General features: G+C 40.7%; 6 protein-coding genes, 1 long non-coding RNA gene and 1 pseudogene across 8 annotated transcripts; 3 read left to right on the top strand and 5 right to left on the bottom strand.

The window, feature by feature from the left end:
- Positions 1 to 19,745: 19,745 nt before the first annotated feature.
- LOC117580923 (ADP-ribosylation factor-like protein 3) lies at positions 19,746 to 20,732 on the bottom strand. Its single transcript, XM_034267687.1, has 2 exons — positions 20,013 to 20,732; positions 19,746 to 19,946 (listed from the first exon to the last, which is right to left on the bottom strand). The coding sequence occupies exons 1-2, from the start codon at positions 20,652 to 20,654 to the stop codon at positions 19,746 to 19,748; spliced, it is 843 nt and encodes a 280-aa protein (XP_034123578.1). The 5' UTR covers positions 20,655 to 20,732.
- Positions 20,733 to 24,581: 3,849 nt separating this feature from the next.
- On the top strand, positions 24,582 to 26,286 carry LOC117581365. Its single transcript, XM_034268498.1, has 3 exons — positions 24,582 to 24,932; positions 25,042 to 25,293; positions 25,733 to 26,286. The coding sequence occupies exons 1-3, from the start codon at positions 24,852 to 24,854 to the stop codon at positions 25,829 to 25,831; spliced, it is 432 nt and encodes a 143-aa protein (XP_034124389.1). The 5' UTR covers positions 24,582 to 24,851; the 3' UTR covers positions 25,832 to 26,286.
- Positions 26,287 to 26,613: 327 nt separating this feature from the next.
- Positions 26,614 to 78,111, top strand: LOC117580922. Its single transcript, XM_034267685.1, has 5 exons — positions 26,614 to 26,974; positions 69,555 to 69,800; positions 75,263 to 76,045; positions 76,299 to 76,371; positions 78,033 to 78,111. Exons 1-5 carry the CDS (start codon positions 26,614 to 26,616, stop codon positions 78,109 to 78,111), a joined length of 1,542 nt encoding a protein of 513 aa, XP_034123576.1.
- A 14,367-nt stretch (positions 78,112 to 92,478) lies between these two features.
- Positions 92,479 to 94,970, bottom strand: LOC117580921 (annotated as a pseudogene).
- Positions 94,971 to 106,508: 11,538 nt separating this feature from the next.
- LOC117581486 lies at positions 106,509 to 118,593 on the bottom strand. The gene is made up of 3 exons (XR_004573659.1): positions 118,529 to 118,593; positions 106,887 to 107,022; positions 106,509 to 106,810 (listed from the first exon to the last, which is right to left on the bottom strand). It is a non-coding gene; the product is annotated as an uncharacterized LOC117581486 (long non-coding RNA).
- Positions 117,317 to 229,003, top strand: LOC117581484 (teneurin-a). 2 transcript variants are annotated; one of them, XM_034268726.1, is made up of 16 exons: positions 117,317 to 117,971; positions 165,618 to 165,932; positions 168,690 to 168,796; positions 180,121 to 181,389; positions 181,846 to 182,040; positions 183,880 to 184,089; positions 185,342 to 185,527; positions 188,370 to 188,516; positions 188,579 to 188,786; positions 191,185 to 191,211; positions 205,831 to 205,950; positions 211,661 to 211,828; positions 211,900 to 212,092; positions 212,435 to 213,819; positions 216,501 to 217,033; positions 223,674 to 229,003. In XM_034268726.1, exons 1-16 carry the CDS (start codon positions 117,826 to 117,828, stop codon positions 227,561 to 227,563), a joined length of 9,099 nt encoding a protein of 3,032 aa, XP_034124617.1. In that variant the 5' UTR covers positions 117,317 to 117,825; the 3' UTR covers positions 227,564 to 229,003. The 2 variants fall into 2 exon arrangements, with proteins under 2 accessions (XP_034124617.1, XP_034124618.1); XM_034268727.1 differs by lacking the exon at positions 191,185 to 191,211.
- Positions 120,619 to 121,850, bottom strand: LOC117581485. Its single transcript, XM_034268728.1, has one exon. It carries the CDS (start codon positions 121,662 to 121,664, stop codon positions 121,050 to 121,052), a length of 615 nt encoding a protein of 204 aa, XP_034124619.1. The 5' UTR covers positions 121,665 to 121,850; the 3' UTR covers positions 120,619 to 121,049.
- A 50,800-nt stretch (positions 229,004 to 279,803) lies between the features above and the next one.
- LOC117580826 (casein kinase I) lies at positions 279,804 to 280,959 on the bottom strand. Its single transcript, XM_034267547.1, has one exon. The coding sequence runs from the start codon at positions 280,885 to 280,887 to the stop codon at positions 279,856 to 279,858; it is 1,032 nt and encodes a 343-aa protein (XP_034123438.1). The 5' UTR covers positions 280,888 to 280,959; the 3' UTR covers positions 279,804 to 279,855.
- Positions 280,960 to 288,358: the final 7,399 nt, after the last annotated feature.

The following is a 288,358-nucleotide window of genomic DNA, read 5'->3' as shown; positions in this document are numbered from 1 at the left end:
AAGCTGATGAGTACTGAAGCCTGAAACTATTGGCAGTATTTTATGGAAGACTTTAAAAATTTCAAAAAGATCTGCAATAGAAAAAAGCCCCGAAAAAAAAATGTAAAGCCTTCAGTCTAGAAAAAAATCATTAAGCAATTTGAATGCCCCAAATCTTTCAGAAAAAGTAAATTTGGTTCCTTGAGGAAAAATAGGGTGATTTTGTCGAGTAGTTTTATTGAAGTTCGATATCGAATGGTGGAATGCCTTTGTGCAGCACAAACACTGGCATAGAACTTCACATGCATATGTACATACATATGTATGTAGACTCTACATTGCACTATGGTCTCAATGACCATTTTTCTAGGCCAAAAGCTAATTTTTAAAAGTTAAAACCAAGACGTGGTTTTTGGCGCTCTGTATTATAAAAAAAGTGACCATCAAAGTTGCGTACCAAAATTTTCAAAGATGGTGCCACCTTCGCAAAATCAGCTTTGAAACCCAGCGCTCATTATTGCGCACCATATGCAGTGAAAAAGTACAAATTTTATTGCTGTTTTAAATGTCTCATAAATTGAAAAATTAACTGATCCAATTTTTTGGATGCATTTTATTCAGTAGGGTTTCTACTACGTGTTTTGTAATGTGAACGGTATCTAGTAGTTGGCGATGTCTTCGTAATTGTATGTCAAAGTGAGGCCTTCAATATGCATCAGTTCGTAGTGAAAACTAATTTTTGACAAGGGTTTTTAATAGAGTGCCACCTAGTCCCACCTTGAAACCTATTGTGTGTCGTACATGATTGTTAAAATGTATGTAGTCAGAAATTCCACATTTGACCACAACTCTTACAATTTGCATTTATAGATCATAACCTCAAATGAGAAATTTCAATCTTTTTTTGCCGTTTGGAACACAATGAAGAAGAAAATTGTGAAGTAGGGTGCCATTTTGCATTGCATTTAAGCCACAGTATTAGTCACTAGCTACTTTGGAGGGCTAGAGTTTGATATCCAGTGTAATATTGTTTTATAATGAAAACTCCTATGGAGAATGCTTTGTGGGACAAAAAATTGAATTATCTTTGATTTAAGCTGTTTTAATTCGTGCTTTGACTTTTTTTTATAGAATCTTGCTTCTAACATTTTGAGAAAAAAAATTAAAAACCGATTTTTCCTTCAAAAAAGACGGTTCCACGCCCATTTTCTCAAAAAACATCCCCCTTGCTATACTTAACTAATATCAAAAGACTAAATATCTTATTTCGTTCGTGAATTATTAATTTAGGACAACGCAAGTGGTCATTGGGACCATGGTGCAATCGTGAAACTTATTTTAAAAATCATTTGATTAAACAGGTTACTTTGCCTATTATATAATAAGGCTTAACTCACACTGTTACAAGTGCATTTCAACATATCGCTTCGCCCCCGCAAAGGGCGAAAATATGCTGAATTCACAATTTTAAAGAAAAGAGAAAACTAAAGGCGCCATTCCGTAGAAAATCACCATATCTATCAGATCGTGAAATTTTACATCATTATTATAGTCAAAATGAAGAAATTTATTTATAAAATTTGAAAACAACCACTAAGGTACAGATACATATACTGTCTGAGTACCGGATATAAAAGTTGTGACGCGTAAGAAGCGTCTCATACGTTCCCATGTACTATGTGTATGTATCTACATGTAAATTAGCTGAAGAGAGAATTACTTAAAGCTTAATGGAGCTACACTCAATCAATGTTCATTGACTCGGAGTAAAGTCATCACGACATGATAGCGAGGCAACCCTTGAATGCCATCAGCAGTGTGTGGCACCTTATAAATCGATATAAGTGTCTGTTGCACTCAGACAGCAGAAGGCGATGTGCTGCAGAAGCGGAAATAATGACAGAGTCTGAGCCGCACGGAGGACAAACTTCGATCATTCCAAACGCAGGCAACGTTGCATACCTCGGCAACGTGGTGGAGGAGACAGGGGTGGAGGACAGGTCCACGAGAAGGGTCACACAGAGGTGCACAGTGCGCCCAAATGGAGAAGAAATATTTCAGACCGAGGCCAGACCCTGTACCAGACAAGGACTGACGGTCCTCAAAGGAAAAAAAAAGTGAGAGCTCAAGTGCTGCAGTGGCAAGTTGGTCCTTGGCGTGTCCTTGCTTCTTTCCACAACTAAGAATAGATAGCCAGACAGAGACGGAAATACACATTGTGCCAAGGAAAATGGGAGAAATTGAGAAAAAACGAGAAGGGACGTGTGAGGCGCTTCTTACGCTTTACAACTTTTATACCAGGCACTCAGGACTACATCTGCACCTTAGCGGTGTTTTGTCAAATTTGACATTTTTTCTTTATCTGTCATCTACATCTACAACACTTCTCACACCAACCCGCTCCTTTAGCTCGACGCCCTTCCCTAGACCCACATACTGCAGACTCGCGGCAGAGGCAGAGGCAGCGACCGCACACAAAAAACAAACAAATATAAGCTGCGGGACGGGTGGGTTAAAACTCGGTAGAGGCAGAAGCAGAGGGAGGGCAGAGGCAGGGATCGAGTGAAGCAGAAGCAGAGTGTGAATAAGAGAATGCGAAAAGAACAACAAAAGCTGCGGGACAGGGTGGGTTTAGCCACTGCAAATTAATTTCTTCATTCTGGCTATAATAATGATCCGATCGGATCCCAATTTGGTGATCTGATAGATATGGTCATTCCCTACGGAATTTATTTCCCTTTTAGTTTTCTTTTATCTTCGAAACTGAAGATTTGGGAGGTTTTCGCCCCTTTGCGGGGGCGTGGCTCATTTTTTAAATACACTGGTTTCAGTGTGAGCATAAAGCAGTCTGGATGCAAAATTTGCCTGCTCTAGCTCTTATAGTCTCTGAGAACTAGCCGACAAACACGACGGACAGACGGACGGACGGACAGACAGACATGGCTCTATCGACTCGTCTATTGATGCTCAAGAATATATATACTTTATGGTGTCGGATACGTTTCCTTCTCTGCGTTACATATGTACATCCACTTTTTCTACACAAATACAATATACTCTATTTACTCTTTGAGTACCGGGTATAAAGAGCGAAAAGGTGGAAGAAAGAACGCTTCACAACATTAAGACCCGGTACTAAGTCAGGATATACATATGTGCATTTTATGTAACCTTATCAGCTACCTAGCTATTCAGCTTGATCCCATAGCAACGCAAAGAAACACTTTTCTTTTGACAACTCTTCGAATTCCATACTAAAGATTTTCATAGCGTCTTAGCTCATCAGTAAAGTATTTCCCACTTTTCCCTTGGGTTGTCAATCTCAAATTTCAATCCAAATATTGATGACTCTATAACGTAGTTATGACCGCCTATATGGCGCGAAAAGTGGCAAGTTGGAAAGACCCAAGGCTACATTAAGACCAGTGATGACTCAATGGGCTTATTGACAGTCGGCCGGAATTCGGCATTTATGGTCGCAGATGTTTGGCTGGCTCTAAACTGATGTCGGATGAACAGCGGATGGAGGCATGCGACAATAACACACACACTTATTAATTAAAATCATCGTTAGTGCCATCGTTAGCATCGTTAGTACACGTAAAAAGGGCCTTTATATGCCAACATAAGCCCAATTAACCCCTAACCCTAACCCCTGACCTGCCCCACATTTCTACATCGTCCTTCATACTTTCATTGCTACTCATTTACTTGCAAAGATAAACTACAGCAACATTTAGCGCACACATCCAAACCCTTTGTAGACCTTTAAGACTGCCCATGGTCTTGGCACCATAAAAATTGGCTTAGTCGGCGTGTTGGCTATTCCCTACGAAACTGCGTGCTTGGTTTCTCGTATTTCATAAATTGTGAATGTGACAGACTTTCGCCCTTTTTGGCGGGCGAAATTTTGAAATATACTTGTAACAGTGTGATAGTAGAGCAGTTTGGATATTACATATTATAATATACATAGGGTTGCGTTTATTTGTATCGGCTAAAATATGTCGGAATCAAAGGCCTCAAGGTCTAAAAATGTTTCTTTTGGCGTACAACAATAATACATAAAGTGTTATACTATGGCATCTATACCATATATCGCTCTGATCGGATTGATTTGTTTGATTGATATTGTTTAAAATTTAGAATATTAAAATAAAGTCCTGCTCCTAGCATTTCAGCTCGATTGGCTAATATTTAATATTTTATATTAAATAGAGGCATTTTATTATTTATTGGATACTGACTAGAATTTTCTCATTTTAATTAAAGTCTTGCATAAGTTTAATAGCATGTTCGGATGTATCATTATATCCTTTTTTTTTCAAATAGTCTCTTTGTCATCATCATCATCATCGTCAACAAAAGGTGCCAAGAGTGGCGCCATCCTTTCTCATTTCTGTATTAAATTAACTTTAATATAAAACAATGCAAGTGCGATATTTTCATCAGATAAATACCACAAATTGCTGCAAGTCTCTTTCAGAACAGAGTTTGGAAATATCGGATCAACTTCTTTATAATTGCACGTGTCGCATATAATTTAAAAAATCAGATATGGAGATTCAACAAAGATTTTTCTTCTCGTTTCATCAATTTAAACTCCTCCCGAAGAATACATATTTTTAAGAAATAAATCGCCGTATACATTTCGCGTATATGGTGCAGATATCCAGGGAGTCAGAAACGATGACCTTTCGGAACCGATGCCAAAAAAGTTAGGCTTAATTCTAACAGTTAAATGATAATACGTCAGGACTAATAAGCTCATAATGCTTTGTAAATTTTGTTGGCAGAAATTTATTATTGCATTTATTTTGTCATTTAAATGCGTGTCAACGTACTTATTACACAGTTGGACAGTTGTCCTGAATTTGATGCTGGTGTGTCAAAACAGGCTGATTAGATTAGAGCAGTTATTCCCCATTCCGTCAACATGTTAAATGTTGCGTTTGAAGTTTCTTTTCCAGTAGAAGCCCTTTATATTGGGACTCCCAACAGTTGCTCGTCTTCCATACGTGAAATGATTGGCAATCGTTCCCTTTTTCCGTAACCGGTCAGTTCAGGAATCATTTCGCCATTACAATAAACCACTGCTGACATCTGAGAATAAATGTGACTTACTTTTAAAATATTTCGTAAACAAATAAGTTAAAGTTACTGTTGTAACAAATTTCAGATTCATCACTCTCATACTATACCAGATATAAGTGTTCACGTAATGCCGGACATATGAATGTCAATACATACATATGTATGTACATACTAGAATACGTAAATGACAAAGTATTTATACAGCCTCAGCGCTATCGAAGATAAATTTCTTTATTGATTTAAATTTGTATCGGCAAAAATGTGTCGGAATCAAAGGCCTCAAGGTCTAAAAATGTTCTTTTTGGCGTACAACAATAATACATAAAGTGTTATATATGCATCTATACCATATATCGCTCTGATCGGATTAACTTTTGTTTAAGATTTAGAAAATATTAAAATAAAATCCTGCTCCTAACATTTCAGCTCGATTGGTCAATATTTTATATTATATAAAGGCATCCTGGACTCTGCAGTGTGTGGTTTTAGGGAAGGGGGCGAGCTAACGGAGCGTGTTGGCGTGTTGTAGATGTAGATGACAGATGAAGAAAATATGTAAAATTTGACAAAAAACCGCTAAGGTACAGATGTAGTACTGAGTGCCGGGTATAAAAGTTGTGACGCGTAAGAAGCGTCTCACACGTCCCATTTCGTTAAGTTTAGATTGGGCATCAAAAAATGTAGAGCTTTCCTTAATGAAAATGAAAATGTCAATGTATTTGTGCATTTTCGTGTTGTTGCCACATTACCAGCAAGATTTTTCCATTTCGCATGGGCGCCCTAAAAGTATTGCCACAATAGTTAGGAAGAAAATGACAGTACCGTAATTGGCCAAAATCTTTATTGATTTCTTACTCCTGTTGGGCTACACTTTGATGAAGGCTCTATCCGGTTCCGAAGAAAAATAAGAAAATCTTAAAAAATCCGCAGTATGTGGAACAGCACATATGTATGTTTGGCCATTTTCATTCAGTCTAGATTTTAGATGGGCTACCGGAATACCACAACCCCATGGAGGTTGAATAATTTGAGCAGCCATGTTCCTGGGGCGCTATTTCTCCCTCAACTGTCAATGATTAGTTGACTGCGGAAGTGGCTTTACTCCACAGATGATTAAAAAATGCTGGTCTCTTCTATAGTACGGAAGTATGGCTTACTTCCTGCAACCTAAAAATAGCTGACAAAAATTGAAGAGCGCCAGGACCATACAATTGACCTTGGATATATGTAGGTACATATGAATGAATGTATGCATATACGAGCTTCCTTATAGTCAGGACAATGGTTGCGCGAATCAGGAGGCTGACCAATGTTCGAACGTATGGTGACAACAAAATTAAAGAGAGTACTGGGGCCATGAAACAAGGAGTTGTAGGTAGGGGAGGAAATCGGATCCGTCCACACCGGTGCCAGCACTTACACGGACTTGTGACAAAACACACACACACTGTTGCAGGGGAACGTTGGGGTCTGTGATCGTGGGTCACGTCGAGCTACAAAATGAGTACGAGAAGAGGAAAAAGGAAGGTTTGTGTTGAAAATGCCACGGACATTTACACAGGCAGTCGGGCATGGCCGGCAAGGCATTGCGTACTCGTATACTCAGACTCGATACTATTTTCACTGTCCAAGCATTTATATATAGTTCATTATTAGAAAAATATACAAACATAAAATTAAAAAACATAATAAAGTTCAGACATATATTTATTGGGAGTTATTTATTAGCTAACTCTTTTTATATATGTATGTATATTTCAAATGTTTTAAGTTAAACCTATGGTAATGGTTATAAATGTAATAACCTGTATTAAAATATGTTTAAAGACAGAAATTAGCATTAAGTATAAGCACACATTTTTTTTGTGTATGTACTCATGTGCGCTTCTAATTTTTCGTGCCCAATCAGGCGTGATTTTTCCCATGATGAGTATCTGAGATTCGTTGGAGCATCGGTTTTTCTACGCTGTTTTCCCGGTTACCGCTCCACTCCTGCCACGTACTACTCTTCTCTGTATATGTGGTAGCAATGAAACGGGAAAAATGTTGCTCATTTTTTTCCGACAATTTTTACTGCCTCTCCTCTGCATCATTGTTGATTTTTGGCCCAGTGCACTATGGGGAATTTGATCACATTTTGTGGTATTAATTAATAACTTCCAAACGAAGCAATATTTTTATACCCGGTACTCGAAGAGTAAATAGGGTATATTGTATTTGTGCGAATAACGGTTGTATGTAACGCACAGAAGGACGCGTTTCCGACCACATAAAGTATTTATATTCTTGATCAGCATCAATAGCCAAGTCGATAGAGCCATGCCTGTCTGTGCGTCTGTCCGTCCGTCTTGTTGGCCGCCTAGTACTCGGAGACTATAAGAGCTGGAGCCACCAAATTTTGCATCCAGACTTCTGTATGCTCACACTGTTACAAGTGTATTTCAAAAATGGGCCCTTCCGCCCCCGCAAAAGGCCGAAAACCTCTTAAATCTACAATTTTGAAGATAAAAGAATATTCCGTAGGGAATAACCATATCTATCATATCACCAAATGTGGATCCGATTGATAAAGCCAGAATGAAGAAATTTATTTGCAGTGGCTTTTTTTCACATTCTCTTATTCACACTCTGCTTTGCGCAGACACGTTTCTGGCTCTGCCGCGTCTCTGCCTTGACTCGGCAGTGTGTGGCTCTAGGGGAGGGTGGCGAGCTAAAGGAGCGTGTTAGCGTGAGTAGTGTTGTTGATGTAGATGACAGATGAAGAAAAAATGTAAAATTTGACAAAACACCGCTAAGGTGCAGATGTAGTACTGAGTGCCGGGTATAAAAGTTGTGACGAGTAAGAAGCGTCTCACACGTCCGTATCATTTGATATGAGTTTATAATAGTGAGGTTTGTTGTAAAAATGGGCGTGGCACCGCCTTTTCTTTAGTGTAAAATCGAATTTTTATTTTATTTTTAAATTGAATTAAACAAAAAATAATGGCAGTACTTATGTAAGGCAATGGCCATATTATATTAAAAAACTGTTGCTTGGATGTTTTAAAATGGAGAAGTAGAAGATAATCGGATTTTTACATTGACTTTCTTGTATACTGCAAGCAGCTTCTTTTCTTTAAGTTGTTGAATGTTGGTCACAAATGCAATAGCAGTGCAGAGATACTGCAAATGTCTCAACGTCATTATAATTGTACGGTTGAACACGAATTTAGCAAATCCGCACAGTTTTTTTTCGATTTGTTTCAAGTTTTTCGTGAAATTGTTCACTTTAATCGACAATCTGTTAAAAAAAAGTTCTTCAAAGGGTCTACAAATAACCCTTATCGTACTTAAAACAAGTGACAGGTATAACCGGTTAAATGCAATGTAAATTGGCATAATCTTTTGCAATTTTCTTCTTCACTGAGTTTAACATTGCAACAACTCCGAAATTGCAAACCTTGGGTTGTATTACGAAAACTTAAATATCTGCGAAGACGCAGAAAAGCGCAAGAAAAAATGACATACATTTGATAATAATTGAATACTCTACAATATCCATTGAAAGTAATGCCTCCGGCGGCTACCAGACACTTTGTAAGCCTCTTCAAATAAAAATTTTCGTCACAAATATAGAATTGTTAAAAAACAATTTCTTAAACATATTATGAGGTCAATGTTTTCATTTCAAACTCACAAATACATTTTAAATATTTTTTTAAATTGAGTTTTGGCCAGATAATATGGTCAAATGCCCCATAGTTCATTCGCTGCTCCTTTGGCTGCCACCGTCACTGCTGCTACTACTGAATGCTGTGGTCAGCATTTCTGCCCCACCTGCTGTTGCCACATCCTCAATCGCACACTCCTTCCTGGGCAAAAATATGGAAACATTTGGCACTAATTGCATGTGCTCGGCGGCGGCGGCAACTGCAGAGCTTTTGCCACCGTCAGAGCCTCGTTTGGAGGAGCGACAGTTATGACAGGCAGCGATGCTGCCTGCAGTTTCACACAGCACAAAAGAAATAGCGCAAAAATCGCTGTAACAAAGGGCAGGGGACATTCGCATACATGCATATTCATACTTGGATTCCGTTAAGGGGACAATATGAGGACATCATAAACGTTCACAAGAAGAGCAGAGGAGCGGCTGGTGCCAGAAAGGGTAGTACCACTACACCTCCTGTTGTGCCTCCTGTTGCTGTCGCGTCCGCTCCGGCCACTCTTTTCTAATAGTTGTTACACATACGCATAAAGGGCAACGACGTGCAAAGGAAAAACGACCATTGAGTGAGGCCGTCGCAGAAAGGACATCGTTGTCAAGGGAATGACAAAGGAAACAATTCGTGGTGGCCTATGCACGCGCATGAGCCTGCCCCTGCCTATAGGTCTGCCCCTGGGATGATTCTCTTTTTAATAAAATCTCACACACCCACACGCAAGCCCGCATATACATAATCCATTGAACCCTATGATTTCTGCGAAGATTGGTGAATCCCAAATGAAATCTTGAGCCGTGTTCAGAAAAATAGAAGAATTTTATAGGGGAGCTGACAATCGAATTCTTTCTGCACCATGATGGAATGGATCCACTGGTCCCGATGGAGACATTGATAGTTTAGCATAACATTTTTTCAAATAAGGAATAATAAGGAAGAATGAACACAATATGAACAAGCAAAGCTTTTGGAAATGATTTTCAATCTGGCTATAATTATGATCTGAAACGATCTTAATTCGGAGATTTGAAATAAATGGCTATAATTTGAATAATTTTAAACTGCAACCAGATGAGTATTTTACTATGGCTAGCTATCTTTAGTTATATCTGGCTATAATTATGATCTGAAACGATCTTAATTCGGAGATCTGAAATAAATGGCTATAATTTGGATAATTTAAAACTGCAACCAGATGAGTATTTTACTATGGTTAGCTATCTTTAGTTCCATGAAGCCTATATGGAAAAATTTGTAAAAAAGGATACGCCCAAAATTACAAAGAGGGAATTCTTGCAAACCGGTACAGCTTGTGGTGGTCCATAAGGCTTCTAGAAATCCTAAAGACTAAATGGGACAGAGATAAATTTTCCTTGTACATTTTACCTTAAATATTTTAACTTGTTTGCTTTAGTTAATTTGTATAATTACACCACAGCAGAAACTTATTTTATTTACAAATAGTAGTAACGTTGATCATTGATATACAATTGACTTTTTCTGTTTACGTCGACCATATGCCAAGTTATAGGTCTTCAAACTTGGGTGATAAGAGTGTCCGAAAAATAAATGTGCCACTGTATGTCTGTGGCTGTTGGCGGGCCTGCGCCTACATACAGCCTATGGGTTGCACAAGACTCCGTTGCGTAGATCCCTCTAGAAAAGTCATAAAAGCAAAGCACACAAGCGAAAAGATGCTGGCTGACTGTCTCGTTCCGCCCGATTCCTACTGGATACTGGTGGCTTGCTGCTTGTCCAGCGATTCGGTCTGGCTAGGCTTGGAATCGTCCTGAATCTGAGTTTGGTTTTTGGAGTCTCGTTTGTTTGGCTGCATCATTTGACTCTGACAACAACTCTGAAGTCAACGCTATTGCTTTATGTCAGTTCCACACAGCCTTTGTGCTTGCCCCAACACCAGGCAACCCTTGCTTTGCTTTGTGTGCGAGCTTGGTATGGGTCTGTTTTATTGCGCCATAAACACGCACTAAGCACACAGGCATACCCAGACAGACATACATACAGACACACATATAAACAATGTTCATATGTACATATGTCCATACACAGATACAGCATTAGCAGTCCACCCCCAAACATTGACCATAACTTTTTGGAAACAGTTTTGGATACATACATACATATGTATGTGAAGAAAAGTAAAAATTTTGATTTTTCTCCACAAACAAAGTGATGCTGTTAAGGGGGAGTCTTTTTGTGGTGGGTGTGCTCGTACCTCACCATATACCAACGTACACCCACAAGGGTCAATCTATAAAGAGCTATTCTTCAAATATGAGAGCTCCCCAATTGCATATCTGTACCTCTTGAGGGAAACAAGATCCAAATTGTCAAAAAACATGGCAAAAAACAAATTCATTTATGTTTCTATCTTTCTGCAAAACAATCATTTAGAATTACACCTTTCGGATGATGTACTGTATATATACAACTTTCGAAAGAGTTATTCAAGTAAATACTTTTACAAAAAGAAAATCTTTTAAGGCGACAATGTTCATGAATTAACGCAAAATACAAAAGTTCATCAATTGACGCAAAATACAAATTTAGAAAAAACGAGGAACGTGGTGAGTCGCTGCGGGTGGAAGGGGGCCTGGTTCATGGTGTTATTACATTACACTTCTCCCAAAAATTGGGTAACTCTAGCTCTCATAGCCTCTGAGAACTAGGCGTCAAACAAGACGAACCGACAGACAAACAGAGAGACAGGCAGACGGACGGACAGGCATGGCTACATTTACTCGGATATACTTAGATGTCGATCAAGAAGACATGTACATATGTACATACATATGTATGTATTTATGTATGTACTTTCTAGGGTCAGAAATGGAAACCCATTTGTGCGTTACGCACATCGCTTCGACCACACATCTAATATACCCCGTGAACCCTTCAAGTACCGTGTATAAAAATTACTGTACATACATATGTACATACATATTAACATCACGAGAAAACTGCGCAATCGTTTGTGTCTGGGTCTATACGTATGTATATATGTATGTATTACGTATTTAAATTTTTACCTACATACTATGTATGTATGTACATATTAGATTGAGCATTATGGTGAAGAATTCTTTATAATTGCATACATATAGTGGCTCCCACCTTAAATGGACCAAAACCTTTTTTAAACTTCAAAGTCGTATAACTTCAGAACTGTCTAACTCACCACTGAAATTAAATGTAATGATAGATAATCACTTAATCTTCAACAAACCAACTTAATTTGTAAACAATTTTTTAAAACACTTTTCACAATTAAAACCAAAGTAATTTCTTCTCTCCGCTTATTTGAACCAAATTCACCAATTCATATTTTTTTTTGTTTCCAGATTACTTTTCTCCTAAAAACTCATATGTTTTAAGTTCCTCCTAAAATGATCAGTAATTTTGGAATCGATTTGACCAATTTTACTGTGACTTATAGCGTAATTGTTCCCCCCCCCCCCCCGACATTTTTAGGAACATTTTCATGTTTTTTAATGTTCTGGTCCAACATTAGCCAACAATTCTTTTTGTTGAAGATTAAGTGATTATCTATCGGTATACATTTCCTTTTCAGTGGTGAGAAGTTTAGAAGTTATACTACTTTGAAGTTTGAAAAAGCTTTCGGTTCATTTAAGGTGGGAGGCTCTGTATGTTTTTTTTGTTGGCTTCATCGATAAAACATTTTCTGGTGTAGTGAATGAGTCCAGAATTGAACACACTAAGTTGAGCAACACCAAGATGTTGCATAAACGACCAAAAATCTGTTCTATGCCGTGGTGTGATGTTACAGCCCGCAGACAGAGGGGCTTAATTCTCTCTTCGCCCATGCTATGTCTGCGCCTGCAGGTTCAACTCACGAGCCTCAGCCCCGATGAGCAGTATGCATTTTCTGCTTACTAAATGAATGGGAGTTCAATGAATTTTTGCACATTGAAAACATTTTCAAATTTTGAGTGCTCATGCATATCTTCTAATGTTACATTGAAAATAAAATACTTCAAAGCACTGTGAAACTCACTATCAGATGTGTATATTCCATTTATCCAAAGCTTTTCGAATTTTGCTACTTTTTATCGGCTGAGTCCCCACAGTACCGCGCGAAAGACTTCACCGCTGGCCGAGGTATTGTTGAAGAAGGAGGAGTCGAGGAGTCACATCATGAAATACGCCAAATTCAGGGCGCAAACTAGTTACATATTTGTGTACATATGTATGTACATATTTATGTATACATATGTATGTATCTGATTTAGGCACTCATGAAGGCGAGGCAACACGCGAGTGTCACTCTGAGTTTGAGCGAAGTGGAGCTCTTCCGGCCTGGAAACTATGGCTCCATTTATAGCTTATTCGTCATGCTCCGATTGTCTGCTGGCCATCTATCAGCATGTAAAATGTTTGTACATATAACAATAATGTATTCAGTAAACGAACTGTTTAGGGAAGACTGAAAGAGAGGATGCTGTTAAAAACTCAGAATCCACAAAGAGAGCAATCTCTTATCTTAAATATAACAGAAAGCAAATCGAGTTTTTCATAATCGTGTGTAAAGTGTACTTGTACTCGTATGTACATATATCAAACAGGACACACTCTGGTTCCTCCCCTTCAGCCCGTCATCAGCCGAGACCTAAACCTCGGCACGTATAAGAGTGGAACGCCATAAACCAGCGCAATCAAATGCATTCTCTCTGTGAATTCGCTCTCTATAGCGTTTACTTCCTGTCATATCTCAATTTTGTAGTTTGCGCATCCGTTTTTGCTTTAGCCAATTTTAGTTGTATGGTTCAAAAATGAGGAACAGAGAAATGAGGAATGAGAAATGAGGAACTCCGTCTAATAATATTCAAGTCTGATCCTTATTCAGGGATTTGATGGGTATAGCCATTCTCTACGGAACAGAAACCTGGATGTTTAACTTGGTTGCTCTAGATCTTATGGTCTCTGAGTACAAGGCGCTCATCAAGACGGACAAAGGAACGGACAGACAGACACAGCCATATCGACTCGGCTATTGATGCTGATCAAGAATTTATATACTTTATAGGGTCGGAAACGTTTCCTTCTGTTCGTTACATACATATGTACATCCACTTTCCCACAAATTAAATATACCTTACTCTTCCTTCAAGAACCGGACATACAAATTATTGAAAAAATAATTACAATTATTTTGTAATCAAAAAACGTAATAAAACGAGAAGGAAAGTGTGAGACGCTTCTTTCGCCTCACAACTTTTATACCCTGCACTCAGTACTACATCTACACCTTAGCGGTGTTTTGTCAAATTTTAAATTTTTTCTTCATCTGTCATCTACATCTACAATGACCGTCATTCCCTACGGAATGGCGTTTTTATATTTATTTCTTTTATCCTAAAAATTGTATATTTGGGAGGTTTTCGCCCCTTTGCGGGGGCAGAAGGGGCGTGGCTCATTTTTGAAATACACTTGTAACAGTGTGAGCATACAGAAGTCTGGATGCACAATTTGGGGGCTCTAGCTTTAATGGTCTTAAGACGGACGGACGGACGGACGGACAGACGGGCGGACAGACAGACATGGCTCAATCGACTCGGCTATTAATGCTGATAAAGAATATATATACTTTATGGGGTCGGAAACGTTTCCTTCTGTGTGTTACATACTTTGTGCACAAATACAATATACCCTATTTACTCTTCGAGTACCGGGTATAAAAAGTTGTATTTTATATATATCTATACTGAAAGGAATAGCTAATAAACCTTATATTTATATTAAATAGCTGTCTGCGGAGAGAGAGAGCTATAATAAGTACATGGTTCGCATTTGTTGGCTGATTTTCACTTAAACTTCAAATATAACGAGGAGGGACGCGTGAGACGCTTCTTACGCTTCACAATTTATATACTTATATTAAATAGCTGTTTGCAGAGAGAGCTTTGAGCTTTTTTTAATAGCTTTTAAGTCAACTGAATAAAATATATGGAATAATTAGTACATGGTTCTCATTTGTTGACTGTTTTTCACTTAAACGAGGAGGGACGCGTGAGAGGTTCTTCCCGTTCACAACTTATATACCCGATACTCAGTACGACATCTGTACCTTAGAGGTTTTTTCAAGTTTCAAGCGACGACTGATGCCGGACTAGAATACTGGTAATATTTGTATTGAGGTTGCCGGGGACATGGCACGACACTTCCTTTCTAACTCGACACAAGACACGAACAGGATCACACAAGGACGCACAGTGAATTCGAGTAGAAATTTGTATTCAACATAGATTCCGAAATTAAATTTTAAACCACAGACAGATTTCAGACGTGGATTCAATTACAAAACACATTTGGACTGTGGCTGTGGAGTTTCAGCGGGTTCGGGTAGGGAATTGGTCATTGTCTTGATCCGCGGACATGCATATGCATATAACATACATATGTCAATTTAAGATTTCCCTTACATACTCACATACAAATGTATGTCTTGGCGTGTGTGTTATGACATTTGCTTACGAAATGAACAAGCACTTAACAACGAGTACTAATTTTAATTAGCATCACAAACACGCCCAATTGTGCGTCTCCTCACACCTCTTGTGTTTGTGTGTAGGTGGTTTCGGTATGTGTTCAATATACGTAATTGCTTTGTATGCATTGTAATCATTAACCACTAATAAGATTCGAACAAGAAACTTTTTTCTACCTTGAAACTTGGAAACGCTGCAGAGTTATATAGGACCCACCCCCCTTTTCCAGCACACTCCTTGCATTTGCTGCTCCTGGGTCCCGTAGCCGCTGACTCACAAGTTAATTTTGTAGTTGCGAGTGGTGATATGGTAATGGTAGTGGTGGCAACTGTGCTGGTGCTGAGGCACCGTTGTGTGGCGTGGGTCAACTTCTGGATAGAGTATTAAGAGATAAGTCGAGGGAAGAAATGAGTGCCAGTGGAGCGCACAGGTGACTTTTTGATGCGATTAAAAATCAAAAAACAGAGAATTGATTTCAATTCGAATTATTATTTCTTATGAAACATCTACATATCTGCATGCCCATGTACATACATACATACATATGTAAATACATACATTTATAGATATAGATTGAATGAAATACAATCGTCGTCAATAGTCCTTGACGGACTATTCCTATGTTACATCCCTTCATGTTCTCGCTCTCCTTTGGTCAATCTTAACAGAGATTACAGGATTTGCGCTGACTTCTCTATCTCTTTTTCGAGTTCTCCTCGTTAAGTCGAATCGAAATGAAAATGGAAATTGACAACTTGGTAACTGAAGAGGCATCTCTCCTGGGAACTATGACCGACCAACTAAAAAGAAGGAGTGCATTCATATGTGAAATGGAAAAAATGTATAATCCAAGTAAGATAATGTTACGGGACAGATACGGAGAGTGCGAACTTCGAGTGTGCGGTGAAGACCTCAGGAAAAAATGATGGCGAGTCGAAATGGATGACGGATGCGCTTGCAGGACAACAAGTCATCGGTCCCCGGGTCCTCTGGACTTTGGTTCACATTTCGCTCATAGATTGTGTTCTTCGTCCTCCATCCCCCACGATGGCGGTGGTGCGTAGGCGGCTATTGTTGTAGCGATTTTTGAAAAAGTCTGAAAATTCAATAAATATTTATGAGTTAATAATACCAAAGGCACACATACACAGCTGGCATGGTCGCTTGGTGAAATTCATAACGGATAGGATACAGGGGAACCACTCTTTGTCGCGCTGCCACCACAAACAAAGTGCGAACCAAGTGGGGAACGACCGGGTTCGGCATGACGGTTAAGTGGCTTTCCCGAGCTCTCCCATAATGTACATTGCAGTTAGTAAATGGGCATAATTCATAGATATCTGTTTTTATTTGGAATAAGCTGAAACAGTAATCGAAGGAATAGGTGCCTTTCAGATTATTGAAACTCTGCAAATTTAAAATATTGGGTAACTGCTATTGGTGTAGTCCGTAACCAATGTGGAGGCTACGGATATCCACGAAATTGTGATCGAGTGATGTGCATTATTTTTGGATTGATCGACAACATGATTACAACATGATCCACAAACTGAGCGCTTTACAATATTTGACTATTCTCACTCGATCTAAACACAAGATTTGATTAGAGTACCGGCACAGAAATTAAAAACACAGTCTAAAAGAGAAGGGACGTGTGAGACGCTTCTTACGCGTCACAACTTTTATACCCGATACTCAGTACTACATCTGTACCTTAGCGGTTAATTGTAAAATTTAGAATTTGTTCTTCATCTGTCATCTACGTCTACAACACTTCTCACACCAACACGCCCTTTAGCTCGCCGCTCTTCCCTAGACCCACACACTGCAGACTCGCGGCAGAGGCAGCGCCCGCACACAAAACAAAAACAAATATAAGCTGTCATTTTTATCCCCGGTACTCGAAAAGTAAATAGGATATATTGTATTTGTGGGGAATAACGGATGTTTGTAACGCACAGAAGGAAAAGTTTCCGACCCCATAAAGTATATATATTTCCGATCAGCATTAATAGCCGAATCGATTGAGTCATGTCTGTCTGTCCGTCCGTCTTTCCGTCCTTATGAGCGCCTTGTACTTGACCATAAGAGATAGGGCAACCAAGTTTTGCATCCAGACTTCTGTATGCTCCCACTAAAACCAGTGTATTTCAAAAATGAGCCCCTCTCCCTTCCGCCCTCACAAAGGGCCCACAGCCACAATTTTGAAGATAACTATATCTATCAGACCACACCAATTGGGATCCGATTGGATCATTATTATGGCCACAATGAAGAAATTAATTTGCAGTCGCTAAACCCATCCCGTCCATCAGCTTTTGTTTTGTTTTACATTCTCACATTCACACTCTTCTTCTGCAGTGTGCGGCTCTTGGGGAGGGGGACGAGCGAAAATAGCGTGTTGGCTTGAGAAGTTATGTAGATGTAAATGTAGATGACAGGTGTAGAACAAATTTAAAATGTCAAATGTAAAATTCGAAAGAAAAAACCAATATGGTACAGGTACACTGACTGAGTACCGGGTATAAAAGTTGTGACGCGTAACACGCCTTTGATTGCCTTTGATTGCTTGTGTTTTGCATTACCCTTGGTAATGCCACCAATCGATGTTGAAAATATAAATCTCTTGTCATCGTCATCGTTATCGATGCTTTTGGCGATTGGTTTTGGTTTGATTCTGGTGTCGGTGCATCGTTTGTCAACATGTCACAAGCGTAGGCTGGTGTATTTGATCTGAATTATTAACTTGCTTTCAAATAAGTTGCTTTTTGGCCAGGAGGTTCTAATTGGCATTTTATGCCGGACGGCCGGACTCATTGGTGTGGGATATGGCATGGTAATGGGATTGGTAGAGGATGTGAGGTAAGCTTTATGTGATTGAGGTCCATGTGCAGGTCCATGGTTAGCAGTTGAACAGGTGTGAAATCGTTGAAGAATTCCCACGAATACTTTTAATCCGTTTTCAGATTTTTTTGGTTTTCTCTCTGTCTCTGTGTGACAAGACTGTGCCTGGGTCAGTTTGCGACTCCGTCCATATTTTGTGTGGCTGAGCTTCGAAAATGCCCATGGATACCTACTTCGTCCCAGTCATCATTAAGCTGCAGTCCTTTGTCCATGATCCAGCAGCTCTGAAAACTGGTCCGTGCTCATGCCATTTTTTCAGCAAATTTTTTTCGCAACCAACGCCCTTGCCTGCAGCATACCCATGGATATAATGAACGGATCGGGTTAGCAACTCGTAAAAAAGTCTTTAAAGTGCCGTTTAAATCGCTTTATTTTCCGCCTTAGCACAACCACGGTGGATGCCACTGTTGACATTGTTGACAGACATGTGACAGCGACTGATGGCGGCGGATGACCGGGCGACTCGTACAACCTGATTACTTAATAACTCTCCACGTACAACTGATTAGGAATAGTGCAAACTGAGTGACCGCGCCAAAGGGGTTGGCATTGGTGTTGGTGCATTTGTAAATATGCCTCTCGTCCGTTAACGTTTCTCTGTTTCTATAGCCGCCTTCCTGCCGTTCCTGTTCCTGTTGTTCTACTTTTCATTGCAGAATATCCCCTTTTTCCCTTCCCGTGTTTGTGTGTGATTGAAAACAACGCGAAAAAGCGATGATTGACGTTTCTTTAACACTCTTCGCTACAAGACTCAGCGACATATGTTTGTCAGGGAGTCGGGAGCACATTCTCGAGCTTCTCCAGTCAACGACGACGTCGACCAAGACAAGCCACAACCAATCCGCCATGAGCAGGTGTGGGTAAATGTCTGTCGGTGTAGTAGTAATTGTATGACTATTCCCGCTTCTGCCGATGTGGATGTGTATTATTTTCTATATGGGATGCCTTTTCTTGTGATTTTGGTTATTGATGTTCGGCAATACATCAAATTGTGACGGAGCCAGACCATGACCAGAGAAGATCTGGATCTGACTGCCACAGGCTTTGCATAGTAGTCTCCTCTGCTATGATCTGCTCTGCAGTCACATCGATGCTGTGCATGATAAATTAGCAAATGTTATTTAAAATTATTCGAACAAGTTTACGTCTTCTGTTTGACTCTACTATCCCTTAAATTTCCGAAAAATTCCAAACTGTTGGCAGTTTTGTATCTTTTGGTTCATTTGTGTGCAGTCAAGTTCCAGTTGTGAAAATAAGTTTGACAATTATCGCATCAAGCATTTGGAAAGAGTTAATTCGGCACTTTTTTGTCATAGCCGTAGCATGGCCGTTGAACTTTACTTATTTTCTTAAACTATTACAGCTTTACATAAATCTGAACCATAAAATGCTGCTAAAACCTTAACATGAAATGTCGGTAACAAAATGCTTTTGGCACGTGGGAGAAAGCTAAGACGCTGCTTGCTCTGGATTTGGTGATGCCTCTTGTCGCGAGCGAACTAAGAAAATTGTCGTTGGCGCCGTACTTGGACGCGCCGTTTGCTGATTAACCCCATCGACTGTTGGCCAGAGCTGCGGATTTCAAGTTTACACATATATTCATATGTAAATACTTGCAGAAAGAGATGTACTTGAAAATCAATTTCTGGGGATTGCCTACCTTTCTGTGAGGACGACGGAAACGGCCGCGATGCACTTGCGCTATCTTGCTACTGGAGATGAATGACTTTTTGCGTCGGTGCCATACCTGTCGGATGTAAAAACAAGCTCAGGTGAGGAAGGAAAAGTGTGTACTTTTGAAGTTGAATATAACCTGCATGTTAACGTCGTATCGCACGCGCTTCTCGAGCATGGTACGCCGTTTCACTAGCTGACGGCACAGCCAAACAATGCCGTACTCCAGATTCGTGGCGTCGTCCATGTGGCAGATGTGCAGGGGGCAGCCGCAGGAGCGTGCCAACTGGTCCAATCCAAATGTATGCTCTACGTCGTATAATTGCACTCCATCGCGGTGTCGTTTTGCCACCAGCAGCACAGGCTTCCCGTCCAGAGGTGTGCCCTGGAGGCACATGCGCAACAGTGCAAACGTGTCCTCCAGCTCCTCCATTTCCGAATGGAGATCGAAACAGTAGATCAGTGCATGACTGGCCGCGTAGTAGTGCTTCCAAAGGCGCTGCATTTCCACATTGCCACCAACCTCCGTAAGCTGCAACTCTACAGCGATTTCTTCGCACTGCACAGCCGCCGAATCCATGCGGAAGCATCGCACTCCATTGGTTGGATCCTGATCATCGCAGTCACGCTCTTGTCCACTCATCCGGTGGCCTAGCTCCGTCTTGCCACTGCCAGCGGGACCCAAAAGCAGCACCTGGAACTCTTCAGTTATCGGCAAGGTCCTTAAACAGCAGCAGAAAGAGTAGGAATAGCGGGGCAGCTTGGCGTATAGCACACCCATCTAGGACATGGTCATCTCGACCTCCAACTCTGATTTGTATGTCTGTTTTTAATGTTTCAAACAAAATTTTACCTCGATTTCGCCTTGATTACTGCGGATTTATGTTTATTTACATGTGTCTGATTTAAAACTACAGTTGATTGTGTCACGCAGTCGCCACGGGCAACGTAGTCAAATGCAGTGTTTTGGTCAACGCTCTACTGCTCTTTGCCATGGAGACGTCATCGACCAGGGATGGGATGAAAACGTATGTGACTCCCAGACAAGCGGGGTATGCCCTTTAAGTGAAGTGATTTGGCGACTGATCAAATGGTATTGCTTCTGCGTATTTGTTAACTGGAATTACTGGTATCCGCCGTGGTACGTACAATCTTACTGCCGAGAATAACCAAAAATGTCAGGTGGCGCAACATATCGAAAAGAGAGCTTTCGAAGCTTTCTCATCTCTATAAACTGGTTGACGCCAGATGGCGTTCATTATTCGTATCATGTCCTGTCCGAATCCTTAAATAGTGGTGTATTGCATAACCCAACTTCTATGTCTTTTCGATACTTTTGGGAATTTAGTGAATCGTCGTTTTTGCGATTGTGTGTGAAGGCGCATGCGAAACGGAACATTTCAATGTATTGGTATTGGTACGAATCACTGTAATACGCGGGCACGTGACCGGCAGCGCCGCGTCAGAGCCTTGTCCTATGCAAAATAGATAGGGCCGTGCTGAGCCCTGCTTTATTGTAATAAAAAACACATTTTAATTCTCCATGAGGTTTTCACCATTTTAATTAACTGACTGCACCTGCATCCCAAATGCTAGAACACATCTCGCAATTTGCAGCTCCGCGCACACACATAATGCATATTTGATGGGGCACTGACGTGATGTGTTACTCTTGTGCTCTGCTGGCGATAGGGACCAAATCTCTTGATACATTTGCGCTAATCGTTCTAATCGCACAGGTCTAAGCCCTGAATGGAACCAGTTTGTGTCTTCATAACTTTAATAGCCGAACTTAAAACTCGTAAATTTTCGTGAAAATCATTCCTTACACATGCCTTACTTTTCAGTGAAATTCGTCACTTGATCTCGATGAAACGTCATCACTTACGTTGATGATTGGGCAAACAAAGCGACAGACACATAGATATGGCTATATCGACCCCGCTATTGATACTGAATAATAATATATAACATACCTTTGTTTCATTATTTACTTTACAAACATCCTTTCGCATATGGCTGCATGTGGATGCGTTTAAAATCAGTTTTTTCCAAAGCTAAACTCATATATAGTTAGGTTACAGTGGCAACTACTACAAACGTACTAGCTCCAACTTCTTTCATCGTCTATTCACATTCAGATGTAAAAGAAGTGACACGCGGTAATCGTTTTTCTTCTTATCCTACGAGTAGATTCGCTCCACTGAATGGTTTGTATGGAATTGTTACCGCGTCTGCCTTGGACCCTGCGTAGCTTCATTAGATTATTCGTGCGCAGCAGCATCATTTCGTTTGCTTCCGGTTGTTTTTCTTTATCCTCTGTTCCCAGCTTCGTATCCGTATCCGCCAACGTCAACGCTGCCGCTACTGTCACCGTCTTCACTGCACCTGCGAGCATGCCACATGAAGACGTCCTTTCCTTTTACATCTTCAGTTCAATGTGGAAAAGTTTAGCGAGCTTAGCGGCCGGCACGCCAGCTTGCCAAGGATTTCATTTCCGGAATGTTGCGGAATGTTGCGTTAGGTAACGGAGATTGCATTGCTAATGATGTAATTGTGTTTGGCGGAAATAAAAGCGGTTTTGTGTGATGATTTCTTAGTCTGGCCCAAAGCTAGCAAAGCTATAATATCCCACACAGAATCCATTCCGTTTTCTTCCATTTACAATCACAACTCTTTTCTCCCATATACATTTGTATATACATATACACATATGAAGTTTCCAGGGGGGCTGATCTCTTTATCTGTATGTATCAGAGATTCTCGAGTGGCGTCAGATGCTGGTATTGCTCTTCGAGCAACCTGCTTTAATGAGCTGCGTATAATTGTTAAATTGGATAAGAAATAGTGTCACGGATGTTGACACACTTTACATAGTGTATACCGATTGCTGGAGGTAGCAACGATGTCTAAAAGCAATTTGTCCGAATCGCAACAACGTTCTGAACCTACAGGCGTTCTTGGTTGATAGAAATTGTTTTACACATAGTCCTGATAACTCTCGAACTTCTCACAACAAAATTTATTTTTCTCCAAGTCGAACAAAAATTTGAAATTTCGAAAGAAACATGAGGTAAGCTTTATGAAATATTTTCTACTTTTCGACATCAAAATATTGTTGCAATTACAAGTCTTTATCCATTAACCCCACAAACAACAGTCTGAGCAAGATAATTCTGCTGGAATGTGAGAGCAGGTGAGTGAGTGCCTTGTGATGTGACAACACAGTGGCGGTCTTTGCTAACGTTATCCCATGTCCCAATGTGCAACAGGACCAATGTTCGATGCATCGAGGGAGTGCAAAACTATCTCGTTAATGCACCTCTGCACTTGCGTCCTGAATTCCGTGACGGCGCGCCTGTATGCCACTACCATACCGTTAGGTTCGGTTTTACCGACAGCGAACAGTGGCCCCATGCGCGCACCGTCTGCCCCAATGTGACATGTAAGTGCTTTGCGGAGGTGCAGTGTATGGCCTACATGTCTAACTCTTCAAAAAAAACCAAAGCAGCGGAGACAGAGAATTTCCGTCAGGCCCATCTGCACCGCCAGTCCCGCGGACGAGGGGGAAACCAAGAAGATGAGTCGGCAACCAGCTTTGATATGAGAAAGTCCTCTCAGTGTCCTATCCTTGCGGAGGCGCCTGTGGCCAGCGGCCGAACGGAAGGGAAATGTGTCGAGATGGTGTCTATTCAGATAAGATACCAATCCCTCAGCCAACAGGTAACTACCAACTCCGAAAAATATGAATTTAATTGTATTTCAAATGCTGCTTTTTCTTGCGCATTGAAGACTACGTGCCATAAGGTAAAATTACGGTAAAATTACTAGACACATTGAGGAGCCGACCACAGTCTACTTTGCTCAACACGATTTGCCACCGGCCATCGCACGGCGCTTTAACTTCTCCAGACAGGGTCAGTCCCAAAATGTGGAGGACGAAACGATGCTCTCACTCCACGATAACTCTATGCCGCCGGTATTGAGCACGCGTGTTGGTAAGCAGGTCATGTCCAGCGAGTATCCAGATGGGCAAGGGTCTTGTCAAAATTGCGATCGCAGCTAACGCCGCCGACCATTTAAAAGACGAAACGGCGTCTTCGTTCAGTGGCGCCTGGTGTTCCACCCGCCAATCGGGAGCTGCCATTCTGCATGAGCAGACAACCATGAGCCATCACATGCCAATGCTTCCGGCTACTTGGTCAAGGTACACGAAGAGTGGCTCAGTAATAGATTGGCTGACCAGAAACTGAAAAGAAAACCGCATGGACAAGCTCCTAGAAGCAACTTTTTGTTTGATGAAGAAACAATGACATCGTTTGCTAATATTATTCATACCTCGGGAAGCTCGCAAGAGACTATCCCGAGTTCAAACTTTCAAAGCGCCCACCGAAGAAGCCGATCTCAAAGCCCAGTAAGCAGACGCGATGAGTTTCAAGAGAACCCCAGTTCCCCGATATCGGAGCATTGTCAGAATATAAACGATACTTCTGCTCATGAGTTCAGTGACAGCCCACGCACAGGAGAGGTTTTTTCTTCTTCGAGATCCACAAATGGCAACGCCCGTCCGTCCGCCTCGTCTCGAGGTGAAGCTGGGTCGACCAGAAGAAGAGATTTACAGCAGCCGACTAAAAGCTATGAATCGGTTAACACATTCCCTAGTACAGGTCATGGACATTATCATCATCAGAATTAATCAATTCCTTTACAAAACATATGCGATGAGTCCTGTTCTAATTTCACCTCTTCCGGCGGTGAACATTCAAGTACGCAGAGACAATCCAAGGCTGCAGCAGCTCAGAGGCAATCACTACCATCACAAAACATAAGCGATGAATCAGAACCGACAATTCAGAGTGCCGGTCATGGAACTGCATCCACCCAAAGGCGATTCTTGACATATCAAAATATTGACTATGAATCGGATCCGACATTCCAGAGTACCGGTCGCGGAACGACGATCAATAAAAGTCAATATATGCCTTTACAAAACATAACCGATGAATCGGAACCGACATTCGAAAGTACCGGTCGTGGAACTTCATATACTCAAAGACAATCCATACCTGCATTTACTCAGAGTCCAAGGACAGATTATCAGACAAAATCTGTCATAAAACGTGCCCTACATTCGAGGCCAGGATGGTTGCACTACTCAAAGGCACTTCTCCATGCCTTCCCAAAATATAAGCAATGACCCGGCACCGTCATTCCAGGATAAAAGTCATGGAACCGCATACAGTCAATCCATGCCTTCTCAAAATATAAACGATAAATCAAAACCGACATATAACAGTACCGGTCGTGGAACCGTATACAGTCAGAAACATTCTATGGCATCTCAAAACTTAAAGGATAAATCGGAACCACCATTCGAAAGTACCGGTAGTGGAACTGCATACAAACTAAGGCAATCCATGCCCTCTCAAAATATAAATGATAAATCTAATCTCACATTTGAGAGTACCGGACGTGGAACTTCATATAGTCAGAGACAATCCATACCTAATCAAAGTCCATCGATGCCATCAAACAATAAATGCCATGAATCATTCCCTACTTTCGAGAGTTGTGGCCATGATGCTGGCACTTCTCAAAGGCACTACTCCATGCCTTCTCAAAGTATAACCGATGACCCGGCACTGTCATTCCAGGAAAAAAGTCATGGAACCGCATACAGTTAACGGCAATCCATGCTTTCTCAATATATAAATGATGAATCTGAACGGACATTCGAGAGTACTGGTCGTGAAACTGCATACATTCAAAGGCATGCTTTCTCAAAACATAAACCATGAAGTGCAACCGAAATTCAAAAGTTCCCCTGGTGAAACTGCATACAATCAAAGGCAAAACATACCTTCTCAAAATATAAACGATGAATCGGAACCGACATTTGAGAGTACCGGTCGTGGAACTGTAAACATTCAAAGACAACCATGCCTTTTTAAAATATAAACCATGAATCTGAACCGACATTCGAGAGTACCGGTCGTGGAACTTCAAACTATCAGGGTCAATCCTTGAATATTGAAAGGGCCAAAAATGTAGCTTTAGACAATCAGAGGCAATCTTTGCTTAGAAGTACCGTACCAACCCTGGAACCGAACTTACATACACTCAAGGACAACCCATGGACGCTTTTGAAGATGTTTCAAGAATGCGAGATAAACCCATTCCTAACAACTCTGTTGCGAATATAGTTATTTCTGTCAGTGACTCTGACACAAGGACACAAGGACGCCATGCTTCAATGAAAGAACCAGAAGCCTTTCAGAACAGGAGACTCAAATTAAAAGAGAAAATAGAAGACGAACGGATGCCATAATATGATGAAGTGGGAGGCGTCATAAGAAGAAGGACCTCCCGACGGTATACATGTGACGAATGCCTAGCAGAGGAGATCATGCCCTCGCTTTCTGAAGCTTTTCTCCATGCCATCACGTAAAACCGGTGATGAGTCCGTAACATCCCTCAATTATGAGACTATGCCATTATTCGGTAAAGTGCCGAGTTCTTCGAGAAGGCTGACTACTGTGCCAAAAGAGAGTATATTGCGCGGCGTGATGGTTGAGTCCTATAGACAGTTGCTGGAAAATGAAAGTTACATGGAAACAGGGAAAACTGGCAACGACCATCAGTCCGCATACCCTACTGGGCATCGTGGGCCTGAAACAAATATCGAGATTGCGACTATGCCCTCTTTCGCCAAGAGGAGTAGGAGAGGACCGCACCGAGTCATGCCATGTGAACGTGAGGAGAATATGAGTATTACCTCACACGGTGTGCCTGCAACCGCGCCAATGTCCGAATGTACGGCCTTGATAAGAAAGTGCATGAAAAACTTGCTCAGTCAGACGGCCCCATCGAGTACACGCGAGTCCATTAAACAGGGAAACGGTCGCTATAGCCGCTGCCAGAGACGTGATCCCCGCGATTTTCAGAAGTCGGTCCATCGTCAGTCCAGCGGAGACGGGCCTACTGAGAAACTCGGCAGACCGGTGGCACAGCCACAAAGGAAAGTGTCTTATCCCACTAAAATGTCGGTTAATATAATAACACTAGCTCATGCCACCGATGCTGATGGAGAGCAGTCTCGGGGTCACCCCTGGACTGTCAACTACACGTTAGCTGGAATTTTGTATACCCGGTACACGAAGAGTAAATATGGTATATTGTATTTGTGGAAAGTGGATGTACATATGTATGTAACGCACAGAAAGAAATATTTCCAACCCCATAAAATATATATATTCTTGATCAGCTTTAATACCCGAGTGTATGAAAGCCCTTTGTAAGCCCTAACAATGAAAGAAGTAGGTCGAGAACTTGTACTGAGAAAATATATTTGTCGAAAAAGGTTCTTCGATGCTTTATCATCTTACCTACAACTTTTTTTAATGGCAAAGTTACATTTTGAAACAAACTTGATTCAGTGTGATAGCACATGAGTCTTCCCACAAAATTTCTAAAAAAAAATTGATGCTATACAAGAATATACATGTATACTTTATAGGATCGGAAGCGTTTCTTTACATTTATTTCATTTATTTGTTTCAGTTACATTTATCGACCACAAAAACATTATACCCTATTTACTCTTAGCGTACGGTATAAAAATCATGAATGCATTGAAAATGTTTGAAAGAGGGAAATTGATGTGCAGGTCTTTTAAATCCGTGTGGAACCACTAAAGAAACAGAGATCACAAAGATCGCAAATAATCTAATTTAATTGATTCAAAAATCGAGTTCATTTCTGCGCGCATACGCTAAATACGGCGAGTTAAAAGGGTTAAAAACAAAACGAAAAATTTCGTCCGCACACAACATTTAACATCAACAACCGAACACTCCCGAACGGTACCCGACTGGACCTCCCCATATAGTTACTTCATGAGCTCACCATTCAATGAGATACTTGGTACGAGAGAGCGTCAACTCACTGTTCGCGCTCCTTCCTTATTGCTTCTCTCCTCTTCATCAAATTGAGTATTAGAGAGGGAAGGGGAAAAATTGTCCTGGCTTTTTTGCACTCACAAACACACAGATATGAACGAACGAAAAAAAAACATATTTCTAGCCGCCGTCGCTTGATGAGGAACAAGTTTTTGTAATTTATCAAATTTTTCTGATTTGAATTCAAGCCAGCAGTCCATCTTCTTCATCTCCCTCCCTTTTTAATGACAATTAGTCAAATGCAAAGGAATCGAACATTTAGATTTATAGATTTCAAAGCGCATGGAGAATGTACACAAAATGTGAAATCACCCTTCACTGATTTAGTCGGCTTGCACGGAATTCCAGAGACGTATAGTCAAAGTACTCTACACAATAAATGTGCATGGGTTTTGCAAGCAGGAGAGCGAGTCATAAGCCACCAACACTAAGATTCCAATTGTCTCTCCTATTCACTCATACAAAGTAAAAAGAACAACAGAGCTCAGTCTCGAGTTGTTTCGCCGTTAATTTGCTCTCTCGCTCTAACAGCTTCAACGCTGTCACAAGAAACGCAAAGAGAACCAACAAGAAAAAAAGACCAACATGAAAAAATTTTGGTTTTGGCATAATTAGACTTTATTTGAACACTCTTAACAATTTCCACATTTTTCTAAGCATTTTCCGATCGAGATCTCGTGACAGAAAACTTTTCCGGGGCAATTTCTTTAATTTGAATTCAAGCCAGCACTCCAGCAGCCCATCTTCCTTATCTCCCCCCCTTTTTACTGACAATTAGGTAAATGCAAAGGGAGAGACCATTTTAGATTTATACATTTCAAAGCGCATGGAGAATGTACCAAAAATGTGAAATCACAATACACTGAATTGGTCGGCTTGCACGGAATTCCAGATACGTATAGTCAAAGTACTCGACACAATAAATGTGCATGGGTTTTGCAAGCAGGAGAGCGAGTCATAAGCCACCAACACTAAGATTCCAATTGTCTTTCCTATTCACTCATACAAAGCAAAAAGAACAACAGAGCTCAGTCTCGAGTTGTTTCGCCGTTACTTTGCTCTCTCGCTCTCTCAAGAAAACCAGAGAGAACCATAAAGAAAAATAAAATGAAACCACAAGAAAAAAAAACGGAGCAAATTGATAGTTTATTTAAAATAAATCATAAATTTAACTCCCTTTATATTTTCCAATCGATTTTCCGATTACTTTGACTTGAATTCATGCCAGCACGCCAGGAGCTCAGCATTTTCTTATTCTTTCTCCTTTTCACTTTCTCATTAGCTAAATGTAAAGAGAGCGAACATTCGAGATCTCATTCCAAAAACGTACATAGATTCACCCTACACTGATCTGGTCGGCTAGTACCAACGCCCAGAGAGCAGTAGGCCCAAGTGCACGTCCCAATATATGTGCATTGGATTTGTGAGTAGGGGAGCGCGGCGTAAGCCACCAACACCTACGCAGTTTACGTCTTTTGCAGCTTCCTCAACCCTATTTCATTACTTAAAAATCTGCCAGCGCGTTCGGTCCGGTACGGTTTTGGTCCGCGAAAAATCGGGTAAAATCGGGAAAATACAGGAGAATTCGGGAAACTAAACGTGAAAAAGTGTCGTGCAGCTGTGGAGTAATGTGCAGTGTACAACAACAAGTGTGTGTTAGTGAAGTGTAGTAAAATGGTTGAGCATTAAATGGCAAAAATGCGATATGAATTACGGAGGAGCACAACGAGCCTAGAAGCAGATCGTCGGCGGAAATATGCGGCAACATGTGAAAGTGAAGTGTGTGTTAGTGAAGTGAAACGTGGTGCAATAGTTGAACATTTAATGGGCAAAAAAATGCGAGATCAATTGCGAAATATACGACAATATGTGAAAGTGAAGTGCAGTTAAATATGGTGAATGGAGTATATAATTGGCAAAAAATGCGAGATCAATTGCGGAGGAGCACAAAGAGGCTAAAAGCAGATCGGCGTTAAAAATATGCGGCAATATGTGAAAGGGAAGTGCTGAAAATGTATTATTTTTCTTCCATATGTATGTACATATGTACATAGAGCAAAAAAGTTATAAATTTGCACCAAGGGCTTGCAATGTGTGTGTGTGTGTGAAAATGTGCCAGAAAAGGCGCGAAGTTGTCCCCTCACTTTGCAATGTCCCCTCACCGTGCAATCATATAAAAGCGCAAGAAAAAAGAAGAGGGGAAAAAAGCAAAGAGCGAGTGTCAGCGCTCTCATTTCAAGTGTCTCCTAATAGGGTGAGCCAACCCAATTCGTGCAAGTCTGACTCTCTCTCGTTGAATGTGTGCGTACGAACTTCCGTCCCAATGGGTCACCCTAAACTGATGTACCCAAAATCCATGCTCTTATTAGGATCTCTTTCTCGATCCCGTTACATTTATTTCGTTTCGTTCGTTTCGTCGTATCGTCGCGCGGGTTACGTATGCATGTGTGTGAAGAGGACAATAAGTGGTTCACGAAACATGCGAAAAGAAGAAGCGCAATGAGGAAAAGAAGAATGTAAAAGGCAAGTGAAAATTGATGTTTATACTTTTTTTTCGCAAATGCTCGTATATTTTTCTCAGTGACGATCATTTTTTGTCCCTTAGTTAGTATGTTTTTGTTTATTACCGTACCCTATGGCTTTAAACTTTCGAAATTAACTAAAAACAATTCTCCTTACACTTGCACCTCTCGATAAGTGAGTGCGCGCACTCAGCAGCGCACTAAATCACGAGGGTTTTTTGATTAAATTGGCTTTCATCCTCCCAATCCCCGGCTCTCTTTGCATAATTTTTATACCCGGTACTCGAAGAGTAAATAGGGTATATTGTATTTGTGCACAAAGTATGTAACGCACAGAAGGAAACGTTTCCGACCCCATAAAGTATATATATTCTTGATCAGCATAAATAGCCGAGTCGATTAAGCCATGGCTGTTTGTCTGTCCGTCCGTCCGTCTTTTTGAACGCCTTGATCTCAGAGACCATAAAGGCTAGAACCACTGCATCCAGACTTCTCACACTGTTACAAGTGGATTTAAAAAATAATCCCCGCCCCCTTCCGCCACCGCAAATCTCCAAAGCTACAATTTTGAAGATAAAAGAAGACTAAACTAATTTCGTAGGGAATGACCATATCTATCAGATCACCCAATTGGAATCCAATTGGATCATTATTATGGCCACAATGAAGAAATTTATTTGCAGTGGCTAAACCCACCCCGCCCCGCAGCTTATATATGTTTTTTTCACATTCTCTCAGCCACACTCTGCTTCTGCTGTGTGCGGCCACTGACTCTCGCCTTCCTCTGCCTCTGCCTCTGCCGGGACTCTGCAGTGTGTGGCTCTTGGAAAGGGGGGCGAGCTAAAGGAGCGTGTTGGCGTGAGAAGTGTTGTAGTAGATGACAGATGAAGAAAAAATGTAAAATTTGGCAAAACACCGCTAAGGTTCAGATGAGTGCCGGGTAAAAAAGTTGTCGCTTCTCGTTTATTTTGACTTCTGTGCTCTTTCTATTCAAGAATTGATAATGCTGTAATAATAATAATAATAATAACAATGATAATGATTTAAGGGTCAAAAGTTCTCAAGTGTATGTATGTAAATATATATGTACATTTTATGTACATACACAAATATGTAAATTAATTAAATTGGTAACACACGAAAAGAAAGTTGAGCAAATATGGCTCGAACTTTTGCTCTTTTTTCTCTAGTCCCAATTAAATTTGCTAAATGAGTCTGCCAATTCTCACCATTTTTAATGCGGTGAATGATTTACCGATACAAAAAAACTATTTTTATATATTTACATTCATACATATAGTATTTACATATGTATGTACATAAAAAAAGATGAAAACCAATCGACCTCTATAATTCAGCCTCTAAAGTATTTTCAATTACATTGAATAGCCTCATCGACCATTCGTCACCCCAGTCCCTCCACTAGATACAGGCTGAAATCAAAGTTCTCGTTCCGTAATAGGGGCCTTTTCTGTCGTGGCTGCGGAATAGAACATTGCCACCTCCAACATCATCGTCGTCCTTTGTAACGGCATCTCGGCCCGCCGAAAGTTCTCATGTCACTTACTCAGCAGCCCCAACCAGTCATAAACCCGTCCTTACATCGCCATCGTTGCGTTCAACCGCCTCGCTTTCCTTTGGTTCAGTCCTGATTAAGGCGGCTCAGGTGAATGATATAAACTTAATTGCGGAAATTGGGTAAATAAAGAGGGGAAAAACTTTGACAGGTGTGCGGGTTAAACAAATTGCTGTGCGCCCCAGAGCGAGCGTGAGTTCGCTGCCGTTCATTGACTTGACTTTTCTGTTCCCATTGAACTATGGTCTGAAAATAAGATTAACATGAGCTTTACGACTAAATCTGTGGATAGCGTTTTGGTATGCTTAGGCGAAAGTTTTTCGCAAACGTCCTGACCCTCGAGGAGCCCCATTCTCGGCTTAGAACCTTTGAACCCCTCTTGTGCCGTTATAATGAAATTTTATTTAATTTCATTGAAGTTTCCCCAGCAAATTCTTTTACTTTACTTCTTCCTTCACCTTGGCCCCATGTTCTTGGTGTGTACGATTCTATTCAAAGGACATCCCTCGACCGGCCTCTCACCTAAAACTCTAAAGCAAAGGACAATTTGCCATTGCCCTAACCTCAAGTCCGCCTTCAAGAACCCGCCTAGGATCACCTTATACGATATATGTAAATATTTAATGTAAGTAATAACTTCCTTCCGCCATAACATGTGTACATAGTATACATACGTGAATACACATAGCTATTCATATGCAGAATGACGACGAGTGAAAATTGTAACTGTGTGACTGCAAATTTACATAGGACCGTGAGAATATTGCTCTTAGGAGTGAGAAAGTTACGGAACTTACATATGTATGTGCTGATTTCGCCGGAAGATATAGCGTAGAAAAATTCTTGATTCAATGCGATGATGGGATGCTTATGTTGCATCTTGATACAAGAAAAGAAGAAGCAAATTTTGGATTTATGACTGTTTATCGCGACGTGTTTGCAACGCAGGCGGAAACGGGAATTTTCTTTGGTTACAATCTGAAACTATTGAATATAAATAACATTCGTCGAAAATCTACTTATAGTTTCGTTTCCTAGCTTGAATCCAGGAACATTTTTGAAAAATCGTCCCCACAATTGGAGAAAATCTGCTGTATCCACAATTATGAAGATAAAAGCAAACTAAACCATTTGGTAGGTAATGACTATATCTATCAGATCACCGAATATCAGATTGGATAATTATTATAGCCAGAATGACGATATTCATTTCTAGTGGCTAAACCCACCCCGTAGTTTTTTATTTTATTTTTATTATTTATTTATTTATTTTACACAACACATGTGTTCATAATTACATTTTTAATATATATTTTAAGTACATATTAAGGAATCAAAACAAACGTAAAGGTTGTCATGAAATACGGCTGAGTATTACGGCTGTACAAACATACATAAATACATATACAAATCGAGAGAGCGGGAAGAATAGGGAAAGAAATACTAAGTTTGAGAGAAAGATAAATACAAATAAATAGAACGAGGGTAGCGCTATGCAAATGCCTAGAACAACGCACTTTCTGTTTCATCCTGGCATCCTTCTGTTACACCACAAATCTCTAAAACACTAACACAACCATGTTAAAAGTAATTTTGTATTTTTGCATACAATTACAATTAGTGGTAGTTTCAAGCGCTTTGCCACTACTCGACAAAATCTTACTTTTTTCCTCAATTTGCGCAAAAGTGGATGTATGTAACGCACAGTTCCTAGCTTGAATCCAGGAACATTTTGAAAAAACGGTCCCCACAATGGGCGAAAATCTGCTGTATCCACAATTATGAAGATAAAACAAAACTAAACCATTTGGTAGGTAATGACGATATCTATCAGAGCACCGAAGATCAGATTGGATAATTATTATAGCCAGAATAACGATATTAATTTCCAGTGACTAAACCCACCCCGTTGTTTTTTTTTTAACATTAACAAACATTAGTTTGTGGCTCTAGGGGGAAGGGGCGAGCTAACAGAACGTGTTGGCGTGAGAAATCAAACACAAAACAAATGATGAAAGTCTGCTGTATCCACAATTTTGAAGATAAGAAAAAAGTAACGAGTAAGAATGTGTGAGACGCTTCTTACGCGTCACAGCTTTTATACCCGGTCTTAGTACGTATATCTGTACCTTATTGTAATTTTTAAGAAGATTAAGAATAAATATACTTTGTGTGGTGGGAAACGATTCCTTCTATACCCTGTTTACTCTTTGAGTACCGGGTATAAAAGAAAAGGAGAAAAACTGAAATTCTATGACTGTTCCACGTGTGCTTTCTATGTGTATGTTTTTTTCAAACCAAACTCTTGAAAAATTTGATTTACGCTCAAGTAAACCGAAAAAGTGTAAAAAGATTTCACCATGAGTTGGCGTTGGGAATTGTACAATTGTACGTATACTGTACATACTCCATTGCGTCACTTGTAAGGCTTACATTTTTGTGTGTATGAGCGTGCGCTGCATTTTCAAATGCATGCACACGAGAATATAGATACATATGTACGTACATACATACATATTACGGCTTTCAATTATGTGTATTTACAAGTGTGTACATCTATCAATTTTCTAGTTCTAGGTATGTACACGTAAGTAGGACTACCAAACCTGAAGAAATTTTCATTTAAAACGAGGAGGAACGTTATGGGACGCGCTGGAACGCGTCACAACCTTTATACTCGGTACTCAATCAGTAACATATATACTGATAATACAGATACATACATGTATGTACGTATGTACATATGTAACCTTTAGAGTTTTTCAAATATTAAATATTACATTTTTTCTAAATCTGTCATCTGTCGTGTCAATCTCAAGCACTTCTCACACCAAAACACCCTTTTGGCGTGTTCTTAAAAGACGCCCCATTCATGCACCTGAACATAAAAAAAGAGCATTATTTAGTTCAACAGTTCAACATTTTCAATAAAATATTTTTTTTTAAATATTCCCCCAACTTAAACTGAAGTACCATGTCAATGCGGGACTCATTGTCGTGCGACCATCCAATTTCGCTGTAGCGATTAAATAACAAAAAATAAAAATAAAAAGAGGACACACTTTTCGACATTTCCTGAGTTTTTAAAGTGAAAATTTCGTAACCAAATATTTAGGCGGTCATCAAGACGGACGGCCAGACGGACGGACGAACGGACAGAGAGAAGAGAATCTCTGAGCGAGCCAAGGGATATGGGTGGAAGTATGTTAAGGATATCTTATCTGGGGCATACGCGTTTTCGTGGGCATGTGCTTTCGTCTGGCACAATTATGTGAGTTTTTGTACATGCATACATATGTATGTACATAAAATACATGTGTTCATAATTACATTTTTAATATATATTTTAAGTACATATAAGGGAATCAAAACAAACGTAAAGGTTGTCATGAAATACGGCTGAGTATTACGGCTGTACAAACATACATAAATACATATACAGAACGAGAGAGCGGGAAGGATTCGGAAAGAAATACACAGTGTGAGAGAAAGATAAATACAAATAAATAGAACGAGGGTAGCGCTATGCAAATGCCTAGAACAACGCACTTTCTGTTTCATCCTGGCATCCTTCTGTTACACCATAAATCTCTAAAACACTAACACAACCATGTTCAAAGTAATTTTGTATTTTTGCATACAATTACAATTAGTGGTAGTTTCAAGCGCTTTGCCACTACTCGACAAAATCTTACTTTTTTACTCAATTTGCACAAAAGTGGATGTATGTAACACATACGTTACGCAAACGGAAACGTTTCGACCCCATAAAGAATATATATTCTTGATCAGAATCAATACCCGAGTCGATTGAGCCATGTCTGTCTGTCCGTCTGTCCGTCTTGTTTGTCGGCTTGTTCTCAGAGACTATAAGAGCTAGAGCCACCAAATTTTGCATCCAGACTGATATATGCTCACACTGAAACCAGTGTATTTAAAAAATTAGCATTCTAAATTAGAAATCCTAAATCTACAATTTTGAAGATCAAAGAAAACTAACATTCCGTAGGGAATGGCCATATCTATCAGATCACCAAATTGGGATCCGATTGGATCATTTTTATAGCCAGAATGAAGAAATTAATTTGCAGTGGCTAAACCCACCCTGTCCCGCAGCTTTTGTTGTTCTTTTCACATTCTCTCATTCACACTCTGCTTCTGCTTCACTCGGCCTCTGCCTCTGCCGCCCCTCTGCCTCTGCCGACTTTTAACCTAGCCTGTCCCGCTGCTTAAATATGTTTTTATATTTTATATAGTTTTATTTTATATTTATATTTTATTCTTGATCAGCATCAATAGCAGAGTCAATATAGACATGTCTGTCTGTCCGTCTGTCTTGTTGAGCGCCTGGTTCTCAGAGACTTTAAAACCTAGAGCCAAAACCTGTATGCTCACACTGTTACAATTGGATTTCAAAATTTCGCCCCGCCACCAGAATGAAGAAATTACTTTGCAATGGCGAAGCCCATAACGTCCATCAGCTTTCTTAATTTTTTGCACATTCTCTCATCCCACACTCTGCTTCGTGCTGTGTGTGGCTCAAGTGGAGGGTGGCGAGCCAAAGGAGCGTGTTGGCGTGAGAAGTGTTGTAGATGTAGATGACAGATGCAGAAAAAATTAAAAATTTTAAAGAAAAACGCTAAGGTACAGGTGTGGTACTGAGTACCGGGTATAAAAGTTGTGAAGCGTAAGAAGCGTCTCACACGTCCTTTCTCGTTTATTCTACCTCACCGAGCTCCAAGCTCCCTATTGTTAGCCATTTGTCGTTCTTTGTTTGAAGCAAACTTTGTCAGTGATTGCGGCTCCTTTTTCAGCTCCTTTAGCGGAGCTCTCCATCTCCTCCAGTATATCCTCCAATCCGGTATATCCCCATAAAACCCGTTTGTTATCACATTATTATAGCTGTGGAAAATTGTCATTAGCCTAAAAAAGTTTGAAATGAGAATACGACTGGAAGTAAGTACCTATCAATATTTTGGGATGTCCCTCCTCTCCTTCCATACGAATCCATCGAAAGTCAGCTGTTTTCTGCTTTAAAATAAACACCAAATTATTCAGAATAAACAGTTCATGAACTACACAAAGCGAGTAAAAGATTGGTTTCGGATATTGAGAGATAGAGAGAGAGAGATAGAGAAAGTGAGAGAGCTCTGAATTTCGTTGAGCAACAGACGTCTGGGGTCCCTACCTTCTAGTCTACAAAAAGCCGGCTAAGAATATAAGACTGATACTGAGGAGGAATCAACTAATTGATATTGCGCGCCAATTTTTTTTGCTGAAACCGCCACCCTCCTCTAACTCAGCATCCTCCCATGTGGACATGCGCAGGGATCTGACTCAAAAGCCGAATCGGGTAAACGCAGAAAAGACCGAGCCACAGCCGAGTTGGGCCTCGTGCGTCTGGTTGGGGCTCGTGTGCCTATGTGTGTTTCCGTGTGTGTGTGTGTGTGTATGTGTGTGTGTGTGTGTGTGTGTGTGTGTGTGTGTGTGTGTGTGTGTGTGTGTGTGTGTGTGTGTGTGCGCGAGTGTTCGTCTTGAATTTTCCAAACCAAACATCAGCGACTGCAGTCCGTGTCGGTCTCTGCATCGCCTCGCAACGTTTACGTGCGCCAGTTTTTAAGAAGTAACTCAGCAGTGCGTATCTCTTCCTCTTCTTGACCCAATGAAGACCCGCGTCGTGTGATTTCGCCAATAAAATACGATACGGTTCGTTACAATTCGCGTGAGGAGTGCAGATACTGACGCTTTGGTTTTTTTTTAATATTTTTGTTTCCTGTTTTTAAATAAAATCAGCAAATACGCAGCAGCAAATCTATTAAATCAACGCTTGTCCCTGTGCTGCGTCTGCACCTTGTGTTTGTACGAGTGTTAATGTGTGTGTGACGGTTGCTGTCGTCAATTCGGAATGGCAAACAAATTAAATTACCATGACCGGGAAATAATACGCTTTAGAGGCCCCTGAAAAGCTCCATGAGCAAACACAAAAAAAATCCAAACTCAAACCGAAAGCCGACCAAAGCCGTTCAAGGAAGAAGAGGTGTGTGTATAAATATTTGTGATATAAAATTCCTTCGTAAATTTCTTCCATTTCAAGCAAGCTGATACCGTGAATTGGCTTGATGTTGTCACAACTCTCCACGTTATTCAGGGCTACATTTATGTCTCGATTACATACAAAAGATCATAATCGAATGTCGGTAGGGGGGTGGGGAATGATTTGTATACCCGGTACTCGAAGAGTCAACAGGGTATAAAGTATTTTTGGTCGGAGCAATGTGCGTAACGCACAGAAGGAAGCACACTGCTGTGATATCACAGTACTACAAGTGTATTTTAAAATATCGCCCTGCCCCCTTCCGACAGCAAAAAAGGGCGATGTTGATGGTTGATGTGGGAGTTTCTTAGAGAATGGCCATATCTATCAGATCCCTGAACTAAAATCAGACTGGGTCATTATTATAGCCAGAATGATTACCCCCCATCCCTTGAAACAGATTTGTTTACTTTTGCCCGTTCTCCCTCTTGCTCGCACACTCTGCCTCGTGCAGAAGCCAACCTGTACTCTCTAACTCTCTCTCTCTTTCTCTTTCTCTCTCTCTCTCTCTCTCTCTCTCTCTCTCTTTCTCTTTCTCTCTCTTCCCGGTCCAGTGTCGGTTCTTGGCGGAGCGAGCGAGATAGAAGAGACCTGAAACAGCTTATCAGAACAGGTTGTTAATATGTAGAAAGTGAACTACAGGTGTTTGAATTATATTGTAGAAATGTTTATTTTTGGTAATAACATATATTGTGTATAGGCGAATAATACAGTTTCGCTGCTTTGTACTTTTAGCCATGACATCTTTGATTACATTTGTCCAGTCCAGCATAATGTTAATCAAGGATATTGTATTCGTCATGTTACAGTAAATAGATTATGATATAATAAGACACTTATCCAGGCGCTCATCAAGACGGGTTGGTTCCCTGTGGAGAAAATAGTTCGATTTTGTCAAGCAGTGCCACGGTCCTGAGGAGGGGTGGGCTCGGGGCGCTCCTTTGATAACTTAATTTGATTTTAATTAACTCATTTTCAGCACTGACTTCTTTTTAATTAGTTGGGGTCCCAATGCTCCCCAACTCTGTATATTTCTTCATCTGTATCTATATCTACCTCTACCTATCTTCCACCTTGTGTCAATTGCTCCGCTAATTTAATTGAATTCTGGGTTACATTTGAGGATTATCTGCCTGCGATTTGTCTAGGAGCTGTGTCCGCCAGCTAGAGCTCCTGTTGGCGACTCTCAGACACATTTGTTAGGTACGCTGCGTTAAATTTACGTAAATACATGTGCCATCGGCTCGCTGGCTGCTAAGGAATACAACTAATAAATCCACACTCACACATGTAAGGAACATGGATAAAAGCTCACAGATCCATAAATACAAATGTATGTACACACATCTGTACATACGTGTTTTTCCGGCTTAATACCTTTCCGAACTGAAAGCGAATGAAAATTCAGGTAAAGGTACGATGTACCCACAGCCAACCGTACAAACACAGGAACAAGTTTTACGAAAGAGCGACCAACCTCATTTCTCCGCATCCTCCACACTATCATCTGTGTGTGCATGTGTGTCGGAATGACTACATGTGAGTGTTGCAGCTGAGCACGCACCGCTGCACTATGGTCCCAATGACCACTTTTCTTGGCCAAAAGCTAATTTTTAAAAGTTTAAACCAAGACGTGGTTTTTGGTGCTCTGTATAAGAAAAAGAGATGGGGTTCGCAAAATCAGCTGTGAAACCCAGCGGTCATTACTTAAAAGCAGGTGCAGTGAAAAATGGCAATTTTATTGCTGTTTTAAATATCTCATAAATTGAAAAATACGATTAACTGATCCAGTTTTTTTGATGCATTTTATTCAGTAGGGTTTTTACTCCGTGTTTTGTAATGTGAACTGTATCTAGTAGTTGGCGATGTCTTCGTAATTATATGTCGAAGTGAGGCCTTCAATATGTATCAGTTCGTAGTGAAAACTAATTTTTGTAAAAGTTGTTTAATAGAATGCCACCTAGTCCCACCTTGAAACGTATTGTGTGTCGCAAAGCAATACATGATTGTTAAAATGTATATAGTCAGAAATGCCACATTTGACCACAACTCTTAAAATTTACATTTGTAGATCATAACCTCAAATGAGAAATTTCAATGTTTTTTTTTTGCCGTTTGGAACACAATGAAGAAGAAAATTGTGAAGTAGGGTGCCTTTTTGCATTGCATTTAAGCCACAGTATTAGTCACTAGCTACTTTGGAGGGCTAGAGTTTGATGTCCAGTGTAATATTGTTTTATAATGAAAACTTCTATGGAGAATGCTTTATGGGACAACAAATTAAATTATCTTTGATTTTTAAGCTGTTTTAATTCGTGCTTCGACTTTTTTTATAGAATCTTGCACTGCTAAACATATTCCCATCCTTATTTTGCTTTTAACATTTTGAGAAAAAACAAATAAAAACTAATTTTTCCTTTAAAAAAGGTGGTGCCACGCCCATTTTCTCAAAAAACATGCCCCCTTGCTATTCTTAACTAATATCAAAACACTAAATTAAAATATCTTATTTCGTTCGCGAGTTATTAATTTAGGACAACAAAAGTGGTAATTCGGACCATAGTGTGCTGTACGTTACGTTCGTGACGGCCATACACAGACAGTTATCAGAGTAACAAGAAGCAGTTAGAAGGGGCGAGATATTCCGATAACATTTTCCCAACAAAAAAAGGGGGAACGAATTTCCGAACATTTTCTTTGTCATGTGCTGGCGTGTGCGGCAGGTTGGTGCGGCAGGTTGGGAGGCAGGTGACCACTAAATTGAAGACTCACCAAACGGCAGCCCTGGCTGCCTGGCAAAAATGTTTCCCCAACCATCCCCAAAGACTTATTGGCTAAAAGTCAAGCAAAACTGTACAGAACTGATCGAACTGACAGTAAGAGTATGCGAAAGTTTGCATGATTAATCATATACTATTTAAGTAAGAGCATTTAAACAAAAAGGGCTGAGATCAGGGCTCGGCACGGCTCTATCTATTGTGCATAGGACAAGGCTCTGCCGCGGCGCTACTGGCCACGTTCAGAGACCGTCATCACGTTTTCGATGTGTGATTTTCTGTCTTCCAAAAGCATGCAAGGTTAGGTATGTTGTCCTTCGGAGAAACCCCGAACGGCCGGTAAGCTCGTATGTATGGATGTTTGTATGTTCATATATAAATATTTCTGCATATTTATTTTTATTTACGATAATGGTTTATAAATGTACATTAATACATACATTTGAAATGACATTTATACATACATATGTAAATAGACTTTTTTTGTTGGCATTTTTTCCCTATCGCTTTACCTCTCTTGTTTATCTGGGTCTTGCTTTACACAAGATTTTCCACTTCTTATTTTTATACCCGGTACTCGAAGAGTAAATACGGTATATTGTATTTGTGGGGAATAGCGGTTGTATGTAACGCACAGAAGGAAGCGTTTCCGATCCGATAAAGTATATATATTCTTGATCAGCATCAATAGACGAGTCGATAGAGCCATGTCTGTCTGTCCGTCTTGTTTGTCGGCTAGTTCTCAGAGAATATAAGAGCTAGAGCCACCAAATTTTGCATCCAGACTGCTATATGCTCACACTGAAACCAGTGTATTTAAAAAATGAGCTCCGCCCCCGCAAAAGGGCGAAAACCTCCCAAATCTACAATTTTGAAGATAAAAGAAAACGGCATTCCGTAGGAAATGGCCATATCTATCAGATCACCAAATTGGGATCCGATTGGATCATTATTATAGCCACAATGGGGAAATTAATTTCCAGTGGCTAAACCCACCCTATCCCGCAGCTTTTGTTGTTCTTTTTTCATTATCTCATTCACACTTTGCTTCTGTTTCACTCGGCCCCTGCCTCTGCCCTCCCCCTGCCGATGCCTCTTCCGACTATTAACCCACCCCGTTCCGCAGCTTTTATTTGTTTTTTTTTTTTTTTGTGCGGACGGTGCCTCTGCCTCTGCCTCGAGTCTGCAGTGTGTGGGTCTAGGGAAGGGCGGCAAGCTAACGGAGCGTGTTTTTGTGAGAAGTGTTGTAGATACAGATGCGGATGAAGAAAAAATTTAAAATTTGACAAACCACCGCTAAGGTGCAGATGTAGTACTGAGTGCCGGGTATAAAAGTTGTGACGCGTAAAAAGCGTCTCACACGTCTCTTCTCGTTGTTAGTGTAGATTTTCTTTGTTTGTACGTCATTCTTCTTATTTCCATGGTACCCTTCATCTGACTTTTGGTCTGCTTTTGCTGCTTTTGTTTTTGACTCTCCTCTCTCTCCCTCTCTGACTCCTCATTATTCCTTTCGCTTCTGTATTCTTTTTTTTTGTTTCGCCTACGTTTTGTGCAGAAGTTGTTTTCTGTTCGTTCCGCTGCTGTCCGCTGCACTATGGTCCCAATAACCACTTTTCGTGTCCTTAATTAATAACTCGATTATTAATTGATTATTAATTAAGGTTTTTGATATTAGTTAAGAATAGCAAGGCACCGCTTTTTTTTAAGGAAAAATCGGTTTTTTTTTCTCAAAACGTTAGAAGCAAAAAAAAAGGATGGGAATATGTTAAGCAGTGCCAGATTATATAAAAAAAATCATAGCGCGAATTAAAACAGCTTTAAAATACAATATAATCGAATTTTTTGTCCCACAAAGCATTCTCCATAGGCGTTTTCATTATAAAACAATATTACACTGGATATTAAACTCTAGCCCTCCAAAATAGTTAGTGACTAATACTGTGGCTTAAATGCAATGCAATATGGCACCCTACTTCACAATTTTCTTCTACATTGTGTTCCAAACGGCAAAAAAACATTGACATATCTCATTTGAGGTTATGATCTATAAATGCAAATTGTAAGAGTTGTGGTCAAATGTGGCATTTCTGACTATATACATTTTAACAATCATGTATTGCACTACGACACACAATAGGTTTCAAGGTGGGACTAGGTGGCACTCTATTAAAAAAACATTTTTCAAAAATTTGCCATCTATGCAAATTTCTGGTACGCAACTTTGATGGTCACTCTTTTTTTAATACGGAGCGCCAAAAAACACTTCTTGGTTTTAATTTTTAAAAATTACCTTTTGGCCAAGAAAAGTGGTCATTGGGACCATAGTGCGCTGTTCTGAGTTCTAGTTTGCTAGACAATTACACCAATACACACACATATATAAACATACATAAATACACACAAATACACAAACACAGATGTATTGGCATTGGAGGAAGGCATTCGGTACTGTTTTAAATTAATGATATTCGTTTGGTTAAGAATTATTGTACAATGCACTATATGGAAAAGCCATTAACGGATTTAAAAAAAATGGAAAAGTAGCAGATAATCGGATACTTACATTGACTTCCTGGTATACTGCAATCAGCTTCTTTTCTTTGAGTCGTAGAAATGTTGAACGCAATAGACGCACGTCAGTGCAGATACGCTGCAAATGTCTCAACTTTATTATACCCGGTAATCGAAGAGTAAATAGGTATTGTATTTGTGCACAAAAGTGGATGTAAGGAAACGTTTCCGACCACAAAAAAAAAATATTTTTTATCAGCATCAAAAGCTGAGTCGAAATATGTAGCCATGTCTGTCTGTGCCTCCGTCCCGTCTTGATGAGCGCCTGGATATCAGAGACTATAAACACTATGAGACCACTCAATTTTGCAGTCAGATGGCTGGGATATCAAACTGTTACAAGTGTATTTCAAAGTTTCGCCGCGCCCCCTTCCGCCCAGCAAAGGGCTAAAATCTGCTCCATCCACAATTTTGAAAATGATAGAAAAGTAAAAATGCCATTCCGTAGGGAAACACCATATCTTTCACATTACCGAATTCGCATCAGGTTGGATATCTATTTTGGCCAGAATGAAGAAATTAATTTTCAGTGGCTAAGCCCACCCCGTCGCAGAGCTTTGTTTTTTTATTTTTTGCACTTTCTTGTATCCTTACATAAACCCAAAACCCCACCCACCTTCAATAACCATACACCAATTCCACTAATCCACCAACTACTCACCAAAGTCGGTACAGTTGTGCTGGATTTTACACGGTCATAGACAAGGTACCAGCAGTTCCCCACGCAAACAGGGACGTCAACCACCAGCGGAAAAAGCCATAGTCTACTTATTTGGATACATATTTTAGTGGATTAATTAAATAGTGGTGATTGGCCATAGATAAGCGAATCAAGAAGATTAGTGAAGGTGAGCCCCTATAGCGGCTTAGGCCCCTGCAGCCGAAGGCAGCGCTGCTATGCAGCTCTTGAGTCGCTTTAGTCCTTTGTATGCATATACGGAAACAATTAAGAAGACTATGTATTCATTATTGTCCCTACTCAATATGAAACTAAGTAACATTGCACGAAAGACAGCAAAAAAGAGGGCTGTCGCAGGTATGTACATAAATACTCATAAGATTGAAATTGTAGCCGTTTTTTGGGCAGATAACTTTTCTGTCTCCTCCTAGGGTGAAGAGTGGCAAATTTAGAGAGCACTGGAATATATAAGTATGGTTGGAGGAAAAAACTGCCTCCCGAATGATATTAACAAGGAAGACGCTGAAGAAGGAAAAACATTAGGCAGGCAGAGGAAAGAACAAGATAGATTGGGAGAACATTCTCCACATGGGGATATGCTCAAATTGATATAGGATATGGCCACCCATTGTCCAAATTTCCCTTGTCCCTCTCGACAGCTTTCTCCCCTTTGTCGCTGGTCAGGAAATGTCTTGTGCACAGATTTATTATGAAATTAAATAAATTAAATAAATAAATAAATTAAATAAATAAATTAAAACACCAACACTTGTCCATATACAAATGTATGTATGTTCACGCATCCATTGCACTATGGGGCATTTGACCACTTTTTGTGGCATTAATTAATAACTTCCAAACGAAACAATATTTTTTGATTTGGTTTCCTGGTAGAGTCTATAACAGTGAAAGGAAGGTTTTTTTGAAAAACTGGGCCTGCCACCGCCTTTTCTTCAGGGTAAAATCGAACTTTTATTTTATTTTTAAATTGAATCAAACAAAAAATGATGGGAATACGTAAAGCATTGCCATATTTAACTTAAAAAGTTGTGCCCGGATTTTTAAAAATGGAAAAGTAGAAGATAGTAAGCAGCTTCTTTTCTTTGAGTTGTTGAATGTGGGACATAATAGCACTGCACGGTAGTGAAGAGATACTGGAAATGTCTCAACGTTATTATAATTGTACAATTGAGCACGAATTTAGCCAATTTGCACAGTTTTTTCGATTTGTTTCAAGTTTTACGTGCAAATTTTCAATCTAATCAACAAACTGTAAAAAAAGTTCTTCAAAGGGTCTACAAATAACCCTTATCGTTCTCAAGTCTAGTGACAGGTATTAACACTTAAATTCAATGCAAATCGGCATCTTCTTCTGCAATTTTCTTCTTCACTCAGTCACTAACCAAATAGTATAGTTTACTCAGTTTAACATTGCTAACACATCCGAAAATCTAAAGTTTAGGTTATGCTACGAAGATTCAAATATCTGCGAAGACGCAGAAAAGCGCAAGAAAAAATAATATAAATTGGATTAAGAACTGAATACTTCCGGCGGGAACCGAACACAGTCTATTCAAAGACAAATTTTCGTCACAAATATGGACTTGTTAAGAAACTAGCCATTAAACATATTATAAGGTAAATGTTGTAATTTAAAACTCACAAACATATTTTTAATACCTGGCTGAATCGAGAATATTGTAAAAAATTAACTTAAATTGGTCAATTTATCAATTTTTGCACTTTAAACTTCATGAACAAAATCAGTTTTCCGATAACTTTCTATCGTTCGTGGCAAACAGCTGGCTTTAACAGCTGTTATCTGAACAGGGGTGCGCACTGTTAATTTGTTGGGTACGTAACATTACGGACTGATGTTACTCCTATGTATATCTTTTAAAAAAATATTACTCTTTTACTTTTGACAAATGAGTTTCGGCCAGGAAAAGTGGTCAAATGCCCCATAGTGCATTGAGCTCACGACCAAAGTGACTAACTGGTCGGATGATGTCTGCTTGGGCGTTGGGACGTGGGAGAACGCCTGAAATACTTATTAAAGTGTATAGATGCATAGATACATATGTATGTATGTACATGCATCCATTGAGCTCACGACCAACGGGACTAACTGGTCGGATGATGTCTGCTTGGGCGTTGGGACGTGGGAGAACGCCTGAAATGCTTATAAAAGTGCATAGAAAATGGTAAAGGATAAGATAAGTGGAACATTATCACCCTAATTAAGCATCGGACCGCTTAATGAGAACTAAACGAACGTATGAGACGCTTCGTACGCGTCACCACTGTTATACCTGGTACACAGTCAGAACATATGTACCTTAGTGTTTTTTTCTCTCAAATTTTACATTTTACGTTTTTTCTACATATGTCATCTACACTCTACATCTACTTCTCACAGCATCACTTAGCATTTTATTAGCATCTGGGGCTTTGTCACATAAATGTAACAGATATTGTCGGCGTCTATGTATGTACATACATACATACATATGTACAAGTACACATGCAACAAATATACGCCGAACGTTTCATTCTCATTTAACAAATTTGTATGGCCACCGCACACTATCCTATATCTATTTTTCGCACTTTAACAAGACTTTTTATTTGAGGGTAGAGGTTTGCTTTTGAGTCAAAATTCAACAGCACAGTAATTGCTTAGGATTCGTAAACTTAATTAAGTCCTGTTTGGATTTCCTCGTCCTGTGCGGGCGGATGGGTGGTAGGCAATGCAGTGTCGGTGGGAGTCGAGTTGTTTGCTTGGTTCATTCCGTGTGGGTAGGGGTGGACTAGATTAGCAATCGATATCGACCTGTCAGCCGCTGCCAAATCCATTCCTGACTGACTATCAGTGCGTTTCGATCAGGTCGTCGACGAACCACAGGACCACAAGCAGGACCATGGAGAGGACTAGAGCGAGAGCTGGAGTTGGGCAAGGGCCTATTTATGTACTGCAGCCACAACAAAAAACTGCCAAAATAAATAAATTAAATTCTGCAAAAATGTTGCAGGTTGTTACTCGTGCGATGTTTTTGTTGCTGAAAAATCGCATGTAGCATACGAAATGAAAAAACGTAACTTACCAAAGTTGATTTCTGTTTCGGCACGTGTTCCTGCAGCCCAGGCTGCTTTTTACAGGAACTTCAAATGGCAACGAGGTCAAAAATGATGAAGTGGCAATGGTTGTGTGATATGGTTGCTATTTAAAGACTCATTACAAATATGGTTTTAATAATATGTGCAAGGTGCGCAATAGTCTATAAAATCTTAACGTGGGCAGTATTTTTTTAAATTATATAACGAATGGGGTCCATAAATAAATGTTTAAAATTGTAAAGTGCTCTGCTAAATTATTGTGAAAGTAAAATATGAAAGTGTCTGATATTAAACAAACGATAAGTGTACTTCACTTCATTATTTGCTGTGTGAGTTGACCTATGCTGGAAGGTATTTAAGTCCACGGTGTGTTTGTTTTTACTATTGTTCTAAAAGGTTTTTTTTCGGGAAGCATCTGTGTGTTTATAGAGAATGATCCTGCCATTCCAAAACGACTTTTCAGAAAATGCGAATAATTTTTTTCCACCAGTAATTAAGTAAATTTATCATTCACCTGGGGGACTTGCGGCATTCTGTGAAAATTCCCATTGCCATTCCACAACAGCTATCACTCCACCAGTCCTTTGAGTGCTGCAGAGCAATGTATGTATCTAAGTTCAGGATCGTAAAATGTATTGCGTATGCGCCTCCGTGTTCAATTTAATGCTTTCAAATGTTAAATGCGCAAAATTTCGCTGCACGTGACTGTCACTGTGACTGCTACTCGGCTGCTGCTTAAACTTTGACTTTAACTGCTACTGACAGCCGTTCTCCCTCTACTGCCCTGTTTCTGTCTGTTGGTCATTGCCTTTAAATCTAGTGGCACCGACTGGGGAGTGAGCCGTCAGAGCCTGTTCTGGCTGTGACGGCAAACAAAAGCTTTAATATTTATGGCCCTCGCAGTTATCGCCCCAGTTCTCTATCTCAAGGCTTCTCTTCCAAATATTTGTACGTCTAGTTTCCCTTTTGCCCCTCCACAGTCTTCTTTGGGCAGGTTCCACTTAAGTGCCCAAAATCGCGAATAGCAATGTCATCGTCGCCCTTATGTGGGCCATGACCATGTACTAGTCTCGTCGAGAGAAGACGAGAGAAAATATGGTAAGAAAGGAGTTTATTGGTTTATTGGTGGGTGGGTGTGGTGCAATAGGCGTGGATGTAAGGCCGTAGCTAGTCAAATATTGTGAGAGCTAGGGAGAGAATTCTGGACCAAAGCTATCGCTTGGCACCGGAGATCAAGCCCCTCCAATCTCTTGCTGATCTAAAATTTGTGTGGAAACCATCTAAATTATTCCCATCTCCCGAATGTATACGGTTACACTACTAATTGATGGGAGGGGATAATGGTCGGTAAATAAGCCAACAGAATTAATGTCTTAAGATTTAAGATTTAAAGAAAAAACTACCACATCAAAAAAGCTGTAATAATGCCAACGAGCGATTTCTCGCATTTTCGCTCGCACTTGTTATGAGAGATGGGACGAGAACAGAGATAAAGAAAGGACCTGCGACGATTCGTTCTGGTTGTAGCTGACGTGGAGCTCAGTTGAGTATGTTCATAAGTACCTATGCTAGTACAAGAATATGTGCTATTGACTTTCACTTTTGATCGCTGCTTCTTAAGTTGGGCGTTTGAGGTGCAACAACACGTGCTACAATGCGACGAACCTTGCGTATTCGCAATATTTATATTAGACTCTCTTATTGCCATCAGCTCCTCCAGGACACGTTTGTAGGAATGTATTTTTGTATTCATTCGTTTATTCCTTCTATTCTATTTTCTTGGGAGTGGGAGTGGGCGCCCAACGCGCGCGGTACTGCCGCAAAGCCTCGCACGCTCGAAGGCTCCTACTCCGTCTCCTGCTTACGCCTCCTCTCCAACACTCTCAGAGTTCGCATAACGCTAGAGGCGAAGTCTGTTGCCGCTTCCCATGCCCTTGGCGCGGACAGCATGATCGGCACCAAGGTCTCGGTAGAGATTCTGGCGCCTACTACTGCCTCCAGGCGGAGACGCTCGTGGTCAAACCTGTGGCATTCGAAGAGGACGTGCTGTGCTGTGAAGGCCATTCACTGGCCTTCCTCTGCACGTACTCCAAGTGCTTCTTGAAGGAGAGGCGAGTGTCGATGAGCACCCCGAGATACTTGATTGCCCTCTGCGAGCGTATCGTGGTGCCACCGACCTGCACACTTGCTGTTTGTACAGGTTTCCGGCCCGATATGAGAACCTCCGCAGTCTTCTGCGCTGCCAGGTCCAATCCGGCGACCGTAAGCCACGACTCCACGGCTCGGACGGCCGCGTTGGTGAGCTCCTCCACTGCGGCGAGGTGCTTGGCCACCACCACTATGGCGACGTCATCCGCAAACCCCACCACGCTGGTGTTGGCTGGCATCGGTAGTCTCAGGACTCCGTCGTACATGGCGTTCCAGAGCAGGGGTCCCAAAACGGAGACCTGAGGGACTCCGGCTGAGACTTTGTATTCCCTGGAACCCAGACTGGTCTCGTACGACAGCACCCTGTCGCTGAAGTAGCTACGTGCTATCTTCTGCAGGTATCCTGGGATTTTTAAACGCTGTAGGGCCTCTAGCGTGCGGCTCCAAACGGCCGAGTTGAAGGCATTCCTTATGTCGAGTGTCATCACGAGACAGTAGGATTTCGACCCTCCTCTCCATCTGGAACCAGCGCAGGCTTCCTCTGCCGTTTTTACCACCTTGGAGATGGCGTCCAGCGTCGACGTCCCCTTCCTGAACCCGTATTGCTCCGGGGAGAGGCTGCTTCGATGGCTGCACTCAGCCTCGAGGCGATCACATTCTCGAAAACCTTCCCTATCGTGTCCAGGAGGCAGATGGGCCTGTAGGAGGACGACTCGCCCGGCGGCTTTCCCGGCTTGGACAGCAAAAGGAGCCGTTGCCTCTTCCACTTGTAGGAATGTGTGTGTGTGTGTATGTGTGTGTTTGTGTGAGCCAAACGGCTTCAGTTATGGATAAGAAATGCTGCGGTGCTACCAGCCCTTAACTCAATTGTACAACATCAAAAAATATAGAAATATGGCAAGGCAGCAAGTATATAAAAAAGGATAATAAGCAGGGTCCCCCAAGAAATCTATAACGGAGACAGCCGCAGCAGAGCACGCCCAACCACACTCACATGGAACATAATTTTGGAGTGGCTGCATAACATCGATGTAGAAGAACATGTTTGTGGCTCTGTAGCGACATGTCGGTATCTCCACATACCATCACACACGCACTCGTTCAAATTTAAACGATTGTATGGGTGCACATTCGTACTCGTGCCACACTGTGCCCCCCTACGCATCCATAAATTTCCGTATGGCGAACGACTCATGCAATATGTAAGATAACTTCGATGAAAAGGCGATAAAAGACACCAAAGCCTCTTACGCTCCCACTTTGGGTCGGTCTCTGTCTCCGGCTTTAGTATCGATGATATTCAAAATATATACAGTAAATGCTCTGTATATGCCCCCATCTGTCTACATCCTGAAATGACGAAGATTTCACGAAGATAAGTGCTGAACGCATAATACGCCAAAAGACATAGTTTGTAGTTTTGTTTTGTATATTGGCATGATGAGAGTAAAAAGAGGAGTATAAAGAAGGAGATGAAGTGAGCCCAGAACACGGAGAGATGGAGTGTACGGAAAATAGCTTTTTTGACTGACTGAACGACAAAGGAAGTCGGTTATATATTTTAAGTTCACGCAGACGGAGAAAAATGCCGGCATTGATTGAAGCAGTAATAATTTGTATCTGCATATTTTCTACATATCTACATATTAAAGTCAAAGGAAACGACGTTTTATCTTAAATAACACTACTCTACTTGTTTTTGCCGCTTCAATCCAGAACAACCTTTTAAGAAGGATATGGGGCTTAAAAAAAGTTTAATAAAAATAGTTTTTTCTATGGCAGAACTATTTTTTAAAATTTTTTTATCTTACATATTGCATGATATTTTTTTGAACTTTTTTTATAGAGGAAGTGCTTCTTTTTTACACAACTCAAGTATCTTACATCTGGTTCTAATAAACTTAGTCATTCTTTACAGCATCTATAAAGTGTACCCAAACACTTTATGGTTTATGGTTTAATCAAATGTATCAAATAGTCTTGAATTGATAGGATAATAGATAAATTATTTAAAAAAGCGGTCTATATCGACTGATATTTAATCCTCCCAAGAAATTAATCGTGCATACATACATATGGATGCAGATATGTATATTTGTACATATGTATACATTTATGGGTTTATATGACATAGATGTGTACCTCCTCTTTTCTTTTAATGGTTTGAAAATTGGATGCTAATGGATATTCCCGATTAACTTTAACGAGGTTGATCTAATATACGCATTGTTTACTTATGTACCTACTTACTTAAACTAATTTTTAGCGGACTTTCATTCTTCACGAATTTTGTCTTTTCCGAGTCTGTTCGTGGATTTGTTCTGTTCCATAATTTATTTCCATTTTTGTTGAATCCATTAAAGATCTTTGCTTTGGAGCCCTTTATGATCTCAGTCGAGTTCATAGCTCTTTCTTAAAATTTCTTAAAATTTGCATTTTTTTTTAGGTGAAACCCTTCCATCTTACTACAGCAACAACCGCAGATATGCTACCATAGAGCAGGTCGCACTCAGGACGTGGTGAGTGAAATGCAATTTCCATGCAATGCATTGCAATGTTGATTGACCAATTTTAGCTCAGCTGACTCTCCATTGATTTTGATGAGCAATACCTTAACCGAAGCTTAATTAACGCACCTGTACACAAAAAAACAAAAGCATTGGAAATAATTTTTTTTGTTCTTTTCCTAAGTATTTAAAATCAATTTTTCGGTAAAAATACGGCACAAAAATCATAATTTTTGCATTTCAAATCTAAATATTTCCTTGACTGTAAGCTAGAGCCACAAAGTGTTTGAGTACAGGTTATATATGCAAATATCAGTTTTAAAGAATGACAAAGTTCTTTACACGCAAATGTAAGATTCTTAAGTTATGTGAAAAAGCGCTACCCCTAAAACAAAGCGTTTACAAAAATTCGCAATATTAAATATTAAAAAAAAAATCTGTCAGAAAAACAAAAAAATTATCTTTAAATTATTTCTAAGCCCCATATCTTTCAGAAAAAGTTAGTTTGGTTTGAAGCGGAAAAATCGTGTCGGTTAGCGTTATATACTAGAATGGTCGAATGGTTTTGAAAAAGCAATATACGATGATCCTAAAAATTAAATATTGATGCTATTTCAGATTTCGCAATCTCAACAGCGTCTATCGGCGTTATTTCGGGATTTTCTTATTGTTTTGCTTCAATTATTTTTAGGCCTGCCACATTTATTTGCGTCCTCTATCCGTTTCTTCATCTGTATTTCCGCTCTCCGAGTCTATGTCCGTATCTTCGGATGAACATATGTATATACAACATACGTATTTGTGTTAACTAGAATGCAATCGCACATATTATGCCATCGCCTCCGGCTATATAATAGCCGGGTCCATATCCGTCTGTCTGTCTGTCCGTCTTGTTTGAGGCCGTGTCCTCAGCGACTTTAAGAGCTAGAGTCACCTAATTGTTAGTGAAGACTCATGTGATATTACACTGATTCAAGTTTGTTTCCAAACTACGCCACGCAACCTTCAGCCCCATAAAGGACAAAAATCTCCCATATTCACAATTTTGAAGATAAGAGAAAAGTAAAAAGCAGTTCTGTCGAGAATGGCCTTATCTATCAGATCACCGAATTAAGATCGGCTCGGATCATTATTATAGCTAGGAAGAAGAAATTCATTCATTCAATGCAGTGGCTTCCCCCACCCTTTCGAGCAGCATGCCTCATGCAGTGTGCGTTTCTGGGGGAGGGTGGCGAGCTAAAAAAGCGTGCTAGCGCGAGAAGTTAAAACGCAACCGGGAAGCATTCACCGGAATGTCCGATGGAAGGAGAGGCAACGGACGAGCAACCATAAATGGAGTTATCGTAAAATATGAAACAAGTCCCCAAACAAATCCTCAAACAATGGCCAACAGATAGACACATACATGGGGGAGCATGAGCACCGCCTGGATATGGAGTGGGCCATGCATGACGTGGTGAAGAAGAAAGGATTCAACTCTCTACTTACAACTTTCGTTTTCCTCAGCTCGTTTTTACGCTCGCTGTTTTTCGTTTGTCTGAGCTTCCGCTTTAGATCCTACACCCTAGTGTTTGGCTGGGATCCACTATAAAACGCACGCACTCATACTAGGAAAAGTAGAGACAGAGATAGCGACAAACAGACAAGATAAAAATATCAAATAAATCTTTGTTTAAATACCCGAAGAATGTTAAATTTTATTTGAAATAAAAAACACGTACAGCGGGCATAGCGACGGTCAACTGGCAGCAAGTTAAACTCATATATTCATGGCCAAAAGCACTTAAGGATGCGGGTCCGGGTATGTAAATAAAAGGCCACACACAATGTTTAGCATCAAATCCGCTTTAAACGATGAAGCCACTTCGTCCCTCCCCATCCAATGGCCTGATGACCAGTATGTTGGGCATATTGTCATCACATTCGGTAAGCATATATGGATGGAAATGGATGGTCTGCACGTAATGTATTTTGTACGAAAATCTTCTCGTTTAGAGGAAGGTAGAAGAAGGAAGGTAGAAGGAAAGACCATGCCTACAATATCTTCATGTCAGTTTTATATATATAATAATAAATATAATGTATATGCATTCGACAAAATTATAATTTTTATGTACTGGTATTTTTTCAGAGGTAGCGTTCCTTTTGTTACATAACTTATATATATTCGGGTATAACCACAAAGTGTTTGGGTATACATTTTCGATGCAGTGAGCGGCTCTTTAGGTAAAGATTCATGATTGTACTGGTCAACATACATATGTCCTTGTGTTTGAAATATTGGCTCGAAACAGATACGGGAAAACTTCCTGAGACTGCCACAGCGAGATACGATATTCGCGTAACTGTGAGTGCAAAGAATCCAACCTGTTTTCCCCTTTCATTTTTGTATGCATTGCTTGCTCCCAGCCTTTTAGTGAAATTTCCACCTCACACTCTTCCACTGCCACATTCACTCTGTCCCCAACTTCAGGGTGTAAATTTTAAGTGTGTGTGGAGGCGTGACTGTCTGTCTATATGAATGAGCAAGCGCGTTACGCCCTAATAACCTAAAAAAAAATTGTTGGCAAACAACTCATTATATGTACTTGCATGACGAACCCTCTGACCGCTTATCCCGATTCTCCACATTTTCCGCTACATGGCTTGAACTATGCAAAATAATGAAAAACGAGGTGAAAATCCAAATAGTAGAATAAAAGCAATAAAAATACCAGAGGCGAAAACAATATAAATGATTTTGAATGGATTAAAGAACACAAACATTTTCGATTGCATTGTTTTGCATATCGCTTGATATATTCTTTATTCCATATGGAAAGACGATTCTGCAACAACAATTTAAACTTTTTATACCCCGTATTCGAAAAAGTTTCCGACCCCATAAAGTATATGTATTCTTGATCAGCATGAATTGACGAGTCTATTTCTGTCTGCCTGTCTGCCTGTCTGTCCGTCTTGATGAGCGCCTTGATATCAGAGACTATAAGATTCACCAAATTGTATGTGAAGACTCATGTGATATCCCTCTGTTAGAAGATTTCGCCCCGCCCCCTTCCACCACAACAAAGAGCGAAAACCAACCCTAAAACCCCGTACTCTTCCGTTAAATACCGACCTAGTTAGGATTTTTTTTCAATTTTAGTATTAAGTTATGTGAAATAAAAACAACAAAAAAGCCGTTAGAAAAAATACAAGACTTTAAAAATTCTTTAAAACAAAAATTCTGCCATAGAAAAAATACTCAATTCTTTATACAAATTTAGAGCCCTCTATCAGAGTGTATCTGAAAAAGTCGGTTTGGTTCGATGCGGAACAAAAGTTCGATTTTGTCGAGTAGTGTTACTTGTCAGATATACTAAATAAGTGTTTTTCGACTATGTACATAAATGGTCAGTGACGAAAAATTAAGGAACGGACAAGTTGGGAAGTTAAATTATTTCATTTAAAGATCGAATTGAACCTGTGGTAGCATCGTTATATTATTGTTACTAAAAATACCCTGCATTCAAAATTTCGCACTGTCTAAAAATATTTAATAAAATATATATATATACATATATATATACCCCTGCCTTGTGCCAGGGACTGGCCCAGACAGACGCCTCTCATACAATATTGTTCGGTTGAGTGCACCAGCCCGCTTTCAGACTGTGACCCAAATGCGAGGCTGCAAGAACAGATAACTTCATTTCCAGCCGATGAAAAAGGGAACACGAGTTCCGCTAAGAATGGCATTCTAATTGAAAATTCATCAATTAAAATTACCAGTCCCTGTCAAGTGTCAAAAATTCAATTTTGCTTGGGACCGAGTGGTAGATGGTGTGTATCGCTCAAAGGAACGAGTATCTATCAATAATATGCATTCGAAAAATATCAAGTCCAGTACAGCATTAATATCATGCAAATGTATTAATCATAAAGTAATTTTGAAAAACAAGAAAATATTTGTTGTTGCTGTGAATGCTTTACGACACTTGGCCATGGGAAATTAAGTCAAATTCAAGCTCAGCCAAGCGGAAGAGGCAACAGAATGGACCCACGCTTAAAGGAAAAGTAGAAGTAGATAGCCTGAGTCATGTCCAGAACGAATTCCAGAAGCATACTAAGAGCCACACCAAGAGCAAGACGAAGTGCAAGTACAGGAGTCAAGGAGTCAAGAGCCAAGTAAAGTCGGAAGGTGCAAATGAAATTTATTGTTAAGACTGCAGTTTAAGGCTGTCAGAGAGAATGAAATGGCCAGCGGAGCACATACAAAGGAAAGCCCATAGAGCACAACAGAATCCACCGAAGGGAAGGAGATGCTCGCATTCACAAGGATTAGATCGGTAAAGTTAATATTTCTGTTACAAGGGAGATAGATCAACTGGGTCAAAAGCATGAAAAGCCTGCTACACGGCCTTTCCTAAAATGCATACATTCTTGTTGGTGCAAATCGGTGGGTCAATATAGTGTCTGGATAACCTGGATAGCATCCTTCAAGTTCTTCCTAGTCATAATTCGCAGACCTTTTGATCTATCGAGTTCTGTAAAGGTAAACTTCTAACAGTACTAATAACCTAATTTCATTAATATCTTTAACATGGAAATGTTTTCCATCGACTTTGCTTATCGATTATTCGTTCAGACTTCCCCTTACCCCCCATTTCGGTAGCTTTTTAATCGATTCACCTTCTATTAATGTATTATCCTTTTGAAGTATTCCTAGAAGGCATTCGCCTTCTATTAATGTATTATCATTTTAAAGTCTTCGTTTACCTTACCCTTTTCCTCTTCGACTTTAGCTCTTCTAGGCATTCGGCAATCGTTTTGTTGAAGATTCACGTTACCATTCATTAAAAATAGAATTTTTGACCACCGAGTGCCTCCTTAAACGACTTCCTTTTGCTCTGTTTGGTTGTTGTTTATTAATCATTTGGGCTCCAGTTTTCCTCGACATTTTCCTGCCAACTCATGTAAAATAATATGAAAGTTTCAAGTTTGAACTCTTCATCGGCTTCAACTTGAAAGTTGAAGTTGAAACTTTCGCTCCCTCCCTGTCGCTGTATGGGCGTTCGTGTAGCCAACCTACAGGTGCGCCCAAAATTATCGTTTAAAACAGGGCACATTATCGTTTCGCACACCATCGCAAAAACGAAGCGCGATATATGTATGTCGATATTCCCCTGATAGGAGCAAATGTACTCAGTACTCAAGTGCACCGGTTACGAATGATGCTTTCTTTACACTCGCAAAAAGCGTAGGCTCGATGATACCATCAGGTTCGTTTTGGAAACATTCGATTCGCTAATCACGAATTGTTTTTTTCGTTATTTGCTGCATTCGTAATCCTTTGAATTCAATTTTCCTTTTGGAAATAAGTTGTACTTTAATAGCACGGTGGACGTGAATACGAACAAATGGGGCCGGGCCGGCTTTGTTTGTGGAACAGTCAACAGCAAATACAGATATAGGTTAGGTTAGGTTAACCCGGACGGCCCTCAGTGGGGCCACTCAGGCCAGTATGCCTCTCAGATATCCGGATGGGGAGTATGAACCGTCGCGTCGCTTCACTACTGCTCCACTTCTTCCTGCTCTGTAGTCTGACCTGCTTTTCTTGGGCGTTTTTTAGCGCTCTAAGAGAGACCGGCACGCTCTCAAGTCTGTCGTTTGCCAGCCCGACGCTAGAGAGTCCGCTGCCTTGTTTCCTTCGATGTCCTGGTGACTGGGAACCTAGTAGATCCGCACTGAAGTCGAGCAATCACGTGCCATACTTCCACAGCGCCTCTGTCAACTTCCCGTTCTAGGCGCTCCGGTCAATGAGTGCCATTATATGTCGTTTGGACACATCAAACCTTTTCGTTTTTGGTGGAGGGGCTGCGCTCTTGGACCCGCGCTTCCGCTTGCTCGCCGGAGTGTCCGTGATGGCACTTTTGGCGGAGCGTTGCCTCTTGGTGACAAGCATCTCCTCCACCTTGTTGGCGTGTTCGCCTGTGGAGAGGTCCGCCTTGCCTCGGAACCGGCTCCGGATTTTAAAGACCGCCTTGTATTGCGCTTTAGCTTTCATCTCCTCTCTGGAACGCTTTGGCCCTTCCCTACGCAGGGAGCTGGTGCCGGATCCGGCGAGCGGAGAAGGCTTTCTTCCTCCGAGTAGCTATCAGCCAGCACGCTTTCCAGATCTGAGCGGCTCAGCCTGGAGTGAGGTGGTTGTAGTGCGGCAGTCCCTTTGCAACCGACATGACCTGCTCCCGCCATGTCTGAGGTGTGACCGCTGGCGACACGCGGAGATAATTGCTCCTCCCCGTGCCCGCCGGAGGTAGCAGTCACGCATTCCACCGACGTTTGGGTTGACATCCCAACCCCTGTTTTCTCCTTCTTTCGTTCCATGTTTGGCCCGTAGGTGCTTGTGGCTGGCCATGGCATTGGTTCAGTTCCCCCGATTTGAGATGGGAAAGACGATGGACCATGCCTTCACTAGACACTGTATTACCTTGACCGAAGAAAGTGACAATGCATTACCCTGTCCGGGATAATGCAGTGCCCATTGCCCAGCCAGGAGAGTGCAGCTAGAGGATTGTTGCCATAAACAAAAAATACAGATGTAGCTTGCGGAAATTTAATATTGATTGTGTCTCTTTTTATACCCTTTACTCCAAGATGAATAAAAGACAGAATAATGTAATAAACAGAAGGAAACGTTTTCGACCCCATAAAGTATATATACTCTTGATCTGCATCAAGAGCCGAGTCGCTATAGCCGTTCGTTAGCTATCTAAAATATCACACTGTTTCTAATGAATTTCAAAATTTCGTCAAGACTCCTTCCGCCCCACAAATCAGATTTGCTTATTTTGTTCCAAATTTTCTCATTCCACACCCTGCTTCGAGCAGATTTCATTAAAGGCCTGTCCTATACATTTCGTTTGTTTGTGGAACTTAACAACTATATTGTTGTGTGTATACCATCTATTCTCTCAGTCCACACACGCTCTTCATATCGATAATCGATATCGTTTACGTTGCTGGATGCTCAACAAACGAAAAATTCCTGGAGCAGTTTTCTTTACATGAAGTTTGACAGGAATTTTTATTTTCCGCGGTGCTAGAAACCCGGCTTTGGATATCATGATTCGATCAAAACTTATTAGTTTAGCAAGATGAAATGGGCGAAGGCGCCCCTTTGTGCGTCACTGTGTCGATGGGTTAGGATGCTGGGTTGATGCTTCCCTTGCCATTCGTATTGCATTAAATCGTCGGTGTGCAAACAGACAGAAATGGCAGGCAGAACCAAGGGGACATGGCAGACTTCAGTCAGTCAATCAACCAACCGATTCCACACTATACAAAACAAATGCAGGAGGCGTTAACATAATTCAGGTTTCGATGGCCACGGAAACCCGTCAGGATGAACCCAACAACAGTCGCACCACTTGTCAATCCACACCCGGAACGGGTTCACTCAAATTTTGAATGCGGGGTTTAAATCCCTATGTATCCTATGTCCTTATAAACCCATGCTGGTATTTTGATACCTTAAAGACGTACGAATAGAGTTAAAGAATTTTAGAAAAACCTATATTGTTTCAAAGAATGCATCGTTGCATGTTGGATCTGCTAGAAAAGAAAGCATTTCCTTCACACAAAATTTGGTGACTCTCGCTCTCTAGTCTCTGATATCTCTGATATCTGATATACTCTAGTCTCTGATATCCAGGCGCTCATCAAGATGGACGGATAAGCGGACAGACAGCCAGACAGACTTAGACTCGGCTTTTGATGCTGATAAAGAATATATGTACATATATACTTTATGGTGTCGGAAACGTTTCCTTCTGTGCGTTACATACATTCACTTTTGTTCACAAATACAATATACCCTATTTACTCTTCAAGTACCGGGTATAAAAAACAATTGGTTCAATTGACTTTTTTTAGGATGAGCAATTTAGCCAAAATTTTATTCCCATAAATTTTCCATATTCTATAAGGTAGATTCATATTAATTAAAACAGCAAACACTCTTTTTACTCTGCTTTGCATTTCGAAAGATTGTTTTGCTCCTAAGACAGAGTATGTGTTCATTTTTCGCTCTCTGGGTTTCTTTTTTTACAGCCTCTCGCAATGCCGTTCCGTTAATTACTGATTTTGTTTTTGTAACAATTGTACTTCATCGTTAAGAGGGAAAATGACCAGCGACTGACACAGTTAAGGCATAAATATGAACGGCAACCGCATAGACACCAAAAATATGGGACACTTTTTATTATGCACCTGGTTAAACGACAAAAGCCAAGCGACATGCCCAATTAAATGGCTAAACGAATGGAAAAAGACGTCTGAGGCATGATTGGGAAAGTCAATTGCAATTGTGCTATTTTTGAATTTCAAATATTTAATTCCTTAGCGAGCGGAGTTTCCAAGCAGGAACGTAGCTATAGCATATAAAAATAGATTTTAATGTGCTTAGATACCTTTATCTCTTGTAATACTTGTAACGCGAAGAGCAATTTGCACGTTTGTTCTGATCCATAACAAGTGGCTAAAAATAATACAAATCCAGGATCGATGTTCAAACATTGACGACGGCCCCTAAAAAAGTTTAGTCTGTCCAAAACTAAATCAGATACTAAATGGCCGTCAGTCAGCAGAAAATCTCGTTTCTATGTCAAGCATACATTTCTACCCTCTTCTGTCACTGCCTCTGTCGCTATTTCTGCCCCAGACCCAGCCCCAGTCCCTTTTGCTTTTGGCAAAATTATGAACACTGACGATTATGTGGCACGAGCAGATTCAGACTAAGAGTGAGAGATATAGAGAGAGTTTGTTGTCGGCCTAGGGAGATGAAAGAATATGCACTTAATGAATGCAGCGTGTCCTTCTGTGCCGTCTGCTCCTTGAAGTCACCGAAAACGCAAGGCACAAGTGCGGCCTAGAGGAGCCACAAAGGAAGACATGACAAAGACAAGGCCCAGGGGATGGAATGTGATGACGGCTAGATCCACTCACGCCGGCGACCAGTCGAGCGCACCAAAAATCATGCGGGTCTCTCCAAACTACAATTTACCAAGCAAGTGGGAACTACTTCTTTGAAGAACTGAAGGATATGCAATAAAACGAGAAGGGACGTGTGAGGCGCTTCTTACGCGTTACAACTTTTATACCCGGCTCTCAGTACTTCATCTGTACCTTAGCGGTTTTTTGTCAAAAAAAAAGAGAGGCAGAGGCGCACACTGCGTGCGGTTTTCGCCCTTTTGCGGGGGCGGGGCTAATTTTTGAAATACAATGGTTTCAGTGTGAGCATACAGCAGTCTGGAGCCGCAATTTGGTGGCTCTAGCTCTTATAGTCTCTGAGAACTAGCCGACAAACAAGACGGACAGACAGACACATGGCTCAATCAACTCGGCCGTTGATGCTGATCAAGAATATATATATTTTGTGGTCGGAAACGTTTCCTTCTGTGCTTTACATACAACCGTTATTCGCACAAATACAATATACCCTATTTACTCTTCGAGTACCGGGTATAATAAGGAGTGTATAAGATGGACAATAAATAAAAAGGGGAAAAGTCAATTTAAATGGGTAAAATATAAGTAATTAGACAATTTATCAGTTCAAAATATGCAGATTGCAACCTTTTATGTAACCTATGTAACATTTATGATTAATCATCAAGCGATCTGCTGCAGTTTTACCATTCAAATAATCTGTATGGAAAACTCAAATGAGTAAGTATATGAATGGACATTGGCATATCAAATAAGTATGTCCAGATCTCAAGAACTCTGTTTATACAAATTAAATTAACATAAAGCTGAATGAGAAAAAGACATCTAGAAGAATTCAGAATCAAAACCAATTCAATGGCAGTCAATAAAATACACGAAAAAGTTCGAAACGAGCCAATGCATTGCAATGATGAGCTGGAGGAAGGTAAAGGGTAGGAAAAAAGAAAAGAAAAGAATATAAGCCTTAAACTATTAAATTGCACAGAAGGAAGCAAATAGATTACGCCTGAAGAGAGAAACTGATAGACAGACACAGACACTGATAAACAGAGTCAGACTACAATTGTAGGTACAAAGCCAAAGCCAAAAAATTCCTCCAGCAAACCGAGCGCCACGATACACGGGACATGGACGGGAAATGGATACGAGACCCTCCAGTAAAACGCCACGAAACAGCAGGCGTCACAGCCGTTACCCATTCATTGCTAACCGGGATTCCTGGTGGATTCGGCAACTGCTGGCTCTGGCTCCGCTGCTTAGGTGGCCATTAGTCTTAATGACTTGGGAGCCAGTCAACTACACTCTATCGTACTCCTACTTGTCCAGGTACAAACACTGCGAGTACACTGAAAGCTGTTTAAGAGACGACTGGGGCTCATTAACCGTTAGACGTCTTATACTTACGTTCATGTAAAGATTCTTACGATCTGTTAAATTTTGACCCACAAAAAAGAAACGTGGATGATTACTACTTATCCTACGATTTGCATGTTCAATGTAAAGGTTGATAAAGTTATTTTTATACCAAATCCTCGAAGAGTAAATAGGGTATATAATTGTTTGCGGTTAATAACGGATGTATGTAACGCACAGAAGGAAAGTTTTCCGACCCCATGAGAGATATTTATTTCAGAGAATATATATATGTATATATCTTCTTGATCAGCATCAATAGCCGAGTCGAGAGAGCCACGTCTGCCTGTCCGTCCGTCTTGTTGAGCGCCTGGATCTCAGAGACTATAAAAGCTAAAAAAATGAGCCTCGCCCCTTCCTCGACCACAAGGGCCAAAAATCTCCCACAGCCACAATTTTGAAAATAAAAGAAAACTAAATTTCCTAGGGAATGAGGGAGGTATTTATCAGATTACCGAATAGAGATCATATTGGATCATTATTATAGCCAGAATAAAGAAATTAACTTCCAGTGAATTTTATTTGATTTTTTGCACATTCTCTCATTCACACTCTGCTTCTGCACTGTGCGGCCTCTGCCTCTGCAGTGTGCGGCTCTAGGGAAGGAGGCGAGCTAAAAGAGCGATTAGGTGTACTACTGAGTACCGGGTATGAACAGTTGTGACGATTAAGAAGCAAGAAGAAGAATAGTTAACCTCTTTTTCTCGCATTTAAAACATTGGAACAACGTGGAAACCTAAATAAATATGATACACAACTTCTGAAGTGAAGTACTAGTTTCTTTTGAAATATTATCGAAAATAAGACCCTAATTTCACTGACTTATAGCATAGGCATTGGTGTATATCAGGCCTCGGCACGGCCCTATCTATTGCACATAGGACAAGGCTCCGCCGTATCGCTGCCACGCACGTACACGTATGTTACAGTGACTCGTACTTTTATCAAAGTCTTTCTGGGTACCGTTTGCTGTCTTCGCACACAAACGCCACAGCGAAGCGCGAGGTATGGGTGTCGAACCCTGGTATATATTAAAATAAGAAAATTCGATATGAAATTTATCATAGATTATATATGTACATAAACATAAAACTATGTTAAAGTGACTTTCCTGGGAGACGGAAAAATAATATCACAAGAACCCATATAGATAGGAGCAGGAGGCAGGGAAGTAAATGTTGCGAAAAAAGTTGCTTTGTGTTTTTAATTCATTATTCACGTTGCATTGTTTCCTGTTTCTCTCAACATATATTTTCCGTTTTTCTCTGTTTTTGTATCTCGCTCTCCCTGTCTCTCTTTCTTTTTATCTCTCTCCCTCTCTGTGTGTTTGTATCTCTGAATAGCTGTGTGTATTCTTGCAAAGTTGCAGTTAAAATAACTATACGCACTTCACGCCACTGCCAACAGAAACAGTTTAAATTCAACTTTGGAATACGAAGGGAAATTTTTAATGAGCAAAAAAGAAGGAGCAGAAGCAGGCACCAGGAAGTGGAGCAGAGAACACGGTCTTGGATCCGGAGCTGTATCTGGAAACAGCAAAGAATCATCCTGGCGCTTTATCGTCATTACAAAAATTCCGCTTCAGTCCAGCTGCATACTTCACAACAGACAAAAAATAAAATAAGATAACGTAGGATACCAATAAAGACAAAATATTAGCTTTATTAGATCAGATACATAATTATTATTCTATGGTGCATAGGGATAATCTTGGATGCATTTTCTTCAATGAGCTTTGGAAAATCACAGTGTTCAATGTTTCCGCTTGATTTCCAGAGTGTTGTTTTTTTAAACAGTGGTCAAAATTGGATTCATTTTGAACCTGATATACGTAACTGTCTGCGAAATGCTTTCAGGTGTGTAAGACTTTCTTTTCAGCCATGCAAACATCTAACAAATATTAACACCCTCATCATGGGGTTTATATTCATGAATAAAATGAGTTACGTGAGGGAAAGAGGAGAAGCGGGTTACCTATCTTTTTTTCTACGACCACCTGGCAGTGGCTCGAGCCTGAATCATGCATCCTGAGACACCAGCATCCTGCTGCACTTAACCTATATTCCAGGCAGAGCTGATTTTTGCTGCTTTGGTTGGTGTGGCATTGCCAGATAAAGGCACAATATGCACGCATTCGTTTAATTATCCCTGACTAGTACCTGGAGTGGAATAGTGTCTGAAGGAAATGCCTGCTCGCCTGTGGCCAAGAGCTCTGTTTTCCGTCCGTGTTTTCTACTGGAAAGCAATGGTTCAATGAAATCAAAGATTTGTGTAAGTAAATAAATTAATATTAGGGATATTTTAACCCGGTTCAAAGTAAAGGGTCAGTGGAAACAACCCCCGAAAAAAATGAGATAGGATAAGTAGATATATCGATATAACTTGGACTCGAATTTAACAAGATTGGAAAGTTTTTGGGAAAGTAAAAATCGAGCCCGGCTGACAGAGTCAAAGGTCAGAAACGGAAAACTAAAACGTAAAACACACATATGTATGTACATATGGATGTATGCATCTGTAATGCGATGAGAATATGATCGATTCCTTACATAAATAATCCATTGAAGGGCAGACTTAAGATAGGACTAATCTACGCCCACTAAAATACAGAATCGAAGTAATCTGAGCCAATACGAAATTATTTTATTTCCATTAATGGGAACTTACCTACATATATCAAATTACTACCACCTTTTTGTGTACATATGTAAATTCATACATATGTACATATGTGAATGTGACCGTATTTTTCCAGTTTTAAATATTTTAAATTTCTTACATTCTCTCTCTTTACATCTGTCGTCTTCATCTCCATCTTTTTAGACCGGGTACAAGAAACAGGGGGCAGGGATCGGGGAACGTGACCCACAAGTAGAGCGGGTTGTCAAAGTAGCACAGTGGATACGGCAGGATAATGAATATGTTGGATCAGATCCGAGGACTCCAGAAAAATCAGTTTGATGTGATGCCAAAAAAATCGTTGTAAAATAATTGAGATGACAGTTTTCTAAGCTTCTGGGAAATCACTTCCACTCGAGTTGGGCTGTCCACTGACGCACAATGGATTTAACCATTGTAACCACTGTGAACGCCCGTGCCACAAGTCTCGCGTCACGTGGCCCCTGCCACATGCCCTTTGGCACATCACAGCGGCAGTTACATATACAGATATGTACAAATGTATGTATGTACAATGGATGCGGATAAACAAGAGGGAAGAGAAAGCAACACTTGAAACAATAATAATAACACAATCAAGAGACTGTTCACACACGTTCTCTGTCTGTCTCTTTCCTTCATGTAGGTGTGCGAGTCCGTATCTACATATGTGGCACTCTGAGTGCACACATATGCATTCTACCTGAATGCATTACGTATGCGCCACCTGCCATCAGCTCCGCGTACAGCACGTTTCTTTTAACACATTCATGTATACTAGTGTACTTGCATGCCCATGCCGATGACCCAAGAAAGGACAGGCCATCCATTCATCCACATCTATCCATCCTTTTGTTGGTAAGCCTTGAAGCCCTCCACGCCCTCCACATCCTCTCACGAATCTTCCACTCGCTCCGTTGCTGTTGCTATAACGTGAGCAACATTCTGGGCTGTCCTCAGCAGCAATCATCTACTGGATCTCGGGCTAGTGCAGTGGAAGCGGTGTTTGCGACCCTGTCTATGTTTGCTTTAGGCAATCATCTCTAGCGACCTACTGTCCGACGTGTGTCCTGGTCCAATTCCTGCAGGCAGCAGCCATATGAAAGACAGTCCTAACTCCTTTGGATAAAGGCCAAAAGAAATTTGCATTACCATTCTTTCATTCGGATTATCATTAAAGCTTCTAAATTCTATTAATTCCACTATCCAGTGAATTTTTAAAACTTTATGCAGATTTTTAATGATTCTGTGGCTTAATATATTCTAATACATTTCTTTACTCTTAGGATGAATGAACCAGTTCAGTTAGAAGCTCGTTTTTTGTTTGTTGTCTCGTTTGTTGAGTTTCCAGAAAAGTAAACGGAAATCAAAGATTTGTATCCGTATATCGTTGGAAAGAACGTGTGACTGACAGTGGACTGAGAGAACAGCTGGTAGACACTTCAGGAAAATATAGTTTACAATTATTTCTATAGTGAAAAGTGAAAAATGGAAGAAACAACTGTGCGCAGAAGAGAGTTATAATAAATATTAGTTAGTTATAATTTATAACTAAGTTATAATATAATAATAATTTAACTGAAATTAATCAAATAATTATTTATAATTTTCGCTCTTTTGGCAACAATGGACATTTGGCGAACCATATGCATTCTTGGCAAATCGCAAATGCATTTTCGATTAAACTACCAGATCTTTTCTTACTTTTTATACCCGGTACTCGAAGAGTAAAAAGGATCTGTGGGCTCGATTTTTTAATTCATGTGTGGGACTTAAGTTGCAGTAGCTGTTCTTTTTACTCCCCACGTGAGAAGACATGAGGAGCAGACAATTCCGTGGTTGAATCGGAAGACGAAACGAGAGACAGGTTTTTGTACCCGGTACTCCACGATTTTGGGGACATATTAATTTTGTGTGTGTGGAACACCCAAAGAGCCATTTCCAGCCCCATAAAGTAGTATGTATACAGTTTCGATCAGCACCATGTCAAGAATCGGCCATCGAGTCATGTCTGTCTGTCCGTAAGAGCTAGAGCAAAACCAATGTTAAGTCCAGACATTCCAATAGACGGGTAAATAGGAGTTTAGAGACGTCCGAGAAAAGGTTTCAAATACGTTTCCGTAAAGAAGGAACCTGTTTTTAGGAAAGTAGCAACTCTCTGCATCGTCTAGGTTCCCCCTATGATTATCTCTTTGAGGTAATTTCTGAATTGAAATTCTTAGACGAGAATTTATTGAAGGGGGCGTCTGATGAAAGAGCTGCGTCGAGCTGTCAAAGCTCTTGCGGCAAAGAAGGCACGAGGAGGGACTGTGGTTCGGGAAAAGTTTTGGGGAAAATGCGTAAAAGAACATTTCATTACGTACTTTTAGGGCGCTAAATCTCGAGTCAACACACAATTCTTTGGCTCCTTGTGCCATTTTGTTCTCGTACTTGGGAATGCATATTAAACTTCCAAACGCCTCCTCGCCTCATAGCTAAGTTTAAATGACCCACTTTTCATACCCCTGCAAATGAGATTTGAAGATTAGGAATGGGTTGGGCTGACTTGTCCATTTATTCATTCATTTACTTATTTACCCATTTCCCCATTTGCCGCTCACTTTTGTTTCTCCTTATCCCAATTGTTAAAATGGAGAAAGCAAAATAATTGCGTACACCTCCTAGCACTAATCAAGCACCACAACACCAACCGGCAGCAGTCCTATTGACCCCCACTTTATGCAATATTTTTCCAGGCACACATGTAATACTTTTCTTAATTCGTAAGCAAATTTTCCTCGCAGTTGATGCTGACAAATGTTCGCATTGCATTTGGGCGTAGCCACACGGGTGGGGTGGCCAAAAACCATCATGCTACCAAACCCGAATTGCTGTATCATTCATTTCGGTTCTGTCTAGTTTAGAATGCAATTGATTCAGTAGAAGCCCTCGGTGCGCAGGACGCATTATTGACATCTGCGTGAATATACAAAACTTGAGAGGCGACACTTCCTCCTCGATCGGGAGTGATTCGCTGGGATGATCCATAACACCAGCAACGCCGCTCCCTATTGTGACGATCTGAAAATTTAATTATTTTTAAATTTACAATAAATATATAATATTCAAACTGCGTCTGGATATTCCTATATTTTTTTGTGTCGCATGAGCACTTTTAAAACATACTTATGCAAATATCGACATTTGCTGCACCTGCTGTTGGAAAGGCCGAAAAAAAAGACGAGTAGGAAAGTTTTCGAGACGCTTCGTACGCGTCAAACTTTTATACCCGGTACTCAGTCAGTATATATGTATGTATGCATATATGTACATTCATATGTACCTTAGTCTGATAGATATATACATGAGTATATACATATGTAACCTTTTGATTTGTTGAATTTTACAGTTTTTAAAATCTTTTATCTACATCACTTCTCACACCAACATGTCCTTTTAGCTCGTCATCCTTCACCAGAGCAACACACTGCATAATCATAAGCAACGCTGCTCCAGGGGGTGGGTGCTCGAAGACACTGCAAATGATTTTCTTCATTCTGGCTATAATAATGATCTTAGCCGATCTCAATTTGGTGATCTGATATATATGGCCCCTCTCCTTGAAACTCTCTTTTATTTTCTTCTATTTTCATAATTGTAGATGTCAAAGATTTGCGCTTTTAGTGGGTGCGCAAGGAAGCGGGGTGAAATTTTGAAATACACTTGAAACGGTTCGATTTTACAGAAGTCTGGATTAAAAACTTGGTTGATCTAGTTCTTATAGTCTGTACTCAGAGAGACGCTCATCAGGACTGACAGACGGACGGACGGACGGAAAGAAGAACAGACGAGGAGAGAGACAGACATGGCTATATCGACTCGGCTATTGATGCTGATCAAGAGAATATATACATTATGGGGTCGGAAACGTTTCCTTCTGTGCGTTAAATGCATCTACTTTCGACCACAAATTCAAAAAACATACCCTATTTACCCCTATAGAAAGATGTTGGAAAATACAGAGTTTCAACCGTGGAGTTAAGGATTGTGGCAGTAATGATCCACTTGTCCCTGTACCTGGCCCTACTCGCATTCGAATTCTCGCTTATCTTAATCAAAATGTACGAATGTCGGTCCGAACTCCGGATTCCGCATGTAAACGCTGCCTAGCACAACAGGCAATAGAATCCAAACGGATTCACATGGCCCTTGAACGCCTGCTTGGTACCGGGAAAGTACCGGGGGCGGTTGGATTGTGAGCTACATTCGTTGCTCTGAGCCGACTGCTATTTATTTGTATTTTCGTGCATTTATGGCTTTATTTCTTGGAGGTGTACTACGGCCGTTTTACCCCCTTGTAGTAGTAGCAGCCTACCCATCCATTTATAGACGCACAGGACTCGACTGGCTCATGCTGTCTGACACTTTGTCGTTTTTATCGTTGCAGCGTTAATTTGGTTAAGAACTTCAGTAACTTCGGGGTCTTGTCAGTAACGTACCGTCTTGTCCCGTCCGGAGAACAAGGACTGATGCGGAGCCGCCCAGCCGGACGCTAGAGCAATGTGTTAATGGGCACAGACACTAAAGCAGGAGTACTGGATCAGAAGCTGCATCAGCTCCTGGTAGAAACAAATGAAGATACATTTTTTGGCAAAAATTACGTTCATAATTCAACTGAAGTTGAATCCGAGAAGATCCAGACACAATTGACCGTAAACGCGCCGGAAGCGTCATCTCCAGTGCAAGTGCAGCAAGCAGCGAGTATTTATACGGCGGCTGCGATCAGATGCGGCGACAACGATCTGCTGAGTGGCACAGCCATCGCCACGGCCACGGCTATGGAAGCAGCAGTGACGACGAATACCAGAACACGGCCCAGCCCGCAACGTTTGATACGCAGCTTTTGGCCCAGTTGCTTCTCCAAAGCCAGCAGTTGGCAAGTAAGTACAACGCCCACCGGTACTCGAAGAATAAATAGGGTATATCGTATTTTCGTAACAGAACGAAACGTTTCAGACTCCATGAGGTATATATATTATTGATCAGCATCAATAGCCAAGTCAATACAGACATGTCTGTCTGTCCGTCTTGTTTGTCGGGACTCAGAGACTATAAGGGCTAGCGTCGAATTTTCCTCTAAACTGATGTGATATCACACTGATAAAAATAAATTTTAAAAATTATCCCCGCCCCCATAAAGGACGAAAATCTGCTGTATCCACCATTTTGAAGATAAGGGAAATTTAAATTCCGTCGGGAATAACTATATCTATCAGATCACCGAATTGGGATTTGATTTTATCATCATTATAGCAGAATGAAGAAATTCATTTGCAGAGGCGTCCCGCAGCTTTACTGATGCTTGCCTTTTTTTGTCATTCTTTCTCGCTCGTACACTCTGCCTCATGCAGTGTGCGTCGCTGGGGTACTTTGGAACTGCAACCTGCAAGCAAGATTTGGATGAGCCTGTCTCGGTCGTTCACATATGATAGCTTAGAAATCTAAAAATAGAAGGCGCTTGCATGTGTGAGTACGCACAAGCCAAGAAGACAATTTTTGAGACAAAAACATTTTCATGAAATTTCTTCTTCTTCAAAAATGATTTATTGACTGGTTGGAAAAAGAAGGTTTATTCTCTGTATATGTATTTATTTTTTTCTTAATTTGTATTACTTGAAATAGAAATTATCATCTACTTTATTCCCCCTGCCGTAACTTCTGTGCATATGTATGTAAATTTCATGCATTTCGAAAGCACTGTAAAAAAACCTATAAATGTAAGCAGATCTAGAATACATACACACATACATTTGTTGAAACCCTGATTCCAGCGCTAGGTCCTGGCAGAATAATTGTTGTGCGTTACGCATTTTCATATTATTCATATATTGTCTTTGGTTATGGGTAATAGTTTTTGGCGTGTTTAAAGAGAAAAAGAAGATTCCTAAGTAACAAAAAGAGCAAAATGCACTCAGAATATTATCATGATCCGAAAAAAAACCTGAAGGAATTCAATAAGCTCACAGGTTCCTCCCTCATTTCGGCATAGAATGGCCCTAAACCTGGTTGTTCTCGACCACTAATGTCTTTTCTGCGAACCACTGATAACATTGACATTCCGCCACAACCGGTCGAACTGGTTCGAACCCTCCTAGAAGCCAACTGCTGTCACGCTCCTCTTGCATCTATTGATTTTGGGATCACTTTTCCACGTCGGCCTCCCAATGCTTTGAGGCAGATATTCGTATGTATGCAGGGCTCTGCACGCATACATTTACGCGCCACTTTTGCGTTTGTGTGCGAATACGGCATCCATACGAATCAGTGCACTATTGGGAATGTGACCACTTTTTCTGGCCAAAGACCATTTTTCAAAAGTACCTGAAATAATATATTTTTAACCGTGATGGATCCAAAAAACATTGATCCAAAATTTAACGGAGCCTACCACGGTTAAGTTATCAGCTCTTTAACAGAGGTGTTAGCTAGCGAGATTCAAGCTCTGTTATGTAATACAACAATTATTTCTTGCGAATTTGATGTAGTATGACCAGTATAAATTTGGAACGAAAATTAGTTTTTAAAGAGGCTTACAAAAAGAGTGAACCCTCTTGGCACCATACGAATTAGGAAAAAAATGTTCTTGTTATATGCTTTGCATTGAAATGTGCACTTTTGTGCACTGTCTTTGCAATTTAAGTTTTCAGGATGAAACCTGAGATTTGGAAGTTCATAGTTGTTTGCAATGTTGAGCTCAGTGAAGGAGAAAATAGCAAAAAAGGATTTAAATTTCTATTATATTTAATCGGCAATACCTGTCCCTAGTTTTGAGAACGACAAAGGATCTTCTAAAATAAAAGCAAGAGATTCTTTGAGCCGTTTGTCGATTAATTTGAAACTTGAAAAATGAATGAAAGAGTAAATGTGCTGATTGGGTAAGATCGTGTACAATCGTACAGCTATAATGAAGTGGAAACACATAACAATGTCTGTGCATTGAAGTTCAGTTATTGTATGTCCAAAAGTATACAAGGAAGTCAAATGTAAAAGTACGATTATCTTATGGTTCTCAATTTTTAAAAATCTATGCACGTCTTTTTTTAAATACGAAGAAAGGTCAGTTAAATTTCACGAATGGCAGAGCCATTGAGGTTACCGGCTAAAATACTTTCCGTACATATTTATGTAAATATCCATGTATATAACGTACATACATACATACATGTAGGTAACGTACATAAATACACACCTGTATGTAACGCACATACATACAGTGGCGAGCATTTGTGGATACCTGGTTACCACTTTTCAGTTCAAACGCCTGTAAAATCTGTACAAAATAATCAAATACTTCTAATTCTTTTATTAGTAGCTTCTTTAGTTATTTGACAATGAAACAAAAAAATAATTTAGACAAAAAAATATCGGCTTCATTCTTAGTTTTTATTATACCCGGTACTCGAAGAGTAAATAGGGTATATTGTGTTTGTGCGACTAACGGTTGTATGTAACGCACAGAAGGAAGCGTTTCCGACCCCATAAAGTATATATATTCTTGATCAGCATCAATAGCCGAGTCGATAGAGCCATGTCTGTCTGTCCGTCTGTCCGTCTTGTTTGTCGGCTCGTTCTCAGAGACTATAAGAGCTAGAGCCACCAAATTTTGGCTCCGGACTGCTGTATGCTCACACTGAAACACACAGTGTATTTCTAAAATAAGCCACGCCCCCTTCCGCCCCCGCAAAAGGGCGAAAACCTCCCAAATCTAAAATGTTGAAGATAAAAGAAAACGCCATTCCGTAGGAAATGGCCATATCTATCAGATCACCAAATTGGGATCCGATTGGATCATTATTATAGCCACAATGAAGAAATTAATTTGCACTGGCTAAACCCACCCTGTCCCGCAGCTTTTGTTGCTCTTTTTACATTCTCTCATTCACACTCTGCTTCTGCTTCACTCGGCCCCTGCCTCTGCCCTCCCCCTGGCGCTGACTCTTCCTACTTTTAACCCACCCCGTCCCGCAGCTTATATTTGTTTTTTTTTTTGTGTGAGGGCGCTGCCTCTGCCTCTACCGCAAGTCAGCAGTATGTTGGTCTAGGGAAGGGCGGCGAGCGTGTTGGTGTGAGAAGTGTTGTAGATGTAGATGACTTTGTAGCATTAAGCTACTGACAGAAGCTTGTTGCTATAGAACATACATGTGATATGTGAATACGATAGAGAAAGAGGAAGAATATGCATTTAATAGGTGAATATCGAAATTGAAAAGAAGAAGAGATTAAATTGATTTGAATTCCGACTCGGCCGAACAGCAGCTTTTTATTTCGAGATTTTGATTCTGAACTGTTGAACAGTGGCCAAAAGCTAATTTTTAAAAGTTAAAACCAAGACTAGGTTTTTAACGCTCTGTATTAGAAAAAGAGTGACCATCAAAGTTGCGTATAAGAAATTTTCATAGATGGCGCCACTTTCGAAAAATCTGCTGTGAAACCTAGCGGTCATTATTTCACAGAATGTCCAGACCATTGAACCATCAAAGTTGCGTACAAGAAATTTTCATAGATGGCGCAACTTTCGAAAAATCTGCTGTGAAATCTAGCGGTCATTATTTCACAGAATGTGCATGGAAAAAGTACCAATTTTATTGCTGTTTTAAATATCTCATAAATTGGAAAATACGATTAACGGATCCAATATTTTTGATGCATTTTATTTAGTAGGCGTTTTACTTTGTGTTCTGTAATGTGAACGATATCTAGTGGTTGGTGATGTCTTCTACATCTAGATGTAGTCCTGAGTGCCGGGTATAAAAGTTGTGACGCGTAAGAAGCGTCTCACACGTCCCTTCTCGTTTTTTGTTAAAGAAGAATGTATCCACTTTTGCACGTTTCCAATTTTTTAAATTGATACATTTTTCAAAATGTTTTGTGCGAAGACCTTAGCATTTATCCCACTCAGAATATTCTTAGGTATATTCTCGACTACATTTTTAATGTCCTCGCCAGATATTATGTCCCTCTTGGTTTGTATACGCACCTAAAGATCATGCATTCCCTTTGATGCGGATACATACTTTACCATTCATTTTTAAAGAAAATCACGTAGATTTTTAATGGGATTTAAATATATTCGTTGAGTAAACTACTACATTAGGTGAAAACTGTCATTATTGTGACAATTTATCACGATTTTTCGGGTTCCCTTTCTTCTGACAAGTGATATCCAGTATGGGCTTAGCACATTCAAAATCTTCAAAACTTAAAATTTGCCAAATTGGTTTCCAAAAGGCTAATCTAATATTCTATATTCATCATTCCATCGATTTAAGCCAATGGGGAAACAATCCCGTCAGCCCGTAAGCAAGGAAAGTACTTTTCCCGGTTCGGCCTCATTGCGGCAGCTAAGCAGAAAAAGTCTGCCTTCATAAACAAATTTTGCGAATCGTCTTAAATGAACCAAGGAAATTATGTTAATCAACTGAGACTAAAATAAACTACATTTAGTCTGACAACAAGCAGTACTACTGGGACCACCCACATAAAAGACTGAAAAAGCATCAGGTCAAGGAAACGACAAAACATGCAGGAGAAGGCTGATCGTGTGGGGCTGCTTCACTTGGAGGAAATGGTAACCCATTGGCTAAAATCGATGGAATGATGAATAAAGAATATTAGATAATCCAATTTGGCAAATTTTAAATTTTGAAGATTTTAATTGTGCTACCCCATACTGGATATCACTTGCCAGCAGAACGGGAACCCGAAAAAATGGGCTAAAATCGTGATAAATTTTCGCAACAATGAGAGTTTTCATCTAATCTAGTAGTCTACTCAACGAATATATCTAAATCCCATTAAAAATCTAGGTGATTTTCTTTAAAAACGAATGTATGAATCCGCACCAAAGGGAATGCATGGTCTTTAGGGGCGTATACAAACCAAGTGGGACATAATATCTGGCGAGGATGTTAAAAATTTAGTCGAGAATATACCTAAGCATATTCTGAGTGTGATGAAATGAAATGCTAAGGGCATTTGCACAAAACATTTTGGAAAATTTATGAATTCAAAAAATTGGCAACGTGCAAAAGTGTATACATTGACTTTAAAAAAAAAAACTAAAACTTTTAATGAAGCCGATATTTTTTAGTTTTAATTATTATTTTGTTTTATTTTTAAATACCTAAAGCAGCTATTAAAAAAAGAATTAGAAGAATTGAATAATTTTTACAGATTTTACAGGCGTTTGAACTGAAAAGTGGTAAATGAGTATCCACAAATGCTCGCCACTGCACATACGTGTATGTATTTTCCGAATCCGCAAAGTGCATGCAGTAATAGCAGTAATAGTGTAATAGTAGTCTTATATTAGTACTAATTTATGTTTCTCTTACTGTTGCAGGCATGGAACACTACAATTCGGACTGCAAGCCGGAGTATTTAAGACAGCGAGACCGTCGATTGGGAGGGGGAGGCCCCGTGACGGCAGTCCCTGGTCAGGCAGTGACCTACGCCCAACCGCATCAAGGCACGACGGGCTCGCCACTAGAGCTAGCCACCGTGTCGACCAGCGAATATCAATCCAATGCCAATCTAGGCCTATTTCCCAGCAGCAGTGCCACTTCGACAGCAACAGATACAGCTGCAGCTGCATCTACAGCCGTTGCTATACCACGCAGTACAAATCCCTTCTTAAGCGACAAATTCACGGCGGACGATGAGTCCACAGGCACGGTCCTGTTGCCCGCCTCGGCCTCCTCTTCGACGGCTGCCTCAAGCCGCAGTCGGAGCCCCCGGAGCAGCGGAGCGGCACGCAGTACGCTGAATCGCTTGAGTGGCATGACCAGCTCCAGCAGTGGTGCATCGGCCTTGTCCGTCAATCGCAGCGATTCATTGCGACAGCGACATCCGAGTCAAAGTCATAGCCAGGCGCAGCATTCGCACCCGAACCAGGTGAGCGGCGTCAGTGGTGACGCCGATGGAAATGGCGAGGGAGACTTTGACGATTTTTCCGGCATCAGCGGGGAGTCAGAACCACCGCAAGATCCGGGCCCGCCAGAGATACCACCGCGCACGCAGTCACTGCTAATGTCTTTGCGCAAGCACTCGGACTACAGGCTCAAATATGAGGAAAAAGGGGACCAAAAACACGAGGAATTCATCCCAACCGTCAAGCTTCAGAAGAGTAAGTGCCGTGACACAAGCAATTCAGGAAATTTCTGCCTGTAAGCTTTTTGTGCCAAGCTTTTTTCCCTGAAATTCCCTGTGTTTCTGTCGATTCCGCAATCTCGAAAGCTTCGCGTTGGCTCGAAAAAGTCTTAACAGACAGCTTATGACCTGAACTGGCTGTTAGGGATGTAAATGTTTTCAAAAGCTTGGTGGAAAACCGCTACAGTTATGTCGCATGAATGATGTCTAACTGCCGATCTTTCTTGTAGATTATATTATCAGCAATAACTTACGATCAACGGATCAGCAGTTTAAAACTCATTCGCCAGTCGACACGCAGGGGTAAGTGATAAATGAATCTATTTATCTATTTCTTAATGGGAAAGGAATACTTGTTTCTAAGAATCATTCGGATATCGATGGCATTTTTTTCATAGAAATATATATTGTGCAAATATGTTAAAGAAGCCTGTGTCTCTTTTCTGAATTGATAATCCTCTAAATCTGGCCTTTCGTTGGATGTTGGATTGCGCTGCAGTCCTTCTGGAATTGGAGACAGTTAATCGGTACTGGGAGTTGGAGACAAATCCAGGAGAAGCCGGAGCCCCCACTATTTCAACGCTTGTCCTCTAATCTGCGTGCGGTCTCTGGGTATGCATCGTTTGAGGCTACCATTACATCAGCGACAGCCAGAACCTGCATCCGAGACCTAGGATCCGAAAGCTGGTGCTGGTGGTGGGGTAGTAAGAGGTGTCCCATGTTAGCGGCAATTAAATCCGCAAAATGGTTTCACATCGTCCATCGTCGTCTGGACGCCTGTTTGTTTGTTTGTCTCTTGCAGGAGTCTGTTTGCTTCTCGTATCTCATGTGCGAGTGCATCAGCCTTGTAATCCTTGCCAGGCGGAGCAACAGCGAGAGGAGCACAAGGAGATGGTAAGCCACAGTCCCAAACTTAAAAGTTTCTGCCACCGGAGACGCTCTTTTTTGTGTCCGCCACATTTTCTGTCACTCCTTCCACTCTTCCTTCTGTTGCTTCCGAAACTTCTCCCCCTGTGTGTGGTTCCTCTTATATTGCTGGCCAAAGATTTCCGTAGCATTATGCGGTTGCATAAGCGGCTTTTGCCTCGTATTTTGTATGCTCCTTTACCCAGGGAAAGGGTTCACCCCCACATCTACGACTGCAATGGTGCTGTTCTTTGGGGGTAGGACCGCCTCCTCTTTCCAGTTACTAGCCAGACAGATGCCTCCGGCTGCCTACCACCAGCCACCTGATGCTCCTGTACTTGCTCTGTCTCTTGCATCATAATTAAAGAACTCACTCTGAGGTTACGTGGTTTTACAGGTTTAACCGTTACCTTTCGGTCGCCTCTTCATTTCCTGACCGGTGCTGTGACTTCTTCCCCCTTTTTCGGGAGGATGTCTGAGGGGGTCTCCATTCAGCCGGATGTGAGCAGGATGCAGCACATTGGTGGAGGTCTGTGTCTCTGGGTCTAGCCGCAACACAGACGCTAATGTTTTAACTAATGATGGCAGTGACCAGCAGTAACAGCGGATACACAATTATGAAAGAATCGTTTATTTCGTTTACTTCATTATTTTATTTTTTGGATCAGCAAAACCAAAGTTGTTGGTTGCAAAATATACCATAAGAAACAACGAAAACGTACATGACAGAAATATTTTAAGGATATCAAATCATCTCTTTATATGAAATGTTTCGTAATTATCAAAAAGATTTTTGAAAGCTTCATCCAGTTTGAAGGGATGTGATAATGACCGTATCATATTTTTTTAAATACGTATAACGTAAGATTGAATAGCTTTTTCTTTAAGTATTTAAATATTCATTATGGGATTAATTCTAAAAAAATATGAGACAAAGAAATTTTCTGCGCTTTGTTCTCTAAAGGAGCTGAGCGGTAGGTCAGAAAATTAAAATACATGTACATACATATGTATGGAGAATGAACGATTTTCTAAAAATGAAACCAACCCTTTAACAGGCCCGATTCCTTTGATGTTGAAAGCTTTAGGACTGCCGTAGATAACTCTGTTGGCACGCTGCAGTCGATTGACCGCTAACTGCAGCAGGCGGTTATCGAAAAGACATGGGCAAGGACCACGGACACAACCATGTATGTACATACATACATATGTACATACATATGTATATGAAAGTGCGGGAGACTTAACATACTGCCAAACAGATATGCATTCATCCGAGCCATCCATGGGAAGGGATGAGTTTGAACCATTATATGGAGCAGAGCAGAGCAGAGCAAACATATGTCGTTGACAGTCGTCATGCGCAGCTACTTAGACGGACATACACTTATGATAATAGCAAATACCACATGTTCCACACTCCACACACAGACACCGAACACAGGACATATGTACATAAATACACTCGAATGTGGGCGGTGGCCGAGTCATGGAACACGGGGGAGGGCAATAAGCTCACGAATGTGCCATAAAAATTGCATCCCAGAACTTTTAAAGCATGAAATTGCCAATTCCAATCCGGCTTTAGTTGTTAAAACCTTCAGGATCCCGACTTTAATAGAATATGCCACGTCTCCTATCCTTCGCTTGTGGCAAGAACACGTCACTTCAACCATACGTATAGAAATGAACATTCAGCTGTTAGCTTGGTCAAAATTAAATCAAGTGGTCTGAGGAGCTGCTAAAGTGCTTATGGATCTTTTTATTAAACACAATACTTCCTATAAACAATCGAACCATTAAAAAATATAATGGGCGGGAAGATTGTGACCGACGTAAGTCAGGGCGAATGTACGCGTGAATGAAAGATTTTGCTGAAGAAATATACATATGTACATATTTGCATCTGTTACATACATACATACATATTTGTACAGAACTTGCTGTACATACATACATATTTGCATATGTTACATACATATGTATGTATGTAATTGGTACTGCAGGCGTTGGCCTCCACGTTGAGTTTCTCGCTCCTTTTTACTGTTTTTCTACATCTACATTTCTTCTCACGCCAACACGCTGTTTTACATCCCCCCACCACTAGTGTGAAATGAGAGAATTTGCTAAAAATAAAAAAAGGTATGGTGGACGGGTAACTACTGCAAATTAAAATCTTCATTCTGGCTATAATAATGATCCAATCTGATCCAAAGATTTGATAGATACATATATGTACATATGTAGTCCTTCCCTAGGAAATGGAGTTAGTTTCCTTTAATTTTCAAAATTTTGAAATGCACTTGTAACAGTGTGAGCATACAGGTCTTGGTTGCCCTATCTTTTTAGTTTCTAAGTACTAGGCGCTCACAAGGACGACCAGACGGACGGACAGACAAACATGACTAGATCGACTCGGCTATTGATACTGATAAAAAATGTATGTATATACTATGTGGTGTCGGAAACGCTTCATTATGTGTGTTACATTTCTTCCGCACAAATACAATATACCCTATTAACTCTTCGAGTACCGGGTATAACAATTGGAAGTCGCAAGTGAACTAAGAACTGTGAGAGGTAGAAGAGTACGATGATGATTGCCGACAGTTGAAGATGTAGAGTGGAAATTAAGAACACAAGCGTAAACACTTAAAAGGCGCTCGAAACTGAGTTCGGTGCTGACTCAATCGATCCCCTCCATCCCCTCAACCCTGTCCAACGCCCTCGCACTCGCACACTGGGCTTGCTCGAAAGGTCTCCCGATAGATTGAGTGAGCGAGGGGCACCGGTGCTGCGCTCGTTTGTTTGCTTGTGAGAAAACAGAAACTCACATGGACAGAAAATTAATTGAAAGCAATCATTAAACAGAGCCGCAGATACAACACTACCCGAGGAGACGCCGGGCGAACGTTTATGTGTATCACTTAATTCAAACTGTACACATATGTACATGTGTATACACATATGTATGTATTATGTATGTATTTATGTATGTCTACATCTACATATGTTCATATACATATATATGTGTGTCGCTCACTATAGAGACACATCCATACATATGTATGTATGTGTAAATTCTCGTATCCGTCGGCTCCCTGGATCAGGCACTCCATTAAAGACTCCAGAGTACCCCTGGAGTTTAGCACACAGCAAACAAATGGCTCAGATCGGAAGGGAGTGGAGAGGACGGTCAGAAAGAACCGTCGATATGAGTTGACCCACAGGCCATACCCAGCCCCAGACAGCAGAAAGACACCCAACTGATGTGGGGTCTGAGATGGGTCATTCGAGAGACCGATCTGTATGTAGAGATGTTCCGAGATGTTCATCAGCGTGCTGTTTATTTCTTTATTAATTATGGTTTTCTGCTTAGGTATTCTTCGCTTTCGTAATGCTGATTTTAATTTTGATTATTGAGGATTGTACCCTTTGCAGTCATCATCGCAGTTTCCGGGCTCATAGTTTCGCCTGATTGAATTCAATTGTTTAATTACCAGAAGATTTTCCTAACCTCGATACCAGCGATAGCCCGATACCAGCTAACGATGAAGCAGACAAGTTGTTGCCCCGAAAGACTGAGAATATGTACATTTTTATGTATGTACATATGTCAAAGATATAATTCAATATTTGGAGAAAGCTACCACGAGTCGATTTTATTGTGCACCCTCCATATCTTCGGACACATTCCCCATTCCTGCCATGATGCTGTTCTTTTTTCATCCCCCACTCTGCTGCTGCTGACGCAGTCTCTGCGCCTGCGCAGCCTATGATAAATGTCCAGCGTTAAAGCCAGCGCCAGCACGTATCCGCCCGCTGAAAAGTTGAAAACATTATTTATGGGTTGCAGCGCTGTCTTTACCCCTATGGATGTCACATGCTCTTCCATAGGGACTTTTTTCGAAATACGTAGTATGTACGTACATACCAAAATATGTTTTTAACATACAAAATCTCAATATGCAAATTTTAAATGGACTGGCAGACCCACGCAAGATTTCCGTAAAGAAAGAAAAGGGAAAGAAAACACTTCTATCTGATTTTGCAACCCAACGGCCATACACTTGTATAAGAGTTTGTGCCATAAATGTCATAACATAAAAATTATACCAGACTTGACATGCATTCACTCTTTTTTTTTGTGCACTCTCTTAAAATAATTAGCAAAGAGAACATTTTTCTGTCGAAGGGTGCGAATTGGATTCAAGGGTAATGTAAATGGTTACATAAACAATTGGCAAACAAAAGAGTTTTCTAGGGATAAAAACATTTTAAAAGCTAAACTGCAAGGACTTCCCTCGACTGGATTTTCTAACGTCAGCTGTACAATCCGATAGTGATTATAAATTCAGTTGCGTAGCTTTTAAACTGAGGTTACACTTGCGAAGATATATATGTATGTACATATGTACGTGTCCATGCATATATACAAATGTACATATGTATATCTGTAATATTCGTTCAATGTTGGAACAATGTGTACCAGAAACTGTTATACGCCGTCCATTGCTTGACAAGCCCACAAATGTTTCTTGGGACCTAAAACTGTTGCTGGGGACCTAAAAATACTTCTCTGCCACATGTGGCTGAACATCTTATGTTGCTAACAGTTTTAAAGAGAGCCGAGAGAATTTTCGACTCTCTCTCTCTCTCGCTGTTGCCTGCGCTCTTTCGCTGTAAGCTCCGCTCTTTCTCAAGTATCTTGACAAATCGTTCCTGTTAGCCGCCGCCACAGGTTTCTGTTGTTGTTTGCTCATGCCACCTCACCTTAGACTCCAATATGTCATTGGCTTACATTCAGAGCATGTTAACAGTTGGGGTGCGTTTATGCTAGCCTGCCTTGTGTTCTCCTGGGCGTTTTGCCTGTGGACCATACCTCGTTTTATCCCAGCAACACGCGCTTGTTGCGAGAATGATGCACTTATATAGGGTGGTCCCGTCGGCAAAACGTCACCCCTAACAATGCTGTCAATAAGTGCGAGTGAGAGGGTTCTGCGTGGTAAGTGTGAGTGAAAGTACAATAGAGTCTGCTGATTAAAACTTGATGGCATGGCGTTTAATAGTGCCCATTGCAAGAAAAAAAGTGTTGAAGTTGTTTTTTTATTTTGATTTTTTATAATTTACTTCTTGAGAGTAGTCGTTATTTTTTCATAGATATTATTTTAATTCTAAAATAAATTGTATTTTTCTTGCTGCTAAAACTGAAAAATCATTTTGTGCACAAACTTTCACGTCGACATGCAAGCACAGGAACGCCAGGGGTGCGAAACCAAGCGATTGGGCAACCGACGAAACCACCTTATATAATTGCACCATGCTTGCCAGCAACATTTTTGAGCGCTGCCGGACTTGAAACGAGCTGCCTTGCGCCTCAAACGTCCTCAATTGTGAACATAAACGAACGTGACGCGGACGACAAGCGCCAAGGAACCAAGGAAACAAGAGAAAAATAGAAAATAGTGCCGAGTTCAGTTAATTCCGTTGAAATATCCCACGCAAATGTGCTGATATGTTTGCAAAAGAATATCACTCACAAATAAATGATCAAATAATATATACATATATCAATATTCGATATATCAATATGTATTCAACATTCGAATGACGGCGCGAATAACATATACATCCATCCGCATCCGCGTGTATGTGTACGTGAACGTGAGTGTCTATCTGTGTGTTTTTGTGTGTGCTCGCGTGTTTTTCCTACGTTTTTTGTGCGTTTGTTTCCCTAAAAACCTGAAATCCACTTCTCCCTTCCCTCTATTACAGTCCTTGCATTTCTGCCAGCTTTCTTGATTTGCGCAAGGAGGCACTTTATAATTTTTTGCTCATTTGTTTTTGTTGTGACCAATTTTTTTAAGTGCTGGAAAGTGCTGAAAACAGAGAAAGATATAAACAACAAGAAGAACCCCGAAATTAAAGATAAAGAGAGATAGAAAGGAAAGAGAAAAAAGAAAAGAAAAAAGATTCTTTCCTATGGAAAAACAGCGAAAGAGGCAGAGCGGAAGTAGCGGCAGATTACATTAAAAAACGGATTACAAAAACATATTTTTGGATAGAAAAACTAACTGATCAAGACAGCAAGCAGAGCGTCAACGACTGGACTTCAACGGAAAAGCAACCACAAAAAATGTAGGTCACACCCTAAACATTTTCGTCTTTCCTACACCTTTTCCACCGCCACACTTTCTGAAAAGAGAAACGCAGCGAAAAAGGAAAACAAGAACAAACCAAAAGGAAAATATCGTCGGTTTCAAATGAAATATGTTTAATGGAAAATTCATATTAAACATTTATCAATTCTCCATAGTATGGGAAACAATCAAACAAATTAAGCAATTTCCTTTTCCGTTCTTCGATATTATTCGACAAAATAATCCATATATTTTCCTGTACAAATTTTATTTAGTAATGTTTTGTAAACATAAGATGTGTGAATATTAAAAATACTCAAAAGCGGCAACATATGTACATTTTATAAAACATGAAAACAAATTTCCTTTTGGTTTGTTGTGAAATTAGTAGATTTTTAAACCTAACTAGCATGTATATACACAATCTTTTTTGCTTCTCGTTACGCCATACATTGCCTGAGACATATAAAGTGGGTTTTATATTTTCTCACAGCAGAGTCTTCGACCTTCTCGCTGTTGTGTATATTTTCTTCGTTGAAATAATGTAGAGTTCCCAATGCAAATAAACTTCACCCACAGAATCAGCTAAATATTGAAACAAGAAAATTCCATCCTTTTGAAATGAGTAAATATGAGTAACAGCAAATGTGGCAAATGTACAACTGCAACGGTAAACATAATCCAAAAAAAATATTTGTACCGACGTACACATGTGTGTATATATGTACATACATATAAATGAGGAATGTACATATGAAATATACATTGGAAACCAGTTTTTCACCCTTATTATACTAGCGTATTACACCAGTGAACAAAAGAAATTGATTTAGAATTTTCCTCCTATGTATGTATGTATATATGTTTGTACAGGATGCATGTACAAATGAAGGCTTAAATTTAAATACATATATGTAAATATGTGCAATGTACACACATATTCACACAAAATGCCGTGCCTTAGGAAAATTATGTGAAAATACTAACAAAATAATTTGATTATTTAGAGTAAAAAACTTAATTACTTTCGAAGAACTGGCATCTCAGGCTTTCGGTTTATGTTATGTGCAGATAACTTCATTAGTAGACCGAAAAGTATAAAAATGTTGGTTGTTTGTCGGAGATAGTCTTCCATCTGTTGTTGAATAAACATTATTGAAGCGGAATGTGAATATATGAATGTATGAATGTACATATGTATGTATGAAAATGTGAATGTATTCCAGTCCAACAGATACATTAGATAAAGTGCCAAAGTCATCCATATTTTTAAACCCGGTACTCGAAGAGTAAATAGGGTATATTGTATTTGTGTGGAATAACGGTTGTATGTAACACACAAAAGGAAGCGTTTCCGACCCCATAAAGTATATATATTCTTGATCAGCATCAATAGCCGACTCGATATAGCCATGCCTGTCTGTCCGTCCGTCCGTCCGTCCGTCTTGTTTGTCGGCTAGTTCTCAGAGACTATAAGAGCTAGAGCCACCAAATTTTGGCTCCAGACTGCTGTATGCTCACACTGAACCCAGTGTATTTCAAAAATAAGCCCCGCCCCCTTCCGCCCCCGAAAAAGGCGAAAACCTCACATAAATACAATTTTGAAGATATAAGAAAAAACGCCATTCCGTAGGGAATCGCCATATCCATCAGATCACCAAATTGGGATCCGATCGGATCATTATTATAGCCACAATGAAGAAATTAATTTGCAGTGGCTAAACCCACAATGTCCCGCAGATTTTGTTGTTATTTTTACATTCTCTCATTCACACTCTGCTTCTGCTTCACTCTGCCTCTGCCTCTGCCCTCCCCCTGCCGCTGCCTCTGCAGACTTTTAACCCACCCCGTCCCGCAGCTTATATTTGTTTTTTATTTGTTTGTGTGCGGGCGCTGCCTCTGCCTCTGCCGCGAGTCTTCAGTGTGTAGATGTAGATGACAGTTCAAGAAAAAATTTAAAATTTGACAAAACACCGCTAAGGTGCAGAAGTAGTACTGAGTGCCGGGTATAAAAGTTGTGACGCGTAAGAAGCGTCTCACACTTCCCTTCTCGTTTCATTTGCTTTATTTGTGGACCGACATCTTTCGGGATTTTCAAAATCCATTGGCGGCTCTCCAGTTTTCTTGCTTTCTTTGCAAATTTTTAAAGAACAAAAACCGGAACGGTTATTGCTCTGTAGTGTGTGCGTCCGCCCCCACGTCACTGAAACTGGCACATGTTGTTCAAATCCGCGATCCTCTCTTCTTTAAGCTATAAATCAATGCCGAGGGCAATCAGCGATAAATCGGATAACCTCTGCAGTTGACAATCTACTATTCTTTTTATTTATTTATTTTCAATTTTGTTTTATTTTTTGCGAATTTTTCAATATATTTTAGTAATTTAATGTTGATTTGTTGTTAGATATCTTCAATGTTTCATGGAACTTGCATTTTTACAGATTTGTGAGGTGATTCTGAGGTAAATATTCCTTGGATCATTTATGCAAATTCTCAAGTGCAATACCATAATTGGGTCTCAATAATCGCCCTGCTGCCGCTTTTCATAGGGGTTAGCTCTAGTTAAAGACATCCATGTGTACATAGATGCTTGCCAAAACCTGCATCAAGGTTGTTAAAATCCTCAAATAGTTTCCCATATTTTTCAGCTCTTTCCATTTTTCCACTCAACCGATTCTGTTTAAGCGGAACAACTGTTGCAAAATGTCGAATCGGGGGCACCTGCGGAGAAAAATATACAAAATCTTTCTGTATCCGTACCCCATGCAGCACCACCAAGTATGTACATATGTACATACATACATATGTAAATACCCGCAATCGGTTAAATAAGGAAATTATTGCCAACAATTTTCCCAAAACCATCTGAAAATCTGCTCACGTACATTATTTGTATGGCATCAAATTAGTGCAACGAAAATGATAAAAGTAACTCAAGGAAATGGGAATCTGGGAAAACCACAAGTACAAAATTGTACTCTAGATGGTGTTGGAAGGCGGCGACAGCGTTTGGATGACGGGCGGCCCCGTCATGATCGGAAGAGTGTGTATCTGCAAGATACTCGTGCAAATTGCTATAGTTGTAGTAACAAAAAACAGAAAATAGCAGGATTTTTAGCCATAAGAAAACTGGGGCATAGAGAGCGGAGAGGCCAGCCCAGACGCCACTTTAGATGATTTATGATGCCAGTCGCTGCCATTTCTAGGCCTCATCTCGGGACTTGTCTCGTGCTCAAGCGCTTGCTTTTGTTGTCTCTGGGCCTCATCTCGGGGCTCGAGCACAAGTGCAGACAGCAACAAACAAAAATAACAATCCACAAAAGGTTTTGCCATTGATATCAGCGGCGGAACGACCAGGGGACCATCCTCTGTGGATGATGATGCTGCAGAAAAATAGGGGTAAACGGACGGAGCAGCAGACGTAATGTGTGAAGAGGAAAGAGGAAGGGACGAACGTATACGAGTTTTTTCTTCCCACTGCAAAAGGTGTGAAGCATCTCAGTACCAACACTACGCAGCGACGGCAAAACCTTGAAAGTAAAAAGTAAACAAAAAATTTGCCTGCAAAAATATCTGTATAAATGTACACATGTATCTAAATACATATGTATGTATATAAAGGAGGAGTATGTCTGTGTCTGTTTCTGTGTCTGCATCTGTACATAAAACAAAAACAAAGACAAAGATGGTGGTAGAGAATGATGAAACTGAAAATGGAGCTTGAAGTTGCTGAGGGAGGACGTGGAGCTGTATGAGATGTTTATGCTAAGGCTGTGGCTGTAGCAACAATGACGCAGCAGTAAAAGAAAAGTTCAGGATGTGCCCCCCATATTCAAATGTATTCAGGGATATTCAGGTATAACTAAAACTCTTGATTTTACGGAATAAGAAAAATATAATGATGAAAGAATTTAGGGAAAGAAGTAGAAAATAAAGAGAGAACAGGAGACAGAAGAATGGAGAGGCCTACCATACGTCTTTCAAGTTGTAAGTAAAAACACCAAGCCAATAGTTCCTAGAGTTTTCCTAAATCCCAATGCAATGCAATGTCAAGTCAATGGTTTTACCAAAATGCCATTCTCCAATTAATGGATAGCCAGTAATAAAAACCATAGGGTCTGGAGGGAGCAAGGAGCCTCGGCAGGCAGCATGGCGTTGGTCATTATCGTCATGCCTTGTCATAGACAACATCGTTTATTTTCCAAGCACGTGGACGTTGAACGGCAATTTCTTTTCTACCAATTCTGCCTACCCCATTTTTTCACACCTCACCTAATCTCCCCTACCGACTGTGGCCTAAGCCCGGGAAGGTGGACCCATGGACTCATGGGTCTTCGCTCTTTTAGCTCGCCCCCCGCCTAGAGCCGCACACTACACGAAGCAGAGTGTGGAATGAGAGAATGTGCAAAAGATAATAAACTGCTGGGCGGGGTGGGTTAACCACGCCAAATTAATTTCTTCATTCTGTCTATAATAATGATCCAATCTGATCCCAGTTCGGTGATCTGATAGATTTGGTCCTTCCCTACGGAATGGCGTTTTTAGTTTTCTCGTATTTGTGAATACCGCAGGTTTTTCGCGATTTGCTGGTGCCTTCATTTGCCTTCATTATTATAGCCAGAATGAAGAAAATAATTTGCAGTGACTAAACCCAGCAACCCAGCCCCCCGCAGCTTTTTTCGTTTTTTGCCTATTCTCTCATTCACACTCTACTTCTGCAGTGTGTGGCCTCTGTCTCTGCCGTGATTTTGCAGTGTGCGGCTCAAAGGGAGGGGGGCGGGCTAAAAGAGCGTGTTGGCGTGAGAAGTGATGTGATGATGATATATGTCGATGACAGATGAAGAAAAAATGTACAATTTTACAAAAAACCGCTAAGGTACAGATATAGTACTGAGTACTGGGTATAAAAGTTGTGACGCGTAAGAAGCGTTTACTGAAGAAGCGTACCTGCTCGTTTCTGAAATACACTGGTTTCAGTGTGAGGATACAGTAGCCTGGAGGCAAAATCGGTGGCTCTAGCTCTTATAGTCTCTAAGAACTAGCCGACAAACAAGACGGACAGACGGAAGGACGGACGGACAGACAGGCATGGCTATATCGACTCGGCTTTTAATCGTCTCACTCCAAATGAAAGGGGCGGGAAGATGGATTGTAAATCTTGAATAAAAATACAGAAATATTCAGAGCTTTCTTCATTTTACATTTCAGTTATAGAAAAAGTTGAAAAGGAAATCTAAACCATAATTCAGTGGCTATTACACGGAGGTGTAAAGTGCAATTGAAAATTGAAATTTGATAATTCTGTTGCACGAGAGACAAGGGACGAGAGAACTGTTGAAGTGAGCTGAAGGGAAGTGGGGAAAAAACAATTGGGAGTCGTGGCTTTTGCATGGAAATACAAGAAGGAATGAATGGATGCTGCATAAGGAGCATTGGGCTAATTTACCTTGCCACAGAGGAGCGACTTGAGACTAGGGCCGAAGTAGCAGGCAGAGGCATTTTAGAATTTAATACTCAAGTGGGCAGCAGGGTACCAAAGTACCAAAGTACCAATTGCCACTCCAGGAGTCAAGTATGTGTGCGTTCTAAGATGTTGCACAGAAAAGCTCAGACAATTACATTTTTCTCGCTGCAAAAAAATGTTAGAGAACTGGACCAAAGGATTTAAAGCCTGCTTGAAAACTCGTGAAATTCAAATGCGCATATTTCTGCATTATTTTTAAACCCGGTAATCGAAGAGTTTCGAAGTATGTACAGTAAGACCACATATTATTCTTACATCGTCATCACCCTAGTTTGAACCCCTATAACTTAACGTAAACAGAAAAAGTTAATTTTGTATCGAAGATCAACATATGTATCTACTATATGTTTATGAAAAAAGTTTTTAATTTTCCTCTATGGTATCCTTATAAAAATTAACTTAAGCAATAAAGTAATATTTTTCGCACATTAATTATTCGTACAGCCGTCCGATTCTTTAAGTAAAATTCAAATATTAAAGGTAACATGTACAATGACAATTTTTGTTTGCTATATTTAGTCTTCAGTCTTTTGATGACTAAAAGTATTGGAAACAATCTTTCCCCCAAGGTATTGTTGCCCCATGAATTAATATTAACCCCCTACACAAGCAGTACCGGTTGCAAAGCACCCTCGATACAATTTTGGGCTTTCGTATTCTTTTTTACAAATTTTGCCACACAGGCTTCATGGAAATCAACTTCACTAGCCGTAGTGAAATTTTCATCAAGTTGCAGTTTTAAATGAGCCAGATTTGTTTAAAAAAATATTAATTGCTGTGTAATTTTTTTGGCGTGGTTAAGTTTGGCTTCGAATCATGAAGAAATGGAATGACACATTAATGCCAATTGTGACTCAAAGTAAAGTTTATTAGACCCTTTTTCACATTTCCATTAAATAAGACCATTAGTACAGCTAAAGTTAACAAATAGCACAGGTGAAAAACTAGGCACCCAACGCCAGGCTAGGAAGTATCACTTCATATGGGCTGGTGCTCATAAGGCTGAACCCAGTATGCATTAACGTGTTTTTTTATACCCGGTACTCGAAGAGTAAATAGGGTATATTGTATTTGTGGGGAATAACGGTTGTATGTAACGCAGAGAAGGAAACGTTTCCTACCCCATAAAGTATATATATTCTTGATCAGCATCAATACCCGAGTCGATTGAGCCATGTCTGTCTGTCCGTCTTGTTTGTCGGCTTGTTCTCAGAGACTATAAGAGCTAGAGCCACCAAATTTTGCATTCAGACTGATATATGCTCACACTGAAACCAGTGTATTTAAAAAATTAACATCCTAAATTATAAATCCTAAATCTACAATTTTGAAGATAAAAGAAAACTAAAAACGCCATTCCGTAGGGAATAGCCATATCTATCAGATCACCAAATTGGGATCCGATTGGATCATTATTATAGCCAGAATGAAGAAATTAATTTGCAGTGGCTAAACCCACCCTGTCCCGCAGCTTTTGTTGTTCTTTTCACATTCTCTCATTTACACTCTGCTCCTGCTTCACTCGGCCTCTGCCTCTGCCGACTTTTAACCTACCCTGTCCCGCAGCTTATATTTGTTTTTTTGTGTGCGGGCGCTGCCTGTGCCTCTGCAGCGAGTCTGCAGTGTGTGGGTCTAGGGAAGGGCGGCGATCTAAAAGAGCGTGTCAGCGTGAGAAGTGATGCAAATGTAGAGGAAAAATTCAGAAAAAATGTAAAATGTAACATTTGAAGAAAAAAAACTGGTAAGTTACAGATACTGTACTACTGAGTGTGCAAAACTTCACGCAAAAGCAAGTTCTTAGTTGAAAGGAACCAATAGCTATTAAAACTGATTTTCTAGTTACTACTCTTCAATTTTGTGCAGCAAATTGAATCAAAAAAAGAGTTTTATACAGAATTGTAATTGGTCGTTATAGTAGTACAGTAGTCTAGTACTAACGAGCTGCTGAACACTGATTTTCTTCGTTATGAAGGTCCTAACAGCAACTTATTGTAGGAAGCCCTAAATCCTTATAGTGCTTACAGCAATGTCTCTCAACTTTTGATTTCCTTGCGAAGAAGGTTAGAAGAAAGGGGGGAGCTTCAGATTCTTCCATAAATAAAAAGCACAACGCTGCAATTATTTTCATTAGACTTTGCACCAAATACTCCTTAGTCTGGAAATGGCGGGTCTGTCCTTAGATCATTTTCATTTGCTGGCTTTTGTGTTTTATGGGCCGTTGGGTTATTTTTTAAAGCGGAGAAAGCGGACTTTGCTTTTGGTTTTCCCCCAAACACACACCAGATACACAGCGGTGTTCAAGTTTCGCATATTTATGGCTGGAAAGTATATTGCGCGAATAAATGTTGTGGCGGACGGATTCCCTCGCTTTCCTTCGCTATATTACATATTGTTGTTGCGCCTTTGTCTTTGGTTCCATTTTGCTGAACCAATTAGAAGGCGCAGAGCAGTTCCCCAAACGGACAGCAGACAGCCAAGAGAGGCTGCCAAGGCCTGAGCCTTGGAAAAATTGCAAATTATGGCACTCCAGAGATGCTCGATAAAAGCCCATTTACTTAAACTAAATATTTATTATTCCTGTCGCACCTTCTTGACGCCCCTGCTTCTGGCTTTAGACTCCTGGCTCCTGGTTTTGGACATTTTCATTTCCACTTCTCCGATGCAAATCGTTTGACTTTATATTTGCCTGGTGTGGCACGGACTGGCACGAGCTTTCCCTAACTTAAATCAATACAAATAAAGTGAAGGATCCAGCAAAACTGTTTCAAAATTATAAATGGTAAATGGGGTATATTGTATTTGGGCACAAAAGTGAATGTATGTAACGCACTGAAGGAAACGTTTCCGTCCCATAAAGTATATATATTCTTGATCAGCATCAATAGCCGAGTCTATATCTGTCTGTCCTTCCTTCCGTCTCTCCGTCTTCTTGGTCGGCTAGTTCTCAGAGACTATAAAACCTAGAGCCACCAAATTATTCCTCCAGACTGCTGTATGCTCACACTGATACAAGTGTATTTCAAAAATTAGAATTACACATTCTATAATTTCACACTCTGTTCGTGTAGTGTACAGCTCTAGGGGAGAGGGATGAGCGAAAACAGCGTGTTGGCATGAGAAGTGATGTAGATGTACATATATGACACATGTACAAACAGTTTAAAATGTATAATTTAAAATTTAAAAAAAGCTGTGACGCGTGAGAAGCGTCTCACACGTCCTTCCTCGTTTTTTTTTTATTTCAAGTCAAAGTTGATATCTTAAAAAGTAGATATTTGTGAGAGTAGCGTCAGTTAAATCCCAAACCAAACATCTCCCAAACGCAAAATGCGCTCACATATATGTACTTTCATATGTATGTAAGTAGATAAAGTAATATTCAAGGATAATACACAACAAATCTCGGGATAAGCTAAGGATATATTTTGACTGTATAAAAGCCTAAGTGAAAAACATCTTTAAAAAAAATGAATCCAGATACTATTTTCGCCTAAATTGTTGAGGATTTTTCTTTCAAATGCAGTTTCTTTCATGAAAATATCTTGATTCGTTCAGAAGTTATTAATTTAGTAACCTCAAATGGCGGAAGACTCATTTTTTTCCATTCTCTTTCTTTTTGTATATGTTTATGTACAAATTCAATAATATATAACAACCATAGGCAAAAAATTCATAAAATTAATCAACAATCTATAATACACACCCACACACCGAGAAGGTAATCTCGGCTTGGGCTAGCTCTGCTAATGTTCTACCAAAGCACTACTAACTAGCTAGCAAAGCAAAGCAAAATATGCAACAATATAAAAAGATAAACTTACTTACATGCACTATAACCCGTCTCTCCATGGATCTTTAGTTGGTTGCCACAGGCGTTGGCAGTGCCATTGGCGGCAGTGTGGCCAAAGCGTTGTCCACAGCCACAGATTTCGGGGCCGGCTTGTTCAATTCAGTCTTTGACAAGCGTGTCTCGGTCTTCTTGGGTCTATTGGCATTGCCAAAGCTGTGGTTGGAAGTGTTGTTGCGTTTTCGGTGAGAACGGCCGCCCGACTTACCGGGCGATGGCGACTTGGTGGTAGAGTCTGGCATTAAGGATTGACGCTGGGACTTGTCGCCACCAGCTCCGAATTCGTTGCTGGTAGAGCGGGAGATCATGGCTCCATGCTTCGACGATGCTGCACCGTTGACGCGAACGCGATGGCGAGAGCTATTGGGCATGATGCTCGGCTTGATGGCAACCTTGCTTGGATCGTAGAAGCTGTCCAGAAGGCCCAACAGCTCAGTCTTTTTCTCGTCCTTCAGGGTGTCAATCGCTGCCAGAGCCAGGTCCAAGCCTTCCTTGCCCTTCTCAGTCCAAATGGCATTTAGAGAATCCAGAGTGAAGCCATTTTCGGCCAGCACAATGCGGAACTTCACGGCACGAACACGGTTCAGGAAGAGTGGACGGAATGAATTCTGGCGTCCCAGGTTCTCGTTCTGGGTTTCCAGCTCCTTGACGTCTGTGCTGACAAGCTGGGCAAATGGTTTCACAGCGTTGAACAGGTTAATCACCGCCTCCCATGACTCTGGCTCGGATTTGCGTTCCTAGTTGGTCAACTGCAAAGCCACGTTGTAGACCATCTTGGCGCGCACATTAGCGCTCCCCTCAAAACCGTCCTGCTACTAGTGATTTATGCCATTCTTGGAGCTCTTGTCGTTGATGCTGACGTTCTGCTTGATATTCTCGGGTTCATTCTCCTTGCCGGAAATGTCATCCTTGGGCTTGGACAAGAGCATCGAAAGCTTGTGTAGACCACACTTCCTGATATTAGTATTGCTCATGGAGGCCTTGGCAATATTGAAAATGTTGGCAAAAGACTTGACCGTCCGATTGAATCCATCAATCAATCCGTACTTCTTGAGCGCCTCCAATATCATGTAGGGTATACATTTGCGCTCCTCGTGATATAACAAAACGATGCCATCTGTGTTGGCCTGTTTGGCGGCCAGCATCTCCAGCCATGCGAGGAAGTCCATGAGGGCAGCGACCTCCGATTTTGATTTTATAATCTTTGAAGGTCTGCATGGACTTCAACATGCGATAAAAACCGATCGAAATAACACGAATTTGATGACGCTGACGAGCGGAAGGGTTCAGATTCATATACGGCATGATATACTGCTGGAAGTTGTCCTTTGGAGTGTAGGCAGCCAACTGGACCATCTCATCAATTAGACGACGTCCAGTGGTGTCTATGTCAACGTCAACCAGAATGGTAACAAATTCTTCAGCAATTTCGGCAAAAATTTTGAAAAATCTTTTTTTTCGAACTTTTCCTTTTTTTTTTACAAAAGGCAAAAGCAAAATTGTTTTTTTTCCGACGAGCTCTCACAAAAAAGAAACAATCCGCACGACAAACTAAAACGTAATGAATTTTTGTATGAACTTTTCCGGCAGGTCGAAATATGACGAGTTTGTTCGAAATCAAGGCCTGCTTTATGACTGATTTATTGTTAAGTACAATGGCACAGATTCGGGCGAACAGTGGGGTAAGTAGAAGTGACTTAAAAACAAAACTCCACTGTGCGACGCCATTTATCTACATATGTACATACATACGCCATGACAACCACATCGGAAGAGAATTATAAAGAGAGGGAGCTAGAGATACAGAGCGAAAGATATATATAAAGCGAGAGAGAGATATAAAGAACGAGAGAACAAATTAAACTTGTTATGTTTTATATGGCACAGGTTGATTGATTGGTGTTGGGGCTTTTTTTTGGTGCGGGGTGTATCTTTGCGATGCGAGTGGCACTGGAATAGAAGTTGGATTTAGATAGGGCGAGGAGTTGAGAAGGCGATTCAAATGATTAAGGAAGTGTTTGTCTGCGTTACGCTTGGTTAGTTGATACAAATCAGTCGACGCTTTTGTTCTTTTCCCTTTTTTGCCCAGAGAGGAGCCTTTTTTCCGTTCTATCTCTCCATCTGTGGGTCCCCGCACAAACGAAGGGACTCAGGAAACAGGCAGGCCTTCATTGGGTCTACAGTTAATTGCCTCGAACAGTAAATTGCATTTTGAGCTCTGTTCTGCAGCACAGAACCAAATGATTTATAGATGGGAACACGCCTCCACCTGCAGAGGCATGAAATACAAGAAAAAAAACCAAACACTGTCCTTAAAAGATATTCCAGTATCAGAAAGAGTTGCTATTAAAGTTGCTTGCGAGTGTACTTATTGTCGTAGAGCGAGTAAATTGGTTTGTTGCGTGCCAAATATGAATCGAAGTCCAATGGAATTACCTTTTGTATCCATAAGATACACTTCCTGCGCCGAAGTTGAAAGGGCCATTAACCCACAATTGCGAAAACGAAACGATTGACTTTGGCGCATAGGAGCTACATTTTGTACATCTGTAGCATTGTGTTTATTTGGGTGTTTTAATTGCTGGTTTTAGCACAGCTGCGTGTCAAAATATCATTTCGGTGAATGCAAACACAGATACCAAGCTACTCCTCTGGAATGGATGGCCTTTAATTGTTGTAGCATGTCATTTTGCGGTACGAATCTGTGGCTAAATATGTGCCTCCTTCTGTTCACTCCTCTCTGCCGACTGCCCTACCAGAGATACAGATACGAGATACATACATATTTCAATAGTTCGTTCCACGAAGAGGGTTGTGGGTTGTATGTCTTTCGAGGGAGGGTCGATTCAGTCGGGCAGCAGCTGCCGCCGCAATGACTCTGGATCGTCGTTGCAGGATCTGGCGGATGGGAGCAGGCACACTGCCCAATAAATTGGAAAAATGTTAATGCGTCTTTTTTTTATTTGACGGCACAAATATGTCGCCCATGGGCTTCGGTCTCTCCCCTCACACCGTCTGCCTTGCATTATGTGCGTCGTGTCCTGAATTATGCTCTGGGTGTCTTGGGTATCTGTGTGGTGCCCAAAATGCAAACAAGTCGTAAGGCCGTCAGGACGGCGACTTAAATTAATTTTCCCGTAAGGTGTTTTTTCATGGATAAATTTTAAATTTTTTAATTAAAGTTAGTTACTTTCAACTTTATTAATTAGTTAAAAAATGTATTTGGCACGCCACCACCTCATATATGAGTAGGTTGCTAGTGGGTTGGCAGTCCCCCCGCTTCTTCCCTCCATCATCCTCTTGTGACGACTTTCGGGCCCACCTGGAAAAAGGCCAGGGGAGGGCGCAGATGGGAAATCTGTCTGTCTCACCCATCAAATATTTGCAATATAAATCTAAACGCAACGGTAAATTGGAATGGATGGAAACAGCAATCAATTAATTCAATAATCAATAAAACATTAATTATCCGCTCTATCTTTCTTCTCTTGTAATGATAGCACTATCGCTATTTATCGCACTATCTTCCCCTTCAACCTTGCACTCCCGTGGTGTAATGCGCTGAAGAAATTAACGAAAAAGGAGAGGGTAAGAGTGGAAAAAATTAAAAATGTGTCTAGAAAAGGGTCAAAAATGTAATTTCTTCACAGACGCACTTATTTGTGCGGCCAACAAAATAGTTTTTTTATATGTTCATAGATGGAAAAAGATAGAAAAAGGACAAAGTGGAGGATTTCCACAGGATTCTAGCGATTTGGAGGAAACTACATATTCCCGAAAACTAAAAATTCATCTAAGAAAATTTATTCGTTTTCTGTCATCCCAAGGATAATATAACAGAAAAATTAAAAGAAAGAAAGAGAGAGAGAAAGAAAGAGAGAGAGAGAGAGAGAAAGAAAGAGAGAGAGAGAAAGAAAGAGAGAGAGAGAAAGAAAGAGAGAAAGAGAAAGAGAAAGAAAGAGAGAGAGGGAGAGAGAGATGAAGAGATAAAGAGAGAGAGAGATGAAGAGATAGAGGGGAAAGTGCAAAAACCCAAAAGAAGAAAAATACTGTGGCAGATGTGTGGGGGAGCTGCTGCTATGGAAGGATGGAAGATGTTTGAAAATCAAAGCGAAAGTTCTCAGCTATTGTCTGCCCGCAGAAACCTTCTCCTCACCCGTTTTGCCGGGAAAACTTTAAACCACTCCCCCTACCACACCACACACTGTGTCTGCGTGTTTCTGCGCCGAAAAACTTTTGTCATGAATCGAGGCTGGGAAAATGTGCGAGAAAAACACATCAAAGCAATCAAAAAGTGACGCCAGAGCAATTGAAAACTTTTCCCATGAAACAAAAGAAAAACAAACAAAAATGGAAATCCCAGGAATAGCAAATGCAACGCATCAATGCATTTTCCAGAAGTGGGCGGACTGTGGCTGAATTCATAAGCTAAAGAGTCAATTTATCCATATGAGTCTTTCCCCCTCTTTGCTCAAAGACCCCCCAATCGACTCCCATTTAATGGTTTTGTTTGTTATGGACATCAGCCAAGACCCAAGCGCCAAAAGCCAAGCACTAAGAACCATCCGTCGTTCGCCAAAAATTTCTGCTCCTATCATTTTTTCATACAAATAATGCACAAAGCCAAACACACAGATTAACATAATATATTTACATAAGGATACACTGAGGGAAACGACACTGAATCTGTTTTGATCACCCATTAAATCGTTCATTCTCTAATGCTATGGATGGGAAAAGTCTAACCGACTCATAGGCGCTGCTGCATGTTGCTTGAAAATACGTATGCAAGAGAAATGAAATACTCTGGGCTAGATTTTCCGAGATTTTCTTCCTTTTCGTATTAGGGATGTCATAGATATGGATAACTCTTTCTTCTGTGTTCATTTCTCTCAGTGGATGCATCAGTGCTGGCTTCATATTCCTATTTTGCCAAACTTGTGCTTAAACTTAAATAATTTAAGCATTAAATATAATTTAATGCTACAACCTTTCCCCGGCTACAGCTCTTTGTCTCTCCTTTAGACATTTCGATGTTTTTGCTTGCCAGAATTTCCACCAAGAAGAAAAAGGAAGTTTTACAAGGTGCTGGAGAGGAGAGAGAGGTTGTGGCAGAAATTTAGCTTAGCACGAAAACGAGGTCAAATGCAATGCGGACGCGTGCCAATGCGATTCTCAATTTGGCAAGCAACAAAAAAGCCAGACTCGGAGCTGGAAACTGTGGCACAGACGACGACACTCAGCCTCCCTATCCATGCAACCATCTGTGGCAGAAAAAGATAGATAGATAGGAGATCAAGAGAGGGCGAAGAAGAGATTTCTCTTGTTCTTTCGCACATCACAATATTTCATAAGACCCGAAAAAGTGTCGAAGCAACGAGCCAAGAAAATGCAGTTCCCCCTCGCATAAATGTATCTTACATATATTTAGTTACATACATACAAATGTACAAACAAACATATGTACTTATGGGCATATGTACAGTTTTGCGAGAATTTGGAATTACGCTGGTGCTCAGACTACTCGGAGCTTTGTAGAAAAGTGTTCTGACTAAACATAGATTCTAGAAAAGCAACTTGAATGTAAAAGGAGAAGGGACGTGTGCGACGCGTTATCGTCGCAACTTGTATACCCGGTAATCAATGGGAAATCTGTACCTTCGTGGTTTTTTTTTTTCAAATATTACATTTTACATTGTTTCTACAAATGTGATCTACATCTACAAATACATAACTTTTCACGCCAACACGCTCTTTTAGCTTGCCCCCCTCCCCTAGAGCCTCACACCACACGAAGCAGAGTGTGAATGGGAGAATGTGCAAAAATCAAAAAAGCTGATGTACGGGGTGCAGCCACTGAAACTAATTTCTTCATTCTGGCTATAAGATGGATCCAATCTAAACCAAATTAGGTGATCTGATAGATATTGTCATTTCCTACCGATTAGCGTTTTACTTTTTTTTTATCTTCATAATTGTGCTGTGTGTACAGCAGATTTTCCCAATTTTCGGGGGCGGAACGGGGGCTAGGCGAAATTTTGAAATACACTTGTAACAGTGAGACCATACAGCCATCTGAATGCAAAATTGGGTGGGTCTAGCTTTTATAGTCTCTGAGACTCAGGCGCTCAGCAAGACGGACGGACGGACAGACAGACATGGCTCTATCGACTCGGCTATTGATGCTGATCAGAAATATATATACTTTGTGGGGTCGGAAACGCTTTCTTCTGTGTGTTAAATTTTTTCCGCACAAATTAAATATACTCTATTTACTCTTCAAGTACCGGGTATACAAAAATAAATTATGGAAGAATAAAACGTAATAAAAGAAAATATAAATATAGATTTTTGAAAACGAAATCTATCTAACGAAATCAAGAAGAAGGAGAAAATATGTATTTGTCTATATACATATGTATGTGTGAAAATAGCCAAAAAAAAAATCCAAAATAAATTTCCAGTTAAAAACATGGAAAAATGACCGGAAAAACTCTTGATAAACATTCAAACACGGGCTTTTTAGCTAAATATACTGAGAAATAAACACACAGCTTTTTAAGATCATAGAATAATGGTTGGTAATATTTTAGATTTAGTTGCTTCCGCCCTGCCACCCTTCTCCCACCTCTGCACCAATACACCATCATTTAGAGAGGGCGAGCACTTCTGAGTGCCATTCGACTGTTTGGTTTTCTGTTGAGAGAACGTTAGGGCCTCCGAAGCCCCCATACTCGTATGTCCCATTGGAGTGGCACTCGAATAAGCTCAACTTTTCCCCCATGATGGCATGATCATTTGGAGGTTTAGTAGACCATTTCCCATTACCATTTCCATTCCCATCCACAATCCACCACTACCATTTCCATTTTTATCTTTGTATCTATTACAGTATCCGTATCTCAGCTGGAGTCTGTATCGGGGTCTCCTCTCAGTCAGTTGTCCCCCGTATTTATATAGCAAATTATTAGCTTCAATTGGCTTCAATTGAGTAAGAGGTTTTGCCTGACCAAATTCATAAGTTCATTCGAATCAGAGACTCAGAAAAAACCAAGCGGTAGAAGGGGCCCTATCATCAACACACCTACAACCCACATTCCGCAATCCACAACCCACTCATGCATTGTCATGCGTGTTCCTTCATCTCCACTCTGATGCCTTCTCAATTTCTCAATGTCTTTTCCACGTCTAGTGGATATTTTTGGATTCCTCTTCTACACTCTGCTCAACACGCACATTCATTTGAAGTATATTCACTTTCAGCACTTTATGTTACTGTCTCCCTCCCACCGACTATTGAAGTGACAAGTTAAACCATTTGGAAATCTAAGGGGTCTCTTAACACAAAAATGAAAACCCCATCCCCCAGCCAACAATCCACCCGGTATCCTCTTATTGGATTAGTCCGGAATTTAAGTTGTTTCAACAGAAAAAAGATACTCTCTTACTCCAAAAAGATATAAAAGTTTCATCTTTGCCTCAGTGACAGTGACAGTCCCAGTCTCAGTTTTAGGACAAGTCTTGGATTCAACTTATACTCTGCATAATTTATTTTGTGAAGTTCTTTATGAGAAAATATACCATAAAAAGGTTACATTTTTGAAAGTTATATTTTTGTAATACGCATCAATTCTTAAAACTTGAATGATCTGTTCGGGCAAGTTATATTTGCTTTCGTAAATATATTTAATGATTTTTTGAATTGTAAAGAATATATTTTTAGGCCGAAATGCAAAGACAAAATACATATATATGTTTGTATGTACATCCACAAATATGTATTTCCAAAAGCATGTATGCTGGATGGCTAGCTGGCAAATGAAAAGTTAAACGTTGCGTGGTGCGTCTGTTTATCTTACGGATGCGCCCTGGGAATGGTATGCATCACTCACTCAACTCGAGCATAGCATTTAACTCATTCGTATAAAGTATACAAGAGCCGCGATATATCTGTATCTGTGGAACACACACGCATATAATTGCTACCTTTGCTTAAACAAAAACAAGGATGAAAGTTTGTAAGACTAATACGAGATACCTTAGTGGATTTTTTTCGAATTTTACATTTTTCATTTTTTCTACATCTACAACACTTTTCCCGCCAACACCCCCAGTGACGCACACTGCATGAGGCAGAAGGACGGACGGACGTACGGACAGACAAACATGGATTCGGATATTGATGGTGATTAAGAATATACATATATACTTTATAGGGTCGGTTACATTACATACATCCACTTTTCACCACAAATAGAATATATAAAGGGTCCTCTTTTGCATGTTCTGCTGCTGCCTTACTCCATTCATGGCATTGCACTCGATTAAAAATGTTTCGTATGTGCCACAGATACTTTTCTATCTGCAACCCCTCTAGCTGTGCCACAGCGTCTTGTTGTTGTCGCTTTTGTTGCAGGAAGTGCTCATCTTCATTTACTTTGCTGTCGCTGTTTCAGTTTCTTGACTCTCGGTTTTGCTGATGACACTGTACTACAGATACAGACACACAGCTACAGCTTCCATTTGGGACTATTGTCAATTTGCTATCACCGCCTTACTCTCTCTCTAGCGCCTAGTACTCTGCTAATTAAATATCTATGAGTGGCGGTCTTAGGATCTGACGCAGTCATCTGTCGTCTGCCTCAGTGCGTCGGTGTATCTATGGATAGAGTATCTTTGACTGAGTGGTCGCTTTATTATAACCGCTACTCGAAGAGTAAATACGGTATATTGTATTTTCGGGGAAAAGTGGATGTACATATGTAACACACAGAAGGAGACGTTTCCGACCCCATTGAGTGTAAATGTATGTATATTCTTGATCAGCATCAATAGCTGAGTCGATACAGCCGTGTCAGTCTGTCCATCTGTCCGTTTAATTTGTAGGCTAGTTCTCAGAGACTTTAAGAGCTAGAGCCACCGAACTGCTGTATGCTGCTGTCCGCCCCCGCAAAAGGGCGAAAATCTCCCATAGCCACAATTTTGAATACAAAAGAAAACTAACGAGAAGGGGCGAAAATCTCCCATAGCCACAATTTTGAATACAAAAGAAAACTAACGAGAAGGGACGTGTGAGACGCTTCTTACGCGTCAAAACTTTTATACTCGGTACTCTGTACTACATCTCTACCTTTGGCGTTTTTTTTTTTTATCAAATATTGAATTTTTTCTTCATCTGTCATCTACATATATCTACATCACTTCTCACGCCAACCGCCAAGCTACAGATGTACATAGTACTGAGTACCGGGTATAAAAGTTGTGACGCGTAAGAAGCGCCTCACACGTCCCTCCTTGTTTTTAGTTGACATTGTAAATCTAAGTTCAGGTGACTTAAAAGATTTTAATTAACACACTCGTAGTCTGAGATACTCGTATATCGCGGTGCAACAAACGCCCCACGAATTGATTTTTGCGCGCAGGCTAGAGAATTTTTACCAGCGGCCTCAACGGGGAAAATTTAACTAAAGTTCGGGAGAGGAGAGAGTGTATAGGTATAAGGGCATCAATCAATGGAATTTGTTCGGTGAACTAACTAGAGAAACTAGTCTTTGTTCTATGCCCTACGCCGCAACATGACGCAAATACTGAAAATGAAACTGGAACACGCGACGAATTGAAATCCAATGAAATGTCATGAGAAAGCCAATTTGTTTGTTTTTGTGCTTTGGGTTTTCCCTAGGATTGGTCTGGGGATTGAGGCCTGTGGTTGAGGATTGGGAGGTTCGTTATTGGGGATACGCGAACACTCGAAAAATCAAAGCAAAGGCAACGACAGCGACAACGGCAACGCCAGCGACAAGACGAAAGAAGAGCCAAACACTTGAGCTCATTTCCCAAGCGTTTTCGATTTGCATTCCTTTGATCTTTTTCCGTGGAAAGCCCAGCCGCAAGGGAGGAGAAGCCCCGAAAGGGAGATACAAACCGATTGATTGGTCAGCGTCTTTATATTTACGTATATTTACACATATACATATACTCATATTATTACGGCAGATAAGGTGTGGCATGAATGGGAGATGGGTCTGTGTCTTGAAGGCGGAGCAATTGAAGTGAGAAACCAGAAAGAGGCAGCCGCAAAATTAAGCGAAATGCAACGGCGAGCCAAATGGAAAATGTTGTTTAATTTTCAGAATTTCGCAGATACATAGACAAAAGGATACAATTTGTATTGAAAAAGCGTCAATTGCTGTATCTTATTTTCGTCCCTCTGCGGTTGTGAATCTTTATCTTCAATTATGTTCATCTAAATTGTATGTATCTGTATGTATGTATCTAAATTCGATGTATTTAAATCAGGGCTCGGCACGCATATTCGCATTCCCCTCGCCGTTTTTATAACCGGTACTCGAAGAGTAAATACATTAAATAAATATATTGTATTTGTGCACAAAGTATGTAACGCACAGAAGGAAACGTTTTCGACCCCATAAAGTATATATATTCTTGATCAGCATCAATAGCCGAGTCGATTGAGCCATTTCTGTCTGTCCGTCAGTCTGTCCGTCCTGATGAGCCCCTAGTACTCAGAGACTATAAGAGCTAGAGCCACCAAATGTTGCATCCAGACTTCTGTATGCTCACACTGTTACAAGTGTATTTCAATAATGAGCCCCGCCCCCGCAAAAGGGCAAAAACCTGCCAAACCTAAAATTTTTAAAATAAAAGAAAACTAAAAACGCCATTCCGTAGGGAATGACCATATCTATCAGATCACCATATCCGATTGGATCATTATCATAGCCATAATGAAGAAATCAATTTGCAGTGGCGAAACCCACCCTGTCCCGCAGCTTTTGTTGTTTTTTTCACATTCTATCATTCACACTCAGCTTCGTGTAGTCAGCGGCCTCTGCCTCTGCCACGAGTCTGCAGTGTGTGGGTCAAGGAAAGGGGGACGAGCTAAAGGAGCGTGTTGGTGTGAGAAGTGTCGTAGATGTAGATGACAGATGAAGAAAAATTTAAAATTTGACAAGACACCGCTAAAGTGCAGTTGTAGTACTGAGTGCCAGGTATAAAGTTGTGACGCGTAAGAAGCGTCTCACACGTCCCTTCTCGTTGTGTTTGTTGGTCAGGACGCACGCAAAACGGTACATTGGAATGTATTGGTATTGGTGCCTTGTCCTATGCACAAGAAATAGGTCTGTGCCGAGCCCTGATTATATGTAAAGTTAGTGGGAATCGCCTGTTAACTAGCGATGAAAGTGTGACCCAACATTCAGGGACTGACTTTAGAAATGTATTACATTTAATATATTAACCCCCTATGCCCATGCCACATTTCCATTGGCACTGCCACTAATCCAATCTTGCATCGGCTGTCCAGCGGACACAGGCTTCTGGGCCTCTGGTATGAGAGTTTTTGTCAGTGTGGCATTACTAATTGGTGATTACGAGGGGAAGTCGACAAAATATGTTATGCTTTTATTTATATTTTAAAAACAGTTTTCCCCTAGAAAAGAGCGTGGAAGGAGAATGAGGCATGTGCTGTGGGAAAGAAAACGAGGAAATTCAAGTGGCTATATTTAAAGCGAGGAAAACTCGTACACGTATGAGATGCGTACGTGTCGCGATGCATTTGCCTGATCTTCGTGAATCCATGAAATAGGTGGATCTGGTGGATCTTTTACTGTATCTGTTTGCTGCCTTTGGGGCTGCATGTTTTTCATCAATGGAGTTGAAAAATCCCTGGCCCCGTGCCAATTATTGTTGCACAGTTGTCAAGAGGCACGCACTCGCCCTTGTATTCGTATCCGCATCTTCATTCATTCAAAATAGCAGAAGTGCGAATGGAATCACTAGTCAACAAAATTAAACTGCCGCTGTGAACCGAACCGACTGTTTCTGTTAGAAACCAAAAATTCAGACCAACTTTCGAAAAAACAAAAACAGAAAAACATTGTCAAATATTATTTTGAAAGCGTTATCTTTTCCAGACGGTGGGCTGATGCTACAAATACTCGTAGTTTGGACCCGAATTGTATTTGCATTTATCAGCTTTTCGGAACAGAAAACAGTTAAGAACAGCCAGATATATTAATATGATTAAATAATGTGAAAAAAATATCAAGTTAAAAAAAAATAAGTCTTAAAAAAAGCGATAACTAATTAACAATTATAAATCCTCGAATCCATCAGAGACAGTCGATACGGGCCGAAGCGGAATGCGAAATGTTATGTTAACTAGTGGAATCAGCGTCTTATACAAGTCCATCCAAGTCTGCCCTGACAAAAATTTGACCCCGGAGGAAAAAGGGACATAAAGAAGACAGGCAATGGCCGCCAAATTGCGCGGCTGGCAAATGCCAAGATCAAAAGTCGATAAAATAAAATGTGTTTAACCGATATATATAAGAAAAACACCATTCTTTAATGTTACATACCCAAAAATTTAACAGTGCTCACCACTGTTAATATAAGAGCTGTTAAAGTTAGCTGTTTCATATGAGCAAGCGGAAATGATCGAACCAAGAATTTGTTTCATCAAGTAAACATTTCAAAAAAAGTAAATATATCAATATAATTGTATTTTTTATAATGTTCTTGATTCAGACAGGCATTTAAAATGTGTTTGTGACTTTGAAATGAAAAAACGGATCTCATATGTTTAATAGCTAGTTTTTTAACAACACTATATATGTGATGAAAATTTGTCTTTAAGTTTTCGTAATTTAACCAAAGGTTTGAAAGTCCTGAGTGGAAGGTGGAACTCAGTAATGAAGTAAATTACAAACAATGAGAAGGGACGTGTGAGGCACTTCTTACGCGTCACAACTTTTATACCCGGTACTCACTACTACTTCTGCACCTCAGCAGTGTTTTATCAAATTTAACATTTTTTCTTCATCTGTCATATACATCTACAACACTACTCACACAAACACGCTCCTTTAGCTCGCCCCCCTTCCGTAGACCCACACACTGCAGACTCGCTGCAGAGGCACAGGCAGCGCCCGCACACAAAAAAAAAAGAACAAGAAGGGACGTGTGAGACGCTTTTTACGCGTCACAACTTTTATACCCGGCACTCAGTATTACATCTGCACCTTAGCGGTGTTTTGACAAATTTTAAATTTTTTCTTCAATTGTCATCTACATCTACAACACTTCTCAAACCAACACGCTCCTTTAGCTCCCCGCTCTTCCCTAGACCCACACACTGCAGACTCGCGGCAGAGGCAGAGGCAGCGCCCGCACACAAAAAAAAAAATATATATATATATGTGCTGCGGGACGGGGTAGGTTAAAAGTCGGCAGAGGCAACGGCAGGGGGAGGGCAGAGGCAGAGGCCAAATGAAGCAGAAGCAGAGTATGAATGAGAGAATGTGAAAAGAACAACAAAAGCTGCGGGACAGGGTGGGTTTAGCCACTGCAAATTAATTTCTTCATTCTGGCTATAATAATGATCCAATCGGATCCCAATTTGGTGATCTGATAGATATGGCCATTCCCTACGGAATTTATTTCCCTTTTAGTTTTCTTTTATCTTCAAAATTGTAGATTTGGGAGGTTTTCGCTCCTTTGCGTGGCAGGAAAGGGGGCGTGGCTCATTTTGAAATACACTGGTTTCAGTGTGAGCATATAGCAGTCTGGATGGAAAATTTGGTGGCTCTAGCTCTTATAGTCTCTGAGAACTAGCCGTCAAACAACACAGACAGACATAGCTCTATCGACTCCGCTATTGATGCTGATCAAGAATATATATACTTTATGGGGTCAGAATCGTTTCCTTCGTGAATTAATGTAGATGTAGAAAAAATGTATATGTAAAATTTAAAAAAAAACCACCGAGATTTATATTTACTACTGAGTACCGGGTATAAAGTTGTGACGCGTAAGAAGCGTCTCACACGTCCCTTCTTGTTTTGTGTGCTGTTTGTGTGGCATTCTCCCGCGCTGCCTGTGATAATTATTATGGAGCTCTTAACGCTTTTATTGAGTGTAAAACGTTTCGCAGGCGTTCGCTCTTGAATGGATATGAATTAGATTTATATTTATATCAAGATATACTTTTTTGCCTAAATTCCCTAAGATCCCATACGATTTTGTCACAGCAATGATAACGATCCATATGTGTGGCAAGCATATTTGCCTCTTCTCCTGCCTCTGCCTCGACTCCATTTTCACCTCCGAAGACTTCCGAGTCTCGACGCATGTGGCTTGTTATAATGCAACAGCAATGATGCACTGAACCAGAACGTTTTCTTTGGTCGCATGTCTCGGGAATTCATCCAATTTCTGTGCCAGCTGAACCGACAAATAAATGTTACAGCCTTTCCATTGAATTGTGATTTGTGGAGTGTGGGAGGGAAAACAACAGACCAACTGAAAAGGCGTTTACGATGATCATCAAAATTGGGGCTTGCGATTGGGCGAGCAAGGTAGATGCTCAGATACTTACATTTAATGAGTAACACTCATTAGTGTCACTCATTCAGTCTCACAAATCGATGGAACGCCCCAAGAGAAAGTATTAATTAGCCCAAATTCCTCGATACGGTCTTCTAGTGGGAATATTTTCGGGAGTACATACATATCTGTCAATAGTTTGGTGGATAAGGAAACAAATATACCATTATAAAAGAACCTGTAAATATTTAAATAGAGTTGCGAAGAGGGTATTGTATTTGTGTGGAAAAGTGGATGTATGTAACGCAGAGAAGGAAAAGCTTCCGACCCCATAAAGTATATATATTCTTGATCAGCATCAATAGCCGAGACTATGTTTGTCTTTCCGTCTTGTTGAGCGCATGGATCTCAGTGACTGTATGCTCACACTGTTACAAGTGTATTTAAATTTAATTTTGAAGATAAAAGAAAGCTAAAAATGCCATTCCGTAGGGAATGGCCATATCTATCAGATCACTCAATTGGGATCCGATTGGATCATTATTATAGCCAGAATGAAGATATTTATTTGAAGTGGCTTAACCTACCCCGTCCAGCAGATTCATTTCGTTTTCTGCACATTCTCTCATTCACACTCTGCATCTGCAGTGTGCAGCCTCTGCCTCTGCAGTGTGATTCTCTAGGAGAGGGGGACGAGCTAAATGAGCGTGTTGGCGTGATAAGTGTTGTAGATGTAGATGACATATGTAGAAAAAATGAAAAATTTGAAAAAAAAAACTGAATTCAACCTTTTGCATGAAAAAGCGAGCACGCACTGAACCTTTAGAGACCGAACACACCCGAAAGCCACGCTACAGCAGCTCCTTATATAATTGCTTCATGGTTCGGCTCTTGTTACTCGCCTTCATGACAGAGACAGATCGGAAATTGACTTCAGTTGCTAATCAGCCGTCGACAAAGCAAGGTCACGCTTCGCAACTATTGAATGCCACACTGTAAGAAAACATACTCAATGAGAAGTGGCAACAAAACTTTGTGTTTGTCCAAAATTTAGATGGCAATGCGATTGTGCGATTTTGTTGCGTGCAGTTGTTTCTTATAATTGTATTCATTTTTTATATCCGGTACTCAAAGAGTAAATAGGGTATATTGTATTTGTGCGAATAACGGTTGTATGTAACGCACAGAAGGAAGCGTTTCCGACCCCATAAAGTATATATATTCTTGATCAGCATCAATAGCCGAGTCGATAGAGCCATGTCTGTCTGTCCGTCTGTCCGTCTTGTTTGTCGGCTCGTTCTCAGAGACTATAAGAGCTAGAGCCACCAAATTTTGGCTCCGGACTGCTGTATGCTCACACTGAAACCAGTGTATTTAAAAAATGAGCCACGCCCCCTTCCGCCCCCGCAAAAGGTCGAAAACCTCCCAAATCTACAGTTTTAAAGATACAAGAAACCGACATTCCTCAGGAAATGGCCATATCTATCAGATCACCAAATTGGGATCCGATCGGATCATTATTATAGCCAAAATGAAGAAATTAATTTGCAGTGGCTAAACCCACCCTGTCCCGCAGCTTTTGTTGTTCTTTTCACATTCTCTCATTCACACTCTGCTTCTGCTTCATTTGGCCTCTGCCTCTGCCGCCCCGCAGCCTCTGCCGACTTTTAACCCACCCCGTCTCGCAGCTTATATTTGTTTTTTTTTTATGTGCAGGCGCTGCCTGTGCCTCTGCCGCGAGTCTGCAGTGTGTTGGTCTAGGGAAGGGGGGCGAGCTAAAGGAGCGTGTTTGTAACAGATGAAGAAAAAATTTAAAAGTTGACAAAACACCGCTAAGGTGCAGATGTAGTACTGAGTGCCGGGTATAAAAGTTGTGACGCGTAAAAAGAGTCCCTCACACGTCCCTTCTCGTTTTTAATGCTTTCATCCTACAGATACATTTTTTTTTTTTCCGCATTTGCCTTTAAGTTTATTTCGTTTTCAGTTTCATTACATAACAAATTGCTCTTTTGTTCAGCACCCATATGTACATTCAAATATCCCTGCACCGTGTACATATGTATGGGTGTTTGTGTGTGGGAGCGTGTTTGTAAATGTTCGTACATGTGTATGTATGTACATATATCATTGGATCTTCTTCTCTTGAATCTAGAGCTTAATTTTTTTATAATGTCTATGCAACCTTATGTGTTTCTCATTCCGCTAGTGTCGTCAGTCGTCTGTCGTGTGCCCCGTCAGTCGTCGTTGGAGCATTTTACTTGACTTTACGTTTCTTTACTTTTTTCTTTATTTAATCGCTCGCTTTCTCCCTCCCTTTTCCTCCCTTTCTTCCTTTTTATCTTTTATTAAGGTTTTTGTAATACAAAAAGAGTCAATTAAAATGTAGAAATGGGATGATAAAATGCGAAGGAAGTTTGAAGGCTCAAAACTTTGTATCTCGTATATATTTTATGGTTTTAAAAAATATAAATGTTTTCCATAGTAGTTAGTGTCCACCCCCTCTCCCTCCTCGTTTGCTATTCGCACTTTAGCTATTCTTTGCATTTCTTGTTCTTGTTCTAGTTACGTACATATTTATGTACATACATATGTACAATGCTAAATACATAAAAGCGAAATGCTAAATAAACTTATAAAAGTAGTTACGACAATAAAAGTTTGATTTAGAAATATTTCATTAATGTATCTTACCATTTAAAGAACTTAATTAAATTCATTGAAAAAAATTGTAAATGTTTTTCACTTTTTTAACTTTAATTTTTTCATTTGTAATTTGACCTTCAGTCATCAACTGACATTAATTTGAAGATATATCGTATGAAAACCACTAATTACTCGGTTCCTCCCAGTTTTAGTTTTACTTCAACCAAAATGGCAATGCTACGTAGGAAATATACAAACTTACAGAAATTATAACCACAGGTTCAGTGCCGCCAACGCATTAAAATGGTTGGTTCTAATTTCTTTACAATTATAATTTGAGCTTGTAATTTTAATTTTAATTCGTAATTATAACCGGTACTCGAAGAGTAAATAGGGTTTATTGTATTGTATTGTACCAGACTGCTGTATACTCACACTGAAACCAGTGTATTTAAAAAAATTGCCCAGCCCCTTTCCGCCCCCCCAAAGGGTGAAAATTTCCCACAGCCACAATATGGAAGATAATAGAAAAAACGCCATTCAGTAGGGAATGCCCCTATATATCAGATCACCGAATTGGAGTCAGTTTGGATCATTATTATTGGATCATCATTATAGCCAGAAAGCCTACATGAAGAAATTAATTTTCAGTGGCTAAACCCACCCCGTCCAGCACATTTTTTTGTTGTTTGCACATTCTCTCATCCACACTCTGCTCCGTGTAGTGTGCGACACTAGGCGAGTGGGGCGAGCTAAAAGAACGTGTTGGCGTAAGAAGTGATGTAGATGTATATGCAGATGACATATGTACAAAAAATGTCAAATGTAAACATCGAAGAAAAAAACAATAAGGGACAGATGTCTTACTAAGTACCCGGTATAAAAGTTGTGACGCGTAAAAGCGTCTCACTCGTCCCTTCTCGTTCTTAATTAAATAATGTTGATTCTAATAATTATAATTGTCTGCTGGACATATGTACATATAAATATGTATTTATGTAAGTACATACATATGTATCTATGTACATATGCATAAAATGTCCTGAAAGATATAATATTATTTTGAAATGGAAAAAGCAACTGGAACGTGTACCATTCGAGTGCCACGACCCCTGATAAGCTATCAAGGGAAGATTTCTTCCTCTGCCCTATCTCGACATGCTCTCGCCACAGAGCCAAGAAATTTCTAAAACATTTTGCTGCCTCTGACGAGAAACAAATTTGCGAGCGCAACATGTGCTGCTGCCCTTCAGCCGCGCAAAAGTTTCAATCATCATTATCATATTTATAAGCATTCAGCAGCAGTATTACAAGACAGCAGGTTCGAATGACACAAACAAGACAGCAAATTATGATATGTGGTTCTTATCTTCCTTCTTCCTATTCCCCGATTCCCCCTTTCTTTCAGTACAATAACTTCACGTTTGTATCTTACTTGTAATTATGTACATAAGTGTGAACAGGGGATTTCCTTCTGCGATGCCAGACCTATGTATACCGCAGCTCCTGATCCACGACCCGAGCACGAAGTTACACGTTTGTGGAGCGGGAAACCAGAGAGCAAGCGACAAAAGTCATAAATTTAGAAGCAATAAAACTTTCAAGACAAATAAATGCCAGTCGTTCCGAGACACGAGTTGAGTAGGCATTCCCTCTTCTTCGCTTCAATTGTTGTTGCAACACCACCATAAACCCCGAATCACGCAAAATATTTAAACAAACAGTGAAAAAGGGGGCACCGTGGGGCAACGCGCGCTTGCGTGCCGTACGGGTGGCCCGGAATCAAAGACAAACCAGACCTTGAAACGCGCAGTGCACACATTATACAGCGCACTCACGCTTATGTCAGGGGCATTAATTTATGTGAGAGGAGGAGATCGGCAGTCCAGGTCAACTTTCTAATTGATCATGTCCTTCAGTGCCATTGAGGATCATTGAGGATCATAAGGATAAGGACAGATTGTTTTTCATCTTTGAGCTTGATTTCTCAGCTAGGGAGGTAAAGTACACAATCTCACTTTGTTCCTAGGGTGATTCTAATTTCTGAAATGCTAAATGCCATTTCAACGAAAACAATTTTTATTTTTAAATATTTAATAAATTCATCATACAAATGTATTGAATGTCATTAAACTCATTAAAAACGAGATGGGACGAGTGAGACGCGTCACAACTTTTATACTCGGTTATCAGTACTATACATCCTGTACCTTAGCGTTTTTCAAATTTTAAATGTTTTCTCCATCTGTCATATACATCAACATCACTTCTAATGCCAACACGCTCTTTTGGCTTCCCCCCCCATCCGCTAGAGCCACACACTAAACGAAGCAGAGTATGAATGAGAGAATGCGTAAAAAAAACCAGACGTGTGAGACGCTTCTTACGCGTCACAACGTTTATCCCCGGCACTCAGGACTACATCTAGATGTAGAAGACACTAGAACCACTAGATATCGTTCACATTACAGAACACGTAGTAAAAAGACAGACAGACAGACATGGCTCTATTGACTCGGCTATTGATGCTGATCAAGAATATGTATACTTTATGGGGTCGGAAACGCTTCCTTCTGTGCGTTACATACAACCGTTATTCGCACAAATACAATATACCCTATTTACTCTTTGAGTACCGGGTATAAAAACTGCTGGACGGGGTGGGCTTAGTCACTGCTATGAGATATCGAATCGTAGGAAGAGAATATCTCGCTGTTTGTTTGTGGCATCATGATCTTCCCACCGCAGTTGTGACACTCTGCACCTAATGGATGCCTCTTTTGGTCAAGTAGCTTTGGCCCCGGGTCCACTTTCTTTTGGCACCTAAACGCGGCCACCCCGCATTCTTAGCATCTGCTGTGTTAATTATATGGTCCCTCGACTCGGAAATCATCTGATCTCTTCACAGTTCTCTTAACAAACGTGGATTTGGAAAAAAAAGCTAATTGGTAAAACATATTTTATATGGAGCTACGACTCCCCCTCTTTTTCTTTCTCTCTCTCACTTGTAAAAACTGGGAACATTTTTGGGAAACGACACCACGCCACTGCACACCACTTCACTCCACTCCTTCAACAGAAACACATAAATATGTTGTTTGGTCACCCTTTTGCTTGTTGTCTGTCTGCATGTCGCTTTCCCATAGAAGGAGAGGAGCAGGAGGAGGGTTGCACCTCCTCATGTTGTCAAATGAAATGACTTGTTGGCCATCATGATTATTTCAGACATTTGTGGAAAATGTTGTGCCCGAAAACTTTTCTCACTCTGTCACCCCGCTGCTGATACACCACACAGCAATCGTTTGTCCCTCGGACTCCGATACTCTACTATTTATAAATAATCAACATTTTTGACACAAATGTTTAAGGAAGGTGGCATGAAGGGGGAGATGAAGACTAAATCTGTCCGTAAATTCGGGTTAGACTCCATTTAATTGCTTTATGTTAAATTTTCGTAAGGAAATAAAATCAAATTTTAATTAAATATTGCCGTTTACATTTTCAAGGGGATTACGGATGAGGAATCGAAATCGGAAAGTGGCGGGGAAACCAGTTTCTGCACAATGCTGCATGCCAGCAAGCTCCAGCTTAATTCCACTCTGCAGCCAGTCTCCGTTTGAGCTGCTGCTCGTGTCTGTTTATTTTTTGTTGTTCCTTTTATAGAAACCAGTTTTGCCCAATGCACTATGGGTAAAAAGTCAGTTTTTTTGGCATTACTCCAAAGAATAGAGCTAGAGCTCTATAAATTAGCATGAATGTTAGTTAGACTAAAGTAGAATTTCGGATGTTTAAAAATGTAGTCATTTGGACCCCGCCTACCCACGCCCATACGAACTGGAACCCATTTACGTCGTATTTATTATAAAAAAGGTATTCCAAAGATTAATTATGATAAAAGATCCTTTAAAACATTTTAGAACTTTAAAAAATTATATTTGATTGAATGATTGTTTGGTTAAAAGTAACTCGATTGGAATCGCTCCAACGTACAATTGCATTTCGCTTGGTACTTGTATAACTAAGCAATAAATTTGATACTTTTCGTTTGAATTGTAATGGTTTCATCTTTAGTTAGTCAATTTTTGTCAATACTCTGTAAATTAAAACATTTTTTTGCGTCTGCTTCACGATTGTTGTTGGTCCAGACCTCCAGCAGCGTTGCATAAGTGAACTCATAAGCATCTGCAAAATATAAAATTTTCCGAAAAGGGGCAAAAAGGGCATTAACACCACAATTCTATAATAATTGGTTAATAACATGTAACTTGAACCCTTGGGCAGTGGTGTGCTGTGCAAAAGTAATATTCCACAGAACACACTGGCAATTGTTAGTACCAAGCCAAAAACAAACACGAAAAACACATTGGCCATTTTAAAATCTACACAATTATCAAAAAACATGGATTAGTAATATATTGAAATATCTCTCCCTATTATTTACATATTTTAACTTTTATTTAAACTTTAAAATGTAGTTACAATTAAAGCCCAAGTTGCTCAATGTTTCCCGCACTTTTTCACAAGTAAAATCATCTCAAAATCAGCCGACTTTGAAAGCGCTCAAAAAAGTATGGTACTCCGTAAAAATCTTCTAAAACCAGTTTTATTCTATCTTGATATTCAGGAATCAGAAGATTTAAATCGCATTCAAATATTTAACCCAAAAAAAGTATATTATTGCCAAAAATTCGTGCTTTTTACCCATAGTGCAATGTCCCATTACCCCTGGCATCCCATTCTTTACTCCCGATTTTCAATATCAGTTGCAGCCGAAGTTCCAGTCTCCAGAAGAGTTAAATTCCAGAGATCCAGTTCCAACGAGGATGAACGTTGTCAGACGCTTCGTACGTGTCGAAACTTTTGTACCCGGTACATATGTACATATGTATGTACATATGGTACATACAAATATACTGACTTAGTACCGGATATAAAAGTTGTGATCTTAGTGTGATGTGCATACATTTTACAAATGTAAACAAATGTTTTTTTTCGAATTTAAAATGTATCATTTTAAATGTTCTCTACATTTGTCATCTACATCACTTCTCACACCTACACGCCTTTTTAGCTCGCCTCCCGCCAGTCTCTACGGAACTGTGTTTTTATCTTATCTTCAAAATTGTGGATGTAAGCAATTTTCGCACCCTTTGTGGTGGCGGAAGAGAGCGTTCCGACATTTTTAAAAATATACTTGAAACAGTATATAACAGTATTGCTGTACATACATATGTATGTATGTACATATGTTTTCATCACAATTGAATGAGTACGTATCTGGTAATGAATTATAATAGTCGCCAGACCTAGTCTAGTCTCCAGTTTCAGTTTCTCCTACCAATTCCTCATTTAAGCCATGTATTATAGACTTGATGCATTTGGCTGCGAACTCGTTTGGTAGCCGGAGACCGGAACAGAAGGTATAGAATGGAGCAGAAGAGAGACTGGGAAAAATGACTTTATGGAAGATTACAATTAGGAGTTGTAGGCTTTGAAGCTGGCAAGGGAGTCTCTTCCCTCTCTATTGGGAGAGAGCATAGGGACAGGGGTAGAGGGTAAGGGTGTTTGTACACAGAGCTGGTTCTGTTCCTGCCTTATTTTCACGCTGCATTTTTTGCGTAGGCCGTGGAAAGGGATAGAGTGAAGTGGGGTTCAGCGAAACTGGTAGCCAGACTAGAGATAAATGCGCTGCGATCCAAACCCAAACTTCGTTAGCATTACATGAGAAAAGAGTGCTGATAAGAGGGATTGAGGGAGAGTATTTAAATAGTTGGCAACAGTAGGGGGCATTGGCAGGGCCATGTCGTGCCTCTGGCTACTTAATCTTGAGCTGTTTGAGCCGCTTTTTTGCCTTTTTGCTGTGGCTTCGGAATTCACTTATTAGTAGAATTCGGATTTATAAGATACATTTTGGGAAAGATAGAGAAACGAATGAGTAAGCGATCAGTTAAGATAATATAAAGTTATGCACACATAGAACCTCGTAATATACACTCGATATTGTAAAGGAATGCTTCTGCTCTTGTAAAATATCTTCAAAATGCATGGATTCCAACTAAGCGATGACATTCCACCTTCTTGGCGGCGTCACCTCATTTTTTGTTGGGACTCTTAAAAATTTCATCACTTGTCATAATTTGTTATTAATTTTGTTTTAATATATTTTTTGTTGGATATCCCCATTCTTGTTCCAACAAAGTTTTCTTTCGGGGTTGATGTGGTGAACGTGAAATTATGTTCGTGTAATATTTCATTAGCTGTTCGGTTGTTCGACCGGCTGCTGTGCTTTTTAGATACAAAATAATCTATATAAAGTATATCTGCGGAATGTGGCAGTCATTCTGCTCTGTGTTAATTATTACACTACTAAACAAAATCTCATTTTTTTCCGCTTAGAATGACGAAATTCATTTGCAGTGGCTAGCCCCCACCCCTTCCGGCAGCTTTGTTTATGTTTTGCTCATTCTCTCACTCTGCCTCATGCAGGGCGTGTTGGTGTGAAAAGTTATGTATGTACATATGCATATGTACAATGTAAAATTCGAAAAAGTCTTAAGGTGAATACACCTTATATTGAATATGTAGGTACATACATATGTACATATTATATACAGGTACCGCTTATAAAAGTTTTGACGACTTGGGGCATATTTACACTATGCGGCTTATGTGACGTGTCGTTTTCGTGTTCGTGTTTCGTGTTTGAGATGAAAATCATGCAGATATGACACATTAACCCAAGAGGAGCTACTATGCCTCATTCTCCATTTTACGAGATAGACTTCGATATTTTTTGCTTTGCTTCCTCCTCCCCTTTCTAACAATAACGGATTACATTCGAAATTGTTTCGATTTGGTTCCATCCAACTCTATTCAATAGTACACAATGACTTTGAATATTTGGTCCGTGCTGCGTCCACGTCGTACTGGGGCGCACATCATGGGTGGGATTTTGTGATTAGAGCGATACATCAGCCAGCCTGAGAGTAGTCCGTCTGTTCAATCGGATGAAAGCAAGGAGAGCGACCAACCGGACTGTGGCGGAGGAAGTGACTGTGCCTGTGGCATTGTCAGTGTCTGTTGTTGTAGCAAATATTTTATATGTATGTTATATGTATATACGTATGTTAGTTGGGTGTGCATCGAGATACAAGATACACTTATTCTGATTGTTTGTCCAGCCACATTCGGCTTTTTTCCTGGCTATAGCTGCAGCTCCTGCTCTCGCTTCCACCCTAGCTTTGACCCTGATTCGGGCTCTTGCTCTGGCTCTGATTCCGACTTGGACTTGGTCCCCTCTCCTTCTCAGCATCAGTTGATGGTCGAAACCAGTTTGAACATTCTTGAATGAGAGCCAAGAAAGATTTTTTTCCCCTTCTCATTTGGTCAATCGAAGTGGGAATATGAGATGTGCCAAATATTTTACGGGGCAAGAACTTATGGTGAAAAATAGCGTCTGAATTATAAAACATTATATTATAAACAAACAAAAAAAATGATGAAAACTCGTGAAAATATGTAATTTTGTAAAGATATTGATTAAAATTCAAACCTATAATATTATGTTACAATGCTTTAATGTAACAAAGTAGCTTTAATCACGTTCATTCACTACTTCCATGTAATGTAATTAAAGTATAAAAGGGACATTTACATTTTAAAATAATATGTACGTAAAAAGTGGCAATGTACAGCGTAACGAAAGGTCACAAAAGGTATTGCAACCGCTTGACTAAAGCCTCAAGCTAATCTTTGGCAAAACATGTATTTATTTGAATCCATTTAGGTCCCAATGAAAATTATATAAAAAATCTACAATACACAAAAAAGGAATCCGAATTGGAAAGAAAAAGGAAAAAAGGAAAAAGTAAATTCGGAGGAACGCATTGGCAAATCGTCTCCAGAGGAGGATCGTTCATTAAAAAGATTAGGAGAAGAGATACTTTCAGCTCCAGGTGGCAGCTACGAGGCTGAAATGCGACCGAGGCCCCCACGGGCCATACCGCATGTCGCGTCGATGACACGCGCGTGTTATTGAAGGAGCGGAGAGAGGGAAAGCCCTTTCGGATGATTCATAATTCAAATGCAAACGTGGCCAATAATAGTATTTAATAGTAATAATACATGCAATAGTCATTGCAACATTGAAACATAATTAACGCGAAGAGCGAGAGCAAACAACAAACAAATAAAATATTTAAGATAAATCGTCAGTGAAGTGAACACTTGCTACACGAACCGCATATTACGCAATACGAACCATTTACTATAATCCCCCGCAACCCCCTCCTGAAATACAGTGAAACAGTGACAGAAGGAACCGATACCCGAAAGAGAGAAACGTGAAAATGACTATGAAATCGATTAAGTACTCCGATTGTGATACCATTATGGATGGCTATAATCCGGTGCCGCCGCCACTGCCACGACGCGTGCCTCCCGTTCGCAACATCTACGCGGAGCCCTTTGCCCATGAACCGAACCATTCCAGCAGGTAATTAAACATTCATCCATTCATTCATTCATTAATACGAGCGGACAATGAATGGATTCATGGGACCATGGATTATGTTATAGCATGCAATTTCAGATTCGAATCCCCGTCCCGTAACAATATTTTTGACTATCTATAAGAGAGAATTACTTGGAAACTCTTACTTTTGGTTAAGATTTTTATACCCGGGACTTGAAGAGTAAATAGTGTACATTGTATTCGTGGGCGAAAGTGGATGAATGTAACGCACAGAAGGAACCGACCCTATAAAGTATATATGTATATGTATCTTCTTGATCAGCATCAATAGCCGAGTCGATTTATGACTGTTAGATGTCATGACTGTCTTTCTGTTCGTCTTGTTTGACGCCTGTTTCTCAGAGACTGTAAGAGTTAGAGTCACAAAATGTTGTGAAAAGACTAATGTCATATAACACTGAATCATGTGTTTCCAAATTTCGCCCTGCCCCCACAAATGGCGAAAATCTCTCATATTCACAATTTTGAAAATAAGAGAAAGCTAAAAAAATGATTCCGTAAATAATGGTTATATCTACCAGATCTCCGAATTAGGATTGGCTCAGATCATTATTATAGCCAGACTGAAGAAATTCATTTGCAGTGTCTTCCCCAACCCCTTCCAGCAGCTTGCCCTCCGCTTGCTTGTTGTTGTCATTTTTTCTATGCATTTTTTCATGCAGTGTGTGGCTCTTGGGGAGGGTATTAGGGCTTATACGGTTCCTGGGGGATGGTAGAAAATAAGCCAACAATATATTCGCCTGTCAGTTTCATGCATCTCATATCGAAAACCATTCCTTATTTTACTTGAGTGAGTTTTATGAACAACGATCCAAGCCAGAACTGCTGTATGTGGTGCGGGCGTGTGGGGGATACATCTATGATGATGCTGCACTTGATACATTGTATCCTTGTATCCCCAACATCGTCATGCCACTATGCCAGAGCAACCATGTGTGTGCCACTTAGATGGAGTAACATCAGTGGCCCGTTTATTTTCATAGTTTTTGGTTGCCGATGCGATTATTGAGCTCTGCGGAGAAGAGAAGATAATAGAGAGAACTGGGTTAGAGTTTCGTGTGTTCCGCTCCGAGAGTTGTTATCCTTTTATATTAAATGATAATTCCAAGTAATTTGTGTGGGATGCACAGCGCACATAAAAGACACTGAGACAAACTGGCAAATCACTTTACTTAAATGCAAAATTGAGAAAGAAGGGGAAAAAAAAACGACGACTTGAATCAACTTAAATGGTTGCTTATGTAATTTCAAATGAGACTTTGTGTCACCTTCTACTGTAGATCTCAAATCGTAAAATGATCTTAGTTTATTTCAGCATTTAAAAACGATTTTTAAGCCCTCCCACACAAAACATTCCCCTTCAAGTTGCAATAATATTTTTCTCTTTTCTACTCCAATTTTTAGGTAAGTTAGGGAAGAATTTGGCTATACCACATACGCTCGTGTGTATGTGTACATATGTATATCTTATGGGCACTTTAATACAAGAGTACGAGGCAGAACCGTTCAACCAATATTTGATGAGGTCACCGAATGCTCGACCGAAACTTTTCTCTGCACAAACATGCAGAGCGGGATGTGGCAGTGGAGATGTGAATTTAATAATTCAAGTAGCTTCAGAGAGTAGCTTCACTCGGACTGTAGGTCGGTGGGCGCCGAGCTAAGTTCACTACAAACAGGTGTAAGATATATAAGTTATGTGGAAAAAGAAGCGCTAACTCTTAAAAACCATATCAAAAAAATAACAGACTTAAAATTCTTAAAAAAAAGTACTAACATACAAAAAAAAAAATTAAAATTATTTTAAAAAATTGTAAGCTTTCAGTCTATCAGAAAAAGTCAGTTTGGTTCGAAGCGGAAAAAGAAGGTCGATTTTGTCGGGTAGGTTTCGGCAGATCAAAAACTTGTTCAGTTGGGTGTTGACAAAAAGGGCTTATGGCGTGGGGCCTGGGGCTTGGTTTTGGTTTGGATTTCGCTCAAACGCATTACTGCCCCGAACGAACGAAAGATGCATTCCACTTGCAGCAAATATTTGGACAACCTCTTGACCTAGTCGAAAGAAAGTGGACAAAACGAGTTCTCTGCCATGAGAATATTTTCGCGATCTATCTATCTCTCTGAAGTATCTTTCTGCAGCAGAAGGCAACAGTAGATTTTATAAGTCCCTTGCCCCGAGCCGTGACTCGCATCATGCTTGAAATGATGGGCTTCAAAACATTTCGTCACGTCTTTTATTGCACAAACAACACAAGCAGATAGCCAAGGGGCATGATGAAGAAGATATACAATATCACATATCAAACGGAAAATACCATTCATGAGACACACAACTCGATTTTGCTCGATAGAGAGTATTTGTTTCGGACAGTTGGAAACTAATTTGTTATGAAATGGATGTCAGGAGTCAACAGCATCCTATTCTGTCCTGCTGTGACGACACGGGGAGCAGAGGTCAACAAATGCAATAAAAATAAACACTAAAGCATCTAAATTCGGATCATCAGATGGAGAGTGAGTATCCACTGAATGGAAAGACTCTCGAATGTTGTAAAATGTATGGGGTGAAAAACAATAACCATAACCAGCTTATAGATACAAATTAGTTTCATTGATATTTATCACTTCTCTTTAGTGATTAAAAATAGTTTGAGTTTGGTTTTTTCTTTGTTTATATGTTTGGGCCGAAAAAATGTTGATGAGGAACCTCAGATGTTGTGCAGAGCAATACGTGCCTATTATAAATTCTTGTTGTCCGACTGGGAATCTCGCTGCTGCCATTTTTGTCGCACTAGCTTGGAAGTGGATGCACGATTATTGCACTCTACGATCCGCTGGAGAAAACGTGTACCAGGAGAGGTCGCTGCTCTTTTGAGCACATGCCACTCAGGACAACTGATGAAACCGTGCAACATCCCGGACTCCATCAAGATCGTAGTAACTGTGTGGCTGCTGATCAAGCTCCAGCAGCCCATCGTGGTCATTTTTCAGCTGTGCCCCTATCTTCTGCCAATCTTCTGGAGATATTGCCTGTTATTCGCTTTATGATAGTTTTTGGGATCTTTGTCCCCGCCTGTTGCAATACACTCGTTGCGACTGCTTCCGGGTTTTTGTATTTAAACTCGGACCCAAACTCGGGGTTGGCACCCGCTTTGGGAATCGCACGCTCTTGCGGCCGGGGGTATCCTGCCTCTGTTCCACCTTCTGCTCCTCTTTCTTCGGACTCTGCCTAGGAGCCACCTGTTTGGTGACAATGGATTTCGGGCTGCTGATGGTGGAACTCACGTTGGCGAAGTACACTGAACGAACGGGGATGCGGTTAGGGGCCGAGATACCGCAACGCGCTCCATGCCCTGGCAGGGCGGCGCGCGGTAACGACCGCGCACTGGCGCCAGTGCAGGCGGCGGAGGAGGTAGATGGTCCCACCGGGGGGTGAAGCACGGCCTGCAAGTTCGGACTACCCTGCACGGAGCGCCGGAGAAGGGCGTTCTCCTGCATGAAGCGGGCGCGTAGGATGCGCATCTCCTCCATCAGTTTCTCCCGACGCAGCTCTAAGTCCCTAAGTTTCTGATGTTCTGCGGCCAGCGTCTGACATAGTCGGTGGTACATATTGTTGTTCCGCTCCTGGTCGCGCTCCCTCCTCCTTTTGCCAAACATCGTTAAGGATTGTACGACACGGACTTATATATACATATGTATACTTTACGGACTTAACACATTTTACGGCCCTTGTTGGAAGGAGCTTGATTCTAGATTGTTTTTTTTTTGGGACTAACCAATTTTTTCAACTGAAATTTTGATGAGTTTTGTAGCTTTTGTGTGTGCCGACTGAGACTTTGCGGAACATATCTGAACAGCTTTATTCTGACAGAACATAGGGTCAAGGCCTACATAATCCTGATATTACACTACTCGACAAAATCAAACTTTTTTTCCGCTTCGAACCAAACCGAGTTTTTTGGGTAGACACATATTTTTAGAGAAGTATGGTTTTTTTCTATGGCAGAACTTTTTCTTAAAGAATTTGTAATATACGGTTTTTTGTTCGTAACATTTTTTCACAAAACTTTAGTATCTTACATCTGGTTGTAATAAGCTTGGGCATTCTTTAAAAAAAGATTTAACTTTGAAATGCAAAATTTTTATTTTTGTGCGGTATTTTTTAAGAAATTTTGACTTTAACAACTCACGAAAAGTACAACAAATTTAAATCCTGTGTCTATTATTTTTGTATGTATAGGTGCATTATTTGAGCATAATTGCTCATCAAAATCTATGGAGAGATAGAATTATACCCGGTATTCTATGAATAAATAGGGTATTTTGTATTTGTGGGGGAAAAATGTAACACACAGAAGGAAGCATTTCCGACCCCAAAAAGTATATATATTCTTGATTAGTATCAATAGCCGAGTCGATCTAGTCATGTCTGTCTGTCCGTTCGTCTAGCCGTCCTTATGAGCGCCTAGTACTTAAAGACTATAAAGATAGAGCAACCAAGACTTCTGTATGCTCACACTGTTTCAAGTGTATTTCAAAATTTCGCCCGCCCCCGCAACCGGCGAAAATCTGTCACATTCACAATTTTGAAAATTAAAGAAAACTGAAAACGCCATTCCGTAGGGAATGAACATATCCATCAGATCACCCAATTGGGATCAGATTGGATCATTATTATAGACAGAATGAAGAAACTAATTTGCAGTGGCTAAACCCACCCCGCCCAACATATATAGAAAAAATGTATGTATATAAAAGATGCTTATAGATGCATTCATCAGCTTTAAAAAATAGCAACGTTAATTACAACCAGATGTAAGATCCTTGAGTTATGTGAAAAAGAGCACTACTTCTCAAAAAAGGCGTTAAAAAACATTACCAAATAAAAACAAAATTTTTTTAAATAAGTTGTGCAATGGAGAACAATTTATCATCAAACCATTTCTAATCCCCATATTTTTCAGAAAAATGTAGTCTGTCTGGATCGAAGCGGCAAAACCGTTTCGAAAAGTGCTATTAATGCATCTTCTTGTTCCAAAATAATCGATTCTGATAATGAAAAGTAATCCTAAATAATTATACCATACATACATTTCTTTTAGTGTCTGCCCTCCATTTTCTCTACGGGTTCGTGTTTTCCTTCTTTAGGGCCATTAAACATCCATCAATGCCTTTGCATGTATCAAATTGGTTAAACTATGAGTAAACAACTTTCGACGGTTTCATGCTCTTTCTTCTTTCCGCCGTTTCTCCTCTACGACGGGGCCTAACTCATATTTTGGCAGACAAATTTTAAACCATTGTTGTGGCAAGTCAATGAACTGGAAAAATCGCCTAGTTTCACACTCCACAGACACTTTACAGTCTCTTTTCTATTCTTCGTCTCCTTCCAGGACTAGAACTCTTTTCAATTAGTGCACTGTCCTGGGTACTGGGCCTGGTCCCGTCCATTGGCCCGGCCCCTCCTTCATGTTTTGTGTGATGTGAATGGCCAAGTATATTAAAAGTATATTTCTTTTGGCAAGACAAACTGTTCAGCCAGCGAGGGTGCACAAGGAACCAAAGGGATGGCGAATGAGGGATGATTGCAGGATTAAGGGTTGAGGAAGGAGTGTGTGGCAAGAGATAGTGACAGTGTCCCTGGTCCATTCCTTCCCTTACTATTGGCGGGGCTGTAATAAAAGCATAAGAAGGTGAAGTACTGGATGTAGGAGCCAGGATTTAAGACCGAGAACCCAGAACCCCGAACACTGTCCCGGATCCTCAAAAAGTGAGCAGTGGAAGCCAGGAGGTTATTGTTCTGCTACGCGAAATATCGCATTAAAAACCCAAAGTACGACGGACATATATGAAACGAGAAGGGACGTGTGAGACGCTTCTTACGCGTCACAACTTTTATACCCGACACTCAGTACTACATCTGCACCTTAGCGGTGTTTTTTCAAATTTTAAATGTTTTCTTCATCTGTCATCTACATCTACAACACTTCTTAGACCAACACGCTCCTTTAGCTCGCCGCCTTTCCCTAGACCCACACTCTGCATACTCTCGGCAGAGGCAGAGGCAGCGCCCGCACACAAAAAAAACAAATATAAGCTATATTAAATATAAGTCGGCAGAGGCAGAGGCAGAGGGGCGGCAGAGGCAGGGACCGAGTGAAGCAGAAGCAGAGTGTGAATGAGAGAATGTGAAAAAACGCAGAAAGCTGCGTGACAGGGTAGGTTTAGCCACTGCAAATTAATTTCTTCATTCTGGCTGTAATAATGATCCAATCGGATTGGTGATTGATAGGTATGGTGATCTGATAGATATGGCCATTCCCTACGGAATGGCGTTTTCTGTTTTCTTTTATCTTCAAAATTGTAGATTTGGGAGGTTTTCGCCCTTTTGCGGAGGCGGAAGGGGGCGTGTTCAGTTTTGAAATACACTTGTAACAGTGTGAGTAACAGCAGTCTGGATGCAAAATCTGGTGGCTCTAGCTTTTATGGTCTCTGAGATCCAGGCGCTCAACAAGACGGACGGACAGGCAGACATGGCTCTTTATGGGGTTTCCTTTTGTGTGTTACATACATTCACTTTGTGCACAAATACAATATACCCTATTTACTCATCTAGTACCGGGTATAAAATGATACATGTAAGAAGTGACGAAGTGGTTGGCCAGGGGGCAGGAGGAAGGAGCCTCTTTGGGGCAGATGCAGCGCAGCAGAAAAGGCAGATCGACGCCGATATGTCGGGCCGTGGATGTTCATTCTGTCACCATTCCACACTATTCCATTTCCATTATTTTCTCTCTCGCTATCCAATTATGTTACCTCGTTTTCTCCGTTTATTTCACTTTCTGCCTCACACCTCAGTTTCAGCACCCTGGCTTTGGCTTCGTTCAAAAGCTCATTCTCCATTTGAGCCTTTTACTTGCCCCTAACCACTTCTTCATGCCATTTACTACCCTGATCCCTGCCTCTCTTGACTCTTGACACTTCTTCTTCTGTTTTTATACCCGGTAATCGAGGAGTAAATAGGGTATATTGGATTTGTGGGAATAACGGTTGTATGCAAAGCACAGAAGGCAACGTTTCCGACCCCATAAAGTATATATATTCTTAATCAGCATCAATAGCCGAGTCGATTGAGCCATGTCTGTCTGTCTGTCCGTCCGTCCGTCCGTCCGTCTGTCCGTCTTGCTTGTCGGCTAATTCTAAGAGACTATAGGAGCTGGAGCCACTACACGTTGGCTCCAGACTGCTGTATGCTCACACTGAAAGCAGTGTATTTCAAAAATGAGCCCCGCTCCCTTCCGCCCCCGCAAAAGGGCGAAAAGCTCCCAAATCTACAATTTTGAAGATAAAAGATCTAAAAACGCCATTCGGTGGGGAATGACCATATCTATCAGATCAACAAGTTGGGATCCGATTGGATCATTATTATAGCCACAATGAAGAAATAGCTTATATTTGTTTTTTTCACATTCTCTCGGCCTCTGCCTCTCGCGTTCCTCTGCCTTTGCCTCTGCCTCGGCCGGGACTCAGTGTGTGGCTCTAGGAAAGGGGGGTGAGCTAAAGGAGCGTGAGAAGTGTTGTAGATGTAGATGACAGATGAAGAAAAATGTAAAATTTTACAAAAAACCGCTAAGGTAAAGATGTAGTACTGAGTGCCGGGTATAAAAGTTGTGACGCGTAAGAAGCGTCTCACTGGTCCCTTCTCGTTTTTAGTTGCCACGAGCCCCTCCCATTTCATATTTCCTGTTTTATTTCTTTCTTTTTGGAAAACTTTCCCCTAGCACTCCTTACCTCTCACCAGTATGTCTGTGATGCTGCACAAAAACTTCCGAAAAGATGTTGCAAACGCAAGCAGGAAAACGTAAATCTGGCTGAAGCTGAAACGTAAAGAAAACATAAAAAAATATAAATGCGAGGAGGAACGTTGTGAGGCGCTTCGTACGCTCAGTCATTATATACATATGTATCTTTGTATGTACAGATGTACATATACCCTATTTCCTCTTCGAGTACCGGGTATAAAAAGAAAAGAAAGAACAAAAAAAAGGCACAATTTTGTGTGAGTGCGTGCAAGTGATAGAGGAATTGAGCGTAAAGGATGGGGCAGAAAAGAGTATACGATAAGAGACAAAGCGCTGAGTGTTTCTTGAGGTGGGGATAGGGTTGTAGGACAAGGTCGACCCTAATGTTGCGCTGCAACATAAGAGAAGATAGGAGAAGAGAATAGAGAGGAATGAAATAAAAAGCTTCCGTGTCGTTCGCACACGAGAAGAAACCCATGCGACGTGCGGCTTCTCAGTTAGCGATGCTCTGAGTTTGTGCGTGGAAGCTGAAGGAAAGGGAAAAATGTTCAGATGCTATACAAATGTGCCGTACCTTCTTCGTGTGCCACCGACTGTAGATAATTACAAAACCCGAAATACCGCACCCATCAAAATGCGAAAAAAAAGTCTCGTTCCGTCTTCCCTGAGAGCAAGAACGTAGAGATAAAGAGACTACTATTTTTTTAAGGAAATGTCACCACTTTGACCATTTCAAAGCCGAACATACCGAACATTTTATACCACTGACGTGCGCCTGTCTTTGCTTTTGCAGTGCTTTTGTGGGGCATGTATCTTTTATTTCAGCTGGAGCTGGATTTTGACTGTTTGCTGCCCCACGAAGTGCGAGTGTCTGGTGGGTAATACAAAAAGTCATCTCTTGGTTATTTTTACGACTATCTTTGCTTCGGTTTGGACTCAGAAATGAACAGGGAGACGGAATGACCACAAAGCCAGACGCACAAGAGCCGCGACTTCGTACTGTCCTTTCTCTTCTCCTTCCCTTCTCTCCATCCTGCTCCGATCTAACCTGATTCTGGTTTGTACTCTGTATTTTGTTGCTGTCTCTGTCGCCTAGAAATGCATTCGTTTGCTTTGGAGCGTATTTACAAGTAAGAGGAAGATACGAGAAATCCAAATGAAATACATACATATAACGCGGATATAAAGAGCGACACTGAGACAGAGACTACAACTGTTACTGAGATTAACAAGCCCATGATGATTCACCTAATGCGATTCCCTGAGTCTCCCCGAGTCTCGAGTCCAGCTTTAGCTTCAACTGTTTTTGCCGCGAATTAGTGGCTAAAGGCGCGTAAACAGCACCGCGGCAAATACAAATTCGGCGCTTCTTACGCGTCACAACTTTTACACCCGATACTCAGTACTACATCTGTACCTTTGCGGTTTTTTTCAAATTTTACATTTTTTCTTCATCTGTCATCTACATCTACAACACTTCTCACACCAACACGCTCCTTTAGCTCGCCCCCCTTCCCTAGACACACATACACTCTGCAGAGGCAGAGGCAGCGGCCGCACACAGCAGAAGCAGAGTGTGATTGAGAGAATGTGAAAAAAACAACAAAAGCTGCTGGAAGGGGTAGTTTTAGCCACTACAAATTAATTTCTTCACTCTGGCTATAATAATGAACCAACCGGATCCCAATTCGGTGATCTGATAGATATGGTCCTACGGAATGGGGTTTTTAGTTTTCTTTTATCTTCAAAACTTTAGCTTTGGAAGATTTTCGCCCTTTTTGCGGAGGCGGGGCTCATTTTTTATGGTCTCTGAGATCCAGGCGCTCAACAAGACTTACGGACAGACAGACATGGCTCAATCGACTCGGCTATTGATGCTGATCAAGAATATATATCCTTGGGGGTCGGAACCGTTTCCTTCTGTGTGTTACATACATTCACTTTGTGCACAAATACAATATACCCTATTTACTCTTCGAGTACCGGGTATAAAAAACTGAAACACGAATTTTTCGTTTGTCTTTTCGTTTGTATACTATCCAGCAACGTTAACAAAATCCACAGATTCTTATCGATATATCAATACGAAGAGCGCGTGTAGACTGAGAAAACAGCTGGTAGACAGGCCCGAAATACATATATATAATACATAATATATATCTCATAATAGATAATATGAGAAGATGATAATAGAACTTTATTAAACATTAAATCATTTTACTGAAATTAATAAATTCATTATTTATAATTTGCGATTTTTTGTCAAACATTAGATGTATGTAGATGCATGTAGATGCAGATGTAGTACTTCGTACCGGGTCTAAAAGTTGTGACGCGTAAAAGCGTCTCACACGTCGCTTCTCGTTTTTTATATGAAGTTTGGCAGGACTTTTTTTTCCGTGGTGCAGGATACCCGCCTTTTAAGTGGATTTGTGGACAAAAAACATGGCTCTCTGCGTCTCTCTATCTCTCTTGTCGGGGTTTGGTTACGTGCCAGGTCAATTGTGGATAAAAGTTGTCAATATTTATGTCGATAAACGCATACGTGCAACCCCTCTCAGAATGGGGCAGGCATTGGCATCGACGTCCCATCCCATCCCCTACTACCAACGATGAGTGTAGTACGTGCCACGGGCGAACGAGACAAGTTTAATCGTCGCGTTATTGATGGCGAATGTACGTGATAGGCTCACACACCACCGGACCACAGAGCAATATCATCGTGAATCATGTCTCATGCCTAATGGTCATCATCATCATCTGGTTAATTGCCATAATGAAGGTTGAGATATCTTTGCGACGGCAACAGCTTTTAACAATAAATCGAGGAGCCACCTGTGTGGCAACTTTTTATTCGGTGAAGAATTGTAGGCTCAAAAGTTTCAGACCTCTTGCATGAATGTGTATAAAGATACACCATGCTGTCCATCATGGAGATTTTCCACAAGAGATGTTCCACTCTTTCTTCGAAAGAAAATTCCTTCATCGTCATCGATTTCTTTATTTCGTGCAGTGTTTGACTCTAGGGGAGGACAGCGCGCTAACAGAGCGTGTTGGCGTGAGAAATGAGATGTCAAATGTAGAAACAAATTTAAAATGTAAAATTCGAACAAAAAAACAATAAGGTACAGAAAAACTGACTGAGTACCGGGTATAAAAGTTGTGACGCGTAAGAATAGTCTCACACATTTTTAGATCACCATTTTCAGCACAATTTTTGCCGAGGGTAACGGAATAATAACACTACTCGACACGATTTTGCCTTTTCGATCCAAACTAACTTTTTTTTGAAAGATATGGGGCTTAGAAATGATTTTTTTGCTTGTATAGCAGAACTTTTTTTTAAAGAAGAATCTGGTATTTTTTGTAACGTTAACATAAAATATTTTTAGCTTTTTATACTTTTTTAAGTATTTCTCCAAATTTTTGTTTTCTCTACGCAGAGCCCTTCCACTCGTACTTATTGACAGCATTGTTAGGGGTGCCGTTTAGCCGACGGGACCGCCTATTAATATTACATCATGGTTGCATCATGTGCAGACCCGACGAAACCGATTTCAATAAAACGCATTGGGGGTTGTCAAACCACAAAAATAAAGAGAGAATGCCGACTAGATACATACATATGCATGTATGTACATATGTATGCACGTGGATGAGGCACAAAGAACTTATGTTCTGGGGAGGCGAAGGCACCAATCAAATATTCTTTCCAATCGTTCTTCCATGCATCCGCATAAGCCATAGAAAAAAACCAATTCTTGTTATTCATTTATATGCCCTCCCGGAAAATCCGCTAACAAAAGAGTCTAAAGAAAGAGACAGGCCACGACGTAGGAGGATAACTCTTAATAAGGATGTGAAAAAGTTCGGCACTGCTAATTGAGCGAACACTTAAATCTTGTTGCCCTTCGTTTTTAACTCGGAGAGAAGAACGGAAATTAATATAATATGAGGTAAAGCGAGGAGGAACGTTGTGACGTACGTTAGTACATATGTACATGTGTAACATGTGGCTGTCGGAATGAAGGTCTTGTGCACCCGCTTTGAAGTAGTTACAGAATGGATATGGCGAAGGTCTTAATAGAGGCAGGAGACATGTCAGATCTTGGCGATGTAGAAACATAAGCACATCTACATATTTATGTATGTATGTATAATCAATGTAGGAAAGCTAAATATTAGATTTTTTTTTCTTCTTGAAAGGGTATACAAAATGTTGTGAAGTTGATGAGCCCCTGATGCCAGAAGAGGCGAGGACGACTTCTGCCCGAATCTATAGAGTGTCAGGCAGACAACAAAAGGGCCGCATCTGTGCGTCTGCATCTGTGTGGACATATGAACATAAGTTTTTTCATATGTACAAAAATGTGTATGTGTGGGCACTTCAAATTTAAAAAGCCATACATACAAATTGAGAACACAAATATGGGCGACTCCACTCAGATGCTGCACCATCTCTCTCTGTTATGCTTATCATTAAGCTTAATTTCGCATTGAAATTTAAAACTTGTCAGTTAATTATATTTCTAGAAAAGTTTCTCTAGGCCCTTGCGCTGGGGCGGTGCTCTCTTTCTCTACTTACCAAGCTACCTCTCTCATCCTCTGTTGGATATTTGGGAAGCGGACAGTGGCAATCCAATGGGTGCAGTTCTTAACTGGGAACTGGGGTGGGGAGCTCTCTTAGGTTCCTGAGGGGAAGCACTGTTTGGTGAGATTATTAATTCTAATTAGTTGCTTTTCCATACAAAGCGAAATATTCTCAAACTCGTTGCGCGGGGTGAACGGTGTGCACAGGGTGCGGAGTGTGCATGCCAATAATAACTCTTGGCAATGCTTTAATGCGTTACTGCTCAAAAATGGTGTTAACAGTATTGGATGTCAATACATACACTACTGCCCAAAAAATAGGTACACGTTTTTGAATTTCTTTCATGATTCCTACAACTTTTTTGGTAAATGAAAATGAAAAGTCCACTTCGCTTTTGGCTTTCTAACCGATAGTAGATTATAACTAGAAGGGGACGTGTGAGACGCATCTAACGCGTCACAACTTTTATAACCGGTACTCAGTCAGTGTACCTAACACGTTGTTTTTTTTTTCGAATTTTACATTTGACATATTAAATTTTTTCTAAATCTGTCATCTACATCTACATAACTTCTCAGCTCTATAGCTGTATAGCTCAGGCTCTAGCTCTTATCAACAAATCTGTAACAAATTCATGTTTCAACTATGTAGTCTGTGATCGATTTAAGCTAAAATGCATTATAACGGGTTGGTCTAAATAATAAGTACAGCAATTCTACAAAGCCAAAAACTCAAAACATATCAGCATTTTTGTACTGTTTTCTTATTGTCAGTAATCCCGTGTACGTATACTCCTAGTATACGGAGTACTGTATAGCCACCATTATTTTGTATGACTTTGGTAATTCTTAAAGCATGCCAACAAAAAGATTAAGCAATCCTTTCATCAAATCCTGATCATGTTCTTAAAAATTGAAAAATACCTCTAGTGTAGTTATTATTTTGACTAGGCCAAATATGCCCATCCAGATCAAATGTAATCTTAAAATGTAATTAAGAGGGCTCCCCACTTTAATTTTGGATTTAAATGCTTTGCCAAACTGCTTCTGCTGCTTCTGCTGTGTGCGGCCACTGCACTATGGGGCATTTGACCACTTTTTGTGGCATTAATTAATAACTTCCAAACGAAATAATATTTTTTGATTTAGTTTTCTGATATGAGTCTATAATAGTGAAAGGAAGGTTTGTTGAAAAAATGGGCGTGCCACCGCCTTTTCTTCAGGGTAAAATCGAATTTTTATTTTATTTTTAAATTTAATCAAACAAAAAATGATGGGAATATGTAAAGCAATGCCATTTAATCAACAAACTGTAAAAAAAAGTTCTTCAAAGGGTCGGTATCAAGGCTAGTGACAAGTATTAACACTTAAATTCAATGCAAATCGGCATCTTCTTCAGCAATGTTCTTCTTCACTCAGTTTAACATTGCAAACAACTCCGAAAATCCAAACTTTAGGTTATGCTACGAAGATTCAAATATCTGCGAAGACGCAGAAAAGCGCAAGAAAAAATAATATAAATTGGATTAAGAACTGAATACTCTACAATATCTATGCAGTTTAATGCTTCCGGTGGGAACCGAACACTTTGTAACTCTATTCAAAGACAAATTTTCGTCACAAATATGCACTTGTTAAGAAACTAGCCTTTAAACATATTATGAGGTAAATTTTTTAATTTCAAACTCACAAACATCTTTTTAATACCTGCCTGAATCGAGAATAATCGAGAATGTAAAAAATTAACTTAAATTGGTCAATTTATTAATTTTCGCACTTTAAACTTCATGAATAAAATCAGTTTTCCGATAACTTTCTATCGTTAGAAGCAAACAGCTGACTTTAACAGCTGTTATCTTAACAGGTGTGCGCACTATTAATTTGTTGGGTACGTAACATTACGGACTGATGTTATTGCTATGTATATCTGTCAAAAAAATATTACTTTTTTTACTTTTGTCAAATGAGTTTCGGCCAGGGAAAGTGGTCAAATGCCCAATAGTGCACTGTCTCTGCCACGAGTCTGCAGTATGTGGGTCTAGGGAAGGGGAGCGGGCTAAAGAAGCGTTTTGAAAAATACCTCTGGTGTACTTATTATTTTGACTAGGCCAAATATGCCCATCCAGATCAAATTTAAGCTTAGAATGTAATAAAGAGGGTTCCCCAATTTGGTTTTGGATTTAAATGCTTTGCCAACTTGTAATCTTAAAAAGTATAAACGAATTGGCAGCAATGCATTCAAAAATATTTGAGATATTTCATAAACGATTGGCTCTGCTCTGCTGTATCTATTTACTTTGCATGTTTGTACATACATACGTATGTACATATGTATGTTATGAAAGAATCTAATATGTTGATATGTTGTGGGTGCTCAGTGCACTAAAACGACCTACACACAGATACACCCTACATACATATTTACATATGTATGTATGTAGGTATGTAGATTCGAGATTAGAGAAACAGAGAGCAGAGCTGGGAAAACAATCGAAAACAGTAAAGTTTAAAGGCGAGTCATGTTAAGACAAATCAGGCCTCGTCATGATCTGGACTTCTGGATTCTTTTCTTTTTGTCTATGTCTGGCCACTTGGTTCACTTAACTAACTTTTGATAAAAATTCGAACAAAAACAACCCTGTCCAAAGAGGGGACTCAGAAATAGCCAGTCTTAAAGAGCGAGAGGGAGCGAGATGGTTAACGGACAGCCGACAGCCGAAACACACGCGGAAGCTATAAAAACTTATGACAAAATATATGAAAATGCACCCATTTTATTATGAAGAACGAGAAATAAATTGCAAAGCGTTTTAACCCTAAAATATAAAATACACACACGGCGCGGTGTTTCGATCCTGAAGTAATATAAAATGAAAACCGATGACTGTCTGTCGTCTCCAACCCTTTGGGCCATTTAAACATAAATGCTGAGTTTAGCAAAAGCAGAAAACCCAGAAAAAACGAGTAGGAACATGTGAGACGCTTCTTATCTTCAAAATTTTCCCCACAAATACAATATACCCTATTTACTCTTCGAGTAACGGGTACAAAAATAGGAGAGGAATGTAATGGAAGAAAGCCAAGGAACACCCTACCAAAAGCTTGGTTGCCTCCATACCATCAATAAAAACTATACTTTGAAGTTATTTCTTTATTTGATGGGATTCCCTATATATCGATCTCTTCTACAGAGATAAAGATATATACCAAAGCGCCTAGACTATAGTATACAAGTTTCCAATTAGTGATTCATATTACAGCTCCGTTCACGCGTTAGGGTATCAATGAACCAGAACGGCAGAAAAACAGCAGCAACAACAGCAGAGACATCATTAGAAACTGGAACAAAAGAAGGCCCAGGAACAATGTGGCATGCAATTGTTATAAAAAAAAGGCAATGAAACTTCAAAATGAATACAAAAGGCCAAATGGGGCAGCAACAGGAGAAACAGCAGGATGCGACCCTCATACGAATACAATAATAATAATATATAGGAATATATCGGAATGCATGGCAACAACGGTCGTGTCGTGAACAACGGAATTGTAGGGAACACTAAATGTGAACAGAAGGCGACAGGCTGATGCACAAAGTATGTACATATATGTATATGTACATACATATGTACGGCAAGAGAACTGCGAAAGGGAATGGAACAGAATGATGGAAAGATACTTATACGTACTTCGCAGCCTTGAAATGGGGACTTCTGAACAAAAATAAGCGAAAAGTATTTAGGATACATAAGATTAGGTAGTGGTAGAGGTGGGTGGTTAAGCCTCACAAATGGAAGAGATGATTGAAGAATTCGAAATAGTAGGAATATAATATAATTAAAAATAATATATAATAAGAATATAAGGAGAAAAATCAAGTCAGCGTAATATGGATACTGTAGAAAAATTCATTTGCAGTAACTATCCCCCAACCCTTCCAGCAGCATTGCACGCTGAATTAGAAGGAGGGCATGGGAAAGGAAGGGCAGAAAAACAATGATGAAAATAGTAAACAACACACAATAAAAGGAAGGCGAACAGAGACTGACAACTGCTTTTTTCTAATGGGGGATCGTTGATTTCACACATCTTCCTCTCTCTCTTACAAGACTGCTAAAATATTTATTCTGCATAGCATATTCCCCCATCTGGAAGTAATGGCTTGAGTTATTTTGTACATGTGCCAAACTTTGCTGACCCACTTCGTCCAGTTTCGGCCTTTGTGCTGAATGCAGCGCAGTTTGTGCGATATTGGAGGGCCAGAAGGAGGCCATGAGTTTTGTCTAAGGGTAGGCGAACGGCTGGGAGGGGGGGCTCGACAGGGCAAACCAGTTGTACACATTGTACAACGACATGGGTTTTGAAAATTGAATTAACAAAAAATCCTTGTACATTCCTTAAATATCATAAAAAGTGGGACAAGGGACACTTCTTCCGAAATTGTTGAATGGAGAAGATGAGAAGAGAGAGAAGAGACTTAAGCAATTATAAACCTCAAAAGCCTCATTACAATTTCCATCCACGTTGGAGATAGTTCAGGCACCGTCTTGAATCGGGGCTAGGGTTCCTCATTCAGGAATCTATTGCTATCAAACCACTGTGGTGGCTCTAATCCACTTCGACTCACGCGCACTTTCACAGCAACAAAAGCCTACAACCCCTAGAAGTGGCAAAGTGGGTTTATTGTATTTGTGTTTGAAAGTGGATATACATGTGTATGTAACATACAGAAGGAAACGTTACCGATCCCATAAAGTATATATGTACATATATTCTTTATTCGTAAGTTCGTCCGTCTGGATGAGCGCCTGGAAATCAGAGACTTTAAAAGCAGCTGCAACCAAAATCGGCAACGAGACTGCTGTGATATCACACTGTTACATGTTTATTTCAAAATTTCGCCCCGCCCCCTTTCGCCCCCACAAAGAGCAAAAATCTCTCATATCCACAATTTTAAAGACAAGAGAAAAATACAATTCTGTAGGGAATGACCATACATATCAGATCATCGTATTGGGATTAGATTGGATTAGTATTACAGGCATAATAAAGGAATTCATTTGCAATGGCTACCCCCTCCCCGTCCACCAGCTTTGCCCATACTTGTTTTTTGTTGCTTATTCTTTCTCATTCGCACACGCTGAGTGTGCGTCTCATGGGGTGTGTGGCGAGATAAAAAGGAATGTTGGCGGTAGAAGTGATGTAGATATAGATGACAGATGTAGAGAAAAATTAAAAAATTTAAAATTCGAAAAAAAAACCAACAAGGTACATTTATTATGACTGAGTAGCGGGTTTAACGCATACTAAGTGTCTCTTACGCCCCTCTTCGTATCATAATGGGAAAGCAAAGAACACCGCGAGTACACGCCATTAACGCACACAAGCCATTTGAATGCGAAATTTCGTTTCTCTAGCTTTTTTAGTCTCTGATATACAGACGCTTCATTAAGACTGACGGATGGACGGAGATACAGACATAAACTCGGCTATTGATGCTGATCAAGAATTTAAATGTATACTTTGTAGGGTCGGAAACCTTTTCTGCTGTGCGTTACATATGTATGTATGTACATTCCCTTTCGAACACAAATACAAAATAACCTATTTACTCTTTGTGCACCGGGTATAAAAACCGAAAAGAAAATTTCGGTTCCTGATGGGGTGATCGTGTGCCAACTGCGTTTTCCTCTGCCTTCAACCGTTACCGCTCTTGTTGTTATTTAATTTTTCGTTTGTATGATTAGAGATTTCAATGCTAATTTATTTTCTCTTTTCGTGTGTTTGTGTTTTTGTGGCTTGTATTCCCTAATGGTGCTTCCCATTCCAAATATCCCATTGCCTAGCTTCGGGCGTCCTCCGTTCGGAGGCTGTAATTAGCAATAGCGTTATGTGTCAATGGTTAATTTATGCAAAATATATCCAAAGAAACAAAAAAGACCTCCTTTTGTTATGTTTCCTTTCTTTCCAGCTCCTATTTTTGTGGGTTTCGTTTGTGGGTCTTTGTGGCTTTTGTTTCTGCTGTTCCTCTGTTTCTGGGGCTGTCACTTTTTGTATTTGAACTACGTGCTAAATAAGCAGAATGCTTGGGTAATGCCCCGCTATCAGAATCGAGCGCCAGCCTAAATGGTGGTATACGTAGGGTAGGCTGGGCCCCTTAATGGCGTCAATAATTCCAAACGGGGAGTTATATTTAATGGAGGGTTTGGTTCTGGCCCTGTACTTATAAGTATGTACATACATACAGTATGTACATATGTATATTTTTGTAAGGAATTGACTGTTACTCCTAGCTGTTCCCGGCTATGAATGTGTAATCATTTTCAGTTTGGATTCAAAAATAAGATTAAGATGTTTATCCGAATGCGGGAAAACATCATAAATGTGCCACTCTTTAAAATAAGCAAAAACCATTGGGATTAATAATAATTTGTTTGTGTCAGTTTATTTCGGTTATTCTGTCTTGTCGGGTTACCGAAAGTGGATATTTATAAGGTATTTCTGCAACCAGTCTTTGGCACTTGTTTAATTTCCATTTCTTTCTTCTATCTTTTATTTCAGGTATGTATCAGAGTGGAACTATTACATTGCCATTGCCCATCGAAACTTAAGTTCAGGCTAAGTACCAAACCACATCATCATGATGCGTAGATACATAATAACATGCACATGAATATGCATATACATATATAAATATTTTGTTGTGGTAGTTGTGGCCAACTGAAAAACTAAACTAAAAAAGTATTACGCAGTCCACTGCCCAAAACTATAGAAAAAGCCATGAACACGACCCAGCCAGGGTTTCCGAAAGGCCTCGAAACTTTAAATATAACCACATACTTTTTAAGGCATGACTTGATACTCTGGTGCTCGGGTGGACGCCAGGCAAAAGTTTCCTCCACGCTAGCATCATCAATTGGGTGCGTGATGGTGGCATGTCCATGTCCCAAAAAAGTTCCCATACTTTACGCCATTTACCCCCCTCTACCTCCTCCCATTCTCTCTCGACTAAATTATCAATAAACGACTTTTGCTCTCTTTGCGATTTTGTGCGGCGTGCAGCGGCACAGCACTCTCCTCAATGTCTTCGCGAGCATCTGCGGGGGAGCTGGGGCTTTGGGCGTGACGGCAACTATGAAACAACGGCACTAAAAACTAACGCACAAAATGTGAGCAAGCTGCAGGACCCACACACATACATAAAAGGCAGATACGCGGATGTAAAGGGTTGGCATAGAAGCGTGTGGCTGGAGAAATGTATATACATACATACATACATACAAATGTATATGCTTAGATACGCCGTGCCCTGCCCTGCCGCTGCCTCATTCTCGGCTCAAGGATGTCCCACCTACGTATGTCGTGTTGTTTGTGGCCTACCAACAGAAATTTGTTGGCCCGTTTCCGAGCCAACAAATCTCTGCAATGCTGGTGCCCGTCCGGTCCAACAACCATTTTCTTCCCCAAACACATCCGCACGGCAATAAAGTGCTGAATAAAGCTCCGTCGCCAGCATATGGAAGAGCCTGTCAGGGAAACTTTTGTGCAGCCTATACCCGTAACGTACCCATGTTGCAACCTGGGCACCAACGAGGCTAATGTAGGGATTCCTTTTTGCGTGGAAGTATTTACAGAAACATTTGGCTTGTAAGTAGTCTGTAAATCCATGTTTTATAGTCTAGCTGGCAATGTCTGAACCGTTCAAAATTTCAATAGCCTGACAATGGCAAGGCCATGATCCCTTGTAGCTATGTTCACTAATACACATTTCGTTCTGTCAATGCTGTAATGGCTGCATTTTCTGTGAAAACATCCTTCATCGATCTGTAGTGCATCACCTTCTTCTCAGTGGCTCAACCAATTGATTGATTCTTAGATGAGGGCGTGGCGGCTTTGACTGCTATAGGGGAACAGGAGTCTACTACGTGGAAACACATACAGCATGTAATTTCCAAATGCACATGCACCAGATGCTGATGATGCTGCTTCCTCCGCTAACAAGCCTCGAACGAGGGACCAATAACCTAGGCAGTCAAGCGGTTCCCTGTCTCTGCCTGGGTGCATACAAAAAATGTCGCAAAAAAAAAATGTTGCCATATCTCTATCGCTTTTTCCGGGGTTAAAAAGAAATGGAAAAGAAAATACTGGAAAGGTCTGAATTGAGAGCATCATCACCCACCAACCACCACACCAAAAGTAAAACGAGAAGGGACGTGTGAGACGCTTCTTACTCGTCCCAACTTTTATACCCGGCACTCAGTACTACATCTGCACCTTAGCGGTGTTTTGTCAAATTTGACATTTTTTCTTCAACTGTCATCTTCATCTACAACACTTCTCACACCAACACGCTCCTTTAGTTCGTCGCCCTTCCCTAGACCCACACACTGCAGACTCGCGGCAGAGGCAGAGGCAGCGCCCGCCCCAAAAAAAAAAACAAATATAAGCTGCGGGACGGGGTGGGTTAAAAGTAGGAAGAGTCAGCGCCAGGGGGAGGGCAGAGGCAGAGGCCGAGTGAAGCAGAAGCAGAGTGTGAATTAGAGAATGTAAAAAGAACAACAAAAGCTGCGGGACAGGGTGGGTTTAGCCACTGGAAATTAATTTCTTCATTGTGGCCATAATAATGATCCAATCGGATCCCAATTTGGTGATCCCTACGGAATTTATTTCCCTTTTAGTTTTATTTGATCTTCAAAATTGTAGATTCGGGAGGTTTTCGCTCCTTTGCGTGGGAGGAAGGGGGCGTGGCTCATTTTTTAAATACACTGGGTTTCAGTGTGAGCATACAGCAGTCTGGAGCCAAAATTTGGTGGCTCTAGCTCTTATAGTCTCTGAGAACTAGCCGACAACCAAGACGGACAGACGGACAGACAGACTCGGCGATTGGTGCTGATCAAGAATATATATACTTTACGGGGTCGGAAACGCTTCCATCTGTGCGTTACATACAGCCGTTATTCCACACAAATACAATATTTTTACTATTTTTTACTATTTTTACTATTTACTCTTCGAGTACCGGGTATAAAAAGCCACCACATTCATAGATAATATGCAGCACGAGCTTGTGGTTATTTTGTATGCTTCGTTGGTCTGCCAGTTTCCATGAACTGGCCCTCTGAACACCCGTCCCTCATCCAATGCCAATTCCCCATTTCCAAATCCCAATTCTGGTGACGGAGTACGGAAGAGTGCTCATCCAGTGGTCGTCGTGTAAATTTTTGGTTTGCTCTACAGTCTTGTCTACATGTCTCTACATGTCTTATTCTGCTGACAATATCACGACGTCGCTTTTAGCCATTGAGCTATACGTACCAACCTCAGAAGCTACCAGCGAGAACACACTCACAGCTACTCGCAGAGAGATAGACAGAAAAGGGAACGAAAAAGGATTCGCCGGCCATGATATGTCCCAAACTCGAGCCTCAGTGTGGGCCCAAGGCGAAAGCTGGAGAGCCATCGGCAGATTGTGGTGCTGTTAAACCACAAAAAGTTCCAACAGTCAAATGGTCGGCCACAAAGTTTTGGGCACGATTTTTGGCCAGCGAAACAAAAAAATGTCCCCAATTTTGTCCATGGCTCTTTTTGGCTGATGGTTTTTTGTTTTTGTCGTCAGTCAACGTTAAAATGTGCTGAGTGCACGTGGCTGCGGGAGTCATTATCAGTCCTCGGTTGAGGGAAAAATTCGAAGTAGTTGTCTTTGGCAGCGGAACTGGTGGGAAGGATCTCCTTCAGTTTTATACCCGGTACTCGAAGAGTAAATAGGGTATATTTTATTTGTGCACAAAGTATGTAACACACAGAAGGAAACGTTTCAGACTCCATAAAGTATATATATTCTTGAGCAGCATCAAAAGCCGAGTCGATTGAGCCATGTCTGTCTGTCCGTCCTGATGAGCGCCTAGTACTGAGAGACTATAAGAGCTAGAGCCACCAAATTTGCATCCAGACTTCTGTATGCTCACACTGTTACAAGTGTATTTCAAAAATGAGCCCCGCCCCCGCAAAAGGGCGAAAACCTCCCAAATCTACAATGTTAAAGATAAAATAAAACTAAAAACGCCATTCCGTAGGGAATGACCATATCTATCAGATCACCAAATTGGGATCCGATGGGATCATTATTATAGCCACAGTGAAGAAATTAATTTGCAGTGGTAATCTGCTTCTGCTGTGTGCGGCCTACGCACTACGCGCACATCGTTCTACGGAAGGGTGGCGAGCTAAAGGAGCGTGTTGGTGTCAGAAGTGTTGTCGATGTAGAAAATACCGCTAAGGTGCAGATGTAGTACTGAGTGCCGGGTATACAAGTTGTGACGCGTAAGAAGCGTCTCACACGTCCCTTCTCGTTTATATTGTATCCATTTATTATTAAATTTCCATTTTAGTTAGAATGCAGATGGTAAGAATCGCTTTGCCTTTTATGTTGGAACATAATTCTAGAACTCACATTCTTATTATTTTTATTACTGGACTGTTTGTTAGGTTTAATTTTGGGTTTTTTCCATTCTCTCTCTGTCGATTGCTGTCGGCTAGAAGTTCCCTTATCGATCAAAGCCACCAGTCGCTCGCTGTCTGTCCGTCTTTCTATCTGTCATTCATTCACCAGTCGGCCTCTAGCCACCAGCCCCCCGGTTATTGGTGCGCCTGTGGTGCCCCTTCAAATGGAATCAAAGTAAATTAGGAACTGAGTCACAAAACGTAATATAGAAAGGAATACAAAAGAATTTCAACAGAGACAGACAGAGAAAGAGAGAGAGAGAGAGAGAGAGAGAGATTGAAAGAGAGAGAGGCAGAAAAGGCAATCGTTAAGTTCAATTCTCTCCACAGTGATTGCGCACTTGATTACGATAAATGAAACGTCAACAAGGACGAGGACACATGTGAAGACCAGGACATAGTCCTGTGAGTGAGCCCCGAACCCTTGGGGGCAGCATACTGCTGCTGCATGCTGCACGTACTGTTGCTGTTTTTGTTTTCCTCACTGATTTCTTGTGCCTACTTTCCATCATTCTACTCTGACTTTGTGCTGCTTTCTCAAGCCCCTTCTCCCTGCTCCACCCTTCTTCAGAGCTGGTCGGCATTTCTCTCGTCTCCACGACCAAAAAATCTCAGAAAGCCAATATCAGGGCTGATGTGCCCTGATAGGCGGGCGTCCAACGCTGGGCGTCTCAAGGCGCCCGACCAAATTTTGACATGCTGGCAGCAGGCGCTGACTGGACTAGGGACATGAGCATAGAGACAAGAAGGGACATGAACATGCACATGAACACGGATCCGTATCCTAAGCCAGACATAGGGTGGTGGGGGTGACGGGATGCATGGTACGACTCGAAGGGTAGGGGTGATTGAGTGGGTCACGTCGCATGGGGGGCCATATGTTTGTCATTTTGCCGCTTGGCCACTTAAGGAAACAAAATGTCACCTACCCACAAGAACCAGGCTCAGGACCATCAAACACCACCATTAGGACCTGCACTGAGTGCACTCTATGCCTCTTCTTCCCTATGTCTTTTCTCAATCATTTCTTTCTGTATTTTCTCTCTTTCTCTCTCTCTCATGGCTATGTGCATGTGTGTGTGTGTGGGTCCTTCTACATTAGAGAATTCATTCATGTTGAAATCTGCAAATTTGTTATCAACGCTCTATGCCATTATGCTTTTGTTGCTTCAAGTGGATTTTTCCTCGCCTTTGCACTCCTTACTTTTGTGACGCCTCCTGCCGACGGAACAAAATTTGGGCAACACATTGGCCATTTGTTCCCTGAAGATGCTTTCTAGTCATATTTTCTGGGCCTGGTCCCATCGCCCTTCCCTGCAGTACGGGTCATCGCTGTGTAAACGGCAACTCATCGATGCCTGCGTCATTCACCCATCTGACATGAGCGATGATAACAATCAATAACGATCAATAACATAAACAGCTGTCTTTAACATGGATATATCCTTCGAGCGTAAGTGATGATGTGTCATCGAGAGCAAACCGGTTTATAAGTGAAGAATTTTACTAAAAAGTAATGCATTAAGAAGTGATGAATTTCACTAAAACGTAATGTATTTATAAATGAGGTATTTTAATGAAAAGTAAGGCATTTATGCATTCGTCATAGTCATAATCGAACAAGTAATAACACAAAGTTGTAGGGTACACTTTTTAGATGCATTTAAAAAAAGCCTTACAATGAAAAACCAGCAAAGCAGCAGATACATATTTTTTCGGCAAGGAAGCAGTGTAAGCATACAGCCATCTGAATGCAAGATTGGGTGGCTCTAGCTTTTATAGTCTCTGAGATCCAGGCGCTCAACAAGACGGACGGCCAGACAGACATGGCTAAATCGACTCGGCTATTGATGCTGATCAAGAAAATATATACTTTATGGGGTCGGAAACGTTTCCTTTTGTACGTTACAGACATCCACTTTGTGCACAAATACAATATACCGTATTTACTCTTCGAGTAGCGGGTATAAAAAGAAGATGAAATGCAAATGTATGGGGATTTTGTTGTGTTTCTATAGCTTGGAATTGGATTGGAAATACAGGAAGGATCCCAAAAATAGTTTTGGAAGTGATGAGGTGTTTCCTGTTTCATTGAACACAACTAAATACATATACTACATATGTATATAACGTGTTCACGCTATTCCCGAAAATCACTGGTGTTTACTCTTGTGGCGGATGCCTCATTGCGTTTTGAATAGTTTTAAAGCCTGGTGCTGATCGAATTTTCAACCAAAAAAACAGTGGAAAGGGGAATGATGTTGAACAACGAACGTCGAAAACTCACGAATGAAACATAATTATAATTATGGTCACAGACCTGTTCCTCCTGTCATACATTCGTGCCGTCATTTTAGCAGCCATTTTACATACATACATACATATCTACATTGTACGTATGGAATTAGTTGCATATTACAAGATATTAGTGGCTTCAGCAAAGGGTAAAGTTTTCCGCACTGTCAGAAAAAAGGTGGAAAGAAAACTCTTCTCCAAAAATAACAGGCCAGAAACAACAAAGGCAGCATACTCTGTCGTTGGGGCAGATGCAGGGTCAGGAGCAGAAGCAGAGGCAGGGCTGGAGTGTATTATAAATTAATAAGGGCACACACACATATGTATGTAGATAGATGCATACGCACTTGTGGCATAAATAATAAAGCTCCTTAGCCGCAAACTCCGGTATTTTCTCCTCGAGTTTGGAGTTGTTCTCTCACCGTTGCCGTCTACCGTTGCCTCTCGGGTAATATTTTGGCCAATTTGAGCCATACGATTGGGCAGGGGATCGTGGGCTATCCCTTCTGCAGAAAACTATCCCCAAAAGTTCGAAAACAGTAAATGTATCACAATTATTGGTTACAGTTCGTTTCATTGTGATCAATACATGTAAATGTTTTATTTTTGTTCCATACATATGCCCAGTCTCAACTGTCTCAAAAGCCATTCATCAACAATTGCGATTACCACCGAAATGCCCACCACAATCTTAGTGTTCGGACTACCCAAATTCCCCAGTCTGGTAGATAGTTCCATTAAGTTAATCGATCTTATCAATATATCAACGCTGTTGCACGCGACTCAACAATAGCAGCAAAACGAGAACCGCAGCAGCTTTTTACGTTCCAGATTCAGTCAGTACATATGTACATACATACACCCTCAACGAAATCCATTACCCGATACCCAGAAACAATGACAAATTCGGGGGTAACATTAACACACTAAAACCTAGGAAAATGTGGATGTGAAAGTACATAAATATTCATGCATATGTATTGTATGTTTGTATGTGTATGTAGATATGTATGTATATGTGTATCTCTGTTTTATTTATTACCCAGTGCACTATGGGGAATTTGACCACTTTTTCTGGCCCAAACTCAATTTTCAAAAGTCGATAAAACAATATTCTATTAACCGATATATGTACATACGAATAACATCGTTCTTTAATGTTAGGTACCCCAAATATGAAAAGGGCGTACCACTGTTAAGATAACAGCTCTTAAAGACAGCTGTTTGACATGTACAAGCGGAAGTTATCGGAGCAAGAATATTTTTCATCAAGTTCAAATTGCAAATGTGGTAAATTGATCAATTTAAGTGCATTTTTTACAATTTGCTCGATTCAGACAGGTATTTAAAATGTTTTGCAAATGGTTTTGAGTTTGAAATTTTAGTTCTTTTACAAGTCTATAGTTGTGACGAAAATTTGTCTATGCATTTTGCTTACAAAGAGTCTGGTAGCCCCCGGAATAAACTTAATGAATATTGTAGACTATTCAATTCTTAATCATATGTATGTAATCTTTTCATGCGAACAAGTAAATTGCAAATCCAAATTTTTTGAGAAGGTTAAGGGCTGTTGAAAGAATCTTGAAGAATTTGTTTTAACAGTTCTTCGATTAAAGTGATCAAATTTACCGAAAACTTGAAACAAATCGACAGAAAATGTGCAGGTTGGCTAAATTCGTGTACAATCGTACTTTTATAATAATATAGAGACATTTCCAGTGTCTCTAAACTAACGTGCAGTTCTATTGTGCCCAACATTTCAAAAACTCGAAGAAAAGAAGCTGCTTGCAGTATACAAGGAAGAGACTGTAAAAATACAAATATATTCTAGCTTTCAATTTTTAAAACTCCGGGCATGGCTTTTTTTAAATAATTTGGTATTGCTTAACATATTCCCATCACTTATTGTTTTGTTTGATACAATTTAAATCGCCGTATTTGCAACGTATATGATTTCATATCAAACTACTAAATCAAAAAATATTGTTTCGTTTGAAAGTATATAAATTTATGCCACAACAAGTGGTCAAATTACCCATAATGCAATGAAGCGAACATTACCGCGCACTTTAAGTTGAATCACTTGACCTTTTCCGCATGTTCTTTTTGTTCTAAAGAGTCTCTCTTACACATTTTTGATTTATCGCATTCACATTTTCTCCTTCCCTGCCCTTGCCTTCCGTTCGGTTCCTTCTTCATCAAACGGCGATCACGCAACAGCAATGTTTGTAAAGAAAGGAAAGCGGAGGCCACAAAAGTAATAAGACAATTTATTTCATGTGTGTTATCAGAGGGGTGCACCAATCAAGTTTGGTTTAAGCCAACAATTTGGATCCTAAAGTGACAAAACGTTGATGGGCCCGATTAAGATCAATTCAATGACATCCCCAGACAATTAATCCACAACCACTGGGGAATTGCTAGTATTTTATTATACCCGGTACTTGAAGAGTAAATAGAGTATTTGTGCACAAAGTGAATGTATGTAACGCACAGAAGGAAATTTTTCCGACCCCATAAAGTATATATATTCTTGATCAGCATCAATAGCAGAGTCGATTGAGCCATGTCTGTCTGTCCGTCCGTTTTGTTGAGCGCCTGGATCTCAGAGACCATAAAAGCTAGAGCCACCAAATTTTGCATCCAGACTTCTGTATGCTCGCACTGTTACAAGTGTATTTCAAAAATGAGCCCCGCCCCCGACAAAGGGCGAAAACTTCCCAAACCTACAATTTTGAAGATAAAAAAAAACTAAAAACGCCATTCCGTAGGGAAAGACCATATCTATCAGATCAACAAATTGGAATCCGATTGGGCCATTATTATAGCCAGAATGAAGAAATTAATTTGCAGTGGCTAAACCCACCCCGTCCGGAAGCTTATATTTGTTTTTTGCACATTATCTTATTCACACTCTGCTTCGCGCAGTGTGCGGCAGCTGCCTCTGCCTCGTCTCTGCCTCTGCCGTGAGTCTGCAGTGTGTGAGTCTAGGGAAGAGGGGCGAGCTAAGGAGGCGTGTTGGTGTGAGAAGTGTTGTAGATGTAGATGACAGATGAAGAAAAAATGTAAAATTTGACAAAACACCGCTAAGGTGCAGATGTATTACTAAGTGCCGGGTATAAAATTTGTGACGCATAAGAAGCGTGTCACACGTCCCTTCTCGTTTATTTAATGTTTTGTGTATTATGTACAGTTGTGTTCAATGAAATAGTAATTTTTTTTTAGAAAATCGAAATAAACAACGAAACTGGAATTAATGAATTTGTTTCATGTTCTATATGTTTCTTGACTTTCAATATGTAGATTTTAATCTAATTTGTTTTCACTATGGCCTTACACCGACCTGTCATGGGTACATGAGGTCCTGCCCAAGCTTAAATAGGATCTGAGACTATAATTCTTAAACCACTTGGCAAAACTGTCCTCTGGTTCACGTATTTAAAATCGTAATAACGTATTTCACATCGGTTTTCGACTCGGCTATTGATGCTGATCAAGAATACATATACTTTATGGGGTCGGAAACGTTTCCTTCTGTGCGTTACATACAACCGTTATTCGCAAAAATACAATATACCCTATTTACTCTTCGAGTACTTCTATTTACTTCTTCGAGTATAAATACATTTAAAGAAAATATCCCTCGGGGTCAATCTTAATGCATTTATTGAAAACTGTAAGGATCCACAAAAGATACTGAGAATCAGTCGAGAGAGTTAATGACAACAACACAACTGTCACCTCCTGCGTTTCGAATGTGTCATGAGAAAAGAATTGGAGAATGGCCTCTGGCTCCGATTACTACTGGCATTTTGGCGCTTGATTCTTTCACTTGACACTCACTCCATTTCTTGCTGATAAACAAAGTGTTTGCCTGAATTTCAGGAAACTCCTCCTTGGCACGAGATGAAAGAAGGTCACAGACTCTGAAGATAACGTGAAAGGGAATAAATAATGAAAAGAGCATTAATTTATTTTAGCCGGAGCTTGTTGTTAAAATTTTTACGATTTTGTCCTTGCGCTTCAGCGGTCGTGTTAGGCTCTATCTTTCTTTCTTTCATCCCTACCTGCCTCTCAGTGCGTTCACAATTCTTTCTTTTATTTTGGGCCGTTTGTTGTCTCCGATGTCTCTGTCGCTTAGCCAAATTGCTGAACATTAGTCACCGATTGACAAGGCACAAAGTCGGAGTCGGAACCGAAACGAGTCTCTATCCATTCACGCACCACATCCCCGATGGCCTATGCCCGATTCCAATATTTACCTGTGCGATTACCCCATGAAATAACATAAATACAAATTCATTTATTTTAAACTTTGATGCGGTCGATACTTGTATGAAAATACAGACTGATCTATGAAAAATAGCATCAACAGAAGCTGAATAAAAGTTTGACAAGATAGGAATATAGAGTTTACAAATATTCCTGGAATGAATAGTGAAAAATGGAAGAAACAACTGTAAGCAAAAACTTAAAGAGAGTTGCGCACTTTTGGCCATAATGGACATTTGGCGAACCGTATCCATTATTGTCAAATCCCAAATGCATCCTCAATGCAACTTCCAGATGTTTCTCTTCCTTTCTTAATATCAGTTAAAATTCTAAACAGCCGTTTGGTCATCCTGTTTTAGTTAGAGGTTAGAGTGGGGCATACGCCGCACGCCTGAATCTGAATCAGACTCTGACTCTCTGATAACCCTGAACGCATTCAGATTAGCAAAAACATGGTGCATTTGTGGATGTGGATTGTGAATCATAAGCAGTGTGAATCTGCAGCCTCGAAGATGTCACTTGGTAGGTGGAATGTTCTTTTGGTTATCAACACTACCCGACACGATTTTTCCTTAAGTAACCAAACCACATTTTTGTGAGCCTTGAGCCTTAGCTTGTGTTTGTAAATATTTTTCTTTTGATTTTTTAAGCATTTGTATCTGAAATAAGTCTAGGGGTTTTTTGTGACATCCCTGGTGGCATCAAGTCGTAGGCAAGGCTCTAAGGCTTTTCAGTCTAAGATTAGTTTTCTCTTTTCCAGCTTCTTCTTTGTGGTAAATAGTAGGACTGGCAGCTGCTTTTGTTCGATTGTCAGGCATAAACACCCACACTTCCGTTTCCTTCTTCCCCATTGTCTTCTATTTCTCTCACCCCTCTGAATAATCGTTTCCCACCCAAATTTCAACAATTCGCTATTGGCGATGGCCATGGAATGAGTGTACGACACTTGGCGATTGCCTGTTGGCATTCTACAATGGCCAAAACAAGCAGACTTCTGCCGCACCCCAAAGAATCAGATCTTCCCATACTCCTCCGTTATCCTCCCGGCATCCCTGGTGGGGCAGCTACTCCGTTTTGCGCATGGGAATGGCAACGGGGCTTCGGTTGGGAGACTGTCTGCCCGAAAATTTCAAACACGTTTCAATAAAATTCAATTTGTAGCACATTTCAACGCTTTCCGGCAGCGGAACACACACATAGGTAGTCCTCCACTGCTATCCACCCCACTCACATATGCATGAATTTCCTTTTGCACTTTTGGGTATACAACAGCCCCACCATTTCCCGCTCCATTTCTCCATGTCTTTCTCCCAAAAACCATTTTAGCACTTCGCTTTTGAGCTATGCAAAATGAACGACAACATGGTGAGGGAGGTGTATCTCCTCGTGCTACCCCATCCCGCCTCCGTGCGGCAACTACCGTACCCCATACATTTCGCGATATTTTAGATTTTTCGTTAAAAGTGCGTTCGTTTACGCCTCTGTGGCTGTGTGTGTGTGTGTCTCTCGCTCTCTCTCTTTCTCTCTCATTGATATTTTTCATAAATGCCGCACGCACGCACTTTCTCGTCCCGCACCAGCCCTACCACCTGCTCACCTACCTATGTACCTATGTACCTTCTAGGCATCCTTTTTAAGAGCGAGCTCTGCTCTCTCTCACTCTCTCTATCGCGCTCGCTGCCTACAAAATGCAAATGCAAATGCAAACAGCATACGAACGTACAACGGAAACTGGCATTTGTGTTTTGTAATATTTGCACAAAACAACTCCCACACGCACACAGAACGGACAAACTGATATGTACACTCATATAGCATACATCTTTCCACCCACTCACACTAGAGCGAATTTTCCCATTTTTTGTGGCAAAAATGATGAACTTGCAAATGAAACAATTTTTTTCGATTTTTTTTATATTTACGAATATTAGTGAGATAGAGTTAAAATTAAAAATGTTTTAAATTTTTAAACTAGATGATAATCGGTTTTTTATGTTGGCATTCTTGCACACTGCAAGCAGCTTATTATACCCGGTACTCGAAGAGTAAATAGTATTTGTGCACAGAAGCGGATGCATGTAACGCACAGAGGGAAACGTTTCCCACCCCATAAAGTATATATATTCTTGATCAGCATCAACAGCCGAGTCTATATAGCCAGTCTGCCCGTCTGCCCGTCTTGTTTGTCGGATAGTTCTCAAAAACTATAGGAGCTAGAGCTAATTTTGCCTGCAAACTGCTGTGATATCACACTGACACAACTGTTTTTTAAAAATTAGATCCGCCCCTTCCGCCACCACAAAAGGCAAAAATCTGCTGCATCTATAATTTTGAAGATAAGATAAATCTAAAATCGCGATTCCGCCAGGGATGACCATTTCAGATCACCGAATTAAGAGATTAGAACATTATTATAGCCAGAATGAAGATATGTGAAATAAATTCACAGTGGCCACCCCCACCCCTTCCAGTAGTTTTTCTTATGCTTGTTTTTTGTTGTTCATTCTTTCTTACTCGGCACTGGAGGGTGGCGAGCTTAAAGGGTTTGTAGGCGGAAGAAATTAAGTTAAATACATAGGTATGTATGTATATGAATATGTAACTATGGATCACATTCAGGTTATGTAATTTTAATGTTAGGTAATGTATGTATGTATGTATGTACATATGCACATGTGTACATACTGACTAAGTACCGGGTATAAAAGTTGTGACGTCCCTACTCGTTGTAAATGCCTGCGTGGTGGATGATGGTATCGTTAGCCAGCGCCAGGCAGTCAGGGATCAGGGTGGAGGGGACACGGTAACTCAAAGGAAAAATAATGGAAATGAAAAGAACAGAACTCGTGGTTCAGAGTTCTTCAACTCTGATTCAATGTAAGGCTTCTTTACATGGCCTAATTTATTGATTTTCAATGACTTTTCATACACACGCCACGCTGCACAGCCTATGTAACAAACCCCAAGCCACACGACACTCGAGGAAAATTCGCAATAATCGTCTCTTGATATCTACATTGATATGGTTGGCACAAGCTCAACAACGAAACTCCCAGACAGCTGCTTCTACTGTTTTTTAAGGCAATAGGTATCTTGAATACTTGATTCATAACATATATAAAACATATATTCCTCTATGGAATTCCGTTAAATCCTAGAGTGGCACAGAGCTAGTGGTTTCCTCAGAGTTTCTTTCTTCATTACTTTCCTGAGTTTCAGTTACCAAAAACTTGTGATGTATGCAGTATCATCTTAGTCATCTTAAAGACTAAATCTTAATCATCTTATCCAAAATCCACCAGAAACCATCCACAGCGATAATTGCTACGAAAATTTGCATTTTCGTCAATCAAATAATGTTTGCTGTAGTCTGCAGTTGGGGTCGATGCAAGCGAAAAGCGGCGCTCTACAATGCACCCGTGTTCATTCCTCCATGCTACGTGACTTGAAGAAACAGGTAGGAGGTAGGAGACGACGACAGGCTAATTACACATGCCACTCATGCCATGGCGTTGGCGATGTTGATGTTGATTATGCTACTGGTTTCCCGCAGTTTGCTGTTTGTCATGTATTGGGAGCGTCGATAGTAGACATAACACCCCGCGTGCTGCCACGTCATAAATATCGAAGGCTTATGACGATCGGAAAAGTGAATTTGAAGTGTGGATTGTCCAGCACACCATTGAAGGATTGTTCATGCATCGGACGTAGCTTGTACTTATCGCCAGGGGTCTCGACGGCTCCCTGCCCCGTAATTATGGTCCACGATTCGGCAACTTTTGAACCCTCATCATGGTGCCAGCTGGCGGATCAACCTACCTGAGAACAGCACATAAAAGAATCAAAAACTGAGACCCTACTCTTATTGTGCCACTTCATACGGATACCAGTGTGATTAAGAATTCAGAGAGAGGGATGGATGGTTTAAAATGGCTTCAGACGACATTTATAATTGATTTGGTCATTTGTCGAAGTTTTCCAATTACTATAATAGTTTTTTGATCGACTTTCCCTCTGAAAGTGGTCAGTGACAAATGCTACTATGTACATTTTCTGTGATTGCCTTCTTATCGATTAACTATCGCCTAGCCGCTCCTTGCCTCTCTTTCTCATGGCCACACCTCAGCCCAACCCTATCAGCCTCCGCCCACTTGGTGCTTGATTATCGATTTTAATCGCTGGAAGTCCTTGGCTTTTCTTCATTTTCGGCAATCCTCATCCTTTCAAAATATTGAAACTTCGAAATTGATTATGCGTTGACACTAATTTCGATTTGGGGAATACAAATTTTCAGACTTTACGGTTACTTTGGGATCAAGGCTCCCATTCGCATTCTATGCTTTTTTGGTAAATAAAAAAAGTTTTCCAAATTTGATTAAACCGTGAAGTAAAGATCATCTATACTGTCGTGGGGTTCCAAAAATTAATGAAAATGAGCAAGACATAAATCTAAACAATATGTAGAAATTTCACTGAAACTATAATAAAACACTTTTTTTCCCCATTGTTTCCTTTCTTTAACTCCTCTGAAGCCGTCTTAAACCTGTTTTGAATGCACTTCTGTCCTGGTGTTCTGCTTTCCTGGCCTCCTGTTGTCCCCTCATCATGCCGATAAAAACAGGGTGGGGTAGCTTTGGATCTGTTTTTGGGTGGGTTTCTATTTGGGTTCCTTCAGTTCTATTTACATACATAATTTTAATTATAAATTCATGCTTCCCTTGGCTGGGATTAAGCTTTAAATGCAAAACGGTAAACCGGGACTCTGTCTTTCTCTCCCACTTCTTGCCGCTTGGCGTTTGCCTTAGCTCTTCCCCAAATAATAAATGAAAATGCGTTCGTGGGGATGTGTCATCCATTTTCTAAGAGTATTTGGGCCACATAATTTATGCTCCCCCGAATTTTCGGGATGCTGGTTTCAGGATACAGCCTCGGATTCGGTATATTTATTGGTGGTCGGTGGTCCGGCGTGGTTCGATCTTCGTTCGGTTCCGGGTTGGATATCGGCATTAATTTCAATTTTTACTTTCATTAGGCTCAGCTTTTAGTTTTCTGTTCAGGTCAGGGCCAGGACAAGACTAGCTCTGTCTCTGGGGTTGAACCCTTATCCTTATTCCGAATTTTTATCGTTAGTTGAAAAGATTTGAAACTTGTTCAATATGATCATTTGCATCTTATTTCTTTGAAATTCGGAAGAACTTTTCAAGATTAGACTCTTAAATCTCTCTCTGCAGAAAACTGTTGACCTTCAATGAGTCTCTAATAACATTTGAAGTGATTTTTCGTTTTTCTTTTTCTTATTTTCCTTGAGTTTATCCACTCTCTTCCTAGGGGTTTATCATTTCCCTTCTGTTCCTTGGGCTTCATTTTCGTTATTGGCCTTCGAATTGCACAAAACCCGATAAATCATTGTCACTCCCAACGAAAAAATGAAATTCATTGCTTAAATGTGAGTGTGAAACCAACAACAAACAACGGTAAATATAAAATTTAATAAACATGGACGAAGGAGCGGAAAATAGATAGTTAGATATATATAAGACATCTATATAAATACTCCTCAGATAATTATTTTATTAGCTCTCTCTCATTCAGTACATACATACTTATGTATTTATTAACATATATACGTACGAAATTTTTAAATACAATTGTAAAACTTGGTTGCCCTGGAAACGTTTTCTTATTTGCGTTACGCACATTTTTCCGACCACAAATACAATATAACCTATTTACTCTTCGAGTACCGGGTATAAAAATTACATTCACATTAAAGAAGAGTAAATCAAACCAAAACTAAAAAAAAAAAGCGTCACAACTTTTATACGCGGTACTCAGTCAGTGAATCCGTACCTTAATGGTTTCTTTCGAATTTGACATTTTACATTTTTTTCTAATTCTGTCATCTACATCACTCACACCAACATGCCCTTTTAGCTCGCAATCGTCCCCGAGAGCCACACACTGCACGAAACAGAGTGTGGAATGGGAGAATGTGCAAAAACTAAACAAAGCTGCTGGAAAGGGTGGTGGGTTAGCCACTGCAAATATATACTGCTATAATAATGATCCAATATAACCCAATTCAGCGATCTGATAGGTATGGTCATTCCCTACGGAATGGCGTTTTTAGTTTTCTTTCATCTTCAAAATTGTTTGGTAAGTTTTCGCCCTTTTGCGGAGGCGGGGGCGGGCGGGGTTCTTTTTTGAAATACACTTGTAACAGTGTGAGCATAAGTCTAGAAGTCTGGATGCAACATTTGGTGGCTGTAGCTTATATAGTCTCTGAGATCCAGGCTCTCAACCAGACGGACGGACAGACAGACATGGCTCAATCGACTCGGCTATTGAAGCTGATCAAGAATATATATACTTTATGGGGTCGGAAAAATTTCCTTCTGTGCGTTACACACAACCGTTATTTCCCACAAATACAATATACCCTATTTACTCTTCGAGTACCGGGTATAAAAAGTAGAACATGAAAACACAATACTGAAAAATCGTAGCTAACCTTTGTTTTGACGGATTAAATACTAGTATCAGTTCCGATTTTTGGCTAACAAATCGTTGATGCTTAAATACAAATTTTGTAACTTTATTGTGGATGTTGCTTGGTAATTATCATTTTTGCAGATCAAAACAGAACAATATTTGAATGTGTTTTTGTCTTATAGTCTTTTATACCAATACCAATGCATGGCAATTTTCCGTTTTGTGTGCTGTCTTCGCAGACAAACGCAAACCCGGCGCGTAAATGCATGCGGGCCGAGCCGTGTATTAGAGTCATATATCGTAATCTACTGGATGCACACGGAATCAATGAATTTTTCATAAATCCCAACCAGGGTGGCTTCGTGCTTTTAAGGGTTGATGGCAAATTCATGGGGTGGCTTTTTCCAAAACCATTTCGCCTACACCCCATTTTGAGGCTCTGTATTTTGTTGTTGGTCTGCGTTTAACACGCAAATCAGATTCAAATATAAGGTTTTTAGTTAGCTTGATAACCATACATACATATATCTTCAGGCAGGGTTCCCTGGAAATCCGACGAGAAAATGCATGTTCCCATGGAATGTTTCGGTTCCGTTCAGTCCTCCTAAAACAAAGAGACAGTCTCTGGTATTCTGATCGGGAAAGCCATACCATTGGAAAACCTTTATCCAGATCTGAAGAGCTATTACCGAGCAATAATTGATTGGCCTTAGGAAAATGGGGCGAATATATAAATATATATCTAAATATATTTCCACGCCCATTTATTTGATTATTACCAAGATTAACGAACATACTATTTTTACTTGGTGCGTTGGTCAGGGGAAAGTCCCGGCCGAGGGAGAATCAGAAGGGATGCTACCATTGCCATTGCTGTTGGCGGTGATGGCTACGCTTCAGGCCATCCGGTTGCACTTGTAGCTGCGAGTCGTGTGGCCTCTGGCGGGCCCTCTAATTCAATTTATTCAATTTCAGCCGGAGTCCAGCGCTGGGAAAAATCAGGGAGCCACGTGGCAGAAAGGGCGACGACCCGCTGCGATTTTTCGATTTCGGCATTTCTGTTTTACAGATGATTTTTTTTCCCATCAGTGACTTCTCTTCGATTTCTTCTATTAGCTCGTTTCATATTATTGCCACACTTCTGGTAAATTTTAATAAATCTTAGCAGCCGCCCCCTCGCAGGTAGCATTGGGAGTGTATTAAATTATAATTTTTTTTTTTTTAGTTTTTGCTAAAAGCTGAAGAATCCTGAATAATAATAATAATTGGCAATACTCCAATCGTCCTATGTTTGGGGTTGGGCTTAAGCTCATGCAGCAGCCGTCGTCGCTCGACAAACACAATTAATAATCGCTTGAAAATCTGTTTGAGGCGCTTATCGCGCGACGCTTTCATGCCTCCCACTAGAAGCCAAAAAAAGGAAAGCAAACGAGCGTAAAAGCGCCGAAAGCCGACTGAATAATGTTCTCATGGTTTTCAGTTTAGTTTTTCAGTCTTTCAGTTTGAGGCAGTGATTAAATCATATTCGATAGCTCACAAAAGTATCATTTGCGAAATTTGTCAGATATCTGTATCTGATATTTGTATGTTAAAATTGTAATGATAATGTTAATAATGTTATGTTAACAAAATCAAATATTTTTCTGTTCCATAATTTCGGTTTTCGCCCTTCTCTCCTGTGCATTTTGAAGTTGTGCGTCCAAGGTCTCGCCCTCAAGCGCAAGTAGGGGTTATGGTGAAATTAGTAACAAGGTGACGAATTCACCACAGTGCCTTGTCATTCAAGGAGCTCCAGCTTGTCAGTCGTTTGCCAAACGTCGACGAAAGAGGTTGTGTAGCTCACGATTTTTTCATTGTCTTCTTTTTTTCTTCATTGTTTACGAAGACGTAAGCGGAAGACAATGAAATATGCATGCAACTACTTTTTTATTTTGGATGTGTAATGTAATGTGTATGTAATTGAATCTTTATTCCATTACATATTTTTTAGAAAGAAACATTTCTGCAAAATATTTGGTGCTATGCCGCTCCAAATCTTTACTTTGCTGTCAGCAGAAACAATAAAAGCGAATAGTGCAGAACGTAAAACGCTTGCTATCTCTCTCTAGCGCTTGCCTCTCTGAGAGCTGAGAGAGCGTGGTGAATAAGCTGGTGCTCCTCCACTCAGCTGACGACGTCACCTTCTTACTAATTTCACCATGGTAGGGGTCATCACGACCCTATCCATTGTGCTGCTCTCACTTATATGCTTATATGCTGCTTACGCACTGTTTAATATATAAAATATATTAAAAATTGGCGGAATATGCATGTAAAATACTAGCCACTTTTTCTGTATGCTTAAGGTGTCCCAAAGATACGCCAGGAGTAGAATCATCAATACTCTTTATTTTTCCCAATACTTGGCGCCAAGCTCTGTTAATGCATTTTTTTATATTTTACACTTTGTGTCTGACTCTGAACACTTATCCGTACAAAAATTACAAAAGATCAACACATGAAGCAGCACACTTTATAGAAATGAATAGAAGAGAAAGAAATCAAATACTCATACACTTTTTCACACACTCAACCTCTTCAATTGTGTGTCTTTTGGTGGAGAAGTTGCAGTTAGAACAAGCAGCTGGAGGCAAAGATGACATGGGGAAACAAAGATGGCAGTTACTTGTATTTAAAATCTCTGTTGTGGCACTGGCATATCTTTTCAACAGTACACATTGGAATCGCAAAATACTCGCATGCGAGCTCGTTTGAGAGTAGGTTGTGATATAAAAATATTTCATGCAAATATGCATGCGGGACTCGCAGAAAGCATGTACATATATATGTATGTACATACATATATATATTTACAAATAAAAATAGCATTCCCTTCTCATGGAAGTGTGTGTGAAGTGACAGCAATTAAAGGCGCTTTTCAAACTTGACAAATCTGTAAATATTTAATAAGAGCCCTAAAGCAGGAAACGCAGCCAACGAAACCCTGAGTCGAGTCGAGCCCTTTTCAAACAAAGCGGCGTGCGGCATTTGATGATAATGACGTATGTACATACGTACATTTGTATGTATGTACATACATAGTCACATAGTGTGCCATCGCAAAATTATCAACTCAGCGCACTATGGTCCCAATGACCACTTTTCGTGTCCTTAATTAATAACTCGAGAACGAAACAACATTTTTGGATTTAGTTTTTTGATATTAGTTAAGAATATCAAGGGGCCTGTTTTTTGAGAAAATTGGAGTGGCACCGCCTTTTTTAAGGAAAAATCTGTTTTAATTTTTTTTTCTCAAAATGTTAGAAGCAAAAAAAGTATGGGAATATGTTAAGCAGTGCAAGATTTTATAAAAAAGTTATAGCGCGAATTAAAAGAGCTTTAAAATACAATATAATCGAATTTTTTGTCCCACAAAGCATTCTTTATTCGGTTTTTATTTATTTTTTCTCAAAATGTTAGAAGCTAAAAAAGGCTGGGAATTTGTTTAGCGGTGCAAGATTCTATAAAAAAGTCTTATCACGAATTAAAACTGCTTAAAAATCCAAGATAATCGAATTTGTTGTCCCACGAAGCATTCTCCATAGCAGTTTTCATTATAAAATAATATTACACTGGATATCAAACTCTAGCCCTCCAAAATAGCTAGTGACTAATACTGTGGCTTAAATGCAATGCAAAATGGCACCCTACTTCACAATTTTCCTCTACATTGTGTTCCAAACGGCAAAAAAACATTGACATTTCTCATTTGAGGTTATGATCTATAAATGCAAATTGTAAGAGTTGTGGTCAAATGTGGCATTTCTGACTATATACATTTTAACAATCATGTATTGCTCTACGACACACAATATGTTTTAAGGTGGGACTAGGTGGGACTCTATTAAAAAAACCTTTTTCAAAAATTACTTTTTACTACGAACTGATACATATTGAAGGCCTCACTTTAGCATACAATTACGAAGACATCGCCAACTACTAGATAACGTTCACATTAGAAAGCACGTAGAAAAAAAACTGAATAAAATGCATCAACAAAAATTGGATCAGTTAATCGTATTTATCAATTTATGATACATTTAAAACAGTAATAAAACTGGTACATTTTCACTGCACGTGCTTTTTAATAATGACCGCTGGGTTTCACAGCTGATTTTGCGAAGGTGGCGCCATCTATGCAAATTTCTGGTACGCAACTTTAATGGTCACCCTTTTTCTAATACAGAGCGCCAAAAACCACGTCTTGGTTTTAACTTTTAAAAATTACCTTTTGACCAAGAAAAGTGGTCATTGGGACCATAGTGCAGCGGCTGCACAAAGACAAAAAGAAGCGGTGCTAACAAAAACAGAAAAAAGGGAGAAAAGGGACAGAGGAAAGACTCAGAGCACCACTAAACCCGACCCTTGGCAGAAAATCGACCCTTAATAACATTAATTCTGCCGTCATAACAAAAATTTAGCATGCCCCAAACCCAACCAACCGCCTGACATAGCATCTGCGGCGAAAGAGAAATTCTTTGATCATTGCCAGTCGCCGTCGTTTCCACCACCCACACGGCCACAGCCCCGCCCTTTGGCGGTTTGTCGGATTGAAGTTTTGGTTTTTGCCACTACCTCGGGGGGTTATTAGTCGCTTCAGCGACAGAGTCAATGGCGTAGATGCATAGAGGGAGAGCTTTACTTTCGGTTTCATATTTATTCCTCCAGAAGAAATAAGCAAGGAGAGCTCGAAACTGATACAGCAAGAAACTTTCCACCCTTCCAAGTTTCATTCACCTTTCACCATGTAGGGGAGGTAAGTGAAGGGGAGTGAAGGCATTGCGACTTTTTTTAGGGATAGCGATATTCATAATGTTTTTAATATTTATTTGATAGATCAGGGCGTATCTACATAGCTCCACATGATGGTAGTTTTGCTAAGAGTTCAACCTTTGTTCTTGCTTTCCTTTCTGTCTAAAATTTACCGATTTCTCCATCGTACGCATCGTAGTATGTAATTTATTGTATGTACATACATACATACGTACATATGTATATACTTAAACGAGGAAAAATATCAGCGTCACCTTCGGAAAGATAAGAAAGGGAAATAAATCGAGTACACAAAATGTGTCAAGGGGTTGGTAAAGCAATTATATAAGGACGGTCCGTCGGCAAAATAAGGGAAGCCTAACAATGCTGTCAATAAGTGCTTGAAAGTAGTCGCTACTATTTTGTTTAATATATAATTGTTCTTTATTCTAAAATAAATTGCAACTTTCTTGCTGAGACGCTTCCGCGTCGACAAGTAAACCAGCACGAACTCTAGGGGGAAATACACGACGAACGCAGTCGACGACGGGCCATACCATGTTCATACCATGCTGTTCGCTTGTTGCTCGATAAAAATTGCTCATACGTCTGTTTGCGTTTTCCCGTACCCCCGGGCATGATTACCGGTCCCCACTGCCAACATCTCTTCCGCCCCTCTCTCTCTCGCTCACGATATCGCTTTCGTTCCTGTGCCCCTTCCTTTTTCTGATTTTCCTGTCCTGCTAAAGGCAGCAGGGAAGACAAAATTTAATAAAAGCACAAATTAATTTTTCGTCCATCCCTCGTTCTTGTTCACCATTCTCTCGCTTTCTCCCTTTTTCTGGTATTTCTTCTTCGGCCTTCTCCTTTATATATTCCATTATTCCCGTTATATTTCGCCCTCCTTCCACTTTTCTGTAGTCAGGTACAAGTTTCGGTTGCTGCTGTTTGTGTATGCGCTGTTTTGCTAAAAGTTTTTCCCTTCGCTTATTTATCCATCTCGTTTTTCTTTTTCGTGTATTTTTACCGCTCGCCTTTCCTTTCCGCTCGTTGGCGCTTAATTTATGGTCTCTGGGCGCTGTCTTCAGATTTATGCATAATTTGTAAATGAAAGTAAAAAACTAATTACATTGATTTTCCCAACCGCCGCCATCAGAGTCATCCGCATTCCATCATCCGTCCCAAAGCTGCTGCTGCACTATGGGTAAAAAGCCCAAATTTTTGGAATTAATGTATTTTTCATTGGGTAAAATTTTGTAATGCTACTTAAATTTTCTGATTCCTGAATATCAAGATAGAATAAAACTGGGTTTAAAAGATTTTGAAGTGGGTACCATACATTTTTTGCGATCTCTCAAAGTCGGCTGATTTTGAGATGTTTTTACTTGTGAACGAGAAGGGACGTGTGAGACGCTTCTTACGCGTCACAACTTTTATACCCGGCACTCAGTGCTACATCTGGACCTTACCGGTGTTTTGTCAAATTTTACATTATTTCTTCATCTGTCATCTACATCTACAACACTTCTCACACCAACACGCTCCGTTAGCTCGCCGCCCTTCCCTAGACCCACACACTGCAGACTCGTGGCAGAGGCAGAGGCAGCGCCCGCCCCAAAAAAAAAAACAAATATAAGCTGCGACGTGGTGGGTTATAAGTCGGCAGTGGCAAAGGCAGAGGGACGGCAGAGGCAGGGGCCGAGTGAAGCAGAAGCAGAGTGTAAATGAGAGAATGTGAAAAGAACATCAAAAGCTGAGGGACAGGGTGGGTCTAGCCACTGGAAATTAATTTCTTCATTCTATAATAATGATCCAATCGGATCCCAATTTGGTGATCTGATAGATATGGTCATTCCCTACGGTTTTCGCCCTTTTGCGGGGGCGGAGCTCATTTTTGAAATACACTTGTAACAGTGTGAGCATACAGAAGTCTGGATGCAACATTTGATGGCTGTAGCTTATATAGTCTCTGAGATCCAGGCGCTCAACAAGACGGACGGACAGACGGACGGACAGACAGTCATGGCTCAATCGACTCGGCTATTGATGCTGATCATGAATATATATACTTTATGGGGTCGGAAACATTTCCTTCTGTGCGTTACATACATTCACCTTGTGCACAAATACAATATACCCTATTTACTCTTCGAGTACCGGGCATAATAAATTGATTTTGTGTATTCGAAAGGGACGAAAGGGATAAACGGTTATAAAGATCTTAATATGAATACATATACTTTGCAACAATTGACTTTGCGTTGCAAATATTTTCTATTAGAGTATTCAGCGTACACTGTGTGAATAGACATAGAGTTATAAGTGGAGACATGGCAGCAGTGTCGAAAAAGAATTTATTCGTTTTTTTCTTTTCAAGTTAGTTTCGTAGTGTCGTGTGTGTCTCTCTAAACTTTAAAACGAATCAGACTTAAAAGGAAAAACAAAACTTTGTTTTTGCGAGAGTCGCTTTGCGTTCAATGCTGAAGAGAGCCAACGCTAAACTCTCTCAGCCGAAGGCTCTCTCACCAGGAGCCGAAGGCACGTGGAGCCAATCCCCCATACCGATTATGCAGCAGGTTTTTCAGTAGTGTGAACCCTCTATATGTTGTTTGCTTAGTGCTATTACCCCTCGAATGTCTCTCCATACCACCACACGTCCTTTGGTCCTCAGGTCTATCGTTGGATGTTGCTGTCGTCAGATTCGTGCCTTACAAAGCGAAAAGTAACAAAACGCCCACCAAAAACGTGATTTTCCCCAAATGTTCACATACTTACATATACAGAAAGTTTTGAAGAATAAGTTGAAAGGGGGTTGGGTGGATGGTAAAAGAGGGAAGGGAGCCTGAGGTTTGGGGGAAACGTACCATAGATCCAAACAAAATTACACGCTGTATGTGCGCTGAAAACGTGCTAGAAAAATGAAGCGTGAATCAATAATACACACAGTAGGAGATGGCAATAGTCACGGAAGAAATAGAGAGAGAGAGAGAGAGAGAGAGAGAAAAAGAGAGAGAGAGAGAGCGAGTGTGTGAGAAAGAGACACAAAAAGGCAAATAGGTGAACAAAAAACTGTGGCAAATGGCTACGTGCAACATTAAAATCTGCAATGGTAACGGCCACGCCATCTACATCAGATCCAGCCCAGCGCATTGTCCTGTCGAGCACTCTAATGCAGCTATAATGGCCCTGAGTGCAAGTGAGGGGAGACAAGCAGATTGAAATAAAGGTAGAGAAAAACTGTTAGTCAAAGCGGTAGAAATGATTTTTTCGTTTTCGGGTAAAGAGTATAACGAAAATACATTAGAGCTCCAAAAAAATGTATTTATTTTCCAAAACCGAAAACTCGTAAAACAAAAGCTGGGCAATTTAGCTTGTGCCTTCCACACCTTCCGTCTTACTTACATGTACATATGTATGTATGTATGTATATCTGTACATATGTACATATGTATGTAAATTCTTGTTTATCTTAATCTAACTAAGAGCGAAAGAGACTATATGTGTGTCGGTGTCTCGTGTGGCTCAGAAAAAACTTAATTTTGTATCGCATGCCACATACATTCATACATATGTATGTACATACAAGCATTACAGCATTACACCAAACTAAAGATTCTAATATACATACAGTAAGCACACATATTATTCGTAGACCATCATCACCTTAGTTTTAACACCTAAAACGTGGCGTACGGTCAACGTAAACAGAAAAAGTTAAGATCAACATATTTACTATATGTTTATGAAAAAAGTTTTTAATAATCTTCTATAGTATCCTTATAAAAATTAAATGAAGCAAAAAAGTACTTTTTTCGCACATAAATTACTTGTAAAGCCGTCCGATTTTTTAAGTGAAATTTAAATATTATATGTACAATGAAAGTTTTTGTTTGCTACATTTAGTCTTTATGATGACTAAAAGCACATGCAACAATCTTTCCCCCAAGGTATTGGTGCCCCATGAATTAATATTAGACCCCTCCACAAGCAGTACCTGTTGCAATAACTACCTCGATGAAATTTTGGGCTTTCGTATCCTTTTTTACAAATATTTTTACACAGGCTTCATGGAACTCAAGTTTACTAACCGAATTGAAAGTTTCAGTTTATGACTAAATATAATGACACATGGATGCTAATTGTTACTCAAAATATAGGTTAATACATCCTTTTTCATATTTTCATTAAATAAAACCATTCGTACAGCTCCAGCTCAAAAACAACACAGGTGAAACACTGGGCACCCTCCGATGACCCATACAATTTTTATTCATCATAAAGACTTAATATAGCAAACAAAAGTTTTCATTGTACATTTTACCTTTAATATTTTAATTTCGAATAATTTATTTGCGAAAAGTAAGGAGTTTTTTACTTAAGTTAAGTTTTATAAGGATACTATAGAAGATTATTAAAGACTTTCTTCATAAAAATAAAGTAAATATGTTGATCTTTGATACAAAATTAACTTTTCCTGTTAACGTCAAGTTATAGGTGTTAATAATAAGTAGGGTGATGATGGTGTACGAATAATATGTGTGCATACAGTAGTATGCAATACCGCATATAGCTTGAAAATAGTTCAGCTATCCTAGCTTTCGAGGGTCTCCTCACAGCCAGGCAACTAAATGCTATGTGCGCTACCAGGGAGGAGCCGCAAGTGACAAGAAGGGGAAGGATCCGCTTGGCAGACTGCTTATGGATTTTGACTACAACTTAATTTAAATTGTTTAATTCTATTATTGTTGCTAATAAATCACGGGCACAGCTTGCTCAGTTCGCTGGCTAGCTTAGCATTTTCTAAGCGCCATAAAACACACACACAAGCACATGCATATATGTATGGAGATACATACAGATAGATACATGCGTATGTAGATACAGATAAACATTTGCCTTGTGCCGCCTGGTGCCATTGCTGTTAGCGACTTTCGCACTTATTTGGCAATGGCAATGGCCCGCATCGCACTGATTCTCTCTCTCGTTTCTGCCCCCAGGGACCATTCTTTGTTTCGTGTTGCATATTGTGAGGCGACCAGCTTCATGACCCATTCCACGCTATAAATTACCGTGATCTTGTTGCTTTTTGGGCCTGTGTCCAAACTTTTGTAACTAACTCGTAATTGTTTTTAGTCATTTTGAAAATAGTAGCCTAAAGAGTGCCGGGGGAACGTCTTTGAATATATTTCGGATTTGATTGCAGTTCATTAGGCGGTTGAGCTGGTTTTCAAAAGCAAGCTAAATAACAATACAATTTTCATTGCCGAAAATGACAAAAAGCCCTTACCGTACACACACAGAAAAACCGCATGTCAAATGCAGGCCAGACCCCAGAACAGGGGACGTGGATGAGAACAAGGACCAGGAGTGGGCGTGTTGCTTGACCAGCCGCGACCGCTTGACATGGCCGTAAATAACAAAGCCAAAATGGCGGCAGCTCAGAGCCATAACCAAACCAAGGTGAAAGCAAAATATGATATGTCAAATGCACTCGACAGCAACTGACGATGGGACTGGACTCGACAATGATACTGCAGGGAAACGGAGCCGCCTACAGGACCCGTTCGAATGATATACAAATAAGCACTGGCATAGACAAGCACGACGGTCATAAAGGGCTAAACAGTGCCGCCATCAGTGCTGCCTTTAACGACACCGTACATTTTGAGCAAAAGTTGTTCTGTATCCGAGGAGTGACTCCCACTGCTTTTCATGCAATATGTATGTATATGTATGACTTCGCGGATGAGTCAAAGCTGCCTTTACGGATAATGAAAGCACCATTTCCTCTTTGAGTTTTAGCCATGAAAGTAATTAACTGAATTCTTAAACAACGAGATAAATATTTTCCTCTAACCATGTCCAGGGTTCTCTCTCTCTTTCTCTCTCGCTGTTAGAGTAAACATGCTTTCAAAAAAATTTACAAAAAAGTACTTCACATCGTCAGAAGATGACAGACACTACTTTTGAGGCAACTATACTTTGCATTTGACTGCCCCGATTTTGCTGGGAATGTACTCATTCGTGTTTTTTTCCCCAAAAAATGTTCTTGTTCATTTTTCCAAAGATACCAATAAACAGTTGTAGCTCGCTTCTTTTAAGTCTTGATCAAAGCAAGCCTTGGAATTTTGAGGCGACTGTATTTTGCCGAGAGAGTGCACTGAATGAACTCTGGAATGATTTCAATATATTTGAGTGGGCGCAAAAATGTGCTCGAGAAAAAACATAAAAGAGCAGCAATATGTACTGCATATTTGCGGGCGGCGCCTGAAAATGGCAACCACAAAGTGTGGAACTAGGCACAGAATAACTACCAGCAAAAAAGACAACAATGGCAAGCAGTTATCGAGCGCTAGCAGCTCACATTTCCGCATAATGTTGAGTGATAATAAAACACAAACAACGGCTGGCCGCCACCGAGAAGGGATAATAAAAATCCTCAACAACATGCAGCTAGGCTCCAGCGGCTACCATTCACCTGACTTGCCCAGAACCGCTGCGGCCCACTCGCATACATACATGTATGTACATATGCATTGATTTATGTTTTTTAATTTAAAATTTCCGCATCACTTGACCGCTGAAAATAATATTGATAACAGAATCAGCAACAATAAGCCTTTGACCACAAGGATGAGATTTAAATATTGTGGGAAAAATGGAAGGAAAATAAGGAGTTTGCGAATGTAGGACGAAAACTAGTGTACATGTTTTAATTTCCACATTACAAACTCATATCGCATTCTCTCTCTGCGAAAAGTCTCCGAAAAATACCGATTACCTCCTCCAACACTTAACCACTAGACCACCCATCCTCAATATTCTTACTCCATGCACTCACTGATTGTCCATTTCTCTTTTGACATTTCAGATTGGGCGGACACCCACAACAGATGCCACAAAGTATGTCAACCGGCAGCAACACAATAGGCCATAGCGGCATCGATCGTGGTGGCGTCGTCATGCCCATGGGCGCTGGTACAATGCCCGTCGGTGTAAGCGGCGTGGGTCAAGTGGGCGGCATCAGCGGTGGTGGTCCCAATGCGAACATCGGGCAACCGGGCAGCGGCAATGGGGGGCCCCATTGCCAGATAAGCGGTTCACAGCCGTTGGTCATGCCCGGATTCCCATTGCGTAATTCCCACTCAGCGCATGCACCGCATTATTCGCCATATTCGCCATCCAGGTAAGCAGATACTCCGAGTAACCTTTTTAACCCTTCAACACATGCCCCTCTCATACGCGACGTGCGGGTTCAACTCCACGGAATTCAAGTTAAATTGAGTGTTCGCTCTGTTTCGGCCCTCCGATATGACTTCCATTCGAACTATTTTAATATGCAGGCTTCAAGCGACTGGGCCATTGGGCTCTGGCTCTCCGCCACCTTGTCTCTCTCTTTTAATGGTCTTCTCCTGGTCTCATAGGATTTGTGTGAAGATTAAAGCAGACCATCCCCCTGCTTTATTGATGGAATTGTAGACTCAAAGCCATTGCAAAGCCATCCGAAAATGACCATGACCTCGGACTAAACAGAGATAGTGTTGAACTTCCAATAGATACTAATTCTTTCTTATCCAAAGTAGTCCTTGCATCCCCCAATCCCTATTTCGATTGTCACTCAACACTTTTTCAGTACACCCATTATATTATCTAACATACTCGTACATACATACATATTTACATACATACATAAAAAACAAAAAATTGTTTTAGTCCCAACGCGAAATGGCACCGTCTCGGCCGTGCGCAAAATTTACTTTTGGGAAGAACAAGGCCGTTCAATTGCCAAGCGGGCCACCCTGCCAGCCGCCAAATTCCTCCCCCAATTGTTTGGCATAGTATCCTTAAGAAGCTACGCTTACCGACCGTGGGTGAGTATGTGAGCTCTACCAACATGCCCTCCACTTTCGGTAATTTCAAGGAGCAGTAGCACCAGAAATTTAGCTCCGCGAAGTATTTCTCGACACCGCTTTCGACTTGAACAGGATCAGAGAAAGTTTCATGGCTGCCAAACCAAAGGAAAACCGATCCGAATATCGCCGTCGGAGTGAGGGAAAGTCAGTGGAAAAAGAAGAGCGGTGATCCAAATGAATAAAAATATGAAGCTTAAAAAAAAACCAAATATTTAAAATATAGGTGCCTGAGAGTACTCGTGTAGACTTGTAGGTATCCCCTCCTTTGGGAGGAAACCGAGTCATCCTCGAGAGAGGGACCATTCTGTCCTATGGAGACTTTTTAGTTCAACCCAATTCTTGCCAAGTTAAGTTGTGCCAGCTCAGAATTGTTAATTCGTTTTGAGACACCACATCACCCCATAACACCCAACCTCATTCGCATTCCATTCAACTTTTACGCAATTAAACGGAGGATCGAGACCAACGCGGAAAGACAGCTCAGGCGACCGGCACTAAGAGAAGTGTGTGTTGTTAATCAATGTCCGTTTTCTTTAGCTGGAGTTCCGATGCTCGTTAGAAGGAGCGTGTGCATACCATGCATTTTAGTATTCGTTTCATTTTTATACCCGGTACTCGAAGAGTAAATAGGGTATCTTGTATTTGTGCGAATAACGGTTGTATGTAACGCACAGAAGGAAACTTTTCCGACCCCACAAAGTATAATTATTCTTGATCAGCATCAATAGCCGATTGAGTTGATTGAGCCATGTCTGTCTGTCCGTCCGTCCGTCAGTCCGTCCGTCAGTCCGTCCGTCTGTCTGTCCGTCCTTATGAGCGCCTGGACCTCAGAGACTATACAAGCTAGAGCCAAATGTTGCATGCAGACTTCTGTATTCTCACACTGTTACAAGTGTATTCAAAAAAATGAGCCCCGCTTCCTTCCGCCCCGTAAAAGGGCGAAAATCTACCGAAGCTACAATTTTGAAGATAAAAGGAAACTAAAAACGCCATTCCGTAGGGAATGACCGAAGCTATCAGATAACCGATTGGGGTCCAACTGAATCATTATTATAGCCAGAATAAAGAAATTAATTTTCAGTGGCTAAACCCACCCCGTCCCGTAGCTTTTATATGGTTTTGGCACATTCTCTCATTCACACTCTGCTTCGTTAACTGTGCGGCCTCTTCCTATGCAGTGTGTGGTTTTAGGGGAGGGGGCGAGCTAAAAGGAGCGTGTTGGCGTGAAAAGTGATGTAGATGTAGATGTTGTTGAAAGATGTAGAAAAAATTTAAAATTTATAATTTAAAATTTGAAAAAAAACCGTTTAGGTACAGATGTTCTACTGAGCACCGGGTATAAAAGTTGTGATGGTTTGGTGGGGCGATGGTAGAGCTGCTAGTTATATTAAACGATAAGGTGACGTGTGAGACGCTTCTTAGGCGTCACAACTTTTATACCCGGTGCTCAGTAGAATATATGTACCTTAACGGTTTTTTCCAATTTTTAAGTTTACATTTTACAATTTTTCTACATCTTTCATCAAAATTTGCATCACTGCCCACGCCAACACACTCTTTTTAGCTCGCCCCCTCCCCTAAAACCACACACTGCAGAGGCAGAGGCGGCACCAAAAAGTAGCTGGCGTTTACCAACAATTCGACAAGCTCTTGGGCGTGCTAACTCTTGTTTCTTGCAAGACCCAGCTTCAATCTCATGTATGTGCATAAGTGGGAATGTGGATGGTGGGTTTGTGTAGGGTTGGGGTTGGGCTTGGAATTTGTGGTTGGGGGTTGGGGGTTGTGTTTGCTTGGTTGGTTGTTGTGGTCCTTGTGACATGTCAAGCGTCTAAAGCCAGAGGACGAGCCCAGGCAGCAGTAGAGTCATCCAGCTGACTGGCTTTAGCCGTGTGTCTTACGGTTCCGCCTCATCGCCCCGTTCCTGCTCCTTCTCCTTTCCCGTTTTGTTAATTATAATGCCGTTCACAATTTTTTAAATCACTACTTTCCCGCTCTCTCTCTTTTTCTCGATCTTTTTCGTTCGCCCGCAGGTTTCACATAGATAAGCGTTGTCAGCACCGATGTTCCTGGAAATGCTTGAGCATCACCTTAATATTCGTATCCGTCGTCCTAACCGCCATGTTGGCATACTTTGCAGGTAAGCATACTTTGCAAGAAAGCATACTTAAGTACTTTGCGATGAAACGGAAAAAGTGGACCCCTGTCCGCGGATGCCAATGTGGTTGCGGATGGGTGTGGTCTGTCATAAAGCCAGCTGAGTAAATGAGAAAAACACATACACACTGAAAAATATTCCCTTAGTTCCACCCTCCAATCGCACCCCGTGTTCTCCGAGTGCGAGTATAATACATACACACATACATACATATGTACATATGTTCATACATATGTATGAACACACGTGCAAACTAAGTACAAACGTAGCGATAACAAGGAAAATACATATGAATGTTTGCTTTACATTAGCGTTATATGGTGTCAACGCTAACATACCACCGCATACACACAACTTGAACGCTTTTTATACCCGGTACTCAAAATGTAAACAGGGTATATTGTATTTGTGGGGAATAACGAATGTTTGTAACGCGCAGAAGGAAACGACAGATGTAGAAAAAGTGTAAAAATTAAAATATACATTTGAACGAGAAGGGACGTGTGAGACGCTTCTTACGCGTCACAAGCTCAGTTTTGAAATACACTGAGTTCAGTGTGAGCATATAGCAGTCTGGATGCAAAATTTGGTGGCTCTTGCTCTTATAGTCTCTGAGAACTAGCCGATAAACAAGACGGACAGACGGACGGACGGACAGACAGACATGGCTCTATCGACTCGGCTAGTGATGCTGATCAAAAGTATATATACTTTATGAGGTCGGAAATGTTTCCTTCTGCGCGTTACATACAACCGTTATTCACACAAACACAATAAACCCTATTTACTCTTTAAGTACCGGGTATAAAAAGCCGCTAAGCTACAGATGGACGACTGAGTACCTGGTATAAAAGTTGTGTGTCCTTTCTTGTTGTTAATTGACAAATGTGCCAAACGTTGGGAGGCTCTTCTACAATTGACAAACAATTATCAACCGCATCGCAAACCCTCGATCAAAAATTGATTTTTTTGACTTTAACATAGTTTCAGTTCCTTTTTCACTTCCCAAAAACACTCAAAATCCAATCATTGATATAATGGTTGGTTTAATGGCCTAGTTGTTGGGGATTCCTTGTTTCCGGTATATGGGTTAGACCCATACACTTAAAAATCAATTTTTGATTGAGTAAATAGAGAAAGTAAAAAGAGAGTTCCTTGTTCCGTATCTACTTTCAGTCTGATATAATGGGATAATTTCTTCATTGCTCACGTTGCTGGAGTGGTGATGACGAAATGGAGCAAAGGCAATTTCGACACTTAGCTATGATCCTATGGAATCTCAACGGATCTCACAGTATTTTTCTCTCTCACCGCATTTTCTCTTCACTTTAAGTTAAATCTAATTAGAGAGAAGAAAGTGGATACATCTCCTGTTGTGTCCTGCTTCCTTTTCTGTTTTTGCTTACAACTTGGTAATTAAACACATTTGCTGTTGTCCCTTCTGCTGTACTCTACTACTGCTCCCTTCCAAATTATATTTACCAGTTAATTTAATATGTTTTTTCTATCCTTTTTTGGGCCCACTCTGTCGCTGTCACTGGCTATGGCCCATGACATTCCACCGTGTTTGTCTGTTGTTTTCATCTGGTTTCCTTCCGTTCGAGAAGCGTTCGGCAAAAACTTTGCACATTAAAATATGTAAATTTTAATTTAAAACGAAAGGGTTGACGTAGCATCCCCGCCAACCGTTGACGGCAATGGCGACAATGACGACGCCTTCCACTTACCACCACCCAGCCATCTTGTTGCCTATACCACCGACCCGGCTGCACCACTCGGAGTTTCCTATACAACCGGCCCGGCTGCCCCACTCGGAGTTTCCTGCCATCCTGTGGTGGCCTCTGCCCTGACTTTTTATCTAATGAAACATTGGCACAACTTTTTGGACACTTATAACGTTTGTGCGTCGACATCTGGGTTGGCAGCTCTGGTGGCCCAATGTTTTGGGGCAAGGGAGCCGCCATTTTCTTTTTGATAAATATTAGCCGAAAACATTCGATTTTATGTGGTAAAGCCTCCCAAAAAGGAAGACTGTCTTCACGTCTAGACTTTATGTTGAGAATTATTTTTGGATCTTAAAGTGTAATTTCGCTCTGACATGGATTGGATATGATCTTTACATTGATTTGAGGCAAAAAATGTGCCAGAACATTTACATAGTCCCACTTTTTGCAGACGAATGAACTAGAACGGCTATTGCATAATGCCTCCTGCTTAATCCCATATATGTACATACTTATGTATTTACATACATAAATATGTACGTGCATCGACATTTTATAGCGATTGTGTTCCCATCGTTTCCCAGTGTTTGGAGTAGTGAGTAGTTTCGTCTCTATCGTTGAACTGTAGAGGTCTGTCAACTTTCCTTGCTCTCCATTTGATTTTTAAGCCAATATCTCCCCCAAACAAAACATGCTATCCCCCTTCTGAGCTCTTCTCGTTCTCTGCCTTTCGCTTGCTTCTTTTCCTGTGCGTTTAATTTATTATCTAAGCAGGAAAAGCAACAGAGGCTGGTGGCGAAGAAGGGCGAATAGCACAAGCAGCAGCAGCTGCTCGAGAGTCGGAGGAACTGATTTACAGTTAGCTAAGAGCTGTGGCTTGATTATGGTGGTGGGGTGTAGGGGAGGTAGTCATAAAATACGTTGGGGTAAGGTTGGGGAAGGCAAGCCTCCGTTCTGTTGCTGCTGATGTTGATGGGGCTGCGGTGTCACAGCGTTGCAAGTGAACGAAAACAAATTTACAACAAACCACAGGGAAAATATGTGATGCCACTTGGAAGTAACTCCCCCAGCCGCCCTACAGCCTGTGTGTGGCGTTGGCTTCCAAACACTCCAACGATCCTAGGTTTTGGCACAAAATAAATTTAAGTTTAAAACTTGTGAACATTTTGCGGATAGCTTCGCATGCTGAGGGATGGTCTTCGTTGGGGGCGTTTGGGTGATGCTGTGAGTGGATTTCACTGATTTAATTGTTGGCAGCAGAAGCAGAGGCACATGCTTGAAATATACATATCTTTTAAATATAATGTATTAATTACTGTGGTTTCCAACCACTCCCCTAAACCACTGCACCCCCATAAACCCATTTGTGTAAAAAGCTTTTTGTTTGTGGCTGCATTGGTGTGTGGCTGTGTGTGTGTGTCTGTGTGCCTGCGCGTTTGGCTTCTGCTTCCCTATTGCGGTAAATGAATTTACGGCTCGCCTCTGCCCCTCTGTCCTTTTTCGCTCACTCCTTTCCTTGCCTCTGGCACACTCTTTCATCCTTCGTCTGGGCGTTTTATCGGTGAATAGTTTCAAACTGCGGGTTATGCTGGGGTTAAGACAGCAGCATCAGCCAGTTATGTAGACAGAGGGGCAGGTGGACCAGAAATGCATGTTGTTTTCACGCTCCGGCAGTCGGCCAGCTCCAGCCAGCCCCAGCCTTAAATAGTGGCTAATACTTTTCGGAGCAGCTCCAGGCCCCCCGTCTCGGTTTTTGCTCAATAATTGTATATTAATTAAGCGCAAGAGGATTTCATAATATTTGCAAAGCACTTGCTGGCGATATGGAGTGGCTGTGTCCCAACAGCTGCCCTTGCTTCCTTTTTGCCTTCCTGCCTTCGCCGTACTCTTTAATCCTCTTGATTTGAAGCGTCGTGACATTATATGTCTCTGTGTGAGTAAATGAGTGTGAATTGAGTGCGTGAGTGTTTGTCACGCCTGTTTTCAGTTAATTAAGAGACAGACATCATTCATTTGCTGTTGCCTTGCACCAGCCTTATGAGGGGTACTCTTTCACTTGCTTTGCATTCAGATGCTGCCTGTGTCACACTCGTTTTTTCAGTCGCAGCTGTTTGCGGCCACGCCCAGCAAGAAAAAAGAGAAGAGCAAGCAAAAAAAAAAGAGGGCTGCTGAAGTGGGCAATGATAAGGTTCGCCAGCGAGTATACACTCTTTCATTCCGCGAGTACACGTATACGCTTTTCATTTAGCTGTCAAGTCTGTCCCAAGAAGTGACCGCAGTGTCAGAGAGACAGGGAACAGTCAAACAGAAAGCGAGTCGGGAGAAGGCCAAACACAATGTGTATAGCAGAGAGATAATTGCAACAACTTTAAAGAAGCATATATGTTTTCCCAACGATTTACAAATGTCCCACTTTCTATCACAACGAACGAATTTCCACCGCTCCTCCTCTCTACCACCCACTCAGCATCACAGTTTCTCGGCTATCCCGGCTGGATGCGCATTGCAGTAGTTATCGGAAATACGTTAATCGACTTTTAAGCGGACACCTATCGGAAACTCATTCGATATGCCCTGTTTCACAGCCAGATGAATGTCCCCGCTTCCCACCATTATATTCCCTCTATCACGCTTTTTCTCTTTCTATCTCTCTGTCTCTTTGTGCATAACATGCAGAGGCCAAATGGCAAAGTGCGTTCGTGCATCCATCTGTATTGAAACTTCAATGCCCCCTCCGGCTCCACGCCACGCAGGGCATGCCATCATGGTTGCATGCTTTGCTGCCCTGCCAGTGCCCTTGCCATGGCACTAGCCCCTGCTCTATTACTGCTGCTATTACTGCTGCAAAGTCCCCATGGGGCCTGTCCTGTTTGGTTCTGGTCTGGACCGTTGTATCCTTCCTCCCGCCCCAATGTGTGGCAGTTCTTGCCCCTTGTCTTATCGGCGTTGTCATTTACAGCAGCTGGCCTTGTAGTTTGTGCGATTTTATTATACCCGGTACCCGGTTTTTTTGTATTTGTGCACAAAGTGAATGTATGTAGCACACAGAAGGCATCGTTTCCGACACCATAAAGTATAAAGTATTCTTGATCAGCATCAATAGCCGAGTCGATTGAGCCATGTCTGTCTGTCCGTCCGTCTGTACGTCTGTCCGTCCGTCTTTTTGAGCGCCTGGATCTCAGAGACTACAAAAGGTAGAGCCACCAAATTTTGCATCCAGACTTCTGTATACTCACACTGTTACAAGTGTATTTCAAAAATGAGCCCCGCCCCCTTCCGCCCCCGAAAAAGGGCAAAAACCTCCCAAATCTACAATTTTGAAGATTCCGTAGGGATTTCCATATCTATCAGATCACCAACTTGGGATCCGATTTGATCATTATTATAGCCAGAATGAAGAAGTTAATTTGCAGTGGCTAAACCCACCCTGTTCCGCAGCTTTCTGCGGAAGGTATGACCGGCTGATCAGAACCAATATTCCCCACTCCTCAACACTGAAGTTACTGGTTGAGCGATGTCTAGTGTTGCAGAAATTATTGTATGTACTATTTTGGCTTTCCGTTTGTTTCATCCGTTTTGTAACAGATAGAAGAAATGCTGAAAGTTATGTTCAACTTCAATTCCCGTTATTATAAATCACTTTCTGAAGTAACAACACAGCATGTTTCTGTAATAACAACACAACAACAGCATGAATGTGTAGTCGAGGCCTTCTTGTGCGACAAAGCTGCCAATTACTGAATGGAATTGCTATTTTTTCTGCGGTTTCCTTTGCTCCTAACGAATTATGCAAATCACTCTAAAATTGTCCTGCTCGGATTCCGTTTTCTGTAGGTCAAACATACAATAGGTCAGTCTTTCAGTTATTCAGTCTGTCATTCATTTGGAAGGCCCGATCTAACGTGGTTGGGGTTTGTATGGCCGAGGGCAGGATATCATCCGGAAATGTGAACGTTAAGCACAAACCGCAACAAAAAAAGTCTATTAGCAAGTCTATTAGGAAAAAATTGACAAACCAGAGCCGAACAATGCCATTATAAGGAAGCTTTTTTCTTTGCATATTTGGGGTAAACTTTCGGCATATCCTTTAAAAGAAGGACAAAACTATTGAGAGAAACTTAAACGAAAATTATACGCCCAGGCTGGTTGAGAGGAGGGCTCTGGTAACAAAAAATTTGTCACCGGCAGCAACGGCAGAGGGCAGAGGGCGTGGCCTTACCGTCGTCCATCCACAAGTTGGACTTAAGATGTGTGCATGTCGTTTAAATAAATTATTTTTCTAGAGGAAGTTAAATTAAGGAAATATTTCATAAATGGAGTTGGAGCGTGATTTTTGTCCCCATTATGATCAATTGGAAAGGACCCTTCTGGGGCGCAACCTATGAAGTAGATCATTAACTGCAGTGGAGGAGAGAGAGCGAGAAAAAATAAAACTCACAATTCGATAATAATTTTTAAGTTTTATTTTGTTATTTAAACATAATTATTATCAATAATATTTATGCTCAAAACTTAAAATGAAAAAATGTTGGTGAATTTGCAGAGTTTATTCTTATAGCAGTACATTTTTCTATTTAATTCTTCTGTGCGGCTACTTTAAATGGATGATTTTTTTAGAAACAACTAGAAGGGACGTGCGAGACGCTGGCTATAATAATGGACCAATCGCATCACAATTTGGTGATCTGATAGATATGGTCCTTCCCTACGGAATGGCTTGGTTTTCTTTTATTTTCAAAATTGTAGCTTTGGGAGGTTTTCGGCCTTTAGCGGGGGCGGGGCTCTTTTTTGAAAAACACTTGTAACAGTCTCTGAGATCCAGGCGCTCAACAAGACGGACGGACAGACAGACAGACGGACAGACAGACGTAGGAAACGTTTCCTGCTGTGCGTTACACACAACCGTTATTCGCCGTATTTACTCTTCGAGTACCAGTTATAAAAATCATTATTTACGGTCCTGGAGAAAGAGAGATATATTAAAGCACTCTTTATTCATTCGGAATGGGATTTGATGGTAAATTCGCCCAAAAGGGAGAGCTTCAAAAGTTATTGACTAGTTCGAAGCCAACGCACAATGTTCCGAAGGTGGAGAAGGAGAAACTGAAAGCGGAAATAATTAATCGAAAACATCCGTCCGCACACACCCTTTGAGGCATAAACTGGAGCAGGACTTAAACTTAGCTAAAAACGAGAAGGGACGTGTGAGACGCTTCTTAAGCGTCTAACTTTTATACCCGTCACTCAGTACTACAACTGCACCTGCGGTGTTTTGTCAAATTTTAAATTTTTATTTCATCTGTCATCTACATCTACAACACTTCTCACACCAACACGCTCCTTTAGCTCGCCGCCCTTCCCTACGGAAACGTTTCCTTCTGTGTGTTACATACATTCACTTTGTGCACAAATCCAATATACCCTATTTACTCTTCGAGTACCGGGTATAATTAATGACAACAGGAGTACATGGAAGATACTTTTCTATCTGTGAATCTATCTATCGATTTTTGCTGGCCATGTCACCGAAAAATAACAATTAACCACATAAAGCGGGTGTGGATCATTTATCAGAAGGACTTTATTAGAAACGGGAAGTGACGTGTGAGACGCTTCTTACGCGTCAAAACTTTTATACAAGGACTCAGTACTACATCTGCACCTTAGCGGTGTTTTGTCAAATTTTAAATATTTTCTTCATCTGTCATCTACAACACTTCTCACACCAACACACAGAGGCAGCGCCCGCACACAAAAAAAAAACAAATATAAGCTGCGGGACGGGTGATCTGATAGATATGGCCATTCCCTACGGAATGTTTAGTTTAGTTTTCTTTTATCTTCAAAATTGTAGGTTTGGGAGGTTTTCGCCCTATTGCGAGGGCGGAAGGGGGCGTGGCTCATTTTTTAAATACACTTGTAACAGTGTGAGCATACGAAGTCTGGGTGCAAAATTTTGTGGCTGTAGCTGTTATGGTTTCTGAGATCCAGGCGCTCAACAAAACGGACGAACAGACGGATGGACAGACAGAAATGGCTCAATCGACTCAGCTATTGATGCTGATCAATAATATACTTTATGGGGTCGGAAACGTTTCCTTCTGTGTGTTACATACAACCGTTATTCGCACAAATACAAGATTCCCTATTTACTTTTCGAGTACCGGGTATAAAATAAAATAATACAAAAATAATAAAATAAAATGTAATTAGTGAACTCCAAAAAAGAACAAGATTGACGGCAGAAAAGACAAGCTGGGACCAGACCAGGCCAGGCCCAGCGCCAGTCGACTGGCCCAGTCCCTGCCCACGCAAAGGTATCCAATTGTGTGTCCGTCACTGTTCGCTAGTGCCTGTTCAGTGCTCGAAAGGGGAGTGGGCGAAACTTGAAAGAAAAGCTTGGTAACCGAATAGAACAGAAAAAATGAAACCCAGCCTTGTCCAGAGGGAAGTCCTAATTTATTAATGATACTTGGCCCCCACTTTCTGGAACTTTATTTATCCCCATTCGTGTCATTTGGATTCGTTTTTTTCTTGGAAAAATACCTTAAAGAGTAGAGTCCTAACAGCGCAGAAATTTACATGTCAAATGAAGCTTTTTTTTCCTGTTACATTTTATTCCACTAAAACCTGCCTGCATACAATTTCTGATAGCTTCGGCTGAGAGATTGACTCGTTTCGGGTTGAACTGTTTCTATTCGAACATCCTTTTTCGATATTGCGATTTATTAATAATATATTCATATAAACACTTATTTCTTGTGTCCTCACTATTTATTTACTATATTTTATATATCAGATTTATTAATTATCCTATTTACTATGTCAAGTCTTTTGTTTAGTCGCTCAGGCTATCTTAATATGTACACATGTACATATATGAATGTACTTACATATATATATACAAACATACATATGTACGTACATACAAAAAAAACGTACATATGTACGAATGCCTACTCATAGCGACATACTGACATATTAGACATTTAATATAATATATGTATTAATAGTATAGAGTAATATTAATACTATACTATATAATATAATAATAAATCTATATAAAATTTAATATAATATAATATGATAACTATAATAGTAGTAGTATATAATAGTAATTTAATTATATTCATATAATTCCAATCGGTATATGCAAAGGAAAAAGGACCACATTCAAAAGTCCCGTTAAGTGATTGAAGTCGCTGTGTTTTGCCTGAGTAAACATAGACTCTAGGGATCAATTAATGATTGATGGAACAACTTTATGTATTTAAGAGATAAGTGAAACTACCAGAAATCTTAATTGAACGAATCCTTGAGCTTAATTCGTGCACTAGCACAGGCACTTACTTGGGCAATCCACCTACCTCAATGCATTCCACAAATATTTTTAAATGTTCTTCCTGGAATTCCTTGGATCTCAAACCCATCCTTTTCGCTCGTTTTGGTACAAATCCAAAGCGCAAGCGAGTCGTTTAATCATTTCCTTCTTTGGTTCCTTGCTTACTGGACCTTCTGGCGCCGCATTCCCTGCCAATTGCCATACATTGCTGGTCATGGATATCGATAAACGATGGACCCAGTGCCGCTGCCAGCAGCTAATGGTGACCAAATGCAAACGTGTCCATGTGTGTGTGTGTGTTCATTTTCTTGTCCGTCCCTCCGCTGCGATACTGAACAATGGAAATGGCACTGAGGATGATAGTGGGATTTTTGATTTTTACTCGTGTGCATATTAATATGGCGTTAGTGCATATATCTAATCTATTTAATATATTAACAGTTATGCAGATCAGCTGAAACCACCGCCGCCGCACAGTGAAGCCTTAGCCAGAAAGAGGTGGCAAAATCCGAAAAATGTTGGAAAGCTTTGAATACAATGAAAATACGCATCTTCTACATGCTCAGATCAGGCTGAACTTTGTTAAAATCCCATACAAAATCGTATTTTTACGTTTTTTGCGGGACCGAAATTGATATCAATATCAAACGGCTCGAAGCACAGGACTTCACAAAAAGGTTAAGATATATCCAATGATGAGTTATATCGATATAGAACCCAAACGGCCCTAACTGAGTCTAAGTCTAACTGAAAAAAGGCCAAAAAATGGGGTCCATATGCTAATATCTCCGTATATTTCAGTCGTTGGACATGGGAGCTCTAAAAAGAAATCTGCAAACAGTTATTTAATAGAAATGTAACGTTTATATTTATACATATGTAAATTATATTTGGCTGAAAACAAAACTCAAAATTATTATGTTTAGCTAAAATACAACTAAACTTTATTTTTCGATAAATAAAAATATAAGTTGAGCCTTTTGTGCACCGAAAACAGGCAAATAAGAACCTTAATCAAAGTTGAACTTTGACTATTTATTTTAAACCTTTGATACAGTGCAGTATCATGGCATTGGTCAGACTAAACTTTGAAAGATTTTTCTGTTTAATTCAGTAAACTTTACGAAGATTTCTTGATTCGTTCAAACGTTATTAATTTAGCAAGCTGAAATGGCCGAAGTCCCCACTGTGCGTCGCCTGGCCATTAACTACAGCACCACAGGAGACATTATTTCCCTATTGCAGCTCTAAACCCTTCCAATGGTTGCTATTCGGCTCCACTCTGGTGGTAGCAGCCCTAGGAACAGATGAATGGGTGGAAAGCGCTCTAGCATCTCTCTCGATTTCTGGCCGATATTTGGCCAAGCCGAATCGAAAGCCAGCCAAAAGGCAAAGCCTCTGCTGCAACAGAAGGCGAGCTAGAACCCGAGGAACAAGTTATGGCTACACTCAGAGTCATTTGGAATTCATTTGGGGAATTCATTTCACGTGCGTGAAAATGTTTATGAAATTGATGACACCTCTTAGACAATGTTATTTCTTATTGATATAATTAAAAAGCGAAAAGGAAAGTTGTGGGACGAGTTTGTAAGCTTTTTTTCAAAGTGGCCGTATTGGGGTGGAGCGAATCACATGGAAATGCATGGAGAAGGGCAACCATGGTTACTAAACTTGCGATATAGTCGTTTTCTTACAAAATTGTACATACATACATTTGTACATCTACATCACTTCTCACGCCAACACGCTACTTTAGTTCGCGCCCCTCCCCTAGAGACACAGTCTCTCTAATTAATTTCTTCATTCTGGCTATAATAATGATAGAATCGGATCACAATTCAATGATTTGATAGATATGGTCATTCCCTACAGAACGGCGTTTTTAGTTTTCTTTCTTCAAAACTGTGGCTGTGGGAGACTCGCTCTTTGTGGAAGCGGGGCTCATTTTCGAAATACACTCGTAACAGTGTGAGTATACAGAAGTCTGGATGCAAAACTTGGTTGCCCTATCTCTTATGGTTTCTGAGTACTAGGCGCTCATAAGGACGGACAGACGGACGGACGGACAGACAGACATGGCTCTATCGACTTGGCTATTGATGCTGATCAAGAATATATATACTTTATGGGGTTGGAAACGTTTCCTTCTGTGCGTTACATACATCCTTTATTCCCCACAAATACAATATACCCTATTTACTCTTTAATATATATGTATGTTCTCTTTTTCGTTAACATAGCTGTCAGCTCGATGAAGCCGAACATGGACAGCACCAACTGCATCCTAGTGCAGGACGTCAAGTCACAGCCTCATGATCTGCGCGGAGGTCCGGGGGGCAAAGCAAACGACAAGAATGTGGGCGGGGCCACCGCCTATCCCACGGAGGAATCGATACAGACCAGCACCTCGGAACATGGCAGCAACGGACACGGACTGAATGGACCTGCGGTCGGTGCCGGAGGCGGCGGAGTAACAGGCATTCAGCAGCAGTTGCTTCTCCAGCAACAGCAGCCTCACTCGATCAACCAACCGCTGACGCCGATGGATGCGACCAACACCCAGCTGCAGGACCATCAACTGACCTACGGAGGCGGAATTGGCAACGTTATGGGTATTGGCCCAGGCTCCCTTAACGGACAAAAGCACAACATGCTGCTGGCCCAAGCGGGTGGCAGCGGGATGCACCACCACCAGGCGCTGCAGCCACAGCTTGGAGGAGGACAGTGGCCGCAGGTCGTTGAGCTAAAGGAGTTCAACGAGGTGTACCACGCGAATATACCAGCTTATCAGTTTTGGACTTTGGAGTTCCGCAACAAGCATCCAGCCTTTATTCGCTTCAACTTTACGCTGCCGTGGGGCGCCCACTTTGCCGTCTACTCGCGCCGGAACGTGGCCCCGTCGGTTACGCAGCATGACTTTGTGGAGTTCATCAAGGGCGGGCGTCTGGACAGTCACCTGCGGCACCGTCGCAGCCCGAGAAATGCCTCGACGATCGCCGGCAAAGACTGGGACGCGGTGTACCTCAACGAGCAGCAGCAGCACCTCCAAGACCGATTCGCGACACGGACAAGACCACAATTCAGTTACGAGGAGCAAGACCACGATGCAAGCAACGACGACCCCGACTCTGGCGAATTCTTCGATGTCGAAACGCCTCTGGACACGGCAAAGCACCTACAACGACAGATCCACTTCCAGCAGCAAAATCCACAGTACACACAGCATCCCCATGAAGTCAAGAAGCGCTCGGCTGTAGATGGTGGCGGCTTGCCCGCCCTCGACATAGACGCGATGACTGTGAACGTTTCGCTGCTGCAGTATCTTGACACTGGACTCTGGTTTATTTCCGTCTACAACGACGAGTTGGTGGCCCACTCCGTCTCGCTACTGGCCGAAGAGGCCGAAGGCGTCAGCACCACCTGCCCAAACGACTGCTCCGGTCGTGGAAGTTGCTACCTGGGAAAGTGCGACTGTATCGATGGCTACCAAGGCGTCGATTGTTCTAAAAGTGAGTCTCCGAATATCCGTTTCCCCCTTTTCATTTCTTTGTGTTTGGGTCATGCCATAAGTTGACCTGTCAACACCTCCTTTTCCGATACTCCGCAAAGGAAAAACCAAGAAGCCAAATCCACTCTGAAAGTTTTCGGCGGCTACTTAGACGTATTCCTTAAGGGAACAGTGGTTAGGGCTCTGGATTTGGTTTCTTTAAATAGACTCTGAAAATATTTTCATTTCCTCTTTAGTCTTTAAAAAACGGCGTATTTCGCTCACATACATAACAGTAGAGCCGCAGTCCTTGCCGCCTGTTACCAGCATGTTCACCTGTCAAATTTTAACCATCCTCGACCCACTGTTCAGGTTCAGATCTTATTTTTATTTGCTTTCCCCCTTTTTCCCACTTTTTGCCATATTTTTCCACCCCTTTTCACTGGAACTGATGCCTTCTATTTCCGTTATTTTGCAGGCGTTTGTCCGGTGCTGTGCTCGGCGCATGGCCACTATGGTGGCGGCGTCTGCCACTGCGAGGACGTCTGGAAAGGAGCCGAGTGCGACATTCCGGTTGGCGAGTGCGAGGTCCCCAACTGCTCCAGCCACGGGCGGTGCATCGAGGGAGAGTGCCATTGCGAACGCGGCTGGAAGGGACCGTATTGCGATCAACGTAAGTGTCAAGGTCTCTCCTCCGTTATGCTTACTTGGCATAAAAATGTTTGAGTTTTGTGTCTCTCCGGCCCTCGTTCTCTGGTTTCCAGTTTAGTGACCTGTTTCCTGCGTCCTGGGCCGATAAGAACGCCACTCCCGGGTAGGAATGGGGAGATGATGGGACGACTAAAGTGGATGCAAAAATATTGCAGGTATTATGCCGAAATCGGCTCATGCTCCTGCTCAATATCGTGAAATTTTGCAAAGAAATGCAAAACATGTTTCAGTCCTTCATTTAAAAGGGGGAGGTGGAGTTTTCTCGGCTCCAATCTACCCATACGAGTCTTTGAATGCTCCTGGCGTCTCGGCGACGCACACAGATTGAAATTTAAAAAGTTCCATGTAAAATAAAAACCTGTTGAATAGCTCTCAAGAGAAACAACAATAGAAACAAATTAGTAAATCGATTTTCAGGAGAAAAGTATTTTAAAAATACAAAAAAGTTAGAAAAGAGCCAGTGACTTAACCAACTTCAAAAGTATATGCATTTTTGCTTTGGAGGAAAATATAGGTTTATCGAATGTTGGGCTCAAGTTGGTAATACTTAGTTTTCAAGGTGCACAGAGAGATTGAGAGTTAAAGTATAAAACCAAGCAACGAGTATGTGAACTTTAATCCTTATAAAGTACATGCCCATAAAGCTACGCTTCTCCACTCTCCATCGCCGCTTACATACGTGTCAATAAAAACAATAAACACTGGCACTCTATCGTTCTGGTTCGTAGGTTGTAAAACAACCAACAACAAAATGCGAATAAAATGCAACATTCTACAATACATGGCTCCGAAATGCCTCTGTGTACCCCGTTGCCATATCCTTGCTACCATTTTTTATATGCTTACTGTGGCCTCTGTGCCACTGGCATACGAAAACAAACAGGGACACAACAAACAGAATCCGAAACAAAAACGGGAACGGGAACAGAAACAAAAAGAATAAAACAAATAATGAATGAGAGAAAACAGAAGACGAAGGAAAGGAAAACGTTGAGCAAACATAAAACGTATAAAATCGAATTTATATGTCGAAGGCATATTCCTCATACACATGCCGGGGGGTGGGTGTAAACAAGGAGCGAACTTTAAGTCGGCCCTGCCGAGGGGTCATGGAGCATTGAGTTTTGAGCACAACAAGCAGGAGCCAGCAAAAAATTGCAACAACTGCGCAAAATTCACCAACTTGAACTAAACTGGAATTTCATTTTAATGACCACTTTTGTACGTGTCTAACATACTTATCATGTTGTATGTGTATCAGTGTTGACCAGGATAAGAAACAGAAAGAAAGAAAGATGGAAGAAGAAGGAGCTGGTGGAAACATAAGCCAAATGGACACCTTGATGGGGCCAAGCTTTTTGTGTGGACAAGACTGTCACGACTCATTCTTCATTCGCATTCCTCTCGAAGGAGTCAGGGTACACACTCCATCAATTACACGATACAACACATAAAAAGGATAATATGCAGATGCTGTTGATCACTTTTAGAGCTCGGATCTGAAAATAAAATGTTGTTTTAATTATAGTTCCAGGATTAGGTTTTATAGCTCTGCACATTCGTGGGAAACATTCGATACTATCTATGGTTCATTTTGCCTTCTTTTGAGTGTTCACTTATCATACCGTTTGTCTGTCTTTTTCTTTGTACACCCACCTCAGAAATATACCTATATTCATATCTACATGGTGCATACGTGTGCGACTAACAAATGTTTTGTATTCTTTCTCTCCACCCGCTTCAAACAACCATCAACCAATCTACCATTCCCGAATGCGCCCTCTTCACCTGCGTCGCACAGATGACTGCCTTGATCCATTGTGCTCGGGGCATGGAACCTGTGTGGCAGGACAGTGCTACTGCAAGGCCGGGTGGCAGGGCGAAGACTGTGGCACGATTGATCAGCAGGTTTACCAGTGCCTGCCAGGCTGCTCCGAGCACGGAACATACGACTTGGAGACTGGCCAGTGTGTGTGTGAGCGCCACTGGACGGGACCGGATTGTTCGCAAGGTAGGTACCCTCACGCAGAACCTCGCAGAAAGAGTATCTGAATCTGGATATGGACATGGCCCTGGATCTGGGGATAATCTCAATAAAACAAGACGCTTACGAAGCCACAAAATGGCCAAAGGACACGTCTGCTTCTTTCATTGGCACGCAATCCTAATTTGCGTCAATTTTTTAGCACCAGCATGCCATGCAGGTGGTAATATATGTAGGTGTAGTCTCGACTGCAGACGTAATGAAGCAGAGCTTCATAAACATTTATTATTTATTTAATATCCAGGTTTTTCCCAGCTTCAGCTTCACTTTTATCCTTGGATGGTGCTCCTGACCTCCGACCCCCTTTTAGAGCTGAAACATATTATAAATTTTCGTCTGCGACTGTTAAAAAGTCCCTCTACGGTCCCGCTCCGCTCCTGAATAAGAACCAAGCCATAAGTTAAGGCACTAAATCAGTTAGCCGGGACAATGCTTAAGTCGATTCCTGAATGAAAAAATCCATAACCAATCTATAAAGGTTTCCACAGAAATGGGACAGATTGAACCCAAGAAAGAGTTCATCGAGGGGAACAAACTTTTAAGTCACATTTTTCAGTTATAATTATAAGGAATCACTCGGGAAAAATTTTAAATTACAAATAATTCCAGCAATAAACTCTAATTTCTATCGATTCGTGAATGAAATTAAAAATATATAAGAGAAATAATGAAAAATAGATAAACCATCTATAAATGTTTCTTGTCAAAAATTAAACAGAGAACAGAGAAATAATGAAAAATAGATAAACCATCTATAAATGTTTCTTGTCAAAAATTAAACAAATTCTGAACTAGCACAAGGCAAGAGCAACTCCTAACTCAGTTAGAAGAAAGTGTCATGAACGAACGCGTAGTTCAATCCACTCTAGATTTATTCATACACCATGAGCCCTTCGCATTTCTGTTTTGGGCATATGGCGGTATATGGGTGTTGGAGTGGCGGAGATTGTTGGCACGTACCACTTTCATGTAACATTTATAATGTTGTTTTTATGGTTCAACCGTTGTACGCACCTCCTGCCGTTCCAATTTAATTCCTGCTCCTCCTCCGACAACATGGCGATGGTTGGTCCTGATGGATGTCTTGGAGAGTTTTAATGAATTTAAACGAGCATATGGCCAAATGTGTGGAGCAATCACAACGAATTGCTAGACACAGACCTTAGCTCTGTATTATTATTACGTATACCTTAATAGCTTCTCTTTTTCTTCTTCACAGCTGTTTGCAGTCTGGATTGCGGTAGGAACGGAGTGTGCGAGTCCGGTAAGTGCCGCTGCAACACTGGATGGACGGGCAACTTGTGCGATCAGCTGCCCTGCGATGCTCGATGCTCGGAGCATGGTCAATGCAAGAACGGGACCTGCGTTTGTTCTCAGGGATGGAATGGCAGGCACTGCACCCTGCGTAAGTACAGAAATTAAAATAAAAAAATTAAACATTTTTAAATCTGCTGTGGCTGTTCTCTTTCCTTGGCGGTCTTTTGGGCTCGACCCAAACCCATCGATCATCCTTTGCTACCCGCTGCATGTCAATCGATTTCAAATACATTCCCTGCCAAGCGACAGTGGCATTGGCAGCAAACACAGTCGCTGCTGTTGCAACAACACTGTCGCTAAATGTCGGAGCCGGCTATCCAAAGCCAGCAAAAAATCGTCAGCAGAAGCAGTAACAACTTTGCGGTGGTTTTTCTAAATGCCACTTCCATTGCTATTGCCATAGCTATTGCAATTGCTACAGCCTTTTGCCTCTCCCTTATCCACAGTTCCTGTCCCAGTCTGAGTTCCTTATCCACAGTCGCTGTACCCCTACCTTATCCTCTATTAATGTTTCTGCTGTCATGTATTTGAGCAATTAGGTTATATTGTACTTGTTCTCGAAAGTATTTATGGATGTAAGGAAACGTTTCCGACCCCACAAGGTATATAAATTCTTGACTAGCGTCAAAAGCCGAGACTATGTATGTCTGTCCGTCTGTTCGTCTGTCCGTCCGTTTTGTTTGTCGGCTAGTACCAGAGACTATCAGAGCTGGAGCCACCCAATTTTGCATCCAGACTGCTGTGATAAGTGCATTTCAGAATTTGGCCCTGCCCCCTTCCGCTTCCACACAGGGCGAAAGTCTCTCATATCCAACATTTTGAAGATAAGAGAAAAATAAAAACGCCATTCCGTAGGGAATGACCATATCTACAGATCACCGAATTGGGATCCGATTGGATCATTATAATAGCCATATATGTAGATCATTAATATTATTTGCAGTGGCTAAACCCAACCCGTCCAGCAGCTTTTGTTGTTTTTTCACATTCTCTCATTCACACTATGCTTCTGCAGTGCGCGGCCGTTGCCTCTGCCGCGTCTCTGCCTCTGCCATGACTCTGCAGTGTGTGGCTCTAGGGAAGGGGGGCGAGCTAAAGAAGCGTGTTGGAGTGAGAAGTGTTGTCGATGTAGATGACAGATGAAGAAAAAATGTAAAATTTGACAAAAAACCGCTTAAGAAGCGTCTCACACGCCTCTTGTCGTTTTTTTTAGTTGTTTGCACATTCTTCTCTCATCCACGATCTGCTTCCTTTTTTTTGCTCAAAAATAAATCTCAACTTTAAATTGTGACTCCATCTTACCTAGAAAATACAAAAGTTATATTTATTCTTCATCAGTGAGACAAGAGCAACCATAATAATAAAAACAATTTAAACAAAAATGTAAAATAAAAATATTTCCTAGTGCAATTTATTTATATATATGTATGTACATATTCATTTAATATTGAATTTTGCATAAAGTAGCTTCTACTCCAAAGAAAAGTGGGCAGCCATATTCGGCAAATGAGTTCATCAAGAACATAAGCAATGAATGTTTTCATAAAGGCGTAAAAGATAAGAGATCGTATTCCTCTTATGCGTGTGGCTGCTGCTCTTGGCTATGAGTTTTATTTTTGAGCAAAAAATAAAACTCAACGACTAATTATTATTTCTTGAGTTTTACATTTTTGCTCATTATTGAGTGAGTACTAAGATATAACTCAAAATTAATCATTATATTGCGAATATTTCGATATAACTTGACAGGTAATCGTTAAGGTATAATTTTTTTATACCGCTTATAATGATTACCACCTGGTATTGTTAGAAAGGGGGTACTGGTGTGTGCAGTGTGTGTATGCACGCCCTTTGTTACACATGAAATGAGCCTTAATTAGACTAGATTAGAAACTATACTGTACAAAAAAATTTTCCTTGGGGAAATGGGCTTCCTTGATTTTTGAGTTCGATCCTACTCAGAGCCAGTTGGCATTTCACAGATTTCGCTGATGTCGGACCCATACTGTCAGAATGGGGAGCTGGACCATGCTCTAAAATTTGTGACAACTCTTGCTGTTATTTGCAATATGTGTGGCCAAACACGCACTCAGGATGCAAGAACGGAGAAAACAGGCTTAGAGACTCGTAAAGAGGTAGTCAGTTAGCCTACCTAAGGTAGTAATTTTATGCACCGCAAACTTTTAACATAACGGAAGCTGGGTTAGCAGGGCTTTACCAGAACCGTCTCTCCCTTTGCAAATGACACATGTCAAGTAACATTAACTTTGCGTGAAATGCTATCGTGGGACAAACAAATAAAGGCCAAACGACGAGAGAAGAGGGAAAAGAAGAGCAAAGAGTAAAGGAGACAGAAAATAATCTATCGGTAGGCTACGTATGGTTGGGTCTTTATGTTTGTCGAACATTCCGTTGAGTGTTCGCTGATGATGATGACGCCAAAGGTTTACTTTGCTTTTCCTTCTATCCCTTGCTCGACGGAGTGAGTGTGCAAACATTAAAATTATTTTTATATTCATGATGTCGACAATGAGGTGGAACATCTAGGTGTGATGGTGGATAGATTGGTGGACTGTAATGTTATCATTCAATTTGAAGGCCCAGCTTTCGGGAGGTGTACTCTGTATTAAACCGAACAAACCATTTCCAAACTGGAACTCCACTTAACGTGTAGTCTTATATTAATATTGCAGCCATTTAAGGTATTTGATAGATAATCCGGCCACAGGTGTTAAATATATTATTTTTACCTTTATCTGGGTATTATAATATGGTTTTGGCATAGCCGATGGGCGGTGCGAACAACATGGGCTTTTGCCAACAACACCAAGCAACAGTGTTCTCCTTAAAAAATTTTTAAATATTTATTTTTTAAATTGCCATTTTAAAATGCTCTTACTGATCGAAAATCATTAATATCGAATCCCTAGCTGGCTGCGAGAACGGCTGCTCTCGACATGGACAGTGCACCCTGGAGAACGGCGAATACCGATGCGACTGCATCGAAGGCTGGGCTGGAAGCGACTGCTCGATAGCCCTGGAACTTAACTGCAAGGACAACATTGACAATGATGGCGGTAAGTGGGGGTAAAATTTAATCATACACTCCTGTTACGAAGGTCTTTATCTCCGTTTCCAGATGGGATGACTGATTGCTCTGACAGCGAGTGCTGCTCGCATCCGGCCTGCTCGGAGCACATCATGTGCCTGTCCTCTAACGATCCCGTAGAGGTGTTGCTCCGCAAGCAGCCGCCCTCGGTGACGGCCTCGTTCTACCAGCGCGTCAAGTTCCTAATCGAGGAAAACTCTGTGCAATCGTACGCCCACATGGATGAGTACAGCGAAAAGTAAGTGGCCAACCATAGCGATAAGTAACCCCCTACAAGACTATACCAAATAGAGATGGCCCATTTATCCATATATCTCAATATGTTTACAAATATGTACATAATAGATACGGGTCTAATTCTTAGTGCGCAGTCTAGGCCTACAGGGAAATATAGACATATAAGTTACAGGTTCTTGCCCTCCATTGAGCGAATCTAGCACTTCCTTCCTGTGTTTGAATCTATTGTTTCCGTTACCATTAACGTTTCCATTTTACGTTCGCTATAAGTTTAGTTGGTGAATCGGTTGCAGGCCGCGGCGTCATTCATCTTGCACCTAAAATGAGAACGTAAGGCAGAACGATCTGCCCGGCCCGCAGATAATTATAAACTTTACATTGGAATCTCGTTTGAACTTTTTCCGTTTCGGTTCTGTGTGTATTCTTTAAGCTTTATGGGTGCAATGAAGAGAAAAAGCTCAAATTATTTACATATATGGATGTTCCTATATGTGTGCCTATATACATCCGTATTGAACACCATATCGATCTATATATTCACACATGTACACATATTAAATCTTTTTATCTTATGCTTTTCACCAAAATAGTTTCCAAAACAGAAACCAAAAAAAAAATTTATTTTGTTTTTGTTTACCAGTTTTTCAACTAAATACACTTCAAGTAGTCTCAATCAATCAAAAAATCGATCAAATTGAAAGCAAAAAAAAATGAAGACCAAAGCTAAAAAGTAAAAAATCTTAACCCATTCACATTCCCACAATCCCGTACGCCTCTCTCCCCTCAATGAGTCTATCATTTAAGCGCTAAAAATATGTTAAAATGAAGAAAGAAAAAAGACAAATTGTTTAATTTTTGGCGTTTTCTTTTCTCTTGTTCCTCTGAGTTCCGGTTCCTTCTGTACCTGCATTTTTTCGGGGATATTCTGTTGATATCTTGAATTCTGTTTGGGATTTCTGTTTTATTTTTTCGTTGACTTCCGAATAAAATATAGAACATATTTGGAGATTTGAGCTTTTTCTTTTCTTGCCTGCCTGGGATCGGATCAGATAAAGATCAGATCGAAAAAGATAGAGTTATTTGTATTATTTTGATTATTTTACCATTTAGTTGATTTTCTTGATTTACGTATGCGAAATATCAGTAAATATTTCATTTCGATTTGATTCTTCGTTTTAATTTTTTCAAGCCAAAACAATTCTCTCAAACAAAAATAAAAAATTCAGAGCAATACGAGAAAAGCCAAAAAATCATCAAAAGCGAATATATAATGATAGCACTTAATTGAGTATGTGTGTTGTCTAGTGTACTACCCCTTGTGTTCGTCTTACCCAAAAAAAAAACCAAAAAAAAACAACAATAAAACTTGAAAAAAATGAAATTAAATTCTATAAAAGACGGATATATAAGACTAAAGAAAATCTCTACGATAAGTATATGTATGTATGATCTCCAATCATAGTCCTAGCTCTAACTAAAGCTGCGGTCAAAGACCTAGCTAACAGTTTGGAAGTTTACTTTATATTTAATTTGCTTTCTGTTGATTTCCTTAACGTTCAGATTACCTTTGAAATATATATTGCAGATAGTGTATACATATATATATATATTTATAGTTCTTGAATATTTAGCGTGAACTCTTTTGTTGTTGCTTTGATTTCGATTTCGGTTTCCATTTTTGTTACGATTACATCCCCGGATAATAACTTCGCTGATGCCTAGATCGAATTGAGGATTCCCAAAGAAAGGTGGAAATATGAGCGAATCGATTTGATTTATTTGACTTCATAGTCAACGCGTAGTTTCAGTTTCATTTAAACTTTCATTTTCCTTTCATTACATTTTGTTCGTGCATTAACCAACTAACCATACTAAACCAACCAAGATGAAACCAAAACCCTAAAGATGTCTGCCGAACTCCGTCTCTGTCTTCGTCTTCGTCTTCGTCTCACCATCAGACTAAGTGTGTTTGTCAAATGTGTTTTTTGAGTTTATTTTTTTATGTGTCTACTGTTTTTTTTGTTTTGTTTCTTTACTCTTTCGTTCACTAAGCTATACAAGTAAAAATCTCAACTTTAGGTATGCTAAAAGTAAAAAAAAAATATAAAAAAATACCAGAAAATTATTACAAATTCTTAAGCAATATTAAAGTTTTAATAATTCGTTAACGAAACGCATTTTTGTCTTTTAATTTCTTTTTTATTGTCCTGTCAATTACTTGTGTACTGTCCTACTCTGTTGCTGTGGCTCGATACCTTCATGTTGTGTGCTAAAACAAAAATCAAATCTAAATCGTATTTCAACACCAACCGAAATGCATTTCCCACATGCAAATCAATATCCAAATCAAAAAAATAAATTTAAAAAAAAACCTACGTTTTCTACCCGTGAATTTGTAGTCTCTTCTGGAGCTCGTTCACACCTTGGTAAGTCAAAAAAAAAGTACAAATAAAAAACAAAAAACACTTGAAAAAGAAACACAGGTGTAACCATTTGGGTTTCCCAAACAAAAAAGAAAAACCAAAACAAAATTCTTTGTTATAGTCGCATCTTCTTCAGTTGATTCTGGATTTTATGTTACCCTCATCCAAACATCCATCCATCCATTCATCAACAGAACGCATCTTGTACCCGACTAGTTTGTTCGATTTCAGTTCTCATAACGTAAAATGCATCCGAACCGCAAGGCGATTTTTTTTCATCCCACAAGTTAAGACGTACATACATGTATCATATTACCGAATCCCATCCGCTGTCTACCCGATCTTTCCCTCTTATTTACAGCTAACAACAATCTTAGGGATCAGAGCTTTTTCAAAGCTCCAAGATCAAATAAAAATACTCAAAATCGAAGTAAAATGTTATCAAGTAGTCAAAGAAAGAATCACAAAGTCACAAAGACTTCCTTTTATTTCAAGTTTGATAGATGACAATTTTCCTCGAAATCTGTTACAATATAAAATATGTATTACGAGTTTTCTGTGATTTCCATGGCCAGTGGTAAATGGTCATCTGCATCTTTTGCAAGCATTCGGCTTCCTTTCAGTTGTAATTACTTTTCAAATGAGCCAGATATGTAGACCATTCTGCTCCCATCTCCATTTCCTGCTTTCAGCTCGTTGCGCTTCCCTTGCTTGTCCTATAATGCCATTTTGTTGATTTTAAATTACATTTTGACATACGAAAACAAAAAACTCAGTTTAAAAAAATATCGAAAAGTCAAAAGCATTCATGTAAATATAACACATCAACTAAAACTGCAACAACAACAACAAATACAACATACAAAAGACAAGAAAATAAAATAATAATGAAAAATGCATTCATAATTTTGTACCTCACAGACCCCCACTGTACTTGTACCCCACTACCGCGCACTTACATTTCATGGATATATTTTGTTTATTCTTTTTGCATATTTTGTTGTTAATTTCAACTTTTTTTTAAGGAAAAATGATAATTGAAAATAGCCGAATATCGATATATGGATATGTATATATCCCCCAAAAATATGTATAACATATATATATATACTATATATATATATATATATATAATTGTATGTGTTATGTGTACCGTGTCTATATGTGTATTTAGTTTGATTTCCCATTTTTGTTTTCCGTTTGCCAATCAATCAATAAACAGTATTAACACTCACACTAACCCAAAACAGAAACCCATCCGCCACAAATCATCCTGATATCTATCTGCCTATTCAGTTAATGCCCATCGTTTTTCCTCCTATATTTTCTCATTAATTTGGCATGTAGTCTCTTGGAAAGGAATTTTTCATTTCATTTCCTAGACGTTCTTTAGACACTTCACTTCAACAATATTTCTCTCTCTATCTGACTATCTATCTCAATCACAGTCTTACAGTCACTTACACCATATCGTTTTTAAGTTGTTTAGCCCATAATTTTCCACTTTCTCTCAATATTTAAGTTTCCGTGTATTTTGTTTGTTTATATTTTGTTTGAATTTGATCAAAGCTTCTTAAGGTAAACAAATCTCATTAAATGTGAATCACTTTATTAGTTATCTTTTTCGATTACCGATTATATGTTATCTGTTTATTTTGTGTTAAGAAAAAAAAATAAATAAATTTAAAGAAATATGTAAACAAAAACAGAATCAGCAAACAGACCCCGATACCAGAGAGTATGTCCTCACTTGCTCGATCTACCAGTTAGGTATTCCTTCTCCAAAACCCAAAATAAAAACCTCCCGCAGATCAACATCTGACAGAAATGCAGCTGTAAAAAAAAAATCAAAAAATATACAATCCGAGTATATACGAGTCCATACTTAAGCGAAAAACTCAAGTAAAACGAAAGCAAACATCTTTATATCCCTATATGTTTCAACTTAAAACAAAAACCAACAAATATAACAAAAAAAAAAAGAAAAGATCAAAAAGTTAAAGACAGTAAAAATATGAAACAAATAAATAAATATCCCAATAAACACCTAAACGTATCCCTAAATGTCCCTATTGTCTGCGTCTAAGCCATTTGTTTATATGTTTTCCAAATACAACAAAACTCGCCCACACAATCGCATAAACCCACCCATCCATCCATCCATCCCACCGCCAACACAGAGATATCTCCATTAAAGCTGTATAAAAAAATATATATAGCTAAATAAAAGCACACAAAACAATTTAAAAAAATAAGCAAGGAACAAAAATTTGTTTTAAAAAATTCAGAATGCAAATTATTTTATCAAGTTCTGTGTTTCTTTGTTCGGTTTCCATGCTTTAATTTTTTAATTTTTTCTACTAAATATCTTTGAACTGTCTGCGCTAAAAGGTGGTATTTTTCACGGCTATTGGGAAAATGTGATAAGCGTAAATTTAATTATGAGAAAAGAGTAGAGGAAGCCTAACTTCGGCAGGCCGAAGCTTGGAATACCCTAGCCTTGTGGTATGTACTTGCACCAGGCGGTCTAAATTGAATAGATATTTGTGAATTTATGCATATAAAAGCTTTTATATGAATCAAAAGCGTGTCCCATAATATACAATACCGAAAACCCTCTGCAGCCCAATGAAAACTTCAATTCTACACGACAATCAATGGAACTCTTCTCGGTAAAGTTTGAAGCCCCAACTAGGATAGGGTATAAAAATGTTTTTATTAAAAAACTGTTTTATGTCCAACTAAATCTAAATTGAAAAAATAAAGAGCCTTAATTTATAATCGATCACACCGGGGCAGGGCTGGGCGTTGAGCCTTCAACTAATAAAAAGATAAGTCCGGCTAATGAAGTAACCCTTCGCTAGAGTTATTGAATAAAAAACCATCGCCATCTCTGGATATTGTTCCTTTCAATTGGAATAACCTCTGGGAACCATCCTCCTCGATAGCAAAAACCAAAGTAAACCGCAACCCGAATGTAATCAGCTTAGTGCGTTGTGCCCTGTTTCTGCGATACATACTACGTACCTTTCAACGGCTCTTTCGATAAAGCTAAAGCCAGCCATAATGATATAGGTTGAGGGAATAGCTTAAGTATATATTTAGGCATAGTCACTTATGCTCTATTCAACTTTTTGTTGCAGCGCACGGTAAATGTCTCCTCCTTTTAGCAGTTTGTTGTCCCTGCTATCCTTGCAGTCCTTGAATTGCCATCTTCCGTCTATCCTGTTGTGGTGAGGCAAGCATGCTGCACACAGCAAAGTGTGCTGCGAGTATAGTGTCTAAAAGGGTGTTGAGGGTACTCGTAGATGTTGTTCTTGCTGTTCCGTAGCCTGTGTGCCAGCCTTCGCTACCGACACCACGAGCGCAACGAAATTACAGGGCAATAGCGCAAGAAACCGAATTTTCTGAAAAATCTTTCCCACATTTCATGCCCTCATAGCTCCTCCTATATCATATATTATATACTGTATGTACATATATATATATATATATATATATATATATACATATGTATGTATATGTTGTACGTTATTTAGACTTTAATAACATTTTATTACTTACACGAAAAGGATAATAGGGTACTATGTCTTCAAACACAAATTGTAAATCTAGAAGAAGGATCTGTTCAAAATATCATATATTTACATATGTACGTACATACACACTTTTCAATTTACTTCCAAAGAAAAAAGATTGAAAAAGTATCATTGGATGTTGACGTTGAAAGGACTATATTTAAAAAGATACTTTATGGGTTATAGACGCATCTTCATAGCCATAATACACTCTCGTCTTCTTAGATATTATGAGGAAAATAAGAAAGAAACCGATGGCATCCTGTCATAAAGGATACCATGAAGTGGGAGTAAAAGAGGGACAACAGATGATGATGCAATGGAAACTGCGTGACTTGGCTCGAATGCTTCTTCTTGTTCCCTTCACTGCTGTAATCGTCACCTTTACGATAGAGCCAAAGTAAATGTGATACGGGTATGTCATAAGAAAAAGCAACGAAGCAGAATATAGATGTGTCGGAGAGTGAGGCTGCGGGCGAGGGGAGGGAGGGAGGGTGTTTGGAAGACGGTGCGTCGTCGACATCGTCCTCGTCTTTGGCATTGGATTAGCTTTGTTTGCCTCGTTTTTGTTGCTGCTTCTGCTGGCTATTTTCCTTTTACCTCTTTTCTTTCTTGGGTTTCTATAAATTATTTTTTTTTTGTGTTGTGCCTTTGTAGTACTCAAGTGGCATCTTTTTGAAAAGGGATGGGGCAGGGACTGAGCCAGGGTCTGGGACTGGGATTGCGACTGCGGCATGCGGTAGAGGATCAGGAACAATGGGCCAGCGCCATCAGGCGCCCTTTCGGCCAGGTCCATTGTAAAAAGTTCTTGCTACTTGCAGACGCGAATGCAAAAATTGTTAACAATAGAAAAAAAAAAGAAGAGGAGTGGCCCAAAAGTAGGCGAGGCGAGAGTGCTAAAGGAAGTGGCAGTAGCAGGAAGCAGCCATAACCAGAACGAACACTTGAATGAAGTCGAAAGTTGGCTGGCGGACGATGAAGCAACGATGTCTAAAAATTAAACATTAAACAATGGCGGAGCTACTATAGATTACTTCCTGTTTTGGCTTTCATTTTGTTTTGTCCAACAACTTAAAGGGAGGAGGAGCAGTGCTACGGAGGAAATGCTGGTGTCTTTTCTTGTTTCACTCTGAAGAAGTACGTTCAAGGATCTAGGCCAGTTGACTCCAACGGCCTGCTGACGGACTGGTGAGGTGTGGCCGGTTTCCCGTTTAAGTGGTTTCCCTGCTACTCTTTCAATTTATTCTCTCCCTAAAAACTCTCTCCTCCTCTTTCGTCTCTCTTCTGTGTGTGTTTGTGTGTGTGCACCACAAGTCGGACACATTTGTGTATGCAAATCCAGTTTCCTGCGTTAGGGCTATAGCTAAACTGATTAGTGTCAACTTGCCAGAATACATCAAGTGGATGCTGTGGAGAGTGTAAAGCAATGAAAGTGGAATCCCTTTTCCTGCTATATTCTACTCCTTTTGGGGTTCGTAATCGTTTGATCCTTGATCTTTTGCGGAGAAAAGGAAACATAAATGGTTGACAAATCATACTTACACTCAACCAACACTAACAGCAACCAGTTTTTCCATCATAACTTTTTCTAATATTTATAGAATATAACATCCCAAGCATCTAAACTCATGCGTGTATCGTATATAAATATAGAAACAAGACCATCTTTCATCCATTGTTGTTGTGGATGTTTCTATCATCATCATTAGGCTCGGCTGCGCTATCGTATAGAAGACAGCATACCCTTGCGAAAACGACAAATTTACAATGAAAATTATAGTTTTTAAGTTTTTAAAGTCATAATTTCGGTAAAAGTGCCACACAAAAATCTAATTTTTGCATTTTAATGCTCAATATTTCCAAGACGTTAAGCTAAACCCATAATAAGCATTAATCGGCTTATCATTCAGATTAACTAAGTTCTTTAAAATTTCTTAGATGATACTTAAGTTATATGAAAAAACAAACCGTTACTTCTAAAAAAGGTATAAAATGAAGTGTAATGAACAGTTCTGGCCAGCTCCAAATACGATCAGCGCAGTCATAATCTCCATGTATACATGTATACATCAAAAACTTAAAGCCAATCTCGCATGTCATCCGAAGTGGGGAAAAAAGTGAAATAAAAACGTTGTGAGGATATAATACATAAATACAAACGTGTGTATATAAATATTTATATATATTTATATATAAATGAGAGAGATAGTGAGAAAGGGGTGGGGGGGGGGGCGGGAAATGGAAGGATATAGAGACGAAGGAAAATTAACAAAGAGAGGAGTTGTATTTTGCCATACATAGCTATAGTCTGCGGTCGACGGCTTCAACAATCGCAGGATTCGCGGCCATTTCCCATGTGCTGTATAGAGAGACATACATATGTATTAGACATATTTGAGTGTGTGTGTGTGCACTCAATATAATTTAATATTTTTCGATAACAACAACGGCAGCTGAAAGTAATTACTTTTATGTGAGATTAGATATATTTATGTCTTTGTACAGACAGAGAAAATACACGCATGCACCACATCTATTTAGGCTGTGAGGAATATGGTAAAGGAGGGCATGGACTACAGGGGACTAAAAGGATATAGAGAGCTCGTTGCATTGCGGTCTCCACTCCATTTTTAATGGCCTGCGACGAATCGTTTCAAAACACAAGAGAGAGCGAGATCGGAGCCAGCGGAGCGGTAGCGTCTACTACCTTAACGGCACCCCCACCCCCTGCGGCAGTCATAACTTTGAAATAGGGTTTGGTGGTTTTCCGGGGGATCTCCATCACCCTTCGGCCTGGGCTTAAGTTTTCGTTATTGTTTTGAGGGTCGAGCACCGCATTAAAGTGAAGAGCGAACTGCAAAACTACAAAAGTGGGTTTCGTTCTCGCTCTCTTTTTCACTTGTTTTTATGCGGAAGGGAACGGAAGGATTGGGTTCATAGTATAGGTTGGTGCCACGGTGCAGCTCTGTAATGGCTTAATATAACTATAAAATATATGTATAGGCTGTGTGCCATTTTGTTGGCTGTCCAACTGGCATGAGAAACTGGTGGGCAGCGCTGGCTTTTGCCATTACCATTACAACATTGCATGCGGCCGTTGCGACAAAAGTTGATGAAAAGTGTTTTGATTGCAGTATAAAATGGAGGAAGGCCCCAGTAAAACCGCCACCAGCACCTTTTCAGGAATTATGTGAAGAATAGCGATAAATAGTAAAAGAAGGAGTAGGTAGCCTAACATATAAACTCTAGGTCTTAGGATCGGATTGAAACAAAGGGAAATTTAATTCTTCAATCTTCAAATAGATGCAGATGATTATGTAGAAACATAAATGTATGTTTGTACATACCATATACATATACCATATACCACATAGTACATACAGTTGAAACACATGTACATATCATCATACCATACATCAAATGTATGTATGAATCGGTCGGACGCCTGCTTAGATAAATAGAGTATATTGTATTTGTGGTAAAAAAAAATGTAGCACACAGAAGAAAGGTGTCCGACCCCAAGAAGTATATACGTGTATTCTTGATCAGCATCAATAGCCGAGTCGTTATAGCCATGCCTGTCTGTCGTCCGTCTGTCCGTCCTAATGAGCGCCTAGATCATATGACATAGAGAACATCATAACAGATAGGCCAACCAAGTTTTGCATCCAACCTCACACTGTTACAAATGTATTTCAAAGTTTCGCCTCCACAAACGGCTGTATCCACAATTTTGAAGATAAGAGAAAACTAAATGACATTTCGTAGGGAATCAGATCACCGTATTGGAATCAGGTTAAATCATTATGTCATCCGGAATGAAGCAGTGGCGACGCCCGCCCCTTCCAGCAGCTTTGTTAATTTTTTGTGCAATATCTCGATCCACACTCTGCTTCGTGCACTGTGTGGCTCTAGAGGAGGGGGACGACCTAAAAGAGCGTGTTGGCGTGGGAAGTGATCTAGATGTATGTTCATGCAGAAAAAATGTAAAATGTTAAATTCGAAAATAAAAACAATAAGGTACAGATATACTGACTGAGTACCGGGTATAAAAGCTGTGGCGCATACGAAGCGTCCCACACGTTCCTACTCGTTTGTATTAATTTATCATTCTGCTCATACTTCTTGCTGTCAGGAAATCGATAAAAAAGCGATACGTTTCATTAGAACGACTCTAATCATCTAGCGGACGACTCTTTTGGATACACTTTTGCTCTTTGTGTGTTTCCCGACCCTACTTCTGTGTCCTTTCCCTCCCATTTTTCCTGGGAGGGCAGCAGTGAAAAAGACGACTTTGTTTTGTGTGAATCAAATTTAACAGCCAATATGTGTGGAAGGCACGATATATGTACATATATGTACATATGTAAGAAGGCTAGCTCAGTATACAAGCGCGGAGCACCCAAAAAGAGCAGAGAGCAGAGATCGGATAATAATAGTAATTGCATAAGCCGTTAGAATATGTTAATATAATACATTTAATCACTCAATAAACTATCCCTTAAATAAACCTATCCCACATGTATGTACATATGTATGCTCAAGGCATTATCCGCCAGGTGGCGCCATAGCTAATTCCCCGTCCAGATGCAGATGCAAGCGGAAACGAAACGAAACTGAATGGAATAAAACGGAAATATGATAAGGCGTACGAGTATGGGAATTGAGCGAAAGGAGAGCCGCAACACACGAACGAAAATAAAAATGCTGCCAAAACCTAAACTAAATTGAAATGTTGAAGCCAATGAATGACATTTTATGCAGGCACTTGGTGGAAACCCTGCACCCCTTCATCAACATAGCCTACGCTTAGCGACGACACATTGTATGGCATTTGCATATCGTCTCTATCTTGGACTTATTCCAGGCCCCTTCCCTGCTACTCTGTTTGCAGCTTTTATGCAAATTTACAAAGTGCAAATTACACGCTACTAAAGGCTTGCTTTTGCTCGCTCTGTCACTCTTTCTCTCCTTCTCTCTCTTATCGGTCGGCGCGACTGCTTTTTTGTTTGTGTGTGTTCGCCAGTGTTGGTAAATGGAAACTTAAAAATTCTATTCAAACTTTTCCAAACGCATGCAGCATGCGGCGCTGCTTTGTGTGTTTCCTCTTTCCAGACCCAAATGTATTCACACGCCTATCATCCTCCACCGACGAGTGGGCCCTCTGCCCGGCAGCTGCTATTTATTTATAATATGGAGCTCTCCTTTCATCATTCACTTCGTTGGAACTTTTACAATGGGCAGGAGAGACACAACAGCAGCCCTGAATGACAGGTCAAATGTGATCGATCTTCCATAAAAAGTACTGAAATAATCCAGTGTGCTACACCTTTTCGAAATACTCATATGTACCATTCATACTCATTTAAATATTTACATATGTATGTACATAAGACCACTTCAGGAAAAAAATAGGAGGTGAAAATGCAACAATTCTGGACACTTCCACCTGTACTTTCCTTACCGTTTGAACAGCTCCCCTGTATCCCACTTCACTCGCTACTGTATTTCTTTTTGCTTTATTTTATGTACCTTTTAATGAATAAGGGTGAAAGATGTATACAAATAACATAGCAAAAGTGCAGGAAACATTTCATCAGCCATCCAAACACGCACAAAGCGTGTAAGAGTGCATCCGTAAAACCCTTATGCTACAGTCCCATGCCCATATCCCCGAGTCATAGTCTCAGTCCCGTTTCCAATTCCCATCCCTGGCTGTCGCCACATAAAGCACATTAATCGTGGTTACAAAAGCGCAAAAGAAATGTGTGGCCCAGGGTTCTTCTTCTTCGTTGATGTCGTCGTCGTCGGTGCATTGCTGAAAAATTTTTCAAAAACTGTTTCAGGCTAAATGAACATAAAGCGAACCACTCAGCTCCCAGGCCCAGGCTCCTTCTCAAACCACTTTGCCTACAGCTTTGGCTTTGTTTCAGAAGCATCTTTCGAACTGGTTCTGGCTCTGGCTTTAGCTCTGGAATCCTGCTCCCCTGGCCTGCCCGTCGTGGGCGTCATGAAAATAAAGCCAAATTAAAATTATATCATTTTTTTTTGTACTGCTGCTGCTTTTGGCTTGGCACTGGCGCTGACGCTGACGGTTTTGTATGCACAAAAGTCATGCTAAGTCGTGCTCAGTTTTTATGAGGGGAAGACGACCACGATGACGATGGAGACGGAGACGCCCCCACTTTCTGTGTTTGGCTCGGGGTGAAAATTAATGAAAGGCAGCTGCTTCATGAATGAGCACAAATCCACCCATTCCATGCCTCCTTCTGACGGGTCTGCCAGAGCTCAAAAAAGCAAGAAATTAAATGCACTTCCCTTATGCGCGATATTCTCATATTTTTCAGCCCTCACGGCCACCTCCGCTCCCCGCTAATAATGGAAGTGCACTTTTGACAAAAAAGGTGCAGAGGTGACAATGTCTCGTCCTGGTACAGAGTCTCCTAGTCCCAGTCCTACTTCGCATCTTCGCTCTCATCCTTCTTTCATTCCTGCCTCGGATCCTAATCTCGGCCCTGGCCTCCTTTGTCGTCGCGTTTATTGCTCATTCATGGCATTGACGATTAGGCGGAAGGTGGACATTTATTGTGGAATTGTTTTAACTTCATTGGGGTCTCTCTCAGCGTAGCGGTAGTCCCCCGATTGCTTTTCCTGAAACCTCAATCTCCTTTTATTCCTTTGCTAAATGACTTTATTGCAACATCATTTTGAGTGGCCATCGCTGATGATGGTGGGCTGATTGAAAGAGGCCGTGGGGAGGGGTGGTCGTATTGTGTGTTTGTGGTAGGATAACCATATCTGACCCATATCTGTCAATTTGACAACCCAAGTAGATGAGTATAATTCCTAATTGGACGGCTACATAAAAATTTTGTAGATCGACGCTCGATTCTAAAAGGAGCATCGAAAGAGACAAATCGTGGAAAGAAATAGAATAAAGTTAAATAAAAGAAGATCATCGAACTCTCACATGTTTGACTATGCGAAAAGAAACAAGTAGTCGTACAATAAACGAAGGAGATTATATTGGCCTCGTTTTCTTCAAGTCTTTGATATCTTTCGCTGGTATCCAGAATTTTAATTTCGTTTAGATTAAATAAAAGTGTGTGTGTTGGGCAAGTTAATAACATGCAAAAGTAAAATTATAAGCCGAACGAATTCCATAAGCTCGAAGCCGGATTCAAGAACCGATTCCTCTATGTTATTTGTGTGTTAGTGAACTCGTTTGGATTCACACACTCGAACCCAAGCGGACCGATTTTCAAACTATTTTTCGGGGAAACACTGCCACTTACACTCATATTTTTTGTTTAATACTTTCAATTAGTTTTTCTAACCCCACCGCTCTGAGGACCAGTTGCAGCACGTAATATTGTGGCAGGTTGTTGTGATGCACATTTCGATAGTCAAAAAATCAAAGAAAAACGCCTCTCATAACGAAATGAAACCAATTCAATCCGAAACGAGACGAGTCGAAAGGGCGAAGCGAAGCCAACCAGTTCAAATAAATCAAATAAATAAGAAGTGAAACGAAACGAATAAAATGCGAAATAAAAATCAATGGCACTCACCACTTCAATGAATTGGAATACACATGCACTTATAGTCGCAAAAACGCACACACTCTGACATAGGGATACTTACACACGTGTAATTTGCTTCTCGGTTTGATTTCAAATAAAATGTTGCTTTATTGAATCGAATTGAAGCAGCAAAAGTGAACGAAAGTGGTGGAAAGTGAACAGAAATTGAACGACAATGGAGACGCTATATTGAAAGAGATGGGCTGTGGATGTAGACGTTTCACAGTGAGAAAAAGAGAGAGAAAAAGTTGAGCTGGATTCGTCTTTTGGCCTCCACTTGGTCAATTGCAATTAAAAGTATGTGAAGAAGTTGGCCACTGTTCAGGAATTGCAAGCGGATTAACCGTTCCCCAGACCTTCCCTAATAAAATTGCAACAGTGCACATAAAATTCTGACCCATGTACTGTACATTATGTGTTTATGTACACCCATGCTCGCACACACAAAAGTAAGGAGGATGGGCGGGAAAGATATGGGGGTTGCCAGAAAATGTGTCTTGGGTCTCTTGGATATGGGAGGTCATCAGCAACAGCAAGCATCCATAGAGATGAACGGAACGAAGCCTGAGGGAAAGAGTGAGCAAGAAAGTGAAATTAATTATAAGGGGCCAACTGCAGTCCTGTCTCGGACCCAACACTATTTACATGATGTCGTCGTTGGAACTCTTTCTAATTGGAGAAGGTTTTCTCCTAAATTCTCCTAAACTCTACAGTAAATAGTGTAAACAATTGCGCCAGTTTCCGATATCCTTGGCCATTTTTGCTGGCCCTACCCTGTCCCATACTGTCGTATCCTGTCCATGACTCACTGCGGCATTTTCTTTCAAGGTTTGCCATTCAGCTCCAGTGTCGACTCAAGAACCATTTTAGTTTTCTATAAGTATATTTGTAGCACCCCTAGCATCCATTGAAAATATAAAGCACATTTCATGTGCTCCCTTCTCTTGACTTTACTCATAATAAATTGGCAAACTTGAAATCGGATAGCAATTCATTGTTGTCTCTTTCTGCGACATGCAGCCCTTCGACTTTTGTGAGAAAGGAGAAAGGACGCCATCTGCCGAAACCAGCTCCGCTAGGGTTATTATGGTTTGCTTTGGGAGGAGTGCTCATTAAATGGAAATGCAAATGTAAATTATACTGTGAGACTACCACAGACATCTTCCAAGGGTACTTACCCCACCTATTCACTCCGTGAAGAGTATCGCATTACAGCCGATTGACAATTCAATGATATTGTACATTAACAGTTAAGAGTTAAGGCCAAAGTGTGACCCGCCACATGCTTTTTATACCCGGTACTCGAAGAGTAAATAGGGTATATTGTGTTTGTGCGACTAACGGTTGTATGTAACGCACAGAAGGAAACGTTTCCGGCCCCATAAAGTATGTGTATTCTTGATCAGCATCAATAGCCAAGTCTATATCTGTCTGTCTATCCGTCCGTCCGTCCGTCTTGTTTGTCGGCTAGTTCTAAGAGACTGTAAAAGCTAGAGCCACAAAACTTGTTCTTCAGACTGCTCTATGCTCACACTGATACCAGTGTATTTCCGCCCCCACAGAGGGAAAAAATCTGCTGTATCCACAATTTTGAAGATAAGAGAAATCTAAAAATTCCGTAGGGAATGACCATATCTATCAGGTCACCGAATTGAGACTAGATTATATCATTATCATAGCCATTATCATAGCAGAGGCTCCGTCCAGCAGCTTTTTTATTTTTTGTATATTATCTCATTCCATACTCTGCTTCGTGCAGTTTTCTGGGAGCGAGCTAAAAGAGCGTGTTGGCGTGAGAAGTAATGTAGATGTACATGCAGAAAAAATTTTAAATGTAAAATTCAAAAATAAAAACAATAAAGTACAGATATACTGACGGAGTAACGGGTATAAAAGCTGTGACGCATACGAAGCGTCTCACACGTCCCTCCTGTTTTTATTTACAATTGTAACTTTTATCTTATAGATTCAGCGTTTTAATTTTATTCTCTCAATTATCTTTGGTACAGTTATCACTAGCCGCAACTATCAAACATTTGAAAGAAATTTCACAAATAAAATAATAAATTCTTTTTATTGAATATTATAATTGATTATAATCAAGTGCATGTCAATTTAAATTCTCTGATGGAAAAAATTGACTTCTTAGCTGACTGCGGTGAGCCATTGATGGTTATTAATCGGGCTGTCCATAACAAACCTTCTTATCGAATTACCGATATATTCATAGATAGAATTAGCTTACATTTATACGATAACCTTTAACATATTAAGCCATAAAGATAAAATATCACACACAAATTATATCGCTAAAGATGCAGCAAATTTTTGTCGATCTCAAAGCTTAATAATTAGATCAAAAAGATCTTGCAGCTGTAGAAAACAGCAATGACATTCTTTTCTGATATGAAACGATAAGAAATATTCCCTGTTGCTTTCCAATGAAATGGTTTTGCTGCTGTTTTGTTTGCTGCCCATTTTTCTTCAGATCACCAACGAATATAAGTTCTCAAACCGAAAACAGTCCTCCTTTAATCGCACAGCTCCTTGAATATCTTAAGATCGTCTCAGAATACAGGCAAACTTATCAAATCTATCATTTGGACTTTCACTCCCATTCCTATTTCCATTCCTATAAAAACCAGATGATGCAGGGGAAGTACGGGCACCATGCTGGTACTTATTCTCCCCTCCTTTGGCATCCATTTATTCTTTCGGCAGTCGATTGTTGGTCATTCATGTAGTTCCACAATACATTCACATTCACGTACACATCCAACTTTCATTATCTGAGTTATCGCCCGCCAGAAAAACGCTTTGAGATTGTCCTATAAAAAACTCCGCAAACACGTAGACAAAGATATATATGCAGACACAGATACAATGTACAGAACGCACTTCTACTACTTGCTCATGTGACAAGGTTCACTCATTTCCATTAAAACCCCCACCCACCCTGCCTGACACAATATTTCTCTTTCTCTCTATCTATACATACATATACTCGTATACTATATATATCTAGACCTATACATATGCATTCTCGTACCAAGAAAACAGATACAATAATTTAAATATCTTTATATAAATATTTATTCATATTATTGCATACCATACCTTGAGTTTCTTCGGTTTGTCTTAGAGGCAAAGAAAATCAATCAAATCGTTTATTTGTATCCCCAAGTTAATCCGTTAATCCGATAATACATAGCTACCAAAACTACATACCATAATAATTCGATGTTTTTTCACTTTTAAATTCTATGATTTCATCATTCACAAACCTCAAATTTGAAATAAAAGAAAAAAGTATATATAAAATAAAAACAAAATAAATCCAATGGAAATACATAAATTTAAATGATTCTAAAAGATAAATTTCTATCTTTCCACATCCAAATAATACCGAAACTCTCCTATCCAAAAAATCTTCGCCATGGACTTTTGACACATCCTTACAGTCGTGTGTCTGTGATGCGTGGACAGGTGATCACTCCTCAGGGACTTGGCATTGTCGGCATTCGTGTCTCTGTAGATAGAGACTCACGCTTCGGGTTCACCCTAACCCGCCAAGGAGGTTGGTAAGTACAATCTATTAATATATCCGTTCTTTAAATTAAATAAATAATTAAACAAGGGTACTATTACCCGGGAAGTACATACGTATGAAGTACATACATATATAAAACTATTTTTATAAATATAAAATATAATGTACATATATACTGAAGATCATCCTCCAAATTTCCGTAAAGCTACACAAATTGTTTTGGGCTTGTCTCTGACAAGATGGAAGCTTCACGAAAACCGGCGATTTTTATACTCGGTACTCAAAGAGTAAATGTATGTATTGTTGTAAATGTTGTGTTTTTGCGGAACAAATTTAACACAAAGAAGGGAGCGGTTCATTTACAACAATACATACATTTACTCCGACCCCACAAAGTATATATATTCTTGATCAGCATCATTAGCCGAGTCGATTTAGCCATGTCTGTGTGTCCGCCTGTCTTGTTGAGCGCCTCGATCTCAGAGACTATAAAAGCTGGACCCACCAAATTTGGCATCCAGATGGCCGTATGCTCTCGCAAAGAGCGAAAATCTGCTGTGTCTACAATTTTGAAGATAATAGAAAACATTCCATAGGGAATGACGATATCTATCAGATCACCGAATTGGGATCTGATTGGATCATTATTATAGCCAGAATGAAGAAATTAATTTGCAGTGGCTAAACCCACCCCGTCCTGCAGCTGTTTATATTTGTTGCACATTCTCTCATTCCACACTCTGCTTCGTGTGGTGTGTGGCTCCAGGGGATGAGGGCGAGCTAAAAGAGCATGTTGGAGTGAGAAAAGTCTCACACGTCCCTTCTCGTTCGTTTTTGATATATTCAAATTACTTATGGATGAATAGATCCCATTATCCGACCTGGTTTTTGGCTGGTCGAGTTTTTAGTCTTGATTACATTTCTGATGATGGAATTTGCACATGACGTTAGTAAGCAGCTGATACACCAAAACCAAACAAACAAGAAACAACAATTATAAAGCTACCAGGCAACGGCGCACCATCAAATTTTTAAATAATTATTTTTCTTTGATCTCGCCTTGCGTCAGAACTCGGAAACTTCTTCAGGCTGCTGCTGTTACCAATCTTGCACAAGTTGTTAGGATATTTAAAGCCATAATAAGTGACAGATTGGCCGCCAGTCGCAAAGTATAGGCCGGGCCAAACGTCCGGACTGCCCTAGCTGGAAACACATTAGTTTCAATCATGTGACATTTTGGATGAATTGCTTTCCAGCCAAAGAAACAGGAACTAAAATTAGTTATGTATAGTTCTCTAATTGAACCCATCAAAAACACACAAAAGATGAGAGAAGGAGCACGAGTATGGGTATTTTCCCATTTGGATGGAAATGCAGTGGCAGCCAGTGGGCAATCCAATATATCTAATATAAATATTGTTGCAGTTACTTTTCTCCATTCTTTTGTGGGGTATTGGGGGTGTGGGGTGGAAAAGGATTTCCTTTTGCTGCCATCAGCATCATTGTTTGCTCTCACCTGCTGTTATGGCATTTTCTTTTCCTTTTTGTGTAAGCGTTTCTTCCATGTGTGTGTTGGCCAATTTAAATAAACATTTCGCACCCGTTCTTCCCTTATTTTATAAAGACCAAGCAGAAGGAGCAGAAGCATGCCTCACGAACAAAATCTGTGCAACAGACAGACGGACGCAGAGCTCCAACTGTCTGATGATTATTTGTGTTTACTCCCAGGGACGGACTTTGTTTATTTCAATCTCTCACACACTCGCATTAGTCTGTGCAAACAGTCAAGTATACACATACATACATATGTGCATATATACATACATACATATGTGCATATACACATACACCAGTAGACAACCATATCTATGTATGTATATGGACCAGTCACAGACTCCGTACACAACACATATTCTCGGAGATTATTTTTAACAAACGAGTAAATGCGACCGTAATTTCTCATTAGCCCAATGGCCAAATAAGCGATGCCTTGCCTGGCTGTAAAATAGATACATATGTACATGTGTATGTCGCCTGTGTTCCTGGTCATACCTTCAACCCCATTCCGTAAAATATTTTTCTCAGTTTTTACCACAACGCACTATGGTCCCAATGACCACTTTTGTTTTCCTAAATTAATAACTCGCGAACGAAATAAGATATTTTGATGTTTTTTGCTATTAGTTAAGAATGGCAAGGGGCATGTTTTTTGAGAAAATTGGCGTGGCATCGCCTTTTTTTAAGAAAAAATAAATTTTTATTTTTTTTCTCAAAATGCAAAGCAAAATAAGGATCGGAATATATTTAGATATGCAAGATTCTATAAAAAAGTCATAGCACCAATTAAAACAGCTTAAAAATCCAAGATAATCGAATGTTTTCTCCCACAAAGCATTCTCTATGGGAGTTTCCATTATAAACCAATATAGCACTGGATTTCAAACTCTAGCCCTCCAAAATAGCTAGTGATAATACTGTGGCTTAAATGCAATGCAAAATGGCACCCTACTTCACAATTTTCTTCTACATTGTGTTCCAAACGGCAAAAAAACATTGACATTTCTCATTTGAGGTTATGATCTATAAATGCAAATTGTAAGAGTTGTGGTCAAATGTGGCATTTCTGACTATATACATTTTAACAATCATTTATTGCTCTACGACACACAATAGGTTTTAAGGTGGGACTAGGTGGGACTCTATTAAAAAAACCTTTTTCAAAAATTACTTTGTACTACGAACTGATACATTTTGAAGGCCTCACTTTAGCATACAATTACGAAGACATCGCCAACTACTAGATACCACTCACATTAGAAAGCACGTAGAAAAAAAACTGAATAAAATGCATCAAAAAAATTGGATCAGTTAATATTTTTTAATTTATGAGACATTTAAAACAGTAATAAAACTGGCACATTTTCACTGCACGTGCTTTTTAATAATGGCGCCATATATGCAAATTTCTGGTACGCAACTTTAATGGTCATTCTTTTTCTAATACAGAGCTCCAAAACCCACGTCTTGGTTTTAACTTTTAAAAATTACCTTTTGGCCAAGAAAAGTGGTCATTGGGACCATAGTGCAACGGTAGCTGCCTTAACCTAACATCTACCCATTTTTATACCCGGGACTTAAAGAGTAAATAGGGTATATTGTATTTGTGCACAAAGTGAATGTATATTACGCACAGAAGGAAACGTTTCCGACCCCATAAAGTATATATATTCTTGATCAGCATCAATTGCCGAGTCGATTGCGCCATGTCTGTCCGTCTGTACGTCTGTTCGTCTGGATCTCAGAGACCATAAAAGCAAGAGCCAACAAATTTTTGCGTCCAAACTTCTGTATGCTCACACTATTACAAGTGTATTTTAAAAATGAGCCCCGCCCTTTCGCCCCCGCAAAAGAACTAAAACCTCCCAAAACTAAAATTTTTAAGATAAAAGAAAACTAAAAACGCCATTCCGTAGGGAAGGACCATATCTATCAAATAACCGAATTGGGATCCCCTTGGATTATTTTTATAGCCATAATGAATAAGCTAATTTGCAGTGGCTAAACCCAGCAGCTCTTGTCTTACTAGAGCCGCTGCCTCTGCCGCGTCTCTGCCACTGCCGTGAGTCTACAGTGTGTGGGTCAAGGGAAGGGGGGCGAGCTAAAGCAGCGTGTTGGCGTGAGAAGTGTTTTAGATGTAGATGACAGATGAAGAAAAAATTTAAAATTTGACAAAAACCGCTAAGGTACAGATGTAGTACTGAGTACCGGGTATAAAAGTTGTAACTCGTAAGAAGCTTCTCTCACGTCCCTTCTCGTTATTAAGTAAAATATGATCATTTTCAGGAAATAAAATGCGTTTGGTTTTCCCCATTCGAATTTCATATTACATACATACAGTGTATGTACATATGTACATAGACACATACATACATATATGAACCAATATATGAAAATTCGTTGCTTAAAACCGATCGTGTCTCGGCGACAGCTTTCGAAATCAGTACGAAACTAAAAACTGCAGATTTTCAACTTGGTTTCTACAGGTGGTGCCGCTGCTTCCATTTGTAATTGTGGCGTACATATATTATTCATCTTCTATTTATTATGACAACTTTGTTGTTATTTAATTCCTGTCTGCTTTCTTGTCTCTGTCTTTTGGCTTTGCTACTCCTGTTGTCGGCTGAAATTACGTTGTTACTACATTGGACTTGTTAAAAAACTAGCCATTAAACATTTTATGAGGTCAATTTTTTAATTTCAAACTCACAAACACCTTTTTAATACCTGTCTTAATCGAGAATATTGTAACAAAATTAAAAAAAATCAGTTTTCCGATAACTTTTTATTGTTCTCATTGCCCCTGTTCCAAATTGCCATTATTCTTCCCCTTATGTGTTGACGTTCTCATTGCTTTGTCGGATTTTCCATTGCTCTCTTTTAGTTTTTTCTATGATTTTTCATAGGTTTTCATGTTGTTGTCTGACATGCATTGTAGATTGTTGCTGATTCATAGTAACAACGGTAATTAAAGTCATTATATTGTGCTGAAGGGGATTGTGGTTGGCATTTTTTTGTTGCATACGTTTTGTCATTAGAATCTTGTTCTGTGTCTCTCTCATTCACTTCATAATACTCCCGTCCATGCGTGTGTGTGAGTGTTATATGTTTTTTGGTTGTTGCCTCCGCTAAATGGTTTCCCCACCACCGCGGTGCACCGCCACACACCCCAATATTCTGGTCAGGCTCATAAAATCCAATTCAATTACAAATGAATGAATGCGCGCCTGAATGTATGCAATACCCAGCCACAGCGAACTGTGTATCAGCGTGTGTCTTTGTGTGTATGGTTGTGTGTGATAGCATACATATCTACAAATGTACATATGTACATACACATATGCCCGTCTGCCATTATGGCAGCCACAACAGCAGTTGTGCTGGAAAACGAGGAAAACACTAAAATTAAATTAGCAAAAATTGTAACAAATATTACAGAATATCCTCTGTTTCTTTTTTCCCTTATTTTTTTCTGCCACTCTGTGTTAACGCTGTCCAGGTTTATGGCTTCGTTTATGACCCGCATTGGTCACCCCTTAAATGGTGGAGATTTACTGTTTTAAGCTATGTCGTTAATTACAACCCTGAGGCAACACCAGTGCAGGAAAACTTAAAGCAAACTTTAACTCCGCTGTCTGTATTTGTTTCCGTGGTATGTCTTTTATACGACTATCTCACGCTACAAGCATAGTTTACAATCGCAATACTTAAATACATATTAAAAAAGTATTGCCTGGAAGTTTCTCCCAAAATTATCTCCTCTTCCACCTTGTTTTTTGTCTGGCCTCTGTTTTCTGTCTCGTCTTCTCCTGTCGCGTCTTCTCCTGTCGAGATCTACTCTTGTTCTTGTTTTTTTTCTGTGCAAGTTGGTGCTGTTTAACGTCTCCTTTGCCCCGCTGCTGGAATTTTAAATTGCTTCAGCAACAATGGCGGCGGCCTGGGAATCGCCATCATTATATTTAAAGCGGCTAACACGTGACAACAATTTCCAACAAACACTTGAGGTATTACGAGTATCCGGCCAGAATTCCATCCAAACTCCACCACCAAGTCTGGATGTCATTTAATGGGTTTGAGTGAACTTGATTAAATTTATAAATGGCATGCTTGCCTCCAATTTTATTACTAATTGCGTACTCCTTTTAATTCCAAAGCCAATCTTAATGTATCCGAAAATTTCTCAGGTTTGATGTTCTCGTTAATGGCGGGGGAGCGGTCACCCTACAGTTCCAGCGATCGCCATTCCGCCCTTTGACGCGCACCGTGTTTGTGCCCTGGAACCGCATAGTCGTTTTGCCTCCCGTCCAGATGCAATTGAGCGATGACGACGAGACCACCAGTCGAAACATAAAGTAAGTCGCAGAAAGGAATCTGCAGGAGAATTAATCTAATCGATGTTTTGGTTTTGTGCTTGTGTTTCCAGGGTGGCACCCCTAAATCCGGCCTTGACTTTCCTCAATTCCATCCACTACCACACGGCGGATGAAGCCAATGATGCCAGCAAGGTGTGCATGGACCACGACCACGAGAAGCTACGACCCCAGCTGATCAGCACCTGGATGCCCAATGGCGTGGGCGCCATGCCCGGCAAACGGGTTATCTTTGCCGAGACTCAGGTGAGTGTCCTAGCGTCCCTCCCCTCTTTCAAAAGATGGGACACCTCCTCCATTCGGCTGGCCGGATGTCTCTCTATTTAGGAGTTATGGACTCCTGTCCTAATGCCATTTCTAATTAGCGACATGGCAGCATCTGGCCCGGTGCAGCGCGCAGTTTTAATTAATTTAAAGTTTGCCTTAATGACATTGTAAATTTCCATCTGGCAGTCTGAGCAGGGGCAGCCCTTGCAGGACATTAATTAAGCTTGTGACGAAGTTCGGGCACGTTTAATTGCAGCCCTCACAGCTGTCCAACTGCGGTCCATTGATGACCTTCTCTCGCTCTCTTTGTTTGCCCCACAGATTGTTCAGGAGTCAATACAGATACCCGGCTCGGACCTGCACCTCACCTACCAGTCGTCTCAAGCGTCAGGGTACCTGAGCATCGTCCGCATGCGGCTAACCTCGGAGACGATACCTAAGACCCTGACCCATGTACACGTGGGAGTGGAGATCGAGGGGGCGCTGCACGTGAAGACGTACGAGGCAGATCCAAATCTGATCCACACATTCGCCTGGAATAAGCGCAACGTTTACCGCCAAAAGGTGTACGGCGTGACGATCGCCCGGATATCGGTGGGCTACCAGCACACCACCTGCCAGACGCCCGTCTGGATAGCTCAGACGGCTAAGCTACAGGGCTACGACGTGGACATCTCGGACATTGGCGGCTGGGGGCTGGATATCCATCATCATTACAACTTCCACGAGGGGATCCTGCAGAAAGGCGACGGCAGCACGTTGCACATGAAGGAGTACCCGCGTACAGTCAAGGTGGTGATGGGCACCGGCCTGCAGCGACCACTCAACTGTCCAGACTACTGCAACGGGGTGGCTAAGGACGCCAAGTTGCTGACTCCAATCGCTCTGGCCACTGGCCCCGACGGCAGTCTCTACGTGGGTGACTTCAACCTGGTTCGCCGCATCACGCCCGACGGAAAGGTATTCACCATCCTTCAGCTGAGCGCCACCCAGGTCTCGTACCAGTACTACCTGGCCGTATCGCCAGCCGACGGTCACCTGTATATATCCGACCCAGAGCGCCACCAAATCCTTCGCCTTTTGCGTCTAGAGAAAGTTAAAGACCCGAGCATCAACAGCGACCCGGTGGTAGGCAGCGGTCAGCGGTGCATCCCCGGCGACGAAGGCAACTGCGGCGACAGCGGGCCAGCCTTACTGGCGCGACTCTCACACCCTAAGGGACTGGCCATCGCTGCGGATCGCACGATGTACATCGCTGATGGCACTAACATCCGGGCCGTCGACTCCAAAGGCATCATTCACACCCTTATCGGCCACCATGGACATCACAACCACTGGAGCCCCGCGCCATGCACCGGAACCCTGATTGCCAACCAAGCGCAGCTGCAGTGGCCCACCGGCCTGGCCCTTAGCCCCTTAGATGGCTCGCTGCACTTTATCGACGACCGCCTCGTTCTGCGCCTCACTTCGGACATGAAGATACGCGTGGTGGCTGGCACTCCACTGCACTGCAATAACAATGGACAGGACAGCCGCTTGAACAAAACGGCCATCGACAACGTCCTAGGCACCGTGCTGGCAATGGCTTTCTCGCCTTTCGGCGATCTCTACATAGCGGACAGTGACTCGCGTCGCATCAACTCCATTCGCGTTGTAGATACAGCTGGCAACATGAGATACTTTGCCGGCAAGCAGGAAGGCACTGGGTAAGTAAACACCTCAGTCACGAAGATCTGTAGGGATAGAGAGACCCACGACTTAGATTATGCATCCCTAAATATTAAATTTCAAACAAAAAATGTGTAGAGTGCATAAACCTGAGTGACGGATGTCGTATAAACTCGGAGCACTCGACTATCACATTTATGTTTGTTTTGAAACAATAATCCAAAATTGATTGGTCCTGGGTGGGTCAATATGACTGCTAAAGTGGTCGAAGTTCCGCCGCTGGACCAATTCCGAATCAATTCGAGTTTTTGCTGCATGCGGCATGGGGCACGCGGTACGCTTCTAAATAGACCAGAACATAAAGGAATAGAAAACTGAAGCGGGGCTGGGGTTGACTCCACTCGGACTTGTTTATGTGCGTACTTGACCCAATTAAGTGAGCTCCACTCTATTTGCATATTGTCGAAAGATTTTATCAAATTTTTTAAAATGTCTACCACCAATGACCAACGGGAATAATACAAACACAGTGGTGGATGGTTAGCAACGTATATACAGAGACACGCGACAGAGATAAAAAGGAAAAAATTCACCAAGAGCAGCGCAATATTTCCGATGCCAACTATAACCATATCTATGTTTCTGTCTCTCCTGCTGTTGCTATGGACCTGTTTCGATGTGAACATCTGTTAACTTTATTTGACTTTATTAACCCATTTTGAAGGCATCCGAAACCGTGACCATAAATTAATTGGAATTCTCACATTGGGGAAATTCATTGTCTGATTTTTCCTTTGATCATTCTATACAAAATCCTATACATATGCACATATGTATTTAAATATTTATGTACAGTGCAGTCGTGCAGTCGTGTGAAAAATAACAAGGACTGTTGGCCTTATTTCAGAAAATGATCTTTAAAATGTTAGCGCTCAATAAATTAAAAGTAAAAGTTTTAAACTATTGATAGTATTATGTTATAGTAGATTGAGCCATAAAACCATTCAAAAAACTTAAATTCAAACATTAGGGATAGGAAGGACGTGCTTGGAAGTGCTCATCTTCCCGTGGACCTTAAAACGTTCACCATAATGGAGTCTCGCACCGGAAAACTGACGAACTCACTTCACCAATCTCGGCGCATTTCAAAAATGTTTTATATTTAAATACCCGGTATACTCAAAGAGTAAATAGGGTATATTGTATTTGTGCGACTAACCGTTATAACGGTTCTATGTAACGCACAGAAGGAAACGCTTCCGACCCCATAAAATATATATATATTCTTGATCAGCATTAATAGCCGAGTCTAAGTCTGCCTGTGTGTCTGTCCGTTTGTCCGTCTGTCTCTAAGACTATAAAAGCTAGAGCCACCACTAGGCATCCAGACTTCTGTATGCTTACACTGTATTTCAAAAATGAGCCCCGCCCCCTTTCGCCCCGCAAAAGGGCGAAAACCTCCCAAAACTACAATTTTGAAGATAAAAGAAAACTAAAAACGCCATTCCGTAGGGACCATTATTAAAGCCAGAATGTGTCCCGCAGCTTTTGTTGTTTTTTTCACATTCTCTCATTCACACTCTGCTTCTGCAGTGTGCGGCCTCTGCCTCTGCCGCGTCTCTGCCATGACTGCAGTGTGTGGCTCTAAGGAAGGGGGGCGAGCTAAAGTAGCGTGTTGGCGTGAGAAGTGTTGTAGATGAATATGACAGATGAAGACCAAATTTAAAACTTGACAAAAACCGCTAAGGTACAGATGCAGTACTGAGTGCCAGGCACGTTCTTCCTATCCCTAACGTCTGAACTTAAGTTTTTGGATGGTTCCATAGCTCAAACTACCTAAACCTAATACTATACATAGTTTAAAATCAAACAACTCTTAAAAGCACCCAAGCTTTACGATATAATTTATTTTGCTTAGTCCCTATTGCTTGTTATGATTATTTTCACCGTTTCACTTGGGTTTCTTACTCTTAATTGATGCACTGCAAACATTAATCGAATAAGAAAATTAAGATCACCTCAAAACTTCCCAAGAGGGGATTTAATAAGGAAGAGGAGCCCATGAGCGGGTAAGACTAGTAAACGACTGAGCCAACAATTTGTGCAACTTTATTCAATTTCGGACGAGGGTCTCACTTTATTTAAACAAATAGAATTGCAGGGAGCAGGAATATGGGCCCCAAACCAGGGGTCATGGGAATGGCATCAGGTGCCGGAGGGGTCGAGCAGAAGGTGGAGAATTATGGTGGGGCACTGGGGTGGGGGACAGTACAAGGGCGTGGGCGCCAGACGTGGCAAAGTAATTAGCGGCCGCTGCGCTACAGACAGAAACTATAAATCACCTTTTTTTACCCCATTCTTGGTTTTATTGTTGTCTTGGGTAGTTTTTCTGCGCCTCCGGTTTTTGTGTGTGTGTGTGTGTGTGTGTGTCCGTTTGCCCGTATCCGTTTCCGTATCTTTGTCGTTGTCTGCTGTGTGGGCGTGGCTAGCGATAAGCGAAGCACGTAGTTCCCCCATACTTTGGAATTTTTATCGAACAAACAATGTCATCATAAATACGCGTTTAGAGTAGCACCAGCAACAGCAGTGACTGATAGGGGTGCGTTCGGGGATAGCAAGGAGTTGAGGCTAGGTCTAGCAAATATAATTTCCTGTTGCACCGCTAACTCTCAATCTATCCATTCATCTATCTCAATCGCGTTACCCGTAATTTGAGCAGCTCACAGACCTGCGAATGCGCCATTGGAACGGGCAGCAACGGCAGTTCGGTCACGGTTGGACTAGGCGGGACCACTGGTGGCGCCTATTCGACGACCGTTAACCCGACACGCAATAACGGTGGAACTACCCCGACGACCCCAGCGGGCGGAAACGGAAACAATGGCAGCGCCTCTGCCTCCGCAACGGTCGCCACGGGCAATGGCAGCTCCGTTGCCTGTGTCTGTCCCGGTGGACTTGGCATCGGCACGCTCTCTGGCTCAGGTTACGGCTCCGGCTCTGGCACCGGCAACGGTGGCGGTACGCTGGCCAGCATAGTCGGCGGTGGTAGCCTCATGTCCACCGGCCCCACCACCACCACCACCGTGCTCCTGGGCGCGAAGACCACGGCTTCGGGCATCGGCAGCGGTGCGACCCTCAACGACGATGGAACCCTGAGCAACGCGGAGACCCTGCTCTCCTCGAACGCACGTTTCCAAGCTATCTCGGCCATTGCCGTGGCCCAGGATGGCGTCATTAATGTAGCAGATCAAGGTAAGTTGATTTAGAATAATATTTAAACAATTTATAAATTATGTACATTTATGCTGATTATCACTGAGTAATCACACACTTTTGTGTAACCTTATGTTTTATTTCGAATTTTACACTTTAAATTTGTTTGATCTAATACTTAGATATGGTAATTTCCTACAGAATTAGGCTTTTTTTGTTATCTTCAAAATTGTGGCTGTAGGAGACTTTCGAAAAGTCACTTTCTTGCTGCCTAATTTGGTTGCAGTAGCTTTTGTAGTCTCTGATATTCTGGCGTTCATCAAGACGGACGGACAGACAGACATTGCTATATCGACTCGGCTATTGATGCTGATCAAGAATATATGTACATATATACTTTTCTGGAAACATTTCCTTCTGTGCGTTACGCACATTGCTCCGACCACAAATACAATATACCCTGTTTAATCTTCGAGTACCGGGTATTCCATATAAAACGCTCAAATAAAATATTGCCAGTTTTCCAAATAAATTAATAGCAGTCCCATCAGCCACTACAACAAAATGAATTGTACACCGACCTATTAAAAACCGTACCAAAAACGTCAACCGGGAGCTCAGGATCAACATAACCTACAACAGGCTCAAAAATACACTCAACAACTGGAGCAACACATTCGTCACAAATATAAAGCTCAATAACAACCTTTGAAAAAAGGCTTATTTTTTAAATACACTTGTAACAGTGTGAGCATACAGCAGTCGGGATGCAAAAGTTTGTGGGTCTAACTGTTATAGTCTCTTAGATGCAAGCTCTCATAAGGTCGGAAGGACAGACGATCGACTCGGTTATTGATGCTGATCAAGAATATATATTATTTATGGGGTCGGAAACGTGTCCTTCTGTGCGTTACATACAACCGTTATTCCCTTCAAATATTTACCCCTATTTACTCTTCGAGTACCGGGTATAAAAAGGGAACAGGAGCTTGCAGTAACATTGCTGAACAATGGAAAAGCATCGAAAGAACAAGCAATTGCTGTTGTAATTGGCCATTGTGTCGCTCGAATATCCAAGAATGGATAGAAAGGAAGAAAAGCACACCCTGAATCAAGGGGTCCATTGAGGGCCGGAATGGGGCGGGAATGTGATGGGAGTGTAATCGGAGGCAGTGGAGGTTTGGAAGAGCCCTATAAAGGAAAAAACGATTCCAATTTCCGTTACAATTCGAACGAGGACAAATTAGGGACCACACACACCGAGGTAGCACCTGCTCTTCAGCGGAAGAAGGAGAAAAGAAAAACACAAAACAAAATGGCTGCCAATAAATAAGTGAAAGAAAAAGGGAGAGAGAGAGCGAAAAAGCCAAATGTGAAAGCGCAAGCAAAAGCTCAAAAAACATCGAAGGTATAAATTTGAGTGCATTAGCAAAGCGTAATTTGATAAGACCAAAAACGTAATTAATAAATTTCCTTAGTGGAAGAGGGTGGATGGATATGGAGGGATGGACTAGAGACCAGTTCTCCAGCACTCCAGCGCTAACCATGGGTCGTCCAGACGGGATGGACAAAGGGTGGTCCGGCAATTCAGTGGAGGCGGATGCCAATCAACGCAAATTAATGACGAGCCAGACATGGGGGCTTCCGCTCTCAGTGGCCGTGGCCGTAACCGTGTCCATGGCTGTGAAAGGAGATGAAGCCGTGGAAAGCAAATCAATGGCCATAATTAATCAAGTTTTAGTCATCGACATTACTGTGCGGGAGTGGGGAATTTCGGAACATGTGTGAGTGATTGCTTTCCAGTGTGTCTACCACTCGTTCCATTTCTCTCTTTCTGCTAAAGTGGGAAGAGCGAAAAATTGAAAATCAATCTTATTACCTACGAATTGGCCAACTTGCCTTTCACATCAATGTTCAGACTAAAGCTCTGACCCAAACCGTAACCCACTCCCCTGCAATACATTAATCACCAGTCTGCTGACGTTCACTTGTATTAGGGTCTAAGAAACATTATCTCAACAAGTGTGGGTGGGTGTGTACATATTCATATGTGTGTGTGTGCCTTTTTGTCAGACAAGAATATATAAATTCATACATACATACGTATGTAAAGTATTTCCTGTGAAGGAGGTTTATTGCCGCTTTGCAGTTGGAGGTAGCCCCACTCAAGTAAGCTTCATTAAAAGCTCACAGCTTAAGTTCAGTTCTCTTCCTCCCTCCTGAGAGTATGTGTGTGACAGTTCCGGTGCATTAGTTTTAATAATTGCGCAACAAAAATAATTAAGAAAGAGGGCACGACGACAGTGATATATGCAATATGTTTACTACTTAAACAAATGGCTTCAGTAATACAGAAAACAAACCCATTAAAATATGAAAATCATTAATTCAATAAATATCTGTGTAATCAATCTGGAATCACAATTGAATTGCAATTTGATTAACATGGAGTTACCTTCGTTAATGTTTAACCTTATGGGCTACAAGGCTCCCAAAGGCTTATCTATGTGTCTTTTTCTTACGTTCACTTCAATCCGCAAACGGGTTGACCTTCCATTCATATTTATTTTTCCCACGATATGGAAATATTTAAATATGTACACATGTAAGATATCACGTCAACCATGACTCTTCAAAGTTAAGAAAGAGGATAGAGATAGTGGGTTTTTGTAGTGGGTATTGGTAGTGTCTCCGATGCACATCGTAACAGTAAACCAAACCCCCTGAAATCGAGGGGCCACAGCCAGAGAAACACGCACTCGGAGAAACAATGTCATTAACCCTTTGTGCTGGGCACAAAAAAGTTGTTCAGTTTATGGGACCATTACATTAATTGAACTCACAAACCCTACTAGCACACCCACTCAGGGAGTTGGGGCTTGACAAGTGGCTCTGGTGGTATAACTACCAGAGGAGTGGCTCACATTTATTGCATTGAAATTCGCTCAATCGTTGGCCTGGCGCCCTGCCAGAAAGTAACATCCCAGTCGTCACCCAACCGACTAAACCAGACCACATCCAACAACAGTACCCATTACAGTCCGGTTGACACCTCCCACGAATACCCGAAGCCTAAACGCTCCTCTAAACTGAGACAATAGTGGCTAACGCTCCAACTGCGCCTGGAGCAGGAGGATGTCAGGAATGTGTCTCCAATGGGTGGTGGAATTTCGTGATCGCTGCGTTAACTCTTTTAGACCGCGGTCCCTGTCCCAGTCCCATCCCCATTCCAAAAAGCTATGTATGTAAGAAAAAAATGTTGCCCACAATGTATTTAATATATTATATTGTGATGCAATTTTGTTCAAAAGAGCAAAAGCTTCATCATAACTGCTGAAGGAAAAAATTGTTTAATCAGTGGAAAATCTTTTGAAATCTTGAAATCTCTGAAATCTTTTTCTGGTTACATTTTTGATTGATTTAATGAGGGTATGCATTTTTAAGATCAGAAGTTTTAGAGTTTTCCAAGATATTTTAACCATCCGATACATGTATGCAGTACATACATACATATGTACATCTTTAAATTCCATATATTAGATAGGAAGACTATAATTGTTAATAGTAAAAACCGCTTAATTCCATGTTGCCTTAAGATCGCCAGATGCGGAAAATTATAGTAAAACATGTACATATGTATGTATGAATGTACATTGTCAGTTATTGTCAGAGCAGTGATGATGTTATGTTAATGTCCTCTAGCAGTGTCCTCACATATGTACCTACGCAATTTTCTTTATTTATTTGTGTATTTGCAGTTCATTAAAATTTCAAGCGTTCCATGAGCACAGGGGATTTCTGGAAAATGTGTGGTGTTGGCAGAGAGAGAGAGAGGGACAAAGCTGTGTATGTAAAATCAAACATCTGCGAGAATCTGGCGTTTATCTTAAGCAAATTATCAACAATACGAAAGAGAAAGACAGAAACAGGCGAAAGGGAAGTGATACAAATGAATACAATTGATGGCCAGTTCAAGGGAATTGTCAAAAGCAAAAGAGGGATAATATTTGGGGAAAAAGACGCCGCTGTCCGATAACACTACTTGACACGATTTTTCCTCATGGAACCAAACCAACTTTTCCTGAAAGATATGGGGCTTAGAAATGAGCGAAAATCTACTGCATCCACAATATTTGAGATTAAAGAAAATTAAAAATGCCATTTCGTAGGGATATGGTCCTTATCTTTCAGATAACCTAATTGGGATCAGATTGGATTATTATTATAGCCAGAAGGAATTTACTTTGTAGGTGCTACCCCAAACCCGTAAAGCAGCTTTTTATAGTTTTTGCACTTTCTCTTGGTTTTTTTAACGCTTTTTTTAGGTTGCTCTTCTTTATTTCACATAACTTAAGTATTTTACATCTGGTTAAAATTATCATTGTCATTCTACAAAATGCATATGTAAAAATGCAAAATTGCAAACCGCAAAATTTTGATTTTGAAAACTCAGGAAGAGTCGATAAAAATTATATCCTATTTCCTTTTTATACCCGGTACTCAAAGAGTAAATAGGGTATATTGTATTTGTGCGAATAACGGTTGTATGTAACGCACAGAAGGAAGCGTTTCCGACCCCATAAAGTATATATATTCTTGATCAGCATCAATAGCCGAGTCGATAGAGCCATGTCTGTCTGTCCGTCTGTCCGTCTTGTTTGTCGGATCGTTCTCAGAGACTATAAGAGCTAGAGCCACCAAATTTTGTGTATTTCAAAAATGAGCCACGAATCCTTCCGCCCCCGCAAAAGGGCGAAAACCTCCCAAATCTACAATTTTGAAGATAAAAGAAAACGCCATTTTGATCGTATCGTTTTCGCACCCGTGCATGTTGGCGTGAAAGGTTGTGTGCGAATTTGTTCACAAATATTAACCTTTGCCTGCGCACAAAACAATTTTTGTTTTTGCAGCAAGAAACTTATAATTTATTTTAGAAGAAAAAGCCTTACCTAACAAATTTATATTAAACGAGAAGGGACGTGTGAGACGCTTCTTACGCGTCACAACTTTTATACCCGGCACTCAGGACTACATTTAGATGTAGAAGACATCGCCAACCATTAGATATCGTTCACATTACAGAACACAAAGTAAAAAGCCTACTAAATAAAATGCATCAAAAATATTGGATCAGTTAATCGTATTTTCCAATTTATAAGATATTTAAAACAGAAATAAAATTGGTACTTTTTTCCTGCAAATTCCGTGAAATAATGACCGCTAGGGTTCACAGCAGATTTTTCAAAAGTGGCGCCATCTATGAAAATTTCTGGTACGCAACTTTGATGGTCACTCTTTTTCTAATACAGAGCGTTAAAAACCAAGTCTTGGTTTTAACTTTTAAAAATTAGCGTTTGGCCACTGTTTCCGCAACTCCTCGCAACCAGTTTGGAATCAAAATCTCGAAATAAAAAGCCAAGTGCTGCTGGTTCGACCGAGTCGGAATTCAAATCAATTTAATTCTCTTCTTCTTTTCAATTTCGATATTCACCTATTAAATGCATGCTCTTCCTCTTTCGCTATCGTATTCACATATTACATGTATGTTCTGTAGCAAAAAACTTCTGTGAGTATGTCGTAAATGCAACAATTCAATATCTTAATGCTACAAATTCATTTTAGTTATACAAAATACTAATTGCTCCCGGCCATAAGCCCTTTGCGCTAATTTGGCGTAAACAGCCACCAAAACTGGTCATTGGGACAATAGTGCATCTGCACCTCAGCGGTGTCTTGTAAAATTTTAAATTTTTTCTTCATCTGTCATCTACATCTACATCACTTCTCACACCAACACGCTCGCCGCCCTTCCTTAGACCCACATACTGCAGACTCGCGGCAGAGGCAGAGGCAGCGATCGCACACAAAAAAAAAACAAATATAAGCTGCGGGACGGGGTGGGTTAAAAGTCGGAAGAGGAATAGGCAGGGGGAGAGCAGAGGCAGAAGCAGAGTGTGAATGAGAGAATGTAAAAAGAACAACAAAAGCTGCGGGACAGGGTGGGTTTAGCCACTGCAAATTAATTACTTCATTCTGGCTATAATAATGATCCGATCGGATCCCAATTTGGTGATCTGATAGATATGGCCATTCCCTACGGAATGGCTTTTTTAGTTTTCTTTTATCTTCAAAATTGTATATTTGGGAGGTTTTCGCCCTTTTGCGGGGGCATGAAATACACTGGTTTCAGTGTGAGCATACAGCAGTCCGGAGCCAAAATTTGATGGGTCTAGCTCTTATAGTCTCTGAGAACTAGCCGACAAACAAGACGGACAGACGGACAGACAGACATGGCTCTATCGACTCGGCTATTGATGCTGATCAAGAATATATATACTTTATGGGGTCGGAAACGCTTCCTTCTGTGCGTTACATACAACCGTAATTCCCTACAAATACAATATACCCTATTTACTCTTCGAGTACCGGGTATAAAAATTGCAGACAATGAGAGTCTGAAAGGTATGTCTCTCGATGTTCTCAGAGTAGTTGTGTAATGGAAGCTTGCAAAAGCAGTTGCTCGCGGGCGAATTCCGCTAAAAGTACGACCTCGAACATAGAGAGAAACGAAGTCCTGAACCCTGATACAAATGTACAAATGCAATAATAACAGTTTTAGTAGTTACACAGGCAATATAAATTCCATGTTTGACATTCGTGTATACCTTTACTATTTCAGGATCGTTGCACGTTTTGGCCTTGGAGCACTATCTGCCATCGCACGACGAGAACGGAGAGTTTCACATTCCCTTTCCGCCATCGAGCGAGATTTATGTATTTAATAGGTACGGCCAGCATGTGGCCACTAAGGACCTGACTTCGGGCAAGACACGCTACAGCTTTCTGTACTCAAAAAACACGAGCTTTGGACGGCTGTCCACGGTCACGGATGCGTCAGGCAATAAAATACAGTTCCTGCGCGACTACAGTAATGTCGTGAGCTCCATTGAGAACACGCAGGACCACAAGTCAGAGATACAGATCAATGGCATCGGCATCATGACCAAGCTGAGCGAGAAGGGGCGTCAGGAGATCGAGCTGGACTACGACAGCAACACAGGTCTGCTCAACTCGCGATCATCTGGCGGCGAGACGTATATCTACCAATACGACGAGTTCGGGCGCGTCACGGGTATGATCCTGCCCAGCGGCGAGATTGTGCGCATCACCTCCCAGCTGGCGGACAACAAAGGACTAACTATCTACGTGCACGCCTCTGTGGAGTCGCTCTTCTCCCGCGAACGCATCGCTGGTGTGGATGCTAACGAGCTGCTCGTCCTCGGCGGCGTCCGATCTACCTTCCTAAAGCGTGGTCTGGCCCATGCCGACGCAGAACTGAAGGCCAACAACACTCTAGTCATCCGCGGAGCAAACGGAGTGGTGGTCGAGGCCTCTGCAGTGGCCCGTCACCCACTACTTGAGGCCGCCCTTCCCGTGGAGGCAGAGATGCTGGCCATGTGGTCGCACCAGAGCGTTACCATGGGCGACGGCCTCACCAACTCGATGTATTCGGTCTACAACCTGGTCGGTGATGTGCGCAATCCCCAGCAGACACTCAACCGCGAGATATGGGTGAACCAGTCCCGTGTGATCGGAGTGGAGTTCGACCAGTTCACCAACCGCGAAACCTTCTACGATGGCCGACGCACCCCCATCCTAATTGTGGCCTACGACCAGTCTGGACTGCCCAAGTCCTACTACCCCACAAACGGCTATCCGGTTAACATCACCTACGACCGCTTCAACCGCGTAGAGGGCTGGGCATGGGGCCCTGCGGAGCTCAAGTACAGCTATGATCGGCATGGCCTACTCTCAGAGATCACCTCGCAGCAGGACGGTATTATTTCGTTCGTGTACAACGACTGGAACCTCGTCTCCGAGATAGGACTGGCTAGCCAGCGTAAGTTCGTGCTGCAGTACGACGACGCGGGCGGCCTCCGACACGTGGTCCTGCCCTCAGGCACCCGCCACAGCTTCAGCATGCAGACCTCGATTGGGTTCATCCGCTGCACGTACACGCCGCCGGGAAGCACTCGCGCCTACCTCCAGCACTACAGCCACGCTGGGGCTCTGCTTCAGACCATCCTTCCCGGGGACGGTGCCCGCATCGTCTATCGCTATAATGGATCCGGCCAGCTCACAGAGGTAGTCCACGGGGATGGACGTAGCGAGTTTCAGTACAATGAGGCCAGCGGCATGCCAAGCACGGTTTCGCACGAGGAACGGGAACTGGAGTATCGCTGGGACTTCGAGTATGCTGCTGGTCTTCTCACCGAGGAGCGCATCGACTACGTGGCCAAGACGGGGTTAAGCAACGCCAAGTTCAGCTATGAGTACGACAGCCAGCTGCGGGTGGTGGCCCTTCAGGGACGCATCGGGGGCCAGAGCCTGCCGACTCAGGCCTTTTCCTACGATCCGCGCACAGGACAGCCCAGCGTCATCGGGCAGTTCAAGTTCACGCGACCCGCCCTAAACCAGACGCAGCTACACGATGGCACGGCCAGCTTCACGCGGACCGTAGACGGACGCTTCCATACACAGCGCATGGCCCTGGCCATACATCGGCTGGAGGTTTTTCGCATGGAGTTCTCGTATGGTGTGCACGGACGCATCTCGCAGACACGCACCTACACCCGGAACATGGCCGTGAACAGCTACACAAATGTGAAGAACTACACATGGGATTGTGACGGTCAGCTGGTAGGTGTGGAAGCGCAGGAGCCGTGGGGCTTCCGATATGACGACAACGGAAATTTGCTCTCGCTAACCTACCGCGGCAACACCATTCCGATGGAGTACAACGCCCAGGATCGCATCGTTAAGTTTGGAGAGGGCCAGTATAAGTACGACGCCCGCGGTCTGGTCGCACAGAACGCTCGCGAAGAGCGCTTTCACTACAACACGCAGGGACTGCTGGTGCGCGCATCAAAGCGGGGCCGCTTCGACGTCCGTTATTACTACGACCACCTGAAGCGGCTGACCACGCGCAAGGACAACTTTGGGAACGTGACCCAGTTCTTTTACACGAACCAACAGCGGCCTTACGAGGTCTCCCAGATCTATTCGCCCCGCGACGGCAAGCTGATGTCGCTCACCTACGACGACGTGGGCCACCTGATATACGCGCAGGTGTATCGCCACAAGTACTACGTGGCCACGGACCAGAGCGGCACGCCCCTGATGCTCTTCAACCAGTACGGAGAGGGTATCCGCGAGATCATGCGCTCGCCCTTCGGTCACATCGTTTACGATTCGAACCCGTATCTGTATCTCCCGATCGACTTCTGTGGCGGCATCCTAGACCAGGTGACCACCCTGGTGCATATGGGCGATGGTAGGGTCTACGATCCGCTGATTGGCCAGTGGATGTCGCCGGACTGGCAGCGCGTGGCCGAGCGCATCATTACGCCCACGCGGCTCCATTTGTACCGATTCAACGGCAACGATCCTATCAATGTGGGCCATGAGCGCCACTACCCGCAGGACTTTGCCAGCTGGATGCGAACACTCGGCTACAATGTGGTTAACCTGGTGCCGCAGCTGGCTCGCGCCCTCTGGCAGCCGCCGGCTCTCTGGGGACGGCCGCCTGCAAACCCCATTGCCCTGAACATGCGCCGCCCCTTCGACAATATCCCAACCATGGCCGTCGAAAGTGGCTTCCTTGCCCACCTCAATGTGCGCCGGATGTCCGACTTCGAGCATCTATCGGCACCACCGCGATCAGCCCTCAAATGTGACGTAATGGACCCTTCGCCGCGCATCATCGGCTCTGACACGGAACCACCTTTCGGCAAGGGCATCGTAGTCTCCCGCACGGCGGACGGACAGGCTATCGTGTCCAGCGTTCCGGCGGCCAATGCGATCTATCGAGATGTGTACACGAGCGTATTCAACCGCTCGAAGCTTCTGCCCTTCACCTTCGTGGTGCACAACGCTCAGCAGGACTCATTCTTCTTTGTCAAAGAGGATGCGTGGCGGGCCAGCGAGGACCGGCAACAACTCAAGCGACTGCAGGGGCAGGTGAACACAACCTTCCATGAGATAACGCGCGAGGCTGTACCGGCCGGGATGGCTTTGTCCGCTGGCTCCGGTGGCTCCTCAACGTCGGTGGTATCCGCTGCCGGCTCCTCGGGCGGTAACTATCTTGACGTAAAGATCCATGGATCGCACGCAATCATAAACTTGCGTTACGGCACAACCGTTGCCAAGGAGCAGCAACGCCTGATGCACCACGCCAAACTAACTGCTGTCCGAAAGGCCTGGCACCGCGAGAAGGAAGCCCTGCGCAGCGGTCTGACCACCGCCGTAGAGTGGACACAGCAGGAGAGCGATGAGATCATCAAGCAGAGCTATGCCAATAACTACGAGGGTGAGTACATCCACGACGTGGCCCTCTACCCTGAGCTTGCCGAGGATCCATACAACATCAAATTTGTGAAGAAAAAGGGCGCCACCGGTGGCGCCGCCGGAGTGCCCAATGTCCGGCGCAGACGTCGGCGCTCCGCGGACCGCGGCGGGGAAATCGATATCGACGAGGATGCGACGGCCGAAGAGGCCGTTGCCTGTTAGCTCTTGGACGATGCCCGATCTCAGAAATGAGATCCACGCAGCAGCTCTTCTACGGAGAAAGAGTGGCGTCAACTGGCGCAAGAAGCATAATTATTTATACATATATATAGATATATATAGGACTAAATGTATGTTATCGAACAGATTTTTTATGTCAAGGCACATTTACATACATATGTACATACATAGTATATGTACCTTTTTTTTTGTATTGTTAGGAACTAGAAAAGTGCGACAGAAAATGCATATATATATGTAATTAAGGGACTCTGATCCCATAAAAACATCTGCTTAATTCAGATGGATACATAATCCGAAGTAGAGGTATTCGCTTACTCGTCTATGTGTGTGTCATCGGATATAGCTAAACAGATTCAAAAAATGATACCGATACACCGATATACATATATCCTATACATTTATTTAGCATAGTGCAGTAGTCATATAAAGCCAGAACAGCAACAACAACCTAAACACTAAAACATAGCCATATACATACATACATATGTAAATGCATACCCACAAACCATAAGGTATGATAATTGGGTAATAGTAAAAGAGTAAGAGAGTGAAAAAGTAAATGGAAATTTTAGAAAAGTAGATGGGATACAGGGGAATGCAGTATGCAAGGAGGAACTGTTTTTTTTTTCGTGGTACTCGAGCTTTTTGAGACTGGCATAGTTTTAAACAAATCACAAAGCGATCGGACGTGAACGGACACACACACTCGAACAGACAAGAGATAGCCAGCACAGCAGACTGTACCATCCGCCATAGCAAATGTAAATAGGAAATATATATGGAAATAGGAATGGAAATGACATATGCGAATTAGAATAGAATGATTCACACAGGCTCGCCGTCTAGACCACAGTACACTTTAAAGATTACATTTGGCAAACCAATTGAGAGCCTGTTGGGGAAGAGTTTTGCTTAGCGAAAGCTTCATCTCGTTTGCTTTTGCACGGTGTGTCAGCTTCAAAACAAAAAGTAAATTAATTATTAAAAAAGGAACAAGTTTAGCTTATAAGCAAAGGAAAACATTTTTTTTAATTAGACCTAAAGATAGATTTAAAACACTAAAATAAACATATAGAAGATATATATAAATATGTATGTATATATTATATTCTCTATTATTCCTGATAGATAAGTTTAAGTTTTTGTCCCAACTAATTTATTCTCTATTTCTGCTCTAACGAAGCCTTAACAAAAAGATCGAAGTAAGTCTAAAGATATATATGTACATATGTTTACATACATATGTATGTACATATGTATATTCATATATATGCTGCTATTACCGTATGAAATGTGAATGTTTTGTTATTATTTATAAGTTTTGCTTTTCAAACCCAGCTGAATGCGGCCCAAAATAAAACCCACACATGAAAAAGAATCGATCTAAATAAAGCTTGAAACAGTATTAACAAAAAAAAACACCATAACAATCCGAAATTATGCAGAATTTTAGAAGCGGCAATGGGCAAACTCATAAATAAACTAAGGATGGACAGCGAAAATCAGAAAGATCACTTGAAAAGATCAGTTTACGTCCAAATTAAGATAAAGATTCGGATTTTTATCGATAAGAACGAGACTCAAGTTAGCCCCCAATCCAAACCGAAATACATATTTGCTCGATTTTCTATCATTTTCAGATATTAAATAATAAATCCATTGTTTATTTCTTTCCATGGATTGGTGCTTATCGAATTTATTGCATATACTACATATATATATATATATATATATATATATATATAGCTATTCAAGTGCTTGTACTTGGAATAAGTTGGTCGATCCTTCCCTACTAGACACTAGAAGGTCACCTATGAACATTTTAAAAAGTCCCCAATGGAGGAACCAAACAGAATGAAAGAATTGCTGAATAAAGTATTTGCAAAGAAATTAAATCGTTAATATAAATTACGAACTCCAACCCAAAAAAACACACTGAAAATTAGGCCAAAATGATCCATCACTTTAAGGGAGAGTGCGCAGAAAGAGCTCGCGTGAGAGAGTCCGCTAGTGTGGAATATTAAATAAAAAAAAGAATATACCAGAAGAGAAGCGAATTATAGTAGCTGGAGTCTCTGTGTATATAAATGAAGACTAATCAAGGTAAACTAGTGTTATATCGTATATAGCACCAATATACAAATACATAAAATAAATAATCTAAATACATAGAAATATAAAGTATAAAGCATATGATACATATAATTTATCTACCTACAAACATACAGAAATATCTGTACGCATTTTTTTTGTTGCTTTTTCTCCATCGTTGTTACGCCCAACTAAATATTAACTTTACAACACAGAGAAAATGGATATATGTATATGTAATACATATGTATAAATACCTACATATGTATGTATGTTAATGTCGACGTACATGTACCAATGTATACTTATTTGTTTTAGATATGTATGCGCGTGTGTGTACAGGTGTGGGTGCCATATATGGAGGTAGCACTCCGTGCGAGTACTCCTCTCGTTTCTAATTTGTGTTTCGTTTCCGTTTCATTGGCAAAGCAAAACCATTACAAAAAAGAGCAGGAGTCAGTTTCCTATTAGAATTTGGCAAGCATATAAAAGGAAAAAAATAAAACTTAAATTGCTTCAAAAGCAAACAAAACAAGAAAACCCAATGGCACAGTAAAATAATTATTATGGATTACCAAAAACTAAGGATAAAATGGCTTGAGAGATGGGAGAAGCGAATGAGGAATGGGAAGAAAAGAATAAAATACCCCAAAAATAAAATGCAGAATATGTAAGTGTAAATAACTGGAGAAAACAAAGTATTTTAGTGTACGAGTATATATGTTAGAGCTACAAGAAAACTAAACTTAAACAGAGGAAATAAACCTAAACTTAAACTAATTCGAGGGTCAGACAGAGTCAACTGTATAAGTACTGGATAACTGGAAGATGAGTAAACGAGCAAATGGAGAGCGATGGCCAGAAGAGGAATACTTAGAAAATAAAGAAACAGGGAAACAATTGAGATAAATTAACATTTAAACGTTTTGCACACCTCACATGAACGCAAAAAACTTACAGATACACACCCACACAAGAAGACAGACAGATAAAAAACATGGAAACTCAGATACAGAGGTAGACAGTACTCGACAGCAAAGCAAACAACAAAATTTAGCAACAACAAGAATTTATGAGATATAATAATTAAATAAACCCAACCCGAAGGCAGCGACAGTAAAAATATATAGCTATTATTAACGAAAAAGGCAGGAGGAAGCTACATGATAAAGAGTAAAAAAATGGAAAGCTTTGCGAATGCAAAAAGCAAAAGATGAACAAATTATATTTATTAGACAAAATAGCAAAGGAGCTGGAGACGAAACTTAAGAATCTGTAGTATATCGAACTATATAATTCACAAATAGCTAATAAACCGAGGCAAGCCTAGGGTATACTCAAACCCGTACACGTACACGTACTCGTATTGTAGGGAGAATTCCGCTTAAAAGTACGATACCAAACACTTCCCGTAAGGTTTTTTTTTGTCTATGTAAGCTGCTTAGTGAAGGAAGAAGAAGAGGATGAGCCGAAAACGAGTATGATAGAGTCCACACCCGAAAATCCACCCAAATCCCCTAGGCGTATGCATTTATCTAACGATAAATGAACAATTATATATGGCATTATAGTACCACAGCAGTAAAATAATAATTACGATAATTATTGCAATAATGATAATGATATAACATATGTATATGTAATGATTTCAACGCAACACGATAATATTTTAAGCGTATTAAACACATATACTTATATATGTATGTATGCATATGTACATATATATGTATATATACATAAATATGTATATGTACATATATATGGTCAAAAGAGAAAATGCAAATGCGACAAGCATTTTAAGTAAACCAAAACCTATACAACATACAACTTCTGAGGATATCAAGGGTCTAAGAATAAATAAAAACTAATAAATTAATTAAAAATAAATAAATAAATTTGAAAACCAAATGTGAACCAATCTCCGAGTGTTTAATTCAATTTGGAAATGCCTGCTGCGCAAAATTTTATATTTTTGATGAGAAAACTGTGTCCCGAAAACTTTCTAAACAAAATACTTAAACAGGCGACATCTGGTCCATTCCAAGCCTCGAGATCCATCCCGTGTTTGAATAGAGGTGAGATCGACAGGAAAGACGTTTGATGTTTGGCCACGATCTGACCGTTTTTTAGGTTTCGGTATATGTATACTCTCATGGCCCGACACCAGATGACTACGTGACAATTTGTTGAGCTTCTTGTCACATGTGTTGCTTGTACTGAATATGTATTGGACCTGTTGCAATTCTTAGTTAGTGATGACCGTAAAAGCTGTAGGCTAGCAGTAACAGGTGCGTAGCTGCGTTAGGGAAATATAGTGTCATGTATCATAGACCTCAAGCTCAAGCGCCCCGAACTCTAAAAGTATCACAAAAGACAGAGAGAGTCCGACTATGGAAAGAGTGAAGGAGAGCTATACGGATCGAGTTATTTTGCAAAAAGCAAATCGCAATTTAAGTTTTAAAAGGAGATCTCTCATACGTGCGGGTCGGTAAGTACATATGTTGCTGGCAAGTTTATGGTGTGTCCCATGAATGTCGCTCTCTTTTGTTCCTTATTCTCCTTCAGTTTTTTCAGCCATACTTAGAGATGTTAGATCGTAAGAGATCCGATTATTGATATTTTATATTGAAAAAGCAGTCGACACTGGGCAGAGATCACGGTAATGGTTGATGTCTTGGACAAAGCGACAAACACGCATGCCAAATGAGCCAGTGCACGGGTTCGGGTACAAGGTTGGGTCCGGCTCCAAAGATTTTCTTGGTCCAAAACAAGTGCAGGGAAAACTGACAGGAGGTCAGACGGACAGGGGGCACACACTCAGGCAGCCATGGAGCGGTGTACTCATGGAGAAGCTGCACTAGATTTTAGTGAAAAGTTACTACTTCTGGTGTAACTGAAGCTTTAGCTGGGTCTGGGACTGCCACTGCTACTGTCAAAGCCAGATCATGAGCCGGTGCCAGTGCAGATGCAGTTAAATATTCAAATTTATACAAAGCATCTTCAGGTGCTCGTTGAGCAGTTGTGTGTTGACTGTTTACCAACTACAAACTATGTGTCAACAGCGGCTCAGGACCGAGACAGATGCAGAAAGCATCTACTTCCTTCTCGTCCGGGCTTCAGGCTGCTGCATTATTTATCTTTAAGGGAGAAGCGCAACCCACCCACAGCAGCAACACCAGTCTCATTCCCAGCCCCTTTTCTAGCACTCACCTTAGTTGGCGAGTAAGTCGAGGCTGCTTGGGATGCTCTCCATTTTCTGCATTTCAATTACTGACTTCCATCATCATCATCATTCACATTCGCATCATTCTCATAGCATCAGTATGCGCACACGGTGCCACTGTTTAAGTTATGGGCTCTAGCCTAGACCCGACATCCTGTCAGAGCCACACCCAGAGCCAGAAACAGGAAAGGAACGAGCACGGTTATTTTTCGATGCTAAATGTGAATGTGACTGTGCTTGAAATTATAAGTGACCCTGGACATGGATTGGTGTTGGCATATTCCAATTGTAATGACTGAATGTATAATGCAAAAGATATTTATAGATTTAACTAATGACGTCGCCCTCTCATACATCTATCGGTAGCACTGGGCCCCACTCCCTCCTTGTCCTTGGTCTTTTACTAGCATAGTTTTTATCCCCGGTACTAGAAGAGTAAATAGGGTATATTGTATTTGTGCACAAAGTATGTATGTAACGCACAGAGGGAAACGTTTCCGACCCCATAAAGTATATATATTCTTGATCGGCATCAATAGCCGAGTCAATTGAGCCATGTCCGTCTGTCCGTACTGATGAGCGCCTATTACTCAGAGACTATAAGAGCTAGAGCCACCAAATTTTGCATCCAGACTTCTGTATGCTCACACTGTTTTGCGCCCCCGCAAAAGGGCGAAAACCTCCCAAACCTTTAATTTTGAAGATAAAAGAAAACTAAAAACGCCATTCCGTAGGGAATAACCATATCTATCAGATCACCAAATTGGGATCCGATGGGATCATTATTATAGCCAGAATAAGGAAATTAATTTGCAGTGGCTAAACCCACCCTGTCCCGCAGCTTTTGTTGTTTTTTTCACATGTGCAGTTTAAGGGGAGGGAGGCGAGCTAAAAGGGCGTGTTGACGTGTAAAGTGAAGCAGATGTAGATGACAGATGAAGAAAAAATTTAGTACTGAGGACCGGGTATAAAAGTTGTGACGCGTAAGAAGCGTCTCACACGTCCCTTTTTGTTTTTTTTTTAATTTTGCACATTCTCTTTCACTCTGCGTCGTGTAGTGTGCTGCTCTTGGCGAGGGGGCGAGATGACATATGTAGAAAAAATGTAAAATGTCAAATTTAAAATTGTGGATATCGGGTATAAAAGTTGTGACGCGTAAGAAGCGTCTCCACGCCCTCTCTCGTTTTATGTTTAGTTTTAATGCTAAAAATTTGGTCTTTTTACCCTCAGTGCAAAGCTGAAAAATGAAATAGAAATAGAAACCCTCGTATTTTTTAAATTGTGGTTGTGGGAGTTTTTCGCCTATTGGCAGGGAGCGGAACGACTTTTTAAAATAAAAGTGTGATATCACATGAGTGTTCACACGAAATTTGCTGAAATCCAAACATAGACTCGGCTATGTTTGCTGATCAAGAACATATGTATATACTTTATGGGGTCGGAAACGATTCCTTCTCAATATAATTTATTTACTCTTCGACTACCGCGTATAAGAAATAAACATATACATATGTATGTATATCTATTAATTCAATTCATTTCAGAGGCGATTCAGGTAAACAGCACACAAAAAAAAAGGCTATTCGGGCTTACGGAAACACAAGCAGCACAGTAACTAAAAGGTTCTGTGAAAAAAAAAAAACAGAGCAAAACTGAGTGTAAATTTCAAATATTATAAATAAATGGAAATAAAACATTTTTATACTCAATTTGCACAATTATTTTTCCTCAGAATAATCTTCACTTATTAGTGCATTACTCTTCAGTGAAATCTATCACTTATACATGCCTTACTTTATCAGTAAAATTCATCAATTATAAGATATGAAATCTCCATGTTAACGATGGGTGTTAGATGGGTGAATGACACTGGCATTGATGTGTAGCCGCTTACACGTCTGGTCATCGGGTACTTCTGGGTGTGTTAACTGAAATGGGTAGAAATAGGTAGAAGTTCCAGCCGATTTTCAAGCTTTATAAAAAGAAAAAAAGAAAGGTCCATTCCTGGATGCAAAATATAAGTAACCCATGGAATTACTTATATATGTTGTCCTAGGAGCTGTAGGATGGAGGCTGTGAAGCCTGCAGGTCTAACCCCGGGCAAAGCGTGTGCATGTGACAAAAGCAGCTTCCTTTTGTTTGGCCAGGACAATCCTAACTCGTGTGTGTGACTATGGCTTTGTACTCTGTGAGAGCTGAGGCATTCCAAAAATTAAATTCATCAGGCAACCATCTCCTCTTCCACCTCCTGCTCCATTGGGCCTTTTCTTTGTGTTCCATTTATTATAGGGCCGAGTCCTTGGCTGTTTCCCCCTGCCACAACGCATCCCATGCACACACGGAGCACGCATAATCCTTGATCTTTTGTTAGTTATTTCATCAAATTCTGCTCTCTGTCGCTGCCTTATTTCCCCACCACTCTGCTACTAAAATATTAATTAAAGTATTTACTAAATATGCAAAAGCTTACCATGAGTCACCTCAAGTAATCCCGGTCTCTCCACTGCACTATGGGTAAAAATACTAAATTTTTGGCATTAATATAATTTTTTTTTTGGGTAAAATATTTGAGTGCGACTTAAGTATTCTGATTCCCAAATATCAAGATAGAATAAAACTAGGCTTAGAAGATTTTTGCGGAGTACCATTCAATTTGTTCGTGTATATTTTTAGCTTGGTGTGCTCTATATATTAATTATATATATATATTAAAAAAATAATATTATTAAAAATAATTAATTAATATTAATGAATATTACTTTTTTTCAACACACCACTTCAAAACGGTTCAAGTTACGTATTATTTACCGATTAGTAAAACCCTTTTCGAACAATTTTAAATTTTGCAGATGCTCATGAGTTCACTCATGCTGCGCTGCCGGAGGTCTGGAGAAACAACAATCCGAAAGCACTTAGTACTTTAGAAACAATTGACGAAAACAGACTAACTAAATATGAATCTATTACAATTTAAAAGAAAATGATCCAATTTATTGCTTAGTTAAAGAAGTTGGAGCGATTCCAATTAAACTACATTTAACCAATCAATCATTCAATCAGTCAATAAAATATATTTTTTTAAATCTCTAAAATGCTTTAAGGATCTTTTATCATAATTAAATCTTTGAATACATTTTCTGTATAATAAATACGAAATAAATGGCTTCACTTCGTATGGGGGCGGGAGATGGCGTGTTTCAAAAGATTTCCGAAATTCTACTTTAGTCTAACGAATATTCGTGACAATTTGCAGAGGTCTAGCTTTATTTTTTGGATTAATGCCAAACAATCGGGTTTTTTACGTGCACAGCTTGAAGGTACATCGAGCTAATAATGTGGACAGCACACGAAGTTGAAGACAATGAATGTGTGCCTCGTTTTGATGGAAAGTTTCCATATCAAAGGCTCACAAAATTGTTCACATGTTAATGGTCCGAACCCCACTGGGATCCATGTTCACTCCCAGTTTCTATTCCGCTCCTTGATCAGAAAGAAAACCCTTGGTGTCGCAGAAATTTGTTTGCATTGGATATGTTTCCCGCACTTTTTCACAAGTCAATGCACTTCAAAATCACCCGACTTTGAAAGCGCGCATAAAATGTATGGCACTCCGTACAAATCTTCTAAGCCCATTTTATTTTATCTTGATATTCAGGAATCAAACAGATTAAGTCACATTCAAATATTTTACCCAAAAAAATTACATTAATGTATTAATTTACATTAATTTCAATTTGATAAATTTGATAAATATAAAATCAATGATATATACATTTTTTTTGTATTAAAATCATATAAAATATATCAATCCGAAAATATTGATATTTAAAATTGTTTATATTTTTATTTGTGTGTATTTTTCTTGAAATTCAATTCCGCACGCTACGGTTATGGGTACATAGTTCCCAAGCCTTAACGACTAGATATCGTTCACATTACAGAACACGTAGTAAAAAGCCTACTAAATAAAATGCATCAAAAAAATTGGATCAGTTAATCGATATTTTCCAATTTATGAGATATTTAAAAAAGAAATAATATTGGTACCTTTTCCCTGCACATTCTGTGCAATAATGACCGCTAGATTTCACATCAGATTTTTCGAAAGTGGCGCCATCTATGAAAATTTCTTGTACGCAACTTTGATGGTCACTCTTTTTCTAATACAGAGCTTTAAAAACCGAGTCTTGGTTTTAACTTTTAAAAATTAGCTTTTGGCCACCAAAACTGGTCATTGGGACAATAGTGCATCTGTACCTTAGCGGTGATTTGTCAAATTTTAAATTTTTTCTTCATCTGTCATCTACATCTACAACACTTCTCACACCAACACGCTCCGTTAGCTCGCCGCCCTTCCCTAGACCCACACACTGCAGACTCGAGGCAGAGGCAAAAAAAAAAAATATAAGCTGCGGGACGTGGTGGGTTAAAAGTCGGATGAGGAATCGCCAGGGGGAGGGCAGAGGCAGGGGCCGAGTGAAGCAGAAGCAGAAGCAGAGTGTGAATGAGAGAATGTAAAAAGATCAACAAAAGCTGCGGGACGGGGTGGGTTTAGCCACTGGAAATTTCTAGTTTTCTTAGTTTTCTTTTATTCTCAAAACTGTAGGTTTGGGAGGTTTTCGCCCTTTTGCGAGGGCGAAAGGGGGCGGGGATAATTTTTGAAATACACTGGTTTCAGTGTGAGCATATAGCAGTCTGGATGCAAAATTTGGTTGTTCTAGCTCTTATAGTCTCTGAGAACTAGCCGAAAAACAAGACGGACAGACAGACAGACAGACATGGCTGTATCGACTCGTTTATTGATGCTGATCAAGAATATATATACTTTATGTGGTCGGAAACGTTTCCTTCTATGCGTTACATACAACCGTTATTCGCACAAATACCAAATACCCCATTTACTCTTCGAGTACCGGGTTTAAAAAGGAACTTACAAACTGTTATTAATTCAATTTAGTCTTAAGTATCTGTTCTATCTAAGTTACATACATCTTCATATTGTATAAAATTGTGTATACTCAGTGTTATAAATTGATTTATTAACTTATAATTTTTCTGTGGCTCCCGAACAAACATACATACATCTAACAATGGACCGTTGCATTGTTTTTGTTTAGACAATTGTTATTGCTCTTTGGCACTCACCGTTCTCGCGCATAATCCGTTGCACTGCCTACTCACTCTCTGGATTTCACCTGAGCTGCCATCTGGCTCTCACGCTCACAATACGACGCCTGCATTCTTCCTTTATGGACATATAGCAACTATATAAGGAGGCCCCGTCGGTGGCAGAGTTACTCGCTGCTTTTCCCAATTCTCAGTGCGCGTTTGCTTGTCGACGCGGAAGGTTGGTTACGGACGAATTTATTTTTTTTTAATTTTTCAAAATGTTTATTTTTTCAAAACACTGACTACTATTATGAAGCAAACTATTAAAAACTAAATTATGTAACAATTATTATGTTTTTTCACATTGCCTTCAAATGATTAATCAGCACACTCCATTGTCGTTGCCCTCACTCTTACAGCGAGAGCCCTTTCACTATAATACATAATACATACTATTTCACATAATTTTTTCCGACGAGACCTCCTTATATAGTTGCTTTATGGTTTATGGACTAATATCTCGGCGTCTCTGCTTTGCTTTATTGGAGTTCACCGTTAGCTTTCGTCACTTCGCTGCGCCGTCTGCTCTGTATATATGTACATACATACGTACATACATAACTGCTGATCATCGTGCTTGTTCTGCTGCTGCTGCTGCCTGGTCTCGCATCTAGCACATGAAGGGCCCTCCTTTATAATTGCTTCATGATCTAGCTTGTGCTCTCAGTGCGTCTTTTTTCTCGCTGTGCACAGTGACCCAACAGCTGTTGAAAATGGCTCTTATCTGCAATGCAAAGAAATGCGAATTTGGTGGCACCATTAACGGTGATTCCTACCTCAGCTGCTGGCTTTGTGATAACTTCGCTCATATAAAATGTGCTGGAGGTGGTCACTTTGGACGTCTTAATGACTTAATATCGAAACGCATGGGTCTTTTTTAGTCATGTTTGGCCTGCAGGGAGATTGAGGCGGAAATGTGCACCTTTATGAGACAAACGAGGAATGGTTTCCAAGATGTTCGGAATCAATTCAATGCTCTCAACGAGAAGTTCCTTACTTTGGAATCGCAATTTCTGGGCCTCAAACTCTTGAGCGAGTGCTGGTCTTACCAAGTGGAACGCCGGCCTCTCACCTACAACCGATGAACTCATTATCTACTCTTAGTGGCCAACCTTCACCGATGGATGTCCATCCGCCATCGGAGGATTCAGCCTTTCTCACGCCTAACAACATAGTAGTTGCCTCAAAAATCCATACCCCTGTCAATTTAACTTCGGACTCAGTTGCCAGTGATGGAATCCCTAACAGTAACCAGTTTCCAGTTGCAAATGATTTGCCGGTCTCTGTTACATTGAATGGTAATGGATCGGCAGCCTCTTCTTGCTCCTCAGCTCCCGCCCGGAGACTTTTATGAGTAGCTCCACCAGCTCGCTTTCCGCTGTTCCGCTCAGCGCGGTGGTCCCCCGCAAAGCAGTCTTTGTCTCTCGTCTTATTCCCGAAACCACACCGGATGATGTCAAACTACATCTAAGCTCTTATCTTCAATCGCCGCCGGATAACTTTATTATAACTAAATTTAATTTCACACATAAGCGTAATATCTCATCTTTAAAAATTCTTCTTCCCGATTCTCTTGTATCCAAAGCTTTGGAACCGGCTGCATGGCCTGAGCACACTATTATGCAAGAATTTCTGCCTAGAGACTATACCCAGAATCCTCGAGTTACTCTCCCTAAGATTACTTGTACCATTTAATAACCCCCGAATTAACCCTTAAAAAAAATTATATTTAACATTTATCATTACCTTAGTTTAGAAAATGTTTAAATTGTATCTTTCCTTTCTCTTTTGTACATATATAATAAGTTTGTTCTTATTCCTATTCCATAGTTAGCAGATAATTAGTAATTGAAATAAATACATAAGTAAAGAAAACAGAAAACTCTTTATTTTTTTTTTTGCTTAAATTTGTTTATTTAATCCATATTTAACGTTTCTTTGCTCTTCAGATTTTCTAGAAAACTCGGAATATATACTCTTTTGAGAAGCACATTTCGTTTTCCGTTGCCTATCGGGACTAATTGAGACCAAACACAATATATTAAAATATATAAAAAAAATATCAATACATATGTACATATATATTTTGGTAAAAAATATCATATTGATATTTTGATTGATGTTTAAAAACCCTAGTTCAAAAGCTGACCGTGTCTGACAATTCCCACATGTCTGCACCAATTTTTATGATAATTATTTTTTTTATAAATACTATCTTAGTATTTTGACTTTGCTCTCTTTCTCGTACATTCGACATTCCCTTGTGAATCGGTGGAGAGTTTATTTTCTAATTGTACTTACTTTAGCTTTTCTTCTGGTTGACTCTGCCTGTTCATGTCTGTAAATATTACCTTAAGAGCTGTTCCAGAAACTCGCAGTTTTGCTGATGCGAAAAAAGTCCCTGTGACGTTGGGTCGACTTCCAATTGCGCTGGCTTCCATTCAGAGAGGAAACTTTCGAGTTATGTGATTATCCAGTGCTGCATTCGAACTGCGGTTGGCCCCGGGCCCCATAGCATTGGTAATGGAAATGTTTTCATTTCGAACGAGAGTTGACCGAGTCCCAGAAAATGACGCAAACCAAATGCGATGAGCGGAACTGAGAGCGTTCGCCTGGAGCCGCAGTCAAGTGGAGAATTACTGAAATTAATTTTGAAACATGTTAGCAACTTTAATGAGATTTGCGGGGCTTTTTCCCTTCTCTCGACTCACCCTCAACTACATCTGCACATACGTTGGAATACTCCTCGGTATCCGAGTGTGCGTGTATCCTGTGGTTTTAGTGGGTTAAGCGGCTTATGTATGTTGTTGCTAAGTGGCAAAAGAGCAAACCACCGAATGGTAAAAAGCATAATTAGTTGCATGCAACATCATAGCTACTGATACACACAAGCACACACACAGGCCAGGCATCGCCCAGCCCACCAAAGTTACTTTCCCGGAAACCCATTACACATATGTACATACATATATATATACATACATATATGTATGTATATTAATAATCAGGATTATTGAAACGACGTTTTGCTTACTTATTACTACTTGGTATGTATTTTATTGGAACATAAAAATCGAATCAATATCGAAAAACTATGAGTCTTTCTTTTCCTAACATCTAAGTAATTAACTAAGAGGAATATATGTATGTGCTCGTGTGAGCTTATATCTATAGAGACCCAGACCCCCCATGGACCACTTGCCTCAAAGTGTTCCGAGGGAGTCCGGGACCGACCACTAGCGTGGATCAAAATAAAGTAAAAAGCAAACTGAACGAAGAAAATTGAATTTGTGAAAGGGTGAAGACAGGACGCTACGGACCAGGGCCCCTAGAGGGGAGACTGGCCGCTGCGGCACAACCAATTGCAAAGTGTTGAAGACAGAGGGAGAAAGCAAAGCGAAAGAAATGGGTAGCAAGTGAATTAGTGGGGAAAACTAAAACTGAAACTAAAAACTCAGCAAGATTAATAGGAACACGTAAAATGTAATTATTTTCCTGTACTTGTGCTATTTGTGCTCGGCCACCACTCCTACACATGCACATACATAGATATACACACATGCGCCACAGACATACACCTACATCTGCACAAACAAATGTACATATATACATATATGTACATATGTACATACGTATGTAAGAGACTTTCTAATGAAGAGAGTCCTTGGTGTGTGTGTGTGGGGGGGGGGTTTGGTGGAAAAGCTTCACGCGCCTGGAATGACAATTTTCAACATTTTTAGCCTGAAACAAGGACTTCACATGGGGACTCTCGGTCCTGGCATTCACATGTACATATGTATGTGTCTGTGGATGTGTCCCTCTCGTCTAGCTTTCTACCCATCCCTCTCTATATGTGGGTGTAAACTGTTTTGCCCCAAGTAGTTTTCTTGTGTAATTATAATTGCATAATTTATTTATAATATGATTTTCATGCTGTTTTCCCCTGCACACAGAGATCCGTGATGGAGCTGGAAGCAGCAAGAAGGGAAGAGGTAGGAAGGATCACTACAAAGAGAATGTGTGCTTCTGTTTGTGTGTAGGGGGTTGCACTTTGGCGACTGAATTCTAAAAGGGATGATGGTCCTCACAGCGCAGTTTATTTATGTTTCACCGAACAAATTGGCGAGAACTGTCCAACGCGGGGGCTCTTGCTCCTCTCTCCATATTAGCCCTCTCTGAAGCCAAGCCGCTTTCACAATTTATCCCCTCTAACCACACTTCCTTGTGAGCCAGCTATGAATTGCCTAAAGGACCAAAACACAGAGACAGAGAGACACAGTCGAAGCCAAGTCAACCAAGCCAAACTGCACTTTGGGCCAAAGTGAAATGTTACCAAACTTCCACAGAAACATAGGAATCAGGAAGGTTAGAATGATGCAGGAGAAGGCTTATAGAAAGAGAGAGAGATAGCGATAGGATAGAGGTAGTGGAAGAGATAGGTATAGTGGCAGAATGCCGAGAGTACTGGTAGCCCGTACGTGCCAGTGCTCCAAGTTCATTATGCCTGGGAATAAAAATTTCACTTGGCCACAGACCGAAATCGGAGTAAAATGGCTCCGAAGGCATTTATGTTTATAATATGTCACGTGGAAATTGTTGCAAACACACACACCCACACAAAGAACCCTTGATGAAATGCTATCTTCAAAATACAAAAAAATATATATTTTCTTTCTCTTACTGGTTGCAAGCGACTGTAATAAAGTTTTCACAGATTAAATTTAAAAAAAATAGCAGATTTCAGATGAAAACAAATGTGGAGCAAAGGGAGTGGCAAGCAGATACATACATACATATGTAAATGGTATGTACATACATACATATATACAAAGAAAGAGCGAGACTTGAGACTTCCATGGGACTCCCTCTAGCAACGGTTTCCATAATCATATTCTTATTCTGAATATACATAGATTCGATTTCCAGAATATTTACAGTACTATGCACAATAAGCTCCGATGAAATAATTTCGCCGGTTAATGCTTAATAGATGCTCAATCACTTAATTTAAATACATCGCTCACAAATCCTACCTGTGCGAAGGTATGGCCGTAGAAGAGATTATGTTAGTTTCAACTTCCAAAACCATTAGTCATTCGCGAAGATATACCCATTGAAGGAAGGACCGATTTGGCCTTTAAAGATCGGTTATTCCTGTGGAATGGACTTAATGTACTAGTGATCCGATTTGATCCATTTCGGCAGATAAGTGTGTATATAGATGCCATTTTAAGTGCATATTCAAAAATATACAATTTAATGAATGAACAACCCAAAAAAAACTTGTCAAGAGCCAACAGTGCTTTCCAACACTAGCCACGTATTAAAATCACAGATAATCATTAAAGTACATACATAGGGCAACTTCTTTATCGGGATCGTGGAGTTTTAGGGGGTCACGACCACAGAAGCCAAGGAGCATAACAATCTATGCAAATGCACTAAGGAGAGGAAAAGTCATTCCCTGAGGGGTGGTAACAGGTAATTGTAATTGAAACAAAAGTTGTAGCCAAAGAAACAGTGGCATACGTTCCGGCGCCTTAAAAACCCATTTCCAACAGTTGCTGTGCCGCGGTCTCCCCATACCCCGTTCCCCATGCCGCACAGCAAGAACTTAGGCGCAGCCATCCCTCTACACCCGCCCCCATTCAGTGGCACTGATCTGGAGATGCCACCGTATGAAAATCATGCGACCGCATCCGAAGAAACAACGGGAAATGAAAGTCATGCGTCGCATATTAAAATACGCTGTTGTGGGCGAGACATGGGCACCTTGTAAATTTTCTACCTGCCCCTCGCTAGATGCGGCATAACCACCCAGCAGACCCCCAAGTCTCCATCGCAACAGTTACGACACCAAAGAAACACTGCTGAGTCCTCACACAAACTCACTACACAATATTTTTGTTACAGAAATGCGCATAATTATACCCGGTACTCAAAAAGTAAATAGAAAAATGTAACACGCAGAAGTAAGCAAGTAGTAAAAAGAAGTAAGTAAGTTAGTAATTAAGTAAGTATGTACATATGTATATTATTTAACAGCATCAAGAGCCGAGTCGATATAGGCATGTTTGTCTGTCCGTCCGTCTGTCCTTCTGTAAGTCCCTCTGAGCGCATAGTACTCAGAGACCAGAAGAAATAGGGCAACTAAGTTTTGCATCCAGACTTATGTTTGTTTAGTTTTTGCTCATTCTCTCATTCCACTCTCTGTTTCGTTGAGTGTGTGGATTCAGGGTGTCTAGTGATGTAGATGTAGATAACACATGCAGACAAATTTAAAATGTAAAATGTACAATTTGAAAAAAAACCACTAAGGTACAGCTGAGTACCGGGTATAAAAATTTTGACACGTAAAAAGCGCTTCACACGTCCCTCCTCGTTGTAAAGATACATTTGCGTCGATTGGGTCTATGGATTGGGACTGGATAAAGGTAGGCAAATCTCTCAGGATAATGGATGCCAGCTCCAACTACAACTATTGCTCCAAAATGCTGAATTTGATAATGTCGCATTCAATTATTGTTTTTTAGACAGCGACAACCTTACCTATTCCCTCATCATCCACATGTTATTCCTCCAATCCCCCAATCCCAATCCCCACACACCACTTGCCACCACATTCCACATTAGCCTTCGTCATGTCGCATGTTCCGCTGCTGTCGTGCAGCGAAACGGAAATCGTTCCACAATACTATTTTATAAATACCGGAATCACGCTAAGGTGTTAAACAAAACATTTCTAACCAAAAAGAAGGAGAAGTGTAATTGAAACTTCCTCTTCCCCATACGCACCATGCAAGAGCAAAAAGTTTAAAGAAAATAAAAGGGAAAGACACTCCTGAGAAAATCAATATTTTGAAAGTTATTTCACTCACCCAATTTTTTCTTTATATTTTATGAATTCTGTTAAGAAGAACGAAAAGAGAGTGTGTTGAGAGGGGTTTTAAAAGCTGTTGACATAAATTTGTAATTTTAATTAAAAATGCAAACACCGAATGAGCATTCAAAAGGGACCCTGTTGTCTGTTTGCCGTTTACGGTCAATATCTTCGCAGCTCTCTACTTTAATGACGCTCTCTCCTTCTCTCTTTCATTTGCTTTCTGTGGCTATGAGACTCGTCTCTGTGGGCCATAGTTTGATTTTTTTTTTTAAATGGCTTTCTATATACACTTTCCCCGGGTACAGTGCGTACTTGGAGTGACATAGAGCGTGAGAGTAGTTAACTGCCTCAGCTAGAATACCGCCTCCATTTTAGTGCAATTCACTTGCTACAGACTTGTTTGTAATACAATGTTCATCAATTTATTCACAGTTCATCGGTATTCTCCCTTTCTTATTGTTATTATTATATTCTTATCTCTACTTATTGTCTCTCCGTCACTACTGGGCCGTTCTTGCCATCCCACAGAATTATTGTTCATTGTTTCTCATTTCGCTACTGGCTCATTTACGGAATGATGTGGATTTTTAATACAGTCATTTTAAGTTTTTGAAATATACTCAGCTGAAAATGTATGGATATAAATTAGAAACACAGTTGGCTTATCAATAACTGAATCTTTATTATTTGTATATGTATGTATCTGGTTATGTTTCCCGAGAGATCTTTTTTGAGTGCTTCCCATTCAAGCCAAATCACTTGAGTCTACCAAGAAATAAAGCGTCGGAAAAATGAACAAAAAAAGTCGAAGAAGTTGGGAAAGAATGCGCGGTACTGCCTAGAGGGCCCATCTCCTGTAGATCTGGTGCAAAGGATTTTGGGTGTCCTGAATACGGCTGTTTCTGTTTCCGCTGTCAGCCTGCAGCCGGCTGCAGCCCCTCCATTAGATTTGAAAGTGTCAACTTCCGCGCTCACGCACACAGTGTGTAGGTATGCTGATGGAGTTTGAAGACTTACATTCCATTTATGTATGTACATATGTATGTAGGTATGCATGAATTTAAATGCATTCATGTTTTGTTGTTGGCTAAAAGCATGTCAAATCTTGTACATCGAGAAAGAGCAGAGAATCGAGAATCGATGGGGACACGGAGGCTGAGGCTGGAAAATGCCTAAGAGAATGCATGATTGAATGATTGAGAAATTAAAACACACACAGACCACACACAAATGAAGAGACAGGAAAATATGTGAATAAGGGAGAGAGAGCGAAGCCATCAATGGCGGCAGCTTCGTCAAATTATTCCATTTCACTTTACAACTGAATGCAAATTACATGCTGTAATTTCCTGCTAGAAAGAGAGAAATGAAGCGAAATGAATGTGGCACACATGCACACGCAAAAAGTACATATGTACCTATGTATGTACATTCATATATGCATACAAAGAAGGATACAGTCACAGATACAGTTTCAGGCAACAAATGTATTTTTCGCCAGGCGGAAAAATAAATTCGAAAAGTTAATATTAAATGTGCCACATTGGAAACATATTGTACCCGCTGTCTCTCTCTCTCACTCCCTCTCTCCCCTCATTCCGCTCTCCCTGCAACCCACTCTCCATCCGCCACGGCCACACCCTACTCTGTCTGTTTCCACTGCACGCTCCGTTTGATCTGCCGTTGATTTTCCACATGCCTAGCAGACAACAAGGCCAGCCGTTGATTCTCGTAACACCACCCACACATCCACCCAACAAACCAACCCGCAGCCATTACCCATCCAAAAACACCAAACACACATTCCAATCTACCGTCGTATGGGCAATGCCTCTACTCCCAAGTACACTCCAATGCACGCATTGAGCCACAGGCGCCGCCGGGCAGTCACTCCCAGCACCTACACCCAAAGAGCTACCTACCATGCAACCACCCCTCCTATACGCTACCCTGCCATAAACAGTTGCGCATTTTCAGCACCGTTTTCTTACAGTTTCTTTTCATTTGGTTCTACTGTACCTCCTCATTGGGTTTTTATACTTACATATTTGTATCTTATATTATTTTTTGCGTGCGTTTTTCGTGGTTTTTTTTCGCTGTGCTGCTTTTCATTTTTATTTTTTACTTTTTCTGTGTGTTTTTTGTGCTTCTTCGGTGTTTTTGTGGCAGCGCTTTTCGCATTTTTACATTTTTATAGAGAGCAATTTTCATTGGATTTTTATTCTTTTTAATTTGCGAGCCATTTTTTGCAGTTGTAGTTAATTTTTTTATTGTTATTATTTTCGCTGTCATTGTTGCGACCACTCTGTCTCTGCCGCCACCCCCTCCCTGCCACAAACATCCCACCACTACAGTTGGTCAATGGCCGTTCGGCGTTTGATTTTTCTTTTTGTGTTTTACCAGCCAACTCGTAAAATATGCTTAAATATTTTAAATTTAATCACACGCTCCGCTGACTTCGGCAAATACGTCACTGCATATGCAAACAAAATGTTGTGGCGCCACTTGGAGGAGCGAAGCATAGGGTTTGTAGGCTGCCACAAGAGAGCAAGTGATTTGAGTTGCTGGTTGAACCACCCCAAGCACATAACAAATTCTTTTCAAAATCAATAAATCGGAACGATTGTAAATAAGCATTACGAAGCAATCCTTTTGCTTTTCCACAGGTAAAGACAAAGTCGTAAATGATTCCAACCTTAAACTATTAAAATATGTATTCATACGTATGAACACAAATTATAATCCATTAATTCTCATAGACTGATTCTCCAATAAGTAATTAGACAAATACGCAACGATATTAAATCCTTCTGTATGTAATTTCATTGTATTTTAGTTTAAAGTGATGATAGGCCGATATCATGCCGATATGTTCTTACATGCCTCTGGGGGGATCCCTTTCGACACTGTGTTCGTGTATTTTGTTTGTGTACCTGAAGTCACGAGTTCAGAGTAAAGGAAAAGTGGTCAACAGGGTGGAAGGTATTCTGTGCAGCTATGGAAGTGGAGTTTAGAGGGGAAGGACGAATTACCCTCCAATTAGGGATGAATCACTGCAATATGGTAATTGTGGCCACAACTATAATAATGGAAGGGACACTGCAGGTGTTCCATTCAAGATATTCAGATGATTCTTCAAGTGATTGCTACTTTAAAGCTTGTTCAAAATAACAGTACCCCTATCAATGCGTTTAAACATTGAGGATACCATGTGTGATTCTGAAATTGACATACAAAGAAGGAGCCCATCATTTAATAACTTAAAATTAACTGTTCCATTCAGTCACTTTAGTGCAATTAATTTCCGGTTTATGAGAATTAAATAAATAATTTCCCTTGCAAATACTTTAGGTATATGAACTTAACTTTCTTGTTCAGCAATCATTTTGTTTTTATTCTCATACATTTAATTTCTTTAAGCTTTTCGAAATTGATCCAGTATCATATACATGTGTATATGTAAATATGTCAACAATACATCTTACAAGTACATAAATTTAAAATCCTGAATCAAATTATTTAATTGAAATCATTCCGTTCCAGTCATTCCATTTCTATCTGAAAAGGTGTCCACCTAAGAGTCTATTGGAGCCAGGACCTGTACCAGTCAGAAGTTTTCTTTGCTTTTCAGGCACTTATGTAAACTTGCTTCAATTCTGAATTCATTTAATTTGATTTTATTTAGTTGATGAAAAACTAAGGGAGCATTAATAATGATTCTCCACAATTTCTCTCCCCCGTACCCCCGTATCTAAGTCAAGAAATGGGTCAGCGATATTCCCATTCGACAATTCATATAGCATGTGCTAATTGCGACCGATTAACGAAAAACTAGAAGTCCTAGTCCTAGTCCATATATATTTCCAAGGCCGCAATTTGAGTCCATTTCAAGTGTTTTTACGCTCTGGTAAATCAGAGACCGACTGCAGTACTCGATGCCATTCACATGCTGAAACTGACGTCTGTAAAGGGTTTTGGTTTGACGATATACTTACCTGTTGGCAGTGACAGTACGGGTATTTGTTTTCGATTCTCCAAATGGTCGGTGGCATAAATGCATATGCAATTAATGTAAATTAAAATCAAAAACCGAAACCAAATTCCATTTCCGTTTTAACAGGACACTTAATTACATACGTGAGGAGAGGGCTGTCATGTTGGTGGAGGGGCCAATCGGAGTTTATGCGGCATTATAGACACATTTAGTTTGTCATTAATGAATATTGCTCATACGCCAGATACGGGACGCTGGAAATCTGTGGAGAGGTACAATTTCAGCCCGGGCCACTTAGCCAGCATCTTCATCTCCAACAACTTTGGCTCTGTCAGGTATTCCAAAATTTGCATCCCTATCTGCATTTGCATTTTGCTGCTTGCCAGTTGACCACGAGTTCGTAATTAAGTTTCAAGTACAATTCCAGTTTATCGGCTAACCGAATTCCCAGAGCTCACAGAACATTTAAGTAGGGCTGGACACAGTGCTATTAATAGGTAAGAGAAGCAAAGGACGTTTTCCGACTGCGCATATCGCTCATTAGAACTGTACACGGTATTTACTCCTATATAATTGAAACGGGCATTACAAAAAGAAGCCAATGGAAAGATTTCCGGTATTCCAATAGATAGTCAGTTTAATGAAATATATGTGCTTATATTGAAGAATATTCTCATGATCTATGTCAGGGGTAAGTAGTAATCGCAAGCTAATTTGCAATGTTCGAGCTTGAAGAAATTGTACTTACTTGGCATGGGCTTTAGTTGCGGGACTCAGCCAGAAACGCATTCGAGGGAATCTATTAAAAAAATTAATTACTAAGAATTAATCGAAAACATATGTATGTATATGCCCACCCTCAGAAGTAAACAAAGTCAAACAAAGTCAAAGGAATTAGCAGGAAAGAATTCATCGATTTTCAATTAAAGAAGTTCATCTTTTCGAGCTTCCTGCCGCCTGAGATTGGGAAATTCCTGCAGTCAGAGCGGGTGCATCCAGATGGCTTTTTAGTTGAGCTGGGAGCAGCGCTGCGGCTGAAATTATCGATTTTTGTATATTTTTTCAGAATTAATTTTAGCTGGCTTCGTTGTTCGTTTATATTCAGGTGCTCTTATGTGTATCTACTAGAAAAACAAAATAATCATTCCGCTGTAACTGTATCAATTTTAAAATGGTAGGAGTCTTTTATGGTTTTTTTCTCAGGGTTTAATTCTCTAATACTCAAGATATGGTAAAATTAAAACGAGAAGGGACGTGTGAGACGCTTCTTACGCGTCACGTCACAACTTTTATACTCGGCACTCAATACTACACCTGCACCTTAGCGGTTATTTGTCAAATTTTACATTTTTTCTTCATCTGTCATCTGCATCAACAACACTACTCACGCAAACACGCACCTTTAGCTCGCCGCCCTCCCCTAGAGCCGCACACTGCAGAGTCAGGGCAGGGACTCTGCGCGAAGCAGAGTGTGAATGAGAGAATGTGCAAAAAACAAATAAAAGCTGCGGGACGGGGTGGGTTTAGCCACTGCAATTTATTTTATTCTTTGTAGCCATAATAATGATCCAATTGGATCCCAATTTGGTGATCGGATAGATATGGTCATTCCCTACGAAAATTGTAGATTTGGGTGGTTTTCGCCCTTTTGCGGGCGGAAGGGAGCGGGGTTAATTTTTTAAATACACTGGTTTCAGTGTTAGCATATAGCAGTCTGGATGCAAAATTTGGTGGCTCTAGCTCTTATAGTCTCTGAGAACTAGCCGACAAACAGGACGGACAGACGGACAGACGCATGGACGAACAGACGTACAGACAGACATGGCTCGATCCACTCGTCTATTGATGCTGATCAAGAAATATATACTTTATGGGGTCGGAAACGCTTCCCACGGTGCGGTACATACAACCGTTATTCGCACAAATACAATATACCCTATTTACTCTTCGAGTACCGGGTATAAAAAGCGAAACTCTGCTTAACGGCGGATGAAACCCAAAAAATCTGACGCAAAATAAAGGAAACCCAAAAAATGAAAAACATTTTATCATCTTTGTTGGCGTTGCGACTAACTCCCTCTGCGAGATACTCGCACTCTGTGCCTCCTTTTGGCATAAATACAAATTAGTTTGGCAATATGCGCGGCGCGTATTTTGTTGCGAAAGTCTTGCATTAATCTAAATATTTGCATGCTGACGATACTGCCCGTCCCATGGAGGTCTTCTGCATGGAGTTCCAAGCAGAGGGGTATAACTTTTGTTGGGTCTTTCGGCCGGTCGCTGACTATTTATTTATTTTCATCCTTGCAGTCAACGTTTTCTCCGAATTGTCAACGAGTTTCGTGGGTAAAAGTCGGGTGAAAGGGGAAATCGCTGCATTCTGAATTACCGCCCCGTTTTGTTTTTCGGACGGGCAGTCGTAAAATTCATTTCGCAAGCAACGGATGGGAAACATTTCCATTGCAAGTGCAGTGCCAACGGTGGAATAGGTAAAATTGGTGACGGAAGGAGGAATAGATGAAGGCAGATGAAGGCAGAACGAAAGAAGAAAAAGCAGCGGAGGATGGATTGAAAAAAATCAGATGAAAACGACAAGGCAGATACCAGTACAGCAGCAGTCAAAGGAAGAGAGCCAGCGACACCCAAAATGAAAACTGTGATACAGTTGTTATTCTTATAATATATCTCTCCTTAGCCAGAATTTTTTTAAGAGGATGAGTACCTGAATAGGTCCAATTTATGTCAAGACAAAAGATTCCATAACTTAAGCCCTCAAACTTCCAAAGATCCAAAGTTCCAGTAAAATTCGATGTTAATCCACTCAATCATTCATCAATACAAGTTCTTCACAATTTGTTTCTCACGTATCAGAATTAAGAATCATGAGATTGCTCCACGACCCGTTGATAAAATTGTCTAACCTCGATCTGTGCGGAGTCAAATGTCTGTTTACTTTAGCTAAAATAAGTGGGAATAGTGTTTTCATCCGCTTGGCTTTGTTGTAAACAAATTAAAGCTATAAATTAATATCTATTTCGCTTTCAAAGTCTGCTGATTTAGAATTGCATGACCTTTCTGAAAGTGCGGGGAACATTGAACAACTTGCAGCTTGAAGATTAGATCGATTTCCAACTTTAAATAGAAGTGAAAATATGGAATTAGCTATTTATAAGAACTGTTTTTCGATAGTTATGTGTTTTTATTGAAATATCCAATGTTTTGTCGAATGTATTTTTAGCTTTATACTAAAAAACGAACACACATTCAATGGAACATTACTTTTGTACAGCACACCACCCCACCAAGGTTCAAGTTACATATTATAAACCAATTAATATAGAACGTTTGCTCGTTTTGGACCCTTTTCGAAAAATATTACATTTTGCTGATGCTTGTTAGTTGAATTATGCAGGCCTGCTGGAGGTCTGGAGCAACAACAACCGCAAAGCAGACGCAAAAAAATGTTGTAATTTAGAAAGTATTGAAGAAAACTGTCTAACTGAAGAGAAACTATTGAAATTTAAAAGAAAATTATCAAATTTATTGTTTAAGTAAACAAGTACTTAGCGAAATGAAATAACATGTTAGAGCGTTCCAAATAAATACATCTAAAAAATAAATTGTAAAAAATTGTGATTTTTGTGCGGTATCTTTAGGAAATTTGGAGTTGAAAAACTTAGGAAAAGTCGAAAAAAATATATATTATGTCCTTTATTTGTTTGTGTACTGGCGCTTTAATTATGCGTCGTTTAAGGTATTGCTTGTCAAAATGTATGGAGAGTTCGCTGAGCTAAACTTGTTCAACCAACCCACTCAAGTATTATGGTTTTGATTTGGACAGAAATCTTTTTTCTTCGTCTAAATATTATTGTTAATGTTTGTTAATGTGGATCTGCTCTCGGAGTTGCCAAGCCTGCCATACTATTCTATATATGTAAGTCTACATACATACATATGCATGTTGTCTAGAACGTTCGCAAGAAGCATCGCACTATAGAGAATTTGACCAGCTGGCACACTTTGAACAGTTTTTGTGGCTAAAATTAAGGGGAAGGTATTTTCAATGGACGTGGCAAAGCCTTTTCTTCAGCCACTGCGAACTGTTAATTTTTTTGGAACGGAACATTAATGACTGGTGTTATTATTATGTAAATCGGTTTAAAAAGCCTCAAGGCTTGAATCTTGGGAAGGCCAGGCGGTATTTACTCCAGAGCATTCTTTGGGGATGCTAACCTCTCACCGTACGTGACAGACGGAGTCAGACCGGCATATGAATAAAAACATTCAATGCTATCAGCGTTTTTTTCCTGGCCATTCAAATTCAACCCCGACGCAGTGTCTACATATACATATGTACGTCAAATTAATTGATGACCAATTTGCGTTTTCAATTAAAAGCAACGGTGCAATTTTTTCATGTTGCTCTCAGCAGGCCACTCATTCCTCCCCATCCCTCTTCTACCCGTATGTAATTCATTCCAGAGACATTTTTGTTGCTTTCGCCGTCAACACACTCGGAAACTGCCCAGTACTTTTCAGTACCCTTACCTTTCAGAGGGTATTGCTATGCCGCAATAAGGTTTGACATGCCGTGGGAGAGAATTTCCGAGAAAATACGTATAAAGACAAAAAATGTTCCTGCTCACCATCAAACTAGTCCTTCCCTAATTCCTCACTTGTACGGGCCCAGCTTTTCAATGCAGTGATAGATCTACAAGTGTATCAAAATCCTCGGTCCCGAAAGAGACTTTCTTTCATGTTTTTTTTTTGGCTGGCATGTTTCTCTTTTATTTTTAGAATCCTATGAAGTACTGCTGTAGAAAAAGATAGACGCTTGAAAGTCTCGCTTTCACTCTGTGTCTGCCTCTGTCTCTGCCTTTGTCCACACATCCTAGTATGCAAGCGATTGGTCCAACTGGAGGGCGAGGGCTGCCGTACTATACTGCACGGCACTGCAGCATGCACTGGCTGCTCAATTACAAAGTAAGACAGCGTTTCTTTAATTAAGTTTGACAATTTGTAGCCAGTCGTTGGCAATGGAACCAAACGGAATCGTACGGTATGGGATGGCCTAATAGAGCGTTTGGTCTATTTGTCGTCCAGTCGCCGTTTCAGTGGATGTAACACATACAGACATACACATACAGCTTGGCAACTGTGGGCGCAGATCTAGGATTAAATAGAGGCGTATTTCAGGGTTTTTGGAGTGAACTGTTAAAGCAGGACGAAAAGCAGATATTGGCGAGGGAGTAGAGTCCTGTTATTGATGCCATGAAAAAATACGGAAAATTCTTTTCATTCGTTGATGGATGTGGCTTATGGAATGAAAGGGTATGTTATTCAGTGGAACAGACGTCATATGCTCGTATTTTTAATTATTGCTGCTTAAGCGCGCCTTAAAATATATAAATAGCTGAAATAAATCCGACAAAATGCCGTACAAAATACCACACAAAACATCTCATAGCAATATATTTCCAACTTTTTAGCTGCATCAATCAGCTTTTCGGATAAACAAAATTATTTAAAAGCAGATCTAAAATACTTAAGTTACCTCTGAAAAAAGTTTAAAAATACCAGACTTTACAAATTCTTAATTGTTATTGATTAGCTAGTTACCGATAAGTGCTGTGGGTTTTGTTCTCATTTGGCATAGCCAAATGCAGAAAGTCTACAAATATTACTCGGGTTGCGTAGATGCCAAACCCCATTGAACCGCTGAAGAAGCTCATAAGATTAGCTGAAGGAATATAACAACAAATGAATAAAAAACATATATACGTAAATAGTTTTACATGAGATTTTCATCGTTACATAAAGTAACTTGTCAAAATTGGTTTCAAAAGGAATTAGTTGCGACCTTTGGGTACTTACAAAAACCTCATAGACATCAATCTCATCGAAGGGGATTTGGGTTCAGGTTGAGGCAGGCACTGGGTTTCTGTCATCTACCCTGACCCTTAGGATAAGTGGCGAGACGTGGACTTGAGCGACACAAGTACTCGCTAGGTTGTTGGGATGTCGTCTGGGATTAGGTTTTGGACTGCTACTGCCACTGGGTGTAAAGCTGGGGACATCACCAAATGAAGTGACAAGCAACTTAGCGCATTTAAATTAATTAAAAATGTGCTTAAGATGTTTTCGACTTGCTTTGGCGACGATGCGGCGGAAATACGAAGCTCCTGTCCTTGCTTCTGTTCCTTTTGAAAACCTATCTCTTGTTTCTGACAGCCGACGAGCGCATGGGGGACAAAGACAACAGGGCTGGGCTTGTTTTTTTCATTTAGCTACCAGCTGTAATTAGACAATTCACTACAGGCCCACTCCGAGACCTGGACGCTTGCCCTATTTTGGGTCTGTTCAGTTGGAGCATCAAACATTTTATGTTGACGGCACAGTTTCGAGGGCCGCGATGCGCCGCATTGGCGGTAAAGTTTGTGCCAACGAACTTTGTCTTCGGCGTGGCCGTAGTTGTGCTCGTAGTCGTCGTCTCTGTTGTCCTTTTGCCTCCGACCGAGTAGTGTCGCGTCCTGCATTGTCACTTGAGTGACGGCAAAAGTGTTTTAGTCTTGATGGCGCATCGACTTTTAAGTAGTTGTCGCTTCCTCCACAGAACAACAGACCAGACCCTGAGAAACCCGAGCACTTTGATTCTCTTCTGCCCCCTCAGCAGACTCTTCTAAATCCGAATGCATTGGCCATCTTCTCGGGGAGTGGTTTCGAGGAAAGCTCTGAAGGCACCAACTCGTAGGCGTAAATGAAAATGCTTGTAATTAGTTTTGTTTGTTCGCTGCGAAGAGCGGAAGAGCCATGGCTCGCTCTCTTCATGCATTGAACTAATTGATTCGCCAACACTCGTGTCGTGGGTGAGTCGTTGCATTCGATTGCCTGCCAGGATGCCCTACGAGGCACCCATGGAGTGCAGCAGTAGCAGCTATTTTAATTAGAGTGGTCTCCAATCCGGTCTGATTAATTCGACTCGTAGAGGAATGGTAATGGAAGAGTGGTCCCTTTAAACAGCCGTATAAAAATTGGAAAGCTGATGGGTTGTGAAACTATAGCAACTATAGTAATCCAACAAATGTATACTCAAATTTTCCAGAGAATACTAAAATTATGTAAGTAATCCAACAAAGAGCCGATTAAACTTAAGCTGCAGTTATTGAGTATAGTTAAGAGGAACATCTCGCCTTTTTATGAAACACCCTAAATGGGGCACGAGTCAGGTGGATTAATGAGCCTGAGAAAAGCTAAAGCCAAAACCGCGAGCTCTTCCGTGGCAGAGCTTTTACTTTCGACGACAATTTTTGAAATTCACTGGTTTCAGTGTGAGCATACATAAGTCTGGATGCAAAATTTGGTGGCTCTAGTTCTTAGAGTCTCTGAGAACTAGGCGACAAACAAGACGGACAGACAGATATGGCCATATCGACTCGCCTATTGATGCTGATCAAGAATATATATAGAAATTATGGGGTCGGACACGTCTCCTTCTGTGTGTTACATACAACCGTTATTCCCCACAAATACAATGTACCCTATTTACTCTTCGAGTACCGGGTATAACAAAAGGATGTTTTGTGGAAAAGCAAAAGCCGGGGATGAAGAGCTCAATGTATGCTTGGGTTCCATGGGGATGGGATCCGCTGTTCAGTTGGTCTGTTGGTTTGTTCCTCGGCTGGTCGAAATAGGAACAATTCATCATCCATAAGACAAGTAGTCAAGAGCAATCGTTTTGTCATCTTCTGAATGTTGCTAAATTGAATATTTCCAACACCCCCCTGACTGACACCCGACCCCATATCTGCCTTATCACTATTGGAGCGGAGCAGGTCCACACATCGAAATCCAGTAGTCGAGTGTGAGGGTGTGGGAGTGGGTGTCTGGGATGTGCAAGCCAAATGAAATGAATGAGCAAACATGTGGATGGGAGAGTCGTGTGTCGTGTCGTTTGTCTCTCTTCCCCACATATGCATATCAGTCGGTGCATTCCAGAACAACACTGAGAGATGGGTGCGGCCTGCGGAGACAGGGAAGCGAAGAAAGGTCAGGGTAAGAAGCAGACACGCTTATCGAAACGTTCGCTGTGGGCAGAGTTGGCCCTGAGAGGGGAGAAAGAGGAGGAAGAAACGAAGCCATACAGACTGATAGATGCCAAAGATGTGCACACACACGCAAGGAACAAGATGCGCATACAAATTAGTTGTCACGAGCTCATACTCTGAAACCACCAGATCCTCACTAAGTTGACACGGACTTAGGCCTGCCCATATTCCTAAAGATGTCACACCGGAAAAAAGTGTACAAAAGGACATAGTCGGTACCGTGAAGAGTGAGACATGAGAAGGACTCCAAACCTTTTTTCAGGTTAATAAATTCAATGTAAATTGATTTTAGGCACACAACTAAATGATTTTGTGTGGATTTAATGGCACAATTAAACTTCATCTTAACTGCCGATACCTACTATTTAAGTAAAATATCGGCTATATATATTTTTATGTACTTCAATTATTTATCCACATAAGATCCAGAATGCAGGACTAGGAAATAACTTATTTTTTCTCTCAGTGCAGAACTCCTTAATGCTCCCTGTTTCATTCCATGACTGTCAGCCTTGACAGTAGATCATCAAATTCATTACGTTACATTTCATACGAGTGTATGCATATGCATATGTGCGGCTGCGGTGTCCTCATTTCTGCAGCTGGTTCGTTGCCACCCTTCCAGGCGATTCTTGTGCGTACTCGAAGTGCGTGACCATTGCATTACATTCTCAGAATAAGCCAAATTTAGAAAGTAATAACTTGGCCAAGCAAGGCACAGTCATAACTTCATAGTGTCGTCTTGAACGCACCAGCCAATCACCACCTGCCACTTGTAAGATATTTAAGATGGGAATAGGCTCTATACTCGAATATGCTGGGACTCGCGGGGTCAAAGGCACTGCCTCCCAAACACCTTGCAACCATTGAAACCACAGTTGACCGTCGCCAGTTTTTGTGTAATGCAAAGCGAATACTTAGCCTTCTCCTCCTGTCTAGGCCAAGTGCGTGGAAGGGACGATATGGGTAAGTGCACATGTGCGGGTGCCCTTGGCTTGTGCGCAATTTATGAGCCTCCAACAGAAAGGGACATCAACATATATGTAAATATATAAAGTAGGTGTATATATGTATGTATATCGAACAGAATATGGCAAATCCTAATTAAGTGAGCTGCCCCGATTTGATTTAGCTGTCCGTAGCCTTTGATGATGGTTTTCAGTTTTAAGAAATCCCAATCCCAATTCGGTGATATGATATATATTGTCATTCCCTTCGGAACAGCGTGCATGGTGCATTGGTCCAGGGAGTCGGAAACGCTGACCTTTCGCAACCATGACCATATGTGTCGATTAAATGGAAAAACGGAATTTGCTGAAACCATTAAAAGTTTAGTTACTCGTTATAGAAATTTGTAATATTCTCTAAACTTCTAATGAGAGTACAAAAAGCTAGTTGAAACTAAAAACTTTTGGTCTTGAATCTACTTAAAATTTCCCTCTTCTGCAATTTTTATGAATCCAGAAAAACAGAAAGCTTTTAGGGATATACGACACTGTTTTATTTTGTCAATTCTCAAATCAAATGATTGATTTTGAGTTTTGAACCTTAAAACCAAATCGGGAAATTTACTAACCACTTCCCAACACGATTTCACCTCAAGGACCTAAACCCACTTTATATGAAAGATATGGGGCTTAGAAATGGTCTGATGATAATTTTTGTTTTCTATGCCAAAACCTTTTGTTTTAGAACTTGTAAAATCTGGTATTTTGGTAAAGCTTTTTTTTTAGAGGTAGCGGTTTTTTTCAGCTGGGTTTAGCTTACCGTCTGGGAAATTTTAAGCTTTAAAATCTAAACTTATTGATTTTTGTTCGGTATATTTTACGAAATTTTGACTTTGCTCGACACCATAACTGAAAATGATTGAGATCTGATTGCGAGCGCGAGTGAAATTAAAAATGCTTATAATGGATACATCATCCGCATGCATAGGAACTCGAAGTCATATGCATCATATGCGACGATACTTTGCCTAGAGGGCACACCACGTTAAAAAAATTGCGCCTTTAACTTTACCTCCAGAGTTAAAGAGATACAATATAATTTTACAAATATCATTTCCAAAATATCAGAAAATAAAGGTAAGGTGTAAACTGTTAAACTTCAGGAGCATGACTGTATTTTAATATTCTAAATCCTAAAAAAAATGTAATGCGATCAGAGCCATATATGGTTTAGCTGCTATAGCACCCATTGGTCAAATATAGTATTGTTCAACGTTGACCTATAAACGATGTCGAATTTTTTAATTTTTTTGTTTTACGCCAAAAGGAATATTATTAGACCCTGAGACTTTTGATTCCGACACATTTTTTTCGAGGGTTAAAAAAAGTCTATTAAATTCACTCGATCCCTCGGATAAACTGGTTACATTGAAAATGTATATCCTACTAAGTTTTTAGCTCTTCCTTCGGGGGAACACAATCTTCGGCCTGTCATTCGCTTCCGTGTGGTGTTTCTTCCGATATAAATTTGGCTGTGCTATGTGGGCTGACCCCCTCCTGTTCCACGTATATCTGCGTGCAACCCTCTACAATTATTAAAATTTAAGGCACAAGGACAGGGAACTCAAATACGAACTGGAACCCCGACCCCAAAATGGAGCAAATTATGCGCGAAAAATGATGGCCAGACGGGTGTATCGGTGCTGGGTGCTGAAGCGTTTATACCCTTACCGGCACAAGTATGTAGTATGTTCAAATGTCTTGCTAATACAGCGCATTTTTCCATAGCTGAAGGTATATTTTGGGAAGTTTTCGAAGATAAATACTAGAGAACAGACAAAAACCGTTGTTGATTGCGATTATGTTACATCGCACCAAATATGTTCTATTGAAAGCATGTTACTCTCTAAAAATAAATAATGGTACGAAGACACTAAAGTAAAAAACTTTTACCTCAACAAAACAGAGCAAACAGTGAAAAATTATGCCGACACACTCGATTGCTTATTATCCAGCCTTTGAGCCACTTACTACCCCTGCTTCTGCCATGCATTTCGATGCCACTGCCACACTAACACCCAAGTGTCCTTGTCAAGCCTCCATTCTTTTGGCGCCCCTCTATGTATATATACGGAAATGAGACCGTTTTGTTTGCCATTCTCAAAGTCATAAATCATAAAAAGTCGAGAAACACCCTGCTCAAGGATATTTTATCATAACCACATCAGGAAACGGAAAGCGAGAGCTGGAGTGTTGGAGTGGTCACATGAAACTACTACATGTGGCTTTCCGCTCAATAGAAAAATTATATTATCTAAATTTTGCCATTAAGTGTGCCATTGGCTGATTGGCCAGTTCATGGGCTCTTTTAATTCTTGCTCTGCCCTCGGATCGATCTGGCTGCATCTGACAAGTGACTTTATCTGGAGACGGTGTCTGGGAAATGATATTGCGGGTGTTGCATAATTCAACATTTTCCTTTATGTTTGCATATGAAAGCCCATCAATAATTCTTGTTCAATACACACATGGCGACTAGGTCCCCCTCCAATTCGATTCCGTTCATTAGGCATACATTCAGTCACTAGGCCACTGGCCTAGCCCGTTCACAAAAACCAATGTTGCCCAGCGTGCAAAAAAAAAAATAGTACACGCCTTACGCTTCTGTCGCTACCCTTATTATTGTAACGAATATAAAACCAATCGCACTCAGGTCCTGCAGAAATCTCAGTGGAACCACTTTTGTTCAGGAGTGAGGTTGATGAGATTGTAAGGGCCTCCGCCTCTGTGTGGCCGGGCCCTAGATGACGGAAGCAATTGCGCCTAAAGCTCGTTTGCCAACATATGCTTTCGTCAAATGCTGTCATAAATTGCGGGACCACGGTGACCGCGGTGACAGGAATAAGCAGGCTGGTTCGGGCCAAGTGCAATGAAACAATGTGCCAGCCGGTAGGATAAAGGCGCAAGCAGGAAAATGAATGTAGGATGAGGTGCAAATAAGTCCAAGGCAGAGCAAAGTATTCGAGTAGGAGTAGGAAGACAAGAGAGAAATGAGAACAAGGACCAAGTTGGGGCGGCCGTCGCTAGTTGGAAAAGTTGGCAAATGATCTGCCAAAAATCAGGAACGTTAAAAAGCAGACTTACCAGCTGAAAGCCTTTGGCGCGGCTCCTCCAGCCGCATCCTCTCACGTGTACAAGGACGAATATGCAAACGATTAGAGCTGAATGTTGAAGAACCGAATATGGGTTTGGACACGGAATGGACGCGCATTCAGCCAAAGTGCCTCCTCTTTTGGCTGCAGTGTTGTGTTGTGACTCACATTCTATGCTTTCCGTTCTAGTCCTGTCCCGAGTTGGTCAATGCAGTATTGCTGCGAATGGGAGTGGGTGGATGCAAATAATAGTAAGGGGAAGATCGAGCCGAGAGAGATAAGGCCACACAGACAGTGCTAAAATAATTGCATAATTTGCATATTATTTTCTGCTAAACATGCAAAAAGCTTCGCGCAACGTGTGCAACATGCACTCATGTATGCACATCCCAGTACCCTTGTAGTTGCGAGTATCTGTATGCGTCTCTGTATCCGTGTCTCTGTGTATCCGTGCATCCATGTGTCCGTATTAAGTGCAAAGTGTAAATAACCAACTCAGCATAAATCGTGATTACAGCATTTTGTGTGCGGATATTTGCGGGCTTGGTTTTGTGGTTTTAATTTAATTAATATTTTTTCTCTTGTTTATTTCAAGCGAGATTTCCCTCTCTCTTCTACGCTCTTTCGCTCTCTCGCTTTCCCCCTTTTTCCCCTCTGCCAATCTTTCTTTTCATCCCTTTGGTAACTCGTCTAGAAATGACGTAGGTATGCTCTAGATACACTTGCAGATACTAGGATTGAGAACTTAAAGCGGTTCATTTTATTAATATTGGATTCTTAACTATTTTTTAAAGAGACTCTTTGTAGTGTTGTGGTTGTTGCAGTATTTTAGTCGGATTCGTTTCTTAACTACCAGTGCACAGATTTATTGAAGAGTAGACGACAGCGAAAGATAAAAGGATACATTTTGCTTCTTACCCATAAATTGCCCTTTCTCTGCCTTTTGAACATAGCTCGCAAATAACTGTCAACACTTTTTGTCTCTGCGGGCTGATTACTTACTTACAATAGCTTAGAGAGATGTGGGATGTTTTTTGCCTGCTCTGGCTTTTCTTTATGAGCTTCATTGGCGGTTGGGACAATGCGGTTTTGTAATAAAAATACATCCGCTTGGCCAACGCGGCAGCGGCTACATCAGATGTGACTGTTGACATATGTGCCATTATTTTAATAATGTTCTTGCTTAGGATAAATATGTAATACAAGTCATTTGAAACGAGAAGGGACGTGTGAGCCGCTTCTTACGCGTCACAACTTTTATAACCGGCACTCAGTACTACATCTGCACCTCAGCGGTGTTTTGTCAAATTTTAAATATTTTCTTCATCTGTCATCTACATCTACAACACTTCTCACACTAACACGCTCCGTTAGCTCGCCGCCCTTCCCTAGACCCATACACTGCAGACTCGCGGCAGAGGCAGCGCCCGCACACAAAAAAAAACAAATATAAGCTGCGGGACGGGGTCTGTTAAATGTCAGCAGAGGCAGAGACAGGACGGCAGAGGCAGGGGCCGAGTGAAGCAGAAGCAGAGTGTGAATGAGAGAATGTGAAAAGAACAACAAAAGCTGCGGGACAAGGTGGGTTTGGCCACTGCAAATTAATTGCTTCATTCTGGCTATAATAATGATCCAATCGGATGCCAATTTGGTGATCTGATAGATATGGCCATTTCCTACGGGGCGTGGCTCATTTTTGAAATACACTTGTAACAGTGTGAGCATACAAAAGTCTCTAGCTTTTATGGTCTCTGAGATCCAGGCGCGCAACAAGACGGACGGACAGACGGACGGACAGACGGACGGACAGACGGACGGACAAACCGACATGGCTCAATCGACTCGGCTATTGATGCTGATCAAGAATATATATACTTTATGGGGTCGGAATCGTTTCCTTCTGGGTGTTACATACATTCACTTTGTGCACAAATACAATATACCCTATTTACTTTTCGAGTACCGGGTATAAAAACAAATCTGAGTAGTTCTTCTGAATAATAGGTCTATATTGAGTTACTCGTTATAAGCAATGCCAGGAAAATCTCCATGACTACCAAATTTTTTGTTATATTTTTTTTTGATTCGTGTTTCAACTTTATTTAAGATCTGATCTGTCTTTCGTAGACAATTATTAAATTTTCCTCTTTGGGCAATCTTATTTCAGTTATCTTTGTCGGTTGTTAAGTCCGAAAATCCTAAGCAGGCAGCTGGACATGCTATTATGTAATTATCATTACTAGCATTTGAACCACTGACGTTTGTTCGGTTCGGTTGTGGCAGCCAGATGGTAATTTAACGCTCAGCACCATGGCTTTACCAAAGTAAATATCAAATTGGCTTTTTGCCATTTTAAACTTTGTATTTGTAATATGTTCCACCTTGTAAACCTCACATCCGCTTCTGCCTGTGTGTGTGTGTGTGTTCTTGATAGAAAATGCAAACATGCGAAATCGCATTAAATGAGAATTAGCGCATTGTTGGTTTTTATGCAGCGCGCTCCAGCTGCATCCTTGAACCCACCCACACCCTACTCTTAATACAATCTGCCCTCCCTATATGAACCTATAAGCTGAACCAACACTCCGTTAAGAATTAAAGAAATTAACAAAAAAATATTAGTCATTATTCCATAAATATTTAAATACATTGTATATATGTATGTACATACATATGTACGAATATTTTATAATTCAGGGTGCCATTTCACATTTAACCATCAGTAAAAGATGTCATTGTAATGATAATATCCATTTCATGTTAACTTACTTTTCAATTTTCCGTATAATTTTCATTTCTAAGTTTCAATTTTTCGGACACTTTTTGAACTCTTGCGGATTGGGCGAACTCCCACCACACACACCTTCTCGATACAGCCTGCCACCACTACCACAGTTAGTCCCTTTCCCACTATACAGCACCTTTTGTGTGCGCCCGCCAGGAGCACTACAATAAACTAATTTTAAGGTGAATTACAAAATTGCTCTTTATTTTCAATTAGTGCCAGAAAAATGACCCACCCCCTAGTCGTTCTCTCTGTATTCCTCTCTTTCCGTTTAGCAACTGCCTATCCCTCTCGCAATTCTCGGTTTTCTTAATTAATTAAAAAAATTAAATTTATGCACAGCAACAGTAGAAACGGCAGCAGCAGAAAGGGAGCCAGAGTGTGGCACAACACTCGTAATTATCAATAAGCCTGACCGTTCCACCTATTTTTCGGGTGAGGAGTAGAATGGAAGAAAATGGGGTTAGGGCTTCTGGGGAAGGGCCAGGGGCAAGGAAGGAGCGAAACAACCAATATTACCTTACATTAGCCAAGAGTGCCGCAGACCCAGACTCCTGCAGCGACACAAAATCGCAGGGTAGAGGTCTTTTCGGTAGAAGGACGGAGGAGGAACTCGACCTGGAAGTGAAGACGCAAAGGGAAAGGGATAGGAAGTTTACTTGGAGGAGTAATCTTACTGCTGCGGGCACGTAAAATAAACATTACCGCGCCCTTGCCCCGTGACCTGTCAGGGCGCGAGCTGCACACGCTCGCATGGCCCCGAAGATTGTAAGACCAAGGAGGGTCAGCATTCTACACGTGATCCGGACCAGGCAACAGACCTGGACAAGAGGCCAGGACCCAGACTCCTTTGCAGAACCGTGTTCTCAGAGGGTGCCTAGTGTCGTCTTGAGTGGCATGAAAAGTCACCTCACTCTCAATTTTCCACCATCGCAGCTTTTTATTCACAAATGGCTCTCCCTTTCCTTTATTCTTTTCTCTCCATCTGGTTTATCTTCCGTTGGAGTGCCGAAAGCCAAGGGTGGTGGCGTCTCTTTGACTCTTCTTTGTTGTTGCCCGAATGCCGGGATAGTAGAGGCTTCACATGTGGGACCACAAGCTGTGGCAGCAGCCATGACCAGTAGATTAGAAACAAAGGCTTAAGTAGCAGCTAGAGACTTAGATCAAAGGGAGCTGGAAGGCTTTCTACAAGAAATTTTGTAAATAAGGTATTAAAAATTCAAAACTTTAACAGAGAGTCATCTGTTAATCCATAGCAGCTATCCGTTATCCGACACTCGATGCGCCCGGTAGCATGCAACAAAACGCATTCCAGCTGAACTTTGGTTTTTTGTCTTCATTAAGATGTCTGAGTTAACTAGGAGAACAAAGTAGAACCATAGTCAGAGTCAGAAACGAAGCTTCTGTGACCCGGGAGCGGGTTCTTTCATTCCATTATGGCTACACGATCGAGCTAAACAACTTTATTTCCTTTTACACTTCAATAAAAGCAACAATAGCAGCAGCACGAAGGGGATGCGGAGGAGGAGCAGAAGGCGGAGAACCAATCCAAACACCCGTCACAGCGGCAACAGGCGCAACATCAGCAATGAATCTTTAAATATTCATAAATGAATGCAAAAAGTGTTTGTCGGGTACTAATGGAATGGGATCTGATGGGGGCTGAATACCAATTGAGGTTGAAAGTTTACGTAGCTGCCGTTGCAATAGCAAGGTAGGAGCAATTAGTGCGACTCCAGCATTTGGAGCAGCAGTAAAGCGGAAGTAGAAGCAGCAGCGGCAACAATTCCATTGGATCCACATGCAAACCATTTCCTTTCCTCCCCTGATGCTCCTGTCTTTCCTGTCAGCTATAATCAACGTCCAAACCTCACCCCACAGCTCGAAGTCAACCTGAACTCCATAGTTTCCCCATCCATCTGCGGCAATTAGAAAATGTTACCGACTTAGAAATGCGTGGCGCCTGACTAAATGGACGTTAATGGCCAGCTGCTGGCAACCAACTAATGGAAAAAACACAAGCAATAACAACAGCAGTAATACAATTATCGCCAATGGAAGGAGCGATCCGCTGGGGCTCCGAGTGGTGTCCGGAGTGTGGCCCTTATGAATTGCTCACACGCCCAGGAGGACATGAAAGCCGATAGAATGGCAGGAAGGACGGGCGGACACAAGGAAGAAAGGGAACTTCGGTAGGCACAATAAAATTAAATTGAAAATTAAACATCAAAGTAGTTCACCGCCACAATAGTGAAATGAGTTCATAATTGGATTTGACGACTTGTGAAATGGTTTTAAATGGAGGAGGAGTGAAAGAGGTCTAAAATCACATGGAATTATAATTATACAATGACAGCTGCAACAAATATACCCACTAAAATGGATTGAAATGGACAGAGTAAGTAATTGAACCGATTGAAGTTTATGTATGGTCAAATAACGAATTTGTATATATTTATGAATTCCGTTGCACTTTTCTTGGAAAAATATATTGCAATTACAAAATGGCAGAGGTTATCTTTCTGTATACAAACGCGAAAAGAATTTTATAGGGTTAGGCCCTGGGTCCTGGTTTCCGGAAGAGACTGGGGTAGCCGGACTACAACGACATCTTCTCATGGTTGCACGCCCTACAAAATCCAGTACTTGTGGATTGCTGGGGGGTCTTCGTTCTGACTGTAATAATGATCCAATCCGATCCAAAGTCGTGATTTAAAGATATGGTCCTTCCCAACGGAATGACATTTTGAGTTTTCTTTTGTCTTCAAAATTCTGGATACAACAGATTTTCGCTCTTTACGGTGGCGGAAGGGGGCGGGACTAATTTTTGAAATACACTTGTATCAGTTTGATATCACAAGTCTGGAGGCAAAATGGGTACCGATCAAGAACATACATACTTTATGGGGTCGGAAACGGTTCCTTCTGTGCATCATATATGTACATACTTACATCCACTTTTGTGATCAAATATAAAATACCGTATTTACTCTTCGAGTACCGGGTAATACAACGGGAGTCAAAAGCCTGCAAAAGTGTGCTGTGTTTCCAAAATCAACCGAGCTCTTAAAAATCGATATGTACATTTATATAAGTACAAATGGAAGAGTTGTAGATTATTGCCAGAGCTGATGTTATCAGCACTTCGGTGGCTACAGCGGTCACAGCGGCGGCTGCCACTGTCACCATCATTTGTCCCATGCACCAAACTGCATGCCAAAGTGGAATACCGAGAACCGGCTCTTAATTCTCCTAATTCTCTAATGTTTCCCATAGATGACGAGGCGACTCCCAAAACTGTTGGCTCTGTGGCTTGTACCGCCACTGCGGTTGACTGACGCACATGCTTTATTAAATCTGAATATGTATGGCTCTGTCTGTCCGTGTGTGTCGTTGTGTGAGAGTGTGTGTATCTATATTTATATACATATATTTATATATCTACAGATGTATGCTGCTCTTCCTCTACATCTATGTGTGTATGCTGACAGCAATTTTCGTATCAATATGGGCACATAATGCATCGAAATTGATTTCCAAAATTTGCATTTAAATTAAAAATTATATTTGCAACACATACATACATATATGTACATACACGAGCGCCGATGTAGTTTTTTGGGACGGGGTATTAAGGGTTTCGGTGTTGGGTACTACCGTCCGACTACCACAAGCCACAAAAACGTCAAAAAATGCAAATTTTGCAAATTTTAACAAAAATGTTAGCTTTTAGTTATTTTAAAATTCGCTTCCGATAGAAAAGCGCTGCGCATACGCAACGTATACCGCCATAAAATGGATTTGAACGCACAGACACATAAGCAGACATGCTGTCTAGCACACGCACACTACTCTTGCACACAACCGTTGTATTATAGGGAATTTGATCACTTTTTCAGACCTAAGCTCATTTTAGGAACGTACCTCAAATAATATATTTTTAAACGCGATGTATTCGAAAAAAATGTATCATCAAAGTTATGTAGTCCAATATTTAACAGAGCTTACCACTGTTAAGCGATTAGCTTTTAAACAGAGCTGTTAGCTAGCAAGACGCAAGCTCTGTTAATACGAAATTTATTTCTTGCAACTTTGAAGTAGTATAAAATTTAAAATGAAATAATTTATTTTCAATTTTTACTACGCAGCCTCATCAGAGAGGTTTCAAATATATACCCTAATTTAAATTAGGGTTGTATTGTATTGTATTTGTGGGGAATAACGGATGTTTGTAACGCACAGAAGAAAACGTTTCCGACTCCATAAAGTCTATATATATTCTTGATCAGCATCAATGGCCGAGTCGATTGAGCCATGTCTATATGTCCGTCCGTCTGTCCGTCCTTATGAGCGCCTAGTACTCAGAGAAATACATTTCGGCTGCGGCAGCCTATGAGAAAAATGTTTAGCAGAAACTCAACAGGTCAATCATTTTTTTATCGAAATTTCGGGGAATGGCGAAGGGTGGAGGATCTTTCAGGAGTCGGAGACGTCGTTGGAATCGGATTGCGTTCCACCTCGAAAAGCGCCGACCATGGCATCTTTGTGGCATTCCTGGACCCCGGAGAGCACAAGGGGGTGCACAAAATCGTCCAGAATGCAGCGGCGATTATTTTTATTGTGCAATGGGAAAACAATGAATGCAGAAGCCAAAAGGAATCCACAGCAGTCCGGGTAAGCGAAAGCAGCCATTGTAGTGGCTCCAGTTTCCAGTTTCGGTGAAGAAGCTGTAGCTGTAGCTGTGGATATGCTAGTAGCTGGAGTTGATTGTGGTGCTGGCTGCGGATGTGGGTGTGGGTGCTGGAATTTGGTGCTAGTGTTGGTGTGTGTCAAAACAAATTTCATTTCACATTCAATTAAATTAATTTTAACACCATTTGCAGTCGGTCGAATGAAAAGGGGAAGGTCAACGGCAGAAGCTGTATCAGGCAATGGGGAGGAATTTCAAGCGGATGTAAAAGGATAGGACAGGACAGAACCGTAAACAACCCAACGGGGTGGCCCCCGCATAGCAGGAGAAGGTGGCGATTCCAGCACCGATGAGGAAACAGCAGGATACGCAAGACGGAGGATGGTGTTCGATTAGTAGGGCGTCCATGACACATGCCTGTGCCACGTTTTCCGCATTTCTTCAGTGTACCGTAAATGGTTTTATCTCTTTCTTATTGCTCTGCCCCAGCCATGGTTCTCTCCCCTTCCCACTCCTAACCTAACCGTGTGAGATCGATCGATCCGGGGCCGAAGCTCAGACAGGTGCTGAAGCTGAGGCCGAGATTGAGCCGATGCCGAAACCGAGCAAACGAATTCGAACAGCAAGTTAATACACTGCCAATCAGACGAATAGACACGAATTTTCGAAATGAAACGAGAAGGGACGAGTGAGACGCTTCTTACGCGTCACAACTTTTATACCCGGCACTCAGTACTACATCTGCACCTAAGCGGCAGAGGAAGAGGCAGAGACAGAGGCAGAGGCAAAAAACAAATATAAGCTGCTGGACGGGGTGCGTTTAGACACTGAAAATTTCTTAATTCTGGCTATATTAATGGTCCAATCGGATCCAAATCTGATCTGATCTGGTGATCTGATAGATATGGTCATTCCCTACGGAGTGGCGTTTTTAGTTTTCGTTTATCTTCAAAATTATAGGTTTGGGAGGTTTTCGCCCTTTTGCGGGGGCGGAAGGGGGCGTGGCCCATTTTTGAAATACACTTGCAACAGTGTGAGCATACAGAAGTCTGGATGCAAAAATTGGTGGCTCTAGCTTTCATAGTCTCTGAGATCCAGGCGCTCATAAGGACGGACGGACGGACGGACAGACAGACATGGCTCAAACGACTCGGCTATTGATGCTGATCAAGAATATATATACTTTATGGGGTCGGAAACGTTTCCTTCTGTGCATTACATACAACCGTTATTCCCTACAAAAACAATATACCCTATTTACTCTTAGAGTACCGGGTATAAAAATATGTATTACAAAGCTTTTGAAAGATTTTGCCTAATATTCATTATTGAATCTATTCGAGTGATCGTTTAAATTTGCCTTATTTTTGGGGTATTTACACAAAATATGTCATTAAAAGAAAAACTTTTAACTTAGAAGTCGAATTCTTTATATTTTAAATAAGGAAAAGGGTCTTGATTAATGGAAAAATAAATTTGTTCCACTATCATTCTTTTTTTCTTTTTTTTGTATCTCTCTCTTTATATTTACAAACTTTTTGTTTAAACAGTAAGTATAATTAATATTAAATTAACAGAAATATCAGTTTTCCAATGAGCCCTGCTATTACCACTATCATTCGTAGCTCAGTTTTTAGAAACGTTTTCATTTCGAAAATTCGTGAGTCTTTTCGTCTGATTGGGAGTGTATAATTACAGAAATACAATTAAAACAAAACTGCATTTACAGCCACAGACGGCCCAGTTGAGTTCCATCCAGCGGCACGCCGATGCCGATGGCGAGGTGGGCATACTGGGTGCGAGTGTGGCATCTTGAGGGACACTAAGGTAGTGGTATCATCGGGCACTAGGGTGAAGCATGGTGAAATAACTAAGAAGGTGACGTAGTCCTTAGTTTTTTCACCAATTAAAGAAAACATTAAACTCTTTTTCTTGTAGTCGGCAACTTTAAACTCCATGCCATCAGTGCTATTTCAGGACACAGCCGTTTCGTTTTTTTTGATAGTGCTGAACTCAAACTCAAACCATCCAATGACCACTGGCCCAAACTTGCATAATAAATGAGAGGCAAATGACCACTTAGCAGCCATTGAAAAAGGTTCGTAGAAGAGCATGGGGACGCAGATGGAAAGCCGCTCATGTGCCATCTATAATGACGATAATAATGATGAAACAATAGTCACATGCACCTGCACTAGCATCAGCACCTTTACATAGAAGCAGACAAGTGCATAAGGGACACAGCCATCGAGTTGGCTTAAAAACACATATACACATACACATATGGGTGTATGTAGGGCAAGGGGGTTCCACATGACCCCTGGATGGTGTAAGGAAAGAGAGACGAAAGGCAGACAAATTGCAGACATTGCGGGGCGGTGCAGGAGCAAACCAATATGCAAATTGTGTTGCATACTTTTTGGATGCAGCGTGAAATCATTGCAGCTAAACAGCCTGGCCCATTCACTCTCCACAGACCCAGACAGAGTTATCCTTTAGTCAGAACAATCACACAACTGGACAACAGCCATGAAGAGAGACAGTAGCACACAGACAGAGAGGGAGAGAGAATGAGAAAGACACGGAGAGACAGAGAAACAGAAACAGCAGGATCAACAAAATGCCTTTCCGGTATCCAATAAACCGACTGCACTTGGACAGCCCGGACTTCCGCCTGAATCATTGATGAGCTATTAAAGTCATTTATATTTTGCTGTTTGTTGTTCGCCCAACTTCGTCGCCATCAAAACACTGTTCCACTGAATCACCCTTTAGACCCTTTGCCGTTGTACGTAGCTACAGGGGGGGTTAGGTAGTTTTTATACCCGGTACTCGAAGAGTAAATAGGGTATATTGTATTTTTGCACAAAGTGGATGTATGTAAAGCACACAAGGAAACGTTTCCGACCCCATAAAGTATACATATTCTTGATCAGCATCAATAGCCGAGTCGATTTAGCCATGTCTATCTGTCCGTCCGTCCGTCTGTCCGTCTTGTTTGTCGGCTAGTTCTCAGAGACTATAAAAGCTAGAGCCACACATTTTTGCATCCAGACTTCTGTATGCTCACACTGTTACAATTGTATTTCAAAACTGAGCCCCGCCCCCTTCCACCAGCACAAATCGCAAAAAAGCTGCGGTATTCACAATTTTGAAGATACGAAAAAAACGCCATTCCGTAGGGAAGGACCATATCTATCAGATCACCAAATTAAGATCAGATTGGATCATTATTATATCCAGAATGAAAAACCCACCCCATCCAGCTGCTTTTATTTGTTTTTTGCACATTCCCTCTTTCACACTTTCTGCAGTGTGCGGCCTCTGGCTCTGCCGTGCCTCTGCACTGTGCGGCTCAAGGGGAGGGGGGCGAGCTAAAGGAGCGTTTTGGCGTGACATTTTAAATTTTATAAAAACCGCTAAGGTACAGATGTAGTACTGAGTACCGGGTTTAAAAGTAGAGACGCGTAAGAAGCGCCTCACACGTCCCTTCTCGTTTTGTAATTTACCCGAGACAAAAATTAGGCTATAGGACTCGATGAGTACAGCACTTCCTCATAATTGGAATTTGCAACATAGAGTGCGATGGCGGACAATGCGAATAGAAAGCCTTAGTACAACCTATCTCAAGTCACGCGGCCAATGGGTAGGTGTTGTCTCCTGACCGACCAGAATGCAATGTCTCTCAAAAACGAAAAAAAAATGGAGAAGCCAAACAATCGAACGGCGTTGTTATGCCATGTTACAGCCGGCCTCCTGGGCGTCAATGGAATGGAGGCAATGGTGGGCCAGTGCAGATGTGGACGTGGACGACGACATGGAAGTGGCAATTGTCACGACGACAACGCGAACGACAAACGATGAGTCGGCAGACAGACAAACAGAGGAGGACGAAGCCGAGGATGAGCACATAAACGAGGATGAGGATGGAGATGAGCACGACAACGAGGACGTTGATGAAAATGAAAAGATAATTTACCCGCATGTTTCAACATCAGCGTGTGCCACGCCCACCGAACCACACGCGCAGACTGACGAACAGGAAAGGCCTTGGCTCCAGAGTCAGGACTTTGCCTCGTTTCATCTCGTCCTTGGAGCCGTCGTAGCTGGTGTTGTCAGCATCAGCATCATCCTCATCATCGTGGCCACTAATGCTAGTGCTGGTTATCTGTCTATCCATCAGAGGGCCGTGTTATGATGTAAATTCTCCAGCTACCGTTGGTACTGCTCCTTTTCTGCTTCCGCTACTGCTCCTCTTCTTCCATCTCCTCCTGCTGCTGATGGGGATAATAACCACCGCTATCCGCCACCACTCCAGCTCCATTCCTGTTCAGATATGTCGCTTCCTTCTTGTCATTGGTACAGAAGGCACAAGACTGGCAAACATTTCGTCTGTCTGCAAAGGTGGAGGGAAGGGTACGTCATACGTCAGTGTTCCCGAAAACTCCAGCAGGCCGCACGAAAGCGAATTCCACAGATCTGGTTTTCGAAAAACTTATTCGAAATCTTTCCGAAATCTTCAGATGTTTTTACATGAAAAAGGTCTGCGTTTTAAAAATCATCGAGATGTTTCTCCAGTAGTAGTATGTTCATCCCGATGGATATTTCCATATTGACTTTAATTTTTAAAACAATGTCTAGAGACCTGGCAAGGTTTGGCAGTCCTCTTAGCCAAAAGAGCCCAATGTCCAAAATGGCATATGTATATCCAATCTTTTGGACTTCTGGAACCTCTTCCAGAAGGAGTAGACCGGGGCTCGGCACCCATACAATTAACGAGCCGTTTTTGTGTGCAGTCACACGCAAAACGGAACATTTCACTATATTGGTATTGGTATGAAACACTGTAATACGCGTGTACGTAAGTTGCAGCGCAGCAGCAACGCCTTGTCCAATACCCTTTGGATAGGGCCGTGCCGAGAACAAATTTATTGTTCTTAAACATCTGAGCATGAAGAGCCCCTTTAGTCCTGATGCGGGGCCTCGTCTTGGGACTGGGATTGGCACTGGACTGTGTTCTGGGCATGGGCCTAGACATAGGGTATTGCTCTCAAGCTATATTTGAATGCCAAGTTGCCAGTTGTCGCAATGTGAGTGATATATGGCCAAAATGTCAAATGTCAGCGAAAGACATTATTACTGGCTAGCTGATCCGTCTCTCGCTCCCCGCTACCCACTCCAGGTCCGAGCTCCCTCGCAGCATCCCATCTACGTCTGCATCTACGGATGTCGCCGTCTGCTATGATAATCGATACGCACAAATACACACAAACAGACTGCTATTCGCACAGACAGAAGGACAGAGAGAAGAGACAGGCAGCGAAATTTGTGAGACGGAAGTGGCACAAGAGGTTACTTAACCCCAACTTAAGGGCGATATGCATATGTGTACGTATGCATATATGTATTTCACATCTCTAGCTTGATCGCTCTGTCGGTCTGCTCTCTGGTGGCTACTCTCTGCTATTTTTACCCGGTAATCGAAAAGTAAATAGGGAATATGCGACTAAATAGGTATGTGCGTTACGCACAGAAGGAAACGTTACCGACCCTAAAAAGTATATTTAGTCTTGATCAGGATCAAAAGCGGAGTCGATATAAAAATGTCTGTCTACCTGTCTTGCTGTCTGTCCCTTTGTCTGTTCGTCGTTTGCGGCTGTTTAGAGACTACAAGAACTAGTGTCTCCAACTGTTGTGTGAGGACTCATGTGATACCACACAGAAATCTCTGAAAAATCTTCGATATCCACAATTTTGCGTGTTCAAAAACGCAGTTCCCTAGAGAATTTCCATTTCTATCAAATTACACTACTCGACAAAATCCAAGCCCAATTAATGCACCTAAACATAAAAAATAACTAGACACATGCTTTTTTTCGACTTTTACCGAGTTTTTAAAGTAAAAAATATCTCACAAAAATGAAAATTTTTGCGTTTCAACGCTTAATATTTTTCAAGCGGTAAGCTTAAACCACAAAGTGTTTAATTAGCTTTAAAGAATGACTAACTTTACTACAACCAGGTGTAAGATACTTAAGTTGTGTGAAAACGAGAAGGGACGTGTGAGACGCTTCGTACGCGTCACAAATTGATTTGTGAAATTTTTAATTTTTTCCTCATCTGTCATCTGCATCTACAACACTTCTCACGCCAACACGCTCCGTTAGCTCTCCCCCTTCCCTAGACCCACACACTGCAAACTCACGACAGAGGCAGAGGCAGCGCCCGCACACAAAAAAACAAATATAAGCTGAGGGACGGGGTGGGTATTGATATGTAAGTAACCTTAGGGTAATACATATGAACATATATAAGTAACCTTATAATTTTCCGAATTTTACATTTTATATTTTACATTCTGTCTACATCTGTCATCTACGTCTACATCCCACCCCCTGACCATCCCACAAAGCCGCACACTGCAGGCGGCAGAGTTTGCGAGCGAGAAAGAATAAAAACAACAAACAAACATAAGCAAAGCTGCTGTAGGGGGTGGTGAAGCCCCTGCAAAATAGTTTCTTCAGTCTGGCTATTTTAATGATCTGAGCCGATCTTAATTCGGGGGTCTAATAGATATGGTTCTTCCCTACCGAATGGCGATTTTAGTTTTCCTTTATCTTCAAAATTGTAGTTTTGGGAGGTTTTCGCCCTTTTGCGTGGGTGGAAGGGGGCTGAGCTCATTTTTTAAATACACTTGTAACAGCGGGAGCATACAGAAGTCTGGGAGGCCCTAGCTTTTATAGTCTCTGAGATCCAGACGGACGAACGGACAGACGGACAGACAGACTTAGACTCGGCTATTGATGCTGATCAAGAAAATATATACTTTATGGGGTCGGAAACGTTTCCTTCTGAGCATACATCCACTTTTGTGCACAAATACAATATACCCTATTTAATCTTCGAGTACCTGGTATAAAAGCCACCAAAGCAGAAATGAGAAATTATGATAAACAAAAAAAAAACAAAAAAAGCAGCCGCAGTCGGCGACTGTCTATGACAGGACTCGCCGCCCACATATCGCGCTTCGTTTTTGCGTTTGTGTGCGAAGACAGCACGGAAAACCATGAAGCAACTATAAAGGAGGACTCGTTGGATTTTTAGAGGGAAACGTAACAATGCTGTCAATAAGTGCGAGTGAAAAGGCGTGCAGAGAGAGAGAGCAACTTTACAATAATAAGAGTACAAGCTGCTCATACTTGCGTCCCACCACGTTCGGGGGGAAATGACCCGAGGAACGCTGCCGACGACGAGTCCTCCTTTATAGTTGCTTCATGCGCAAAACGAGACCCTGAAATATATTGGTATTAGTTCGAATCACTGTTGTACGCTTGTACGTGAGCGGCAGCGTCGCAGCAGAGCCTTGTCTTATGCACAATGTATAGGGCCGTGCCGAACCCCGGTCTATAAGGAGCGCACAAAATACACTTATACAGAATATGTATTAAGGGGATAACTTTTATATATTTAGTCTATGTACATCCTCGTATACATACAGAAAGAGAGAGTAAGAGAATGAGGTTGGGTGAGAGAGAGACGTGAGAGCTGGCTAGCCACAGAAACAGACCTCTCTGTGGGTGCCAGAGTTCTGGCGACTTGAGCGCTGATGATGTGGATTAAATAAACATGGGACATTGGTTTGGCCAGAAAGAAGGCGAGGGAGGGTATAGAAGCTAAGTGGACTGAGAAGGCAACGGGAGAGATGTGTGCGGAAGACGAAAGCGTGTTTAAACATTAAAAGGACCATTAGATACGCCTTAAAGTATGATTCAAGTAGATTATATTTCATCAGTTTTGTTTGCTTACTTCGGATTGTTTCGCTTCATTTTTCTCGATTGCACCCTCAAACACATAGCTGGGTGCCTTCTTTTCTTTGCGTGCTATTGCTTGGCGAGCTTTGCTTGCATACAGACAGACAGAGCAGAAAGACGGAGCAGAGTTTTTCATTCTGCTGTGTCTGTCTGCCAACTCTGTCTTTCTAATCTGTCTGTCTACTCTGTCTGGCACTCTGTCTGTCTGATCTGTCTTCTCTGTCTGTCTGCTCTGTCTGTCTAGCTTTTCCCATGCCCGAAAGCAACTTATATAAGACAATATAATATTAAGATGGATAGCACCATACGATATTTTTGCACACGAAGTTTTTGACTTGCTCAAGCGCAGATGTGCACTCTTATTCTAGATCTGCTTGCATGCGTAGGTTTTTCTACAGTGCTGTCGAAACATACCCTTCACGTTACAAGTCTTTGCAATACCAATACCAAAAACCCCCTTATTTCGTATATCCCTTATATGAATGCTGGTTGATGGCAATATATGGTAATATATGGTAATTGGTAATATATTCGATATACAACATGCATATGTATGTACGTACTATGTAATTTCATAAGGATATTCAGAGTGCAATATTTTGTTGAAGACCGTCTGCATACATGCATACGTATGTACATAAGTATAACCCTCAAACGATTTTATCAAAATTTATATTTCTGCCTGCAATTAATTTACAGAAATTAGATGACGGGGATTAAAATAAGTACTTTTGCGAAGGTAGGTGATAGTTAAATATTTCAAGTAATATGTACATTTTATGAAAAATATGTATACGAATCAATCGGAAAATAGTTCTTGGAGAAGAAGAAATTGCATATAAATATATTCGTCTCGAAAATCGTCGGCTTGTGCGTACTCACACTTTTTGGTTGGTTTATTGGTTTATTGGTTTATTGGATTTCGTCGCTCGTTCAAATCTTGTTTGCAGGCTGCCGTTCAAAACGATATTTTAACAACAACAATTTTTATTTATAAATATTTAATTAATTGAACATACAAATTTAAAAATTTTACGAAGTTGTATGAACAAATTTTACATTTTGTTCAATTTCTTAACTTTTAGTTTTATACCCGGTACTCGAAGAGTAAATAGGGTATATTGTATATGTGCATGTTGCATGTAACGCACCGAAGGAAACGTTTATATATATTCTTGATCAGCATCAATACACGAGTCGATAGAGCCATGTCGGTCTGTCCGTCTGTCCGTCCGTCCGTCTGTCCGTCTGTCCGTCTTGTTTATCGGCTAGTTCTCAGAGACAATAAGAGCTAGAGCCACCAAATTTTGTACCCAGACTTCTATATGCTCACACTGAAACCAGTGTATTTCAAAAACTAGCCCCGCCCCCGAAAAAGGGCGAAAACCTCCAAAATTTACAATTTTGAAGATAAAAGAAAACTAAAAACGGCATTTCGTAGGGAATGGCCATATCTATGAGATCACAAAATTGGGATCCGATTGGATCATTTTTATAGCCACAATGAAGAAATTAATTTGCTGTGGCTAAACCCACCCCGTCCCGCAGCTTATATTTGCTTTTTGCACTTTCTCTCATTTACACTCTGCTTCTGTATTATGCGGCCTCTGTCTCTGCCTTCCTTCTGCCTCTGCTTTGCCTATTTTTAACCCACCCCGTTCCGCAGCTTATATTTGTTATACCCGGTACTCGAAGAGTAAATAGGGTATATTTTATTTGTGGGGAATAACGGTTGTATGTAACGCACAGAAGGAAGCGTTTCCGACCAAATAAAGTATATATATTCTTGATCAGCATCAATAGCCGAGTCGATAGAGCCATGTCTGTCTGTCCGTCTGTCCGTCTTGTTTGTCGGCTAGTTCTCAGAGACTATAAGAGCTAGACCCACCAAATTTTGGCTCTGGACTGCTATATGCTCACACTGAAACCAGTGTATTTCAAAAATGAGCCACGTCCCCTTCCGCCCCCGTATAAGGGCGAAAACCTCCCAAATCTACAATTTTGAAGATAAAAGAAAACTAAAAACGCCATTCCGTAGGGAATGGCCATATCTATCAGATCACCAAATTGGTGAATTCATTATTATAGCCACAATGAAGCAATTAATTTCCACCCATCCTGTCCCGCAGCTTTTGTTGTTCTTTTTACATTCTCTCATTCACACTCTGCTTCTGCTTCTGCTTCACTCGGCCCCTGCCTCTGCCCTCCCCCTGCCGATGCCTCTTCCGACTTTTAACCCACCCCGTCCAGCAGCTTTTATTTGTTTTTTTTTTTTGTATGCGGACGGTGCCTCTGCCTCCTCCTCGAGTCTGCAGTGTGTTGGTCTAGGGATGGGCGGCGAGCTAACGGAGCATGTTGGTGCGAGAAGTGTTGTAGATGTAGATGACAGATGAAGAAAAAATTTAAAATTTGACAAAACACCGCTAAGGTGCAGATGTAGTACTGAGTGCCGTGTATAAAAGTTGTGACGCGTAAAAAGCGTGATCCCAACCATCTTGCAACAGCCACATGACACATATCAATGTAATATCTATGTACCTACGTGCATATGTAAGTGGTCACCGGATAAGACAGACATGGTGCTTTTAGATGTATTTTGTGCGATGCAGCAAGAAGGCCTTAAAAATTGATTTAAGGTTTTTAATGCATGGGCAGCAGGCACCTCTCCTTGCCAATCCTATACGAGTACCCGAGCCACCGGTCACTTGCTCCAACCGCTGGGCTCCAATCGCTGGTAACCAACTGGCCGAGCGGCACGGAGCGGCACTTGAGTTAAGCTGTGCAAACGTTTGCATAATCACGTTCCAATTTAAATTGCTCTATTTGCAGGGACAGGGAATGGAGTAGGGTCCTGGTCCTGGTATGGTTTTATATCTGGTTCTCTTTTGGGCATGGCTGCTGCTGGTAGTCTCCGTCTACGCCTCCATCTCTCCCCCTTTCCACTCAGTTTCGCCGTATCTGTGAGTTGGTGGGAGTGGCATGGGGTGAAGTGGCTTTGGGGTGGCCATAGCCATCGTTTTCGACTCTCGAATTGGAAAAACTGGACAAGTTTTATTAGCTGCCGCTGGAACTTTGCCATGGCCACTATGTCCCCACTCCATCTGTTTTCCAAGTGTGTAGAACTATGGAAAAATGTGATTGCGATATTCATTTTTCTTCTTCACCATCTGAATCTGTCTCCTCCATCGCATTTTATTTATGTTTTTCTCTCATCTGTCGGGCAATTGGAATCAAGAGTTTCCAAGGGAAAAGGTTAATATAACTTATTTACATTGAAGGATAGGAAGAAAATATTTTTATTAAGTGGAAAGCCAAGATATGAATTATATAGAACTGAAAACGAATTTTCAAATACTGCAAGGGCATGTTGTGTACTTTATGGTGCATTAAGGAATGTGAGGGTCGGGTGGGCACAACACATCTAATTCCAGCGATTGTAATTCTCATCCCTTACGATGGGCAGCCCGCTCCTGCCATCGTCGGGCTCGTTGGGTGCCGGATAGACGCGCTCGCCGGTGCCGGGGTTGCGCTGGCGGTTGTGGTTCTTCATGGTAAGCATATCCCAGTCAAAGATGTGGCCATCGGCGTAATTAAGGCCAAGCCGAAGCATACGGTACATGCGGATGAGCATGGCATAGTCGGGCTTGTCGTAAAACCCCAGCCCACGGCAGTAGTTCAGGTACATGGGGAACTCGCATGGAAAGCCCTCGCAGAGCACCCCGTCGCTTATAGAGAGCTTAATCTCGTGAATGCGCTCGAACTTCTGGCGCTTGGTGGAGGCTTTGATATTCTGCCAGGGTAGGGTGCCACGATTGAAGTACATCAGCACATAGCCGACAGAAACAAGGTCGTCGCGCCGGGACTGTTCCACTCCAGCGTGGGATCGGATGGAGGCGTAGCGCGCTGTGCCGGTGAGCGAGCGCTCCTCGCGGTACGGCATGTGCACCCCGGTAGTCGTGTCCAGATACTTCTTCGCCAGTCCGAAGTCGATGAGGTACACTATCTTTGCCTGCCTGCTCAGGCCCATCAGGAAGTTGTCAGGCTTGATGTCACGGTGCACGAACCCCTGTTTGTGTACGTACTCCACTCGGCTGATCATCTGCTCGGCTAGCATCAGTACCGTCTTCATGGTGAATGCCCGCTCACAGAACTGGAACAGCCGCTCCAGCGACGGCCCCTCAAGATCCATCACCATGGCGTTGTATTTCGGCATCTTGCAATAGAAACGGATGCGGGGCAAGCCCAGGGCAGGACGCAGAGCCCGGTAAACGCGGCGCTCGTAGCTCAGCTGCGGGTGAGCCACCGTTGTGCTCTCCACCTTTATGGCTACGTTTTCGCCGCTCCAAAGGTACAGCCCCAGGTAGACGTCTCCAAAGGATCCGCTGCCAATTTGTCGGAGCACCTTGTAGCCTCTCACGCGAATTTCAGCGGTACGCTTCTTCATTTGCTCCATGGCTGACAAGTACAACAACTACAGCTAGAAGTACTAGAGCTAGACCTAAAAATTGACTACCGAAAATATAGCTATCAGCCTTCTAGGAATATTAAATAAATGTATTTTGATTCTCTTGAATTTGCCTACGAAAATTTAGCAATTTATTGACAAGAGTTTACTAACATTCGTTCTGAGTACTAGTAATTTGAAAAGACGTTCTTTATTCATACAGTACAGCGTCACAGCTTAACAGCTTAAATAAACCAAAGAATTTTTCAAACTTAAAAGGATTTATTTTTTGAACCGTCTAACTCAACAACGAAAATCAAATGACTACCGATAGATAAATACTTAGGCTTTAACAAAACCAGCTTCATATATTTTAAACAATTTCAACTAAAACACAGAAATACCTGATTTCGCCCCACAGCTCATTTGAACTAGATTCTTTAACAAATTTTTTGTTTTTGTTTTAATGTTACTCTTCAATAAAAAACTCATATGTTTGAAGAGGAACTTATATTCGAATAATTTTCCCACATCCCTCGGAAGCGCACTTTTAAAGTTATTCTATACGTTGTGTAATGTTCTGGTCCAACATTAGCCAACAATTCTCAATGGAATTTAATAGGAGAAAAAACTAAGTTGCTCTAGTTATTATGGTCTCTGAGTACTTGGCGCTCTTCAGGACTGACAGGTAAGTTAGACGGTTCAGAAGTTATACAACTTTTAAGTTTAATCAATTATTTGCTTCATTTAAGCTGACAGTCACTGTATGTATGTACATATGTACATATGTTTTTGTGCAGAATTGTATGTGACCCCAATGATCCATATCACTGAATGCTTAATGTTTTATTTCCACCCTCAGCTTAACCACAAAATTCTTGTGTGGCGCACGTTTCATGTTCTTCGTTCAGAGGGCTCCCTCCATTGGTCATGGTTATTACGAGGCCAGATTCGGGTATTCTTCTTTCCGAAAAAAAATCGACGCGGAGGCGGTTCCGTCACTCCCAGAGTGTCCTTCGGATGGGCTAGTGCTTTGCGAAAAACGATTACGCACTAAGCCTATAACTTATGTTGATGTTTTCATTTCGTCTTAACATTTGCAAATTTGTAATTTTTTCCATTGTCCCGCCAGTGCATGAGTTTTCCTTTCCTTTGCTTTGGCTTTATCTCACCAATATTTTGCCTGAGGCTTGTTCCTGCCTCCTTCGGCTCTTGCAGCTGTACGCTTTTAGCTTTTTACTCTCCTTGTGACCAGCTCAGGGACGGTTATTTTCGCCTCCTTTGCCTGCTAATATTATTTTGCTTCCGTTATGTTTGGGGCTCCTTTTCCTATCTATATAAGTAGTGGACATTCTGTTCTAACCCTACCATTTTTAAGCACTGTTTGCTTATTCCAGTAGCGTTATCTTCTCAGCCTCCCACTCTCAGTCCCGATCCCATTCTCTCATTCCATCCCATCTCAAGCCCTGGGCGTGGTCTCTGTATCATATTAAACTAATCCTAAATGGTTTATTCACGGTACATTTGCCGGCACTTGTTAGCCTGTGCCAACGACTTACCCACCTGAATATTGTTGGCTTTCTGCCGGCTAAAAATATTTATAAGTACAAAATTATCAAAAACAAATATAAGTGCTTCAAAGGTACTCAGAGCTAGATGTACACTAGGTTAGGTATGGAAAAGGTACTGTAAAATCGAAGCGTATGTGTTTGCCAGTAAGCTGTAAGAAATACGATTAGGGGAGTTCTTAGGAAAGGGCAGCCATTGGGGTAGATGTGAGTACTTGAACAAAATATATACTGTATTCCTAGCATTGAGTATGACATTCTAGCCATAAGCTTAATGGCGCATAGTACTTTGCCTTATAATCAGAGGTTATCAAGTGAATTATGGGGAGGCAGTGGATTTAATTATCCAGTCAATGTAGTTCAATTATTATTCAATTTGATGAGAAACGCTTACCAGCTCAAGGACTACTCTAAACAGCTACAACATCAATCAAGAGCTTAATCCCAAATTTCTTTGACTCAATCGAATGGATATTGAAGTGAATGCATCAAGCCAATCAGTTAAGTTAAAGAATGCTTATCCTCTGATGTCGGAGCTCATTGAAATATAAGGGGAATCTATCAATTAGTTAGTAAATCAATCAATACGTTTTCAGTCATTCCCAAAGTATTGCCATATTTATTAATTCCAAGCTGGTCGAATGCAAATTGAACGCCGCTAATTGAGCAGCAAATTTGAAGTCTATGAAAATCATCATTAGCGAATCTAATCACGCCTCCTCCTCCTCCCCCTCCTCCACCTCCACCTTTCAACCACCCCACCATGCCATTTACTCGAACACCAATCTTGACTTGGTCGAATTTATATTTGTGAAGTCAATTGAAAGGCTCCTGACACATTTGCATGCTCACATGTGTGTGCCCATACACAGTGCCACGTAGAATTAAAGTGCTCTTCAGTCAGTTGTCATCTTAATATTGTTCTATGTACCAGAGTATTTATTTAGTATGTGCATACATATGTAACTAAGAGGGAAGCAATAGTGGATATAGAGAGGTATATATGTATGTATGTATGAACATGTGTATCGTAGCTTATAAACAAGCTTAAATCAATGAAATTGCTTATCTGTCACTTCATTGTCTACCGAAATTATTATTGGCACTGCTGCCCTTACATTTTAAAGGATAGTCAGCAAATTGTCTTACATTTGGACATCCTCAGAATCGTACTGCTATTTTTATGAACGCAACTGTACTATTTGTAAAAGTATGTATGTAGTATGTACATATGCAACTGTTTCGGTCTGTGTTTGTTTCTGCGTTGGTCATGTGTGCTGACACATCGTGTTCCAATTGGAAAACTCTTGTCCGCTGTTGCTGCTCATTTATAAAGTTATGCGCCAATAAATAGTTCAAAATCGACGTTAAATTGGCATTTTCGACTGATAGGATCGGGAGGGGAGTGAGATGTGGCTGGCGTTCCAATGTGGAGGTGAGTCTGCATATACAAGCTGCCCCAAAATGATAATAATTATGTGCATTATGTTTAATGCAAGCAATGAATGATGGCGGTAGTGGGGGTAGTGCCATTGATTTCAGATTTTAATTTGAGGCCATTGTTCTAAGGCACACGCACGAGCACACCCACATATCCATGTTGCACGGGGCAGGATGGATTGGCATGTATGTAAATGTATGTACAGTTGTGTTCAATGAAATAGTAGTGCCGGACCTCCTGACATTCAAAGACTTTTTTGAGAGACTTCCAGACTTTAAATTTAAACAAATTCTAGCTTTTTGAATAGAGTTGAATGTAGGCTTTAGAAAATTAAAGAAATCCCGACACATTTGCATTCCATCTTCTTGTTTTTCATAACTTTTGACGGATACCCTTGAAATAGTCTGTTCATTGAAATAGTACAAGTGCAATAAACTTAATCTATTATACTAAATATTTTGTTAAAAGAAATGTTTGGACATGGCTGTATTTTTGTTTTTGGAGCTTAGAAAAAATCATTGTTTGCTCCAGTAGAGGATAACTAAGATTTTGATTAAAAACTAAAGCCAAGAGGTATAATGGAATTGAACTTAGTTTAATGCGCTCTTACTATTTCAATTAACCATTTTAACTTGAAGAGGATCCCTGAAAACTGATCTTTTATGCGAAAATCGTATCTTTTAGAGGTTCGTCGAAGGCAAGGTCAAGGTCGCCATTATCCTCTAAAGTAATGAAAACAGTTTTATATCGCTCTGTAAGTGTTATGACAGTTAGTATACGACTGATTCGATTTTATTTAATTGCAAGAAGTCCCAGAAAGCTACGCGTTTGGTTCTGAAGTTATAGGGGTGTACGGCTAAATTTCGCAAGAACGCATGTGGCTGAGCTGTGTCACAGTGACAAACAAATATTTTTGACTGTGAGTGTTAAGTTGTATAATATGGTAAGATATACTAAAAAGAATATGTTTGGCGTTCACAAACATCAGATTAATGCACAAATTCACCTGAAAAAGATCGGTATTTTTTCATGTTCAAATCAGTCCCTTGATCTGAATGTCATCAAAATCTTATGCGGGAATGACAAAAGCATTATAATAAATGCAATTCCGGCAACCAGAGAAAAATGAGAGCCAGTGTTTAAAAAATGATTGGCTAAAATCCATTGAAGCTTGGGCAGGACCTTATTGATTTATTCCAGGCGGGAGCAAGGAAGTAATTAAATCAAAACTGATAAAAAACTAAATATTAAACCTCAAGAAATATGTAGAGCATGAAAGATGGGTATTAACTAAAGTTTCGGTTTTTTTTTCGATTTTCAAAGAATTCACTATCATTTCATTGAACATCACTTTTCATGGGTATTTTTTTAAAGTCATGTAAAACAAGAAGATGGAATGTTCCAGGATTCTTTCAGGTTTATTTGAAAGCTTTCTAAAAAGGTGTTACTTGTTTAATTTGGATGATTGAAAATGTCTTAAAAATAGTTTAGAAAGTGGTGAGGTGTGGCACTACTATTTCATTGAACACAGTTGTACATGCCATGGACAAACAATGACCGCTAGTTAGCTTGACGTCCGTTCGTTTTCGCATCTATTTTTTCCCCAGTATGTGTGGGGGCTGTCTCTCCTCTTATCCTCTCCTCCTCGACTCTTCATAACTCTTTCTCTGGATGTTCATTTTTGAGCGTGGTATTAAATAAAACCCAATAATCGCGAAAATTATGCATGCCGCCGCCTCGTCGATAGGCACCATTATTTATTGAATTTTAAAGGAATTCAAATAAATAACACTACAAACGTATCCACATCTTCGGGGACGTGACATTTGGCAGTGGCTGCTAGTTGATTAGTACCGTCCGGGAATGCAATTTCCACAAATTTTACTCATGCCGTGCAATTAGAGAGGCCTGCAGCACCCTGCACTGGGCGAGACTCGGAGACTCAAATGAGCGCATTAAAAACCAAATCATAAAATAATTGAAATTTATGTTATATTCACCAGAATGTCACCAGATATCTGGAGCAAGCGATGGGAGGCTAATTGGGTTAATTTTTAAATACAGCCGGAGAATACCCTAAGATACAGATCCTGTTAATAAGAAGTTTGAATCTTATTGTAATAACCAAATGAGGTAATTTGTAAAGGTAAAAGTTTGAATCTTATTGTAATAACCAAATGAGGTAATTTCATAATCAATGGCATTGAATTTAAAGCACTGACTAGCGCCATTTGGCGAGATGGGCGACACCTGTTGTCTTCTTTTTGCTGTGACTCTTGCGCAAAGGCGAAAACAATTTGGCGGCGGCCTACTTTAAAATGAAACGAAATAAAAAGGGATATTTACAGTAGAATGGCACTCAAAATAGACTCAAAATAAACATTAATTAACAAAAATTAATTATTTAATTAATCAATTATTTTACTCTCTTTTTCATATTCGGTATAGGACTGCTCTTATATACGAGAATATCTTTTTCTTTGACAACCCCAAAATTTGGAATCATTGGATCAAGGGGGGAGTTGTGAAACGATATGATATTTAACAGTCATATGATCGGTGCCTGTAAGACCTAATGGAAAGGTAAAATTTGACCATAGCTTCCATTGTAATCCATTATTGACTTTACCTACATACATATATCCAGACACCGCACCAATTACAAATACCGCAGAAGCAAAGCTAAAGAGCAGGCGCAACAGACAATCATTAGGAGACTGCGGGGCTCACATTAATTACAGTTAATGCAAATCAAAACATAAAATGCTGGTTAAGCACAAAGAAACATATCAGTGCACACATTGTGTCCTATACTATTACATGGTAAAGCCGCACAAGGAAACGAGGCCCCAAAAGGCAAAGAAGGGGCCAGGGAGCAGGACAAGGCGACAAGGCAGGACAGGACAAGTATGGAGTGCATGTCCAGCCCGGGAATTGAGACCAAATTGTAAATCGCATTAATTAATTACATTTAATGGCGAAAATCATTTGTTTTATTAACGCTACATGTTATTGCAGCCTCAACACGTGCCCAGCCATATGAAAGGCCCCAAATGAGTGCACTGGGGTCAGAATGGTCCGGGTGGTCCGGCCTGTGGCGATGGCGTCGGACGGGTATTGTACTCAGATTGGTATTTTGGGGTGGCGCTTCGATTAAGTGAGCTCATCGGCCAAATATTTAACGATTGTTTAACAAGAAAAAGTTAAATGAGGTTATGGTTCCATTATTAATACAATTTGTTTAAAACAAGTATACATTTCTAGCTCTGCCAACACAAGTTTGTTTTTTCTCCTTCGTTTTGGGAATTGTCGGTCTTGGCTGTGCGTGTGCTCGTGCCTGTGGCTGTTGCTGTGGCCACCGATGACCGATGTGAATTGGAAATTTATTATCCACAGTAGAGGTGTCCACATTTCGGAATATCTGATCGAGGATGAGAAGGAGGGAACAACACAAACAGCAGGGAATGAAGGTATGTATAGAAGCCAAAATAATATTTTGGTGTGGAGGGGCTGGAAAGAAAATGGGGAAAAATAAAACAGGGAATATTCTAACGCACCCGCGATGTATATTTGCAAGCAGTGTCCCAAAAGCTTTCGAGCTCGAAATACGATGTCTTTCGATGTGATGAGTATTAATTAACACAGCTGTTAGCTAACCAACAATTTTTCTACATTTATGTATACATATTTATGATTTGAAATGGTCTGTTCATATTTATATGTATATCCATAATACGAAATCTGTGTAAATATTTGTCGTATTTTTGTATACTTTTCTTACACCAATAATCACGATATTTTTTTTAGAAAAATCATCATGTTAGATGCTTTAAGGTGGTCTAATTGTCTATGTAATTATCGATGCAAAATTTGGTTGCTATAGCTTTTATAGTCTCTGATATCCAGGCGCACATCACGACGGACAGACAGACAGACTTGGCTGTATCGACTCGGCTCTTGATGCTGATCAAGAATAAATACATTTTATAGGGTCGGAAACGTTTCCTTCTGTGCGTTACGCGTACTCTTCGAGTACCGGGATAAAAAACAACAACCTAACACTTTTTTGAAAAGATCTCTAAAAAATGCTCACATAGAAAACAAAGTTGTATCAAACAATTTCAAAGTTATAAATTTATCAGAAAAGTTGTCTTAGTTTTAAAGCCGGGTATTCGGCACACCAGAAAATATAAATTCCTGTCAAACTTCATATAAAAAACCTGCTCCAAGAATTTTTTGTTTGCTGAATATAGACGGGTATCTAGCACCGCGGAAAAAAAATTCCTGGCAAACTTCATATAAAAAAAACGAGAAGGGACGTGTGAGACGCTTCTTACGCGTCGCAACTTTTATACCCGGCACTCAGTACTACATCTGCACCTTAGCGGTGTTTTAAAAAATTTTAAATATTTTCTTCATCTGTCATCTACATCTACAACACTTCTCACACCAACACGCTCCGTTAGCTCGC

Source organism: Drosophila guanche, unplaced genomic scaffold, assembly GCF_900245975.1.
Source record: "Drosophila guanche unplaced genomic scaffold, DGUA_6, whole genome shotgun sequence".
NCBI classification, from domain to species: Eukaryota; Metazoa; Arthropoda; class Insecta; order Diptera; family Drosophilidae; genus Drosophila; species Drosophila guanche.
The sequence above is the reverse complement of the archived record's forward strand: the minus strand, read 5'-3'. Positions and strand labels throughout refer to the sequence as shown.

Excerpts from the sequence above, each read along its gene's own strand:
- LOC117580922 (XM_034267685.1), top strand. The coding sequence starts at position 26,614 with ATGCCATGTGAACGTGAGGAGAATATGAGTATTACCTCACACGGTGTG. Across the intron at positions 69,801-75,262 it reads CCAAAGCCAGCAGTTGGCAA|GCATGGAACACTACAATTCG; the intron begins GTAAGTACAACG and ends TTACTGTTGCAG. Across the intron at positions 76,046-76,298 it reads AACCGTCAAGCTTCAGAAGA|ATTATATTATCAGCAATAAC; the intron begins GTAAGTGCCGTG and ends TCTTTCTTGTAG.
- LOC117581484 (XM_034268726.1), top strand. The coding sequence starts at position 117,826 with ATGACTATGAAATCGATTAAGTACTCCGATTGTGATACCATTATGGAT. Across the intron at positions 168,797-180,120 it reads CATGTTGGCATACTTTGCAG|CTGTCAGCTCGATGAAGCCG; the intron begins GTAAGCATACTT and ends TCGTTAACATAG. Across the intron at positions 181,390-181,845 it reads AGGCGTCGATTGTTCTAAAA|GCGTTTGTCCGGTGCTGTGC; the intron begins GTGAGTCTCCGA and ends GTTATTTTGCAG.
- LOC117580826 (XM_034267547.1), bottom strand. The coding sequence starts at position 280,887 with ATGGAGCAAATGAAGAAGCGTACCGCTGAAATTCGCGTGAGAGGCTAC.
- LOC117581365 (XM_034268498.1), top strand. The coding sequence starts at position 24,852 with ATGCCTTTACAAAACATAACCGATGAATCGGAACCGACATTCGAAAGT. Across the intron at positions 24,933-25,041 it reads CTTCATATACTCAAAGACAA|TCCATGCCTTCCCAAAATAT; the intron begins TCCATACCTGCA and ends CAAAGGCACTTC. Across the intron at positions 25,294-25,732 it reads ACAAACTAAGGCAATCCATG|CCTTCTCAAAATATAAACGA; the intron begins CCCTCTCAAAAT and ends AGGCAAAACATA.
- LOC117580923 (XM_034267687.1), bottom strand. The coding sequence starts at position 20,654 with ATGGGTGTGCTATACGCCAAGCTGCCCCGCTATTCCTACTCTTTCTGC. Across the intron at positions 19,947-20,012 it reads GATACGACGTTAACATGCAG|GTATGGCACCGACGCAAAAA; the intron begins GTTATATTCAAC and ends TACATCCGACAG.
- LOC117581485 (XM_034268728.1), bottom strand. The coding sequence starts at position 121,664 with ATGTTTGGCAAAAGGAGGAGGGAGCGCGACCAGGAGCGGAACAACAAT.